The sequence below is a fragment of the Gopherus evgoodei genome, chromosome 15, assembly GCF_007399415.2.
Source record: "Gopherus evgoodei ecotype Sinaloan lineage chromosome 15, rGopEvg1_v1.p, whole genome shotgun sequence".
NCBI classification, from domain to species: Eukaryota; Metazoa; Chordata; order Testudines; family Testudinidae; genus Gopherus; species Gopherus evgoodei.
Window position 1 is genome coordinate 21,957,810 of NC_044336.1, and position 288,358 is coordinate 22,246,167.

General features: G+C 41.0%; 3 protein-coding genes across 7 annotated transcripts; 1 reads left to right on the forward strand and 2 right to left on the reverse strand.

The window, feature by feature from the left end:
• Positions 1–1,317: 1,317 nt before the first annotated feature.
• HELZ (helicase with zinc finger) lies at positions 1,318–137,056 on the forward strand. 4 transcript variants are annotated; one of them, XM_030533979.1, is made up of 31 exons: positions 1,318–1,395; positions 20,682–20,909; positions 21,822–21,858; positions 25,134–25,258; positions 28,424–28,480; positions 29,897–29,948; positions 30,443–30,518; positions 33,738–33,936; positions 34,991–35,098; positions 35,468–35,765; positions 40,599–40,866; positions 48,893–49,226; positions 58,387–58,517; positions 63,133–63,312; positions 63,854–63,958; positions 77,938–78,116; positions 80,275–80,393; positions 82,552–82,697; positions 86,360–86,507; positions 93,924–94,107; positions 95,095–95,323; positions 104,169–104,373; positions 109,366–109,417; positions 110,418–110,614; positions 115,229–115,436; positions 118,824–118,900; positions 120,091–120,658; positions 121,065–121,299; positions 121,783–122,299; positions 130,493–130,745; positions 134,306–137,056. In XM_030533979.1, the coding sequence occupies exons 2-31, from the start codon at positions 20,700–20,702 to the stop codon at positions 134,635–134,637; spliced, it is 5,829 nt and encodes a 1,942-aa protein (XP_030389839.1). In that variant the 5' UTR covers positions 1,318–1,395; positions 20,682–20,699; the 3' UTR covers positions 134,638–137,056. The 4 variants fall into 4 exon arrangements, with proteins under 4 accessions (XP_030389839.1, XP_030389841.1, XP_030389842.1 ...); XM_030533981.1 differs by having other exon boundaries at positions 63,857–63,958; XM_030533980.1 differs by lacking the exon at positions 1,318–1,395 and adding an exon at positions 9,112–9,131.
• A 14,457-nt stretch (positions 137,057–151,513) lies between these two features.
• CACNG1 (calcium voltage-gated channel auxiliary subunit gamma 1) lies at positions 151,514–167,757 on the reverse strand. The gene is made up of 4 exons (XM_030535012.1): positions 167,346–167,757; positions 158,812–158,886; positions 155,834–155,971; positions 151,514–152,323 (listed from the first exon to the last, which is right to left on the reverse strand). Exons 1-4 carry the CDS (start codon positions 167,584–167,586, stop codon positions 152,097–152,099), a joined length of 681 nt encoding a protein of 226 aa, XP_030390872.1. The 5' UTR covers positions 167,587–167,757; the 3' UTR covers positions 151,514–152,096.
• Positions 167,758–178,802: 11,045 nt separating this feature from the next.
• CACNG4 (calcium voltage-gated channel auxiliary subunit gamma 4) lies at positions 178,803–244,051 on the reverse strand. Of its 2 annotated transcripts, none has more exons than XM_030534976.1 (4): positions 243,519–244,051; positions 199,013–199,096; positions 186,329–186,469; positions 178,803–183,235 (listed from the first exon to the last, which is right to left on the reverse strand). In XM_030534976.1, the coding sequence occupies exons 1-4, from the start codon at positions 243,745–243,747 to the stop codon at positions 182,697–182,699; spliced, it is 993 nt and encodes a 330-aa protein (XP_030390836.1). In that variant the 5' UTR covers positions 243,748–244,051; the 3' UTR covers positions 178,803–182,696. The 2 variants fall into 2 exon arrangements, with proteins under 2 accessions (XP_030390836.1, XP_030390837.1); XM_030534977.1 differs by lacking the exon at positions 243,519–244,051 and adding an exon at positions 201,239–201,292.
• Positions 244,052–288,358: the final 44,307 nt, after the last annotated feature.

Consider the following 288,358-nt stretch of genomic DNA (forward strand, 5'->3'; position numbering starts at 1 on the left):
GATCTTCAGTCTAAACTTAATATAAATGCATTGAGGACAATTCAGTGCTAAACCAATTTGAATCTTATATTTTTCTTAATTAAAAAAGTTGAGGGGAAAGTTTTAAAAAAACAGTTGCAATCCTGCTTCATAAGTGACCTACCTTAAAAGGCTGAAGTCAGACCATAATTTTTCCAGTCTTGTACTGTATTTGTATGTTATTTGCCCCAAAGCATAAAAGCAAAGCATTTTATGACATGCATGCACACAGAGTTAGTAACATTTCTAAAGTTATTTTGCAAAACATGATAATTGTGAAGAAAAATATTTGAAACAATATATGATTGCTAAGCATTTTGAAAACAGAGCCACTAATGCATTGCTAACAGGAAGGAGTTCTTTGCAAAAATAAACCTGTTATACAAAATAGTTTGATACAGAGCCAAAAATTGTTTTCCAAAATGGAAAGTTGCTTAGCAAAATTGTAAGGGAAAAATATTTTAAAATGTAACAACCTACTTTCCTGAGAAATGTTATACTGTTTTTGTACATTATTTGGTATATGTATACTGAGCCATTAATATAATCTCCTATGGGGAAAGCAAATTATTGCAAAAATTATAGTAAAATAAGTGCAAGGCAAAAACATATTTCCATGTACTAGTGCACTTTGCCGCAGAGGCTGCTGTACAAGACATTTTGTGGCATGCATAAATATCCAATAATGCATTTCTGAACGGGTACATGCTTTTTGAAAAATAAAAAGTTGCAAGAGGAAACACCTATTTTCAATAAACCCTACCCCAGAAAATGCAGTTACATGTAGTTATGTCTGCAAATCCAATGATACGTTTATATAACCCCCACATTTAGAAATATAGTATATACTTATTTTGCAAGGAAAACAGATAGTGAAATAATTTGCTCGTCCAAACCTGTTGTCCTGACCTAGGCAATTTGATGCATGCCAGTGACCTGTTCCCCAGGAGGAAAGTTCCCGGGGGATGAGGGAGAGAGAAAAAAGCAAGCAGAAACCGCACGCTTCAACGCAGTCACTCTTTGCTCCGGCAGCCGCTTCCGGGGTGCATGGGGAGCCAGCGATCTCACTCCTTTGGCAAAACACTGCAAGGGGAAGCCCACCTTGTCCAGCACCCCCCAGACAGGAGCATGCCAGGCAGCCTGGCTGCTCCATGCCCTCACTCCGATCCTCCCCCGCTTCCCTTTGGGACGGGTCTCCCCACTTTGATTTTACCAGCAACCCCCCCGCCCGCCTGCCTGGCTGGCTCCCCTCTAACTTTCTTTGCTCTGCTCCTGGGCTGGGGGGAAGGAGAGAGGGGTGGGGGGAGGTTTTTTTCCCACAATGCTTTGTGGGGACGTTGACAAGTGGATCCAAGATGGCGTAGAAAGTAATGACAGGTAAGTCAGGACTTCCCTATTCCCTCCCTGTGGGGGCCCAGGGCAGGGGGGCCCGGCCTGGGAGAGCCCCGGGGAGGGGATCGGGCCCCCCCCGAGGCCCAGCAGCCTCCCGGCGGCTCGGGCTGAAGCAGCTGGCCGGGCTGGAGGCTGAGCAGTGCCGGCTGGAGAGGGCCCTGTGTCTGCGGAGGGGCCTGCAGCAGCAGCAGCAGCTCAGGGGCTGTTTACAACCAGCCTCAGCCTGGAGCTGCCCCCCTGGGCGAGACACCCAGGGACAGAGACACCGCCCCAGGCCGGACAGAGCTGGCTGATGCCTCCCACACAATTGGCTGCTCTCCCCCCCACCCCCCGGGTCAGGGGTTTCTTCAGGGGTGGGGTTGGGGGATGTGGGTCTTTTGGGTTTTTACACCGGGTGGGGGGAGGTGGGGGAGTTTATGACCCCAGGGAAGAAAAGGAGATATTAAAAAAAAATTTTTTTTAGGGTTTATTGAGAGGTTAAAAAAAAAAAAGTCAGATTTTAACAACTGCCTTAAAAATGAAGCCCCAGATGAGCGAGGGCTTGGTAAACTTGTATTTTTGACTGCCACACGGGGGCTGTCCCAAGGTAAGGCAATGCGAAGTGAGGAGACTTAACCCAGAAAGACCCTCTGAAATCACTGTTTATGCACTAAAAATCTTGTGGAAGCTAAAAAGTGGAAAGGTCTTATTGAAGTCCCATCTGTCCCCAAACAAAGCCTTAACAATTCTTTTAGGGCGGAAACCTGCAAACAGAGACCCCAGTTCTGGCTAGGATTTCTCCCATGAGTGACGTTATCTGCATTTAAGTGTTGGCAGGACTAGCTTCTTGTAGTAATTTTCATACATATGAGAAGTTGGTTGGTCTGAATATATCAGAGTTGATCAAGCTGTGGTAGTTCTGAAGAAAGGGAGATTTTAAATGTATAATTGACACAAGACAAAATAAATTCCTTCCTTTTACTGGATGAAAACAGTCTTACAAACTGTACTTTAATATGAATTGCAAAATGAGTGAGGATTTGGCACATTAGCATTATTGTTTTTCACAGAGACAGTCCCAGCTTGGTTGATTTTGAAGAGGGAGATTTAAAATAATGAGAAAGATGTAACATAGCTGCAATCTAACTGAAAAAACAGTGGAAAAAAATCAGTCATGAGATTTAGAACTGCTTTCCAATTAATGACCCAAATAGCAGATCTGCATTCATCATGGCTGGTCAAGCTGGCATATTGTGAATAGGAGGTATTTTCATCATTTTTCTACTCCCCCAAAATAGCATTACTGAAATAGTGAAAAAAATAAAATAACAATCCTTTGGTGAAGGAACAGACACTTTGTAAAAAAACAATTAAAAAACGGATCACAACATGAGTCAACTTGTCAAGTTCACATCGTTTTCCCTCAGGAGATGATTGGAAGGAGTGAGATTTATAATAATATTTATAAATTGCAAAATTTTATTGAAACAATTAGTTGTAAGATGGACATCTGCTTTAAAAATTAAACACAACGTGAGTGAGAAGTTAGTAGGTCTGAAAACATCAGAGCTGGTTTTGATGGGAGAATTTGTGTGTGGAGTAGTAATTCCTCCAATCTCTAGACAAGGCAGGAGATTTTAAATGTTAAATTGAAACAAATGAGGAAAAATCCTACATCCAACAAGTGAGTGCTACTTCATTAATCTGAAAGCAGTTTTATAAAGAGTGAAGGATTCTCTCTCTAGATGAATGAGATTATGGCAGGCCTGGTTTTCACTGCATCCAATTGTTAGGAGCAGGGGATGTATTCAGTTTTCGGTGTCTCAGCTTTGCTCTAGTCCACAGAACTGTATGCCTTTATTGTTAAGCAAAGGAGCAGCCAGAAGGTGTGCAATATATTCTATTTTCATTTTATTCTGTTAATACAATTTTAAACTTTTAGTTCAGGAAAAATTGGAGCTGTAACATCTCCAAGTGAGGTGTATAATGTAAATTTTATTTCCAGTCCTCCCCTTAATTCTTATTGTATGAACATAGGTTATTTTTAATGACTTAGATTAATTAGTGGAAAAAATCAGTATTTTAGAGCTGTAGTTCCTAAGTTTGAAAGGCTGTAGAAGTTTATATTTTATTTGTTCGAGTGACTAAAGGTTAAAGTGAGATATGCAAGCAGCACATTAACCCATATTTTGTTTGCAATCAAGTCTATTTGCAAGGACTCCTGCCCCTGTATGGAGTCCCATTGACTGCAGAGTGGCTCTTCGTGGGCATATTGGTCCATGTTAGCAGCTGTGATTGCAGAATCAGGGTCTTCACTTGTAATTACATTTTTTCTGTTTCGGGTTTAGAGACACAGAGAGAAATTTCCATCTCAGTGTAAAATAAAAATATATGTAATGGTAGATATGAGTGTTTGGGGAGGGTGGGAGGCCTGGTGGGTCAAGCACTGAATCTGATTGGTGACTGTGGGCAAGTTGCTTCACCCCTATACCTTCTCATTTCCCCCATCTGTAAAATGAGGATAATGATATTGACCTCCTTTGTAAACAGCCTTGAGTTCTATGGATGAAAAACACTATATCAGAGCTAGGTATAATTATTATTGTTCTTTGCATCTGTTAATATGATAGTTTGATGAAAGATTTCCTGCAACGCAGATAATTATTTTGCTTGCTTAAATTCCCCTTGCCATTTTAGTTCAATATTTTCCTCACTTCCAGTGTGTTGTTTTTTTTAAGCTGTTGTGTCCTATCATTCTGCATTAGTTACTGTGTTTCATCCTACAGGTGATTTTAGTAGTGAGTGAACCCATCCCTGTGTGTAACTTGGTATGTCAGTTTAAGGCCCCTGATCCTTGTGCTCTTGTGGAGCTCCTTCATTGAGGTCAGTGATATCCATATAGATCTGATTGCAGGAGTGAAGTCTAAATTAGCAAAGAGCTTTGGGATGACATATGCTTTGTGTCCCAGATCCTGGCCCCCAGCCTAAGTAGGGAGAGCCTGCTTGGGGAATGAGCGGGAATTGTGGAGCTGCTTTGTGGCTACTACTGCAGCCTCGGGGTTGGAATATCTTGTGCAGCTGGTGTGCTCCCCTTCTTGGAGCAGGGGGATGGCAGGAAATGGCTGGTGGGTCAATGTAGATCAAGAAGCCATGGATTTTAATGAATCTCTGTGCATCCAGCCCTGATTTGCTCCCTAAAATCTACTTGAGCCCCTGGTACAGGGGGCATTTAGCCTGAGGAGCCCCTGTCATGGTTGTCTTCTTGGAACAGCATTACAATGTTCCACTTCAACCGAAGTCCTCCGGCTGCTTAGTATGGAGGAGGAAATGGCAGCAGGATTTTTGTTATAGATTTCTTCTCCTGCTCATCTATCAGGGTTTTGCATTTATTATTATTATTTGGTTGCAGAAATACCTCAAGGCCAGGACCCCATTGTGCTACAAGCACTGAACAATATTTTATTCTATTTTTTCCCTTTAAATTTATAAATTGTATGATGGATTAGGGATTATCAGAACAAATAAACAATTTTTTTTGTTTCCCCATTTGTTTTACCATTTCTTTAGCAACCCTTGGTGATAGGGCTCCTCTTAAAAGCCTTAGCCTTATCTAGGAGAATGTATGTAGGAAAATAGTATATGTATATTCCAGCCTCTTCATTCCAGATTCAAGTAAAGGGAGTTAGGTACTATTCATCCTTTTTTCCAAAGAAAAAGAGGAAGAGAACACTAAAACAGACATTGCCATTTGAAAAGTTCATATAGGACATACTTTTCAATAAAAAAACAGACAGTGCTTAAGAGAGTTTCATGGGAAGTTTTAACCAGGAAAACAGGCCTACCTTTTCTCCTCTCTCCACCTCTTGTTGCCAGGAGACTTTGTTCAGCATCTGAGCCCTTTTCCTAATCTCTTTGGCAAAAAAAACCCCCTCCTATAGGCAGTGATTTTAGTTTACTGCAAAGTCGGACTGCTATCTTGAAACACAGACTGGCATGTGGTGATTTTGTTATGGTGGTGGTGATATGTAATGCAAATGTCTTGTGCAAAAATAAATCTTTTATATAGTGCTTTCCTCCCTTCCCCACATAGGTGCTTTACAAAGTGAGATCCAAACTATACATGGAAGTGTACTCATTTTTGGAGTGAAACACTGAAAACTGTATGCTAATTTAGGACAGGTGGTAAAAAATACAGTATACAGTTGAAACTGCATGGAGAATTTAAACACGCAGAATGTAATTACCTAAATTGAAATTTGTCTTCCTGTTGCCTTTCCACTGCAATGGTAAGTTAGAATGTCTGACTTAGCTACAGTGGATATAATACCTTGGTGTGCTCAAGGATTCGGTGGGCAGTCACAATGCCATCTACAGCAACTCTCAGTTTTTTCATCTCATCTTTTTTCCCTTTGTGCCCAAACGATCACATTGCAGGTTCATGATGTGAAAGCCAGACTGTAGGCAAAGGCAACAGCAAGCCCAAGACTTAGTTTTTCACGAAGGCCATTTTAAAAGTCTTGAGATGCTCCATTCCACAACTGAAAGTCCTCATCTATTGCCATTGCCTCATCCCATTTACAAGGGAGCAGTGAGCTACCAAATTTTCTGACTGGTGTGGCGTGTGTTGAATCTTTGTCAGATCAGAGTAAAAGTAACCACACACATTAGCAGAAAGGAGAATTGGTATTAATAGTAAACCATCTTGCTTGTCCAAGAAGCAATAGCCCCTGTATGCTTCCACTGCTGCTGAGTCACTAGAAAAGTTGTTGCAGTGATATTATGTACTAAGTCACTACTGCAATCCCCTGCCTGGTTTGTTTCTGTTGTGTAGCCTCAGGAAATATCTCTGGGATCAAGAATGGCCAGATAAAGGTGTATGTTTTGTAATCTTTAGGTTATATATTGGCTGGGACTACATCTCATGAACTACCCTCATTTAATCAATGGGAGGACTAATGCTTCTAAGAGCTCTAGTGAGTAAACTGGAGGGATACGAATAACAACAGGACAGGAGATCAGAATTTGTATATTTCGGAGTTATAGGAGTTAAGTGAAAGTTAGGATCCACTGCCTCTGGAGCAGCATTTGGCTTGTTCCAAGCTGGCTTTGTGACCTTTAGAGTAAGTGTTATCCAGAAACGGTGGCAATGCCATTCAGCTTCTCTATCACATTGTACTGAGATTGTTTAGCAAGATTTTTGTATAGCTACACATTATAAAAATATTGTTTATCACTGACATTTAAAGTTACACTGCTTAGAACTTTGGGACATCCATGTTACAAACCGAGACCTATTGACTGTATGTTAAAAAAGGAAATAAGTAACTCTGCCAAAGTTGAAGACTGCTACTCTTGAGAATCTGCATTGTCACAGTAGCAAAAGTGTTTAATATAAGGTTAATTTGCTGGCAAAATATACATTGGTTTAGCAAACCAAAAAAATAACATAACTTTGCGGACAAAAATATAGAGGTCTTCACAGTAAAAAGTAGAGTTGTGACTGAGGAGATGCACAAGAGGTTTTTATTCATATATTATTCTAATTTCTTACATGGTTATTTCATTTTCTCCTAGAGTATCTTTTAAAAAAAAAAGCTATATACTTCTGCAAAAGAATATTCCCTCCCCAGAGCTCATCTGAATTCCTCACCAACTAATGGGATTCTCAACTATTCTTTGAGAGTCACAAGATAACATCCAGCAAATAACTTTTTAGACTCTGAGCTTGTGCCATCTCATGCATCAAGCAAAATCAGGCTTTCTTCTTCTCCTCTTGCTTAGAGGGGAGATCTCCAAGGAAAATCCTAGGGTTGCTTCGGAGATTGGCAATTTTCAGGGTCTGTGCTTCTCAGTCAGTACTGAAGTGGCATCCTAGGATAGCATTGTGTCCATGATATTATTGGAAGTGCTGTTTTGGTTATAGAGTTTGTGTTTATAGGATTGGGGCACTTTGGCCAACTCCTATAGCACTCGCCTGTAGGATGGTGAAGGATAGCCAACATGGCTTCCGAATAAGTGAGTGACTTTTGTTTTGCTAGCCTTAGGCTAGTTAGACACACACACTTTCTCTTTCTTGCCAGAATTGGGGTCTACAGCTCCATTTGAAATATTTCAAAGGTCCACAAATGAAAAAAAGTTCAAAACAACTAGTTTACATGATAACTGAGAGCAAGCCTCCTAGTCTGGGTAGACAAGCTCATTGTTCTGGAGAAGACTCTAGCTACTCACCCAAGCTTAGATCCAGGTGATTGGATGGGCTAAAGAGCCTGAGCTGCTGCCCAAGCTGCAACACCCACGCTGCTGATTTTAGTGTGCTGGTTTGAGCCGAGCTAACATGAGTCTGTCTCCACAAGATGGGAGGCACGTGCCCAACTACTGTGTAGCCATACTCTTAGGCTACATCTACACTATAGCCAAAATCCATGCTCTGAGATCAATCCACTGGCAGTCGATTTAGTGAGTCTAGTGAAGGCCCGCAAGATCAACAGCAGATTGCTCTCCAGTCGACCCCTGTACTCTACTCCCGATGAGAAGAGTAAGGTAAGTCGACAGGAGAGTTTCTCCCATCGACACCCCACCCACATACACCCCACCCCCATCCGTGGTGTAGACCCTGCAGTAACTCGACCTAAGGTAGGTCGACTCCAGCTACGTTATTCACAGAGCTGGAGTTGTGTAGCGTAGGTCGACTTACCGCGGTAGTGTAGACATAGCCTCAGTCATCCGGTTTGTAGAACTGGGATGTGTCAAAAGTGGAAAATGTTCTTGTGCGAAAATGAAAATTGAACATTTCAGGACAAATTGTTCTGGCAGCACGCAGTAGGACTGCACCACTGAGACTTGGAACCACTGAGCTGTCGAGAAAGAGAATTTCTCATGGGTTTCCCAGAAAGGGATATGATGGGACAAATAATTTCTTACTTTTAAAAAGAATTTTACTGCAGAAATCTGAGAGAGTTGTGATCTGAGCACAGGACCATGAGCTGGATACTCCGGAGTCTAAGGCTATGTCTGCACTTAATTAGCTGCAGTGCTTCAGTGTAGACACTCACTACAGCAATGGGAGTAGCTAGTCCACCTCCTTGAGAGGTGGTAGCTAGAATAATTCTTCTGTGGACTTAGTACTGTCTATTCTGGGGGTTAGATCAGCATAACTTCGTCACTTGGGGACGTGATTTTTCACATCCCGAATGATATAGCTGGATTGACCTAACTTTTTAGTTTAGACCTGGCCTAATTGTGTAGATCTGGCCTAGTTAAGACTAAAGATAGAAGACTGAAGACTAAAGACTGAAGATGAAGTGCTAAATATAATATTCAAAGCATTATGAGAGATGTTTGTAGTATATCTGTTGTCTTTGAATCTGTGAAATGTGTTTTAAAACATTCCGCATAGACACCTATACCTATAAAGGAATGCTTGGAGGCCTTGTTCTGTTACTGCAACTGGTATTAATTAGAGTGACATGAGTTAACCCCATGCACCGCTTTGAAAATGTAAGGGACAGATATTGGATCGTATCCGAGATCCACAAGTATTTGTGCCCACAGCTGATGCTTTGGAAAAAATACTTTTAGCAATGTCTGACAACCCAGCACTGGACAGTATTGGGATTTGAAAGCTCACTGTGCAACTATGGGATTGCCAGAATTCTCCAATATTGTAATTAAATTTTATATTTCAGTGGTGCCCAGAGATGCCAATCAGGGTCCTGTTGTGCCGGGTGCTGTTCAGATACCTAGTAAGAGCTATTATTATGTGTAAGGTTAAATTTAGTCATGGGCATTTTTAGTAAAAGTCATGAACAAGTCACGGGTAATAAACAAAAATTCATGGGCCCTGACCGGTCCATGACTTGTACTATAAATACCCCAACTAAATCTTTGGTGTTCTGGAGGAGTCTGTGAGTGCAGCTGCTGCTCTGGAGAGGGGCCTCTGGGCCTCCTGCTGGTGCTGGGGGGTGCCTCTGGGGCTCCTGCTGGTTGGAGGGGGGCTCTGCGGCTCCTGCTGGTGCTGGGGGGACTCCAGGATGCCCATTGGTTCCTGGGGGAGAGAGGCGGCACAGGATCACTGCTGCTGGCAGGGGACAGCCCTGCCGGCCCAGGACCGCCATCACCGCTCCTGGCAGGGGACAGCCCCGTTGGCCCAGGTCCACAGCAGCCGCTGCCCACGGGGGGTGGCGTGGGACTCCCACAGCTCTGGCGGGGGGCGGCCCAGGATCGCCGCTGTTGCAGGGGTGGTGGTGGTAAGGCTGACCCTGGGACCACCTCAGCTGCTTGAGTGGCCCTAGAGTCAGTCACACCTGCTGGCTGCAAAAGTCGTGGAGGTCCTGGAAAGTCACAGAATCAGTGACTTCCGTGACCTCTATGACAGACTCACAGACTTAATTATGTAATCGTTGGTGAATCTTTCTATTAAGATATGGTCCACACCGTGGAAACATTTGAGAACATCTATTTGAGACAGAGCAGTAAGAACACATAACTGTACACGATACAGGCTACTGCAGTTTAACTGGGGGACTGGGCTATTATGAACAATTGTTTTATATCTAGAAAGAGATTTCTTTAAAGAAACTGAAAGAATTGTAGACAAGGCTGGTAATACTGCCCATTATTAAGGTAGCCTGACATTTCCTATAATAAAACTCTGTTTTTGATTATCACTTTACCAAACTTTACCCATTTGGGCTGAAATTTTCTGACAGGCTTTGTAAAAAAAACCAAAATAATTCACCCAAAACAGTTTAGTCGTTTCCAAGAACCAGGTTGGGGTGAAATACATTGTTAAAAATTCTGGCATCCTTTTCATTGAAAAATTCTAGCACCACCTCTACTTTGGATCAGGGACTTTAAATTTGGGGGGGGGGCAGCTTTGTTTCAGGGATGTGTATTTTGTCATCTTCATGAAAATCTGTCCAAATCTGGCGAATATAAAAGCTTTTGAAAAATTCTCAAATATTCTGTCCACACTATGCATGCTGCAGATGGGCTAAGCAGGACTTTCTCTGCAATTGTAGCCCTGGTCTGCTGTGTTCTGTCCTGGGTTCAGGGCACTTTCTCCTGTGCTCTCTGTGCCACCTCCCTCCCCCTTCCCCTCTGGGCTATGGGAGTGTGGAGGAAGAAGCCGCTGAATTCAGAGAGGACAAGAACTGGACCCTCAGACTGGGTGGGGGAATAGACTGAGACAAGAGGTCTGGAGGTTGGAGAGGTGGCCCAGAGGCTAGTGGGGGAGGGGAAAAGAGGGAAATTGAAGCTGGGAGTTTGGATGGGAGAGGAGACTGGGTTAGAGAACCAGTGGGGCAGGGTGCCAGGAGGGAACATCGATATGACAGAGCTGAGGTACAGCAGGAGAACTGGTACTGTTTGGGCACAGAGACTGGAACAAAGATTCAGATGGAATGACGTGGGAGACTGGAACTCGGAGTCAGTGGGGATGAGAAATGTGGACAGGAAGGAGAGTGAATGGACGCCAGAGTAGGGGAGCGAGACCGACTGGATGAAGAACTGGGAAGTGATGGGAGTAACGGAACAGCTGGGCATGGAGGCTGGGAGTGGGGAGAGGGAGACTGGGATGGAGTGTTCAGAAGGGTCAGACTATGACTGGATAAGTGAGGAGAATAACACTGCAATGAGAAGCCTGAGCAGTGGAGACTGAGACTGGCTAGGCGAGGACAATAGGATCAGGACGAGGAGCCAGGAGTAGGGAAAAGAGAGGACTGGGCTAAGGACAAGTTGGAGAGTACAAAGCAGATGGGTCACACTAGAGCACACTCCCCCATCACCTAGAATAAAACCCAACATCCCTGAGTCTCGCCATTCCTCTGGTGGCAGCAGATGTCTGTGAAACACACTGGCATAGTGCCGCATCCTCTCATGCTGCTCTACGTAAAGGATGCTGCTGTTAGTTACCCTGTTAGCTCAAGTGGCAGAGGTCTGTGTGATGGAACTAAAGGTCCCAACTCTGCTTGCTGATGAGTTGATTTCAATATGATGCTGTGTGACAGAATTTCTGTTTACTCTTTAAAAAATCTGGGAAATTATACCCAGAAAAAAACAGTTAAAAGAACATTATTAAGGTTGCAGAGTCATGCATTCAAAGGTTAGGAAATGCCTCAGTTAAGATTATGTGAGCAACTCCCTTGAACACGTATTATGATACAGTCGTTAATTACAAGATTATGTATAGTATATACAAGATTATGTATAGTATAATTATTATTAATAATAAGTATTATTATGTACTATTTTTTCCAAAGGACCCCTGCCTCATTCAGTGCAAAGGATGGACCTGCTCTGAGGATGAATCAGGGTTGTATACAGAAGGAGACTGTTGTCTATAGGACCATTGCCTCATTTGTTGCATAAGTTGGAAAGTGTGTAATGAATGAAATAGGAGATAACAAGAGGAGAAGGGGTGGTCTCATGAATAAAGCAGCTGAATGCTGCCCTGGAGAACTGGATTCTATCCCGGCCTCTGCCACAGAGTTCCCATGTCATGCTGGGCAAGTGACTTAAACTAACTTTTCACAGATGGTCTCTACTAGTATGCTCCTCATTTTGTGGGTGCTTGGTTTGAGACCATGGGGTCTGATTTGAAAAAGGGCTGAGCACTCACAGCTTCCGCTGAAGTCAGTTGGAGCTATGCTTGAATATATGGAGTGCTATAGTATGTTAAGTACTCTGAAAAATCAGGTACAAAGCACACCTCTACCCTGATATAACGCCACCTGATATAACATGAATTCGAATATACGTGGTAAAGCAGCTCTCGGAGGGCGGGGCTGGGCGCTCCTGCCGGTCAAATCAAGTTCGGTATAACACGGTTTAACCTATAAAATGGTAAGATTTTTTGGCTCCTGAGGGCAGCATTATATCGAGGTAGAGGTGTATGTCGAATTGGACACCCAAATGTAGTGGAATTTTGACCTTAATCTCTCTGTGCCCAGTTTCCCATCTCTGAAATGGGAATATAATACCACCTCATCTCAGGGAAGTCTTGAGTATCACAGAATAGCCCCCAGGGAAATCATATTTCCGACTTTAGGGCAGGATTTGAATAGCACACAGTAAAATAAGGCTCGAAGCCACACATTGAACAATGTGGAAAAAACACCATATTGAATTGATGCTCAGTGAATGAGCACTATCCATTCATTATGTGCACTAAATGAGGTAGGGGTCCTGTGGAAGAAGTAAAATGTGATCGTGTATCATAATGCTGCATACAAGGAGGTGAATTAAGATTGTACAGGCAATTCTGGCATGCGCACACACTTGTAACACTTTATGGACAGCCTTGAAAAAATGGATCACTTGAAAGGCTGGAGATCAAGAAATTAGTGATGTAGTTGTAATGGATGAGGCAGTTAGATCTAGACATTGTGTAAATAATTTTCAGATTCTAAGCCAGAGGTCTCGATTTGCTCAACAGATACCTTGTTAAAGGCAGCTGACGTGACACGGCTAAATCAGTTTGACAAATCCCTTGACTAGGAGTTGTCAGTGTAAATTGGGTAGAGGTTTCGAGGAGATAACACATGCAATTTAAATAGAGGATAATAATCCTAGGGGGCCACTAGCTGAAGTTAATTGAAAGGTCTTAAAATGGTCTTTCTTTTTTTCCTTATCCATTTTCTCCACATATAATGTCACTGTCAGTGCAGACTATCCTCTCTCTCCCACTGATTCCAGAATCAGTAAACAAAATAAAAGCTTATGGGTATCTGTATTGAAATCTATCTCAACATGTTATAAATTCTTATAATTTACCATACGTGATGTCTGTAGAGTTCAAAGGCTGCAGGTGTTGGGGTCAGGTCTTTGCTTAATGTAATATACCATCCCATTTTTATTATTGTTGAATTGTGAGGATAAACCCTGCTTAAAGCCTTCAAGGATTGGCTACCACCCATCCATTCTGAAGCTGGGTCCCAGTTCTGCAGCCTTTATTCAGTAGATGTGAATGGGACTACTCACATGAGTAAAGATTGACCACTTGCCCTTTTGATTGGCTGTCCTCTCCTTGGCCTTTCTTCTAGGTAGAAAGACAATACAAGTACTTACTCATTCAGTGGGTGTCTTGAAGTTAAAAGATGTGTTTTTGGAGCACTCTACCTCATTATGTTCCTTCTAAGATCTAGTCATATCACCTTTCTCACAGGCCATGTATCTGAAGTTCTGAAGCGCTGCTGTGCTACAGTCAACCCTGGACATAAGTTTTCTTCTTGCTGTAGACTGATTTCAGATTTCACATCAGTTTTGAACATAGGGCCATTTTGCCTGCAATTGCACAACATTATAAATGGAGTAATTCATCTCTTTCTAGAAAACAGGTTAGATTGTCAGCTGTTTGGGGCAGGGACTTAGCCTTTGTAGTGTTCTGTGAAATGCATAACACACTTCTGAGTGCTGCATACATAGTATTACTGCAGTAGCCTTATGACCAGCGTGTGAATGCAAGAGATATTTGCTACTATGCTTTTGAAGAAAACAGAAGCAACCTTTTAATTTTTCCCTTTTACTTCTATCCCACACATCTGGGAGTTAACATTTTTTTTTGCAATATAGTTCATAATTCTTTTGCATTGATGTCATTATCTACTCTCCTGTTATTAAGTATTGGTTTGTGGATGTACGATTTTCATGGTACTGTACAGCTATCAGACTGAGCTGAGAGTGCAATAGGAAAGTAGAAGTCTTTGCCTGCAAAGAGCTTTGTTTTCTTCTTGATGTGCAACTTTATTTTGTGGTTTTTAGCTGGAACAATACTCTTTTGTGATTTGATTTATTTTCTTAAAAATATAGGCAAAGGTAAGTAAGTTTCTATTATCATTATAGATGAAAAAAATAAGTAACAATAATAATTTTGACTAATCTAAAGGACTCGAGTGGCAACTTGGAGTTACAATCAGCCTCATCCAGAGTTGTGGGTGAGCCTTAAAATTGGGTCAGTAGAAACTTAAGAGTCTATTAAGGTTTTGTAATGTATATATTTTTAGTTACTATGTAAGATGATATAGTTGTTGGTGTGCATATTATTTTTTATTTTACTAAAATAACATGGTCTGATTTATACTGGATCTTTGCTAAGTGTTGACAGTTAAACACTGATGAGTCATCTTTTTTTGTCTGTAAAATGTTGATGCAATCACAGACACAGTGAGATGATAGTTAACAGGTTGTTTGTATGTAACATTTATTTTTACTGTGTAGTGTACTAGTCTGCTTTATTCCAGTTTATAAAATTATAAAATGCACCCACCCAGAGCTGTAGGTGCATGTGTAAATGAAAAAAACAAACACCATATTTGCTGGTAATTTGAAAAAAAAAATATTTAGAACATGTTCAAGTCACAGGGGCCTTGTCCTTATCTGCTATCCAACTTCCATCCTTCTCCTAATGAAAAATTTACCACAAGCCCCTTAGCAGATTTTTAAGATCTTCCGCTATGAGTAGTTCACATTCCATTTTTACGTAAGCTCACTGTCTTTCTTGGAATTCTTGAGCTGCACCATGTGTAGTGCCGGGCACATGGTAAAGTGATTGTATGTTTACTATCTCATATGCTTTCTCTCTAATTTGTCTTAGTATTGAACGTCTTTTAATTAGAATCACTACTCACAGTTTTGAAACCTCTGATTTGTAAAGACTGTGTGGTTGTGTTGCATTTTCTATAATGACATAGTTTGTATGATGAGCATCAGGATCAATAAAGTTATTGATTGTTGCTGATGGAAATTTTATGGCCAAATCCTGCAGTCTTCATCCTGACAAAACGCCAAATAAAGTCAGTAATTGACATGATTGTCTGAGTAAAGATTGTAGAATTTGGTCCTTATTCGTTAATACTCTTTCTCCCAATGTTTAGACATTTAATAAAATTCATTTAGTAACTTCTTTTTTATTAATATTTTAGACTGGGATGTTTGGGTTCCAACCCCTCCCAACTGGTAGTGTTCTGGTCTTTAAACTTGAATTTTCTTTCTGCTGCCATCTTATTTTCCCACTCTTAAATTATTTAAACATAGATTTTTGTGTTTAATTCTTTGTAGATCTGTGATTCGTACCCTATTTAAGAGGTAGACAAGAACAGTTTTCATGCTAAATCAGCCACTCACTTAGCTCTAATAATTAGGTACTCTAAGTGAAATCTTGTAATAATAATAATAAAAGAAACCTCCATTGGGCTTTTGTTGTCTCTTTAAAATAATTGCCAGGAAGCCATCTCACAGTGCTTCTGGTTTGGAGCAGAGCTGTTTGTGGGGGGCAGGAGAAATGGGGGGGCAGTTGGAGGAGGCCGTGCCCCCTGTTTCCTCTGCCTAATGATGGGTCTGGTTCAAAACTCCTCAGTTTAAAAATTTCAGGGTGTGGCTCAGGGAGCTCATTTTCAATTTTGTTTTCTTTTTAAGACATTGCTCTGCAGGGCCAGAGGTTGGACATAACTGCTCTATCATTAATCTTTGACTTGAGAGGTTAATGCTTGTTAAAATATGCAAATATTTACTGAATTGCCTACTTTGTAAATGTACAAATAGGCATACAAGACCTTGATCGTAATCCTTGTGCCATTGCAGTTAGAAGGATCAGCCACATCATCTGTTGGTTGACTAGGTAGAAAGTGGATTCTCTGCGGTAGATTGAGAAAGAACCTAGATCTGTTTGCCTTAGCTGGTTAGCTGTCAGCTTGTCTGCTTTATCATAGGCTTTAACTCCATAAAATACACCATTAAGCTGTGATGTATAGTGGTGCACAATCATGGGCTGAACTTCTCCCAAAATACTAAACTTGTAGTTCAGTTCTACTGTCTCTCCTCCTCCACTTAGTTTTGGTTTGTTGTTGGACCAACTATCCAGCCATGATGTAATTCTTCAAAAGCCTCTTGTATGCCAGGAAGGATGGCGTTTACATTAGAATAGATGAGCTAGATGATTTTGTTGTTTATAGTTCTTCCTTCCAACCTCATCATTCCTCTTTTTCTACTGCTTTAAGAACACTGAGGCTGGTAATTTTTTATTGGGAGTGCGGGGCCAGACTAACCCCCCTTCCAAAACTTGGAGGAATGGATTATTAGGTAAATTTGCCTATGCTAAAGTGCCTTCTCCAGAAGGTGCTGGATGAGGAGCTAAAAGACCTCTTCAGTTTCTTGGATTATCCTAGGGAAGAACTTCATAAACTCTTGCCTGTGTGGTATTTAGTCTTGCATTGTTATCACATGGATTGTAGTGTCAAACCATATCCTAAAACTGTATAAAACATAATTAAAATGTTGATGCTTTATTACAATTCCTAAGTTTAAATAATTATATAAATGTGCACTTCCATGTGCACTTCTCAAACACTGAATAATCCTCATCCCACCTCTTATAGGGAGTTAGTATTTTAATCCCTGTTTTGGAGATGGAGGAAACTGAGGCTTATAGGTAATTTGCGCAAGTTCACAAAGGGAGAATTTTTGGCACAGCTGGGAATAGACTTCACATCCTCTGTGTCCTAGTCCTGTTCTGTTACCGCTACACCATGCTTACTCATGGGATAAATTAGAAATTATACTGTTGTATTTGAATTTTATGAAAAAAATCTTTGAGGAGGTGAAAATCAATTTCAGTTAACAACTGCCTCCTCTCCATGCCCATACAAACATTTATTATTCTTGACTGTTTGTACGTGAGCAGCACTGGAACCACAATAGACAAGTTCTGAAAGATGTATGACCGTAGATGTCTACATGCCCTGTACTGTATGTGGTTAGAATTGAATGAGCAGATTTTGTTAATGAGTATGCGAATTGTGAATGACAAAATGAAATTAATCTTTGTTTCTTGATTAAATTTGTCAGTTTCCGTACCTTGCCCAAGTATCAGCTTGCTTTTTTAGGATTAAATTCAATTAATAAATTGGCCTTCTGAGGCTCCCTACCTGTTTCTGTGTTCTGTAGATCTTCTGTGTCTATATTCAACATTCTGCATTCAACGCAGAGCCTGTGACACAGTTTAGTCCAGTAGGTATACAGTCCAACCAAAACTCTAGATTAAGTAAAGTTCTGGTATAGCTCCTCGGATGCTCTCTAAGGATGAGCATTAACCAAAAGAAATTGTGTGGCCTCTTCAGCATAAAAGGCCACTGCTCAGGGTGTGAAACTTGGCTCCTTTTCAGGCCAGCTGATTCAACAGGAATTCAGCCAGCCCGTAGAAGACAATTCATAAATAAAATATTTTTTTCTTTTACAAGGTGACAACTTGTGAAAAGTGGCAGAGCCAGTTGGTAGGTGGTGAGCTTAATTTCCAAGATATTTTTAACCTTGATGCATGGCTGCTCAGTGACCACAGTGGTCCCTGGGAGTAAATTTATCTCAAAGCTGGAATAACTGCTCTGTGTTGTAATAGGTTGTGGGGAGAACGGTTAGACACCCTACCTTCTGAAGAAGCTATATGCCTATCAGTTATAAGTATATTACCGCCTCCTACCCTTGAACAGTTAAAGTAAGGTCTGGAGCTACAGCTCTCCTAGGCTGCTGAGGTAAACACCTCAAACAGTAAAGAGGTTTAATGAGACAATGGTCCAGGGAGTTTTGTTTATATGGGTGGTGAGGCAGGAATTAGGAAATCAAAAGTGTCATGGAGGAAGTGAAATCCTCTTTTTGTAGTTCTGTAGTGGGATAATGTAATTTAAATTTTTGAGTCTTTCAGAGAACGAGCTGCCAATCCCATTTCTTCATTTGTGGTTCCTCCAACAATTACTTGTTCCTAATACTGGAGCAAGTCCTAAGGATGGGAAATTTACTATGGGCAAAAACATGAGTGAACTGAACATTGCAGGCTATGGTAGAGCTAATTTTCTATTCCATTTGCCAATTGGTTCCACAGCTTGGAGCTAAATACTGGGAACTATATATATAGATATTGCAAGCCAGTGATTACTGGTGGAATCAACCGATCAAGTGAGGAGCCCATTTTCATTCCTTTTACATTATGGACACATGAGAACTGAGTGTGGACTATACAAAAGCACTTGCAAACTTTCATCTGAACAAAATCTGTGAATCTGCTTTGATTTTGTGAACACTTGCAAAATTTGGCTTGTGAGAATATTTGTGGAAATAAAACATTTGGGTTGAAATCCTGGCCCCAGTGAGGTAAATGGCAAAACTCCTATTGATTTCATGGGGCTGGGATTTCATCCTTTCTGAATACTGATGTGGCTATGAATTCCCATGCTGGAAGTATCCATGTAGCCATCTTGGAAGTCATTCAGTCAGGGACTGGAAACACTAGTGTGTGACATAAGTGGCCACTTAAACGGCAGGAATAGTGTGTCAGGATAGTCAAACTTGGATACTTGCATATGTGCCTCAATTACTTTTAATTTTTAAATATGATTCAAATGATTTTTTAAAATCATAGTTACTGTCTTTTATAAAACTGCAAGTCAGCCTTCCAAAATAGTAATAAAAAGGTATATTTGTTGAATATCAAAGAGGTAGCCGTGTTAGTCTGTAGCCGCAGTCTTTATGGTGCCACCAGACTCCTCGTTATACTTGTTGAAGACTCAGTCCTGCAAACATCTGGGTAACTTTGACATTAGTGGAATTACTCAGGTGAATAAGGTTACTCATGTGCTTAAGTGCACAAAATCTGTTGCTTGTCCTTACCATGACAATGATAATGAAAACATGAATGATATTTTACTCCATCAGCAAAAGTTAAAGCTCTAGGTGGGTGAGAGAGAGTAGAATTTGGAAGATCGCTGTTAAGTTAGAAGGTAAAGTTATAGTCTTTCATCAGGATAAAGGCAGAATACACAAAATTACCTACACACACACAGCCATCTCTAACATATCAAAACAAGACGGGTTCAGTCAAAGTTGTTCTTACAAATCTTTAAACATTGGACATTCATTTGCCTTGTGATTCTGAAAATTAAATTAAGAATTATACCAGACAAATAGAGAATTACACCATGCTGCTGTAAAACATATTGAACATTTCTTGTTTACAGTGTTCCGCTTAAGCATTGGCTGTGAAAGAGCATGTGGTGATGGGTAAAAAGGCACAGTGGATTAAATGGGAAAGGCCTGCTCTTATCTATTTGAGCTTTAGACTTGTTGAAATTCAGGCTCCTTAGATGGATAAAAACCTAGAAAGATCAAACATAATGGGGATTTCTAATAGTGAATTTTTAATGTCCTAGAGATGGAAATTATTTTAAAATATCACAAAAGCTGATTTTATATTTACAAGAGCTATACATATCTCATAACAGTATGAGATAATTTATTTTAGGAAAATTTTCCAAAGGTGAGCTGCTTGCTAAAAAGAAAATGAGAAATTGCATCATTCCCTGCTTCAGCTATCAAAACAAATTCTTATCAAGTCCATTTTAAACTAAAATAGCTGTCCTGAACCTGTAAAATATATCTAAATGTAGTCATGGGAGGGATAATATTGTAGAGGGGAGTTACTGAAAGGTTTTGTGCTTTGCTGACCATGTATATTTTTGGAAGATAATCCTTACCACCTTGGATATAAACTTTATCTCAAACAAAAAACATCCTTAAACCATTGAAAGTGAGTTTTGGTAGCATCCAGCTAGCCCCTACACCCACCCTCATTACACTTTCTTTTCTAAAAGACTACACCTTAAAAAACAAAACTCAAAAGTCCCAAAAAAATGAAGATGGCAGCAAGCATAATGCTACCTAACCTACTTGGGCCTTCTGGGCTCTGTCTGACATCAATATGAATAAAACATGAGAGAGACTGGAAATGAACAGCAAAGCCACTTAAAATTCTTACTTACTTTCACTCACCGGCCTGAGACCACATACTTCTAAGAGCAGAAGTGCTCCTGGAGAGAGGGGTGGCTTGGAGGAGAGGATTGAAGGTTGAGAGAAAAGACACTTGATGACTAGGAAGTAGGTTATTCTCGAAGGATAGGGGGTGTCATTAATGAAGGCACAGAGCATTGGGTGGGTAATCATTCAGTAAGGTACTTATGCACGTGCCTAACTTGAAACCAATGGGATTACTAACTGGCTTAAAGTTCAGCATGTGCTTATGTATTCTGATGAATCCTGGCTAAAACTAAGATCAAGAGGGGAGGTGAATGAAAGGAGCAGTATGAAGAAAGGATTAGGAAAAGTTGAGGGGGTGAGGTAGGAAACATGAGTGGAGCTGGGTAGATGGGGTAAGATTATGGTGCCTTGAAAGTGAGAACAGAAGGAGGCTTGCCAAAATCTGATCACCAGTATAAAGCTAACCTACATTTATCATCCCCTTGCCCCCTCTTTAGGATTTCTGTCCCTGAGTCATGGCAGACAGAAGACCAGAGAAGTCATGTGAACAAGCATGTGAATCACTTAAACAGCAGGATTATGAAGTGGCTGTGAAGCACTGCACGGAGGCACTCCTTTCCCTCAGCCAGTACCCCCCAGCTCACTTCCCGGAGGCATGCCAGGCTGAAATCGACCGCATAAAAATTGAGAGTCTTCTCTATAGAATTGCTTCTTTTTTACAACTTGTGAGTGTGACTCTTTAATAGTATCAGGTGACCTGGGAAGAAGAATCAAGTGCCTTTTATCTTTCAATGTTTAATTAGAAATCAGAACCTTATTATCATTGTCATGTTGCTTGGACATAAAACCCCTCCTTGCAAAAGTAGATGTAAGGATTCAGTTTTGCAGGGGTCTGTTTACCTGTGTATAGTAGCTTGCAGGATTGGGACCCAAGTGTAGTTTGGATCTGAATAAATGATTGACTAAAGAAACATATTTTATCTTTGGTGAAGCTTATTCCAGCAACAGAAATATTCACTAATAATGCATTACATTATATATATTAAATTAACATAAAAACTATGCTAAAAGTTTATTAATAAGGTTACAAAGTCAAGCACTCAAAAGTTAGGAAGTGCCAGAATTAAGATTGCCTATCTGAATGGGATCTTCAGGGAATTTAGCTGCAAAGCTCTAGCAAGTCTCTACCGAACATGTACAAACTGTGATTTTTCAAGTACCGTATAGACCCTGCAGGTTCTGACAGCACCATAATAGTGCAAGATTAAGTAAACTGTACAATGCACAGGTAACAGTCTGAATTTTAAGCAAACATGGGAAATGATAGTTTTCTGTTTCCCTCCGCATGTTGTGGCTTCACACAAACACACAGATGCCTCTTCTCTTAAAACACCCATTTGGTTAGAGTCCTGGAAAAAGACAACATTCTAAAGGTGAATGTATTAGACCCATGTCTAAAGTTCAAGTTGAACTAATCTACCTTCAACTATATCACATTTTCTACCTTGAAAAATAGAATGTGTAAGAGCAAATGGGTTATTTGACGTTTCAAAGGGAGTTATTGATTGGAACAGGAAGTCGTTTATCCTGATTGGAATAATATTGTTTTTAAACCTTTTTTTTTTTCCTTCTTCCAGAAAAACTATGGACAAGCAGATGAAGACTGTAGGCATGGTATGCTGGTTTATTTATCTATTGTGATTTCTAACGACATGTAATCAGTTCTCTGGATTACAGAACATTCCAAAACAAATATCAAAATATTTGCTTTTTTAATGTCATAAAATAGTCCTACCCAAATTATTGTTCTGGTTTATAATGTAAGTACAACCCCACTGAAATACAGCCACCTCTGCTGTGGAGGGTGGCAGCTGACCAGTGGATCACGAATCCCTTTGATGGCCAAGAAGAAGCTGGCAGTTTTGCCTGCCTTCCCAGAGGCATTTAGGCCATGATTCAGCAAAGCATGTGCTTGACTTTAAGAACATGCTTAAATTCATCCCTATTCAGCAAAGTCCTTAAGTACGTGTAATAAAGCCCATACTTTAAGTTAAATATGTATTCTAGTGCGTTATTGCATTGGAGTCTTATAGAGGAATTAACCATCCGTGCTAAAGTTCTGTTCTTTTATTATGGACCTGATCCAGCACCCAAGACTATCAGATTCTTTTCATTTATTTCACTGGGCATGGAGTCAGGCTTTATTAACATAGACTTGGGAAATAAATTATACTGTGGGTAGGTCCCATCTTTTGGTGCCCTGACTCTTTAACTAATCTTGAATTGTAATACAAAGATTTCCCCAAACTCTGATTCAGTTTGAAAGCAATTGTTAAATGGGGACTGTGTGATTACTTGTACTATAGATGTATTCACTTGATGAGATGATTGAGAGTTTATCCCTTCTGAATATTTTCTGTGTATTCATCACATGCAATGCTGTCCTTTAAACAGTACTATATTTAAAATCCACCTATTGTATTTGCTGCTAGAGCCAGAGATGCATTGTTCTGAACTGGCCAGCTCAGTTGTCCTTCCTGACAATGAATAAAGAGCCAAGAAGATATGCATGGAAGGATGAATAATGGCGAGAGGAGGGAGAAGAGAGAATGCCGTTAAATTAATTGTATTTTCATTGGCTAATATTCTGAGGGCCAAATCTGGGTCCTATTGAAGTCAAATGGAAGATTTGCCATTGATTGCAGTAAGAGTAGGATTTATCCTTGAGACAGCTTTGTGACTTACACTGGGAGACTATCTTTGTTTCTTCTCAGCATGTATAGCAGATACCTGAATATTTCAAAGGAGCTATACAGTTAAGAATATTTTTCCTTATTGGGCATATACAATATGGTAATTGCTGAAAAAATATGCCAATTGTAGTGCAGATTAACATGTATTTTTAATTTAAACAGATCTCTTTTGAAATGCATGGTAGGGAAAAAAAATTAAACAGTGTTCTGGCCATGATAAGTCTTTAAAATCAGACCCACTTGCAGGGCTGTTCTAGCCAAAAGTCTGATCTAGCATATTATACATACAAATCCTTTTTTCTCTCCGGGTTTAAAATATGTAATTTTAGAACAATTTTAATACCAGGACGATTTTTATAACATATATAAGCAGGTTTGATTGTCTTCCTCTACTCTGTACTTTTAAATGATCTTCTCCTAGCAGCTAGCATTCAAAACCACTGCAGAGGTTGTCTTGGTGGGTCTAAGTTTTTTATTACTATTGAAAGGACATTTTAAAATAAAAATGCCATGTGTGTATCAAGTTTTAGGCTTGTCTGCCATAACGGTATCCATTGAAGCATGCACAAACCTTTTTGACAGAAAAAGCTTTATTCAATCTGCAGTTAGGACTTTTTACAAGACTTGACATATTGCAGACACCAATGACTTCATTTTGATTTAAAAGCAATTAAATGCATGCTCTAACATGTACGCTACAAGTATGTATTCTCTACAAACAGTTGTATTTACTGGTAGAAGCACAAGGGCTTAGTATAAGGGTGAATCTCTTAAATTATTCCATAAATATTCAAAGAATTTTGTTAAAAATGAAAAGTTACAATGTGCTGGCCTACTGCAACAGAATGTTTTAGCTAAATAACTTCATTCAATTAAATATATAAAATATCTTTAACTGAGTATCCAAAGTTTGAGGTATGTTATTCTAATTATTAACTGTCATACATCTTAAAACTGAGTTTCTGGAGCTTTGTTTTTCCTTCTGATTTGGGAATAAGTCTCTTCTGAAATTGTTGTCAGCAGCCGCAGTGTGGTTTGAATTCAGAGAGTCATGTTTTAGGCATCTTAAAATCAGGGTTTGGTTGCCATTATATAGTTGAAAATATGTCCTGTCATTTTTTATATAGATGTTCTTTTGGGACTATTCTTTCGTTGATGTGTTCACATAATTTCCCATAACGACATGCACACTTATTAAGTGGGAGAATTGATGTGTTTTTGAGAATCTAATGCTGCAGTCCTTGTGCCTATAAACTTCCCATTAGCGTTAGTGGGAGCTACACACATATAAGAATTGCATACCTGGTGATTGGCAGTAGAAACAGAAGTGGTGATGTCGTCTGCAATAACAACAATGTCTATTTTTGACTGTAACTTTAACAAACAGGCTTCCTATATTATTACAATTTGCATGCATAATTTTACTTAATATTTCAGTCTCTTAAAAACGATATTTTCTTTCTGGCCAGGTAACACATATAATTAAGTGTTATTACTACTGGACTGGAGCATTTCTGTATCATGAAATAAATCCTTTTGCTATTGCAAATGTCAAGGAAAGTATCTGTTTGGCTAGCTATCTGATCCCAGAGTTAACTGGTACAAAGTTTACTGATACATGAAGTTTTTAAATATCAGGATTAAAACAATCATTCCTATTGCAGCACGAGTGAATACCAAGTCACTTGGACTATTTTGTTTTAAAGTAGTAAGAATATTAATTTCTTTAGAGCGACTGACCAATGAAGAGGTTTGGTAAATTTGCAAACTACAAAGTATACTTTTTGCTAGCATGAATGGATCCTCATGAACATATTTTTATCACCAAAATGTGGTTTGTTGCAGTTTTGACGCTTGCAGGAATGAGGGAGATCCTTTGTATCCTTGTCAAAGAGCTGAAGTAACTGTCCCCTAACTTCAAGGATGCTGTCACCACCCTGTTGGCTAAAGGATGATGGGACTGCATCTCCTTTGAGCTCATCTACATAATTTCTTAGTTGGTGGGAGATGTCACTGCTAAATGACAGTAGGTATGAGGGCAAAGCTGGTCCAAGCCTTGCCAATTCAGGAAGGGAAGGTGTGAACCTAGGTCTCAGATGACATTTTAGTTTTAAAGGTGAAGGGAAAACTGAGTTGGATTTAGTTAAGCTTCTACTGTCTTGTGGTGCGGCTAAAAGTTGGTGCTTTGTGTTGCAGTGCTGGGAGAGGGACTGGCCAAGGGAGATGGCTCTTTCCGTGCAGTGCTTTGCTACATGCATCTTAAAGGGAAGCTGCAGATTGTATCTAATGTTCTTTCCAAATCACTGATGGGCGAATCATTGGTAAGTGGATGTGATTTAATTTACATAACTGGAAAACTAACTTACTTTTGGATTTTTTTAGTCATTTAGTAGCAAACCTCAGACTGTCTCCTTGACCAGTTGATGATGATAAAATAATTCATATGGAAAATCCAAGGATAAATATATATTAAAATATTCAGATGCTTATATGTAAGCAAGAGCCCCAGTTGTAGCTTTACCAATGTTTCTGAGCCAGTGCGCTTTTTTGTGGATTTTTTTCTACTTTTGTTATAAATCTGTAGACTGTTCAGATTAGTGGTCTGCATCTAATCCCCATGGAATGTATTGTAATTTTTATACATGTGCCATTTAATAGAGCAGCACATACATTTCCATCCTTTTTGCCTGTATTTTAACCATCCACCTGAGACCTTTTTGTGTGTGCTTCAGTTGACTAAGTTCAGCTTTTATAGCAGAGAGCACATTGATGTGATTATATTTTTTAAAGATGAGCCAAATTGTTTTTAAGTAAACTTCACAGCTGTTGGAGATAGAAAATAATCTAAATACTTCATTCTAAAATCAGATAGTTTGACTCACCTGCTGGGACCCGAGTTCAAGTTTCCTCTTTTAGGCCCTGATCCAGCAGAGCACTTACAGAGGTGCTTTACGTCATGCGCATGAGTAGTCTCCCTGACTCTAGTCACGTGTAAAGTTAAGGATGTACATCAGCCTTCACAGGATTTACTATCTGTGTTCAGTTTCTCACAGTTTCAGTATCTGTGCTGCAGCTTTCACCTGTATAAGCTGATGGTAACACTAACATCAAAGATAGCGTAAGGAAGGCTCTGCTCTGCTCTCAGATGTGTTAATGACTTCAAAAGCTCCTTGAGGAGTAACCCAGAACCCTGAACTCAGGCCTTGGGAAGAAAAAGCGTTCTGTGAAAGCAAATTTCTAATTTTAACAAGTTTATCATTTTAAGGGTGTTCCTATAATTGTTGAATCATTTAAGAGCTTAAACATGCAGCATTAATACTAATATATATAAAATACCATAAGCCCACTTATTGCTATACAGTGTGTGAGCTGTGCCAAGTATTGTTGGGCCTTTGGTCTGAAGAGTATAAAATCTAAAGCCTACTTGAAGATGAAAATGTTTGGTAGAAGTGGTGGTGGTGGTGGTGGTGGTACAAATCTCCTGTCACTTTCATCTGGGAAGGGGCTCTTGTTTTCCCTATTGCGGTTGATCGCTGTAGCACCGGTCAACCTTTGGGGCTGCTGTCCCTTGATTGGAGGGCTTCCATTGTTGAATCCTGGCATCTTTAACAAGTCTTGGGATTGGTTGACATGCAGTGCGACACTGACTGTAAACATGCCTCTTCCTGTTATACCCCCTTAGAACATCTAAGATTGGGGTGCTGTGCAAGGAACAAATATGCATCCTGTGTATCCTACTGCATGTGGATGATTGGTTAGTTTTGAAGAAATCTAAATTTGGATATAAATATTGTAACTGCAGAAGAATACATTATGATGGCACTTCTGATGGCAAACACATTTGCTGAGATATATTATCTCTTTAAAATAATGCACTCTCTGAGTAATAATTTACTTTTATTTATCTGAAGCTTATCTGATATGGTTATGAAGATAAACAAAAAGAATGAAAAGGATTGACATACATTTTCATGTCTTTTAGTAGGAGTTTGCCTTCAGAAAAAATAATGTAAATAGCCAAATTCTCCATTACCTAGGCAATGCATTTCAGGCTGTTATTCTACAGTGGGTTGACACACAGCTTGGTCTTTCTAAGTGAAGCCCCTACGCCCAAACTGAAACTTAAGATCTCATGACAGATCAAAGATCATAATTCGTGGTTGTTTTCAGTAGGAATATTAAAGCCAGCAAATGGTTTACTGACTTCTCCCAGTGTCTGTGTGGAGTAATTCAATGAATAAAGTTTGGAGTGTTTTTACTTGCAGAAGCTGGAATGCATCCAGCTTCCCCCACAGTAGTATAAGGGAATGATTCTCAGTAACTTAAATTCTTGATGCTCTATAGATGAGCCCTACAAGTTAGATTTGTGAACTCTGTTTTTGGAATGAAATGGAATAGCATTTCAAATAAAAGCTTTGTGTATGAGGATTATCACGTGCAGATTGGCAGTAAAGATATTTGAGTTTCTTTTTGCTGCTCTGTAGTACAGGTGGAATGTAAAGGAGGATTATAACCATCTGCTACCTAACAAACTCAGTGGCACTTAATAAATGCAGCAAGTGGTCAGTTAATGAAATCACAGACCTGAATCAGAACTCCTGGGTTCAGGATTGTGCCCTCAACGTGTATGAGATTACTGTACTTGGCATAAATTCATTTTAAAGCATTTTACTTAGGATTCCCTTGAATGTGAAGTTATTTTTCAGTTAGAAGGCTAACCCTTACATTGTAGTGAAAGCTGGTACAGAAGCGTTAAAGGGAACAGACTCCAGAATGGAAAGAGTTAGACTGTAAAAGTAATCAGTTTGCAAAATAGCTTCTTGAGAAGAAGTGACTAGATCATGGATACAGCAGTGTGCATTTCTGATATTGACTCCTTCTGAGTTGGAGTAAATATTCTAAGAACAATAATACCTAGCTCTTATATAGAACTTGTCATCAATAGATCTCAAAGCCCTTTACAAAGGAGGTCAGTATCATCATCCCCATTTTACAGATGGGGAAGCTGAGGCACAGAGAAGTGAAATGCCTTGCTCAGTGCCACCCACCGGGCCAGTAGCCATGCTCTGAATAGAATCTAGGTCTCTTGAATCCCTTTCTGGTGGGCCACAGTGCCTCTAGGGTATTTGTTCTGAATGATACTGTCTTGTGAATGTTGAGACTATTAATGCTTCATGTGGGTGACAGCCAGATTTCCTAGAGTTTATTTACCAAGTTGTCGTGCACATGTATCCCATTTTGCCTGACACCTGTCGCATAAGATTAGCTTTTATCAACGGCAAGTTTCCTTGTTGCATAATGTTTGCTCAGTGTACACAGTATGTCATTTACCGTTACATAATAAAACTCAACAGCTCATTTGTCTTCCCCTCTTGCCCATCCCCTTTCCCAAAATATTGGGTAGAAAAAAATGTTCTTTGCTGCCTGTGTTTACCATAGCAGAGGATTTACGTACCGAATGCACTAACGTTTTTCTCTTTCCCTAGAACGGGATGGTAACTAAAGATTTGACAAGACTAAAAATGCTTCTTGCTGAAACAGAGGTAAGGGTAAGCATGTTCTTGGGAAGAAGGTGAAAACTGATCAGTTGGCTGCAGAGTGTTTTGTTCTGTGCTCTGTGAACAAGGTGTATTGGGCACCATAGCCTCCACTGCCCTTCCAGTCTTTACTATCTTTAAAGCAGCCTCGCACTAGTCTTGGATTTTTGTTTTTGTTGAAAGAATAAGAAAAATGCTGAAAGGCGGTTGACTGTGGCTTGCAGTATTGAGCAGAGAAAAATGAGAGCATCCACATACACTGTATTTATTTCTTATGACTCAGAAAGTCATTCCTCTTTCCAGGGGAAATTATCCACTAGAGCTCTTAGCCGTGTCCTAAACATTACGTAAGACTTAAAGTGCCTAGCAAATTCTAGATGTTCCATCAACATCTGTAGGAGGGAGGAGTTAGTCTAAACATTATATTTATTGATCGAATTACTGTTTTCCTATATGGACTTTGGACTTTGTTCATATTCTTTAAATCATTACTTGTCATTTCCTCTAAATATAAAACAAATAGTGGTGTCAGTGCATTGTAAGACTGTGCTTTTATTCCAGATGCAAATTAAAATGATTGCACTTCGACTCTTTCTGTTGCATCTACTTTCAGCTTTGGAACAATCTACTCAGTGACCAGCCCACTACTTCATTTGCCAATGTCAAATGTTAAATTCTTATGTCTTTAACAGCAGTATGATTCACTCACAAAAATAATAGTCCCTCTTTTTTAAACAATAGCTTTTTAAAAAAAGACACACACTCCGTTCCACTAAGACCACTTTGTGCCATGTGAGTGATTCAGACTGATCTTAAAATAGCCAGAGAGAGCTCTCCGCTGGCAGAGGTGTGCCTCTGCAACTTTCTGCACCAGCTGCCTCTCCTACCCCAGTAAAAGATAGAAAAAAGGGATATCAAGTGTACAAGGGGTGGTTGGGACCGGGAAGGGACACGGAGTAGTAGAGCTCTACCATACCATGCTCCCCTGGCATAAGAGCCATTATGGGCCTTATACCAGTGACAGATGTTAGAATAGGCTCCCTACTGTTCTTACTTCCACAGGGGCTGGATTGATGAGGATCATTGAGCTGTGACTGGCTCCTATTGGCCACGGTTTGATGTCGTGGTGAACTGGGGCCAAAGTTTTTAGATAGTACAATTCAATTTTTTTCCTTTATCAGAGAAGTACACTGTGGTACAGTAGATTTAATGTTCACGTTAGATTTCCCCCGTTCAGTTACTGTGATTGCTGCCATGTTAACATGAGACTCAGGTTTGTGACCAGAATGTTGTCTGAACTAGCTGAGATTTTTTTTTATACTGACTGATAAAATACAATCTCTTATGAATACAGTAGTAAAATGGAACTTACAGTCAAAATCTTGATATGTGAACCAACATATATTTTTTTGGTAATTGCAGGCAGCAACTCGCAAAATACCCTCAGGATACCATGGGGAGGATTTGGAAGATGGTAAGTAGAACGTACTTAAAAGATGCTTTGAGTTGCATGGTGAAGCATTGATGATGGAACCACCGTAGCTATCTGAAGAAACACCATTGTCTTGTATAGGCACAGCCCAATCATTTGTCCCTGATGTTTAGTTGGAGGGAAGGCACTAGCAATGAAGGGGAATAGTTAGCTTGAGTTAGTGAAATGAGAGAGGCATGCCTCCTCTCCAGTTTTATTTGGAAACACCAGGCCACATTTATTGGTCAATTTGTTATGGGAATACTACAGATTAATTTCTGTAACTTGCTTTATATGACTCCAACTTTCGTCCCACATAAATTTCTCAGGTATTGAAATTAATTGCTCATTATATTGCTATGGAGAAACAGAAGACCCGCTTGTCTGTTTACATGCTGTGAGATGGTGTTCAGAAACATATAACCCTGTGCAGTTACTACCAATAATTCTAATACTGGCAGCTGGAACAATAACCAGAATCCTCCATTACTCTACAGGATCTCAGGATGGTTGGCAATTCCGCCCCCCACCCAGGGGCGTCACAAGTAGTGAGGAGTACACGTTGTGTAAGAGGTAAAGTGATTTTATCGGTGATGAGAAGCACCTCTGTTTAAGGGATAATTTCATTTCTTTTGTTTGCCAATAACTGTTTAATTCATGAGTGGAGAAACTATGAGATCAAGGAATATAACCTACCTGTTAGATCAGGGAACCCATTCACTGTGTGACTCTGGTTAAGTCACTTCACTTCTCAGCACATCAGTTTCTCTGTCTGTAAAATGAAGTCAATAACACCAACCCTTAAGTATGATTAGTCCCATTTTGCAGAGGGAGAAGCGTGCGCGCGCGTGCACACGCACACTAAATGCCTTGCTCAAGATCACACAACCTGTGCTAAGATTGGCATTCTTAGCTCCTAGTCTCTCTGTCTCAGTCCATTAGACCATGCTGCCTGTGTATGGAATATGTAGTTTTTGTCATTAGTAAAAGTGCCAAAAGATATAGTAACCTGGGAAGTCCTGCACTGTGACTTGATTAATGTCTTGCATGTGTCACGTATACAGAAATTAATTTCCAAGGATGTGTAGCAATCTGACCTGCTTTTCAGCTGGTATGATTGAGCCTGTGAAAATCTAGGTGGTTTGGACCTGTTTTTTCAGAGGTGCTGAGCACCTGCGATTCCCAGGTGTCAGCAGGTGGTGTTGGTGCTCAGCATTTTATACTTTCATGCTGGTAATCATGCCAGGAGCTTGACAATTTGATATTTGGTAGCCTTTTGATGACATTCACATAACAGGAGCACTGTGTGAAATTTGTCATCTTGCTCCTGGGCTTGGTTATTTGAATGTTGCTGATTGTTTGTTTTTTTGCCATATGAAAGAAGCAGCAGCATTTTAGAAAAATCAAGCCCTCTGTTTTTAACTCTCAATATTGTACCTTTATAAAGAGTGGCATTTTGAGCCAGATTTTTAATCCCAATTCTGAATTTTGTTCAATTAAAGATATAATCTAATGTCTACTGATTACTTCTGTATTACAGGAGCTATTAACTTAGTGAATCCATGTGATTATTATAATTCTGGCTGTGGGAGTTAGATTTATTTATAAAGAGACAGTAAGAACACTGAATATTCATTTTTGAAACCACAGTTGTCTTGAGGTTGGCACATGGCAATAGAGATGTGGCATCTGCTAGATAATGAAATGAAGGAATTGCAAAACGTACTCAATAAGGAACTGAATGTATAAAATAAATGTAATTGTTGCTAGAAGTACTGAGAAATGAAAGAACGTGCAAAACTAGTTAATGGTGAATGATTTAAAGTGCTTTGTCTTCCTATTAAGTGCTGATGAGGAAGAACCCAAATACTTGTTTCTAGAAATATTTTCTCAAAAATGAGAACACTTCTGATACAAAGGAAAAACATTTTCTAAATAATAGTAAAAATTCCAAATATCCAGCAGTGTATATTATGGTGTATTTTTTTAATTAGGTCAGGAATTAATTTGAAATTTCTTCTTAAAGGATGTTGATAAAACTATAGATTCAAAACAGTCTCTTACATGTATTGCTAGTAATAGTACAGATTGTTCTAAATTTAAACAATTTCTTTTACTCACATTTTTATAAATTTGTTTTGTGTTTGCCCTTCATTTAGTTTAGTCTGTGAAAATAGACTAGTCAGTTTCACTTTTTTATCCTAGTCAGTTTCACTCTAGAATTTCAGCACTGGTACAATGATGTTAGAGACATTGCAGGGGAGTGTTTAAATCCAAACAAAGAATTGTTTTCAGTGAAAATATTTTAAGTAAATAATATGAGAACACTTCTGTTAACATGCTATCTAAAATGTTTACTTTCTTTTATACAAAATTTACATTTTGAACTTTCACAACACAGTGGCATCATTTTAAACGTTCTAAACTTTTCTTAAAGGAAAAGAGTATGCTAATTCAAGTAATAAACTGTAAGTAAATGTGGCTTGTATAGCAGACACTTTGCTTCAAGTTTTTTCTGTGATTTTTTTAATTACATAGCTCAAGATTTACCATCTAATTTGCATTGTTACATAATATATTTACTACGAAACGGTCATAACATTAATCATCATATGCTGTATCTATCAATGATTTGAGTATCTAACTTGTAACTTACTGTGGTTTGACCTAGTTGATCCATCCTCTTTTTCAGTAACACATCAATGTGGGAAGATGTCTAAATTCGTTCTGTAGTGTAAATTTATATATGAACATAATGTTATAGTTACGCATTTTCTACATTTACAAGATCATGGCTTGGATCCTTGGCTGTCGTCAGCTGTTTGGTACATGTGGTGTTATAATTAATCAATTTTAGTTTCCTCATGTAGAAGTGAGGATTGTCTGCTGTTTATGCTGTATACCAGATGATTTCGTAATAGTGTTAAAATTTAAAAATTAAATTCTATCCCTCCATCTAGTCTAATTTTTTAAGTATTTACAGCTTTAAAGAATGGTAGAGCTGCAGCAGCTGACACGTTTAAAGTTCTAGCTACAAAAATATTTTCCAAATATAGCTATTTGAATGCAAAGTGTAGAATTACAGCTGCATAGCATTTTCTGAGAAAACTGCAATTCTTAAATTGTGTGTGGGCGATAAGATGACACTAAAGGGATTTCTTAATTTTAAAGCGAAAGCAAAATGATATCACATGGGAACATTATTTTACACTATTTAAAAAACCCCCACAAATATAATAAAGTATTATACACTACTTGGTCTGACTCTCTTGTTTCAAAGATGTTGGTGTTCAGTATGTACTTTGGGAGATTTTCTGAATCTATCTATAAAACATTTACACAATATGTACTGAAGTTAACTAAAAGAACCACATGGTGTCACTGTTGCTTCAGAAAACTTCTGCTGAAAGAGCACTTATCTGATAAGTAATAACATGACCTCTAGGGAAAAGTTTGTCATTGACATTGTTAGGTGTTCAGCACATATTTATTTGAATGTAAAAGTTTCTTAGTAAAGTGATCTATGGCCTTTTATGGTTAAATTGGAAAAATTCTGCATACACCATTATGGGCATTACTGCAAAGAGAGGCTGCTGCTGAACAATCCTGTACGTACATGTATATGTAGCTAAACCAGTTTCTAGTGACTGACCCTGCAATATTATGTTTTATGTGAGAGAATCAAAAGCCAGAAGAAAACACTTTGAAGTGAAATCTCAATTATTGTTTGCTTGTTTTTAAATTGGAACTTTGAAAAGTTTGAGGCATAATTGTCTTTCATGTTTTATGTAGATTTTTAGAGCAGGGGATCTGCAGGTACGGTGCACAGTGTACTTCAGCACATTCCCAGGAAGAGCTAACAGAATGGCAAAAACGATACGCTTCCCGCTTGATAAGATTAAAACAACAGAAGGAAAACAAACAATGTTTGGGTAGTTATATGGAAACCTTGATTGAGAAATGGATGAATTCTTTATCTCCTGAGAAAGTGGTAAGGAAAACAAACTCCTTCTCGGTGTTCATATTTAAAAGTATCAGATGAGCCTATTTTTAGCCCTTACCACTAGAACTGGTCAAATTATTCATTACCAAGAAACTTTTCCTACTTACAAAGCTTTCATAGACTGTAGTTTCTACAAATGCAGTTGTTCTCCTCAGGAATTCAGTAAGGAGTTTGTGAACTACAACTTGTGGATTGATCGCAAGTTGTCATGTGGTGGTGTTCCTGCTCCCTGATCGGATGGTGGTGCTTTTTAAACTGAAGCATTAATTTTCAGTGGCAAATACTCCTTTTTGTGCGTGACTCCCCTTCTTTGCTTGCAGTTGCAGGAGTTCGCATGAAGAAAAGCCATTCCCCAAACTTCATTTGATCATACAAACATTTGTGAATACTAAAGAGTAAAGGTTATGGATCTGATCAAACCCAGCAGCTCTTTGCAATTCCAAAGAATGTTTGTGGCACTAGTTTTTCAGCATTCAACCAGCTCTTCTGAAATAAAGGAGTTTCTTTTCACTCTATCTATTGTTGATAAAATCTGGGGAAAGTGGGCAATTTGCCAAATGGTTTAATGAGCAGAAAGCCTGATTCTGCTCTCTTGGTACTCTAGACCTCTCACTGAAGTCACTGAGAATATCGGGTCTGTTGGAAATGCAGTCTCGGTGCCTTATTGTATAAGACCCTTATTTCCAGCTGAAATCTTAGACCTAAGTGACCTAAACTGATTTTAGAGATCCATGCTTATGAAAATCAGGTAGTGTTTGTTCTCCCTGGATGCTGGTTGTTTTGAGTTTTTTTGCGTACATAATGTGATGTTCTTGAGTTACGGTCTTAATTGTTTGCCTCTCTGATTAGCATGTATCTGAATTAGCTCTTGTCCTGTGCTGATATTAGAATCCTGCACTATCCTTTTGCTGAAACCAACCCTCAACTTAGGAAACAATCATTTTAGGCTTTCTGTTTTAAGATATTAACTTGGCCTGAATGTCTTCTTTATTGACAATGTCTGTAGAAGTTTAATGCAAGGTTTCTTTCTCTTTAAATCTAGCTTAGTGAATGTGTAGAAGGAGTGAGAGTAGAGCATAATCCTGAACTATCGATTACTGTCACCACCAAAAAGTCTCAACAAACGTGGACATTTGCTCTCACTTGTAAGGTAGGATTCCCCCTCTTTTGAAAATGGGTAAATATTAAAGCTAGCATGCTGCAGCACTTGGATCTTATTTCTTTGCTGCAGGAAAACCACAGACTTTTGAAATTTAGTGTTTCAACTCCAAAATGGTTCTTTTAAAATGAAGTAGTGGGGCATGGCCTAACCTCCACTCTGTTTCCCCCCACTGGGGTGGCGACTGCCGGTGTGGATGCTGGGAGTTATGGGGACACTATGTTCTGGAGAGTGCAGAGACTCAGCTGTGCCTGCTGAATGAAGTTGAGGCTTCTTTTAGCCTCCCCTAATCTGGCCTCAAATGAAACACTTCATAAAATAATTTTCAGCATTTTATTGTCACTTTGCATTTCTCTATAGCCTGCAAGAATGCTGTATCGAGTGGCATTGCTTTATGATGCCCATCGTCCTCATTTCAATATCGTTGCAATATCTGCTGGAGACAGCACTACCCAGGTATCACAAGAAGTCCCAGAAAACTGTCAGGAATGGACAGGAGGAAAGATGGCCCAAAATGGAATAGATCATTACATTTACAAAGTCAGTATAGCCTTTAACACGGAAATCTTTGGAACATTTCGCCAAACCGTCGTGTTCGATTTTGGGTTGGAACCAGTACTCATGCAACGAGTAATGATTGATGCTGCTTCAACAGAAGGTAATGTTCAGCTGTTTTTCTTTTTCTACTGAACAGACTCAATGGAAATGTCCAAAAGAATGTTTCTCTTTGTGGTAATTTTGAGAATCAGAAACACATCCTGCAGTGCTCATCGGTCAGTGTGATCAGCATCCCGTGATATGATCATCAGTTTACTATAAATACACAATAATTTGTCATACTGTCTTTTTTTCTTTTCTCATCTCTGTGCAGAACATTTATGTTAGCAGATAATGAATGTCCTCCATGATATAATATATAATGTCTTACATGTCTATAAATGCATATTTTTGGGCTAATCTTCAGCAGGTGTAAACTGCTATAGTGTCATTGGAGTTAATGTTGCCTTGCCAATTTACAGGGGACCGTCTGGTCCTAAGTGCTGATATGGAAATGCTAGAAATTGTAGGAACGCAATATTGTCTCTACTTGTACTCGGCAGAAAACATGATTATTTTTATGTGTTCAAGTTAAATTTGAACTAAATGTTGCCATGGTCATATTGTTCTGTTTACTGCATTGGTCTGTTCCTGTCAGTTACAGGAAATCAGGATTTTCGGTTCTAGACACCTCGTTATCAGAAAGATGTCTACAAATTGGTAGGCATTCAAAGAAGAATGGGAAAGATGATCAGGGAGCAGGAGTGATTGATTTATGGGGAAGGATTAAAAGAGCTGAATGTGTGTTGCTTGGCAACAAGCAAAGAAGGTAGGGTGAGGCCTGGTAGTCATTTGTGTCTCTACGAAGATTGGAGAGATGGAAAGACTAACGGGCCTAAGAAGCATTTTTACTGTGTTGCAATGAGAATAACCAGGATTAATGAGATGAAACTAAGGGAAGGAAAATTGAAGTTGTGTCTGAGAAAAATAGATTTAATAGATTTTGGCAGAGTTTCCCAAGAGAGGTGGTTACAGTTCTTTTGCTTGGGACATTTTAAAGCAACTGAATGCTAGAGTCAGACAGACGTGAATAATGGCTGATATTCAGTTCTGCTTTGCTAGTATCATTTCTCATTGTTTTTGAATAAATAAAACCAATTTGTTGCTGCTTCTTTTCTGACTAACTTTCCCTTTTGCAAAAGAATTTCCAGATTAGTGCATGAAAGCCATTCTTTCTTCACAGTTTTGAGTCATTTGTCACAGTTTCTAGTTAGTGTTTGTGTTTTGCTTAGGCTGTTCTGAAATGCTTGTGGTCTTGTTAATGCTTTTTTTGCACGGACATTCTCCAGATGCTGATTAGGTTCAGCTTCAAAACATGCTCTATGAAGAATTTCAATTTTTTTATGTGACACCCCCCCCGGCTCAGAAACAGTTTGGTATAGTCTGAAGATCATGAGAAATATTTTGCTTGGCAATGACTGAGAACTTGATTTGTCCAGAAGACTTAAAATATTGAGAAGCCAAGAGCCGAGCACTGATTCTTGGTTTGGAAATGGTGTGCAAATCCATTTATCCGAACGGGAGGTCAGGACTCAAAACCATTTAACATAATCTCCTCCTAAAGGCAGTAGGAAAATACAACCAGTTGTACACCTGTTAATTGTGAATCTTAGGAAATTGATGAGATCCAGATCAAAACTGCTTAGGAGGGGCAGAAATATGTTGGCTGATTCTGACTGAAATAGAGTATGATTGTCTGGGAGATTACCAGAATACTTGTCAATTAAGGATATTTTTTCTCTTCAAGAAGATTGTTTCTCTAGTCTCTCTATTGCAGTCATCAGGGAATCCCAGGAAGAGTTCAGCTCACAAAGATTTGAAGGAACATTGATTTAATTTTTGGCAGAGGTCATAATTCTGCAGGCTATTGTTATTAATTTCTTGTTACCCTTCAGAGATGTATTGCAGAGACTCTTTCTTGTTTCTAGCATCTCCAGATCTATTTCTATGTCTTTCAGTGGTCCAGGAAATTCATATTTCCTTGTTTTTTAGTGATACAAGGCTTTTAAGACCTTTTTATTAGCAGTAATAATGATAGATGGCATTACTAAACACTAATACACACAGTACATGCGTTGGCTAGAGTTCTTGCTTTTTGCTATTCCTATCCTTTGTTTACATACAACAGATGTACATTTACCAGATCAGCAAAGAGAAAATGTAAATAGCAAATGCCATAGTTTATGAACTGTTCTTTCCAGATAACCTGAATACTTTTAGCCCAAAGCAGGAAGTTGTTGTGTCCACAATACATTAGAATTCCACATAGGGTAGGTTTCAGAATGCATGAGATAGTGTGTTTAAGAGCAAGGGTGTGGTCTTTTTGGGAACTATTATGTGATCTCCATGCAAGAGGGTAGCTAACCAGAGCTGACAGGTTTCCAAAGTCAGTAAACTTGCAGAGACCCTGGCGTCCTTGTACTGTAGAGCTGTTTAAGACCAAGAGAGCCAAGCCATAATGTTGCAAAGGCAAAAGTATTAATCTTCAGATGAGTCAGTGTCCTTGTCAGCTTAAACTGCCAGGATTTCTCAGTGCTGACTACTAAAAATAGATCAAGGGCAGGGGCAATATAAATGGCACTATGGTGCAAAATGGAAAGATGAAGCTGCATAGTGTAATGCCTGCCGAGTTCACTACAGCACCCCTTTTTGAGATGCCACATCTCTGTATGCAGAGAGATAGCAAAGGAAATCTCCCATCAGTCAGATTATTATTAATATTTCTCTAATGCCCAAAAGTGCGCTAGTTTCTTTACAACCAAACATAAGTATAGAGTCTTTCCCTTAAGAGCTAACAATCTATGTAGACAACATATGGGAGGGGTAAGGATTGCAACTGAAAGCAAGTGATGGAATAGTGGTTAGACATATATCTTGTTTCACGTGGGTGTTTTGCATTTATATTTCCTTAAGCAGTGGAGTGTTGGGTTATAGTATGTAGAGGTCTGACGGAAGAAGTAACATTGAGCAAACAACCCTAAAAGAGACCTTCACCTTTTGTTGCTGAGTGTCTACACTACCGGTACAAATTCTTATATGACAGATAGATCTAGGCAGTGACTTGGGAAGGTCAATAATAACTTTTAAGGATATTGGACTATGACATCATGAAAGACGAGCATCCTCCTTTTTAAATAGTATTAAGAAGAGACATTTAAATTGAACAGCATCTGTCACTTTTCTTGGGGAGCTCTCTCTTTCATGGAAGAAGTTACAAGTAATCAAGAGAAGATTAATTTTCCATGCAGTGAAAATGTTCTTAGAATTGGAAATGCACAAGATTCTTAAGAAGGCAACCCTGTATGCATATTCCATGTTAACACTCAGAAAACAGTTATGTGAGACCAACAGTTACAGGAAGTGTCTGCAGCATGCAATGTCAAATGGCCAATTTCCTAGCAAACAAGGACAGTGTCCTGACAGTCTGACCGAACTGTTACACTCTTAATATATGATCAGTACAGGAAAATGTCATGGTGGATAATTCCTAATTCTGAAACTACCAAACATGGGCCTTTTTCTCCTGTTGCACATCATTAGCACCTAATATTGTTCAATTTAGAGGAAGAAGAGAATTATTTATATCTTCTTTCTAATCTCTATTATTTCAAAAATATTAGAGTAGTTTACTAAGTGAGACAGACCTGTTTTCTATGTCTGAAGAGTGATGTTAATCTGAGATTCCTGTTGCTAAACTGGCCTCATATTATCACTCTGACGTCATATTTTTAATCTCTTTAGGATACAGAATGATAAAGATCAAATGAAATACTTTATTTGAAGTTAGAGGGTCTCTAAGTCTTTCACAGGCACTGCTGTGATATCTGGGCACACATTTTAAGCCCGATTCAAAGACGATACATTAAAACGTAGCTATTGCTTCACCATGAATGCTAAACCATTTGCAGCTTTTAGCTTAAGTATAGTTCTGTTACATGAAACCCCTACTTAGTCCTCCAGATAGCAGTTGCCATGTGTTGATTTTTTGCCATGTTAATGGCTATTGCAGGGGTCTATGAAAAATGCTTGACTTCGTGTTTATGATTTTTGGGCTACAATGTAGAGACATATCAATGCTAACTAAGGATAGACTGAAACATTAATTTCCTTCCATTTTTCAATGTGAGTCACACTTTCAGGTGATGCTTGGAGAATTAATTGTGTTTGTACGATGTGAATCTTTTCAAATGCTTAACCCTAATGTTATAATAACCTAGGACTTAGTTTTTAATATGCTAAAGGCCTTTCATGTACTGCAAGTTATGAGATTCCCTATCACCTACCCTACTTGTTCCCCCACCGCTTAGCTGCTATGATTTACCTTGTGAGGTTCATGTATATTTTCTCTGTTTTTGGAGGGGAAAGGTGTTTGGTATTATATCTAACCTTTGAAAAGGACATGCAGATACTATGGATGCTTCTGGCTGCTCTTAGTTTTAATAATAGAATCCTTCCATCACTTGTTTAATTTGTATGCTCTCTCTGTTTCTATCTGTAGAGTTGTTATAATTTGATATTCTCTTATTCTTGTGTGTGAGTTGGTTCTTGTGTCTGTTGTCAATCAACATCTGAAGTTGGAGTAGTTCTTCAACTGTAAAATTATGAAAACTGTCCTAGACAAAGGAGAAAGTTATCTGCAGTTTCATTATTTTAAGATAGCTGAGTGGCTTCAGTAATCCTGTGATCTCCTTGAAGAACCAAACCATATTCTGTTAGTTAAAAATTAAGTTTAGCTTATAAATTCACGATTATTCTGTTTTACATGAATAAGCTGTGGCGGGGAAAAACTAATGTTTCCCACTTATATATGTCATTTACATGTGATCAAAGTGTGGAAAATTATCTTGGAGAATTTGAACTGAAGTCTTGTCCCTGTTTGTATCTTTACATGCAGATCTTGAATACCTGATGCATGCACGGCAACAGTTACTAACTACAGCTAAGCGTTGGGATTCTACTTCTAAGACTATTGTAGATTTTGAGCCTAATGAAACTACTGAATTGGAGAAGAGCCTTCTTATCAGATACCAAATTCCTCTATCTGCTGACCAGCTGTTTACACAGTCTGTCCTGGACAAATCATTGACCAAGACCAACTATCAGTCACGGTTGCATGACCTCCTTTATATTGAGGAAATAGCACAGTATAAGGAAGTCAGCAAGTAAGTAATACTTTTACAAAATTCTGTCTTAAATGGCTGTTGCTGTCCTACTAAAAATGATCAGGATGTCACCCTTTCATTGTAATTGCACTTCTCTGACTGGTCTTGAAAGGGCTAACAGTTTAGCCATTAAACCTTATTACATCTTTAAAGTAAATTAAGAGTGGACATGAGTCTTGAAATCTTACCTCTTCATAGAGGGGAATGGTAATATGTACTGTAGCAATAAATGGCTGTGAAGATAAAGAGATGTCTTCATTAACCTTTGGTTATGGTTAGACACGCTAACGTCAAATGTATTGTATTTTCCTAGGGGCCTAAGGTTAGTTTTTTTTCTTCTTATAGCTTCCTAAATACAAAACAATGTTGAGGATAGTAGGGGCAATTTAGAATGTTTCTGTTCCCTTGCCAAAAAAGAGAGTCTGTTACAGTTCAGTTATCTGTGACATCTTCAAATAAAAGGGGTTTCAGAAGAGAAAAATATTACCATTCTTCTCTGTAGATGATTGCAGGTTTAAGAAAACTTTTGAATCCTTCTCATGTCATGGTGGGCCAGATCCTGATTTCTCTTGCACACATGCACATCTAGAGTAACTGCTTTGGAGAACTGATGCTTTACCTACTATTTGCTAAACAGGCAGACTGAGTAATAGCTTTACAAGTGTAAGATTGGCACAGAATGTAGACTATATTTTTTTGTGTCAGAAATATTCTTTGTTGTTATTTATGTGCTGTCCAGCATCATTAGACATATGAGAAGGATGCAAGTGGAAAAATAATGTACACGTTCCAGGCTCATACTCGTCCTATATTAGACCATTTTTCTATTTTGGCATTCGTGATTAATGAGCTCACCTTCACTTGTATGGTATGAAAATATTTTAAGGTGACATATCTCCCGGTCAAGAACTCTTATTGGCATCATTTCTCCCTTAACCTGATGTGGTAGCAAGTAAAATCTTGAATTTACCAATACAAGAATGCCTTCTGAAGAGCACTGTGCTTCCGGACGTAATCAGGAGTTTAATCGAATTATGCAGTGGTCATTTAAGAATGTTAATAATATGTACTATTATTGAAGGAGACTTTTTTGAAACAAGAAAACAGTATCTATTCATTTTGCTTTCATATCTGGTAAAAGCGATAGTAAACTTGAGCCAGTTCGCTGAATATACCTAGTCATAGCTCTCCTCTCTTGGGGAGCTGGAATTTAACATACAAAAAAATTTGCTTCTACATGATGTTGTTTTCAGCAAACTAACAGATTCCCCCTTGCTAACCTCCATCACATGTATTCTTATGGCTGTTTAACTTTCAAGGTTTTTTAAACCAAGATCAGACTTAGAGAAAACAGTGGTACAAACAACAAATAAATAATATTTTTACTATGTTAATATTCATGTTGAAAATTACGTGGCATCATCTCATGGAAGACAAAAGAGCAGCTTACATGTACAAACAATGGAATAATGAGTACATTCCAATACATGATGCTTCACTTTTGGATAATTTGGTACTGCAATAAATTATTGCTGTTGCATGACTTTCTGTTAAGTGGATTAACCTGTTTTTTAAGTGGATTAACCTGTTTTTTAAGTGTCTTCTGTTTGGTAGAATTGATAGAAATCTTCTTCTTTTGATTAAATTATGTTATAGTCAACTCATTTTAATACACTGGGTCGAACTTCTACATACCTGTGATCCCCTGTGCCTTAGGTTTCAAGTGGTGATTGTTGTGGATCTTACTAGCCTCTAGTAGATATTTGTACAGATCATAAAACAGCTGATTGTCAACAGGGTGTCTCAAGAGAGGTCCAGGACTGGAATAATTTGCAGTCCATGGTTGCAGTGCATTGTTGAGTTAACCAGTACTGCTGGTTCCTCACTTTCATCAGCCCCTAATTGATCCTGTTTAGAAGGTGGTGGTGTACATGATTGGAAAATGATGCTGTAGGCTTGAACATGCACAAGAAAATGCAGAGCAAAGGTTAAAACTTGAGGCCACTTTCTGGCTTCATATGCAGCGAGTAACACCACATGTGCTGTATCAAGACCCTGCAATACTTAGATACAACTTGGTGAATTGATACAGTAGAATCACCAGCTTCCTGGTGGTGCTTGCTTTAAATCAAATGTTGCCCTTTGGGCTAATTTTTCAGTAGTGACACCTCCAATTTTGAGCTCAGAATGCACCTGTTTGTGTGCACATGGCATTTTTTCAGCAAAGGTGGATTATGCAGTGTGCTCTGCATGGGCCTATGTGCAGAAGCCTTTTGGAAGCTGCAGCTGATGTAGAATTGAGCCCGCTGATTATTATTAAGCAGAGTTTCCCTCTTGGAGCACATAATCCATACTCCAAAATCTGCACTGGCTGCCAGTTGATTTTCAGGTCAAATTCATAATGTTGGTTTTGATCTGACACTCTTAATGGTTTGTTTCTGTCTGCCTGCGAGACTGCCTCTCTCCTTGTGATCCTATAGCACAGAGATAGGCAACTTATGGCACGTATGCCAAAGGCGGCACACGAGCTGATTTTCAGTGGCACTCACACTGCCCGGGTCTTGGTCACTGGTCTGGGGGGGCTCTGCATTTTAATTTAATTTTAAATGAAGCTTCTTAAACATTTTAAAAACCTTATTTACTTTACATACAACAGTAGTTTAGTTATATAATATAGACTTATCGAAAGAGACCATCTAAAGACATTAAAATTTATTATTGTCACACGAAACCTTAAATTAGAGTGAATAATTGAAGACTCGGCACACCACTTCTGAAAGGTTGCCAAGCCCTGCTATAGCGGGTGTGGTCATTTCCAGCACTTGAGCTAACAGCCTTCAGTATAAGCTGGAGGGTGTTGGTTGCAGTCCTTCTTGGTAAAGGATTCAGCACTTTGGTTCTTGTTCCTAGCCTTGATTTTGAGGGTGTGTGCGCGTGCGCGTGCTTGCGTGTGTGTGTGTGTGTCCGACTGACTGACCTTTAAGGCACACTGCAAATTGCAGTGCTTGTTCCAGACATTTTTCTTGGAGGGCCAAAGGACAAGTGCTGAAAGGTGTCATGTAGAAGAGGTTGCAATGGCATTCATAAAAAATCTTTAATTGACTGTCAAAGCGAATCTGGTGGGGTTGGGAAGGTCTTGGTGAGCTTTGTGTAAGTTGTGTTTATTGAAATATTGATGAAAAATTTTACTTAACATGCTTAGAGTAGGAAATGGGGGCAATAAAGGTTTGAATATATAAGCCAGCACTCTGATTTCCATATGCAAATGTGGGCTTTGTATGAACAAGCCGGTGTGCAGGCCAAGCTCTAATTTAGATGCTAGTTTGGATCTGGTGGAAATTTGGGCCCTTCATGTAATTTTTGAGGATTTAAACTTCATCATCTTTCTCACTCTCACATTAAAAAAGAAAGTAGGCTATAATAATAATAATACCTAAGTGCCGTAAAAAGCATTAACTAATGAATCTAAGAGATAAATAATTGCCCTTCACACTATATTGTACACATGTAGGACATTTTTTGCTATCCAAATTGTAGACCAGATTTTCACTCAAGTTTGCAGAAGCCTCGCATATTGGCTTTCATGGAAGGTCAATGTATTTTTGTTGCATTGGGCCCTGAGTTCATGAGCCATTACTGCATATTACACTGTGCCACGCAGTAGTAAAATGCTGCTGTGCATGCCCTATGTGGAACTAACACACATGAATGTTAAACACCATACCGAACCTTTTAAATAACTGGTTTCAGAGTGGCAGTCGTGGCAGTCTGTATCCGCAAAAAGAACAAGAGTACTTGTGGCACCTTAGAGACTAACAAATTAATTTGAGCAGAAGCTTTCATGGGCTTCCACTTTTTCATGTTCTCTGTATGTATATATATATCTTCTTACTGTATGTTCCATTCTGTGAATCTGATGAAGTGGGCTGTAGCCAACGAAAGCCTATGCTCAGATAAATTTGTTAGTCTCTAAGGTGCCACAAGCTCTCCTGTTCTTTTAAAAAACTGGGACACAGAGCCATATTCTCTATGGGATATTTGGTTTTTTGGGGGGCTATAGTCTGCATTGGCAGTGGATGGGCTAATGATCTGGTAAGTCTTAAACTTTTGTGGTGTAAATATAGACAATAACCTTTTCCCTAGCGAATTAGAAATAGAAGCATAATTATGTTGAAATTTTATAACATTGCAGGAAGGTTGGAATATTGGGCAGAGGGCAGATTTGCTGAGGTTTTGACTGACAGATTTTCCCTGTTTTTTTTTTACTCTGCTTGTCTCCAGCTTCATGCTGCCCAGAAAAATCTGAGAGAAAGAAGTACAAACACTACAAAAGTTTTGAGGTGGCATGATGACAAAGACAGCTGAAGTTTCAAATTAAACTCAAGCTTAGTTTTTCTCACCACCTGAGAGTTCATCTCTCAGTGAAGAATAAGCATTTCTAAAATTACACAAAGCTTGAATTTACAGTATAAGAACTCTCAAAAATTAATTATGGCTTTTGTGGTAAAGTGTTTATGCGAGAGCACACTAAAAAGTGTTAATTGGACTTGCATTTCTGATTAGCTGAACATCAGATCTTTAAGTGTTAGTGTGAAAGCATCCATTATGTAATCCAGAAAAATGCTGTCAAATATGAGAGAAACCTCAAAAATAAAAATTTATTTTTTTAAAATTTTTTTTGGCAAGTTGTTTGGGAAACTAAGGAGTTTATTTCCTCTTAGAAAAGCACCATGATGTACTTTTTGAAAGAACCTACAGTAAAGCAAATGTTCATAGCTACCATTACAGTGGCTTAGTAATTAATACACTAGGTTAGGGAGCATTGGACTGAGAGGCAAGAAACCTGGGTTGTGTTGCTGCCTTCACCCCTGATTTGGAGTGTTATATTGGGCAGATGGCTAAGGCTTGCTCTTTCAAACCTGACCTTTAATTTTCGGTGCTCCATTCTTGTGTGCCTAACTTTAGACACCTATTACCTAATTTTCAGAAGTGCTGACTGTCCAGGTCAACAGTTGAAGTCAGGAACTTCAGTTCATCACCTCTGAAAATCAGGCCCTTGGTGTTTAATTTTGAACACCCAAAATTAGAGGTCACTTAAAAAAAAATGTGGCAGTTAACCTCCTTGTGCCTCAGTTTCACAATCTGTAAAATCCTTCCTGACTTTACAGGTATGTTCAGAGGCTTAATTCATCTGTTTATAGAAACAAACTTAGGAAAGTGCAATGGAAGTCCAAAATGATATTTTTAATTGGTCTGATTCAGATCTTTTGCTTGGGGAGTGAGGTTCATCTAGTTAAATCTTAAGCATGAACATGGAGTGTGCTCATGTTCAGTCTAAGAAGGAAAGGGGGAGTGAATGAAGGAAGTGTAGTGCTAGAGGATTTGGTAGTTGAATAGCTCACCAGAGAGTGTCTCCCTAGTCAATGGAAATAATTTAATGATCTGGAGAAGAAGGTTCTAATCAGTAGACTAGAACCAATGTAGCCACTTAGGATGATGCTGTAAAGAGTGGCATGTCTCAGAATAGGAGTAATATAGTTATTCAGCTAATATATGTGTAATAACATGGACTGTGTTTTAAATTGATTCAAGGTAGTGAAAGCTGTGATTAAATAAAAACATTATACTGCCACCTGATATCTGACTAATAATGAGATTTTAAACATTACTGAGGTTTATATACACTTAACACAATATTGCAGCAGTCATCTGGAATTAACATCTGTAACTAATAGAGAATTCCGAATTATATATTGTCAGTTGACAAGGAAAAAGTCTTGCATGCTTTTCCCTAAATGCTTTTAGAAAGTGGATGGAATTTATTTTAATTTCAGTCATGGTCTGCTGAGTTCATGCTTTGAGGTAAACTAAATGATCACTTTTACTGCAAATTCCCTGGTAGCTATTACAGTGATCTTAAGTATACTGATGATGAAAAAATCATCTTAGTTCATTGCATTGCTTTTTTGGCAGGGATGTTTGTATATCTTAGTATACAATTGTTGTATGGAGAATGAAATACCATCACAAGGAGACAGACTTGCAGCTTTCATTTAAGCAAAAAGATTTATCAGATGTGAAAAATAATCTTTCATGGGTTTAATAGGCATTTAACATGCACAGACGAGAACTGAAACTGGTTTGATTTTGGTACTAGTTTGGGACTATGATAGGTTGTAGTAAAGATTTTCTTTTACAATGGATTAAATAGTATTACATATGCACTTTTAATAGTTTACTAGGAATGGTTGGAAGGAAGCTGAATGAATTGAACAAGTTAGCATAATGTGGAAAGCATCATATGGAGACAACACACAACAATAGAAAGTTGTACATTACACATGATAAAAAGATAACTGCTCATTTTAGTGGAAAGCACTATATTCTGCATCCCTTCTACTTTCATTGATGTATTCCCCAGTAATTCATTACAAAATATTAGGTTAAACTTGCTGACATTGAGACAGATATATGAGTGTGCGTAAAACACTTCCATGGGAATGGCTGCAGCTCTGTTACTTGGCGCATTTAGAAAGCAGAATGAAGAAAGAACTAGAAAATGTATTGGATCGTTGTCCTTTAGAAAAGGAAAGGACAAGACAGGCTAATAGGTCATTTTTATCTTTAATGTATATGACTTTTTTGAGAAGTGTAAATACAAAGAGTGGATTTGCGACTTCTACTGTAAATGCAGTGTGGGTAGTCATGGCTAAATGTTACAGCAGAAAGAACTCACTGCCAGTGGGAGCTTTGTGCACGGATGTCCTGTGTGATTAGGCATGCGATATGTTAGATATTAATCCTTCATTTAAAATAGATGCATTCTCTATTGGTCATTGCTTCTAATTTCATAAAGTTTTAAAAGAATCTGTTAAACTATGAGGATATAGTAAGTCCTTTGCTTCTCTCAAGATGGCAGCCTGCCTTCTCTGATCAGCACCTAGAACAGGGTGTGCAGAATGAATAGAAACTGTATTCTGTTCTGGACCTGTGTATATGTCCTTAAAGAATATGAAGTAGTCAATTCATGAATATCTCATCAGCTTACAAGATCTTAAAATAACTTTTCATTGCTGCGAGAAAAATACTGCAGACGTTACTCATGTAAAACTCTCATTTGACTTCGGGCAGAGTTTTCCCTTGGTAAAAATTGCAGGATTTGGTTCTGGCTATTTAGAGTGTCTTTTTAAAACCTTCAGCAATGTTACTGCTTGTAACCACACTTTGATGTTAGTTACATTCCATTCAGAAGCAAAATAGACACTGTTTCCCTCAGATGGTTTTGTACTATTCAGTTACTTCATTTGTTTAAAATAGCATTCCTTCATTTTATTATATGTTGTTTTCCTTCACCAAGATAATGTATATTTACACCTCTTTATATCTTTACTAATTTATTTAATATATAGATATAATTTGAGTTTTGTAATGCATAAATTTGTTTTGTAATGAATAAATTTGACAATGGCAAAGAATATATCAACAGTGTTATCCTTTATAGAATTTCTCTACCTCATTGTCACTTTGCTTGTAGTGGGGTTTTAGAATCATGGATCAGATTTCCTTGTCAAAAGAAGAAACTCTGAGGATCTCTTTTTCATTCTGAATAAACTGAGTATTTGTTACCCTTAAAGTATATGTTGCCCTTAAATAACATTTAAAAAGCTGCCATACCTGCCATTACAAACAGAGCAGCTGCTTGCAGGGGAATTTTTCTCTTATCGACAGAATTTGTAGCTGCCTTTCTGAATGGAGGCACAACGTTCTTGAATGTTCTACAGTACTGTGATTAAGCTTCCCTTTCACAAGTCCAGATTCTGCCCCCCTTATTCACAATGAAAAGTTACTTACACAGTCCCATTGAACTGCTGTGAAAGAAGGTATTACTCAGTATAAGGGAAATAGGGTTGGTTCCTGAATGTGTGGTGTCTCTGAACTTGGAGGCATTTTTTATTTCATTAACATTGAATCCTGATTTCTAAAATCAAATCCTTTTTCTGAACTAACTTTATACTTTCTGATTTAGGTTCAACATAAAAGTGCAATTGCAGATTGTAGCAAGCTTCATGCTCACTGGTGTTTCCGGAGGTGCAAAGTATGCCCAAAACGGACAACTTTTTGGCCGCTTTAAGCTCACTGAAACGCTTTCTGAAGACACTTTGGCTGGACGGCTGGTGATGACCAAAGTCAATGCTGTTTATTTATTGCCAGTCACTAAAGAGAAGTCAGTACAGACCCAAGGAACCAAAGAGAAGGTTTATGAAGCAGCTATTGAAGAGAAAACAAAGGATTATATCTTCTTGAGAGTATCCAGGGAATGCTGTGAAGAACTTAATCTTCGAGCAGATTGTGAAATGCAGGTATGTTTGAATGGAAGATTCTTGCTATAGGAGCAATTTTTGCTACTTTTTCCCTCCTAACGTAATTACATGCCAAAGGACTAGAAAGATATTAATAAGAATTTTTTATTCCTTGTTATATGCAGAAAATCTAGAAAGGAGAAGAAGTTCAGTTTAAAATTTTATGTTTAAATTTGATTTTTATATGTAATAGAATAAATATTTTAAAACTGATAGAGTAAAAATATATTTTGATGAGACTCGTTTCTGATATAACTTGTTTCGATATGGTTAAGCATCCTGTGCAAATTTTAGCTTGTCTCTCTCCATGTTTTCAAGGATACAGGTTGAGAGCTGATAAGAGGTTTTTGAACTCCAGTTCAAACACTAAGCCATTTTTGTGCCAGAGTATGGACTTTTGTTCTGCAGAGCCTCTAGCTTCATCTTTATTGTTATGGGTTTGTGTCTGTGGTGGGGCATAGGTGTTCTTTCCACTTTTGACATCTCCCTGCGATATTTCTCTATTCTTGTTTTCTTGATAGCTCTGCTGCCTTTTGCCTGTCTGGTCACTTTCCCTTTCTCTGCAGTCTCTCCTCGTGGCCCCTGGGCTTTGTATTGTCTGGTTTTTGAGTATGTGTCAGTGTGGATCTCTTTGTAGATGCACATGTGACTCTTGGATTTTGTTTTTACTAGCAATGTCTGTTGAGGCCATGCATGTGCCCTTTGCCTCTTTGTGTTAGGGCATAAAGGGTGTGACCCTACTTCAGTTCCCCCTTACTACCTGGGGCAGCGAGGTAGAATCCAGCAGGTGCAACCTACTGCTCTCTTCAGAGACCCGTAACTGGTCTTTCAGCCTATTTGGCTATCTTATCTTCACTATTTATCATAAAGCATGTTCCTTAAAAAAAAAAAACAAAAAAATTGTGGAAAATTTGACTCCTAGGTACAGCGGGGCAAGGTGAGGCAAGGCACTTCGTGCCAACTGCTAACCTTATAGTGCAGTCTAAACCCTCTGTGAAGGATTGCAGGCCTTGAACCTGGGCCCATGGGTCCCCAGGTAGTGGTCAGACCATGGCTGCCACTCAGCAGCTCTTCTGAACCAATGGAGAAGGGGGCTAGTGAAGCTCTAGCTCACAAAGAGCCCCACCCATGAAGAGGCACAGGAAGTTGTCTGACCTGGTTCTTGCTTTCCTTATCCCAGACCCCTGTTTATTTCCGGGACCTGTTTTTCTGCCTTGCTCCAGATTCCTGCTCCTATACCCTACCCATGATGATGGCTTTGGCTTATGATAAATAGCAGGGAAACCTTTGCTGAAAGAATATATTCATCTAAATAAGAGGTTCTTGATATGGGCTGCCCAGCATAGTGTGGACTCAGTCGAGGCTTCGATGCATCAGAACCTCAGCTACTTATTACACTTAAAACAGACCAGCCTCTTGTTTAGCTCTGTTAAGGTTTGCAGTCTCAGCCTGTCATCAGTCTGTACAATCATGCTTAGTCTTTTCTCATCCCATGGTGTCAAAATTTCTCAATGGGCTATTAATATACATACTCACTGGGCAGAGAAACTTACTCCTGCCTGGGTCCTCATTTGTTCTCCTGAGACTCATGGAGCCTCTCTGTGAGACTGCTCCCTGCACAACCTCTCTCTGAAGACCATCTTCCTGGTATTGTGCTGTGTCATCCATTGGCTGCTGTTCCTTTACTGCTGAATATCAAGATGCACTCAACCAGACCTCAAGCAACATCCTCCTCCTGCTTCAGAAATGTGAGAGTTTCCAAGATCTCCAAAGTGATGACGTGGAGTAATCCACTGACCTTTGTCAAACATTATGCATTGGGCTTGGATGTCAGATGTGGGAGAGCAGTACTCGAATGACTATTAGACTGACGTAGCTGAAACTCCTCTTCCCAACATCCTGAGGGGATACTACTTGCCCCTTGCCTATAGCAGTTTCCAAACTGACACATTTTCGAAGAAGAATGAGCGGTTACTTATCCTACAGTAACCGTTTTCTTTGAGGTGTTGCAACCAGTGTGAATCCCATGATCTGCCCTCCATCCAAGCTGCCAGGGGCTTTGACTTGTGAGGGAACTGTTGGAGCTACTCTGCCCTTTATCACCTTGTGTGGAAGTATGGGAAGGCACATGCGTGCAGCCCCGACAGACACCGATTTTCTAGAAAACAAATCTGATCTTATCTGCATGTGTTATGTATGCACATGTAGAAGGATCCACACCGACGGCAATAGCTCAAAGAATTGCTTACTGTCTGGTAAGTTACCATTCTTTCTCTTCCTGACTGATAATTCGCCGTAGAGGCTGGTCTTTGGGATGCTCCCATCATTCATTCGGCACACATGCCCAAGCCAGCGAAGGCTTCTCTGTTTGAGTAACGTTTGGATGCTGGGTATGCTGGCCCGTTTGAGCACCTCAGTGCTGATGACTCTTTCCCTTCAGGAAATTCAAAAGATTTGATGAAGGCAACACATATGAAAGCTGTTGAGCCTCTTTTCCTGGTGAGATTATAAGGTCCCTGTCTCACTCCCCTACAGAAGTGTGCTGATAACCTATGCACAATACACACAGATCTTTGTGAGTTCTGTCAGTTTGTTGTTTTGCCATACTCTCTTGCACTCTCGACATTGTTGTGGCGGCTTTTCCAATACGGATGTTGTGTTCCCTTTCTAATGAAAGGTTGACTGTGATAGTGGACCCCATGTATGTGAACTTGTTCACCTCTTCAAATTCATAGTTGTTGATCTTGATGGAGGGTGCTTCCTCCACTCCTTGGCACATTGTGTCAGTCTTTTTTAGGCTTATACTAAGCCCAGTGTCTTGGTAGGCTTTGCAGAAACTGTCCATTAGGTGAAGAAATTATTTAGTTGAATAACAGAAACTAAAATGAAAATGCAGACAGATGTCTGTGTAAGAGGGAGACTATTATTTTCCCTAGCCCAGGTGTCTTTAATGGGGGAATCCCGTCACAAAGTTAAGATTTACAGCACCATTGCCAAGACAAACAGTATTGGAGATAGGGTCAGTACTTTGTTTACTCTGCAATTGGCATGAAATGGACCGAAATAGAAGGCTTGGCCTTAAATTGTGTTGTGGGGTTTATGGACAAGATAGTTCAGGTTATGTAAATACATCCTGCTCTAGAATATGGAAGAATAAACTCTAGTTGACAAAAATCAAATAATTCCCCCCTCCCTGGTCTCCCTGGTGGAGATAAGGGGATTGACCCTGCTACTTAACAGAAATAATTGCAAATTAAGGCCACTGAAATTGATTGAAATAAATCCATTTTTGCGGAGGGCATGTCACCTTCCATTCACTTTGTTTTGTGAAACATATGCAAGAATCTTAATGTCTTCATTTAACCTGGATAATTAGTCTACAAGACTTGTATCATGCTGAGTGCGGTTAATGATTGTTTTCTTAAAACAATAATTAAAGCCACAACTGACTCTATCTGTAAACTTCACTGGAATAGAAAATAAGTTGGGACTTTTAGTAACTTTGACTTATTTTTTTTCTTTTAAAACTTCTTCTGAAACTCTCAGCTAGGGGGAGCTGTTCATGTCTGTCATTTTAGGATTCCAATATCTTAGAATGAGAATTGGGTCCTACAGTTACTCATAAAGAAGTGTAATGCTGTGTAAATCTGTTAGAGAACGAATGGTCAAATCCTAACGCTTTTTATATAGTTTTTAATTAGTCCTAATTTTCAGTGAGAGTTCTTCAGTGCAAGGACTGATTGACAACTGAGTGAAAAATTAATACGGAACTCAGGATCTGATTCCATATACTTTGGACACACACTGGATTCACTAAAGTCAATAGGAGTTTTGCCATTAACTTTAAATGCGCCAGGATTTCATGTTTCATTTTAAATGTTGGCCAAATCTGTCTTACTGCTATGGTCTTTGGATAAAGTATATAGTTTGGTTCCTATCTCTCCCAACAATCCATGGTAAAAAAATCTCCTTGATCATGCATTTTTCCTGGTGCCCTGCTTCTTAGGTAATGGAGGCTTTTAAATATGTTTGCAGTTTTGATTTTATCAAGTGCATCCTTTACAGAGGTGCAATGGAAATAACTATTGTCCAGGGTGAACTGCTTTTTTTTTCTTGATCTCTGCTCCTTTTGGTGCCCGGCTATCTGTAGGCTACGTCAGGACAATTTTCTTTAGTGGCCCACACGGTCCTATGTCATTTTCTGTTAGCTGGGAGTGGAACTATAGTTCTGTTCCCACTGTTCTCTTGTTTTGGACTGAAGAAAGATAATGCAGGTAATATACCACTTCTTCCCAGATGGTATCAGTCAGTACTTCACAAAATAGCATATCTAACAGAATGAGTTAATCCGAATTAGGCAAAAACCTCTACATTTATTGTAAGGTATAATGGCGAAGTACATACAGTTAGTAAGAGATGTTTAACACTAACTCAGATTCCTAGAAAGGGCTGTTATAGGGACATTGCCAACATGAAATCACATTTCTGTCTGAAAATTGTGTAGGTACTACAGCTAAGTGAACACGTAAGATGGCTGTAACTGAAAGTAGTAGTAAAAAAAGACTCTTTCTGTTTGTTTACTTTGTGCATTTGACCGCACTTCATGTATAGTCAGCTTAGCTGTTTTTCCAATAAAAGCACTAGCCTTGCACTGGCAGAGCCTTGTTCCTGTGTAACCCCAATTGCACAGGGAGAAAATAAACTCCTGTGATATTTTTATTAAAAGATAAAAAAGAAAAAATTCAGGACAATTGAAGGGAACTCCACTGAAACATGAATTTTTAAAAACTAGTCAGTTGTTAAAATTTAACTTGACATTGCCTCTTTAATATTACAGAAGCTTTTTAGGGACCAATGAATTGTAACCTCTCCATCATTGCTGACATCTCTCATACTCTTTAGAGATCATGAAGGGAGTTGTATAGCTTAGTGGTTAGAGCAGAGGCCTGGGATCCAGGAATCTTAGAATCTTTTTCTTCCTCTGCCACTGACTCACTGTGTAGTGTTGGTCAGGACACTTAAGATGGGAATTTCAAAGGAGTTTATTGAGCTAGGCACCAATGCCCCATCTTCCCATATGGAATCTGTGCTTAGGGTTTAAGAATGCTACCATAAAGGATAAGGTTATGCCCACTCTATGTGAAGGTGAGGGGAAAGGAGAACAACAGGCAGTACTGAACCTCAGGTGGTGGGGGCTAGGACTTTGGCTGCTGGTGCTGAGTAGAATGTGGGGAGAGATGGCTGTGGGGTCCTGAGTTGGAGAACCACGGATGATGGGAGTGAGGATTTTGGAAGACTGGGTCTGATGGATGCTGGTAATGGTTTGGAGGAAGAGCAATGAAAAGGCTGGGGGGCTCAGGGGTCCTGGTACAGTGAAGATGAGACAGTCTTCCACAGGCCCTGCTCCTCCAACTCTAACTTACTCTAAGGAGGAACTCCAGTAAATTACATGGTTTCCCTGCTGAGGTATGTGGTTGTTTCACTGCAGCGTGCTGCTTGGAGGCACATTGTGCTTAAGCATTCTGCGATCTTACTTAGGCCTTCCCGCTCTTTCCTCTTCTCGCACTGATGAAAAAACTAGCAGAGCAGGCTTTGCACTTCTGTGTGCTGAGCAAGAGCAGCATGCCACCCATCCAGGGGAGGAACGCATTTCCCTCTCCCCACAGTGCTAGCATCAAAGCATGGCATGCTTCCCTGCCTCTCTCTCAGCCATGTGGTGTTCAGAGGGGAAGTCTATACACTAATAACTAGAGAGGGAATGATCTGACAAATTATGATGCAAGATCACTGAGAAGGAAAGAACATGTCAAGGCAGAAGCATAAGTTGTGCACTAAAAGTATATGTGTCCTTTTCATTGTGTGTCTGATGTGTTTCAATACAAATATTAAATAACCCCCTAGTTAAATCATACCAAGTTCCTCCGAGCATGTCTAGAGCATAGTTCCTGTACACCTCGTTATGAGATTTATCCAGTGACTGGTTCAGAAAATAATGTAAACATCCCCCAGAATAGTGCAACATCCAAATATTTGTATTACTATTTGTAAAATGTATGTTAAAATTAAAAATATATTAAATGTATATTTGTAAATGTAAAATGTATATAATATATAGCATTTGGTAGGCTCCCATCTTAAACTAACCAGGGCTATGGAAAAAGAGATTCCTTATTCAAGTAACTTCTGAAAATCTTTTTTTTTTTTTTTAAGTCGTTGCGTTTGCCTTGCTTAGTGAACTCCATAGTGAATGCTACGTAGCTTTAATATCACCTTTATCTCTTTTTAGATGGTTGGCTTTAGATTTTTGCATACAAATAAACAATAGGGATGAATATTACAAGTCTTTATATTGATTTTTAAGAGGTTTCCAACTTTTGGGCCAAATTCAGCCCTAGTATAAGTAGGCACTGCTCTATTGCCCTTAGTAGACTTACACCACTAAAACCAGGATTGGATTTGGCTTTTTTAGTAAATATTGGTATTGTTCATGTTACTATTCACAAATTGCCCTACAAGAATGTAGTGCTCAAAACAGATTCAACAGATTCCAGCCCCAATGAGCTTTCATTGTTAAAAGCCTAAGCTTGCATGCCCTAAATTGGAGTAATTGAAACATTGACAGTTGAGTTTGCAAGATTGAGCCCTAAATTATGAAGTGATTTCACAAGCAATTGCTAACACTGGGATATAACAGCTAATGAAGGATGAGGGTTACAGCAATAAGGTCACACTGTACTGTTAGTTGCTGATGCCTGCATTAGAGAAGTTCTGAGGTTTGGTTTTGATTGGGTTTTTATTCCACATGAGAGAGAATGTTATTAATTCAGAGGAATGATCAACCATTTTTTTTAGTGCTCAAATTGCTGTTTTGATTGTCACAAAGGATTTTTAATGTAACCATTAGGAGGGTTTTTTACTTAGTATATTAAGACTTTTAGATTCCATGTTATCTTAATTGAACACAACATTATCGTCTCAATTTCTGGTACTTCTTTATTTTTAGAATTTTCAGTTTGGGCTTTTGAGAAACTTCCGGCAAAGACAGATTTTTAAGAATGCCATCGGATTGATTGATGCCAGTTGAACTGCCTGGCTGTTAACCAGGGAGATTAAGCAATAGGATGGTCAAATATTATTGAGTTGTTAGAGCAGGAGTTGAGAGTTAATAGATCTGGGACCAAATTTTCTAGGGTAGTTGCATGGGTATAAATTTAGAGTGACTCCATTGACCTCTGTGGAATTTCTCCAGGTTTACATTGGGGTAAGCTCGAAGTTTGTCCCCTAATTTCTGTTTTCAGCTCTGTTGCAGACTCTGCTGTCTTGAGCAAGTCACCTCTCAGTCCCTCCGTTTTCTCATCTATAAAATGGGGAAGGTAGTACTGTCACGGAGTGTGGGGGGAGACTAGGTCCGGCACCTCCGGCTTCCTGCGATTCACCATGACTCTCAGCCAGCCAGTAAAACAGAAGGTTTATTTAGACGACAGGAACACAGTCCAAAACAGGTCTTGCCGGTACAGACAACAGAACCCCCTTTAGTTAGGTCCATCTGGGGTCCCCAGGGAGGCCACAGCCCTGCTGGTTGGGGCACCCCTCTCCATTTCCCAGCCAGTTCCATACTGAAACTCCCTCCAGCCTCTCACTCAGCCTCCTCCTGGCTCCTCCCTCAGCCTTTGTCCTTTTTCCAGTTTCCGGGGCAGAAGTGTTACCTGGCCTCTAACCCCCCTCCTGGGTTCTCAGGTTACATGCTCAGGTATGCTCCCTTCCCCAATGCAGGCTGTCCCAGCAAAACTCCCCTGCAACCTTCCCAGGTCAATACTCCCCACTCAGCATTCACATAACACATCAAGAACATTCCTACTTTGTCACAAGAACTTAACCCCCTTTTGTAAAGTGCTTTCAGCTCCTTGAATGAAGGTTTCCACAGAAGTACAAGTGTTATTAGTGCATGTTCCAATCAGTGTGTTTCTTGAGGAGTGCCCTTCTGTACAGGTTGAAACATGTTGACCACCAGTGTTGTCATGTTGGCCAACACACACGCATCTTGTAGTAAACCCCCATGAATGCTCTTATTGTCTAATCACTAAATGCTAACCAAAGTTGCCCTACAGTGATTACATGGCAATTTGCTTGTTACTATACTATGAAAAGCTATGCTTCCACATTGAGTAACAATCACAGCAACTATGGATTTATTTGTTCTCTTCTATTAGTGTGGTTTTGTGTCAAATTATTTCTATAGATTTCTATTTTAATCAAGATTTAATTCTTGTGTTCAATATTTTCATCAGGACCATTTGTTTCTGGAGAGATTAATAAATGTAAAATTAAAGCTATGTAGATTATAGTCTGGATCATTTTCATGAATTGTTTCCTCTTAAAAGCGACTTTTATCCATTTCTGTAATTTAAAATTTATCTCTTTATCTTTGCTTCTTTAGTAATGCAATTGGATAAATTCATTTTACCATTCATTGCTTAATTCTGGGTTTAATCACGGATGCCAACATGCTATGCTACCATTTCTGGCTTTGTACCTATATTTTGTTGTCATCATTCTTTATTTATTAACATGAAAACACCAGTAATTGGAAAGAAAGAACATGATTATATTAGTATGCAACTAATCTCAGAAATCATCTTTGCAAAGATTGTGAGGTATCTTGGAAGTCTTTGTAGTACAATGTAGTCAACAAGTTCATACTTTGAGAATGATTGATTGGGTACAGAGAGTATTTGGGTTTTGCCTCTCGGGAATATGTCATATAGGGGCATCTACTGGTCCATGAAAATTTCTGACCAGATCAAAGTTCCAGAGTAGCTTTTTGTAACCTGTTTTTCAGCTTCTGTTTTCAAACACAGTTTAAAAATATGCTTCTGAGTTCTGCAAGAGATTACTCAATTATTTCTAAAAGTATGATGAAATCCTTTCATAGTAGTCAAACACACAAATTATACTACAGAGAAATCATCTGTTTCTCTGTGATTGTTCAAAATGGGCTTAAGCAAGTTAACTTTATTTTTAATCTTTTGATCCCATTATGCTTGCTTGAGTTTTTCTGAAGTTCAGTATAATTTGTTGAAAGATAAAATTGAAGTAAAAAGAGTCCTCTTAATTAAATATTTTCTGGTACATCTATTCATTCATTCATTTTGTACTGTAGGTTGAACTTCAGTTTCAGTTAAATCGCTTACCCCTCTGTGAAATGCATTATGCCTTGGACAGGATCAAGGACAACAGTATTTTGTTTCCAGATGTCCGCATGACTCCCACCATACCCTGGAGCCCCAACAGGTACAAAAATACAAACACTTGCATATCAAAGCTGGTATGTTAATTCTGTTTTGAATTCCTTATAACTGATGACTCAGATACACTTCCTGTTTAAGGGTACATCTTTGTTCTTCATGAATGTTGAAGGTGGTTCAGGGAAGGGAGTTGAACTGTTTTAAACAGAAAATGAAAACAGACTCTTTTAGGATTATGACTGGTAGATCACTTTTCCCTGTTCTCCTCAAAGCAGACATGTACTGCAATTAGATCGTAGCTTTAGAAGACCAAAGCATATTATTATTATTTCCTATTTCTTTAGCCCTCTGGTATAAGTGTGGATAGTGCTTTATAGAGAAATAAAAGTACAGGTTCCTGTCCCAAGGGACTTACAATATACAGGCCTAAACTTGCAAGTTTGCACTTGCATGAGTAGTCCTATAAACTTGGTAATGGCACTACTTATGTGAGTTTTCAGGATCAGGCTCAGAGTTAGATGTGGCACTGCAGTGTCTGGCCAACAAAGATGTGATAGTAAGTATGGGAAGCACCAGCACCGCACTGCCAAACTGTTGTGAGATCTTCTGTGTCCTCATTTTGTTGGTTGCTTTTCTGAAATGTAAAACCTGTAGATTGTATTAATAGTTCTGAGGAAGCCAAATCTGGCACAAGTGCAGGAGTGGTAGAGTCAAGGTCAGAATGGGAATGATAACTGAAAGAAGAGACTTTTATGCAGGGACCTGATGGTGGCAAGAGTGAAGCTTTGTGGCTCATAGACTTTAAAGCCGGAAGGGACCATCTTGATCTTCTAGTCTCATGATTACACCTTGCAGACCACAGAACCTTGCCCACCCACTCCTGTAGTAGACCCATAACCTGTCGCTGAGTTACTGAAGTCCTCAAATCATGATTTAAAGACTTGAAGGTACAGAGAATCCACCATTTACACTAGTTTAAACCTGAAAGTGACTTGCGCCACATGCTGCAGAGGAAGGCGAAACCCTCCCAGGGACTCTGCCAATCTGACCCGGGGGAAAATTCCTTCCCAACCCCAGATATGGTGGTCAATTGGACCCTGAGCACAGGACCAACGGATTATGGTAGATATTCTAGGTGTAGAGGGAGAAGTGAAAAAAGTCATGAAGTTACTCTAGTGAGACTAAGACCTGGGAAGTGATGAGGCATGCTAAATTGATAATACTCAGCATGAACAGGGGAGTTGTTCAGAACCTTGAAGGCGAGAATGAAGAATGTGATTGTGATGGAGAGTAGATCAGAAGCTCGCCCAGGGATTCAAGGGAAGGACGTGGCCAGAACGTTGGGCAAAGAAGGTGATGTTAGTTGCAGCCTTTGGATAAATTAGAATGCAGTAATGGGAAGAATGTGGAAACCAGAGAAGACAATGGGTGGCTGTAGTAGCACAGGTGAGAGATGATTGGTGCAGGGACCAAGGCTTTAGTTATAGAGATAGAAAGGGATGGATTTTGGAGAGAGCCTGCTACAAAGCCTACTAAATTCAAGGGAATCTTTCCATTGACTTCAACTGAGCTTTGGTTCACGGCCATAAAGAACAGAAAGGGTTTAGCAACAAGCCTGGGTGTGGGAGAACAGGATAGAGAAAAGGCAGAAATGTAATTAAGATAAAATTTTACATTTTCCATATTTTTTGTTAAGAATCTTTGTTCTGTCTGTAACAGAAACTAAATTACTGTTCTGTTCTTAAGTTAGTCTTTATATTGCTAGTATGCACATGATTTAATTACGTTTAACAAATTTGGTATAAGTAAATATTGGAAACATTATTGATGTCAAGAAGCTGTCTGTCATCAAGCACTATGTAAATTAGTTCTACCAATAAAACAATATCTATGCAGCACAATGTGAATTATATTCAGAACATAGTAATAAAATATTTCATTCAGAATGTATATTTGTTTTATTTTGTTGTAAAAATCATCAGCAGCAGCAGAGTGACCTGACTGCCTGATAAGAATTCCAAACTTATGATTCTAATACAGCACAGCTCCTGACTCAGGGTTTATGAACGGTCTCTCACTTAAAATGATATTACAGTTTTTGTCCTCTATCTCAGAGATTAAATTTTGTAAACTCTAAAACCAGAGTAGCTGAAGGATAAAGTGTGAAATTAATTGAAAGTGATGTGAAGAAGCATGGGTCTCAAAAAGGCTATTAAATGGACTTTTTGACTAAACATTGATTTGCCAGAGAGAAGTCCATGAATTTTTTGGCAAATAAATGAAGAAAATTAATTTTTTCAAATTAAGGGAAAAAATCATCACAGTTGAAGGTTTTAGGTACCTTTTATAGAAATGTTCTTGTGAAAAAAATTATTATTCCTGAGTGGGAAGTGTGTTAGTATGAATTCATACACAATCATGTTGACACTTTGGTTTTTGGCTTCTTTCCCCAGCACTGCACACTTTCATTGTTTCTTACATTGGAGGACATTTTCAAAGACGTATGTAGGCACCCATTTCTCACTCAGTAGGAATTCAGTGCTCAACTGCCACTTGTGCCTTTAAAAATCTCTCCCTATAGCTCTGTAGTACATTGGCTCTAAAGCCCCCGTGAGATGGTCAGAAATGAAACAATGGGATCAGAGTTGAATTTTGAGGGCATGTTGTGCATTGCCACTTACAGATAAGAAGAAAAAAATCTGCTGTTGCACCTGTACAGTAGTAAAATTTCAAGATATGCTATGCTGTGTGCCACTTAACTGAGCTGGATTACAGTCTCCAAGTTTTTGCATTCAGTCTAAAGAGAGACTTGAATACTGAATTGTTAATGCAGTTTGTAAGATGCTGTTCTCAAAATATTCTTAAGGTTTCAGGAATTGCTGTAAAATAGCAAATGTTGCGTCATATCATTTTCCATCTGATTTGTGACTATTTATTGTTGGTGAAGATACACGAAGCAGAAAGAAAATGGCTCTATTTTTGCATACCAGGCCAGCATACTTCGATAGCATAAATCAGAGCATACTTGTGACATCAGTATTTATAACATGAGAAAATAGTTTTGTATGGTGGGTAATCCATTTTTAGGTACTTGTTACGTAGCAAACTTTCGCCTACTGCATTGATTATATGTATGTAAATGTAATGCTGGAACTTTTCATTTATCTGTGAAATGGTCATTAAGACTGGCTTTATTTTGAAACATTTTGATTGTTTTTTCTTATTTTCTTAGCTAATTTTTAAAGCTTTTTCCTGTTTTAAAATTACAGTTCAAAGGCTTTATTTTTTCTTTCATCCTAAATAATCCCATGTAATCTTATCCATTTATATAATTATAAAATACTTTTTCTTGTTAGTGTAATTTTGTTAAGTAGTCCACATTTTTATCAGACTTCTTTGATTTCTGTGAGCTAAGTGTTACGGATCTTTATTCAGGGAGGATTTAATTACTTTGGCCTAAATCTTATATAAGTTAGTAGAGTCATGTCAGAGGTGAATTTGGCCCAATATCTTTATCTTTCTAGTGCAGAATTTTTCCGACATGCTCTGGGGAGGCAGATGCTTTACTTGTGTAAATAATTGCAGCTCAACTGAAGTCAATGGAGTTATGACAATTTACACCATAGGATCTGGCCTGTTATCTTTTCTTGACTGACTCAAACTGTCTTCGCCTGTAGTTTTTCTTCTATTTTTTACATCCTATCATCTTTCCACTAATTCTTAGGTTCTTCAGTCATCTAGTTGTTCATAGCAGTCTTATGAGTTAGAAATTCAGTTAATTCCCTCTTGGTTTTACCCCATACCACTACCCAACACAAGTTGTCCAGGCCCAGAAGAATTATAATGTAAGTAGCAAGACAGATCACATTACAAAAGTATGGCCATATGTGCAAAGTGACAGGTGTTTCTTACTATGTATACCTACTTTTAAATCTGTCAGTGAGAATATTAAAAACTGCATATAGAAATCCTTAGCCTCTTATGTTCATTGGAACTTTCCTAAAGTAACTTCCTGTTTAAATGCGGATACCCTTAACCCAGTTATAGTACCAGTACTTTTTTTTAGACTTCAGATGCTTTTTTCTTATGGTAAAGAACGATAGTGAAGAAAAGCCTTCAATTAACTGGGTAGCTGTAAGTTCTCTGTGTTATTTTTTGCAGTTCTTCTTAGTTCAGCTATACCAAGCTTGAATGTCTGTATTTCATCATATATAATGGTGACTTGTTTAAATTGACATCATCCATAATTCTACTGAAAACATGGTTAATAAGTATTGTTTGGCTGATTAATGACAATAGAAGATGTAATTTGTGTGTCCATTTAATCATATTGTCTTTGTGGTGGTGAAGTGTACACTGTATCCAAAATGTATACTCCAGAAGTTAATTATTATCAGTTTAGCCAATGTAAGTCATGCAATGGTTAGTCTGCTTTTGAGTAATTTACTGATTTATCATGAACTTTACCAGAGCTTTGTGATAACAGCATATGGTTGTTTAGTTGTTGGAATACCATATGATTTTGTTAAACTGCCTCAAAATGATACAGTTGATAACGTAATATTTTTAATTGAAGTCTTTTTTATATGCTATACAGTTTTATTTCTAATTGACTTTAGATTGCTGCTGCTTGTACAAACAGTCTTGCTTTCTTTGTACAGACAATGGGATGAGCAGTTGGACCCTCGACTAAATGCAAAGCAGAAAGAGGCTGTTCTGGCTATCACAACTCCACTTTCGATACAACTGCCTCCTGTTCTTATCATCGGTCCCTATGGGACAGGCAAAACGTTCACTCTGGCTCAGGCAGTCAAGCACATACTCCAACAGCAGGATACTAGGTGAGCTGGGACACGAGAGAGACCGAGCAACATAGTTTATTAGAAATGAAATGCTTCTTTTTTTTACTTAAATGTAAGTGAAAGTTAGCAGTACAGGATTTCCATCCATCTCAAAAAAAACCCATCCATCATTGTTTTGAATAGATATTAAGAAAGTAATGTTATAGTCTTAAAATATATTCTCCCATTTAGAAAAAAAATCAATACAATTGGCATGATGTAGAATAAATGCCTTTCACTTGGTGTGGAAAGCTGTGGGGTGTGTTAGACAATAAAGGCTATGTTTTATTTAAGATCTAGGTTAGATGAATAATCAGAAAATACTTTTTAAAAGTTGTATTTAAAGGTTAAATCTTTTCCTATCTGGAAAAAGTGAGTTAAGGGGCATCATTGAATTATGAAACTTGGGCTAGGCCAGCGACTAGTTTCATTGAGGGAAATGTGCAGGAAAGATGGCCACTGTTTCCTTTTTTTTGTATTCTACTGCTTTGAATTGTTTTCTGTTTCTTCATTGCTTTTTTATTTGCACCATTTATTCCAGCAGGATTCTCATTTGCACCCATTCTAATAGTGCTGCTGATCTCTACATAAAGGATTATTTACATCCATATGTAGAAGCAGGCAATCCCCAGGCGAGACCTCTCAGGTATTCTTTAAGGTTTATTATGTCTCTGTAAAATCCTATTCTTAAGAAAAGATGTCTATAAAAAAAGGTTAAAGAACTGTTAACACTTAAAAGCACATTGGCATGTAACAGCAGTGCTTTAGTCTGTTTAAAAGGAATATGGATAAAATGGAAAGTGAAGCGTATTGTCCGTGTGATTTTGTTTCATGTGTTAAATAAAGATAAAGACATCCTTTTTTAAGCTATTATTATTTCTATTGATAAATGTGTCTTTCCTAGCTGAGCAAACTTTTGATATGCTCCTCTAAAAGCTACTATGATAAAATAAAATGGAGATTAATTGGATTGTACTTTGAAAAAGATTTTGGCACACCTTTACCATGGTAATTTGGAAACAGGGGCTACTCACATGTCTTTTTGAAGCAATCTCTTGATGTCATAGAAGCTGTATATTTAGAGAATCATGTGAAATTAGTTTGGCCTCTTTTAAAAGGGCAGTTTGAAGTAATTTGTATATGTGAATAACTGTGCTTGACATGAGTGTCTTGGGGGAACTAGCTAAGGAAAAAAATATGGGGAAGAGGATTTAAACTTGCAGTAAGACAATGAGGAGGAATTCAGTTATTGGCAGAGGAAAGTCCTCTGGAAGATGTTGCTAAGTGATCATGCTGTATAATATACTGTCAGTGTGGTATATTTTCATCTGAAAGTGTGGGAATTTATGTGCATGATTCTCTGAGCATCAAGATGTGAATACACCATATTAACTTGCATTTTACCTTACATTAAGGTGCTACCATATAACTTCTAAACTGTGCAACCTCATTGAAGTCAGTAGGGTTGCGCAGAGGGGGCCAGATCCACACCTGGTGTGAATTGTCATAGCTCTGTTGACATGGTTTCAGTAATGACAATTTAAACAAGTTGAGAATCTGGCCCAGGGTATCTACATAAAGGCAGATGCACATATTTATTGTGGTTTCTTTTTAAAGCTACCTCAGAGGCGACTACACCTTAGGAATGTCTTATAATGCACTTTGTAAAGCACTTTGGGATGAAAGGCATTGTGTGCATCCTGTACTGTTGTTGTTAGTGGGGATGGAAGGAAATACTCTCCCTCTTTTCAATGACCGTATGTAGTCATTGTGATTTATGTGATTTAACATTGTAAAAGAGTGCTGTGTGAGTTGTAAGAACATTCGCTTTATGCTATAGGAGCCAAATTTTGGCCTCTTTCTGGGCACAGGGCTCCCATTCACTTCCCATTCAACTTTTCAGTCTGACTCTCAAAAGTATATGTCAATTGGTACAAAAAATTATCTTTTTTCATAGTAAAGTTAATACACGACTCTTTCAAGAGGCAATTTTATATTCTTTCAACTGCAATTCAAATATTACTTGTTATAAAAAGTCATTAAACATTTTAATTTGAATATAATTGGCACTGGATTTTGATTACTTCAGAAAGTTTTGCTGTAGTTTGTCAGTGACAGTATACAAATAATTATTTTCCTCTTATGATGATTTCCTCCTTTTAAAAAAATGAAAGCAGCACAGATTTTCCCTTTTTTTTTTGTCTTTTATACATTTCTTGACTTCTTAAAAAATTTGCTTTTAAAAAGTACTATAGGTTATTAAGCAGCTAATTGTGAAAATCAGCATAATTAAATAGAAGGGGTGTTATAGCATCGGTAGTTGCACTGGAATGAAAGAGAGAGCTATTCCAGACTCCCAAAATAAAACCACATTAGTCGTATCACTTCACTGCACAGTTGGATATTTAAGGAGCTAGATTATGACATCTCTAATCATAGCAGAAGCCAACACTGGAACATCATGAGTGGTTGTGGACTTTCCGCTGGAATTATCTTGCTATTAGGCTGCTGATCGGTCTGGTAGCCTTAAAATTCCACTCATTCCTCAGAGGTATCTATTTTAACAGGAGTTCAGTGGAATTCACCCCAGTGGGCAGGAAATTGCCTGCAGTACACATGGAATGTTCTGATGTGAGACTTTATGCAGGCCATTGTGAATGGTTTAATTTTCAGTTGCTTTGGATGCTGATAAGTTTACTTCTTATGTAGAAGAACATGCATCTTGCTTGACCCATACAGACATAAGGACCCCATTCAGCTGTTGTGCTTTGTAAGAAATCAAAAGACTATCTACTCAGATATTTTTTCAAGGCTTCTGTAGCTCAAAAGATAAACACATTGTTTTGGTGTTTAGCCTTAAGGTATGGGGCATGTGGTGTTAATGGGACATGTGGTGTAATAGGCATCAGTACTTGCAGACTAACAGGGCCGTCCTTAGCCATACGCGAAGTACGCAGCTGCATAGGGCACCAGGAAATTTGGGGCACCAAATTTCCTGGTACCCTGTGCAGCTGCATGCTGCTCCAGCCCCTGCTCTGGCTCTTCCCCAGGGCCCCCACCCCTGCTCCGCTCCGCCTCACCCCACCTCTTCCTGCCCCTGTCCAAACCCGCCCCCACTCCCCTGAGCTCTGCAGCAGGGCCAGGGCTGCACTCACCAGTGGCAGGAGTGCAGCGACCTAGCCCCAGCCACGCTGCTGGTGAGTGCTTGGGGGTAGTTCCCATCTGCCCCCCAAGCCAGTCCCGCTCCCCCTGTGGAGGCCTGGGGCCTGCTCTCCCTCCCACCCCATGGAGGCCTAGGGCCACCCCCCCCCACTCCCCACGGTGGGGCTGCATAGGGCCCCAGAATAGCTAGGGACGGCCTTGAGACTAAATGCCTGTCAAAGTCCATGCATAAGAGCTAAAAATAGCAATGCCAATTGGCTCCCTAAAGTTGTCATTTGCACTTGCATACCAATGGCATTCAGGTTCCACCTACTGTGCAAAGTATGTTTTCTTTTAATTTATTTAATCTCTTGGTTTCTGTAGAAAACTGGCCAAATCCCAGTGTTCTAAATATATTACACACACATGTTTTTGTATTTAATTTCTGCTTGGGGAAGTGGGTATTGTGAAAAATAAACTGGCTTAGTGGACAGAGCATTGGACTGGTACTCAGGAAACCTGGTTTCTATTTCTAACTCTACCCCTAGATTGCTCAATGACACTGGGCAAGTCTTTTCACTTCTGTGCTGTTTCCCCATGTATAAAATGGAGATGATGGTACTTACCTCCTTTGTATAGGGCTTTGAGATCTACTGATGAAAAGTGCTATATAAGTGCTTGATATTATTGTTAGTTATTGCTGTAGTCTGAAATTGTTGGTGATGAAAAAGATTCCTCTGTTCAGAGGAACATTATACAAATTACCAAGCTATTGTTTGTAGTACCATTGGCTTTTGTTGCACAGTAAATTAGTGTTTTGTTATCCAATTACGTGAACTAGTCTAGCATGCAGTGTGTTGTTCACAACTGATAGCTAGAGATGACAAATTGATTTTTAATAATTGATATGAATCTCTGAGTTAAATGATTGTATTCTTAGACAGTTATTACAGATTATGAAATCAATCTCTGACAGTTTAATAGCTGAATAGTGTCGAAACAGGATGGGACGTATTCACCATTACCAGTGGGATTTCAGCTAGTTTTCTGGTGTGGCAAAGGAATTCTGGGTTATAGCTTCTGAGATGGATCTGTTGCCTTTCTGTGGAAACCTTGTGCAGAGGTTTTGCATCCATCAGTGAAGGGGTTGATTAATGGTTACTTTCAGGAGGGCAAGGTGCCAGCAGTTAAGCCCACAGTAGTTAGGCCCATACTTAAGAAGCTATCACTTAATATTAATATTCTTGCCAGTTATTGCCCAGTCTTGAATATTTGCTTTTTTGGGGAAGGTTGTTGAGACATTTTTGATGAGACAACTGTAGCTTTGACTCTTCATATTTCTTTGAGTTCCTTTAATCTGTTTTTAGAGCTTGGCATGGTACAAAGAAAGCATTTTATTTCTTTGGTGGATGATCCCATTCTAGCATTGAGAAAGGGCAAGTGTCTCTACTGAGTATATTGGATCCGTCAGGTATCTTTTTTATATTATGGATCAGGAGGTGTTTTGCTGAGCAGTCTGGATAGGAGGGGCTGTTCTTCAGTTGTTAAGATAATTGCCCCACCAGCAGTACATTTTATGTTTTCATAACTACTCTAATTAGAGTAAAGAAGACTAAGTCCTTTGCTTGCTTCTTTTATTCTGTCTGTCATGATGAAATTTTTCAATTAAAATCATTGCCATTAGTTTAAGTAGTGCCAGAAGCCTTTTTCTATATTCTAGGAAAATATCAAGTGAAGCAGAATCAGTTAAGTGTCAAGGCTGGAAATGGTACTTACAGTGATTGATGTGTTTATAGATGGCTGAACAGTTTGCTTTAGGTTTTCTTTTATTTGCTATACAAGTGATGAAACGGCTGAATATTATCTTTACTAAGAATGTTTCTGTAGATTAGTTGGGATGACAGTAACATTTATTTTCAACGAAAAGATGACTTAATATTTGCTAAGCAGTGACACTTGCATAATCATTTTTGTATGCATATATTTTGTGGTTTAGGTTATCTATAAAGTAAATAAATTACTCCATCAATGGTGTAGTGCTTGACGTCGTAGAATTTTTAAAGTTTTGAATACTCTGCTTTAAATTCAACTGCATTATCTAATAAAATTATGTTTTGGTTATTTACTGCACCTTCAAAGCAAAACTATAGTAAATACATGATAGTATGATGTGATAAAAAGGATGATAGCTTTATTATTGATGTATAGCGAAGCTTAAGATATTATGTAGATCACCACAAAGGAGTACAATGAAAACTTTTACTGCACACTATGTTGTTGTTGTTGTTATTTCTTACTTATTTTGTTTTTTTGTATTGTGGTAATGTCCAAAGACCCCCTTCGGTATAGGGTCCCCAGAGTGCAAGGCTTCAGGAGATATAAAATTTATAAAAAATAAATCCTTCAGTACAATTCCATAGAATCTGAATTAAAATAAACATTGACTGTGTTAGAAAACAGGTCATTTACATAATTGGTTATAAGCAGTAAGGAGAACATTAGCAAGCTAAAACAAAAAAATCATGCTAAACAACACGCAACACCCATTAGCATTCTGTTCCCTGGAGACGCCTTAAGCTCTGCATGTTAAATGGATGTTAAACGTTCTCACTGATTAATATACAGACGATAATGTGATTTCAGATTAATTTTACAGTATCATAACTAGAAAGGGAAGGGTAACAACTCTCCTGTAAGACCAGGGGTCAGCAACCTCTAGCATGCGGCTCGCCAGGGTAAGCACCCTTGCGGGCTGGGCCAGTTTGTTTACCTGCCGCTTTGGCAAGTTCGGCCGATTGTGGCTTCCACTGGCTGCAGTTCGCCATCCCAGGCCAACAAGGGTTGTGGGAAGTCGCAGCCAGTACGCCTCTTGGCCTGTGGCGCTTTCCTGTGCCCCCATTCGCCTGGGACGGCAAACCGCGGCCAGTGGGAGCCACGATCTGCCGAACTTGCCAAAGCACCAGGTAAACAAACTGGCCCAGCCTGCCAGGGTGCTTACCCTGGCGAGCCGCATGCCAGAGGTTGCCGACCCCTACTGTAGACAATACTATAAAATTCCTCCTGGCCAGAGGCACCAAAATCCTTTTACCTATAAAGGGTTAAGAAGTTCAGGTAACCTGGCTGACACCTGACCCAAAGGACCAATAAGGGAACAAGATACTTTCAAATCTTGGATGGGGGAGGCTTTTGTTTGTGCGCTCTTTCTTTTTGGGTGTGTTTGCTCTTGGGACTAAGAGGGACCAGACATCAATCCATGTTCGCCAAATCTTTCTCCACAAGTCACTCATATTTCAGACTTGTAAGTAACAGCCAGGCAAGGCGTGTTAGTTTTATCTTTGTTTTCTCAACTTGTAAATATTCCTTTGCTAGAGGGTTTTCGTCTGTTTGCTGTAACTTTGAACCTAAGGCTAGAGGGGGTTCCCCTGGGCTCTTTGAATCTGATTACCCTGTAAAGTTATTTTCTATCCTGATTTTACAGAGATGAAGTTTACCTTTTCTTTTAATAAAATTCCTCTTCTAAGAAAGAACCTGACAGATTTTTCAGTGTTTTAAGATCCAAGGATTTGGATCTGTGTTCACCAGGACTAATTGGTGAGGAGATTACCAAGCCTTTCCAGGGAAAGGGAGTGTAGAGGCTTGGGGGGATATTTCTCATGCCTACCCAGGAAAAGGGGTGGAAGGGCTTGGGGGGATATTTTTGGGGAAGAGGAACTCTAGATAGTCCTTTCCCTGTTTCTTGTTAAATCACTTGGTGGTGGCAGAGTACCAGGTTTTAACCTAAGCTGGTAGAAATAAGCTTAGGGGGCTTTCATGTGGGTCCCCACATCTGTACCCTAGAGTTCAGAGTGGGGAAGGAATCTTGACATACAGTGAATACAATTTTATATTAAATGCATCACCTTACCTTAATGTAATATTAAGTTTACACTGGGAATTGTTCGACTAAACTGCTGCACTTGTGTGGAGTCCCATTGACTTCTGCTTTAATCACTGAAACGTTAGGATGTGCAAAAGTTGAGGGTCTCTTAATAACATTAGCTCACCAATGTTAGATATGTAGGGGGCCAGTTTTATTCATGCAACTTCACTGAAGAGATAACTCAGATTATAGCTTGAGTCCTCCCCACAAAACCTTTTGCTTTGAATCTGATGCTTTTAACTTGAGGTAGTGGCCAATTAGTGGGATAGACTACAGTTCGACTGAGCACAACTCATTACCTGCTAAAACAGTCACTTTTTGCGGCTCGAGTCTTATTTTGGAGTGTGGCTGCTCTCACTCGCGCTAGGCTTACTCAAGAGGAGTTAACTGGAGCGTAGGTAGATAACTAACTTCATAGCAAAGATGTAGTCTCAGTCATTTGTAGCTGAATGTGTGTATCTAAGGTCAGAATGGTGCCCATTGTACATTAGCTCAGTGTATAAAATACATATTTTAAAAATAACTAATGAGCTGGAATATTCCATATGTGTAGGGTAGGTGTGTTAAGATGACTGAGAGCCTAAGCTTTGTTTTTTTCTTCCTAATGTTTGAGTGTTAAAAATTGTAACTTGAGTTTTACACTATACAGATCTGCCTTTAATTTCCCAATTGTTTACATGGAAAAAAAATTAAAGAAATCATCCCTCTACTGGTTTTGCTTTGTACTGTCATAGTTACAAAGACAAAAATGTAAAGAGCTGAGACCAAGCATGGGAAATTGTAGCTCAGGATGGATTTTTTTCCAGGAAATTATGAGGTGATAGCAAGAGTTTATATCAGAGATGTCAGCATAACTTTAAGTATAGTTTTCAGTATGAAACGAATGCTGTAATAATCCCATTCCACACCAATTTTGCACTCTTTGTTACACCTTAAAGTAAGGAATAAATAGGTTTGTTCTATGTGATATGGAGGCAGAGAGATGTTGTAGGTAAGGCAGCATGATTTGGGAAGCTGTGGAGGAAAGAGATGAGAAAATAATATGGTAAGGGAAATACTGTTTAATAATATATTCAGAAAGCCTCTGTAGGAGGAATCTATAGGAATGTGAAGGAATTCAGATATAATTATGTGTGAGAATGAGAGAAAACTGAATAACACGATATTTTAGATAGAAACAGATTGTGCATTATGATTGAACCTGCCCTGACTTAAAGTAGATCCTTCAATCCCCTGCTAGAGGTCAGAGAATTTCTTTTCTTCTCTCTTCTCTCTGATATCGTTTGAGTCCATCCTTTCAGCTGTAGAGGTTGGACCTGCTCTTTCTGGAGATTTTTAGCATTGATGGAGCGTAGGCTTAAAGCGGTCACTAATGAAAATTTACTTATCTGCTAATTTTCTTTCTTACATATAATCTCTTCTCTAACCTTCAGAGACAGAGGGCAGTTAATGTGCGTTCACACGTGTGATGCGAAGACTGTTGGGTATGCCTGCTTGGCAAGCCACCAACAGAATTTTTCCAAAGCTGAAAGGTGTTAATGAACAGCCGCCACCACCAAGGAGTCCGGCGGGGGTGGGTGAACAAATATTCGTAGCCCTTGGAGGGCACAAAGTACTCTCTCGACTCCTTTAGCTGTAGGAGTCAGAGAGGATAGTTTTTGCCAGAGTGTTTTTGTTCTCCTGAATGGTCTTTATCAGGGAATAAAATGTCCCACCATTGGGTTTGACGTGTCGGAGACCTCTTTGATCTGCATCCTGAGGTTTGGAGCGACCCACCTCAGAAGTTCAAGGTGGGCTCTGCTGTCAGGAAGGGGAGGCCCCGCAGATGTTGCTGCCACTGGCTCATCTGGAGACGATGAGGAGCCCAAACATGGGAGGGCCCCTCCTGCCCATCCGGCTCCTCAAAATGCCACAGATCCACCTCCAAATTGGAGTCCTCCTCAGTGCTGGCTGTGGTACTGGCCACAGCACCGGGCACAGTACCTTCCATGATACTGATCATAGTGGTGGCTGATGTTCAAGAGAGATCCCTGGCCCTAGACTCAGTTCTCTCAGAAGCGACCAAAAAGGAGCATTCCTAGGCGTACCCTTAGGACTGGTAGTAAGCCCACAGGGTCCAGATGGGCCCACTGAGTCGGCATCTGAGTCGGTACTTGCCATTGTGGTGTCCATAGTACCAGGAAGAAAGTTTGAGTCATCCCAGCTGTCTGAGAGTGCCGGCGGCTACGGTGCCAGCTTCTCCGGGGACACCTATGAGTCCATGTCCGATTCAGACTCCGATGAGTCCGCACGCAGAGACTATGGTGACGCCGTGCTCGTTGTTGCCAGGATCAGTGCTGAGGTGATGGAAACCATTGCAGAGTTATAGCCGGCTTGCCCCGGACTGCACCGATGGCCTCTGTGACGTATGGGGAAAGTTACTGGCAAAAGATGGAGTCTTAGATCACGTGTCCTTTTCGTGTCCTTATATGCCCTGCTGCATCATGGGGCAGCCATTGCCTCAGTGCTCTATGAAACGTCTCCTGGAGGGACTCACTGGGTGGATTGAATCTCTTCAGTGGCCCAGCACAGGAATGGCTGGTCTGGATGTAAATTTGCCTTGTGGGTGTCACTCAAGAACAAAACAACACATAGCCAATATTCATGACTTCACATACAATGATGATACACGAATTTAAACAAGGTAGTTATACTTAACAGATTATATCTTACGTGACCTGTTTCATACAAGATTTATTGCCATTTTGTAACATTGGTGACTGAATTAGTACAACTAGTTATCTTCCATTTTATACAGCATCACAGCTTATTTTTATCTCTGAGCTGAAGCTGTTCATAATGAGACTGTTCAGAGTTCTCTGGGTGATGAATTCTGCTTTCTGGAATAAAGAGGTGTCAATCAGCGTATCCTCCCACAGGGCTAGATGTGCATGGGCTTTTTGCAAAGAACAGCAGAGGGGTTGATGGGGAGTGACTAGGATTTAAGTTGGAGATCCTCTTATCTGAAAGGGATGTGAAAAAGCAGCAGCACTCAGCTGTTCAGAAAGGAGATCGACGTTGGGCGCTCCAAAGCAGTGCTCATTTACCCTTTCCCAGGTAGAAAAGATGAGAGGATCCTCCTTTCTAGAGCCTGAGTTGAAATGAAGTTCCCTTCTGCTTATCCCAGAGGTTTGTTTCTTGAGACCTAAGCCCTATTCCTGACCCATTCACTTAGGTGCTTTTGAAAATTTACCCTAGGAAGTTAGTTATTTTACAGTTAGCCTGTTGGCCCTGCTCACTCAAACAATTTGATAGAAATTCAGCCACAACAGTATAATGTGGAGGAACAGAAGAAAATAAGCAGGTGAACATTGAACAGACATATTAGGCTAAATTCTCTGCTAGTGTAACTCTGAAGCCAATGGAGAGTTAGATTAGCAGAGAATTTGATCCACTCGCTGTACTTTTTATCAGTAGACCTCGACAAAAGTAAATGCTTTTTCTGGAACATACTGGTGTCAGATTAGAAAAATAACTTAAATGGATTTCATTGTAATTGCAGGTTATCCCCAAAATGCTTTTTAAAGTGGCATTAGAAAATACTGCAACATGTACAGTGCCGTATTCTGAAAAGGGATGGATCCCTGCTGTGAGATTTTGCAGATTTTCTGTTACAAAGTACTAGTAGCTTGACAGAGATTACTGTGTAAATTTTCCATGCTTTTTTCAGTTTCACCGTGTATTTCCTACGGTTTTCACTGCATGAAGTATATTCTAGTTCTGTGCAAAGATAGGTCAGCCTGAGCCACAATGTTCAGATTTGAATTTCCTCTTAATTTAGGTGTTTTGTTTGGGCTCTTGACATAATGTGCTTGAATTCTCAGCTAGCTGGCCAAACCTACCTTTCCATGGCCACAATTTAAACCCACATCATTTTCACTTGTAACTTTGCTCAAGCAAAATCAGTTTCAGGCACAAATTTGAGTACCTGCCTTTGTAATTGCCTGATAGTACCTGCAGTCAGATACTTACAAGTGCAAGTATTCAAATTTGTGGAATCAAAAATGTATACTCTAGCTTAACCAGATGTTGTGGGCTTGATGCAGGAATTACTGGGTGAAATTCTCTGGCCTTTGTTATGCATGTCAGACACTAGATAATCATAATGGGCCCTTCTGCCCTTAAAGTCAAAGAAATTACAGAAGCAGATTTTGCTGACACAAATTCTCATTAAAAAAAAGTCACTATGTTCAAAGTTTGGCAAAGTACTAGTATTGGTTTATATCATGACATTTCCCAGTTTGTCACATCTGTCAAGTGTTTACTGCAAGGTGGGTGCACTGCTGGTTTCAAACTCATAGAGTAGTTATTAATGATTTGCTGTCACACTGAAGGATGTGTCTAGTGGAGTCCTGCAGTGGTCGGTCCTGTGTCTGGCATTATTAAATATTTTTATTAATAATTTTGAGAGTGGCACCGAGAGTATGCTAATAAATTTTGCGGACAACACCAGGCTGAGAGGGATTGCAAGCACTTTGGACGACAGTATTAGAATTCAGAATGATCTGATAAATCGGAGAATTGATCTGAAATCAACAAGATGAAATTCCATAAAGACAAGAGCAAAGTACAACACTTAGGAAGGAATAGTGAAACATTCAAATACAAAGTGGGGAATAATTTGCTAGGCAGTAGTACTGTACAAAAGGATCCGAGGATTCTAGTGGATCACAAATTGAATATGAGTCAACAATGTGAAAAAGTTGTGAAAATATTCTGGGGTTTATTAAGAGGAGTGCTGTGTGTAAAACATGAGAGATAATTGTCCTGCTCTGCTTGGTACTGGTGAGGCCTCTGGTGGAGTACTGTGTCGCATTTTTGGGTGCCATGCTTTGAGAAAGAAGTGGACAAACTGGAGAGAGTCGAGAGGACAGCAGCAAAAATGATAAAAGTTTTAGAAAACCTGACCTATTAGGAAAGGTTAAAAAAAACTTGGCATATTTATTGGTGGGAAAAGACTGGGGGAGGATCTAATAACAGTGTTCAAATATGTAAAGAGCTGTTATAAAAAGTATGAAGATCAATTGTTCTTCTTGTCCACTGCATGCAGGACAAGAAATAATTGACGTAGTCTGTACGAAAATTAGGTTAGATATTGGGAAGAATTTTCCAAGTGTGAAGGATGCTTAAGAACTGGAATTGGTTACCGAAGGAGATTTAAAAACCTTCAATGATGGTGATTTCACAGAATGGGTTAGACAAACACCTGTCAGAGATGGTGTAGGTATACTTGGTCCTTCCTTGGCGGGAAGAGGGGAGCAGGGAGAGAGAATGCATTCTATGATCTTCGAGGTCCCTTAAAGCCATATTTTTCTGAGATTCTATGAGCCTTTTCTTCCAGCGGTGAATAATTGCTCTAGGTTACCCTTTTTAATCTCATAACAACATAAGAAAATTTAATTGTCAAGGAGAGATACTTTTTGAGATGCTGTCAGACAACCTGAGTCACGCAAAGTTAAACTTGTGTGATAAAAGACAGTGCGTGGTATAATAATGTCTAATGACCATGTATTTTGCATTTCAATTGCACCTTTCAGCCACGATTCTCAAAGTGCTTTACAAACATAAACTCATATGAAACTCAGTAATCCTCACAAATACCTCTACAAAGTGATAGGTAAGGATTTTTCCCATTTAACAGACAGGGAAACTGAATCAGAGAGGTTGAGTGAATGGCTTTATTTCACACAGGAGGTCTGTGGCACATCTGGGAATAGAATCTAGGCTCTTACTCTCTGTCCCTTGTTCTGTATTCCCTATGTCTTGTTATATTGAGGTATGAAATAGCGGCTGAAATTTTCAGCTTGACAGCTGGTGATAACTACATATTTATATCCTTAGAATGTGTTTTTTTTCTATATTCTAGAGTAAGTCAGGAGTTTTAATCGCTTCCTTCTGCTCTGATTTCTAGCTTAATTGTGTTTCTGTTTAGTAACTTAATGTCAATATCAAGCCTTACCCTTTGATGAATAACTAAGTCATTCAGAATAATGCAATGCATTTGCATCTCTTTGCATTTCATTCTGTGCTCATTGTCCCATAAGGACATTATCACCTTTTTTTTCATAAACCAAATTTAGAATAGCCCGAGTAATTGTTTTTGTCTCGTTAGATGGAGCGTAATTGAATAGGATCCTTGTAGATATTGTGAGACCAGTTTTCAAACGTGAGAACCTACATAGGATGTCCAAATCCCATATCTTTCAGTCATGTTATACTTAGGTGGATAAATCCCTGTTTTTTGAATGCCTATATGCTGATTTAGACATCTTGGGCCACATCCTTAGCTGATGCAATTTGGCACGGCTCCATTTATATCAGTGGGATTACTTACGCTAAAGCACTTTGCTGGATCATGGCCCAAATCCCTCTCCCTACCTTATTTTTTTTTTTCCCATTCCTTTTCACAAACTGGGTTATATCATGCCATTAGTTTTTAAGCAGAACTCTCTATTGAAATAATATAGTATGTCCCATTAAAATTAATGTATTTATGTGTTTTGAGATGATATTTCTCCGTGCCTTTGATGACAATGTCCAGATTACTAAAGTTTAATTGAGGAAAATCCTGACTTCTGGTACTAGAATTCCTCCCTTCTCTCCCCCCCCACAAATTTTATCTCCTTCTTGTATATAGTATATCTTTATTATGACCCCTCACAATAAAATAATGAACAGAATTTCTGTTTGATTCTTAGAGTTTACAAGACATTCAATAAGTGTAAACGGGAGGATAGGATTTGAGCAATATCCTTTACATACTTTTTCAGGTCCTGAACCTGTAACTGACCAGAAGACTGGACTAGTGCCATATGCTCTGCCAGCTGCAGGATTAGGATCCAAAGTGGTATTTCAGTATATGAAACCAAGTATCAGAGGGATAACTGTGTTAGTCTGTATCCATTAAAAACAACAAGGAATCCGGTGGCACCTTAAAGACTAGCGGATTTATTAGGGCATAAGCTTTCATGGGTAAAAAACCCACTTCTTCAGATCCATGCATCTGAAGAAGTGGGTTTTTTACCCACAAAAGCTTATGCCCAAATAAATCCGTTAGTCTTTAAGGTACCACCGGACTCCTCGTTGTTTTTCAGTATATGAAATACTCCCAAAGTATCAATGAATTGAGTTTTAAATAGAATAAAAATTCAACATGATAGTCAAACCAGGCTTATTAAATCTCAGAGGCTATTTGAATTGGATTTCAGCCACTTAAGAGCAGGTAGTTATCCGTACAGTGTATGCATAGATACTTGGTACTTAGCCTTACAATTTCATTAACATCAATATTCTTATAGTTGTTTCATGAGTCACTGTGGAACTGAGTCCAATAGCTGTGTACATGTATTAATATAAAGGGCTCAGCCTATTAATTCTCAATTGCTACAGTTCTACACTGTGTGGCAAAATTTAACTTCCAGAATAACTGGTTTTATGTAATAGAAAACAGAATCTTAGCTTATGAAATGTTAAGCTGTCTTTGTGTTTAAGTCCTGTAGAAAATGAGCCCCTTTCTTCTTTTCTAGGGTATATTTCAGAAATCGCTGGGTTAAGACTGTCCACCCAGTAGTGCATCAGTACTGTTTGATTTCAAGCACACATTCCACCTTTCAGATGCCACAGAAAGAAGATATTCTTAGACAACGAGTAGTTGTTGTTACTTTGAATACTTCACAGTATCTTTGTCAACTGGATCTTGAACCTGGTGAGAAGATTTCAAACAAGAAATATCTTTAAAATACTTTTGAGAAATAGTCTCCTTCACATTTTCCAGTACCAGTCAAAGTGGCTCTTACATCTTTCCACATCCCTGCCATAAATGAACCCTCTCAATATTCTTTTCGGTTTTCCCTTTTGGATCCAGAGACAAGAAGGAAAATATGAATCTTTGTAATTAGTGAGTGTTACAGAGGTGTTAAATGTTACAATATACATTTGTTGGTATTCAGATTAGCCTCATTCTGAACTTTGTTTATTTAAAAAATGGGGATCATTTAAAAAAAATCAAATTTTAATGAAAAAGACCCCCCAGCATTGTCCGTTATTTAGAACTGATCCAGCATGGGAGAGATAGGGATGCTGAATATTTTATTTCTCTTTTGTCAAATTTTGTTTCAATGGAAACTGTTTGACCATTTCTACCATGCCGACTCCAGGCCCTGATCCAGCAAAACACTTTGCTGCAGAGGGATTGACTTACATGTTAAGTACTTTGTTGAATCAAAGTCTTTGGGATGACGTTAGTAGTGGTATCTTGTTTTTCTACATATAGTACATATTTTCATATCTTTATATGGTAATTTACTTTTCAAAACACCCACAGATCATTCTGTACTTTTTGTGGATTGTTTAGCTATGCATACTCCCTGCTTCCCCCTCCCCCCATGCACATACACCTGCGGGCACACACACCATTACATTAAAAAGAGATTAATTTGTTATTTCTAGATTGTTATTTGATTTGAAATAACCTAGACTAATTCACTGAGGCAAAGGCTGCTTAGGGCCCATCACTTTCCTTGATCCACAAATAAATTTCATCTGACATTTAGACAATGTCTAATCTCTTAAGAGATATTTTTAAGATTAACTCCTTATGGCTGTACACACTTGCTGCTATAGATAAGGTTAAATTCTAAATCATTATACATTTTTTTTCAAGATTTTCGATGTGATCTTTTTGAGACAAAAGTTCTTACCTTACTTATTTGGTAAAGGGCTGCGTATATTCATACTGATACACATATAAAGTTGTTACAAGGGGTTCAGGGCTCACTTTCTTAGTTTTTGTCATAAAGCATTAAATAATTTATCACTTGATAACCAATACCTGTTCATTAGTTTATATTATTTTGAAGAATGATTGTTAGATTTTTTTTACATATAGTAAATCTTACTCAATTGTACTTGAAATTGTTCTCTGGTGCCATTTTAAATCTTTAAGAAATATATAGAGACATTTCTCAAAAATTTAAATACATATTTATATTTCTCTTTTACCTATCTTGAGCATCAAGACACTTAAGAAACACAATTAAAAATTTAAAATTTTCTGTTCAAAGCTTTAGTTCATCAGTTTTTTCCAATTACGAATTCTCCCATGAATAGATGGTGTAGCCTGATCTACAGATTATGTATTAATTATATTAATTACATAAGAATTTCCAGTTATTACTTTGAGGGTTGGCAGGTTCTTGTCCCAAGATCAGGCCCAGTATTATTTAAATTCTTTCACCCTCCAGTTCCTCCCCTCATGAACTCCCACTTTCCCTAGTGTCCTATTCCAGCAAAGCACTTTGGTGTGTGTATAACTTTAAGAACATTTATAGTGCCTCTAAAGTCAATGGGACTACACACATGTTTAAAGTCCATCATGGGCTGAAGTGCTTTGCATGATCAAGGTCTAAATGCCTGCAAGAATAGATGGACTTGGCAGTGTGTCTGGAAGGTTAACAAATCTGGGCTCTGTCAGACCCAGTAGGACATCAAATTCTGGAGTCGAGAAACCTATTTGTAGAACAATCTGCCTGCAGTCCCCTCTGGTTTGTATCAAGGAAGCTCCAGATCCACTATCTCCACTGATGTTAGCTGTGGTGGGGTGGCAGGGGAAAGAGGTATTCTCTCAGGCAAAAGTTAAAATAATTTTCTGAATCAGTTGGCCACCATTGTCCATCTGATATGCTGCGTGGTTGTTTGGATGTTTTTTTATCAGTTAGTAGACAATCATTTGCGTTTGAGTGTGTGGATAGTTTTCATTGGTGAATATCAGAATGTAATGCTCTAGGTAGTTTATCATATTATCGTCACTTTTTTTAAAATCATATCTGCGATTTCTTTTATTTGCTGATGTCTCTGTTTTTTAGGATTTTTTACGCATATTCTGTTAGATGAAGCTGCGCAGGCCATGGAGTGTGAGACGATCATGCCTCTAGCATTAGCGAATAAAAACACAAGAATTGTCTTGGCTGGAGACCATATGCAAGTAAGAGCCTCAGGACTTTTTCATATTGAGCTTCGTTTATATTATATTTCCATCAGAAAATGTATTAAGTTTATCCATCTATTTAAGGTACTTATCTGGCCCCATTACTGTAGTATCAGAGTGCCTCACAATCTTTAAGGTATTTATCCTCACAACATCCCTATGAGATAGAGAAGGGCTATATTTTATAGATGGGGAACAGAAGCACAGAGAGGCTAAGTGAGTTGCTCAGGAACACACAGGTAAGTCTGTGGAGGAGCCGGGGTTTGAACCCAACTCAGCCAAGTTCTAGGCTAATGCTGAAACCACTGGGATAGTTCTTTCTTTTATAAAGTCTATAAGTTTAAAAGTTACATAGTGCTTCAATTTAATGAGGTGGGCAAGTAAGTATGATCACCCCATATTATATATGGGAAGGTGAGGCACAAAGAGGTAAGGTAACTTGCCTAAGGCTACCCACTGAGTCAGTGGCAGAACCAGGATAAGAATTCCTTCTCATTCTGTGCTCTGACCACTAGCCCACACAGTCTCTAAAAGGGGTGAAGGAAAACAGATATCACATGTTCTGATTTAGGCAGTGCTTTTTTTTATTAATGACAACAACATCAGGAAGAGGATCTAAACCAGCAGTTAATATTCTGTTAGATGAATTGAAGTTGAAAATAGCATTATGTTTCTGCCCTCTTGTCACCATGCTGTGCTTAGAAATTGTTGGAGTCTCAAACACTGATGATGGCATGCCATTCTGCTGCCTGAAGGCAAAAGGGAGTGAGCTAAGAATAGGGTCAGCCGTACTTGCTTTGTTGGTTTAAGTTAGACTTTTAACATGACTTTTATGGATTTGCCATTACTTTTCTTGACATTTTACAGCACAGTGAGAGAATAAACTATAGTGTTGACATTGTAATGAAGTTTACTGAGGATGCAGTCCTTCCTGTGCACTGCTATAACAGATGTAATGTCATATGCTTATGGTTCCTCTAATCCTTGCATAAATACCCCTGTTGGGACTGCAGGACCTACAGACCTGATACAGTGGGCATTTATTGTTCTAATAATAATCCCTAGCTCTTATATAGCGCTGTTCATCCATAGGTCTTAAAATGTTTTACAGAGGAGGTCATTATCATTAGCCCCATCTGAAAGATAGGGAAACTGAGATAGAGGGAGGAAAGTGACTTTCCCAACATCACCCAGCAAAGCAGTAACTGAGCCAGGAATTGAATCCAGGTGTCCGGAGTCCCAATCTAGTGCCCCAACCATTAGGGCGCATTGCTGCCTCTATTCTATCCTACTCCTCCTCTGTAAAAAGCTGTTTTTCCAAGTAAAATAGCTTGGCTGTTTTCATATTTTTTAAAAAACAGTGATCTCACCTCAGTGTGAAACATTTTCATTTCTAAAGTTAAAAGTGAGCTGACATTGATATAGTAAATACAGCATCTCAGATTATTAACATAGCAGAATATATATGTAGGCTTAACATTTCCAAGCATGTCTAAACTATGTTGTAAAATCAGTTTCGTATTTCCTTACCTTTCTAAATTGAAATCCTGGGTTATGCATTTTCCTGCTGCAGCAAATGATGCGACTTACCACTAAAGTCATATTAGTGTGGTGTAGGCATTAGGGAAGCATACAGGGCATCTGAGTTCTATTCCTAGTTCTCCCAGTGAATGTAATAACTTAATTTTATAAGCCTTGAAGAGATCCTCAAATTAAAAGTACTAGTAAATTGCAAAATAGTACTCTGCGAGGTGTGTACCTCCTTCCATTGTTTGAGATTGTCAGTGATGCCTGCAAACTATGTAAGTGAAACATAGACATAAGTGTTTTGGGTTAGTGTTGGCACACGCATGTAAACAAGCTTTTTTTCTTCCTTTCATCTTTACATAATAACAAAATATTCTGCTGTTCAGCTAAGATCATATATACTTGTATCACTTTTGCAGCAGAAAAGTGTGTTTCTATGTAGTTATGGTAACTAGCCCCAAATCCAAGTCAGGGACATATGTTTTCTTAATACTACTGAAGCAGCTTTGTAAGATTTAGTTGTTTACAGGCCATCCTTCAGTTAATGTAGAGTTTTTCTTTTAGGAGTATGAAAATCCAAGTCTGCATGTTTCGTTAAATTTTCTCTGTATGTGTGTGTCTATTACAGCTCAGTCCTTTTGTCTACAGCGAATTTGCCAGGGAGAGAAATCTTCATGTTTCATTACTTGATCGGCTCTATGAGCACTACCCTGCAGAGTTTCCATGTAGGATCTTGCTGTGTGAGAACTATCGCTCCCATGAAGCTATCATCAAGTAGGTGTGAACTTTTTCACTGTATCACACTTTTGTTTGACTGGTGTGAGTGAACCTCTAAAGGCAGAACAACTCTGTCATTTCAGTGCCACAAGTAGTTCAAAAGAGAGAGAGAAGCAGCTACAACTTGTATTTACATAATAAAATCATAGTAGTTTTGCATTTTAAAAGTTAATTGGTGAGAAATTTTTCCACTGTTAAATAAGGCGACAAAAAGTTTTTTTGTTTAAAAAAAAAAAGAAAGACGAAGTTCTGAAACTAGCTGCAGAGAGCAAAAAATTAGGGTATATTTTGACATTCCTATTTTGGAGCTGTTATTCAGAGAGAGGTGCATTGATTGTGAGTCTTTCCTGCTCTGGCTGGCATTAGTTAACCCTCACATTTCAGAGTAGCAGCCGTGTTAGTCTGTATCTGCAAAAAGAACAGGAGTACTTGTGGCACCTTAGAGACTAACACATTTATTTGAGCATGTTTGAGCTATCTTGATTATCACTACAAAAGTTTTTTTTTCTCCTGCTGACAACAGTTCATCTTAATTAATTAGCCTCTTAGAGTTGGTTGGGCAACTCCCACCTTTTCATGTTCTCTGTATGTATATATATCTCCTCCCTATATGTTCCATTCTATGCGTCCGATGAAGTGTGCTGTAGCCCACGAAAGCTTATGCTCAAATAACTTTGTTAGTCTCTAAGGTGCCACAAGTACTCTTGTTCTTTTTGTGAATATGTTCAGTATGTTCCCCAATGTCTTTGTGAAAGGTCATGGCTAATTTGTGATTCTGTCCTGAAGAAGCAGGACGTTCAGGTGACCAAACATGGCTGAAATACAATTTTTATTAAAGCAAATGATAAAAAATTTATATAATACATAGGTTGAGGAAAGAGTGTGTGTACATCTGGGTATAGTGCTTCGATTAACCACAAATACAAAGTTTTTTTTTTTAAAGTCATAAGATACATATAGTGCATAATCGGCAATAACCCAAATGTAGATGAATGATTTTAAGAATACAGTTCAGATATCTAGCATCCATGCATTTGGGTACTTTACTCATGAAAAAAGTTATACAGAGAGTTGGTGGCGGAAAGCAAAATATATCAATGAGTGAATATTGTCCCTCAATATTGAGAATTTAGGATAAGTTGTCCATTTAGAGAAAAAAACAGTCCATCAGGAAAGTATTTGAGTTATTTTCCTGACTGCGCTTCTCATCGGCATTCCCGCTCATCCGTCCTGGTCTTGCTGATGTCTGATGATGTGTTTTATGTAGATGTCCCTCGATCACCTGATGGCATCTGACATACCACATAGCCATTTCCTCCTCTCCACACAGGAAGTAGCCTCTGCAGCTGCAGAACCTTGATTTTGAAGCCCTTATAAAAATATTGCAGTAATAGCTCATGACACTGAGCAACACTCTTCAAACCTGTAGTGGTTTGGACCACTAACCTAGTACTTCTTTTAAAAAATGAGGGTAGAATTGAAATTCATCAGCTTTCAACTCAGTTCATATTCTGCAATTCTTTTATTAGTTTCAAAAATTTAGGCAGCATCAGCATAATTCAAGAGCACTGATATTTTTTCTTGCTTTAAAAAAAAAAAGCTGCCTCCAACTTATAGAATGATCTGATCTTATAAGTACAAAAAGAAAAAAATTGGTTAAATTATGGTCTTATCACTTTGCTAGTGTCATTTTTTATTACTTTTTTAAAGACTCACTAATTAGTTGTTTGTCATTTTTATGCTGTGATAAACTAATGGCTGCTAGTATAATGAACTCATCCATGAACTGTGCTAAAAAGAATCAGTGCAGTCATGGGGAAAAATGTTAAAGTTTAAGTCCTTGTTCAATATTTAGTGAAGAATATTATGTTGCTATCCAGTCATGTTAATTAGATTATCACTCACTGTATTCACAGCAAAATGCAGAAAAATGGCTCAACACACTTTTCTAAATAGTATATAATAAGGCCTCTTTCCCTTAGATGTACACTGCATTACAGATTCAAGTGTGGTTTAGTTTCCGATAAATTTATAGACATTATAAATGAGAGGGAGGCTGATGGGACTCAGAGGGAGGCTGATTCTTTCTGCTTTAGATTACAGATGGGATATAGATACATTCACCTCAGGGTTGTCTAGTGTAATGTAGCCCTGGTTGATAGTGACTTAAAGTTGTGATCTGGTGGTGATTTGATGGTATATGTGAAATGAGTTTTTTGCGTTTCCAGTGGACAGTTGTCTACGTCTCCAACCAAAACCACAATTACAATAACTGTCAGCCTTCAAGGATTAGGGGATCACGAAGACTGAGCAAATCTCTCACTTCTAGAGGTGGTGCCTCCAAGTCCAGGTTGAGGCTTATGAGTGGGACAGTGTTGGGAAGCTTGCATGTTTTTTTGTTGTGTGTTTGTACAATGCGTAACACAGTGGGGTCCTGGTCCATGACTAGGGCTCCTAAGCGCTGTAATAATACAAATGATTAATAAATAGTAAAGGCTATCCCTGTTCTGTGGGAAAACTGAGGGATTCGGGGTTGTAAGAATGACAGTTTTCATGTTCCCTAAGGGACTTGTCAGCTTAAGATTGCAGCTGATATAATATGTTATGGATTGTGCAGACAGTTTTCTTCAGGGGTCAGCAACGTGTTCCTACATGGACACAAGTCCATGGTAAAAATGTTGAGGTCCAGTGGGGCCCGCTCATACCATAATTTGTACCCCTTGTGCATTATGACACACTTCTTTAATTACATGATCACATACTATTTTGTGGGGTGGGAGAGGAAGGGGTGGTTCCTTTCTCCAGTCTTCCTCCCCTGACTCTTTACCTCAATCTTCTTGCCCAGCCCATCCCAGTCTCCCCACAACCCTTGTTCCAATCTACTTGCCCTCCACCCCCAGGTCTGGTTCTTGTCTCCTCTCCCTTTAGGTCAAACAGCTTCCTTCTCTTCCACACTGCCAGGGTATCTGCAAGGGGAGCACTGCTCTCACTTCTAATGACCAGCACCACAATGGCTTGTAACAGCAATTGCAAGAAGAGCCCTGCTCAGTCCCTGCAGCCCTGTGCTGGAGCATGCTCAGTACAGACAAAATCTTCAGAGCTTTAGCTGCCAATTGCTAACAACTTGTTACTGGGCGTGTGCAAATAGAGGTTTTTCAAAGGCTCAGAACTCGACCAGATTTGGGCAGTTTTTGATGGGAGCAGCAGAAGTGCTGCTGGTATTACACCAGAGTGATATTGCTACCCAATTTCAAGTCCTTGCTCTAAGGCATTGAGTGAGGGGCTAGAGCTTCTAACTTAAATAGCTGTAAGAATTTTAACATGGGCAAAACAACGTATTTTGGAACAGTTGAACCATTTGTGATGCAGCTTAGTCTGAGGCAGACACTGTCACAGAGAATTTCAGTCTGTAGGGTTAGAGTTTGGCAACTGAAAGTAGGGTTTTATAATGGGAAGCGTTGGGCAGACATTAGGTGGCACTACCAGCACTGCCTGTAATGTGGAAACATCACGTAAGAGAAATCAGTTAGAATTAATGAGTAAGAATTAGGGCTTTTGTTTCAGTATAAAACATTATTTTCTTTGATGGCATATTTGTCAGTGGGCTGCAGGACCAAATGCAGATTCCACATTTTATTCTGTGTTTTGCCTCATTGCAGTTACACCTCTGACCTTTTCTATGAGGGCAAATTGATGGCAAGTGGAAAGCAGCCAGCACACAAAGATTTCTACCCTTTGACTTTCTTCACAGCACGTGGAGAAGATGTGCAGGAGAAAAACAGTACAGCTTTCTACAACAATGCAGAGGTAGCTCTTCGTTGGATTTACCTTTCATTGCTTTCTCAAGAATCTGAATTCTTGGTACACTTAAGCATTTTATCTGTCACAATATCTGTTATCAAATTGCATACTTTTAGAGGTTTTTTTAACAACCTCCTATTGGGTTATGTAGTGTTGTTGTAGCCCAGAATATTCAAGAGACAAGGTGGGTAAGGCAATATATTTTATTGGACTGACTTCTGTTTGGTGAGGGAGTTCAAAAGCTTGTTTCTCTCACCAAACAGAAATTAGTCCAATAAAAGATATTACCTCACCCACCTTGTGTGTCTGTTGGCGTTAGTGCTTGATATAGATTGATGGCATAGATTATCTCAGCCTTCATAGAACCGGTAGCATCTTGCACAACTTGACCATGGAATGTAGAGCTAAGCAAATAGACCACAGTCCTTCAAGCTGCACCACCTCTACAACTGCACAGACCCCCGCTTCAGTCAGTGGCACTCCGCTGGGCTCCACGCACATGAAAAGCTTGCAGAATCATGACCATAATTTCTGATGACTATTTCAATTGAGTTAGCTTCTTTTTCTCTTTGCAAATTGGCTGAAAGCTGCTTACAGTTTACTCAGGCTTGTACATTACTTGCCCGGGAATTTCTGTGACATTGTGATGGCTGAATCTTAGCAACTGAAATATAGGAATTCTTTTTACAATTTAAAATAAAGCTTGGAATTTTCAGACGGTTGCAGAATTGTTTACAGTCTCTGGTTGTGCAATCCACACTTCTTTTCACTCCTGTGATTTCCTCCTGTTCCTAACATTAACAATGTTTTATTCCTTTTAAAGGATCATGTTTTGTGTTTGAATGAAATGTTCAGACTAGTTTATGCAAATTGTTTCAGTAGATAATAATAATACCTAACTTTATATAGCATTTTCAAGCAGTAGATCTCAAAGCACTCCACAACACCCTCTGAAGTAGGGAAATGTTGTTATTTCCATTTTGACCACTGAGGAACTGAGCACAGAGAGGCTAAGTGACTTGTCCAGGCTCATGCAGGAAGTCTGTGACAGAGCAGGGACTTGAACCTGAGTCTCCTAAATTCTAGGTCAGTGGTTCTTAAACTTTTGTACTGGTGACCCCTTTCACGTAGCAAGCCTCTGAGTGCGACCCCCCCCTTATAAATTAAAAACACCTTTTAATATATTTAACACCATTATAAATGCTGGAGGAAAAGCGGGATTTGGGGTGGAGGCCAACAGCTCGTGACCCCCCATGTAATAACCTCGTGACCCCCTGAGGGGTCCTGACCCCCAGTTTGAGAACTCCTGTTCTAGGTTATTGCCCTACTAGTGGGCCATTCTTCTTCTTTGCTAGAGATCAAAGATCTGATGAAAGCCCATTGAAGTCTTTGGAAAGATTCCCATGGACCTAAACAGACTTTGGGATCAGGCCCCTAATGAGCATGCTCAGAAGTGATTTTTCAGTCTATAGTTTTTTTCAAATATGACAGTGGCTGTTCTCCAGAACAACTATTATTCACACACACAAATTCAAAACTCATCGCTCTTTCAGTGATTATTTTAAAATATTACTGCTAGTAGAAACAGTGGGATTTCCCTCTCCAACATGTAGTGTTACCTAGGGGCTTGACCTAAACCTCAAATCCTGACACCCACAAACTTTGAATCCTTATTCAAATTTTGTTGTTTAGGGTCCTTTCTACTAAACATGGTTGAACATATTTTCCTTAAACTTTAACAACAACAAAATGACCCATTTTCTGAAACAAAACAGAGAAAAATTCAGCCCCAAAGGAAATATTGTCTTAAATTTATGAGAAACTGAAGACTGAGGATTATAACTGAAGCTGATTTGTAGTTTAGCAACACTGTTCATTACAAAGCAAGCACTATAATCGTTGCTTATACATCTACTATCTGTTAACCATGGAGCATTTAATCCAATGGGCAATTTTTAACGTAGTTGTGCTGCATTTGTTTTGACGTTGTTTGTTAGTAAGAGATCTGCTGAAATAAGAAGCTACTGGTAATGCAGCTGAACACTAAACACCAGTGACTTCAGGACACATCACTGAACAAAGAAACCGAAGGCTACTGACTTCTCTCATTAATGTACCTGTATCTCCTTTTCATAAATGAAAAAGGTTGTGAAAGTTCTTAAAATATCTTCACTGCCTTCCAGTCAGTCATTGAATGAAAATTGAGTCATTAGTAGTCTGCAGACAAGAATAAAGGACAAAAGCTGCTTAATACTGACAAGAAGGGTTCAAACAATGAGGGAGCATTATTACTGTTAGCTTTTGCTGTTTAAAAAATTTCCCACTTTTGTATTAGCACATTAAATGTTACAATGGTGTCTGCAGGCATTATAGGAGTGTATAAGCTTATATCATATTTACGAAAAGCATAAGGGTTTCAGAATTGAAAAATATACTTTCAGTTTTTATTATTGATCATAATTCTAAGCATATATCCAGAAGCAGTGTTTTCACAGGAATTTATTTGGTAGCTGAATAAACCTGCAAAGGGATTAGAATAGTTTTTACAGATCTAGTATATCTATTCGAGTGTGTTTTGGCAACAGAATAGACTTTTTAAATTATTAGAGAATTTAGGAACTGTGACGCTTGGAAGAATTACAGTTAAAGTATTTTCAAGCCCTGCACGAATACCACCAACATATATTTACTGTACTCCTAAAATCTGGAATATTTAAAATATTCCTGGCTATGGTTGCAACTTTTATCTTTGCTGACTAGGTTGTGTGGATCTGCTTTATGTTTTTGTCTGTCCATTTGTCAAGCAAACCAGAAGCTCAGAAGTAATGGTGTAACAGTACGACTAACTTTGATTCCTGTTAACAAAAAATGTGCAAAGTTTGAATATGTCTACTGGAGGGTCACACACTAGCACATTGCCCACACAAGGAGCTCTTTGCTTTCCTCCATTCCACCCCACAAGCTCCTTGTGTGCTACCCTCCCACCCTCTTGTATTTCAGGGACTCTGTAGCTTCCCTAGCCCAGCCCCATGCCAGGAGTTCTGTGTGTCCCCCCCCTTTTCCCCTCTGTGTCCCATGTCAGTGGCTCTGTTTCTCCCCAGGCCGAGGTCTCCCATTCCTCTCCCCATGCCAGGGGCTCTGTGTGCCGTCCTAGTTTCTCCTGTCTCCACCATTCTTATTTCTGTATTGGAGTGATGGCCAGAGCTGAGACAGTGGGTATTTATTTATTATGGTAGAAGGTGGTGGCTACCATCCATCCGTTCTTTGATCTGTAGACAATTTATGGAGGTGGTAGAAGCTACTGACCAAATGCCAGGGGCTCTGTATGTCCCTCATTTCTCCCTTCTGTTTTCTAGTTTTCATCAAATGCTTCTGCCCTTTGATGTCTAGAAAGATCCCTGAAATTTTGGAATTGATCTGATGTGGTCTTCAGAAGTTGTCCTGCTACATTCTAAATAGACAGACAAACAGAGAAATGCCATCAAATTGGATATAAAACCTTACTTCGCTTGGCCAACAATGTAGTGCTAAATATAATCAGATTGGCTTGATTGGCTCAGCTGAGTGAGTCTGGAGATGTCCATGGCTGGGACACTCTGTTGTCTTGATCCTGTAACTTTGTGCATGTGGGCAACTGCTGTGTGTGGGCAGAGCCCCACTAATATCAGTGAAGCTCCTGATGGATACAACAAGTCTGCCTGTGTGTGTGAAGCGTCAGGACTGGAGGCCAAGACTCCAAGAAGCATTGGAGTTGGGAAGCAGCAGTTGCTGATGAATGGGATGGGATGGGGATAGGCACGAAGGATATGACAAACTAAATAGCAGTCCAGCCATCCTTCAAATCCCGTTCAAGCAAGTCTGAGATTCTGAATCGCTGTCTTTGTTCAGCCAAAGCCAATCTGAATTATGCCCATGGTTTTACTCGATGTTAAAGATGCCGTGCCTGGCACCCACCCCTTAAACCTGCCCACTCCCAGCGCAGCCCCCAGTTTCAGGCGTTAACTTCATGACCATTCCATTTTCATACACAAAATGACACTGCGAAATTCACTAGAGGTGATAGAAACCTAGTCCCAAAGATCCACCTTTTGGATAAAGAATATATCAAATCTGTGCAGCTGATTTTCTGTGAAACTGTTACAAGTTTCATTTACAATATTTTGACAGTATCTGTGCACAAATCCTATTTGTACTGCACTCATGTAATCTGAAATTCACACTCTGTGATCACTACTCAGACTACTAGCATGGATGCTAATTTGTGCTCATCAGCCTGTGGCATAGGAAACATACTAGAAGGTTAATGTGAAAAATTCACATTTTGTGGAGAAATGTTCAGTATTACAAGAAAAGTTTGAAACGTATGAAGTGAAAAAAAGGAAGCGAAAAAGCAATAAAATGAACATTTCTCGATGTATCAATTCATTAGTATGGTTTGAGTCAGGGATGTTTGGGCCAGATGGAACCATTTTTCTTATCTAGGTAGGCTTAAGGCATAACACAGGCCACAGAACCTTACCAGTGATTGCAGTATTTAACCCAGCATCTTGTAGTTGAACTAGAACATCTCATTTAGAAAGACATCCATTCTTGATTTAAATACTCGAACCAATGGGGAATTTACCCCTTTCTAGGTAATCTGTTGCAGCTGTTAATTACCAAGACAGTTACATAAAATACTTGGTTTTATTGAAAAATATCACAGGGCTGCATCCTCAGCTGGTGTAAATTAGTGTGGAATATATTAATGGAGCTTTGCTAACTTAACACCACCCTAGGATTTGGCCCATAGTTCTTAGTTTGTGTGGTACATTTCTCACTAGAATGTGATTCTGCGAGTCCCTTTCTTGTCATTTCTGTTTTGTAATCTCACGTAAGAGTGACTGCATTTTTTATTTTATGGTATGTGTCCAGTGCAACTTATATCAGTATAAACGTTCAGAAAATATTTCTCCGCTGGCAGTTAAAATCCTGGCCTGCTGATTTGAAGGCTAATTAATGTAAATACTGGAAAAAGGCTGAATTATTTTTAACAACCCCTCTAAAGATAACTGGGTAGGCAGTGAAGAGAATCTAGAATATTTGTAATTCTTACAGTGTAGATTCTGTTATGTTGCCATTAAGAGAATGAGCTTGAAGCTCTATAGGAAAATTCCATTGATCAGTTCTCATCCCTTGGGTAGCTAAGTAAGTGTTTATTGAATGAAAATATAGATATTAAGAAAAGTTTTACAATGTGTTTTAGAAGTACTTGTCACTGTGTCAATATCTCCACCCAGTCTCTCTCAGTAGGGGCTGTTGTCTTTCCTGTCTCCTCCTAGCAGGAGATCATTTTGATGATGAGGAGTGGAACTGAGAACAGGTCATCAAGATAGTTTTGTGTCATCAAGATAGTTTGTTGTTTTTTTTAAAGCAGTTTTTAGGCATGATCCTGATGAGTACCGAATCTATCATAGATTCACTTGGAATTGTAGGTGGCCAGTTTCTAGTGATTGACTAGCTCTTATTTTCGGTTCTCAAAGCCCACCTTTTTACCCAGGCCTTTGTCTGAGTAAGGGTGTTCATGAAAGATGCACCAAATCTAAAAGGAGTAGGGATGGAATTCTTCGTTTCCTCCTCTTGCTGGTGATGGTTGATAATTAATCTGGGAATTGTCTATTTGCTGCCAATGGTTAACAGCATGTTATGAATTTTTGATATATTTTTAAAGATGTGAATGTTCCCAGAGCACGTTTTATAAATGCTGATATAAAAAAATTAAAATAGAAAGAAATTTAAAAATTGCTTTAAAATAACTTGGAACGTTTTAAAAAAAATAAGGATTGGAGAAAGGGTTTTGCAATGTTAACTTCAAACCGCATTTCACAGCAAACATTTGTTTAGCTGCTTTACAAGTTTACTGCTTTCAGTGTACACATCTCCCTGGCTTGAGTTATCAGAGAACCTATAAACATCTAGAACTAAAATTGGTTTTGGGGAGAGAATTGCCTCCTAACTGTTGAGAGGAGTCAGCATGGTCTAGTAGATAGGGCTCTGGGCTGGGAGTCAGGAGGTCTGGATTCTATTCCTGGTTCTGCCACTTATCATCTTACTTGACCATGGTTAAGTCACTTCCAATCTCTGTGCCTCTGTTTGCCCTCCCACCCTTCTGTCTTGCTATGTAGACTGAGTTCTGTGGGCAAGGACTGCCTCAGTATGTGTGTCTAGCATAATGGAATTCCAGTCTCGGGGGCCTCTAGCAAGCTGCCATAATGCAAATAATATGTAATCGTTATCATCAGACATTTTATCCTTTTTCATTTCTGTTGAGTAATTCCCTGACCCCTGAAATTTCCCATTTTAATTCTGGAAAATACTCCTCTTTTATTAAGGGTCTGATTCTGCTCAGTTTGAAATCAGTAAGAATTTTGCCACTTATTTTATTGGGAGCAAGATAAACCTCAGATTAGTAATATTTAATAAAGACGTCTCCAATTCTCTTGCTTCCTCCTCATAATAAAGTAGCTTTGATTAAGGCAAGCTTATAAAGATTTCCTTGAAACTTCCCAAAGTGAAGAGCACCAGCCAACCTTTATATATAACCCGGTGATTCCCAGTCAGTGATCCATTGAGCTTTCATCTAGTAGCCTGTAGAGAGCCGGCAGGCCACATAGGGCCAAAAAAACAAATATAGACTGGGTTTCCTAGTGTATTTCTACTCTCAAAAATGCACACCTGCTATGGAAGGAGAAAAGAGTTTATTTACAGTTTATTCATATACCCACTGAAGTTCTTTTCTGGATTCTCCATTCCTATTGGTCTTCCTCAGAGACATACAATATGCTTACCTCGCTTGAATTGATTGATAGCAGAGGCAGGTGCAGTCTTACGTGACAGAGGAGCTTTCAGTTTACTTGCTTGTGTGTATGTCCTTTTTCTTTAGATTCCAGAATGTTACATGAAATATACAAACAGAAAGTAAAAATAAAAAATCCCATAAAAATGCATATATTTTGCTGACATATCTAGATATAGATATGACCCTAGGCCTTGATGCTCCAAAATTTAGCATGAGCCTAACTTTAAGTATTTTAGTAGTTATGGTTAAGCATATGATTAAGTGGTTTGCCGGATCAGGGCTGTCAAGATTATTTTTTCATAGGAAGCATTTGTCTTAATTGGAATTTTTTACAGTGTTCCAGAGTATTGACCCCAAATATTATTGATACTGTTGTAAGCTATAGTGTTTTGAAACATTATTATGAAATACAGTAGCAGATTTTGATGTTTACTAAGAAGGTTTTATATAATATTTTGCCTGTAAAATCCTGTACAGCTTTAAAATTCCACTTCTGTTTTTATATTAAGGAATGATACTGGACTAAAAAGCAAATGAACTCTTAACAATATTTTTGACTGAGGGTTTATGATTCTCTTTTTAAGGTATTTGAAATAGTAGAACGTGTTGAAGAACTGAGAAGAAAGTGGCCGGTAGCTTGGGGAAAATTGGATGATGGCAGTATAGGGGTTGTAACACCATATGCTGATCAAGTGTTCCGAATTCGGGCAGAACTTCGAAAAAAGAGATTATCTGACGTCAGTGTAGAAAGAGTGCTAAATGTTCAGGGTAAGTAGTGGTTATATGTCTTAAGGATCTGTTAACAAAGATAAGATTGTGAAATGCAGTCCTTATTTCTGTATGTAATTTTCCAATCTTTGTAATTTTATAACAAGTGATATAGGAGGCTTTTTTACAGTAAGCTTTTTAACTGTGATCCCCAGATTTCACACTCAAAATATCTTTGTACTTTATGCTTAGAGTACGTTAGTAATAGCAATTTAAACAAAGGAATAACATATAGGTAAAGCAGTGAAAATAATCTTGACTCTTGAGTAAAAAGAGTAGATATAATAATATACAGTCAGTAATGCTGGTGTGACAGGATCTGACTAGTGCACGTTCTCATTGGATGTTATTCCATCATAGAATACCCAAAGCAATAAATGCATGATTTGTGAAATATTTTTCAAAATTAATTTGACGTTTTGTGTAAATGGAGAGGAAAAAAGCTAGGCATTTTGCAAACAATTATGGAGATAGACAGGATCCATAAAGAAACATACTGCCCTAGAGTGTTTGCAATCCAAGGCCCTGGTCCTGCAAAGGAATCCCTACCCTTGAACTCCTATTCCCACATTGTATCCCGCTGACAACCGTAGGATTCTGCGGGGGCATGTTCCTTTGCAGGATCATGTTTTAAATAGATAAAGAGCAGACAAGCGTAGCAGGGTAGCAATTGGCAGACTCAAATAGCTGAGCAGGAAAGAACAGCATATATCTTATTGATTTCACATAAGTAGAAATTTGTATTCTTGTGACTTTTATGGCATTTTTATTTGCTGAGCTGTGAAACAGAAATGGCTGATTTTCATAAGATGTAGCCTTTGGTGTAATTTGGTACCATGTCTATTACCGGCTGAACAGAAACTTTCCAGAATTACTTACATGTAAAATGTCAAGTTGTGAAATCTGTCTAGCAAGTGTTGTCATTTGGTTGCATCATATCTGAAAATGGTTAAATTTATCTCAAACTTTCATCTCTTCTTTTTTTAGGAAAGCAGTTTAGAGTTTTGTTTCTCAGCACAGTGCGAACACGGCATACGTGCAAACACAAGCAAACACCGATCAAAAGGAAGGAGCAGTTATTGGAGGATTCAACAGAGGACTTGGATTATGGTTTTCTGTCCAATTACAAACTTCTCAACACTGCCATTACAAGAGCACAGTCCCTCGTAGCTGTGGTGGGAGACCCAATTGCTTTATGTTCCATTGGAAGATGCAGGTACAGTATGTGTGTTCTTTGGCTAAACAGTAGTAGCAGAAGTGCTAGTGAATATTATGCATTTGAGTACAATCTATGGACTATGTAAAATTGGTCTGCTTTTTAGGCTCCAAAGGCAAACGAGTTGCATTTAACAAATTTAATTGGAAAAGCATATATAATTTTTTACACCATTTTAAATATATTCCACTAAACAAAACAGTTAAACAAATCCACTAATTCCACTAAACAAATCAGTTAAAATTGCTCAGGTGATGCCACAGCATCGGTAAAAAGCCAGGAGGACACTAATTAAGTTCTCATCCCTCCTTTGCGGTCTACAACCATGGTTTCACCTTGTCCATATTATGCCATCCATTTCCATCATTCCACATGCCTTCTCTTCTATACTAAACATGCAATTCTTAACTCCAGTCATGCAGAGTGCTTAGAAATTGATTTTTTCTGATTGTTGGCAAGACTGAGTTGGTGTTATCTTGAAACAGTTTTTTGAATATAGTGTAGATTCTGAACTGATAGTGTTGTTTAATTGTGTTACCTTGGAAGATTGCAAATGGAGGGAATAATTGTGTTACCTTGGAAGATTGCTAATGGAGGGAATTGTATATTTTTTAAGTTGAAATGATTTGTGATAGTGTAGTTTGTAAAGTTTCTAGTAGTGTAAATCAGGTGATGTAAAAGGATGTGTTGTGTTTTGTTTTTTCAGTAGTTGGATTTACGGTGGCACGTTTTTTGTTTCCAAACAATCAATAACCCCAGTAAAGGTGAGAAGTCACCTTTTCATCTATCTTGGTGAACTTCAAAGTCTAAATGGGATCCTAGCATTATTAAGCACATGGCAATTTTTCTTTTTCTTTTTCTTTTCTTTTCTGTACAAAATCTCTGTGAATTGAACATGAAGGTAGCAGAGATATAATCACCAAAAGGCAGAATGCCAGGTTAAGGTACTTCTCTGCCCAACAAAGAAGTGACTTCAGTATGGTTGAAAACAGTATCTTCTTTTAGGACTCTGCTCCTTTGAAATGTTTTTAAGTAGGGAAAACTGAAATGCAGTATTGGCAGAGCCTGATATGAACTTTCAAATTGAAGAATAGACAGTGCAAAGGTATAGTGAGGGTAACCAGCTGATCAGGAGTGGGATAGTAGGGGAGGGAAAACTTTGTGCAAGGGCCTCTACTCATAGGAAAAGTACCACAGTGTTCACTTTAGTGTTAGATCTTTAGTGTTCACTCAGGGTTGACCCATCTTTGGTTCTTAATGTGTTTTCAAAATCACAGTGTAGCTGTTTGTTACTTACTAAAGAGCCTGCGTTTCTATATGTAATGATACTATATGTAATGTACTTGATACTAATAGCTCAAGACCTACATTTCATTTTCAGCTGTTTTTAATGTGCTTATTATAACATTGCATGTCAATATAAATACTGCAAGTAAATTTGGGCATTGAAAATTAGCATGATTTATTACTTTTTTGTGTGTGTGTGTGTGAAACACCATGGAAGTCATATGAAAGTGGAAAGAACAAAGCTGTTGTTCAGCTATTCTCTGTAAACCTAGAATAAGCCAAATGGGAGCCAAATAAATGAACTTTCTGAAGACATGAATGAGGAAAGGTGAAAAATGGCAGGAGATTTAAATAGTCTTTTTAAGGATATAAAGGACTTCGTCTTCAAAGGCTTCTCTTTCTGTATAAGGGGTGAAATGTTAAGATGATCAGAGACAGAGCCTTAAGCTTGTTTCTGAAACAGAAGAAATGCTGCACTGACTATGCTATAACAATGCAGCAGAAGTGTGTGTGTGTGTGTGTGTGTGTGTGTGTTTGTAAGTCATTTGTCCCTTTACATTGACTTCACTTTCCTGCGGAGTGTCTCTCTAGGACAATGCTTCTGATGTTCATGGAGATGTTCAGAGAAGCCCAAATACCTGTTGTTTAGAAAATGGAAATGAAACCTTTAGCTACTACATTTATTAAAATATTATTTGAATTTAAATATTTATTTAAAGGGATAGCATCAAAATCACCTTTTCTTTATTGCTGCTATCAGGTTGTGAAAATCAAAAGGATTTGTGTGTGTTTTATTTTTACCATCCATGTTGCTTGCTTGCATTTTTGAACATGCCTGCTTATGTAACTCACTGGTCAGCATTTGTTACGCATACCCCTCCATTCTTGAGCCACAGAGTATGAGTTTGTTACAACTCCCAACTACAGGGCTTGGTTTTCTAGTTCAAGCTGCAGAGACAATTCATGCTTTCAACTCTGGAGGTTCCTGGTTCTATCCCTTGGTGTATTGGAAAAGATGCTGGTCATCAAACTTAAGGAAATTGGTCTATTTCAGATACTCCTCTGCCCCACCATGGGCTTTTGGGACACACTGGGTTTGTCCAGTAAGGGGACAAGGCTCTCAGATCCATTAGTACCACAGACCGTTATGTGGCCTGCTGATTGGCTCAAGAGTCATCCTTTTTAAGTGATGCAGACAGTTCATCCATACGTTCTCCAGCTTCTGTTGGTTCAGGGTACTGAGAATGACCTTGAGACCCAAATTCTGACCCCTTTGAGCCCTGATAGCAAAGCATTATGGCTCAAATTTTCATAAGTAATTAGTGTTTTTCGGTTTCTGAATTTTTTAGGTGCCCAACTTGAGATACCTTACCAGAGATACACTCTGTCTTAACACAATTTTAGAAATCAGCCCCTTTAAAGGGTCTGAAACGTAAGAAAATTTAGGCCTGGGCCACCATTAAATTGCAGTTTTGATAGCTAATGGTCCAGTCTGCCTTTCCAAGCCCAACAGTTGTTACATATATTCTGTGCAAAACTTACACAACAAAAAGTTATTTAATTAAGAAATAAGCAATGTGTGGGAGCTTTATCAAGAAGATGTATCTTGAGCATTGCTTTTAATATGCCATTGTCTTGTTTCACTGACTATTTACTTTTTGAAACTCCTGCTGTAGGACTTGGGCACTCTGCTATTGAGAGAGAGTTCTTTTTTAGCAGAAGAGAAGTTCTGAAGTCTGAAAGAAGTGACATTTTGTGCAAAAAAACAGATCTCAAAAAAAGTTTAGAGGGTTCTTGAATTTTATAAATATTCTAATGTCAAAGTGAGTCAGGAATTTGTGGCTATAGTTATAGAGAGCTATGCGAAGTATGCCCCGGGTAATCATTGCATTTCTGTATGTTACAGGCAGACTAGACAGGGCTGTTTGGCAGACACTCCCTTTAAACTCAGGAGCAACTGCAAAGCAGAGATAGCAGTGTTTTATTTTCTGTTCTTACACTCCAGTACAAGTGTTCCATGTATAGAGAGACTGCTTGGGGCATTTTAAACAAAAGTGCATGGGCCTCAGTGGAGTTCTAGTGCTTTGCGGTAGGTTTGGTAACTGCATTGATTAATCACAGAGAGCTCTGTCATTGTAGCGTCTCAGTGAAATATTTCCATATTGTTGTTTAATTCTCACTAAAAACTTGCAAAATGTGTTTGTCTTACAGTAAAATGACTTGATGCTTATGCAGAAAATGGGCCATCTATACAGTGAAATTTAAAAGAGCACTTCTCATTTCCATGAAATCATAGCGAAAGATTAGCATCAGAATGGCTATTTTAAATTCTTATGTGTGCGCGGCTCGGTCTACAGTACATAGTTACTTCAATATAAATATGTCGCTCAGAGTGTGAAAAATCCACACTCCTGAGCAATGTAGGTTATACCGACATTAAACCCCCGTGTAGGCAGTGCTAGTGCCTCTTTGTGGAGGAAGAGTTATTAAGCTGATGAGAGAGCTCTCTCCCATTGGCTTAGAGTGTCTTCACTAGACATGCGACAGTGGTGCAGCTGCACCATTGTGAATTTGTAGTGTAGACCCACCCTTAGTAACTATTCCTGCAGTCTTGCAAGAGAGACATTTGCCCTCCCTCAGATTCGCCTATGAATGACACTAGTCAACCAGTGGCATCTCTCCTTAGGATCTGCGCTCCCATAGGCTGGGTGAACTTGCCATCTGGAACTAGGCTGATTACCTGTCCTGTTTCCTTAAAAGACCAAATGCAGTAGGTATCATAGCATTCTTTCTCAGATCTGAACCTTAGAGTTCAGAAAATGAGATGCTAGCACCTGAATCCTCTAAGCTTAATTACCAGCTTAGATTTGATAGCACTGCCACCACCCAAAAACATAGTGTTTTGGGGCACTCTGACCTCCCCAACCTTCCCTGGGGAGCCCAAGAACCCAGATCCCTTGGGTTCTTAAAACAAGGAGAAATAAACCATTCCCTCACCTTTCCCCCTCCCAGAATTTCCCTCCCTGGGCTATCCTGAGAGATACTGTTCCTCCTCTTAAATCACCATACAGAGAAGCATCTCCCTTCCCTTCCACAAAGAGGCAAACAGATTCAAGGAAAACAAAGAGAGATTCTATCTCTCCCCCTCCCGTTCCCCCCCTCCCCCACCCGTCCTGGTGAGTAATCCCAATCCCCTGGACTAATACAAGGGAAACAAGAAAAAAAAATCATTCAGTTTCTCTAAAAAAAGAAATCTTTTAATGAAAGGAAAAAGTAAAGAATTATCTCTGTAACTTCAAAATGTAAATATTACAGGGTCCTATAGCTTACAGACACCAGAAAGAGACTTCCCCCCCAGTACCAATACAAATCAAAATATTCCCAGCAACTACACATATAAAACTTAACCAGCCAGATCCACAATTGCAAATAGAGTAAAACAATTAAAAAAACCTAAACCACCTGTTTTTACTTACTATGAGAAAAGAAACTTAGAGAGCCTGTAGTAATGTCTGGTCTCTCTCAGACCCTCTGAGAGAAGAACACACAACGAACAAAGAACACACACAAAATTTGTCCAAATTTAAAAGTATCTTGTCTTCTGATTGGTCTTCTGGTCAGGTGTCCCGTTCCCTGCTTGTAACCCTTTACAGGTACAAGAGACATTAACCCTTAACAATCTGTTTATGACAGTAGGAGACAAGGGGTAGCAAATGGAGTACGTTTCCTATGTTGTTACAGTTGCCAGCACTTCTGGTCCAATGCTTCAAAACAGTCCCTAACCTTGGTGAGGTATGACATGAGAAATAATGTTCATTGTGTATGACTTGCCTAGTTTATTTTCGTGCTTTGCCATTCTGAACAAGCTAAATGAAATGAAAAGGCTTTAAATAAATGTGTATTTTGTGTCATAAGAGACATAGCAAATAATTCTCCATCTCTAGCTCTAGACAGTGAGCAGAATTATTTTTAAAAGCAGCATTAATCTTTTCGTTCATTCTGTCATCAATACTAGGGTAATTATAAAATTTAAAGCAAAAGGTGTTTGACACTGTGTGGTGAAAAACTGTCCATCTGCAAATACCCAGTGTGTCACCCCATTAATCAACAAGCTTGATTACTTGTTTTCGAATAAAATTGCTCAAGAAATATTCTGAAATATCTCGGATGCCTGAGTATTGTAAAGCCTTGACCCCTAGCTCTGATAAAATAGCTCCATGTCATACATGGGCATGGAGAAATATATCAGTGGCAAAGACTCAGCCAGCATCTGGAATGGTGATTCCACTGGAGCTAAATGGCGCATTGCTATTTTTTCCCCTGCATCTTCACCTATGTGGGGTGAAATCCTGACCTCTTTGAAGTCAAGCCGAGTTTTGCCATGAACTTCAGTATGGCTAGTTTTTCACTCTTGGACTGCTTCTTTCTTCTTGAAAATTCCAGAGATAACGGGATTTATCTATGCTGCTTCCATTCTTGCGCCAGAGTCTCTGTCTTCCATAGTGCATGTAGAGCAATGATTCATCACTTCCACATTGTCCTATAGCATTTGTCACTTTTAGAACTATTTTTTTTATTATAATTATTTATTTAAAATACCATAGCACGTGGGAGCCCTAATCATTGACCAGGACCCCATTATGCTGGGTGCTGTACAAATATAGAACAAAAAAAGCAGTAGTCCCCTATAGAAACTGTGACGGGTTGAATCACAGAAACATTTTGGGAGCTGCCACCTGATGTGCCAAGATTGCTTCTACCCCTGCTTTCCCTGCCAGCTCAGGACTCCAGCACCCTGTCTTGCTGAGTGAGACACACTCGTCTGCCCCAGCACACACCCAGGGTCTGAATTACTTGCCTCAAAGCTGCAGGTTTACCTGAAAGCAGCTAACAGATGTGTTCCTGTCTTTAACACTCAGATGCCCAACTCCCAATGAGGTCTAAACCCAAATAAATCCGTTTTACCTTGTATAAAGCTTATGTAGGGTAAACTCATAAATTGTTCACCCTCTGTAACACTGAGAGAGAGAGATGCACAGTTGTTTGCTCCCCAGGTATTAATACATACTCTGAGTTAATTAATAAGTAAAAAGTGATTTCATTAAATACAGAAAGTAGGATTTAAGTGGTTCCAAGTAGTAACAGACAGAACAAAGTAACTAACCAAGCAAAATAAAATAAAATGCGCAAATCTAAGTCTAATCAAACTCAGTACAGATAATCTTACCCTTAGAGATACTTCAGTAAGTTTTTTCCTCAGACTGGACACCTTCCAGGCCTGGGCACAATTCTTTCCCCTGGTACAGCTCTTGTTCCAGCTCAGGTGGTTTGTTTACCTGCCCCATCCGCAGGTCCAGCTGATCTCGGCTCCTACTGGCCGTGGATCGGTGCTCCGGGCCAATGGGAGCTGCTGGATGTGGTGCAGGCTGAGGGACGTACTGGCCACCACTTCCCGCAGCTCCCATTGGCCCAGAGCAGCGATCGACCAGACCTGCGGACAGGACAGGTAAACAAACCGGCCCGCCAGGGGCTTTTCCTGCACAAGTGGCGACCCGAGTTTGAGAAACCCTGCCATAGGTGGATCAAGGAACTTTGATCCCTAAATCCTTTTTGCAGGTCAGTGTGCAGAAGACCTGCAGAATATCCGTTTACAGTTTTTGTGCACTGTACACAAAACTCTACACAAAACGCTTGTGTTTTGGCCTCTCTCTCCTATGGAAGAATCAGCCAGATTTTTGCCCAAGAAGACAGTCTTTTATTTTTAAAAATAATTTTTTGCTCATTTGCTTGGCCTCATGAGATGCCCATATGTAAAATGGGCACTAATTATATTTCCCATCTTCTGTAAAGCATTTACAGAGCTACATATGACTATAGTTCTTATTACCTTAGGTTCAGGAAAAAACGGAAGAAGCAGGCACCCCAATCTGCTTATGAATAATAGTAATACATTATACAGGCCTTCAATTTTTTTCAACACCTTCCAGTACAGAATCAATCTGAGATTGTCAGAAGACATTTACTAGTATAAAATATTGTCAGCCTGTTGTCTTTAATCTCTTACCAAAAAAATGAAAATTAAAGAGATGGATTGTTATTAAATGTGCCTCATAGAGTTTTCATCATTTCAACGTCTAAGGTAGTTTTTCCCCTAGATCTTTTATTTTTCATCACCCCTCATTGCTTGAAGGAGATAATTTAATACTTTTTCCTTGATTAAAGGAGATAAGATCCTGATTGTTGTTGTTTTTTAAACAATGATATTTAAATTTTTTCAGAGGAAAATGACTGTCCCATGTTCTGCTTGCTTTTCAGAAAAAGTATTTGTTGTTAGAGTTCCTAAAATCAAATGTTTTACCAATAGATATTGCCACATATGTTTAAAAAAAAGAGTAGACTTCTACATGAGTCACACTGAGAAATTGGAATGACGGATTGAAATGATCATTTACTGAGTGATTTAATAAAAAAAAAAGCTAATTACAGCACTATAGGAGAAATAATACAATCGTTTTTCTTACATGAACCTGGAAACCCGTATGAGATACATCCAAAGTATTATAATAAGAACAGTTTGCATTCATACCTGCCATTGAAGGATCTCAAGTGCTTTACATGTACTAATGTGTTAAGCCTCACAACATACCTGGGATGTAGGCAAGTTTTAACCCATTTTACAGATGGAAAAAATGAGGATCAAAGAGGTTACTTGCCTAAAGTCATGTGGTGAATCAGTGGCAGAGCCAGGAAATGAATTTAGCTCTTCTAACTCACCATCTTGTGCTTTAACTCAGGGTCATATTATTCCCCTTGCCTCAGTTAATGGAGTAGGGCCTGCCACCTCCACACACACACACCCCTCTGGGGTTGGACTCTTTTTGGAATGGGAGGGCTTGGGGCTGTGAGTATAGCTGCACTTTGCAGTTTGAAATTGCTGCCTCAACTAAGCAGGATATTAGTGGATAAACTAATTCTGATCCTGACAGTGACAACTTCCTTCTTCCAGGGGAGGCAGTATAATCTATTTGATGGGACATTGGACTGGGACTCAGAAGACCTAAGATCAGTTTCTGGCTCTGTCACTGCTTTGCTGGGTGACCCTGGGCAAGTCACTTTTTTCTCCATGCCTCAGTTTCCCTATTTGAAAAATGGAGATAATGATACTAATCTTCTTTGTAAAGCATTTGAGCTTTAATAGCGTTTAATGGGTGTAAAGTGTAGAGCTTTAATGATGATCTGTGATTTTACTGTGTATTTGGTCTTCTAGAAAATGTCTAGGTTAGTGCAGTCTCTGCTTTTATGTTGACATAGATGTAGGATCAGAAATGATATGACATAAGTTTAGGGCTGGAGTTTGATCTGCCTGAACAGAGCCTTATGCCTACTCTGTGGTTGGGGCTATGCATGGGCCCAGCCCCTGGATCTCATTGCAGAATTGGAGGCATGATGTATAAGATGGGCATGTAGGAAAAATACAAACTGTACTTAGCTGTGTAAAACCTCTGTTAACTATAACCTGAGTTGGTAAATCTTATTCTTTATAATCTCTTTTCCTTAGGAAATTTTGGGAGAGGTTTATTGCCTTGTGTCATGAGAATGAGAGCCTCCACGGTATCACGTTTGAACAGATCAAGGCTCAGCTGGAGGCTCTGGAGTTAAAGAAAACCTATGTGTTGAATCCACTGGCACCTGAGTTTATCCCTCGGGCTCTGCGACAGCAGCATTCAGCAAATACCAACAAACAGCAACAATCACCACCCAAGGTAAAGCATAACTGGTAATGAAGTTTGTCAGGAGGTGGGAGTGAAGGTAGAAATATCTGTCAAGAAATGACATAAAAGGTTTATTGGGCTAGCTGTTGTTTTAAAATAGCTTCCACGCATATGCAGACTTGCAGTCGGAGATGTCAATGCAATTGCTGAAGGCGCCATCAACAATTTCAAAAGAAGGCACTAGACCTAATTACAAGGTGGTATTTATTTAGCAATAGCTAGGACTGGACAAGATTGGATCTCTTATTGAAAGATATGCTCTAGCTCAACCACCATTCATTCATTTATTTATTGTTTGTATTACCGTAGCACCTAGGAGCCCCAGTCCTGGACTCCATTGTGCTAGGTGCTGTACAAACACAATCTAAGATGAGACAACAGGTGGATAAAGACTGGCCAGTGAGAGGGGAAAAAAGAACCAGTGTTAACCATAACCACAAATTTTTAGGCTTGGTGCAAAAATTACCGGGTGAAATTCAGTGGCCTGTGTTTTGCAGGCAGTCACATTAGATGATCATAATGGTCCCTTCTTGCCTTGAATCTATTGAAATACAGTATTTATTTAGCATTAACTGATTATTGCTGTTCATCAAAAGGCCACATTTAATTACTGTCAAGTATGTAACTAGAAGATGTTCTTGTTGATATAAAGGTGAAGTTTACCATCACACAAAACTAACCTTCTCTCCCCTTCCCAAGCGAGAAGATAGTACATGAATGGTTAAAGCATATGTTCCCCACTGAATTGCGCTCATGAAGAATAATATGAAGTTCTACATTTAGTTATCACAAAATGTTAATAAATAAGATACTGTTTTAATTGATCCATGTTTGCAGTTGTAATTAAAAAGTCCTTTGTTAGGCCTGTTAAAAATTTCATTTTATGTGAAGAAAAAACAGAATTTTTTGCAATTTTATATTTTTTATTACAAGTTAACAGTTAAAGTGAATTTTCAAATTAATGCTGGTTTTCATTGCTGATTTTTAATTTTATTTGTCAGTGCAGTAAAAAAAAAAGCTTTCACTTCGATAATCCTTTCAAAATGTATCTTTATAATTGGGACTGTTCATTTACTTTATCAAAATCCATTGATCTCTGACACACAATGCAGTTTTTTAAAGCTCCTAATAATGCTTTAAAGCATTAGGCTTATAAGAAACTTCAGGTCTGTTCATTTTAAATTGCTCTTTTTGCTGTTTCAATAATTTCATTTTTTACTGGTGATTCAGTCTTGAGTGCAATTTACAGTTGAAACATTTGCTATGTGTGATTTTAATTGGTAAAATTTGAAAATGTTTTTGACATGCATTGTATTAGTAAGTAAGAATCGCTGTTTCTGTAAGGCAGATAAATTGTTATAGTAAAAAAAAAGTTTTTGTTGGCAGTTTCATTTTTTTCTCTCTCAATGACTTGTAAACTAAGCACATTTGCTATATAAGTCAAAAGATACATTTTCAAACTGCCTGCACTTTACTTTCAACCTAAGATCTGAATATCTTTCTTCCACCTACATCATCACAGTAATAAGAGCTTTTCCATCTGAACAGAGTTGACAAGTTGTCTTCTCAGATGACAGGAGTAAAGTAAGCAGATAATACTTGAACACACGTAGGAAGTAACTACAATAAGTAATAAACCTCCCCTTTTTTTCCCTTTAAGTTTTAAAAGCCCGTGATTAGTTTTGTTCTTGTTAGGCCTCTTTAAATATAACATTTATTATTGTTAGTGGGGAGGAGGCTTGAGACTTGAATGATGCTAATGTATTTCTACTACTGAAGAAATAGGAAGACTAGTCCCCAAGAATTGTTCTGTACTGAGTTTATGGATATCTGTGCAGTTCAAGAGTTATTGCTTAACTGTGATCTATGCCGGAAAGTGATTCTGTAAATCTGGTACCTTCTTACATCTGACCCTTTGCTTACTCAGCATAAAATGTATTCCTTGATATAAGAACATAAGAACGGCCATACTGGGTCAGATCAATGATCCATCTAGGCCAGTATCCTGTATTCCTACAGTGGCCAATGCCAGATGCTTCAGAGGAAGTGAACAGAACAGGTAATTTATCAAGTGATCCATCCTCTGTCGCCTATTCCCAGCTTCTGGCAAACCGAGGCTCGGGACACTTCAGAGCATGGTTTTCATCCCTGCCCATCCTGGCTAATAGTTTTTTAATAAGTTTTTATGTGTGTCACCCATTCAAGGCCAAAACAGCTAATATGGAGTTAGCTGAATTCTGTACTGGCATGTGCATTATCAACATAATTGTGCTAGGCCAAATGTGAAACCTAACTGAAGGCAGTGGGTTTGTGTTTATTAATGGTGATGATGCACAAACCAGAAAGAATCTGGCTTGATTCTCAACTCTCAGGTTGGGTTGGTTTGCTATTGTGGGAAGTAAATTTAATCCAGAAGTCATTGAGAGCTCCACGGTGCCATTTATAGAGTCATTACGTGTGTAGAACTGCACTGTACATTTTTTTTAAAAATCACCATGTGATGCAGTTACATGCAGAATCTTAGTCAAACCAGGCAACCTTTCCACATTTTGAAAATACAGTCCCTAAAAGCAATTGCTGCAAAGCATAGCAAGTATGTTAGGTATAGCAGAACTTTTGTGGGCATATAACAGACTATGTGATACCAATTGACAGCATAAACAAATGCAGCAATAGAATTGTGTAAACAACGAATGGTTGATAATAAGGCACAAAACTTGCCTAAATTGTGATTTGGTATTAGGTCTCTTAGTATATGAATAGCCCTTTTTAAAAGCTTCTGGGGTTTTATTTGCTTAAACACAACTATTAAAAATAAATAATAATTTTTCTTTTCAAAAATAATATTAATCCAAAAAACAACAAGAAATTCAGAGACCAGTCTGACACTGTCCTTTGATCCATTTTATACATAGGTCAACATTTGTCAAATCCACCTGTTTCTGTACTTAGACAACTGATTAATTAGCTCAGACTTCTGGAAAACTACCTAGACTTATCTACTGGGCAAGTAAAGTTTTGCAGCCCTCAATAGGTTTTAAAAAATATTTTAATTTTGAGAGTCTGTTTCCTGATTCAGAAAAGCATCCTATTCAGAACATATGAACATGCTTAACTTTGAGCATGTGCATGTCCTGTTGACTTCAGGTGCTTAGGTGCTTTCTTCAGTTGATGCCTAAGAGTTCATTAAAGTGTAGGAGTGATAGCTCTGACGGTAGCCTCCCTTTCTAATATAAAATACACATGGCAGAGGCGAACTCATCCCAAAGATCTGCTGTTCCGGAGCTTCTGTAGATCTGCTCTATCATCCCTTCTGGGCAGCAGATACCGGGGGCGGGGTGAAGGGGTAGGGTAAAGATCAAGCAACCGATAATGAATTGCAGAAGGTGGGGTGACTGATTAACAGAAAATTACTAAAAGGAGCTCAGATTATCATTAAGGATGCATGGTGCCATGTTTTATCTCCTCCACCGCTGGCAGCATCAATTAGCAGCAATTGGCTGGCCTATCACTTCTACTGCATCTCCCCTCACTGCAGCATATAAAATCTCAGGAGCCATAACATATAACATTTCTGACTTGACGCATTCAGCTAATATAACGGGGAAGTATTTTTAGAATACTTACAAAATGTGAGGCTGAATACAAACCTGCAAGGGAGTAGGTACTCAGTGCTGCTAAGCCATGCCTCCAGTGCCACTATACTGCTATTTATACTCCCACCCCTACCTTGTAGTCTGGAGGTAACCTTTGATGAACAATGCTTAAATTGCTTGCGTTGGATTTTCCAGTCAGTTTCTAAAATGGTTGCCTGAGTACATTATTTCCATTTAGCAGCCTTTTATATACTTACAGCTTTTACAGGTCTTTTGCTTATTTTTTACTTTATTTTCAGTCTTCCTATGTAAGCAACTGCCTTCTTGTTTTTAAAAGTTCTCTTGTCGTACAAATTATACAAATAAGGATTAGCTCCTTAGCGCTTATTATACGTCTTTTGAATACATAATCAAAAGTTCCCTTCAGCAAAATGTAAATGTAATGTATACAAACAGAGTCAAACTAGCTGAAAATCAAGTATCAAACCTTAAAATCTATGTAAATAATTTTTGTCTGCAGGTTGCTGTTACTGTTTAGAGCTTAGGTCCCAGGGCCTTTGGTGTGCTTTAAAGCTCTAGACATTTTTGGAAACCCGTTTGTGAGTGTCAGATGTGCATACGTTGATGAAGGGGAGCGGCTAATAATAAATTAAGTTGGTAACAGCTGTTTGCTTTCTCCCTGCACATCTGTGATGATGGAAAAGTTTGTTCTTTTATCCATTCTTTATAGATTATCAAGGTATTCAGTCAAAGCTGGCAAACCAAAATAATAATAATAATTATCCTGACAAGTGTTTCTGTTCTAAAATTTTAATTTGAAGCCAAAGAAGATATCAGATCCTCAGAGAACCTGTCCCCCAACTCCCGTGTATATCATAAGATGTTAAAGACTATGCAAAGGCAGAGGCACTTACACAAACTAGAGTGAAACTGGTCATTTCAAATCCATATATCAAATAGCTTGTAGTTTCTGTTTCAAGCAGTAATAATAAAGCAAATCTGTATCTTTTCCTTTAGAGAAAGGGAGAAATGGAAGCATTTCAGATATTGCAATATTAGGGACAGTGCAATTTTGAGTACCCCCTTTTATTAGTCAAGTATGGCAGGGGAAATTGGAAGGATGGGCAGAGTGCACTGTGAAACAGAGATGCTTACTAATGGTACTTTGTACTGGCCTTGGTGGAACAGTACTGAACCAGTGGAATTGGGCAAGTAAAAATACTCAAGAAAAGAGTCGCAGACTTGCTGGTTTTTTCCAACCTCTTCTCTGTAATTATAATTAATTTACTTGACTATTACTGTGTTGAAATAAAGAACTGTCTTTGTGTTTGGTCTGCATTAAACATGTAAGGAAAAATAAGTCATTATGATTTTTTTTTCATTAAAGGGCAAGGGTCATCATCATAATCAGAATGACCATTTTCAAACTGATGGAATTGGTAAGTGTCTACTGTTTCTCTGGAGAAACTGGGACTGATTCTCCCATGCTTCTACTAGTTTGACTTCAGTGAAGTTAATGTTGATTTATTCATATAAGGGAGGATCAGGCCCATTATTTCTATGAAAGTCATTTATTCCTTATGTGAATTTAGCAGATATCTCAGCATACTTTAAGTAGACATTAGTTAACTCCTGGGTTCTCGTTATATGCTCTTTGCTTGCTGACTTTAGAACCTAGATACAACCTTGTTGCAACATAGTTGTTGCTACCATCATTCTGCCACAGTTTCCCTGACCTATGGAAGAGGATTTGTGTCTGAAACCCATGCTATATACCATCTTGGTATGGATATAATAACCTGGTGTGTGAACCCATCTTCACTAGCTAAATGGCTGTGTAAGGGAATCATGGTATAAAATGATAGTCCTCTAACTGTTTTATAACATAGTTTGGACTTACTTGGACATATGGATCCACACAGAGTTATAATTTACTGAATCATGATATTCTAGCTAGGTAGTCTACAGTGACTTCAGACCTATATGTATTTGTTTTTAATTTAAAAAGCATTTCTAGTTCCTATTAAAAGAGTGAAGAAGCAAACCAGGGTTGTCTTCTTGTTGTGTGTGCAATTTGTACAGTTCATTTGGCCACCTTAACGGTCATGTCAAATTTAAGTAAAAATGTATATATAGCTGGTGCTCACTGGGGAGCTTCTCCTTTAAACAACTCCCCTTGCTTCTTCCTCTCCTCACTCTCTTCCTCTGCTTTCTCCTAGTCCCAGAAGTTCACTAAAACTTAGCTTGTGTATTGGATCTGGGGAAACTTATGGAAAGAATATTGATTTTAGATTAATGCTCTCTCTGTCTGCATCAGATTTTTCTGTATAAAGATGAATTTGTAAAGAAGGGTCCTTTTTTGGAAGAGAAAAAAATAAGTCACCGAAGTACTTCATGTTCTTTTCCTCTCTTTGTGTTTCTTTTTTGTTTGTTTTTCAGTTCAGCCCAATCCTTCTGTCCTAATTGGAAATCCTATCAGAGCATATACTCCTCCTCCACCTCCTCCTCTTGGACCTCATCCCAACCTGGGGAAATCTCCAAGCCCTGTTCAAAGGATAGATCCTCACACTGGGACAAGTATTCTTTATGTACCTGCTGTCTATGGAGGAAATATGGTCATGTCTGTGCCTTTGCCTGTAAGCATTTATTTCCCTATTTTCTTCTTTATTGTTTAGATAAAAATGAATACAAGACTAGGTAGTGAAAAGTGTGCCAGCCTCTTTCATGCTTACTTGGGTTTTCCTGGCTAGGAATATGGTGATGACCACCAAGCTGCAAGGCCTTAATGATGTTGCTCCTACAAAGAATATCACACAGCCTAAAAGAGTTTTCGTGTTTAAGCCATATGAGGTTTACCCATATTGAAACAGAATGAAGATGGTCATGATTAATTACTGGCCTTCTTATGAGAATGCAGGAACAGTTGAGATATAATGGTCAATTATCGAAAGCTTTCTGAATAATATTGTTTCACAGGCATTAGTTGAATTTGCTGAGGAATAGAAGTGACAATGTGGTTTCTGTGTAGAAGTGTGAAGAGAGAACTGTTGTAAAGTTTCAAACGTCCTCATCTTTTATAAAGCATGGTAGGAGTAGTCCATAATAGCCCTGGGGTTTTCAGAACAGTCATATTATCATGGTAGCCTTTGATCTCAGATTTGCTAGGTATGAGGTTAGTTAATTGAACCATTGACCTACCCAGTCTTCTCCTTAGATAAAAACAAAAGTACTGTATATACAACCTCCACACAAACTCCCCACATTCATTAATTAAGATAATAATTTACAGGTTTGTTTTACTACTGTTTCAGTGACGTGGATTTTAAAACAAGTTACAATATTATCCATCTTTTATATTAATTTAACCCGTCAGAATCCAGACCTGGCAGGCCATGGATCATACTTTTATTACCATAAATATACAAGGAAAAATATAACATGTAAACAACACAATTTGTATAATACTATACCCAAATTAGAATGGGTTTGCTTGCTTGTCTTTTAGCATGCTAAGAAAATGTGGCTTGCTGAGTAGTTGGGGCTTCAAAGTTGCTTCTCTTCATTTTGTGTAAGGGCCTGTCTGCACTTGAAACACTACAAACATTGCTTAGTGCTTCAGTGTAAACACTGTTGGCGTAGGCAGGAGCGGCGCCAGGGTTTTTGGCGCCCTAGGCTGGGGTCTTTCCATGCTCCCAGTCGTCGGCAGTTCTGTGGTGGGGGGGGTCCTTCCGCGCTCCTGGGCTTCTGGGCACTTCAGTGGCGGGTCCCGGAGCGAGTGAAAGACCCGCCGCAGAAGACCTGGAGCGCGGAAGGACCCCCCGCTGCCGAATTGCCGCCGAGAGCAGCAAAATGCCACCCTCCCAAATCCTGGTGCTCTAGGCGACCGCCTAGGTCGCCTAAATGGAAGTGCCGGCCCTGGGCATAGGTAATCCACCTCCCTGAGCGGCAGTAGCTATATCCATGGAAGAATTCTTCCATCAACCTAGCATTGTCTAAACGGGGACTTAGGTAGGTTTAAATAAATTGTTCACACCCCTGAGCGACGTAGTTAAAGACAACCTAATTTTCTAGTGTAGACCAGGCCTAAGGGGCATTTTCTGATTTGCCTTTCCCTGTTGGAATTCAGGAGACACTGCAGTCAGTGGAATTACACCACAGTAAAAGTGGTATAAGATTAGGTTCAGACCCTAAATACTCACCACAGACATTCTCATTGCTCTATTCAATGTCATTTTTGTGATATATGATAGCAATATTTGCTTTAAAGCTTGTGATTTGAATAGATAGGACTATAATCCCATGTCTCTGAATATTGAACAGATGAGTACTTGAACAGGACCTCTTACTGTGGCTAATTTGACTGAAAATCCAAGAGTTTATGCTTCTAGTCTTTCATATACTCTGCATGTAAGTCTGATTTTCAAATCCACTTCTGTGACACTTCACAGGTGCACATCAGAGTCCCCTGAAGGAATAAGCATAATGGGAGATGTATCTTTCTCTCTGGAACATCACAAGAAGTGCATCTAATTCCCTCAGAGCTGTTACTTTATGACTAGCACACCGTTTGAAGTTGTCATACTGCTGAACCAAAACACACTAGACAATAGAAGATGATTATAGCTCTCCTCAGCTTTAGGCACTAAAATATTACCAGCATATGAAAATTGAATTACAAGCAGTTAACTGTCCAGCTGATCAATTAGAACTATTAATTTTCCTTTGTGGATCATTGTATTGCTGAAATTACATGCCTGGTTCTGTTGTCGATCACATTGGCATTGCTTTATCAATAGAATTCCCCTACTTATTTTTAATGGGAGTCAGTATTCCCTCCTCTCCTCTCTCCATTAGATGTAGCAACTATAATTCTGAGTGACTTCACCCACAATGTTACCAAATAATGATCATCCTTGAGATATCAAAGAAGAAGCTATAATTTGAGCATACGATGAGAATCCCTGATGTTTGCAGTTTCAGTTAGGTTGCAGGAATTACTTGCAGAACTATACATTGATGTAGCACCAAAGAGTGTTCTAGACATTTCACTGTACAAATAAAAAGCATGTTCCCTCACCTGGAGACCTTCCAATCTAAGATTAAGAGCAGAAAAATGTAGGTAGGGAATTGTGGAAGAGAGAACAGTGGTTACAGAAATAATGATGTGTGGTAACATAGTTGTGCACATCTCCTGAAAGTTTCTTTGGGGATAGGATGTATGCATGCACTTATGTACATATAATTTCTTATACATTTGTAAATATTCACACACTGTTAACTTTTTTAGTAGTTGTGTGGGTTCTTTATAAAAATCCAATTCATGGCTACTATTTTGAGGCTTGCTATAAACCCGTGCTTTCAGCTGTGGGTGCCCAAACCATCTGGCAACTATAGATTACACAATCTTCTCCTTTTTTAAGTAGTAAGACCACTGATTTCCATTCATTAGGTCAAATAAGTTTTCTTTTTACTAGGTTACCAGAAGTCTGCATATGATGGTTAGATTTAAATGGAATGAGACGGCCAGCAGCTGTATCTTTGTAATTGCTTACTCACTTTTTATTAATATCAAAACAAGATAATTTAAATATTTTTTTCTGTTTTATAGTTTAAGACCTAATATATTCCTATGTACCTCCAATCAAAAGAAAAAATATGAAAATATCAGTATGTTTATATTCCACCCCCGCCCTGGGGATGGATTTTTAAATAATTAGGTCTGAAGGTCCACATACTAATAAGACATCTGCTTTCAAAAAGAAGTATATTGGAGATAATTTGAAATTGCCCAGACACAATTGGAGGAAGCACATAGCCCAAAGCTGAAGTTCAGGAGTGCAGGTTTCAAAGGCAAATATTTGCAAAAATCTAATGAATTACTTGGAAGATGCTATAGGGATTGATTTATTAAAAATATAATAAAATGACTGCGGCCATGTAAGACAAAAAGCCTTTCTTGTATCGTTTAGGGCATCTTTCATATCCAGAGTAAAAAATGAGTGAGGTTGTCTGCTGCCATCAGTTAAGGATGGTTTGTCACACTGAACATTGACGATATTCATTTCATTCTCTTTTTATTCATGGGCTCTCCTTTTTTAATAAACTTCCCCACAAGGCAAGATTTGATCCAGGGATGTCTTCCTTTTCAGATTTTAGGGAACGAAATGCACAGTATTTTAAAGACCCTGGATTTCACGCTTTCAGGAAGTGAATTTTATTTCAAACAGATGGGCAACTCATGGGAGGAACACAAAGGGGGGCATGTGACCTCCCCACAAGCCCCCCCACGTGATTCGTCCTCGTCCTGCTCCCCAACCCGGGCCCCACTGCTCTTCCTGGGGGAAGGGGGGGCTCTGTTCTCCTGCTGCGCCAGATACCGATTTCAGGTGAAAAAAGGGCATGCCACTCTGGCACGACTGTAGTGGTGCCACCCCCAGCCCTGTCCTCCAGCTGTACAAACCCTAGGAGAAGCAGCTGTGTGGAAGGGCTAGGAGTGGACTGGGGGCCGTACAACTGTGTCGGAGGAGCTGACAACATGGAACCACCTGGCGGCCCCATGTTCTGCTCTTTTCACTGCTTTGATTCCCTTCTGAATGTGCCCCCCCAGGCATCTGAGGAGTGTCATGTGACCCTTCTTGACCCCCCCCCCAGGTGTCACCTTTTAAAATGTGGCCCATAACATAGATTTTTAGGTCCTTCAGCGTGTAACGTGTGGGTGGACTGCTTGATGCGCCCACCAGAGCCCCACTGACTTTACTGGGGCATTTCGTGGACAGAGTGACCTTCCTGGTCATGGTATCTAGTTCATAGGCTACCCTGTCCATCTTTCACTAATATGTTATCTAACCTGTTCTTGAATATCTGCAGTAATGGTACGTTGACCCAGCTCCTTTATTTAATCAGTTTTGTCTGCTTTTATTGCAATTAGGAGAAGGGAAGGTCCCTGCCTTCTTGTTTCAGTGGCTTTCAGGTCTTATCTCCTGTCAGATGCACTTCCATAATTACCCTCTTCCCCAGTGTAGCCCTTGTTGATTTATCTCACTCTTCTTCAAAAATCTTCTCCTCTGTGACCCTTGCTACTATGCCTGAACTTGTTGCTCTTTTTTCCTATCAGTCACACATGCTTTATCACCTCATCATCACTGCTACTATGGAGAAGTGCTTCCTGAGTCAGTAATTGTAACTGACTCTATGCCTTTCCTTAAATGTACATTCATTTATTGCATCTATTTTTTTTCTTAATTACATAGGTGCCATGGACAGGGTATCAGGGTAGGTTTGCAGTTGACCCTCGAATTATTACGCACCAAGCAGCTATGGCATATAATATGAACCTGTTACAGGCGCATGGGCGTGGGTCTCCTATACCTTATGGCCTGGGACATCATTCACCAGTTAGTATAGGGCAGCAGCAACTTCAACATCAAGAAAAGGAACAACATGAACAAAATCGAAATGGTGAGTTGTATGTTTCTTCAAATCCCTCAGCAGGTGACTTCTTGTTTGGTGACGATATCTGCAGTTCCGACAGAATATTGTGAGAGGAAAACCTGTCATTTTTAAAGTGAATTTGAATGTTCCTGACAGATGTTGAATTTGACAGCAATGGAAACTTGTTCCTCTGTTTACACACAGGACTGGCGATCACAGGGCAGGGCTCTCCATGCTATCCCCAACTTGTGAACACCAATCCTGTTCTTTAGGGGGCTGATGATAGTTCATTTCCCATGGCCCACACAGAACCTGTTCTCTTTCCTGAGACTCCCCACGGAGTTGGTGTGTTTTGGGATGTGGATGTGAGGAAATAGACACAAAGTTAGAATATTTTTTAAAACATTAGCAACTATATTAAGCAGAAGTGGTTATCTGTGATGTTGCCTAGCCAGGAAAATAGCTGGTGTTTGGAAATTCTATCTTTACCGTAGACTTTATTATGCTATGAATTGTGTGTCTTTAAAGGGAGGCTGTGCAAGGCTGTAGACCAGACTGTAGACTGGTAGTAGTGGAGGATTCATTTCCTTGACTATGATCTTAGCATTGGACATAACCCTACTGAAGTATCCTGAAAACCCAGGGACCCGGGTTATTGAAATGTCATTTATGATTTTTTTTCTAATATAGATGAAAAACTATTTATATTCCAATATATAGGAAAATCATTGCCAATCATTGCATGATTTAGGGATTAGAATAAAATAGTCCCCATTCTGGGAATTGAAGAGTGAATCTAAAATAAAGTCAGATGTCATTGTGGTCCCATTTGAGATTTGGCTACCACTTAAATTTCTCTTTAAACTGTGGTTATGACCAGAAAAGTGACCATGTAAAAATACCACCTTCATATGGAAGAGATCTTCTCCTGATGGATATTCTGAATCATATTTGCTTGCTATAGTGACAAGCAGTAGTTTACTCCATTTATCCCTCTACAGCAACGAGAGGGTGAGCTGGAGTGTTTTGTCACAAATATCACCGACAGAATTTCAAAGTAAATTTGTATTGTGGAATCTTTACGAAGGCAGAGAGAAGGCAGCTTGATTTCAGATCTCAGGAACAGTTGCAAGATAGGCAGTTAGGGGGGAAAAAATTTAATCTACAGTGGGATGAATCTTCCTCTCCTTACTCACGTGAGTAGGTCCATTGCCTTCTCTGAGACTGCACGAACAAATAAGAGAAGGCAGATTTGGCCCACACTGCGAAAATCTGACGAGGCATCACTGAGAGACAATAAAGAGGGAACCCTGTGATGCTATTTGCTTAAAATCCAGTTTCAGAGCAGAATTGCACCTTAATGCTGAAGGCTTGTATCATAACTGAAAGGTGCTCTGAATCCATTTGTGCTGTGAAGATGGATTTTTTCATTCAAACAATGTATTGCAAAATCCTTCCTCATTAAATATTTGAAAACTTGGAGGCTGAGGTAGAAATCTGAGACACTTTCTATATAGTAGCAGTATACTAAACATGTAAGCTGTCACAATAGCACACCAGAAAACATTATTGTTCATTTTCAAATAATTGCACTGATAATTGGACTCTAAAGAGTTCTCTGAAATAATCACATGAAGGGGGTCTCACTGAAGCTCATTAAAATAGGGATAATACAGAGAGAAATCCAACATGCCATCCTTGGTGTTATTCTCCCACAGTATTCTAGGTTTCAGAGAAGAGGAAAATCCAGAGAAACTGATTTTGGCCATGGCAGTTAAATAACTTGAACTTCAGTAAGCTAACTAGTAGAAAGGGTTCTCAGAGGACAAATTCATCTTGTGAAATGCACTTGAATAAACCGAAGAACAGAGTACCACAGAAAAAAGAATTATGTCATTAGTACTCTACTGGAGATTGAAGAGAAACTATAATAGCAAAACTCAAACATCAGCTATTCAGTGAAGTGAACATTGTTGGGAGAGTTGAAATAACTGTTTCAGGAACACAAATGTTATTACATGTAAATGCCTATGGCATATTTTCTGTCCCATCTTTTAGGTGTTCTTTTCTCATGAGATCCTAAAAGCTTTTCTTGATTTGCCCTTATAAATACTGTTTTAAAGCAATATCTTTTAAAACTGAATATACACTTTACATATCTCCTCACTTCTGTGTAAAGTGTAAGTGCCATACATCAAAAATATGCTTTAGATTGATTTAGTTTGCCTTCATGCACGGGTACTTTATAAAACTTAGAAGGGGAAGCAGTTTTATTTAAAAAAAAAAATACTTCCAGAGATGCATTAATTCTTTTATCAGAGGGGTAGCTGTGTTAGTCTGGATCTGTAAAAAGCAACAAAGAGTCCTGTGGCACCTTACAGACTAACAAATGTATTGAAGCATAAGCTTTTGTGGGTGAATACCCACTTCGTCAGATTCATGACAGCCTCGAAAGCTTATGCTCCAATACATTTGTTAGTCTGTAAGGTGCCACAGGACTCTCTGTTGACTAATTCTTTTGGTTGCTGAGATTTGTGGTTTCCTTACCATGTACTTTGATATGAACATTTCTGATCTGTCCACTTAAAGGAGTTACGTTTCAAAGCTAGCCGTCATCTGAAAAAGGATATTGCGTTCTTGTGTGTAAAGTACAAGTTTAAGAAACTTTTTTGATCAGCTTGTCTAGTACAATAAATGTCTGTTTTATTTCTATTTGTCCAAATACATAAGCCATATTTGGGAAATATGCTTACCTAATCAGATGCAAGATTTCTAATATTATTGCACCTCCTCATGTGTTGCAAAGTTCAGGATCAGTAGGCCAATTTAAGGGTATTATGGCAGCCTTCACTGAAAAATTGATGTTTATCTTAACTGAATCTAAAAAAGCTAAGTTTAAATTGGGGTTCATATTTTTTAGCTATAGGGTCTGATATCTTTAGTATCACTTCCCTGCCATCTCACAGAACTCCAGTGATGGATGATTTTTAGGGATGGCCTTTGCTTTGGTTGAAAAGAATCAGTTTCCACAGAATCATTCAGTGTTCTCATTTTTCTTAAAGTTAGCAGCTTAAAAATTAAAACTAGAGAGGAGCTAAGTAAGGTTTTTTTGCCTTTAGAAACAATATATAGTCAGTGTTTGTTTTGCATCAAAGGTCACTGAGCTACCAAAGTTCAGGGAGGGGAGTGATTAGGATAAAAGTTCGTGTGTTCGGCCCATTTCTATTTCTCTTGCACAAACCAGTGATTACTTTCTCCTGCAATAACTCCAGTAGCCCAGCTGTTGAACTAGAAGAGGTACTTTGTAATGATTCAAATACAAAAGTTAAAGTTAAGAAAATAAACATGTTGAAAATATTTCTTCATTCTTTACATACCTAGAAACTAATGCATAAATATCATAAATATTTTTAGGTAAAACCGAAAACAGTGCTGGACCTGAAATTAATAAAATTCGGACACCTGAGAAAAAACCTGTGGAATCCAAACAGGTCTGTTTTGAGTTATTTTGTCCCCAGAATTTTCCTTCTCTTTTGGTTGCTATGTATCTCACTCTTATTCTATCATTTCTTTCCCTCCTGCTCAACAGGCCCTCTCCCCTGTCAGTCCCCACATTTCTATCCCGGGGCAATGAATGGGATTTCCTTCAGAACCCATCAGTGTTGATCGGCGCTGGTTGTTGTTGAGTGACGATAGGTCTCTCTTCTTGTCACCCAAGGACAAGAGAAAATTTAAAAGATTTGAATCTGATTTTTTAAAAATGCTTTCTCATGCTGCTTGTCCTTGCTCATGATTTTAATCCCATTGTTTACTATTTGGATTTCACTGACTACTAGCGTAAATAATTTTTTTAAATTTATTGATTTGTAAATTTTAAGTCTACACATAGGAATAGCACTGAGTGTAATGATTTTTAAATGTTTAGAAATGTACTTTTTGATATAAAACTCCTATAAATGTAAATAATTCTGTTAGTGAAGACTCAGAAATCTTCAGTAATTTTCTGGGAGAGAAAGTGGATAGTGTAATGTAGACGACAATTTTAGTTTTAGAAATAAAGATGTGAGTCATATAATGGAGTGTTCTGAAGTGAAATGTCGAAAACTGGCAAATAATGACGTTTTCCTTGAAATATTTGGTGTCTGTGTCCTAGAAATAAAAGCAAAAGGCTCAAAATTTGACAGTTGTCTATAATTAGCTAAATTAGATATGATCATAAGGAAGCAGCTGGTAATTCATTTCTGCAATAACAGCAGCTACAAAAAGAAATTTGATGATGGAAATGTCTGAGTGCAGCATTTAAATATAGAAGAATAAGAAGAAAATATGGAGTGCACTTCTTAGTTTGCACCTAGTGAAATAGCTATGAAGGAATTAGTTTTCTCTCTCTAATGGGGAGAAATTTCAGATTAATAAAATATCACAAACAGTGTAAAGGAGTTTAAATAAGATGAAGCCAGTCAGAACTGTTGGCAGAATATACCTTCAGTTTGATAAATAAAGAGAAGAATATGTCTAAGCTGTTCAGTACCTTCTTTCTCTTCCTTATTCTTCCCACATTCCTGAGGTTTTGTATGCCTGAGTCAGTGTTAGATTAATTTGTTTAGTGTAGTACAGTCATAGCTTACAGGGATTTTGTTTTCTTAAGTAGCTTGGAAATGTTTTCTATCCTTTGTTCTAGGTTGACGTAGAAGGAAATTTCCAAAATAGAAGCCCAGAGTCACGTTCCGGCGTTGGTTATCCTAATTCTAAATTTCATCGCAAAGATAATCTCAACCCTAGGCAACTGAATCTACATCTCACCCCTCCCCATACACAGTATGCAGTCCCCAGTCGCCACTACCAGCACCTGTCCCAGATCCCCAGGCAGCCATATCTTGTGCAACAGCAGCAAAATCTTTTAAGTCAGCAACAAAATCATTTGCCTGAACAGCAAAACCAAATACCACCCCAGCAGAGCCAGGTAGTCCAGCAGCATAATCATGTAAATCAGCAGCCTCCACAACCTTCACAGCTTTCCCCTGCTTACCAGATGGGCCCCAACCAATCTTTTTTTAATAACCCAATTCCCCACCGACCACATTCTCCTGCAATAGATGCTGTGATGTCAGAACATCATCCCCCACCCATGTTGCAAGAAGTCAGTAACACTCTGAGACCTATTGCACAGCACAATCCAATGCTGCCATCTCACTTGAACAACTTCATTGAAGAGAATCCTGCAGGAATGCCCATAGGGGAGACATTAGGTAGGTACCACTGCTCTTCTCCACTGATGGGAGTAAATGTAGCTACCCTACAGTGAAAATAAAGAAAGTATTTACTTGTCAGGGATATGGCTGTATGACTTCAAAATTATGAATTGGTCATTGTTGGGCTAGTTTCAGTAAGTAAGTAATGTGATCAGGAATAATTTGCTCCTTAGGGTATATTTTAATATGTAGTATTTCATTGTGAGTTTCATATATACATTATGGAGTGGTTGGTATACACATTTTTGGTGCTGGTAAATTTGGAGATTCCATTGTATACCTTCTTATCACTACTATTTTTTACATTTAATATACCAAATGGTAGAATCCTCCTTTCTGGCACCAAATGCTTTGAAAAAGGGAGGTTGGGTAAATTTTTATATTTTTTGTATATGTTTTACAGATCGTATGCATGGAAATGTAGCTTTGGAAACATTAAGGCAGCAGCAGCAAGCAAGGTTACAGCAATGGAATGAGCATAATGCGTATCTCAGTCAAGGCAATATTCCATATCCACACCATCACCATCCTCACCTACATCTTCCCCAGCAACCAATTGGACTGCACCAACAGCCAGTTAGGGCAAACTGGAAACTTGCGAGTAATACAGAAGATGAAACAGAGGCAACATATTCAAGGTATTTGTTGTCTGAATTCTCAAAGTACTACATTTAAAAACAGAACATAGCCCACCTTCACTATAATACCATGCGCAGGTGCCAGGCACTATTAGTCCTATAAAGAGCTGTTGTTGTGATGTTCAGTGTCAGCAATAGGCCTAGATACATTACATTATTATTAATAGGCCCTTCTCGTTGGAATAGAAAGGCCAGAAATTTTCAAGCCTTCAGAAGGATATTGATCACTGAGTTTTGTGTGATTGTTTTGGTTGGTATGTCAGTCCAGTAAGATCTCCTGTCCTTAATTTCCAGTTGCCCACAATTATAGTCTTTGAAGCTAGACTTGCTGTTGTGCACATTTAAGTATAATGTTTTGTACGGTTTGTATTTGCTGCCAATCTGGTTGTGATGTTCAGAACCTGATACCTCAAAATGGGTGGAGCTTTAGCAATGCACTTTTTGCATTTCTCCATCTTAATAACATTTATTTTGCTAATACAGGTTCCAGGACTTGCTCAGAGAGCTGTCACACCGCGATCAAAGTGAAAGCAGAGACCTAGCTGAAATGCCACCTCCCCAGTCCAGACTGTTGCAATACAGACAAGTTCCCCAGCCCAGAAGCCCACCAGCGCTCCCTTCTCCTTCATGCAACTCAAACCATAGTGGCCACTTTCCTAACTTCACTGAAAACAACAGAGACATTGAAATGTCCAACAACCCAGCATTTCAGCAGCATTTGCCCCAAATATACAATCCCCCGTTCCCACTGCCATCTGAACACATAACCCCACCTCCTTTGAAGTACCTGCAACCTGATGGATCATGGACCTATGCTAACCTACAGCAGAATCACCTAATGGGGCAGGGCTTTCATTATGGTATACCTCCATTGCCCCATAGATCACAACAGAACCCTTTTATACAAATACAGAGTCATCAGCATGCAGTGGGTCAGGAGCCATTTCATCCACTCACATCTCGAGCAGTATCTGCTTCTTCGCTCCACAGCTTAGAAGAGGTATGGGGATTTTAATACATATATGTATGTGGAAATATATGTCTAATAATAGTGAATTGCAAATATGTTGTAGATTAAAAATTCATGTCTTGAATGCCTGTGAAAAAGGAAAGTTTTGCAACCACTTTCCCTCCCCTCAGACATACACCAGTACTTCAGGGCTCTGCACTCAGCCCTTTCTTTGCTGGCAGGGAGTTACAGGCTTTTGGAAATTAAGATTTGAGCCCTCATACTGCTTAGCTCATGGCAGTGGGGGTTTTTCCTTGCTCTTCAATGAGAGCAGAACAGATTCCTTTTTCCATGTAACTGAATAAAGCACTGAAAGTGAATTCTACTGTATTGTACCCCTTTTTGCAGATTCAAAGAAGTTAAATGTCTTGCCCAGAGCCACAAATAGAATCATAGTAAGGGCAGGTCTACACTTAAAATGCTGCACTGGCACAGCTGCAGCACTCTAATGAAGATGCTCTAAGCTGACGGGAGACAGCTTCTCCCCTCGACTTAGTTAATCTGCTTCTATGAGAGGTGGTAGCTCTGTTGGCAGGAGAAGCTCTCCAACCAATGCACTGCTCACTACACCAGTGCTTAGGTCAGTATAACTATGTCTTTTCTGGGTGTGGATTATTCATATTTTGTAGTGTAGGCCAGGGCAGAAAGTCATGATTAGAAGTCAGAAATTTCTGACTGGCTTCCCACTCCATTAGACCACCCCTGACTGTATGAAATCTGCTCCTTTGTTGCCAAGATTCAACACAATTATTAATTATTTTTGTGGGGCACAAGAGCAATGTTTTCTTTCCTTTTGATGGCTTTGCAGTAGCAATAAACTAATAAATAGTCCTTACAGATCTGTGCTGACAACACTGGTTACTTATGTACAAGCAAAGCAAATCACTATTTAACTAGTACAAATTAATTTTAGTCCTTTGAAAACATGATGTTGAGGGAGGGGAAGGGATTGCTCTTTGCCAAATGCTGGAAAAAAATGTTTAAAGAACAAATCTTTCCTCTCAAGCTTGTAATTGGGCTCCTTTCAGATAAAGGCCAGGGCAGAGTTCCATAAAGAAAACACAAAGTGCTGGATGTATTTTTAACTCAGATTCCTGCTACAAGGTCAAGTTTCACAGGGAGAGCTGAATACTAGCAGTCATTCGAAAGCTAGTTTAGTTCACTCATTCAGCTTGATAGCTGTTTTTCTGTGCATAAAACTTAAAATAGAGTTGATGCTCTAAATCATAAAAGAAAATATCTAGTTAGTGTTTGAGCTTTCATCAACTGAGAAACTATAAGAAACATTTGAGCTGCTCTGCTAATCACTAGGCTATGACAGTTTATCGATTTTACTTCAAGTCCACAATGTTACAGCTGGAAAAGCTGATCGTTCTCAAATCAGAGAAGATGAGTCTCTACCGGCATAGTATGTAATGCTTGGTTTTGTGTTTCTTTATATAAATATACAAACTTAAGCCGTATGTTAATTATTGGTGATGATGAGGCATTAAAGAGAGTGGATAGTACATTTCACAAAATTGTCTATCTTTCCTCTTTACCAAGTGAAGATGACTGATGTACTTCATTGATGATATTCCCATCACATGTGTGCTTTTGACAGTCAGCCTAGTGCGGTATGAAACAAATAATGATACTATGTTTTAAAATTTTAAGCTTTACCGTGTACTGAAATACTATGTTTTAGGCAGAATATATTATGTTCTTTGTATATAACTAAGTGCAGGAACCAGATGTGCGCGTAGCATTGACTAGTTCATGCATTTTAAGATTTAAATGATGTGGTGTGATGGACAGGTAATTTTCAGTTTCCCTGCAAACTTCATTGAGTATAGTCAGCTTGTAGAAGGTATTAATGGAAAGTTATCTGAGTTATCCCATTACTCCACAGGTAGCAAATAAATATTTATAGTTGCAACAGCTTTGTACATCTGCAACATGCCCATGTTTTTATATCTGATGACCTGTGAGAGATACTTTGTCCTTTTTTCTCATTAATTTTATATTATATTCTCATCTTTGATATTGCAGAGCAGTAGTAGTAAAGTAGTAAAGAGGAATATTTCACGATTCAAAGGATGTTTTACACTGAAATCTGTATTACCTTTAGATGTAGCCATATCCATAAATTAGTGTTACAGTACACACATTTGTTGTTGTCCACACCTGATTCCTTTTTGTATGTCCAGATCTGATACAATACTCTTTGCATCAGTTCCATTTGGTAGGTGCAAAGAGGATCTATTAAATTACATTCTGTCTTAAGTGGAAGTGACACATTCGTCTCTTCTGGGACTGACCGCATTGGCCAATTGCAGCGGCCCGCGGGGCCCCCCAAAGTGCAGGGCCTAGAGCGGTCACCCTGATTTGCCCTACCCAAAGGACGACTCTGGCACCAGGCATTTGCTTTCTTTATCAATAAAGAAGTCTGAAATGCGTTCCTATATTGTATAATATTCTAAGCCCAACCAAGGCAAGAAAGCATTGGCTTCTGTGCGGCTGTCCAATCATTTGTTGCTATTTTTCACCTGTTTCTAAGTTTACAAAATATGACACAAGGGGAAAGTGGATATAGTAGTTTTGCCAGTGGACCTAATTTATTCAGCAATAATAATTTTTTATTTTTAAACTGAGAGACAATCTGTAAGCCCTATGGAATTGCTTCTCTTTCCATTATCCTGTGCATTAAAAATATGCATCAGCAGGAAAATCTACATCTATACATATACTGTGCGTAGTGAGATGTGCCCTGAATACTGAGAGCAGTGAAATTAGTAAAGCCAGTTCTGTGCCTGTTAAATTAAACCAAAGAAATCTGCATTGCATGTTGAACTAAAGTTGTTACAAAATAAAATTGGTCTTCAATGTTTCACAAAAATAATAAAAGTAAAATTGTAAATGGATATTTAAAACTGAAGTTAGTGGGAAGGAGTATCTAATGCACTCATTTAAGTTGAATTTAAATGTTCTGTCTGTCAACTTCTTTTTTTTATGCCTCAGAAAAGGATTGGCTGCAATATACTCATCAAATTCCTGTTTTAAGGATTAAAAAAAAATGCATCAACCTTCCTTCCTCCTTCTTTGTCTGCCAGATCTAGCTGTATAACCTCCTTTTATGGTAGATAATGTATTCTGAATTCTCTGAGATGTCAGTGGGGACAAACTCTTTTTGAATTTGCATGTTACCTTTGCAACAAATAATTCAGGTTTTGAATTCAGTGGATGAATCCTGGCTCCCCTGAAGTCAATGGCAAAACTCCTATTGACTTCAGTGGGACCAGGCTTTCATCTGTTGTTTCTGAATGATGATCAGTACTGTGGACTTGCACCTGTGCACATACTATGGGAATTTGTCCTTATTGACTTTCACCCTATTTATTTCAGACCCTTTCTCCAGTTTGTCAAGATCCTTTTGAGTTCTAATCCTGTCCTCCTAAGCGCTTGCAACCCCTCCCAGCTTGGTATTGTCCACAAACTTTATAACTGTACTCTGTATGCCATTAGCCAACTATTTATGAAGCTATTGAGTAGATATTGATAAACACTATGAATTTTATTATATATATAATATAAAATGGAGTTTAATTGCTTAGAATCCTATGGGTAAGTGCCTATGTTTCCTCAGGAATGTGAGACAGAGGCATTTTCTTTTTTTGAGAAACAGGCATCTTCTTACATGCACTGTTGTTCTGATATGGTTGATCACTTCCCTCCACCCACTGAATCTGGTGATTAGAAAGCAGATGCATGTGGTTCTCAACCAGGTATGCGTACCCTTGCGGGTATGCAGAGGACTTCCAGAGGGTACATCATCTCATCTAGATATTTGCCTAATTTTACAACAAGCTACATAAAAAAATAGTAGTGAAGTCAGTACAAACTAAAATTTCTTACAGTGTCCTAAAACAAAATTGTCAAAAGAGCCTTCCTTTTGGGGGAATTCAAGATATATCACAGTCAAACTCTAATTACATGGTTAGGGATTGAAGGAAAACAACGATTCAGCTGTTTTTATCTACCCAAACTGACATTTTCCTTCTTGTATCAGAGGGATAGCCGTGTTAGTCTGGTTCTGTAAAATCAGCAAAGAGTCCTGTGGCACCTTATAGACTAACAGATGTATTGGAGCATGAGCTTTCGTGGGTGAATACCCACTTCGTCAGATGCATCTGACGAAGAGGGTGTTCACCCACAAAAGCTCATGCTCCAATATGTTTGTTAGCCATTAAGGTGCCACAGGACTCTGCTGATTTTCCCTCTTGTTTATACTGCTTGTGTATACTGTACAGCAAAATGTATTCCAATTAATTAATTTTATAATTACATGGTAATGAGAAAGTAAGCAATTTGTCAGTACTAGTGTTCTGTGGCACTTTTGTATTTTCATGTCTGATTTTGTAAGCAAGTAGTTTTAAAGTGAGGTGAAACTTGGGGAACACAAGACATATCAGACTCCTGAAAGGGGTACAGTAGTCTGAAAAGGTAGATCATCCCTGTGAGCCATTTGCCATGGGAGCCTTTTCTTCTCTAAAACATTATCATGGCTATTAATCAATCCTACCTTCTGTATAACCAACAGAGATTAAAGAGGTGAAAATATAACTTGAGAACCAGGTCCTGTGTGGCTGAAAATCAGTGTAGTTCCATAATGGAGTTATGGCTATACCAAATAAAGATCTGTCCCTGCATGTTTTTACAAGCACCAGGTATTTAATGTTAGGTCAATGAGGCTACTTACATAAGGGTTTCAGGACCCAGACCTTCATGGAGCTTTTTAATCTTTGATTTAAGATACAAATCTGGAGATCTTTAAACTCTAAAAGCAGCAGCAACATATTGGCTACATTACATATCCAGGGTATTCTGCCACCAATGTCCTAAAACAGAATTATCAAAAGCAGCCTTCCTGTTGGAGAAATTCAGGATATATTGCAGTCAAACTCTAATTACATGGTTAGGGATTGAAGGAAAACAACAATTAAGCTATTTTTATCTACCCAAACTGACATTTTCCCTCTTTTTCTAAAGGTACTTTTTTAGAGGTGGCTCATAATTGGAGGCTTAAGTGCTCTATATTGAAAAGGAGAAAGCTAGAGCAGAAAGATTCACAATAGCTCAAAATGTCACTGCTCAGTGTCTGACGTTTTCCCCTTGGATATAATACGTGCCCTGAACTCTGGAGTGCATGTGAAAAACGTTCATTCTGTTGCAATTTCTCCTGCGTGGTTTGTGACAAACAGTATTTCTAAGTTGATTGTTGTTTACTGTGGCTGCTACAAAGAGAGAGTCTGATCCTGTAAGATGCCAAGCATCCTCACCTCTCGATCTGGTGAAGTGCTGGGTGCTCTGGACAACCACTGACCCCCATGCTGCTTCAGAACTGTGCAGGATCACATAAGTCCTCAGACAGGAGGCAGACTGACCCAGGAAATCAAATACAGAGAAAATATTGATAGTGCCAATGTGGAAAGTATGTTTTCTAGGTGCATCCCCCTTCACTTTACCATTTATCAGATTATTCCTCATTCTATTAATGTGATCAAACTACCATACTAACATACAGAATTACATTTAGGGTTAGAACTTCAGGCATTAGCCAATTTGATTTTGGAAGGATTTTAATTGAAAGTCAATGGGAGTTAGGCACCTAACCTGCTTAGGTGCTTTTGTAAGTCTCATGATGACCTATTTACATCTTTGGCACCTAAATACCTCTGTAAATCTGGCCCCTAGTTCAAAACATAAAAAAAAGTTATTTTGAATTATTCTAGGACCATAATCTTAATCTTAATTTATGTAATATCTGATTGTAATATATTACATTTTATTTACACTTTGGAAATATGATATGGACTCAGTCTTGCTGCCATTACAATCAATGGCAAACCTCCTACAGACTAGTAGTAGCAAGAATCTATGAATATTTTCAGTATTTTGCTAGCATTATATTCTTTGATCTGCCAGTCACACTGTATGTGCCCACAAGCAGATATATTGGGGGCAATATATGTTTCTTTCAGTGTGCTACAATACCACGTTTTATGCAATAAAAATGTGAAAGAAAGGAAAAACCTTCTTTTAAAAAACCAGGGTTTTTTGTTTAATTTGCTTCAAAAAAACAACAAAACAAAACAAATCAGAGAAAATCCTGTGTCCCAAAAGCTATAGCCACAAGAGGCTTTGGAAGAAAACTTTCCTTCAAGACCACTCCTTTTAACAATCAGAGAATTTTGCAATAAGTTGTCTCTAATGATCGGGGCCGCTCTAGACATTTTGCTGCCCCAAGCACGGCAGCATGCCGCGGGGAGCGCTCTGCCGGTCACCGGTCCCGCGGCTTCGGTGGAGTCCACCGGAGCCGCCTGCTGCCCTCCCAGCCACCAGCAGAGTGCCCCCCCATGGCATGCCGCCCCAAGCACGCGCTTGGCATGCTGGGGCTTGGAGCCGCCCCGCTAATGATCAGTTATTCTGCAGTATCTGCCTCAGGTCATCATCTCTCCATTTACAAAAAGCTTGTGAAAATTAAATGTTTTAAACATATTTCAGACATAGAGCCTGGTTTTTAAAAAACAGCTAAATCAGATACAGTAGTTAGATCAAAATGACCTCAGTCAAGACCGTGTATTTGCACATATAGTTATTTACCTGGTCTCCCTTTATATGCCAGCAAATGTCCCTTTAAATATTAGGTCCTTAATCTCTGTCAATCTATGCATATTCTCCCCCTCCTTTTTTTTTTCAGTGCAGTCTTCTTATTTGACTTTTTATATTACTGCCGGTATTTTTTTTAACATTTGAACTGTGGTAGCGCCTGGAGGCCAGTTAGATAGGGCACCGTACACTCACATAGGAAATGACAGTCCTTGCCTCAAATTGCTTGCAGTCAGGTGTTCTGTTTGTATTTTAAGATTTATTTCATTTGTTATAATTTCAGCTCTATAAATAAAATTGTTAGTATTTCCATGCTTTTCTATTATATACTTAGCATTATTCTACTTACTATTGTGATAGCAGTTTTTCATTGAATCTTATTGGTCTTTTAGTACTGATCGTTTGGGGTGGAATATGGTAATATCAGAATAATTTTTAAAGCTGTTTTTTCATCTCCATGTGCATCGTCTCTGCTCAGATGCTCCCTGCATCTCTACTCAAAATGGGGCTTTCTTACCAGGAAGTGTGAAACTAAGTGCCTGCATTTCAAAACAATTTTTGGCCTCGTGCCTTTCTCAGTCTGTATTTGTCCCCTGCAGAATCTCCATTTTCACACTATGTTTGCTCTGCCCTCATCTAGAAGTAACTTTACCTTTGCCTTATTTAGACAAGTTCGCACCAGCAGAGAAGGGTAACAAACTGTGGAACACCTGTCTTTCCCCAAATGACCATTAGAGTCCACCTTAAAGCAAAATAAGGTTCTCCCTTTTCTTTCAGTCAGTTGTGACCATAATTTCTACATTGCTTCAACTTTATCTTTTGCATTAAACTTTAACAGAGGGTGTCTGCCTTGAATTGCCCAAGCATTTAGAGCGTCCTTAAATCTCAACTATTGGTACCAAGGAGTTAATGCATCTCCTGTCTTTTTTATCTACTCTGTCTGCAAGATCAATGGAAGCAAGTCTTTTCTGTGTTTTCAAATACAATTCTTTGCTTATTTCCCATGATAACAAACAGTTCTCCACAGCATTTGTTCTCTGTGTGCATATCTTCATGCAAAGGCCAGTATATAAATATGACCTCATACGTGCCCCAAATCCTGGTATGCAAGTCATTCATGTGTTATAGTAGAAATCAAAGGTCAAACCTGCCAGTTATTTTCTATGCATTGTAACTGAGCATTTTCACCTGTTCATGTAAATGTCCTGCTTCCTTATTTAACCCTTTGGAGACTAAATTTGCGTGTTATAGAGAGATACTGTGCAAAGGAAAACTAACGTTAAGATTGAGATAACAAGTACTTACAAATCAAGAAATCTCAACCGTTAACTCTATACCCTCTTTATATATGCTTTAAGTTATTGTTGCTCTTTATCATTAACAATCTTTGTCAATTAATGCAATCATTACTAGCGGGAATTTCTTAAGATTTTTTCAGTGTTTGAAGGCACTTTCACGTTTATTAGAGAGATGTAGGGGGTAAACTGCCATAACATGTATGCCAGCGAATTAAAGAACTTTTTTTTTTTTATGCAGTATGAACCAAGAGGACCAGGCAGGCCGTTGTACCAAAGAAGAATTTCCTCTAGTTCAGTCCAGGCTTGTGCTGAAGATTTTAACACTCCTCAAGACAATCTTGGTCAGTGTAAAGAGCTTCAGGACCATAGTAACCAGTCTTCTTTCAACTATTCATCGCCTGAGCTGTGGGTAAACTCCACCTCATCTGTCCCATATCAGAACATTCCATGCAACGGATCCAACAGAGCAGTACCATCCAGAGAACTGTTAGGTAAGTAATGTTTGGTTTTTTTCTAAATCTCTCCACTTGCCTTACTGGGGTGAGCTGCTTGGGCCAGAGTGACAAACTCTAAATGAGGCTTAGCTGCTCTTCACAACGTATATGTATTGGCTGCCGAGACTTGAAGTGAATTTAGGCAAAATATTTCTGAAGGGTTCGTTATTTTGGTTTTTAATTGTTGTGCACAACAATATTCATATTTTCATATACTGTTGTCTCAGGTAGTTAGCAGGTTGGTCTGCTGCATGTGACTGAGAAGTGAATGCTGTGAAGCATTTCCTCCAAATAGCTCCACTGTCCTCCAGAAATCTTACTAAGTTCAAACATTCTCCTCCTTTGATTCAAGTTCAGCCAGTTTGTGCTTAAGAGAACCTGGTGACAAAAGGGGTTTGATGTGAGGTATGTTGTTTCACCTTAAAGCTGTGGTTCCTGTTACTGTCACCATCTCAGATTTTGACGGTGATCTGCAGGAACTGAGTTTGAGATCTCAGTGCAGTTCCTAGTGAACTCACATGCTTAAACACATCAGTGATATAGGCCATAGTAGCACACTGACAGATAGACGTGGGTACATCACAGAAGAATCACACTTGAAACTTCCTTGCTGGCAGTCTTAGTGGAGACTGATTTAGCATGGACACCAACTAGTTTTTCACTGCTAGAGGTGGTCATTCCAGAGTGGAGCTGGGGCAGCATAGGGAATCTTACTGTGCTACTTTGCAAATAACAAGTCTACCAGTATGGCACCTTTTCTCCGCACTTACTTCACATAAAAAACAAGCTCTCTTTAAAAAATAAATAAATAAATAAATTATCAGTATTAATGTACCTGAACTTTCCATTTGAGTATTAACAACTCTTATTGATAGCTACTGTATATTATCTTCAAAAGACTTATTTGTATTTGATCGGCTTCTTAAAACCAACAGTGTCATGCAGTTTCTGCTTCCCTTCAGTTTCGTGGTGCACTAGTTACTAAGGTGTTTTAAATTAATGGCATATGTACAAAAAAAAAAAAAAGCAGAGAGTGAACGAAAAAATCTCATACTGCGGTGCTTTAGAATTACTTTCCTCTCATGCATTTTACGTTTTCAGAGTGTTAAAATGTTGATATTCCAAAACAGTATTGGAAATATTATACCGTCTGTTACTGCAGCATTGTTGTGCCTTTGCATGTTTAGGGCACATCCTTTAAAATGTTCGTTTTCCTTTTTGCACTGGAAAAATAAGGTACCAAGTTCACTGTATTCTATCTTACCACAGTGGCATCCAGATCTGATGTTGCTCTAGGCTTTTTGGTTTGCTGATGCAATGGAAGCTCTGAAATTCCCGCTAGACTCTATTGGGATCAATATGTATCACATTTCATTGATTTCATGTAACCGTTGAGAGTAAGGCTCTAAACAAAATCCTGAAAGGAAATAGAGATATATAAAATGTACCTTACATATCTATTGCTACCAGCTGATAAATCCTAAGGCCAGTTGGGCAAGTTAGACTAGCATCAGTATTTGATACAAACATGTTTCCATCCTTAGGCATGGCAGCCATTTTTGTGAATAAATAAACACACATAAATTTGTCATGTGTAACACCTAATGCAACGGAATGCAATCCACTTTTGATGTCTTCTAAGTTTTTCCACGTTTATAGTTTTGCAGGCCTGGTAATTCTAGTCCAATCTTAACTCGCCATTGTGGTACTAGTGGTCAATGATTAGGCTGTTTGAGAGGCTTGACCTACATTCTGCTGAATGTGACCTTTTTTTATAGACTTATAAACACATAGGTTATGTTATCATCAGTGGTATTTATTACGTATTTCTTTCTGCATTGGGTGCCTCATTTACAGTTCCTTCTCACCTGGGGCTCTCATGCAAGTCATCTGGCCTCTCTTTAATCTTACATTGCTTTCTCTTTGTAAGTTTAGTAACCCTGTCTGTTCTTTCTGTCAAACTTTCTGTAGAAACACACACACAAGAGGTGTCTGTGTGCACTGGTGTTTTTGTATACTCAACTCATGAAATTAACATTTAATTTTTAAAGAAGGAAACAATTAGAAAATATGCCCACCGCCCATCACTGGCATTATTTTAGATTTCATTTATATCATTATCCTCCAAATAAAAGGCTGAGTTTTCTTAGCTCCTGGAAAACAGCAGCTGAATTCCCCAGCTGAAAGTAGGATACTTCATTAGGATTCACAAAATTCACTTGAAAGCAGTTTCATACTCATTGCTTTAAAGCAGTTTTCTTATAGTTGCAGGAGGAGTTAAATATGGAGTTAGAACATATCAATTAACAGGAGTGCATTCAGTCTAAAACAGCAATAATTAGTTGGGTTGCATCAGAAGTCTGAGTTTGTTTGTGAATGTGTTATGTACAGTGCTGTCAATTTTAATTTTAGCCTGTTTAAGCTATGAAATGAGATGGAAAGTGAAATATACTCCCCACCCTGGGAGATCTGTCTCATTGGATAAAGAGCGTTTGAATTAGCATAGGCCTGAACATGAAGCATTTTTTCTGTAATGGGTCAGCTAGTTCACCCTGTGCATCATGGCAGGATCAGTGTGAATAGGATGAATAGAATGTCTCTCCTGATAGAAGATAGGTGACTTGTTCAGTCCTGAATGTCTCTCCTATTGATTTCATAGCTTCTCCTTCCTTAGCAGATTGTTGCCTTGCCTACTTGTTCTTATAATCGTTTTTCCTAATAGTTAACCCAGGCTTTCTCTCCCACATATAAAACTGATTGGGAAACTTCTTTGACCTTATAAGGTTACATTATTGGACTAATGTGAAATGTGTCTTGTGGCACACAAAAAAATACATCCTCCCTTGGTATGTAAGAGCCAAGGCATTCTGACCTTATAGCACAGAATTAAGTTTACTGACAATGTAATCAGCTTTTCCTGATGATATAGAAGCTATGGCCTTAACATGGATTGTATCATATACCTCTGGGTGATAGCTCATGAGAACATAAGAATAGCCAACCTGGATCAGACCAAAGGTTCATCCAGCCCAGTATCCTGTCTACCAACAGTGGCCAATGCCAGGTGCTTCAAAGGAAGTGAACCTAACAAGTAATGATGAAGTGATCTCTCTCCTGCCATCCATCACACTGGACCTGTGTACAGCAAGATTAGGAAATTGGTTTCATTTTGACTGCAGATAAAAGGACTACCTGTTCGGGTACATAATCTGTAGGGTCTAAATCCTTACATTCCCACTCAGTTTTTACTCAGTCCTTGCTCCCAATAGGATTAGTCCCTCTGTTTCCTATAGATGTGGATGTAATGAGGCTTATATGGGTTTATTTGCTTGTACAAAAGAGAGGACTAAGGAAAAAATAGTCTGAAGCTAGAATCATTTGAAAAGAGGCCCTGATGAAATCTAATATTGATCTCAAACCTTCTGTCATTTTAACTTAATATTAAGGTTCTGCAGTATCTGGATGTCAGTTTATCATTTTGTATGAGGGCATCAGCAAATGGATTTCACTTAACGAAAGCTATTTAGTTAAACTGGCTTTATTTGTTCTGTTTTCAGCTCCACCGAAGACAGTCAAACCCCCAGAGGATCACCTGAAAGCCGAAAACATACAGCTGTCCAATTCCTTCAACTATAACGTGCTTCAGCATCTCGGCCAGTTCCCACCCCTTATGCCCAACAAGCAGATCGTCGAATCAAACAGCAACAGCCAGCAGAATGCTGGCGGGAACAAGCCTGCTATGTCCTACGCAAGTGCTCTGCGGGCTCCGCCAAAGCCCAAACCTCCTCCTGAGCAGGCAAAAAAGAATAGTGACCCTTTGTCTTTGTTTCAGGAACTTAGCCTAGGTAGTTCATCAGGTAGCAATGGCTTTTACTCCTATTTTAAATAATCAGATTATTTTTTTTAGAGAGAATTTAATTTCTATTTGTGTCAGTAGATCTAAGATAGTTGGGGCTTCACCTGTAGTTGCAACTATTCCCTTTGTTTATATTAGTAAATATATCCTCACTTAATTGCTTTGCTGCTAGACTTGCAACTAATTTTTTAATTATATTCCATTATTTTGCATTTTTTGATGTGGGCCAGAATTTTGAAAGCTTTTATGTAGAACACACACACACATACACACACACAAACACATTATTTTTTAATTTGTGTCATGTTACCAATGTGTTGCATTAAGCTAGCAGCTAAGAGGTTAATTGTGCAACTTTAAAAAAAAAATAAAATAAAAAAAAAGTTTGTCTAAATTGTATTTAAAAATAAATTGTAAGTAGCAATTACATTTATTCAATAACATTAGCATACTGTGCTGGGTTTCTGTACCAGAAATGGCCAGTTAATGTAAAAATGTATGTTATTTCTGCTTAAATTCATTTAATTTTTTTTTTAAATAAAGGTGCAGCATCTTATAAATACTTTCAGTTTTATCAGCTTTTTTGTGAAGGGATGCTGCATTCTGAGACTTTTATAGTTTTAGATTCTGTATGATGTGGTATTGTATTCTCCATCCACTGTAGGGTAAAGTAAAGGCATTCTTTGCAGACACTTGCCATTGTTTGGAAACATTCAGATAAAAAGCATTGGTATACTTACAAAAATGCTCTACATTTTATTTTTGGACAAGCTACTAATTTAAGCTTGTTTGAAAGGTTAATTTGATAGGTTTTTTAAATGAATCATGAAGCTGAAAATGAATTTTTAGGTATGTTGGTGCTTAGTAGATTTAATAACTATTTTAAAAAAAAAGCGTGAATTTAGTAAAATACTTGGTTTTTTGTTTTTTTTCCACTATGCATGTGTAAATGTTTGTAATCTGGCTTTTTTCTCCCCTTCGCCAGTGGTATAAAGATAAATAATTGTGCCGCTTTGAGGTTTTTTTGTTTTGTTTATTTTTTTTTCTGGTTTTTCTTTTTCTTCTTCCAGTAAAACTTTTGGTACATTATTTGATGTTTACATTAAAATGTGACATTATACAAAGAATTTCAAATATTTTGCTAACTGTTTGTTTGAGGAACATCATTAAAGAAGAGATTTAATGTTTGTCAAAGCTGTATCCAAATTTATCTAAATCTTCTTTGGGACTAAAATGATCTCCAACTTGTTTATCTATATGAGTTCTACTCAAGATCTCCACAAACATTGTCCTTTAGGACAACATATAGAAAGAGAATTCTACAGTGTGTGTAAAGATGAAAGAGAAATTTTTGGACAAAAAGTTCTAAGGATAAAATTTATCTGTTAGGAATTCTGGTGTTGCACATTTGTTCGTAATTTTGAAATGGAAGGGGTGTATCTTTTTAGCTTCTCCGGAGGTGGTAGTCCGCCTTCTACACTTCAAGAGATCTCTTTAAATCTGGGACATAATTGATTTTTCAGAAGACGGGGATTGATTTATTTACAGTATTCCTCCATTAGATGTCAGAATTACAATTTCAGAGTTGTGGGGGGGCTTTAACTTCGTGTTTCTCTTTGGAATTGCGCATTTTTTCTTCCACCCCCTACTTGGAAAGCATAAGGGTTAATTCCAGACTTTCACAGCTGTCAGTAAGAGACTGATGAGCAGTGCTTGCTGCTGTATTCAGTCAGATTTTTGTTCTGGCTATAATAAAATTATTTGTGTTTGTCTTTGGGTTGTAAGCAGTGGGTCTTTACATAAAAGACTCATTTAAATTCAATACACTACAGAGGTGTGAATGGTTACTATAAATCTTTGCTGAGTTCGGGGTTCAGAAATTTAGCTGAAAATCTCCTTTTCCTGCTTTAAAGAAGAACATGCATAACTAGTTAATCTGTTTCTTACTATTTAAAACCAAACAAAAGATGTCAGGGGACGGATGGAAAGAGACTTCCAAATACTGCTTAACAATTTGATGTATAGCACCAGATCAAGAGGATCCAAAATGAGATGGGGCCAAATTCTGTGACCCTTAATCAAGCAAAATTGCCATTGACTTCATTGGGCATTTGCACAGTTGAGGACTGCAGAAATAGATAGATTCATGGGAATTTACAAGGGCCAGATCCTCAGCTTGGTGGAAATCATCAATAGATCCATGTATTTCAGTGACACTAGCTGAAGAGCTGGCTGACAAGGTCCGGGAGAAAATCTGAATGTCCTGTGGAGAGTTCCTGGTAATATGCAAGAGACTATGACAAAAAGTTAGGTGGGGCTCAAATGCACTTCACTTTGCCAAGTTGGCGCTGTCGTTTCAGGGGTCTCAAAGTCACTCGTTTATATAGAGCAATCGTTTGTTTCTGTTTACCGTATTTGAATATTTAACTAATAAACAGCACTTTTTAATTGACTTCTATCTGTGAAATAGTTAAGCAGAAGGTGTTTTCATCTCACCACATTTATTAAACCTGTCATAACTGATATTATAACTACAGTAGCAGCATTCTACATTCATGCTTTAAACTATGTTTTATACTGTTTTGGTTAATTTGTTTCATTGTTTAAGTCCACGAGCAAGATCTTTTGGATGATAATTTATAAAAATCCACTGTGTCATATGCAAGTTTTTAGGGTGAGCCAAATGTTCTCCACCACTTGAGAAATTTTTCAGGTGCTTTTTCCCAGAAAAAGATTTGTTTTAAAATGGTTTAAAATAGCACCTGTGGCTTGTACTGTCCTCAGTGAGGCCTTTTTATTCCTAATTTCTTCAAATCCCAGAGAGTTATAGCTACTTGAAAACACCAGATTGAGTAGAGCTGGTTTTGGGGCGGGAGGGAGTTTAACAGAAAAAATCATGATTTTTTGTTCGTTTTCTCCTGAATTTCTAAATAATTTCAAACAACTCTAACACTGAGCATGCCCAGTGTCAAGCTGTCTGGAGTGGCTCACAGCGTGAGTGCCAAGTGCTACAGTAGGACCAGTTTCATTGCAGTGTCCTTGGACGCTGAGTTAAAGTTTATGAACAAAGCTCTCAGGTCCTGATCTGAGGCTTTCATTTCATGGGATATTCCCCCATCTTTACATAACTTTTCAAGGTCTTTTGTGTCAAGACCCTCATGTGACTGCGATTCACTCACTATGACTAATCTTTAACCTTTAAAAACTCTCAATATCAAATTTAAACTTTTAACTGTGTTGGGTCATGATCGGCAAATGCAGTTGACATGTGATATGTGAATCCTGCTAACTGCTACACTGTCTGGCGTGGCTCACAAGGGTGAGTGCCAACCTCAGGGCAGACTCAAAAAGTAGAGTAAACACCCCAAATTGGTTGTATGTTCAATCATTAGATTTCATCAGTTCAGTAACAAGTGTGAGCTCCTAAAGCACTGAATCAGTCTTACCATGGAGTCACATCTAGCGCATTCCAGTCTGTCTTGCCACCCAGGCAAACTGAATTATACAATAGACGATCACTTACAACATCTATTTGCTCCAAAGAGCATCGGACCAGCCGTAGACTTTTTCACAGCTAAAATACCAACCTTAACATGGTAGTTACAGTCAAACCTTGTGCTCCTTACTTGAGAGAAACTCCCAGTATGGCCCATGGGCATTTTGCCTCGATAAGGACTACAGGATCTGGCTCTAAACTAAAAGACTGCATTTAATTTCAAGAACAGTTTCTGAGTTTGATTTTTTTAAATTGATTCCACATTTTCATGAGCAAAATATCCTACTCTCATGGAAATTTGTGGTTTTTTTGCTACATTAGGAGCTAGTTGCACACCGTGGAATTGAGAGAGAACTTCAGAGTAAATTATTGGAACTATAAGGTAAATCACTTAATTTAAGGTTACTGTTTAACAGTAACACATGCTGCTCTTTAAAAAAGACATTATTTAACAATGTAGTTGGCAGATTTTTCTTCTGTATTTTAAGGATTCATTTTGCAGAGATCTTACAAGCCTTTATCTTGGTCATCTTAGATCAGAAAAAAGAAACAGTGAGAGATCCTGCTCTCTAACATGTGAGGCTAGAAATAACTCTGAAACAGAACGGTTCCTGAAATCAGTTCTCTGGTATTAATGTTACAGTATTTTAACTCATTGTCTTTGGTAAATTTCATTGCAATGCTGGGTATGAGTTCACCCATCCATGACTTGTCCTGATTTTTCCTGCTACTCATAGACTTTAAAGCCAGAATGGACCATCATGATCATTTAGTCTCTCTTCCTGCACATCCTGGGTTACAGAACTTCACCCACCCACTCCTCATAGCTCCTAACCTCTGACTGAGTTACCAAAGTTCTCAAATCTTGAGTTAAGGACTTCAAATTACAGAGAATCTATTTACTTCAAATCAGCAAGAGACATGTGCCCCTGTTGCAGAGGAAGGCAAAAACCCTCCAGTCTGCCATTCTGACCTGGGGGGAAATTCCTTCCCGACCCCAACGGTGATCGGTAAGACCCTGCTGTAGCTAACAGCTTCTCTCTGAAAACATCCCCAATTTGAATTCTTCCTATCTAGCCAGTTCTAGCATCACCTTCCCCTGCCCTCTGGGCATCTGCTTCACCTGACAGAGCCTCTGCTGTGGAAGCCCTTCCAGTCCATCCTCCCAAGCTACCAATCTGTCTCTTACCCCAACCTGTGCCATTGCCAGATTTCCCCCACTGTGGAGGAGATTCCTGAAATAGGATTCGTCCTTCAGTAGTGGAACCCCTCCCATGTTAGAGTATGATTCCACTGACTCCTAGCAACCAGAAGCCCTCCTGTAAATGCTGGACATACACCCATGTTCCCCTCATCTCCTGTCTTTAGGACACCAAACTCCAGCTCCCAGGGGTTCACCTAGAATGTACATTGTCCTCCAAGGGCTAACACCATCCCCCCCCCCTTCGGTAAAAATGAAAAACATTTGTAGTAAATCTTATTTTGAGAGATTTCTGTGGGAACCATGGACAGGTGAATGCCTGTTACTGGCAGTAGCCCTTTGTCAAGCATCACATCCATCCTCATGCTACTGAACATTCATTCGCCAAAGTGGGCTTGATCCTGCCTGAGGCTAGAGGAGGATTTTAGAAGAGTCATAGTGGGTGGTTAGTGGGCCTCTCATATTGACGTGTCTCAACATCCCGGCTTACCGTCATTGGTGGAGTAGCCCAACACAGCACCCATTTCTAACGTGTCTGCCTTTAATTGTGAATGCACAGTGAACCTGCAGAGGGATTGGTGTGGTAGTGTGACCACACTAGACAATGGAAGATGAGTGGCTTGCTCTAGCCCCCGTCAGTAGCTATTAAACACCTCCTCTGCATAGCATGGGTGAAGGCAAACCACTGTTGCATCAGGCGCAGCCCTTCTGAGGAGGGAGTTGTGGAAATGGATGCCTGCTCTCCAGACTGAGCTTGATCTGCGTTTCACTGCACCATGATTGCTGCCTGTTGAGAATGTGTGAGTAGGTGAAGTTTATGCCCATTTTTCATCGCCCTCACCCGTCGCTCCTTGGGCCAGATTCTGCCACCTGCCCATTCTGTCCTGTTGAACTGTACCTTACTCCATGAGCAGCCCTTGCTTGCAAAGTAAGGTACTTCTCAGTGTGAGTAAAGATGTCAGAATGGCCACACGTTTCAAATTAGCCCATTTGAGCATGTTCTCCTGGTCTGAGAAGTGTTGGCCTGTCCCTAAATCATTGTGAAGCAGAATGCCACCTGCAATGGCTTGTTCTGGTTGTCAGCGTGGAGCATCCAACACATTGCTTTGTGAAGTAAGCAGAAAATCCAAAGCAATAGAGCTGGCTGTGGCCCATTTGGAAATGGACAGGTATTGCCAGATCAGTGGAGACCAGCCTCGCTCGGCGGAGCCAGGAAGCTCAGACTACTGACACTACTTGCCGAACTTGCCAAACTCTTAGAGGAATGGCCCACTCATTTCAACATGAATTTGTAGAAGACATTAAATGCAATCCCCAAACATTGATGATGGGGACATTTTCCCCTGCTAAGTGGTAGCAATGTTGGAAGTTCCTAGTGTGCAAACTTGACCTCAGTGCACAGGTGCTTTCCTGCATGTTCTTCTGGGGTAACCTTTTCAACAGCCCCAAGTGAATTAGGGGTCTTAAAGCCAATTTTAAAAAGTGCCCAAATCATGCTGATTTTGAAAATGACACCTAGATTCCTTAGCCACTTAGGCACTGCTGAAAATTTTACCCCAGTCTTTAGGTGAGGTCTGTTTATTTACAGATATAGGGGGTGAAATCCTGACCCTATCAAAGTCAATAGGTGTTTTGCCATTAACTTTAATGGGGGTAAGAGTTTACCCATAATGTTTACATTCTACCACTAGCACATTTAAAAATGGCTAATTATGACTAGGATACAAAGACATATTTCATAAAGCACAGCAGCAAGCAAGCAAGCTTCCCGAATAGCTCTGAAACCACTATGACTGCTGTTAAGAGGAATCTACTCCACAAGGGCAGGGGACCCGTGCACAGCTGATCAGAGAGAAGTTACTTTCCTAACTTTCTATGGACTGACTTTTAGACTATTAATATAACCCTAAGCAGATACTCACTGCTTGTTTTCTAGTTAAAGGGAGCCCAGTGATAGGTATTAATGACAAAAGAACTTTTTCAAACGAGGCTGGCCGAAATGGATCTTGCCTCACAGAAAGTAGATTAAATCTTCCAAAGGCACTTGTGGTTTTAGCTGCCTCCATGTTTCAGTGACCGATCTAACACGCCCGATTTTCAGATGGTGGGTGCTCAGCATTTCTGAAAACCAGGCTCCTTGAAGGTATCACAATTTGGACACCCAAAATCAAATACTGGTCACTTTTGAATACATAGGGTAATACCATTCCAGATTTCTCAGTATTTTTCTCCTCTTTGGCTGCTCCTTGTTCTATATTTGGCTGCTCCTTGTTCTATATTTCTCTTTTCCACCTCTGCCCCAGTTTTCATAGTCTGTGCTAAATGGAAGGCACAACCCACAATACTTGAGTTGAATATTCAAAGTCATGAGGTCTGAGTCAGGCATTTGTCTGTCCCTAATACAAAACAATGCCTCTGTAGTGTGGATCAAAATAGACCTTCCAGTAATTGTGATGTACTGTGAATATTCATAGGGTGACACATGGTTGTGGTACAGTACTGGGACTGTGCCAAGCAATGGAGGAGGAGCACGCTAAAGATTTTTTTTCTTAATCCATCTGTGATTTGCATTTATTTTTGCATTTATAAAACAGATGCATCTTTCCAGAGTAAGTTTGGGGAGGAGGGTATTGTTCTACCTTGCAGTCTCATGACACAGCCAGTTACGCTGTTGACAAATCACAGGTGCATGTTACAGGAGCAGGTGAAAATGCGATTATCAAGGTGTGATGATGGTTCTGAACTTGTAACAGATTTAGCAAAAAGCGCATTTGTATATTTGTTACATGATGAGGAATTATTTTATATGGTCCTGCACTGAGAAGTTAATATATTCATTCAGTATAGAGTTTGCAGTCAGCTCCAACTCTGGGTCTGATGGAGACTCGGTGTGCTCAAGCAATTGGCTAGGTGAGCTCCTGCAGATAGGACTATGAACGTGGCAAGTTAGTAAAAGGACATAAAGTCGTATAAGAAAATGGTGAATTATGTAGACAGTATGGTAACTGAGCCTAATCTATCTCTCATTCAAGTTTATGAAAAAGAAGGGCTTGGACAATGAATGGACCATTTAAACAAGTTTTTTATATCATCCACAGAAATTAATAGTCCCATTAACGTTACTGGTGTGTCTTGCAGGTGTTAACTGGTGTACAACTCTTGACTTCCACATTGTGTATACTACATAGGTACTCAATTATTCACAAATATTTTGGTGCTGCCTTACCCATGCTGGTTGGGTATTTCGATACCCCCTCTGCCTATCCCTAATGAGCTTGGGGGAAGATTTAAAGAAGTGCCCAAGGGATTTGGGAGCACAAGCCCCAGTAAAGTCAGGCAGGCACTTTAGAAAATCTCCTGGGTAGTCTATGAACGCTGTGCCAAGGTAATAACCTTTCTGATCTCAAACCCAGCCTAGAACCATAGGAGCATGCTCCCAGAGATGGCATTTGGAGAAACACATCTGCTCTGGAGATACCAAATCAAAGGAAGACCCATTTTAAGTGGTGTATAAACTGGAGCAGGAAGCCTTGGTTAGGCTCTTTGGAAGTATAATTCACCCCAAAAGGCATAATTTGAAGGCTTCACAGAGACTTGGGCCCTGCTCCTGCACCATTAAAATCCACGCAAATTTTGTCATGGACTTCAACGCACTTAGGCTCAAACCCCTAGCATATAGACCTTAGGCCAGCTCCCTTTACAGGGCTGAACTTCACTTTAAATACAAATTTGTTCATAAACCTAGCAAATGGATAATCTTGAATCACGCGTGAAGGTATAAAACTCTGAACTAGTCAATTCCCTTTCATTAGGAGACAGACAAACACAGTTTCCTTGATGACATAAGCAGAGTTTACAGTGCAACAGATCTTGCAATTTTTAGAGACAAATGGCATATAAATAAATAAGTTTTGGCAAACCTCCTAAGAAGTGGAGAAAGATTGTACAGTGCCCTGAATGATTTACATCTTCTAAAAATTCAGATCACTCTTACCAGTCACCACGACGAAGCTATAATCCATTTCCGGTGCTTTTTTCAAATTGATTTGTCTTAACCACTTTGTGATTCCTTGTAAAATGCATTGAGGATTAGGCTTTCCAGTATCTATTTACAATGTAATAACTGTCTTGGTGCACTCCTTTAACTTGTAAAGACTCATGGTAACACAGAAGGTATTTTACTGCTACATTTAAAATGTATTTATAATAAAAATGTCTTTTCAATAAATAATGTTGACATTTACCAGTGGGTTGTGTTTACAACCACATGCTGCTGCTTCTTCATAAACCTCTTTGACCCACTGCAGACTGATGCAGGAAGACTGGATTTCCTCCTCCTTGGTTTTCTATGCAGCCATTGCAGAGGGGAAAAGTAACTTTATTTATGAACAATGAGCCAGAGCCTCAACTGGGGTAGCTCAGCATAGCTCTGTCAGCTTTAATGTAGCGATGCTGCTTTTACACTAGGTGAGTATCTGGGAGCATAGCTTGTATTAAAGCCTGGCAATAGATGTAGGGACAAAATGACTTTCTGCCTCTTCGCTGTGTAGCCCAAGAAAGGGACCTAGCTGACAGCTGAGTTTTAAATATTAGGGATCCATTAGAAATTTTGCTGGTACCTTAGATAGACTATGAAGACCAGATGTCCCCACAGTCTAAGCTGGCAGGATGTGCACCCTGCCTATATTGATGCCATTAGAATTTCTCTCTCCCTTTCTCTGTGTCATATTATATTTGTTTTTTGCTCCCTCTGCTCCATTTTTCAGTCTTACCAAAGCAAAAACACATACCTGGTTTGCGTTTAACTTTCCAATTCTCAGTGTCCTAGTGGAGTTAAAATCTGATCTGTCCGTAAACTGGGGAAATTCCAGCTGTCTCCATTTTCCAGTAGCTGCTAAACACAACCTGTTTCCCTTGCCTATATGCCTTGGATTTGGCTTACCAAGTAGGCAACACATGCATCTGTCTGTCAAGTAATAACAGTTGCTAGGGTGTAATGCGCTATAACATTGTTGGTTAATGGCAAGATTTATAATAGCACCAATTAACTCTCTGCTCAAGCAAGAAGAGGCCATAATAAAATTGTAGCAAACAGCGATGGATGGCGCTACATCAATGAGGCGCTGTCTAGCTGACAAGGGTGGGGTGGGGGAAAGAGTTGAAAAAAGCTCAACTGCTGCTGGGGTGGCAGATAGAGAAGGTGACACTCCAATATTGAAATGGAGAGATATAGCCCAGTAGTGTGTTCTGAACTGAGGAAGGATAAAGTAGCTACTCTTTATGGGCGTGTATATGTGGAGTATTTATGCAAAGGACTCAGTACAGATACACACTGCTGTAGCAGATGGTGGGTGACTTCAGTACCTTTTGAATAGCAAGCTTGACCAACAGGCCTCTGACCTGCAGTGTTGGGAAAGCTCTGCTGCTGTGGGGCAGCGAAAATGTCCCAGAACAAAAGATCTCCCTGCACTCTTCTCTCTCCATTAGAACAGCTCTATCTGCAGATTTTTTCTTAGTTGCTGGCATTACCTTTAGGCTCTGAGCCCCATATCCTCAAAGTCTCCTCCCTTCTAGTGTCAGGACAGGATGGAGAACAATGGGCCTCCCCCTCACAACCCTGTTTCCTGACCTAGTCATGGGAACAGGTGAGAAGGAGGAGGAGGCAGTGGACCTTGCCTCCCCTGTGTTGAGGAAGATGGCCTGAAGCCTGGGGTATTCCTCAAAGGAGCCAGCAGAGACAGCAGTAGCAGAGTGCCGGTGAGTGGTATGCACTCACAGAACAGTGTCTGCATCTGCAGTCCCCTGGGCCTGAAGACTCATGTGTCCCAAAAGCTGGGGTGGAATTAAAATATCTGCGCTAATGACTGTAACATGGCCCCTCTTCAGGCTCACTCTCATCATCTGACTATTTTCCAGTCTCTGTTGTAGGCTGCTAGCTGGAAAGTATCTGTACTGACACCTGATACTTCAGCTTTAACCTGCTGAGCAGTTCTGAGCATACCTCTGGAGTCTGGTAACGGATCCAGTGCCAGATTACAGCCATGCTGGTGCTGAGACAGATGCCCTTTGCAGCGTTAGAATCTTTTTAATGGGTCAAAAACCAAACTGGCACCTGTAAATACACATACCTTTATTAGCGGCCATGATAAGTTTGCACCTCTCTAGTGCCTTCCTACCCAGGTGCTGAAAGTTCTTTGCAAACATCCATTAAGCCTTACAGCATTTTGAGGATATAGGGAAGAATTTGTCCAGTAGTAGATGGGGAAATTGAGGCACAGAGTTGTCCCAGCTCACACTGCAAGTCTGTGGGCTTAGGCTTAAATAAATTTGTTAGTCTCTAAGGTGCTTCAAGTACTCCTGTTCTTTTTGCGGATACAGACTAACACGGCTGCTACTCTGAAACCTGTGGGCAAGACAGAAACACCACCCAGATCTCCTGACCCTGGTAAAGAACTCGGTGAGCGTTGTTATTAAAGGCTGCGTGGACACACTCATCCCTTTTTTAGTTTATTGCTAGAAAGCTTTTACCTTTATCTTCCCCATTACCAGATGCTGCTCAAGAAGATACCCTGGCAAACATTCAGCTTCAGATGTTCAATACAAATAAAAGCTGGACCAGCTTATTAATTATCAGAGGGTAGCCGTGTTAGTCTGGATCTGTAAAAGCAGCAAAGAATCCTGTGGCACCTTATAGACTAACAGACGTTTTGGAGCATGAGCTTTCGTGGGTGAATACCCACTTCCTCAGATGCATGTAATCCAAAAATCTGCAGATAGAGCTGTTCTAATGGAGAGAGAAGAGTGCAGGGAGATCTTTTGTTCTGGGACATTTTACATGCATTTACATGCATCTGAGGAAGTGGGTATTCACCCACGAAAGCTCATGCTCCAAAACGTCTGTTAGTCTATAAGGTGCCACAGGATTCTTTGCTGCTTTTACAGCTTATTAATGTATCTGAAGCAGAGTTAATCATAAGGTCATTCCATCAGGGAAATAATGTGCACATATGTTGTCCTGGACTCAGGGCAGTTACTTTCTACTGAGTCTTTAAAGGTAGACTGTAGGAAGTAGAAAGAGCTGCTTGATTGCACATTATAGAAGTATGAATGGTCCAAGAGAATAATAGGCTGGTGGATGGTGCCCACGCTGGAGCCAGAAACTCCTCAGATCTACTTACAGCTTTGCCAATGAGATTATTTTTGCGATGGAAAAAGCTAGAAAGGTGGGGAGCCTGGGAATGTTCTTTAAATGAAAGTTTTGAATCTGCAAAAACCAGCAAAAATAGTGGAGGAAATCGGTTTTGTACCAAAAAACCCTCCAACTAATCTTATTGTCCATGGACCTAGTGACAATCTGCTAAAATGTAATGAAACCCCATTGCTAAGCCATCAGCACAGGGGCTCTCAAACTTTTTCATGGTGCGGGCCACATTTTAATTGAGAGATTGTCTTATGAACACCAGACCTTCTCCGTTCTAGTCTACAGAGACCATCACGACAGGGCCCTGATATTACATAGGGCCCCTAAGTGCTTCTGTATGTAGCAATAGTAATTAACAATTATCAATAGCTTGCCGTCTAAAAAAACTTCATCTGTGTTTTTTAGATTGGTTCTTTTGCTCTCTCTCATTGGTCCCTTTACTCCTTTGGGAGTTCCAATGGACGTATTGCATGTTCAGCTGGGATTCTTTTCCCTTTTCTCGTTTCCTTCAGCATGGGGCTGCTTTGTCATGTGTCCCTTTGATAATGGAAAGGGATGTGATTGGGTGAGGTGCATGAAAAACCATCCTTTTCCAGTGCAAGTGCTGTACAACTGAGAACAGTTTGTTATTCCAACACCCTCTGTTTTAAAAATAACCCTACATCTCAAATTGCATTGACTGGCACTATTCATGCACACACACCCCTTTTTAAAGCTCTCACTTGGTAAGACTGGAGTTTATAAACCTGAGTTTGTTTCATAATTCAGGGTTCTGCGTGTCTAGTTTCTGCATTTGTATCACAGAACCCCCCCACTACCACCACACTTGGCATCCTGGATGGTTCCCTGGAGAATACTGGGGCAAATTCAAGGTCTCAGTGTTACTCTTCTAGATTCTCCCAGAAACTGTCTCTATGTACCTTCAAGAGTGCCTCCCTCTTCCCAATGATCTCTTCTCTCTTGCTATTCTCCCCAGGAACTATGAAGCTCATGAAACCAGCAAATGGGACTTTCTCAGCAATAGTGTAACTCATTTGTAACTCATTGCTGGGGAGATGAGAATGACCCACCCATTCCACAGCCTTCAGATCTCAGTGTGAAATGCCCTTCTGTGACTTCGCCTTCCCACCACTGCAACTAAAATCAGCAAAAGAGGTGAAGGCCAGCGTAAAGAGCAAAGACAAAGGTCACTGACCTAGTGTGAGTTTGATTTGTTTTGGGAGGTGCTCAGATACCATGGTGATAAACACTGTTCCAAGAACCTAGCTAACTAGTCGCTAAACAAACAACTTTATTCTCCAGGGCTATTAGTCTGGCACCTTTTTTGCACGCTGAATTCACACAACAGGAGTTTTAAAAATAAAAGACTCAGCTCTCCAAGCCTATGCCTAAAACCTCATCTTTGCATAAAAATGTATAAATATTCTATTGCATCAATCTGCTCCACTTTCACTTTGTGCTGACATGGTGGTGTATAATTTCAAAGTGCTGGGCAAACGTTAGTGCCTGGAACCCGCATTAATAAGAGGGTTAGAAGCACCAAGGGAGAATGCTCACAGCACTCTGGGGACGCATTTTATAGAGGGACAAGTGGAGATTTTTAGGTGTGCTAGGCCTAAAATGGAGGCCAGCTAGTGGAGCTGTGGCAGGGCCAGGACTAAAACACAATATCTTCTTGTTTTAAGATCAACTCACTTGCTCCGAAGTCACTTTGCCATTTTGAATGTCCTCCCCATAGGTCCATTGATCACCCCGTTATTTTGCTATTGCTTTATTTGCACCCTACTTGTCCATGTTGTTAGCATGTGAATTCTTTAGCTCAGGGATTCCCTCTTCTCCTCTTCTGATGATGATTCCTTCCAATACTAATTCCCTGCACGTTTTCATGCTACAGAAATAGTAATATCAGTGGGTGAGTTCCTGCCAGGTGCTCAGTTGAGAGAATGAAAACTTAAATTGGCTCAAATTCCCCTTTCTTCTCCCTCCACCCTTCCTCCCCACGTTTATATTTTGTTTTCTCTGCATTGAGGCCAATTACTTTTATTAACTTTTCTTGCAGCACATTATCAGGTTCCTGGCTAGGAGATTTGGAGATAGCGGAAGAGACTTTCACTTAGAGCGGCTGTTGCAAGGGTGAATACCAACAACGGAGTTAGTGGAGAAGTCCCTCGCCAATGTTTATTAATGTCTGAAAAAAGCAAAATGAAGTCGGACGCATGCTTCACTCGCAGCATGGCGGGTAACACATGTAAATAGTAAATTAGCAAAATGCCCCTTAAAATGCAGCAGATAGAAAAAAAAAGCTTAGTGAGTTCAAGAGCTTTAGAAAAGGGCTGTAGCTCTGCTTTTTGACTTAAATGGATGATGGGTCTAATTCCTCATTGTCTTGCACTGCACATTGGCATTTACATCTGTGACAAGTGGGCATAAAGAGGCTGTAAAACATTTCAAACTTGCTTTGGATCCAATCCAACACCCACTGGTGTCTTTCTGTTGACCTCACAGAGCTTTGGATCAGGCTCTTGTGTGTTCTGCTGTTTCTTAAGCATACATGAATTTTTCTTGCTAATTAATATAAAAAACATTTAATATGTTGGGCTGGTGGAAATGTACAGTAACTTGACCTTCAAAAAAGTTCTAAAAATTATTTTGTTTTAAAAATAACTAGACAAATTCCTGGAGGATAGGTCCATCAATGGGCTATTAACCAGAATAAGCAGGGATTGTGTCCCTAGTCTCTGTTTGCCAGAAGCTGGGAATGGGCAATGGGATGGATCACTTGATGATTACCTGTTCTGTTCATTCCTTCTGGGGTACCTGGCATTCGCCACTGTTGGAAGACAGGATACTGGGCTAAATACTGACCTTTGGTCTGATCCAGTATGACCATTCTTATTTTCTTATGACCATTGGGCAGCTTGTGTCCAATATAATAATTTAAAGAAATGTTTTCACCAAAGAATAATTATAAAATAAACTTGAATAATCTCATAAACTTCAAAGAGTGCAGCAAACATGCCTTTCCATGAGGTGTGTGTCTTTGCTTCAGGAATGCAATGTTTTTCAGTGGAACTCACAGAGCAGGGTGGGATTATAAGGTTCAATAACTGTACAGCCAAACCTCAGATGTCCAAAACTCTCATTTGTCCCTTGTTGCTTGGTGAATACAATGGAAATTCCCCACTCATCCCAAATCTTTTACCCAGATTAATCTATTGCCCTGGCGTGTAATCCATTATATCTGAGTTTAGACTGTACCAATTTTTCTTATGACTCTGTAGTGATTCCTTGTTCTCTTGTTTGGCACATGGTTTCTCCCTAGAAAATGTTTCTGCACAAGATATTTTTGTCAAAATAATCAGCTGTTTTGGAAAATGAAATATTGCATAAAAATGTTTTCGACATGTTTTCTTTCAAAAAATGTTAACAAATAGTTAAAAAAAAATTTATCCTCTCTTGAAAATAGTAATAAATTCCTCGTTTTGGTTTTTTATGCTCCCAGCCCTCTTCCAGGACCATTATTAATGGTCTTACGTTAGTAAATGAGAGAAAGTAACATTGTCTCCCCCGCCTTTTTTTCTCTCTCTCTTTTTTTACTTTTTTCAGACTTGTCCAATGGAAAAAAGGGAGAGAGAGGGTCCTCCCCCCCTTCCACTTTCTCTCACTTTTGGACTCTCACGCCCCATATTTTCTGATTGGAAAAGGGAGGAAAGGGAACCTCCTCTCAAAAATTTTAAATAAATTTTAAAATTTGGAAAAAAAAAAAGACATAATTTCAAATGAAACAAAACCTGCTCATTTTCTTTCAAAACATTTTATGCAAAAACACAAATTGTTGAGCAGCTTGGATAATGGTCCCTATTCATCGCTCCTTGAAATCTGCCTTTCATGGAAATCAGTGGGCGTTTTCCTTGGGAAAGGGTACCACTAAATAAGGCACGTTATTTATGCCTTACATTTGACTCCCACATGGTTCCTAATGTGCTTCAGATTAAGGCTTTGCCCCGTATTTTTGACGTGGCAAATTGAGGAACATGGATGTCCTCATTTTGCAGAAGAATAGAATTAGCTGTCACATTAAAGATGAGGCTCCAGGTTCTGAAGTCAGCAGCCCATTTCCATGCTTTGTGTCAGAAGCAGATCTTAATGTACCAATGCAATGCTGTGGTGATCTGTTAAGCCATTATTCTGCATTGGTCACAGAACAGAGCATCCCTGCCCTTTGGGAAGCACTGGCAGTCATGATGCAGTACAATGAATAACTTTGACATCATACAGTTGGCTTCTGTGTGGTTGTTCCACACACTGCTCTGAGCAAAACAGAACACGTTTTCTTTCAAACACGCATAAATAACAGCTGTGCAGTTTTTTAACGTGTGAGATTCGCTCAGCTTTGATTATAATGTCCATGCCTCCTTGGCAGTTCCCTTAGAGGGTTCTTGCTTAAAAATACTTTTACAAAACAGAAGAATCAAGTGGCCTGTTCCAACAAAACACAACAGGAATGGACACAAATGTGAAGCAATGTACAGGAAGTATCACTCAGTTACAGTGAAGCAGATACCTGTATCGTTCATCCCCCAAAACCACTGTCCTGAAAACAGAAATCGTACCTCAGTGGGGGATTACATCTCTTTATTAAAAGAAAACATTGTCCCTTCAGGTCAGTACTTGCTTGGCTTTGCCATTAGCATTCCAATACTACAGGAGTCATAGGACTTTTAATTATCAGAGGGGTTGCCGTGTTAGTCTGTAGCCACAAAAACAACATGGAGTCCGGTGGTACCTTAAAGACTAGCAGATTTATTTGGGCATAAGCTTTTGTGGGTAATAAACCACGTCTTCAGATGCATCTGAAGACGTGGTTTTTTACCCATGAAAGCTCACGCACAAATAAATCTGTTAGTCTTTAAGGTGTCACCAGACTCCTCACAGGACTTTTAATTATGACAGGTGCTTAGATCGGCAGAACAAAATAATTTGTAGAGCTTTAGGTTGTACATTTGTAATGTTGATTTTATCCTTAAACCTCTTTTATTATAATACTACTAAAGATACAGCACTTCCAATGGGAGGATCTCCAAATTATGTACAAACATCAGCCCCACACCACCCCGGTGAGATAGGGAAGCAATATTCTCATTGTACAGATGGGGAAACTGACTCACAGAGAAGCTGTAAGTCCCAGAGTGAGTCTGTGGCCAAGCCAGTAATGCGACCTAAATTTCCCAACTCCAGTCCTGTGCTTTAACCGCTAGAATATGCACCTTCTCATTAAACCATCTCGTGCTCTCTCACTTTCCCTCAGCTGTATTTGCAGACTGCATTCCTAAATTGCCGATAACTTCTCCCAGCATTCGACGGATTGAGGGTACAAATTGAGTAACCCACGTTGCTGGTCTTCATGCTTTTTAAAAAAAAACAACCCAACAAACAATAATTAGTATTGAACTTCCCTTTGGTTCAATAACCTGGTTTTAACTAAGGACACTTTTGTCTTCATATTCCACCATCCTGACACTTAAAAAAAAATGTATCAATTCTTTTATAGCACTTTCCAGTATTGTGTTAGCAGTGAGCCTAGATGAAGGCATTTAGTGCTCTGGTTCTGCATCCATACAAGACTCCCACGGATTCTGTGGGAAGCGAGGCAAGGAGATTAGCAGAAGAGCGATCCCACAGATGAAGAGCAGGACAAACGAGGCGCAGGCACAGGCAAAAGACCATGAATAATAGTATTCTATCCAGATGGTCTCCTTGCTGTCAATCATCCTTTTCACAGACTGTCTCATGACTTCAACAGAGATGATCATGCACAGGCCTGGAGAAATAAGAGAGGGGTGAGCTGGAGAGCAGGGGTTTCAATCTTTATTGCTTTCATTCTTACCTGATCTCTCTGCCTGCCTTTCTGGTTACCAGGGGAGGCCCCAGGCACCAGCATGCCAAGCGTGTGCTTGGGGTGGCAAGCCATGGGGGGCGCTCTGCTGGTTGCCTCGAGGATGGCAGGTAGGTTGCCTTCGGCGGCATGCCTGTGGAGGGTCCACTGGTCCCGCGGCTTCAATGGATCTCCTGCAGGCATGCCGTTGAATCCGCAGGACCGGGGACCTCCCCCAGGCAAGCTGCCGAAGGCAACATGCCTGCCATGCTTGGGGCGGCAAAATACCTAGAGCCGCCCCTGCTGGTTACAAGACTATGCAGTGAGGTTCATAGATGATTCACAGGTTTTAAGGGTCAATAGATCACCTAATTGAACCTCTTGCATAACAGGCCATAGAACTTCACCCAATGATTCCTGAGTCATTCCCACTGACTTTTTGTTAAACTACAGTGTGTCTTTTAGAAAGATCTCCACTCTGGACTGAAGAACTACAAGGGACAGAGAACTTACCACATCCATCGGGACACAGATCTATGGGTTAATTAATCCTCACTGTAAAAATTTGCACTTCCACTTTGAATTTTTCTAACTTCGAAGGCCAGTCACTGTGGCTCTTGTTATGCCATTGTCTCCTAGACTAAGAGCTTTGGAGTATGACATATCTGCTCCCCGTTTAGATATGGACTGTACTCAAGTCACCTTTTGAGCTGTAAGGCACAAGAAGTGCCATGCAACAGGGACCAATAGTCTTGCCAGTTTGGCACCCAAATTCAGACAATGATTTATATCTGAGCTTGAAATAACATTTTATATTTAGGCAGCTTTGAAAATCTCAGCCTCATTTTTAAGGAGAAACAAAAAGTCCTTTGTGCGGGTGTTGGTTAAGTCTAGACGTGGCTGAGAATGATTGAAGACACAAAGTACTTCATGAAGCTGTGAATGTAAAATAGGGCTTCTTGAAAAGTGAAGAAAACACTGTATAATTCACTCTTTCTGCTATGCAATTCAACAGCAGGCAAACCAGTGGAATTAAAACCAGGCATTTGGTCCCCAAAGCATTCTTTGGGAATTGTCTGTTATAAAGCCTGTATCACTGTACTACCTAAGTACCATCATGGTATTTAACAGGCAAGAGGGGGGTGGGTTGAAAAGACAGTGCTGGCCACAGTGAAAATTCAGCCATCATGTTTTTTTGACATGTCTTCATAATCCGAGGCTTGACTCAGATGACCTTTGATTCGTGCCTTGTGTGACACTGGTGCCAGCTCAAGCCAATGCCTCCAAGCCTCAGCTGAACACTGACAAATGCAGAGCTGGAAACTAGTCTGGCTCACCTGTGTGTTTGTTTTTCTAAAATAGATGTGAAGTTTGTAAGAATGTGTTTAATGTTTAGACTTTATGAAATGCTATTAGGATACTGCATGTAGTAATCTCACCTAGAACATCTGTCCCCCATGTTAGAAGTGAGGTCTGTAACTGAGTAACGCACCAGAAACAAGCATTAACTAATGTAAAATGCTGGCTTTCTACAAAAGGTGTTGGGTCCTGTCTATGAGGAGACCCATTGAAACCAAATGAGTCATTGTGAAACATCAGAGGACAAAAGACTTTGTTGATTGCTTCTTCCACATTCATGAAGCAGAGACATGCATGGGGATTCATTCCATCAGCTTGAACTCTGGGGGATGGGAATTAAAATCCCTGACAGGGAGAAACTTTAGCTTTATGCTGATTAGACTCTGAGGGTCAAGAATTACTAAGCATAAGCAAAAGATCCTCAGTGCTTGGCCTGAATTAGCCCTAAGGATACTGAGCTTGCTTATTATAGAAGCGCCTGTTACCTTTTGGAACCTAAGCCTAAACTTTATTTGTGTGTGTGTGTTTTAATTGCTTTAACCTTGTCAATAACTCTCATTTCTTTTTCTTAATTAATCAGTCTTTAATTCACTTATTATAGGATTGGCTACAAGCATTATCTTTGGTATAAGATTTAGAGTTTAATTGATCTGGGATAAGTGACTGGTCCTTTGGGACTGGGAGTAACCTGAATATTGTTGTGATTGTTGGGGTCAGGGCCCATCTGTCACAGAGTCAGGTTGGAGTATCCAAGGTGTGCCCTGCTTCCTAAGGCTCTGCCCTGAGATTGGTACTCTCACTCCTGAGCCACTCCAGACAGCTTGACACTGGGGTAGTCTTGGCAGGATTCACATGCCACAGGTCAACTGGATTTATAGATCATAATCAGGATCTGTTAAAAGTTTAAACTTGATATCGAGAGTTTGAAAGGTTGAAGATTAGACACAACGAGCGAACCACAGTCAGATGATGGGCTTGACAGAAAAGACCTTGAAAAGTTATGTAAGGAAAGGGGAAGATCCCATAAAACGAAAACTCCATTTCAGGAGCTGAGACTTTTACTCATAAATGCTGGCCAGGTGGAACCTGAGCACCTTTCTGCCTGGGTTGCCAAAGGGGAAAACATGCCATTGGAACTGGTCCAGTTGCTGTACCAGGCAGCCCAGGAAGGACATGAGCTCCAAAGACTGATGGTGGAATTGTGGATCAAAAAAAACCCTGAGGAGTTTGAGTTGAGAGCCCACCAAAGACTCATGGGACAATTAGCTGCAGTCAAAGCCAATGAGGCAGCTGAAGAGAGGCATCAAGGACATAAAGGAGGTTTTGTCTAAAGACCTGGTTTTAGTCAACCTGATTTCAGCGAACCCTTTGTGCTGAATACTGATGCTTCTAACACTGGGCTAGGGCAGTGCTAATGCAGGATGGGGTGGGAGACGAGTCCCCTCCCCCATTGCCTCCTGGAGTAAAACAGTGACTCCCTCTGTCATCAAGCAGGAATGCTGTGACAGTTTGGGCGGTTAAGCAGCTTAACCCTTATTTATATAATAAACAAATTTAAGGTTTTAACAGACTGCCTGTTAATATGGTTGCACTGAGATAAATGGACCAATCACACACTGCAGGAGTATGGCATGGAAATAATCCACTTCAAGGGAAAAGAAAATGTAGTGCAGATGCCTTATCAAAGCACAGGGAAATCAAGCAGCATATTCAGGATCATCAGTGACACCCCTTCCTATATCAGCTTTGCGCTGAAGATGTGACACTGGTGGTCAATGTCTCCTGGACAGATATATGTCCCTAGAATCTCGCACATATCCCTTCTATACAGCAGGGTCTAACACTGAATATTTTAGAAATGTCCATTTTTTACAGGTGATTCTACAGATACACTCACACAGAATAGCCTTCCAGAGCTGACTCTTGTTTGTCAGGCAAATTTTCAGAGCTCAGTAACGTAAGTTCAGTTTATGGAATGATCTGTCTTTCCACTGCAAGGAGATGAATGCAGCCTTTATGGCATCCCCCTCTCTAGCATGCTCATTGCCCCAAGATCTAAGTGCATTCATCTCTTTTAAGGCTCACCAAATGGCCTACCTGCAAAGGTGTAGAACATCGAAGCTGGCTTCAGGAGATAATCCATCTTTTTCCTAAAGGATAAGAGGATGCAGATTGTTCCAATGATCGCAAAGCCCACACTGAAGATGGCAATGGCTGCAGCTGAAATGCTGTACTCTGTCAAGGCAAAACAGAGGGAGAGACTGATGAATGTGTGTGACTTCCTGCATTCTCCTACCCGCCACAGTGCCTCTGCAATGGGATCAGTTCAGCAAAGGAAAGAAACAAGTTAAAATAGAAACAGCTGCTCGTTCCTTGCTGCAGATAAGTGGCCCAAGAGAACTAGGTATTTCTAGCACGGAAAAAGTGTGGTGAGCTATGGGTCTTGGTCATGCCCCTGGTGAAGTCAGTGGGAGCAAAAGCAAGACCCAACAGGATAAGGACAAAGACGCTTTCTAAATGCCTCATGTTGAAAAAAGCAAATGACACACACAGTGACATGATAGAAACTCTGGGCCTGGTCCTCACTTGACTAGGCCGCACCCTCACAAGCAGTTACATTGTCTTCCCTGGGCCCAATGGGACTATAAGCGGGTCAGAAGTTTGCAGGATCAGGGCACCTTTCTGTTTGTACTCACAATTCCCACCCAGTACTATGATGAAATAAGTGAGCATAAGAATATGTTGCCGTAATTATTATTTCTTTGTATTGCAGTAGCGCTGACCAACCCCAGGCCTGGGCCCAGACCCCACTGTGCTAGTAGCTGTGCAAACACATTTTGCCTTGCAAATGAGCACACGAGACCTCATGTTTTGTTTCAAGATTTGCCATCACTTCCTAAAACCGTCCCCTGCAAATGTTTAAATAGAGTTGGCTTGGAGGTAGACTCTGGAGGACAAGAGCCCAGAAGTAGCTTAATATAGGGCAATAAATTGTCATGACCAACTTTTTAGTTTATTAGATTTCTTCCCATACAGGTTTTATCAGACAGGGTAGAGATTTGGTCTTAAATCTTGAGAAGTGTTTCACTCTATTATTCTATTTAAACTTTCCTTAAAAAAAAAGAAAAGAAAAGGGCAAATAGAAAGCAATGCTATTTTTATTATACATGTTTATTATAGTAGCGCCTATAGGCTCCACCTGTCATCAGGGCCACGTAGTGTTAGGCAATGTACAAACATATATTAAGAGACAGTTTTCTGCCCCAGAGGTTCAACAGCTAAATAGGCAAGACAGGCAAATGGGAAACAGACATGTGTGTGTGTGTGTGTGTGTGTGTGTGTGTGTGTGTGTGTGTGTGTGTGTGTGTGTGTGTGTGTGTGTGTGTAATGACTTACCCAGGATCACACAGCAACATCCTCTCCTCATCCTGCAAAACAAAGTTTTCCAGCTCTGTGAAAATCTAGCTTCTCAAGAGCGTGGGAATAAACTCACTCCAAAGGTGTTCCAGCTAGCCAAGTTCAGCTATGTGTAAGATGATTCACCCAGCCAAAACACAATTCAATATCTGAAGCGGGGTGGGGGGAGTTGCCAGTTGAATAATTCAGATCTTCACTTACATATTGCATTAGTTTTCAGATGCGTTTAATATTTAACATGTGTAGCCAGGCATGAAACATAGCACTGCTTGGTGCTATTTGCCTTCCATGATATTTTTTAAAATTGTCTTCTAAGCAAAATCATGAAGAATCTTTCTGCCTCTTGCTAACCGGCTTCCATAGAAATGTAGCTATTTTTGTAGTAGGCCAAAGCATCTTGCTCTTTGTTCTCGTTGCTTTTTCATACTTCTTTTTCTATTGGCGTTTTCTTAAAAAAAAAATTATCTGTGTTATCTGCTCTTTGTTTGAACTGCCTGAAAGAGTTAGCTGCAATTTAGGAACCTTTTGTGGTGGTTTAGGCTTTTTCCTTCTTGTCAAAGAAAAGATGTTTTTCACAGCTTTCTTCTGAAGTGACTAATAATGTAATGGAGACATTTTTCAGATCAGATGGATGGATATAATAGCATGTAAATGGCCAACAAAAGCAGGAAGTTCAGATATTTGTTCTTTATTCCACTCTGAGTATCATTTAAAATTCGCAATCTTCCCGGTGTCTGGGGGAAATTGCATCTTTAGAAAAAATGTGCTGCAGGGTTTTCCATCATGTTTATTTACAGCGGAAGCAAAGCAGACGGTTTAATATGTGAAATGCAACCATCATCTGGTTTACTCCACACTGAAATATGTTGTATAGCAAAATGTAAGGAGATCTGTCCTTAGTAAGAGAGCCAAGCACTTCAAACTAAAGCTAAAAATATGGTTTTAGTAAGGACTGATTAGAAAGGGTCTAAATTGTCTGTGAGATGCAGATAGTTTTCTGCATGCAAGCAGAGAGAACACTATCTGGTCAGATTTCAGAGGTGGATATCTTTGCTGGAAGTCTGTGTCCTATATCTTTCTTTCTTTCTTTCTTTCTTTGAGTGCCTGTCACATTGTAGCAATAGCAAAGACCCCACTGGACTACATGGAGCCTCGGGTACCTCTCCCTCATTGGAGTCAAAACTCTTCTTGGGGTTGGAATTTTGTTTATTTCTTTATTTAGATTTTATGAACATCCTTTGGTGTTGCTGTTGTTTAGAGATAGGAGGGAGTGTCAGTGTTCTGAGTACCATACATGCGGTGGAAAGGCTTTGGGGGTTTCCAAATTGGCCCTTAGATGTGTAATGCCAGTTTCATGTGCCTAAGGAACAATTTGAGCAGAAACCAAGGATGGGAGATAGAAACCATGAGAAAGGACTGCTGTTTGAAAATCTGGACCAGGAATCTGGTGCCTGGTTCAGAGCATCGATTAATGGGATAAGAAGCCATCTCAGTGCCCACTGCCTGTTCTAACTCCCTGTACAATCAATAGGTGTTTCCCCATTGACTTCAATGGCACCAGGATTGGGCCCTAAATCTGGTGAAACCCTTCACATTTGTTCCTATATACGCCTAGTTCATGTCATGCCAGTAAAGAGTTCGTCCAAGCAAATTCTTACCTTTTTGGGTGGTTCTTTCAAATATCTCTGTGCTCTGTCCTGGAGAGAAGTGTTTGAAGTAGGAACAGTTACGGTCTGAACAAGAACAAAGGAGAATATCAGTCACTAAGTATAACTGAGTTCAAGAAACCAACATGAAGTTTTCTTTTACATTAGTGGAACTGAAAAATTCAAATGGTTTTGGGTAGAGATTAATAGGACCTTAATCCCGAACTAGCTGCAGATGTGTCCAGTATGCAGTTCATCTAAGAACAAACCAGGCAATGAGAGGCTTTAAACAGGGATTTATGTCCTGATCCAGCAAAGTACTTAAACGTGCTTCATGTGGCTTCAATGGGCCTTGAGCCTATGCTCCGTTTTTAGAGAATACTTCTCATCCATGCCAGTCAAAAAAACCCTTAACAACACAAACTCATTGCCTGGAAACGTCCTGCTGGTGGTTTCAAATTCACTTGACCTCTCCGCAAGCAGCTAATATAAAATAATAGAATATTAATCGACATGCAAGTCCCCATCGGTTTCTCAGATCAGTCCTAATGCCACTTAGTGTAGCCTCGGAACATTCTGCGGCTACACTTGTATTCCACACAAGGAATTGTGGCAAGAATCAAGAAAAGGGAATGGAACTTGGATTTCCTGAAACCTGGTAGCCAAGTACATGAAGAGGTGCTAAGCTTTAGCCATTCTGCGGTCTGATCTGTGTAAGTTATATTTACTATGCATGGCAAGCCCTGCTGGCAAAGTGTCCTCCAAGGTACTTGGGAAAGGACTTTGGTTGGCTGAATTCCTGGAGGTTCCATCACATGACATTATCTTTAATTAAAGATTAATTTTTAATCCCTGGAGACTCCAGGACCATCCTGGAAGGTTGGCAACCCTAGAGAGGACATGCTTTTTAGTTCACCAGGGATGAATTCTCTTCTCACACCAAGATGAATCTAGTGACTTCGCTGACTTCCCTGGGGTTGCACGTGTGTAGAGGACAGGAGAAATTGGCATAGAGTGTTTTATGTCTGAGCAGGTGAATGGATGCTGCCCGAAAGGCAGCCAGCTACGTACGCAGAGATAGAGCAATCACAAAGCTGTCGTTGGGCATGGTTCCCAAAGAAAGCGTGGCCCGTGGAGTCAACCTTTCTGTTTTAAGAAGGAGTTACAGAAAACCCTTTCCTTCTATCAGCAGCCAGTGCAGATCCCTGCCTCCTCACTGTCCCATGCTGGGGCATTTCCTGAGACTGGCACCCCCTGGCTGGTTTTGTATGTTCCTCTCCTCTCCTCTTTGCCATTGCCAACCCACATTGCCAGCTCACCCCCTCCAGAATGTCATCCCTCCTTCTTTCCCTGCTTAATGTTCTCTCCACCAAGCCAGGGAGCTGCCTGGGATGTTACACCTCTCTGAGGAGCTGCTAAAATCAGAGGGGGTTCCCTCCCTCTGCCTGGCTTGGGTCAGAAGAGTCCCCCCACCCCAGCTTCCCCTCTGAGTTGGCTGGGATTGTAAGAGCTCCCTCTCCTGCTTCAGACTCTTTGCCACTGGTGTTGATGGGTTTAGCTGCCTTCTTGCCATTCCTGGCAGTTAAGACAAGTAGCGGGACTAGAGAGAAGCATTCTCTGCCTCAGTAGTATCTGGAATCGATGAGGTTTTGCAGCCTGGAATCTTTTACAGTTCAGTGAAGCTTCACTGTCTATTGAAACGCAATGAAGCCAGTGAAGTTTTCATAGAACAGAGCAGGGTCCCACTGTCCTGGGCTTACCTGGGCTATTCTACTGGTGTCACAGACAGCTATTCTGTGGTGTGACACTTGTGAACAAAGATTGGGGGCTCAGGATGGAAAGCATCTTTTTGTGTGTACAAAAACCAATGTTTTCAGCCTCTGGAATGAGTGCGAGGAGAAGGGTCTGTTGGGATGATGCCCATGACATTAAGCTTTGCCAGCTGTACCATTTGGAGGGTATTTAGCATTTATTTATAACTCATTTAAGTGAGGTCTTGACAAGTACATATAGCTGAAAGAACAGACCCTTGACAAGAATTTGGATGGCAGTTGTGTAATCAAGATCCTGCAGACATAGCCAACGGGACTGCAAAGTGTCTAATTGTGCTTTGCTAATGACCAGCCAGATACTTCGAAGAGACTATGGTCAACCCTGTCTTTACAGACTGTATTAAAAATCTCACATTTACTGCACCATGACGTTATATTTGCCATAGTAAAACTGGGGAATACTGCCAAGACGGATCACAAGTGGTCATAATTTGTAGAACAAATAATGGAGGATGGAGGAAGTTGGAAAGAAAAGACTGTAAAGTCAGTGGGTTGTGAGACCACTCATCTCACTGCAGCACCCTCAAAATTTCAGCCAATGGTAGCCAGACACGACTGAGGCAGTGCAAACCCCTGGTGTAGATGCACAAAGCCATTAGTGCAGTGTGAATCCCGGGTAAGCATCTCTGATGCAGTTTATGGCTTTAGCTGTCTACACGAGGGTTTTGTTCTGGAGCCACTACATCAGAGTCCGGGCATGACTGCCTTCAGCCAGAGCAACCCCCCAGTATAGACAAACCTTTGTAAAGTGCTGTGTATATTTAAAGAGCTAATTTTAATGGTAATAAGATGCCATAATATTGCACTTTATCAACCCAGTTCTTTTCATGTCTCCTACAGCATAAATGGCATATTCTGGAGTTGCTGTTACAAGGACGGTATTTATTTGCTTTCCAATAGCAGATCAGACAGTTACAGAGCAGCATGCATAACCCACTAATGAGCATGGGCTCATTAGCTGAAGTTTCCTCTGTGAGGTAGTTATTTTATTATATTTTTTTATAAACTGATATTTATTCTGTCCCTCCGCTTCTGCTCATTTACTTGCCTTTTATCACTGGAAAAGATTTGAGCAAACATGTCTCAACTCAAACACTAGTGACTGTGTTTTGTGTTTAAGCTGCTGCATACTGAAAGGCTAAAACTGCAAGTGATGCACACAAGAGAACAAAGTGTCTCCAAGCCATCAGGACTGGGGTGGCTAGCGTGAGCGTATGGTGGTTGAGAATATGTATCAGTGCTGCTCCATGCTGGGGAGATGGAGACTAGTGTTAGGATCCTTTGATCCCTGTGACAGAGGGCAGAGGAAGCCAAGACGAAATGGAGATGCTTAGTCTTTAAGACATTGGTTTTGCTTTTAACTAGTCTCCAGAAAAGGTGTTGGCAGTAGAGAAACCTGGTTTGTGCTGATTAGTGCAAAACCAGGATCCAAAAATGAACCATCCATGAACTGATCAGGGGCAAGGGCCGCAGCTTTGCATATATCACAGGAAATTGGCTGGATGTCACTGCCGCGCTGGTTTTGGAGCAGTTTGTTCAGCTAGCATGAAGCTAAGATGGATCAGCAGGGAGATGCTGTTTGCACATGAAATGCAGCAGGAGATCTCCCACTGCAACACTGGATCTGGTACATGGGCTTATTCTCTCAGGGTATGTCTACACTGGAGCTGGAGGTGTAATTTCCAGCTCAGGCAGAAATACCCACAATAGCTCTCACAAAGTTAGTGCACTAAAAATAGTGGCATAAGCCCGGCTGCCTAGGGGTAGAGAGGACTCGCTGTCTTAAGTACATTCCTGGGTTTCAGAGGGGATTGTACTCGGGGTGGCTCTCATGCTGCTGTGGCTGGCCTGCTATTTTTAGTGAATTAGTTCAATTGGAACTACTTCAGGTATGTCTAGCCTACCTTCAGCTCCAGCGTAGATTTCCCCTGTTTACACTGCTGCAGCCCCATTGAATACAAGTAGCAAACCTTAAACACAAGTAAACATTCTACCCTGGGAGTATTGAGTTAAATTTGGTGGAATCAATATGCATCAAGGAGTCATGTCTCCCTGGGCATGAGAGGAGGGGTCCTTTTACTAATTTTGCTCAAATTAAAACAACAGGATTGCACAGCAATTAACTCTCCTGTCATAATAAAAATGCTTCAGCACATCATTTAAACTGCACTGCTCTAGTCCCAGGAATATCTTTATCAACACAGTCCCCTGTTATTCAATAGAACTGAGCCATTTCCACCCTTTACAGTCCCCGTCATGAATTAAAAAACCTCATTTGTGCCACACTCTATTTACATAATGGGGATTTAAAATGGATTTCACAATAGATGAAAGCTTGGCAGAATCCTTGTTTTTTCTCTTCCTCGAATTGCAGTATCTCTGCTATGAACTTACCCTGGTGAGCTAGTAAAAAAGCTATCAATGAACTGTGAATAGCTTTACTTTAGGAGAGGTTCTCAAATGTATTCATAGCATGGTCCACAACATAACAGAGTCTCTTGTGGACACCTCCCTTCCCATTCATGGTCACCCAGGCCAGCTCCCCTTGCATTCATGATCACTGGACTTAACTCCTCTTCTATTCATGATTTTTCAGGACCTTCTCTGCTGCCATTTGTGATTGCCTGGACATCTCCACTATCATTCAGGATCACTGGATTTAACTTCCTTCCCACTCATGATTGCCTAGAACACTTCACTTCCCATTCATAATTGCCCAGCCTACCTCCACTACTGTCCATGACTGCATGCACCACTTCCCCTCTTTTTCACAAACATCCTGTGGCCACTACAGCAATTGCCTACATGGAAAAGTAAAGTTAGGATAATATTGAATGTATTCCTTGCTTCCTCTATGTAATTTACCATCTGGAAACTAGAAACAGGAGACAGTGTTGTGTTTCCAGCTAGCTTTTCATAGACCACCGTTTGGCCACCAGTGCTTTAAGGGACATGCTCTGTCTCTATTTCTTCAGGTCCCCTAAAACTTTTTGTCACCATGCTCCTGACCATGAGAGAGAGGGAGAATCACTAGTTTATTTCTGAAGAAGGCAAGAAAATGGCTACATAGAAGTATGAAAATCTCCTTGGGACCCTGGTCCCTTTCCTGTGCTCATGAACAAACCACCCATTTACGGTACAGCCCCACAGAGTTGCTCTTCATGCTCATTGCAAAATCAACATGGGCTTCTGCGTTGTTTGATAGGAATCCAGTGGAAGATGCTAACTGCATTTTACATTGCGGCTGTATTCTGACTTACATGCGGTAGTTTGTGTTTTAGTATCGTGGTAGCGGTGCTTGAGTTGATGCTGAGATCACTTTCCAGCAGACCCCTTACTTTGGGTATCCTGCACCCATCATGATCCAGACTACTCCTGTAAACTAAACTGTGTAGGGCCTAGTGAGCCCTGGAATATTCCTGTTTATGTGTCTGTCTAATCTCAGCAAAACCAGCTGAACAAGCCGGGGCAAATGATAGAGAAGCCAACAGTGATTTAGAGCTGCTGGAAGGAATAAGCTGGGTCACTCGTGAATTAGGAGGCCCCCTCTCTCCCCTGCAGCCACGTGATGTATTCGTCCCAAGTACTGGCCATCCTTGGCTAGTGACCAACAAAACTATGCACCTGTGTACCCGGATATCTCCAACTGCTCTGAATGTGATCCATCAGCACGCTATGTCAATGTCTGGAATGCCTAATCTCCCTGGAAATGCAGGTTTGAATACTGTCAGAGTGACCCTTTGTCCTTCTGAAGTAGATAAATTAAACTCCATGAGATACAGCCTTTCACAGGGGTCCTTCACAACATAGACAGACCAAAACCCTGGCTCACACACTTCCCAACCCTTGGCTCTGAACTCAGTGGCTTGAGCCCATCTCTACAGCTATCTGAAAGGCAGAAAAATAATCTTTCTTTGCACTTGTGTAGCATCTTCTAGGTGAGGTGAGGCCTGTTATCCTGCTTTTACAGATAAGGAGCTGAGGCACGAGAGGTAGTTCAAGTGACTTGCTCACTTTCAAACAGGAATTTCCTACCAAACCTAGGACTCCTGACTCAATTTCGTAGATTCATCCATTACGATCATCTACTCCTCCTCCTGCATAACCAGGCAGTGGAATTTCACCTAGTGACTCCTCATCAAGCCACTCATTTCAGGCTGAGGTACAGTAGACCTGTTAGAAAGCTATCCAGTCTGGATTTATAGTCTCCAAGCAGTGGAGGCCCCACCACATCCTTATGTAAGATGTTCCAATGGTTAATTATCCACACTTAAAAATGATTACTTTGGAGTAGTCTGATTTTGTCTAGCCTCAGCTTTGAGCCGCTGGATCTTGTTATTCTCTGTAGCAGTTTCCTGAGCCCTTTCCAATTTGTCAATAACCTGTAAGTGTGGCTAAAATGTAAATCTCTCTGCCTTAAACCATAAGACTACAAGTTCGAAGTTGCCCACTGTATTCTATGCAGCGCTAAGCTCAACAAGTAATAAACAACAGAAACAATGCTATCCCACTTCCCCCTGAGTAGGGCTGGGTAGGTAACTATTAACCAAGTGGTAAATAACAGTCATGTTTCAAATGATGATGGTAGCATATGATTTTCAGAAAAACAGATTTACAGACATACAGGTCAGCTACTCAACATTTGTTTTTTGTTTCACTCCCCTTTCTTGACTAATCCAAGTCTGACAAGCTTTGCTGGCATTTCTCCTCAGATGTGTGAAATCATTACAACAAGGAGTGCCATTCTGGAGCAGCGTAGTCTAGCAGAGAGAGTGGAGTACTGAAAGCCAGGACCTCTGAGTTCTTTTCCAAGCTCTGTCATGGACTCTTAGCATGGCTGGTCTTGGGCCAGCCTTTGACCCCTCTGGTGCCTCAGTTTCCCTAATGTAAAAATGGGGATAAGAGTATCTACCTAACAGCAGAGATGCGAGCATTTAATTAGTGGTTGTAAAGGGCTCTTTTAGAACTTCCAATGACACACATGAAAGAATTCCGTTATTGAATATAATGGTTTTGAAACTGAATTTCTTCAAATCCCAGGAGTATCTGTCAAGCCCTTTAAAAGTATGCCCACCTATCCAATATCTAAAGGTCATCTCTGTTGCTGTCAAGCTGCTCCGCAGAGGCCTTCAGCTCACTGTCTCCATAATTACCCATTTGTTTACTCTGCACTTTAAGAAGCCAGCGCAGAGGGCGTGGATAGCACAGCTATGAGATGTCCAGGCAAGCACATGCTGATGTCTGTCAAAGATATCTAACACTTTTGTGCTGTTTAGATGATGAATCTGTTTTACTGAGACAGCTGGATATTTACGAGTTTTAAATTTATCCAACAATGTGCCGTATTTAATTATTTCTCTCAATCTGTCTGTCTCCCCCTTAAACATAAAGCTTCTGACATGCAGAGAAAATGCTATAGCTGAGGTTACTAACTATAGTAGAATGTATTTATTATATTAATTAGAAATGGGGCTAAGTGAAACCTCCAAATTTAAATGCCCCCAAATGTGGTAGAAAGCCAGATCTGAATTCAAATCTGAATGCTGTGGATCAGCCTCTTTGTCTAATAGTAAATAGTTTAGCCAGATAGATTGAAAATCATCACTATACAATTCCACAGCAAATTTACAAATATATTAATATCTAACTTTAACTTCAACCAGGGGTGGTCATCAAAATGGAATCCTGTTATTCAGGGGAATTTCTGACTAGGAAATAATCCAATTTGCCATTAGCCTCTTGAAATTAGAAAAGTCAGGAAAGGGGTATTAGCACATATTGCGTGAATGCAGCAGACTTTGCAATCAGCAGAAATGTAATACAACTTCTCAGGAATCATGCTAATGTAATGCTCTTCCAGAAACCAGGGAGGGGTGCAGTCTTCCATCCTTCCTGTTCATTTCAATGTGACTACTCTCAGAACATGTAACTACACAGTATGAAGAAAGGTGTCCGATTAGACTTCTTTCCTCACAAACACAGCACGTTTGCTTTCTGTCACTGTATGAAATTTAAGGAGACCTCATAAGTCACTGATAGATTATTTCTCACTTAATTTACAGCATTTTTGGCACTTGGAGAAATATACCATCGCATGCAGTTCCACATTGCCCTAAGTAAAACTAGTTATGAAGAGTAGCTGTTGAATTACTTAAGATCTTTCAAGAACAAGCGGCTCTGGCATAGCTCTCTGAACTACAAACTCCATCTAGAAACCAGATATTGGCCCCACTCAGTAATCCTCACTCAGGCAAAACGCCCTGTGGATTCAATGGAAGTTTTGCCTGAGTAAGGCCTTGCATAGTCATTGCAGGGTTGTAGATGTCAGCAAAACATCGGTGGGAAAATATCCTTCCTGATTTCTCTCTGTGACTTTTGCCTTCTCCTGTCTGGTCCCCTTGATGCCACCCTCTATCTTTGCTGTACTGAAAGAGCTGAAGAGTAGTGTATTAAATCTGCTTACAGATATATACGGTGGCAGGGCATCATGCATTTAGGATAAGGCCTCGATGAAATGTGACAATGAGGAGTTTTTTCAGACTAATATGAAAACCAGATCGACATGTTGAATCTTGTAAGATAAAATGCCATGGAAACAAGAACCATATTGATTTCTGCATGTTTCTTTACTTCCTAAAAAGTGTCACTAAGAATAGCCTGACATTTTCTTCCATGCATTTTCAGGGTGTAAATGGAATGAATGCAAACACGTACCTCCTGTCAGAGTTATCACCCCACAGCTCCTCTCTTTGGTGGCTTTGTCTTGGATGTAAAACTGTTTTGTGCAGAGCCGCCATAGCCCGAAGTGAGCAGCCTCACAGGTGGAATTGTAATGCTCCAGTCTATGGCTCAGCACTGCCCAGTGATCAGTCACCACAGCTGCAAACATTAAGGAGATGCCAACCAAGATAACAGAGAAAGTCAGCCGGATTTTCAGTGCTTTGCCTTCATCCATGGCTGGACTGCACTGGAGTGCGTAGGGCAGACTCTTTCGGGTGATTACTGCCCTGTCGCGTTTGGTTTGCCTACTTGAAGGAATGCTGCAAGTTATTCAAATGGTCTTCAAAGTCTTGGCGTGTCTAAGCATTTTCAAATGTCAACCGTGTGATGCAAACGTAGAGCAGGTTGTGGGCTGGGCTGGACAGATGGCCACATGTACAGCTGTTGAGATCTATCAGGAGACTGGGTGACTAGACTTGTGAGTGAGGATTCTATTAATGCACATAATGAATAAACTAACTGATGCAGCTTGGGTTACAAGCTCATCCCTGCTGGGTTTGTTCAGCAAGTTCCATAAGCCAACTAAGAGCAAAGCTAGTTCAGTGTCATTAATACTCATGGCCGCAAGACCACTCAAGACCTGTCCAGGAGCCGTGATTGGTGTAAATGTTAACTTTCCTGTTAGAGTGTAAAAGCATTTGTCTTCGTAATAAAGATGGGTGTGAACCCACTTTCCAAAGAACCCATTATTGGTTCTAGCACTATCTTCCTATACACCCTGAAGCTGGGTTTTTTCAAAGGTCCAAATGCCCCAGACATTGGTGGAGTTGGATTTGTCTCTGATCCAGAACAGAATTTTGTGATTCAGGTTCTTCTCCAGTATGGAAGCACAGTGCCCACTACCTAGTCATCACCCAAAATTAACAATCAGCCATGAGTGGCAAGGACAGGAATCTGACCTAGTGTTTTCTTCAGCAGCACTGACACAGGCTGAAAGAGAACCTCTTGACCATTCAGCAAGTGCTGGAGTGGGCAAGGATACAAATCAAATACAATGTCGAGGGGAAAATGCTTTTCCACAGTACAACAGTTTTTCTGTTTTTCTAGGCTCACCTCCCGCATGACCATAACTAAAAGAGCTGGCGTGTGGCCTGCACAGTAGCAGCTGGCATGCTGCTATACATATCTGGCAAATAGGTGGCTGGATCTGGGATTGTCAGCAGGCCAGAAATGCTTGTTTTGTGGTGGTGCCTGAGCCTTGTGCTCTGCTCTGCAGCATCACGCTTTGTCTCCTACCGAGGCAGTTGTGTGGTAGATTTTATTAAGCTTGGTATGGCACTGAAAATGGAGCAGAGAGCAAAAGTCTGCTTCTTGCAGAGAAGGGAAATATAATGAGCCTAGTGAGGCAGAATCCCCACCTCCCACACTGATTTGTTCTTCTGCGGTTGAAACACATCCCTGTCCTAAAACTATAACTGGCGATTATGGTACTTCGCCCTCTGTGATGGGGTATACAAACCCTATACTGGGCAACGCACGTTAATGAGCTAACGTGGGCTCAGGTGGCCCTGCTCCCTCACATCTGTGAGAGATGTCAGAACTGGAGGAAGGAACTTCAGAGGGAGAAACGCAGCTCAGTTGAAGGCAGACCAGGGAGGAGGGCAGACCTTCAGTCCTCAGCTCCTGGAAAGAGAGCCAGCAGAAGACAGAAACTCCTCCAATCACCACTGTCCAGAAGAGATGAAGGAAGGGTGGGTGAGCCAGCTGGCCAGCCAGCTAGCTGGATGCTGACTCCCCTTGAGAGGGGACTATACCTCTCTATTTACCTGTGAACACTATTTAGGGCCATAGACCAACTAGAAATCCTGAAGAAAGCTTTGGGATGATTCATTTGTGTTGTTTCCTCTTTTATTCTGTTTTTTTTCACAACCCTGGATGGGGTGAAGTTTCCAGGGCCCAGTCAGAGGGCTGAGCCTCGGAGGACTTGAACTGGAGTGGGAAAACCACTTTGACATCATAAAGCAGAGGCCTTGCTGGGTGCTGGGGTCCCACCCAGAGTGTGCAGGGGAGAGGAGGGGTCCCAGGGAAAGAGCTCTGGAGTCACCTCAGATAGCAAAATTCCAAAGCGCTGCACAAACACTGTACGTGAATTAAGCTTTGCAGCACTGTGTCTGAGGTAGGTAAGTAGAGTTTGCCAGCATTTCTGGATCAAAAAGTTTTCTTTGTCAAAAAATGACCTTTAAAAACAACAATAACAACATATTTTTCACAAAAAATTGGTGCAAGTTTTCATTTTTTCACAAATGTTTTTGTAGCATAAAAAATATTTTCAATTTTCAACTAAGAATGCTGAGGGAGAATCTGTACCTAATTTAATCCAGATGGAGCCTCTACTATCAACTGTGGTTCACACTTATTGTACGTCATAGGACCCCCATGCTATGGAAAGGTGCTGGGGTGGGGGAAGATGCCAGTGGGAAGATATGGGGCTGTTACAGAGCCAAGGGAGGCTAGAGGACCCTGGAGACAAGTTGAAGGTCCAGGGTCTCTTTGCAGACAACCCTGACCCCTCAGGGAACCCTTAACCTCTCCATGGATTTTGTGGACAGTCTGAGTTGGGGGGCTTGGATCCCTCCCCTGTCAGAATAGTCTAGAATAAATCCTTGAGGGCAATCTTTTGGGGTTCCCCATCCATGCATTCCACAATCCAAGGTTCTGCATTGTTTAAGGAAGCTAAGCGGATAAACTTTAACAAAGTTTGGCAAAAAAGTGGTTTGGATTAAAACACTCACAGCGTGGTATATTCTTAGAGGGCTAGTGAGGATTAGCATCTACAGAGCTGTTCCTTGGGTAGGACGAATCAGGGCGACTGTTCTGGGCCCGGCACTTTGGGGGCTCCCACAGGCCGGTGTGATTGGTTGGCACAATCGATCCTGGAAGAGATGAATCCGTCACTTCCACTCTGGGCCCCACACTCCCCTAGCAACGACCCTGAGCATCTAGAGTAGCATCCATAAACTTTATCCATCCATGTCCATTCCAAATTGATCTGTTGTTCAGTTTTATTACAGTGGTTCCAGCAATACTTCAATTGTTACGGCTGAGTTAGCAAATCTCTTATCAGCCCTAATTTTGTGGGTTTTAATATTTCAGGTGTTTCAAGTCACACATGGCTAAGATGAGATCTTCAGTTTGCCTGCCTGTAAAATTTAAACCTGTTAAATTAATTGGACCTGGTTCCTTTTTTCTTTCTTTCTTTCTCTCTCTCTCTTTAAAATGTCAAATGTATTTAAAGAGACATTGTCAAGAAGTTTGGAGCTGTATCCAAATCAATAGCTGTCCTTCTATTTAACTTCAGTGGTCTTTGGATCAGGCCCTTAGTTCCCAATTTTCAGACTGTGTTTAAAAAAAAAAGACATTTTGCAAGTCCTCACAGGTTAGAAATGTTGACCAGGCATTTTACATGCAAATAGACTTAAGGGGTTTTAAAATTCCTTTGCAGTGCTGGCAACCTAGATGACAAAAAAGCATGAGCTTTGGGCTAGTGCATGAAAATTATCAGTTTAAATTGACTCCAGATGGAAAATGAAACGTGGAGTCTAGTTTCACTAGCCAAGTTGACTCCAGTGCAAAAGTAAAAAACAAGTAAAAAGCAAAATACACACACACACACCTGTCTATCTATGTACAGAGAGAGAGAGAGAGATCTTAAGGCATTAGCAGAAACACAAATCAGGAAATTTGCTTAAAACTATTATTTATTTGTATATGTATTGGTCCCCAGTCAGGACTGGGGACCAATTTTCTCCGTAAAGAGAAAGGATTGTCCACCATCCTAGGACATGAGAGACCTGAGTTCAAGTCTCAGTTCTGCCATAGATTTCCTGGGTGACCTTGAGCAAGTCACTTAGCTGCTCTGTGCCTCAGTACCTCATCGGTAAGGGGATAATAGCACTGCCCTACCTCAGCAGGGTATTGTGAGGATAAATGCATTAAAGATTGTGAGGGGCTCAGATACTAAAGTAATGGGACCTGTAAAGTACCTAAGACAGACAGCTTGTGCTCACCAATATACAAATGCACATAAGAGACAGTCCCTGCCTCAAAGAGCCTTCACTCTTAATAGACATAACAGAGAAAAGAGATGAAGCGACTTGCCCTTTGACTGCAGATCGGTGGCAGAGTTGGGACTAGCACTCAGGTCTCTTGACAACCAGTCCAATAACCTACCTACTGGACCACACTGTCTCTCTGATTATTTTTAACTGGCAATGTGTACTGTTAAGATTGAAAACTCACCATTGAGCAGGTGCAGCCCTATGATTGTATTTTGAGGAATAGACTCCTGGCCCCACTGAAGCCGGCAGCAAATCTCCCAGCATAGCCAGGAGGAACAATCCCATCCCATTCTCTTGGAGACTTTGCAGGATCACAAAAATATTTTCATGAGGCTGTCAATGCAAAGCTACAGAGGCCACTGTGGATATGACATTACAATTACAATGTCAAACTGATGATGGTGACAATGCCTGCATGTCAAAACGTTGGTAAAAAATGTCAGTGGGAATCTGTAAATACCATGTTACCATGTCAAGATAATGTCAAAACTATTTCAATACTGGTTTGTGAACACCATGTTACAATGTCAAAATAAAGGTAAAACAGTGTCAGTTCAAGTCAGTGGTGATGGGTTTGGAGAAATGAGTCCAGGGCAAAACAAGTGTGGGGGAGAGAAAATATATTTTAAATGTTATGAAACAAAACAGTTGTAACCTGGAGATCTGTATGTGGGAACTGGATAATAATGATTGTTAATAATAGCATGAATCCACATCTTTTAAAATCCTTCATAAGCATTAATTATTGCAATAAAATTGTATGGTGGACTAGTAAATTATTGTAAGCTCATTGGGGCAGGGACAGTTCTTTCTCTGTGTTTGTACAGCATCTAGCACAGTGGGGCTCTGGCCCATGTCTGAGGCTCCTGGGTGCTATGGTAACACAACTAAATAATAGTATATTGTTCCTTTTTTGGAGCAACTGAAACGCCCAATGAGAAATGCCAAACCTGAAACTAGACCCTCAGAAGAGCCAGTTCCATTCTGTGACCATTAGAATGTGCCTCCATGTTAAATTGGATCAGTTCAATAGCTCTTCATAGTAGTGGCCCTTTACTGTTCAGAAGGGAATTCTCTTAGGGCAAGTCTAGACTACAGCGCTACAGAACTGAGTTTTCATCTAAAAGAGGTCTACTTAGCAGCGTGTCAGATCGAGCACCCTGACTCAATGTAAAGTGCTAAGGCCAGCTCAGAAATGTCAGTGCTAAACTTCTACAACAAAGCAGGAGTGTTAAACAAACCAGTTCCTGTATTTCTGGTTCAGGATAGAAAACTCCTGGTGCTTACCAATGGAGATGATTGAACTAAATGCTTGTTGTTTATATGCTATGAAGCACGAGAGTGAAATACTGACCTTCTGTCCGTAGCTTTTACAGGATAGTGGACACAACCATCTGGTAAGTCTTTTCCATCACTAGCTCTTACGCTTCTGTTTTCTCGTGTGTGCCAACTTTTTTTTGTTTTCTGATGGCTGCCTGTGATCCCTTTTTGGGGTTAGACATCTTTGGAGTGTTCATGGTTTTCCTTTGTACTTGCATGCAGTTGTTGAGACCTGCCATTAGCTTTGCTAATACGGTGCACTGAGGTGTGAATGGCTAATGTCAGTAAAGTGCTTTGGTTCAGTGAGTGAATGTGCAGCATGGTGAAAATTTTGAGGAGACAAATCACTTCCCGCATGCTGGTTTGCAGTGTGGTATTGCAGGGCTTTAGGCTATGGCTCATATCCAGCAGGTCACAGTGAAGAGAAAATATGCTGTAGATCACATTCACATCAGGTTTGCACTACCTTTTGTCAACACAACCCCCTGTCCAGTGTAGTATATAGGAATAGGCAAGTATCTCTTTAAATAGGTTAAAAGAACGAAGAGTACTTGTGACATCTTAGAGACTAACACATTTATTTGGGCAGAAGCTTTCATGGGCTACAGCCCACTTCATCGGATGCAGGCAGTGGAAAATACTGTAGGGAGATATATATATATATATGCAGGGAGAACATAAAAAAATAGGTGTTGCTATGCCAGCTATAACGAGACTAAGCAATTAAGGTGAGCTATTATCAGCAAGAGAAAAAAAATTTTTTTGTAGTGATAATCAGGATGGCTCATTTCCAAAAGTTAACAAGAAGGTGTGAGTAACAGTGTGTGTGTGAGGGAAATTAGCATGGGGAAATAGTTTTACTTTGTGTAATGATCCATCCACTCCCAGTCTTTATTCAAGCCTAATTTAATGGTGTCCAGTCTGCAAATTAATTCCAATTCAGCAGTTTCTCGTTGGAGTCTGTTGGTGTCTGAAATCTCGAGTGGTGCTCACAGTGTTGTGTTCTAGAAGTAGCCAGAAGCCAACCAGAGTAGCAGTGTGTTTATGTAACAAGGCTTGCCTGTTGTGATTGTTCAGAAAATGCAATTATTTGGACTCCATTGTGCCCATGTGGTTCCTACTTACTGTGTTGTGTAAAGAGTAAAACACACAACAGGGAGGAAATTGTATAGCCATATATAGTCTCAGCTTCACTTCTTCTGGGTGATGGGTAATTAGAGGCCAGTGCAGCCCCTAAAGTGGGGCCAGCACTGGTCTAGAACGGGGCACAGCCAGAATGTAGAAGTATTGCCCTGATTTAGCACTTCAGCCTCAGTGGCTCCTACTATAAATTCCCCAGTAGTAAGTCCCTGGAGGGAAGCCCAAACGAAGGTAGCAAAGGGCACTACCATGTGTATTTTCCTGGAGCAGAAGCCCCTGAGTGCAATGGACCTTTCTGGTGCAGCAACTGTTATATATGTTGCCTCCCTGCACCAGCTTTAGTGATTCTGGCCCTGTATACGTGGGTGTAAAACAGCCTGCAGTGAGCCCTTGATGACCAGTTTGCTCTAGCATTATCTCCAAGAGCATTTGCTTTTCCTGTAAAGGACCTTGGGAATCTCCCCAGAGACCCTACTTGCAAGTGGCTAAAAATCCTTGAATTTCAACTTCGAAGGAGAATAACATTCAAGGGGACAAGAAAGTCCTGAGAACAACTCAACAGCTCAGCTACAACACCCATCAAAGGGGACTCCTACACTAAGCAGCTTCAAATGCCTAAGGAATCTGTCAGGAGACCAAAACAGCTGCTATGGGAATATCAGGCATAGTCTGGCAATCGGGATCCTTTCCAGTACAGTATGAGTCAGCCCAAGGGAGGCGGATTACCAGCCCCTAATGCAATCTCATGATGATTTTTTTTGGAGAAGGTCGTGATATGAGTCTGATGCCTCACCCCAAGGAAAATTTCATGTTGACTAAGAGTACTGACTTGACAGCCCTGGAGACTGAAGGCCCTTATCTAGCCGTAGAAGTGGTACGGCATGGTGCGGCACGCAGCCGAAACAAGGTGCTCACACCTCCAGCCAAGTGGGCGAAGGTGAGAGTTCATTCTGCGTGACCCATTACATCCTTGGCCCGTGTGCTGGGACTGCAAAGGAGGGGGTCAGTTAGGGTTTGATCTTCAACAGCTCCTAATTAAATCAGGGGGAGTTGCAGGTTTTCAACACCTGAAAATGAAGGCATAGCTATCTCCTAGCAGGCGTGGGAGGTGGGAGATCTGGTTTCTTCTGTTGTGGTTTGGTCTCAGACTCACAGTGTGTCTTTGGGCCAGTCACTTAGGTTTTCTGCTTCCCCATCTGTGGAATGGGGATAATAGACCTCCTTATCTCACAGGCTAGTGACATAATTAATGCTTGCAAAGCACTTTGGGGTCTTCAGACAAAAGGCGCTACAGATGAGCAAACTGCTAGCAGGTACTGGCACTGTACAGCAGGACCCCTTTAGCTCTCAAAGTGTCTGTATCAAAGGTAATGAAGCTGTCAGGTTCACAAGAGCCAGGGAAGCCTTTATTATTCCCTTGTGGACCTTGCCAGGGATGGCCATGCATACACAATAAATTGCCCCCTAGCTGAAGAAATTTATGTTTCAAATGGCTGAACAACACTATATCTTTTGAGGCATAAAAGTCGAATAATGTGTCACACACGGAGAGAAACATTACAGCCGCTTGCATTTCTGTTGTCTCAACGACAGCTGTGAGTTTTCATGAAAGCAGAAAAGCCTAAAGGGAGCAGATTCTCAAACAGAAAAAGAATGCATTAAAAATTTAATGCCTTTTCTTTTGAAGTAGTCTCTTGTAAAATTTCACCAGACATCAGTTGATTTTATGAGCTGCATTTTTACTTTACTTTCTAGATGCTGGAAACTCCACAGGTCCTTCGTAAGTCGAGCGTACAGAAGTTAATGTGTGTTTGCATGTGCAGGCACAGCCACTGCACCCAAAACAGGCTTTCTGTTGCTGGGGAAGCAATCACTAGTGATCCCGCTTTAGTCTAATTGCAACCTGTCAGGACAGAAATGTTGTTAACTCATCAGTTATTTCTTCCAGCTGTAGTTGGCATTTGCTTCTCCTGCCAAGGATCAAGCTGTCTCCTCTCATTCAGCTGTTGCTGCCTTGATCAGTTTGAGAGGGCTTGTCTAAAAAACACAGAACACTTCATAAAGAAAGAAAGGGGAAATCCACTCGTGAGGCAGGGGGCTTATGCAAGGCTGAAAGCACTAGCATTCCAGGGTCAAATTCACCTCACCAATCAAGAAGGTTTTAAAGAACTCCTGTAGTCACAGACATCTCCAGCCCTTTACACCTGTGCAGATTGTCAGGCCTGTGGGGGTGGCCTCTTTGAGAGGAGCCACTCTGGCTCTTGGGGGTGGTGCCCAGGATAAGAGCTGGAATCCAGAGTGGGTTACTTGTGAGAAACAACTTGGGAGTACTGTCAGCCTGAGCCCTCTAAGGAAAAAAGATGGGTGGGTTTGTTTATGTTGTTGAAATACCCAGCACTAATTCTTGACTTGACCCCTAATTAAGCAGAGGGTAGGAGCTGAGACTTTCTGCACAGCCTGAAAGACTGTGTCCTCTCTTTTGTATAAGGGGAAGGGATTCTGGCCTTGGAACTACTTCCTTCCACACACACCCTGTGTCTTCCCCCTTAGATTTTAAAGTTACCTAGGGGTGACAGGGTTGCTGGCCTGAAATGCCTGGGTTTTTAGGTTCCTTTTTAAATTGAGTGTTTTCTATCACGCCTGTTTGAAATGGAACCTCAGGGTGATTCTATTCCAATTCATCCCCAGTTGTGCACTGTATGAGCATCTTATGAATGCAGAGACAAAACTGATTTCTGGAAAGCAGTTAACAAAAGGAAAATGATGGCACATCCTCCAAAAGGCTTTAGTATATAAACTATCATTAAGTGGTTCTGGCGATCTCCTGTTGGCAAGTACCCACATTTAAAAATCAATAACACATGAAATATAAACATACTATTAATGAGGACCTGTTGGGAAGCACAGGGGGGTTTAATTAGTTGCACTTTAGCAGCTGTGTCTATGAGACACACAATTATGTCTTTTTCCTTGAGAAAATGCTAAATGAGATATCTCCGGACCAAAAGCTGCATTCTTTTCTGCCTGGAAAATTCATTGTCTAGCCTTGTTCCCCTCTGGCATTTACACTTGTGGTTTTCTCACTTTTTGAACGGGCCACAAAGCTTCTCCCTCCATTCCTCCCAATCATCTTCCCTTCCAATACTTGTATCAGTTATTTCTGTGCGCTGTGAGGCAGCCAGGCTCACAAATTCAGGCTCATGACTCTGTACCCCAGCTTGCCCTGCAATGTGGGAACATCCCCGATGACCTACTTCATTCTTAGCCAGAGTCAAGGGCAGAGTCAGCCTTGCACGGAGAATGAGCTTTGACTGGTTTACCCCCTGGGAATGGAGGCATTTGAAAAGCTGAATCCTTTGTTTGCTTACCTCCAGATGTGTCTACTGATCATATATATACACATACACTTTATTTTTAGAGAATGTGGAGACTTGGGAAATGTAAAGGTGAAGTTAAAAGCACCATTTGAAGAAGAAATATTGCCCGGAATCATTGAATGTTTCAGAATGTTTTAGGGTGAATAGCGGGGCTGCTGAACTCATGATCTTTGTTCAGTGCATTTTGCACAGCTGGGGATTTTATATTCATGGCCATAGAAAATTTCTAGAGTTTTGAAATGCGGGTAGACATGAGGCTCTTTCTTCAGAGGAGATCTTGCAAGAATGTAGAAAGGTGAGTGCACAGAAAAGAGTTCGTGTCAGACCCTAGCGGGGATGGGAATGGATTGTAAGGGTATCATTTGACTTCTTTGTGAATCTATGGGTCCCCACCACCTCTTGAAAATCAGGTTCCGGAAGTCCCAGATTGGGACTGTCCCAAACACAGAGGCACACAAAATTAGCAAATATTTCCATAAACTTGGCTGTATGTCACCATGTCCACAGGGAGTCTGATGTGGACTCCTCAGTGAAAGGGTTACTGATCGGCATTTGCTTTTACTAGTGGATGTGTATGCTGCAGTATTCACAATAACTCATGGGCAAACCTCAAGAGCGTTAGATTTGGGTTGTGAAAGCTTCTGGAAATTACACAGCTTTTCCCAATGTTACCCAACCACTTAGTTGGAAATCTTGTGTGTGAGCATAGCGTTTATGCCGCGATGATTAGGACTTCTGGTTTGAGAGATACTATGAGAATATTATCTTGCAGTATGTTGTCATGTGGTAGCCTTCCCAGCTGCAACTAGGGTGTTAAGAGAAATGCGAAAACAACCTCAAAAATAATTGGAGGGGTCGCTGTGTTAATCTGGATCTGTAAAAGTGGCAAAGAGTTCTGTGGCACCTTATAGACTAACAGACGTATTGGAACATGAGCTTTCGTGGGTGAAAAAGCTCATGCTCCAATGCGTTTGTTAGTCTATAAGGTGCCACAGAACTCTTTGCTGCTTTTTCAAAAATAATTGTAACCAAATTTCATCATCCCACCTCCTTCCCTCAACCTCCTCTCCCCCAGCTACCCCCCCCCCCGCCATGCCTAGTTCAAGTTCATTTAGAATTCTGGACAAAAGTTAAAAAAAAATTTTTGTCCAGAGCAGGGTCATCGATCCTAATTGCAGGTTGCTAAAAAATTCACTTGAAGTTGTGTCTCAAACAGTATAACCAAACTTTTCTGTGGGGGACTGTGAGAAGCCTTGTCTCAATTACCATGTTTTGACAAGTTGAACATCTGATTAGATCTGGTTGCCCAGTGGGACTGGAACTGATGAGATAAGAGTCCATGTCATTACCCAGTGAAATAGTCTCCTGGGTTAGAATCTTTCTACTTAAAGGACACTGACAAGATTAAAAATATATACCCATTTTACCAGAAAACACACACTTTATAAGTATTCAGCCCAAAGACTTTGGAAATTAAAATCTATATACCTTCTCCACACATTTAAAACATTTTATTTAAAAATAATAGTAAGTACAGTATACGTATTTGTGATTATATGGGCAGAACTGATGCACATTGGAAATAATACTTTTAGAACTGCAGACAGAAATATAACCTCAAGGGACATGGTAGATTAGCCCTTGTGGATATGTGACCTATACAGAAAGAACAGAAAAAGAAATGCTAAAATGTTCTATTACTGAAAATAAACAGCATGTGAAGAGACTGCTATTTTCATCCCTATTCTGTTTGGAATGAGAAATAGGAAGAGATGGTCAAATAACTCCATGTAGCCATTTTTCTCTGTTAATACTGAATGTTGTGTTTTCTGGCTAGGATTATTTCAAAGAACCTGATTATTATTATTATTATTAATAATACTGGAGTTGCATCTAAAAATCCTAGAGATCAGAGCTCCATTGTGCCCAGTACTGTCCACACATAAAACAAAAGGAGATTCTGCTGCCCTCAGTGTTGCTGTGTTTTACCTTACTCCTAGAGTAGCCAAAATGATTTCAGAGGGACTACTCATGGAGTAAGGGACTACTCAACAGTCTGCTGGTGGAAAAATTTTGAACGAAACACTGTCTGGTTGGGAAATTGGGTTTTGAAAGGGAATGATTTTTTTAAACTACAGCAAACACAAATGAGGACTAATGTCTAGCTCTTACTTTATTAACACAATAGGAAACAATTCTGGGGAATTGCACTTGGAAATACATTGACTATAATAGGTGTAAATTAATAAGCACTTAGTATGACACATTGAGACAGAATGCTTTTCTTTAATGTGCTTTTCTACCTCTATCATAGCTAATAAAATGATTTTAATTAAGAAATCTCAAAAAGGTAGGCAATTTATTGTTTGAAAGCATAAAGATTTATGTAAAAAATTCTCTGCAAGATGTTTAATAACTTCACCTACTCCCACCCATCCCTCTTCCTCAAAAAGTTCTGTATTGGAAAGTAGATAAGAATTTTCCCTCCTGTTCAAATCAGCATTTGAAAAATTAAAAAAATCTGTTAATATCTTTCCCCTTAATGCCTTAGAATTCCCTACATTCCATTCTATTCAGCTCTCAGGGTGAAATTCACCCCAGTACAGAGGACTTAAACAAGGATCCTAGTGGAGTTTTAGAGCCACATAAACTCTTAAAGAGGAATTAATGCACCAATCTGCTTTAATTGGATTACTTGCAAAATTAAGCATGTGTTTAAATGCTCGATTGAGGCCTAAATTGGATTTAAAGAGGACAAGGACAAGATTCTTTAAAAATTGAGATTGTACCTGATTTTCCTTCTTCATGATGGTGTGAGAAGGCCTGAGCTATTTGTGGGTTTTGTTGTTGGTTTTTTATTTTTTATTCTTGTAGTTTGGAATGCCAAGGCCGTTCCTTCTGGAGTTTTGTAGGACTCAGCTCAACTTTGCTGGGAAATGTTGTGCCCTAATTGAAAGGTGGAGGGATGTTCAACCTTTAAAAAAGACATCCTTTACGTAAAATGTCACTTAGTCATGGACGTTAAATAGGGGTTCACAAACAAAGCATTTTTAAAAAATCTGGCTGCGGACTCCAACCCTCAGTTGTTTAACTTTTTCAGTCTTCGCTCTTGTGATGTTATTTCACTAGTCCACCGTTCACTGTAGAGCTTTTAGGGCAGACAAGACCTAGGGTCAATTCTATGCTTAAAACGCTTGCACTGATGCAGCTGCACCGATGCAGTGCTTTAATGAAGATGCTGTATGGCGACGGGAGAGAACTCTTCTGTCGGCGTAGTTAATCCCCCTCCCCGAGAAGCGGTAGCTATGTCGGTGGGAGATGCTCTCCTGCCAATATATCACTGTCTACATGGGGAATTAGGTCGATATAACTGTTGCTAAGGGGTGTGGATTTTTCACACCCTGCGTGACATAGTTATAGGTCTGTAATGTAGACCAGACCTAGGGCTGGACTCTTCAAAGGAGCTGGATCCTTAGCTTCCATGAAGTCTGGTCCAAAGCCCATTGAAGTCAGTGGAAGGCCTTCCACTGAGTTCAACTATCTCTCGATCGAGCCCTTAGCCTCTTTTGGAAAATCCCAGCCTAAAAGTCTTTGATGCTCTCCTCAGGGTCCCCAGAGCCATAAGCCACCATGTTACCTCTCTGCCTTAGTGAGAGGGAGCTTTGCTGGAGCTTAAACTATATGAGAGCTCCCTGCCACTCCAGTCTGTGTGCCTGACCCGGAAACTCCTTGAGATTGTGCTAGTTTAAATCTTGCCTTGCAAGTAACGTTCAGTGAACTCAAGTTCCACGGGAATGTGGCTTTGCAGTGTCCAGTCCCTCTCTCTGGATACTCATAGAAATGATCAAATCCGCTGGCTGTAAAGAGGCAGAATACATTCCAGCTTGTTGGCTTAGAGAGCATACTCACCTTCCCTGAGGAGAGCATCACAATGTCTAATGTAAAAATGAAATAGGAATTTAAAAGAAAATATTTCAGCCCTTTTTAGAAAAATCATAAAGAAGCAAATAACAACCCCTCAAACCCCACAAATCCACGTTTTTCCCCACCGTAAGTTACATACAGGGTCCTGTGGGCCTCTCTGAACTTAGTGAATTCCATCATTCCAGAATAAATTACATTACTTTGAACCACAGTTTCAGTGTAAAAACAACTGCAACTTGCACCCCGGGGTGCTTTTTCATAATAAAAAGTTTAATAAATATCTAGTAAACTGCAATTATTTTTGATCTATCTTTTAAAATTGTCATTACATGACCTATAAGTCTGCATTTTGCAGAAATGTTCACCACTCTGAATAGTAGGTTGGATTGGTAGATTAGCTTTCCCTTTTCTTACACACGTAGCCTGGATACATTAACTTGCGTTAGCATTAGTGTTGCGCTTGTGAAGTGTCAAGGAAAAAAGGGTAATGTGCAACCCTTGTGGAATCTTCAATTTCACAGGTATTGGTTCCGACAGGCCCAGCTCTGTTTCCTGTTCCTGCAGCACGTAGTGTATAGGAAACGGATCCTGAGAGGTCTGGTGCACCCTGTACACGCAGGAAGCACTCAGCACCTGGCAGGATCAGGGACTAGGTCTATTAGCAATGAGACGATTCAAGTGTTCTAAACTTTAGGCAAGAAATGACATTTGCAAATACGTTTGAGCAGCTTCTGCTTTAACTCCACACCATTTCATTATTTTAGAATGCATCCACTCTATGCTCACTGCTTCATCTGCATTGGCTCCATCAGCTCCTGGGTTCTATTGCACAGGATCTACCAGTGGAGGCAGTACTGACCACTGTAGCTCGCCCACTGTAGAATGCTGCAACACACAGTACATTGGAATGCTACAGTTCAGTAGCGCAAGCTGGCTGCAAATAGTTTTGCCTTCTAGATTTTATTTTCTCAAGGAGGCAGTTGCTTCTGAGACAGATCTCTGCTCCCTCTTCCCTGTGTGAAAGGAAACTGGATCGTAGTTTTGAAGAGCTGCATTAGGCTCCATTTGTGATAAGCTTTGGACTTGGCCATGAATTATGATTATTTTAAGGGGCTTTATTTAAAAAAAAAATCACATTGCAATTCTTCTGTAATTCTTTAAAACGCCCTAGTAGCTAACTCTTTTCCAGTTTCTCTGACACGTTGTGTACATTACAAAACTGCAGGGATGTGAGCTGCTTTCACTTTCTTGTGACATCGGGAACTTTAATGAAACAAACTCCAAACAGCTTTTAAAACAGCTATGAATGTACAATATCTTTAGGCCATTCCAGTATTCCAAGGTCTCCATTTGCTAGCCCAGCACATGTCCTGTTTTGAGAAGGATTTTAAATTGCTCCTTCTCTTTTTTGGAGGCTCTATTCTGTTTTGACGCTTTGAAAAAGAAAGAGAGAGAAAGCAAACCCTTCAGACAGGTGTTGTTCTCCTGTTAACCATATTGATGTGGAGTCCTTCTTTAAATTCCTTCTGAAGAAAGTTGTGGACTTGCAGAAAGCTGGCTTCTTGGTCCGCATTGTAACTGGCTGCAGTTGTAATCTTCAAGGGCTCTCTGGACAGAGTGTACATGGAAATTTCATTCATAGGGATGGAACTGGCAATCTTCATGCCAACTGGAGAAATGTCCCTAGACGGAGAAGGCTCTGTAGATCGAGAACTTGATCTGGATCTCCTCCTCCTGTACCTATAGCTTGGCATCCTGGCATAAGGGGAAGAGGAAGAAGTCTTAAGGAATTCCCTCTTGGTTTTAAATCTCAACTCTTTGTTTTTCTCAATGTAAATGTTCACTGCCAGTACTCCTATGGTTTCAGCCACAATAAAAGACAAAGCTCCAAAGTAAAAAGACCAGCCGTAGTTGTAATGGTTCTTTTTGTCCTCATCTCTCTTGTCACTTGGGTCACCTGCATTGCTGGATATATAGACAATGATCCCTATGATATTACTTAGTCCTGGAAAAAGAAACAAAAAATTAGTCTTCATGAGTGGAAAGGCAGAAACTCAAACAAAATTGCCTTCTAGATCAGAAAACTTAAAATTGCTACAAGGCAAGATTTCATTTATTTATAGTAAAACAATATATTAGCAGTCATAAACTTAAAAACAAACCAAAAAGTTTCTCTGTGGAAATGCATAAAAATATCTACTGGAAACTAGAGACATAATCTCACTGAATAGTTTATAATAACTCTTAGAAAGCCTGAGCAAACCCTCATTGAAATCACTGAAAATATTTTGATTGACTTCAGTGAAATTTGGTTCAAGGATACATAGAACTTTTCATACATGGATCTCTAAGTGCTTCAGAAAGGAAGAAAAGTGTAATTTTGCAGATGGGAAAAAAGAGACACTGAGACTTACCCAAAATAACATAGCAAGGCAGAACCAGAACCCAGATCTCTAGACTCTCATGTCAATGGCCCGTCCATTGGGTCACACAGTCTCACAAGTTGCTTGTATAGTCCCACTAACTTTGGTGGAACAGGACTGGTCCATAGTTCTTTGTTAATGGTGACAAAGCAGTGACAAGTCAGAACTGGCTAATGTGGTTTAGTGGCCTTATAATATTCAGAAGTGGTAATAAAGATACATTGTGAGCCCAGGGCTATAGCTGTTCACCTTGATCAAAATAAATTATCCTTCACCGTGATGGATTTTCATCTAAATGCTGCATACTTAATCTGAAGCTTTAAGGAAAGATATTAACAATGTGACTCTATGATGTCTCTAGTGTGGAAAATGTGCTAGGATGTCACAGGAGCTTAAAACGTGTGAAGGAAATCCATAAAACACAGACCAAATGGGCTGCCATGCAGCATGCCATCTGCTCCGTTTGTACCAAATCACAGGGGCAATGGCAAACCAGAACACAGGCACCTTGCTGGAGACGATGAGGTGCAATGTGCTTCTTTATGTGGATCAGAAACTGCTGGAAGTTATGTAAGTATCCAGGGAGCTCTCGTAAGCCCCTGGCAGTATGAGAGGAAGCTCACACATGCCCACGCTGTGTTCATTCAGCCACTGTGCTCTTAGAAATCCACTAGCTTGTTCATAAATGCACCACCAAGGTATTTATCCCTGCATGCTATTTCTGCAACTTGTGTGCTTCAAGATATGTTTCACTTCTCAAATCTCTCCCACCGTCATTTGTTGAGATGGGCTGAGACTCCATAATTTGGGTCCAGCTGCAGATTTCAGGCAGCCTGACGGTGATGGGTGTAAGCATTCAATGCAGTTTTGGTTTGGCTCATTTGCCAAGCCTTGAGCTTAGCCCCTCCAACATATTAGTGTGGCCATAGTTTGGCCTCTAATATAGGGAGCATTTACAAAACTTAGTTTTGGATTTCAAACATGGCTAGCAGGGGATGGTTTCATTAGAACCTTCTGTGGTCATTTGGATTTAACTCTGATTTCTCCCACACACAACAGCCCCATTTCTGGATCTGTTGCATGGCAAGATACTAACCTATCTGTCAGAGCTAGAATGGACCCTGAAAGGTCATTGAGTCCAGCCCCCTGCCTTCACTAGCAGGACCAAGTACTGATTTTGCCCCAGATCCCTGGGTGGCCTCTGCAAGGATTAACCTCACAACCCTGGGGTTAGCAGGCCAATGCTCAAACCACTGAGCTATCCCTCCCTCTAACAATCTGCTGCCATTTGATACGGCATCCCATGCAAAAAGATGGGTTACCCAGCTTCCTGCTGAGACTGGATATGTGTTTTATCACTGATACATGTATTTTAAAGTGCCCGTTACTAGAGTAAGCTGCTATGCTCTTCTTTATGCTGCTGTGCACAGATGCTGGAAGAGGACATGTCATTTGGTAGCAAGATAGAATATGGAAAGCCCATCTGCTGAGCTGGAAACTCTCATTTTAAAAACCATTTCATATTCAAGAGCCAAAGAGAAGCTTCATTAAAATCCATGGGAAAATCCTCATCAAGCCACACACCATTGAGGCTCTCATGGGAAATATCTCTGTCCCTTAGCTGACCAGTTCTCCATCCCCGCCTTCCCTGCTTGGCCTCAATCTCTAAACGCAACAAATTATAAATACTTCTAGCTAGCTTTTAATTCTGACTTGTCACCCAGAATCCTTATGTGTGAAAAGCAATGAGCCTTGAGAAGCCAGTTCCAGTCTCCGATTATAGGCTTGGTGCAGTTTGAAGCGGTTTTAAGAAACAGTATTTGACCTCCTGCTGTCCTGCTGTGACCATCTTCCTCTGCAACAAACTGTGTTTATGTATCCGAAACACTGTAGGGCCATTTGGACAAATATCCTTAAAATGAGTTATGTGGAGGGTTATACATCTGACTGGGACTTCAAAAGAGCCCAAGGGAATTAGATGCTGTCTAAGGTACTTACATGGTTTCCTTTACTGTCGTATCGGAGCACCTTCAATGTATTTAGCCTCACAACACCCCAATGACATAGGGAAATAATATTATCTCAATTTTACAGATAGGAAACTGAGGCACAACTCTGGTATTTAGGGTCCTAATTTTCACTGGAATCAATGGCAGTCAGGAGCCTACATACCTTTTTGGGTCTGGGCCAAAGTGAGTGCCCAAGGTTTTCATAGATTCCAAGGCCAGAATGGACCACTATGGTTGTCTAGTCTGATCTTCTATATAACCCAAGCCAGAGAACTTCCCCAAAATAATTTCTCGAGAAGATCTTTTAAGAAAAAGATCCAGTCTTGATTTACAAATTGTCAGTGATGGGAGAATCCACCATGACTCTCGGTAAACTGCTGCACTGGTCACACAGGAAGCCCACAGTAAAGCAAGTCTTTGAACTTCAGGTCTCCAAAGTCCTAGGCTAGCATCATGAAGGCTGGACCATCTTTCCTCCACTTTCCAATTCAATGGGTTTTGGGCACTTGGTGCCATCCCAGCCTTTGCTTCTCAGCACATCACAGCTCATACTGCAGGCAGCCGTACAGCTGGAGCTGTTTATCTGCTGAGCCTCATCTATGTGTTTGCATTTCCAATTTAGAAAGGAGACGCTACTAAATAAATAAATTTCAGGCAAGAACATACCTGCTGCAACAAACAGAATCCCAGCACTGAGGATAATGTTGTTTTTGCTGTTGTAAATCCTTCCTGCTCCGACACAGAGTCCTCCCAGTAATAGCAATATTGTGCTCAGGATGGGGAATACACTGGAGGCACGGACAATACCTGAGGGATATATAAGAGGAAAAACATGACAGAGACAGTAATTAGCCCAGATCCCTTTTCAGGTGCTACCATAGAGATCACAAGGCACGTTTCCTCAGGGTGACCCTCAGCCTCTGCTGGCCTGGCACCATCACGGCGTTTGCATGTGGAGGCCGGTTTTTAAACCCAAGGTCATGAGCTGATGGCTGATGCGATGGAGACAAAGTGATTTTGACTGCATACACTTTTCATTGGCTGCTCCTAAATGTTTTGAGATTTCTCCTGGCAGGTTTGGAGCTATTGCCATAATCTGTCTTTTGATGCTGCTGCATGTGGAACATTTTTGACAACGCACCAACAATGCCAACGAGGTTAGAGAGACTAACCCCCATCATCTTGCAGGCAAAAGCACTGAAAAATGCCTGAGCTGACTATTAACTATATAATGCCACGAGGGTAGCTTTATGAGATGTAGCTGTGGTTTGGTACACGTGGACACCCGCAAATTCAGGTAATTAAGCTCTTTGTCTTCATGGCACAGTCTTGCTAGTATCTCTCTGTCAGCTGTCGAATATTAATGGACTCAAAGTCCCTGACTTTTAGAAAGGAAGATATTGAGACTAGTGTATCGTGAATATTTGCATTTAATTGGGATCATTTGTCACGCTTTTTATTTATTTATACGTTAGGCGCTGTCAGGCCATCCACCAACAATGGTATCTAAGCCACCATGGGAGAATTTAAATACCGCCAGTGCAGGACAGGCATCAAAACCAAGGCACCCCTAGGTTAGAGAGCAACAGAAGGGAATGAGGAGGGGAAAACAAATGCAGCAAATGAAATGAGCTTAAACCAAGAAACAGAAGGAAGAAGTGGGCTGAATACGCAAATGAAAGAAGGAGGAGGAAGAAATATGGTCGAATGCACTAGAAATAGTGATATAGAACAGAAAAGAAAGGAGGAGCCGATGGGCACAGGGGATGGGGTGTTGGAATACACTGACTAAACTGTTCCGGAAAGCAAGAATTGTAACAAAAACATAGAGGGATAAAGTATCAGAGGGGTAGCCGTGTTAGTCTGGATCTGTAAAAGCACAAAGAGTCCTGTGGCACCTTATAGACTAACAGACGTATTGGAGCATGAGCTTTCGTGGGTGGATGCATCTGACAAAGTGAGTATTCACCCACAAAAGCTCATGCTCCAATACGTCTGTTAGTCTAAAGGTGTGCGTGGGGGAGGGGGAGGGGAGGTTTTGTAACAAGGGTCTTGGAGAGGTCAATGTGCTAAACAGAAAAGGAGAAATCATCACGGGGAGGGGTGCACAAAGGCATAAGGACAGTAAGGAGTGAGGTTGGTGGTGGCTAGTACAGAGTGGGGACCAATAGCAGCTCCAGGCACCAGCACTTCAAGCGTGTGCCTGGGGCTGCAAGCCACGGGGGGGCACCCTGACAGTCCCTGTGAGGACGGCAGTCAGGCAGCCTGCGGGAGGTCCCGGGTCCCGTGGATTTGGTGGCAATTCAGCGGCGGGTACGCCGAATCCACAGGACTGGGGACCTCCTGCAGGCAAGCTGCCGAAGGCTGTCTGCCTGCCATGCTTGGGACGGCAAAAAAGCTAGAGCTGCCCCTGATGGGGACCCAGACAATGATAAAGGACTTGGTTAGTGGTGAGTAATGGAAATCTAATACACTAATTGCAATGTGTCGCACTAATGATGCATTGTCTCTCGGGTGAAACTTCAAGGCCCATCTCCTTATTTGGCAGGCATGGTGATCCAGGTCCCCCATTTCCTGAGGAGAAATGGCCAGATGTCGTAGCTGAGGGTTCTCATTTTAGTTTTGGTGACCGTGATTTGCCCACGTTAGCCAAGTACCTTCTAACCTGGCTGTTTACCAGAGCTCTCTTAGGCTTCAATCCTGCTCCCATGGTAATGAATGACAAAAACTCTCATGCACCACAACAGAAGCAGGCATGGGCACCACCATCATGATGTATTATTGCATTGCAGTAGCACCTACGAGGCCTACTCGTGGACCAGGACTCTACTGTGCTAGGTGCGGTACAAGCATGGAACAAAAAGACCCTCCCTTCCCAAAGAACTTGCAATTGTTTTGAACTGTAGTTGTGAGAAGTTTGTGTCCTGCCATACTTGGTATCTTTGCTACATAGGGCTTATTTATGCTGGAGACATTTTCTAAGCATTTATAAAAATGGTTCAGATAAAATAATGTAAAACTATCTGGAGCTGCTGTTTGGATCCAGTTTTAGGCAGCCTGAACTAGTTTTAGGATGAATATGCAAAGAAAATATATTTCTATTATTTGCTCATTTCTTGCTGGGATACATGGTCTGCTATACCTAAGTCTGCTGCTGCCTTCTATTTTGCTTCTCACACAATCACTTCACTGGGTTTACCATGTTCTTATGAGTCTCAAAGCAGCACATGAAGCTCACACAAGCTCTGGTGCTAGAAATGGTGTGAATAACTGATATTTTTTTTATTTGCCAGCAATTCCAAAACATGGAAGGTATTTGTTTCAGGTTGCTGGAAACATATTGTTTTGATGTGGAGCTTCTTTAAAAGGTTTTTAATTAATTAAACATAAAATTTAAAGCAAATTTTGAATGAAAAGTTGTTTCAAATAAAAAAAACTGGAAGTTAAAATTTTTTCACGGTGTTTTTTTTTTGGTACCAAAACAATTTGGTGAATTTGCAAAATGTTTCACTTGACCCGACTCTGCATTTTTCACAAAAAGTTTCACCTGAAAAATTTCACTCACCTCTCCTGTTGCTAACATAGATAGTGTCTCTCCTGTCTCGTGGAGCCTCTCAAGTAACACAGTGGATTCTGCAGCTTCCCTGACAGAGGCAGCGCTATTTAGCCCTTGTCTAAATGTAAAGTTTGTACTGACATATCTATATTGGTCAGGGATGTGATGAAAACCTCACACCCTGGTAACAAGTGTGCTAACAACCCCCTCACTGTAGATGCAGCTATACCACCACAAGAGTGCTATGCTGCTCCAAGCCAATGTCGTTCAGGGTGGTGGTGTTCTGACATTGTCAGGACTCCTCTTTGTCAGCACTCCATGCTGTGTCTACACTGGGGGATAGGCCGTGCAGTGTAGACAGTGCGTTCTGTTAATCTGCATGTCCTGTTAACGGGGCCATTCCCCAGCGCATCCTGAACATTGGGATTCCACGCTATTGTCCCCATCTATTTGTGGTGTATAACGTAACATACAATATAAGGACCAATGGCCAAGATTTTCAAAAGCAAATAGTGATCTTTTTTTTAAGTGCCTCAATTGTAGAGTGCCCATCCTGGGATGCCTTAAAGTGGGCTAATTTTTCAGAAAGTGCTGAGTGCCCACCCTTGGAATATCCGCACCCTTTAAGGTGCTTGGAGCTGGGCACTCAAACACTTAGTCATTCATGAATATCTTTGTCAAAGGCAGAAAATTCATAATAATTAAGAGTCACACACATTCCCCTCCCCCATTCATGCTGTTCATTCTGATTTCACTTAAACTAAAAGGACTTCCTTAAAATGTTCCACTATTACTAGAGAATACTTGCTACAGAAGCCAAATTCACAGCATGGGCTATTCTACTCCTAATAATTAGCACCACAGATAATATTTGCTTTGTTAGTTAATTAACACACAGGGAGTCAAAACATGGCATTTTCTTCCCACACAAAAGTGCAGAGTTTTCCTTCTACAACAGGTATTTCTGGTCCTGAAATTTAAAAGCAGCTTATATGTACTATGCAGAATTTACATATGTCTCCCTATACTGGTAATAAAATGACAACATATCAAAAAATATTGAGGAAATCCAGTTTTTGCTTTCTCCTCTATTTTTTTTTGTTTACTGTCCTGTCTCTTTGCACTACTATCCAGTATGACACCTCTGTTGGTAAAGAAACGGCAGCACAGTTCTGCACTTCTTCACACAGGACTCAGAAAGCTCTACCTTTCTGTTCTGGCTTTTACTGTTTTACATGAACAGTGTGGGATACATTTTCAAAAATGGAAGCTGCAGACCACTGTGCAACAGCGCATCCCTGGCTGCACAGGCAATTCCTGACTGCTACACGCATGCATTGCAGAAGTGCATGCAGTTAGCCACAGGCCCTGATCCTGCAAGCTGCTCTGTGCCAATGTAGAGCCCCATTGCTTTCAGTGGGGCTCACTGGGGCCCCAACTTCACACAGCAATTAAGCAAATGCTTACATTCCACTGATGGGATTAGGAGTTAAGCCTATGCTTAAGTGCGGTGCTCAACAGGGATGGTTTGTTGAATCAGGGCCTTTGAGCAGAGGGGTTCTGTCTGTGGAGAGGTTTTCAGGTTCAAAGTCTAAGAGCCGTATTTACAAAGGTATTTAAGTGCCTAAATATGCAGCTCGGTGCCTATTGTGAGTTACAAAAGCACCTATGCAGACTGGGTGCCTAACTCACTTTTAGCTGTCTAGTCACTGTGTTGGTCCCAGGAGATTAGAAAGATAAGGTGAGTGAGGTAATATCTTTTATTGGAGCAGCATCTGTTGGTGAGAGAGATGACTGTTCGAGCGCCATAGAGCTCTCCTTCCCATCTGGGAAATGTACTCCAAGTGTCACAGCTAAATACAAGGTGAAACAGCTTGCTTAGCATCACTAATTAACACATGTTTCAAGGGACCGTTCAGTGTAAAGTGGCCCCTTAACACCTTTCCAGTCATGGTGAGAAAGAAGCCAGCAGGGGTGTGTGATTTAAATGGGTTATAGCTTTTTGTAATAAATCCAGTGTTTCTGGGTATGTCTACACTATGGGATTATTCTGATTTTACATAAACCGGTTTTGTAAAACAGATTGTATAAAGGCGAGTGCACGCGGCCACACTAAGCACATTAATTCGGTGGTGTGCGTCCATGGTCCGAGGCTAGCGTCGATTTCCAGAGCGTTGCACGGTGGGTAGCTATCCCATAGCTATTCCATAGTTCCCGCAGTCTCCCCCACCCCTTGGAATTCTGGGTTGAGATCCCAGTGCCTTATAGGGCAAAAAACATTGTTGCGGGTGGTTCTGGGTACAGCCTCACCCCTCCTTCTGTGAAAGCAGCAGACAACCGTTTCGCATCTTCTTTCCTGGGTGAACTGTGCAAACGCCATAGCACAGCAAGCATGGACCCTGCTCAGATCAAGACCGCAATCGTGGACGTTGTAAACACCTCGTGCATTCTCGTGCAGTCTATGCTGAACCAGGACCTACAAAGTCAGGTGAGGAGGAGGCGGCTACAGCAGAGCGGCGACAAGCGTGATGAGGACATGGACACAGAATTCTCTCAAACCACGGGCCCCTGCACTTTGGAGATCCTGCTGGAAATGGGGCAGGTTCTAGCCATTGAACGCCGATTTTGGGCCCGGAAACAAGCACAGACTGGCATAGTTTTGCAGGTTTGGGATGATTCGCAGTGGCTGCGAAACTTTCGCCTGCGTAAGGGCACTTTCATGGAACTTTGTGATTTGCTTTCCCCTGCCCTGAAACGCCATAATACCAAGATGAGAGCAGCCCTTGAGAAGTGAATGGCAATAGCCCTCTGGAAGCTTGCAACGCCAGACAGCTACTGGTCAGTCGGGAATCAATTTGGAGTGGGCAAATCTACTATGGGGGCTGTGTGATGCAAGTAGCCAAAGCAATCATTAAGCTGCTGCTACGAAAGGTTGTGACTCTGGGAAACGTGCAGGTCATAGTGGATGGTTTTGCTGCAATGGGATTCCCTAACTGTGGGGGGACGATAGATGGAACCCATATCCCGATCTTGGCACCGGAGCACCAGGGCACCCAGGACGTAAACCGCAAGGGGTACTTTTCAATGGTGCTGCAAGCACCGGTGGATCACAAGGGACGTTTCACCAACATCCACGTGGGATGGCCAGGAAGGGTTCATGACGCTCGCGTCTTCAGGACCATTACTCTGTTTAAACGGCTGCAGCAAGGGAATTACTCCCCAGACCAGAAAATAACAGTTGGGGATGTTGAAATGCTTGTAGTTATCCTGGGTGACCCAGCCTACCCCTTGATGCCATGGCTCATGAAGCCATACACAGGCAGCCTGGACAGTAGTCAGGAGCTGTTCAACTACAGGCTGAGAAAGTGCAGAATGGTGGTAGAATGTGCATTTGGCCGTTTAAAGGTGCACTGGAGCACATTACTGACTCTCTCAGACCTCAGCCAAACCAATGTCCCCATTGTTATTGCTGCTTGTTGTGTGTTCCACAATCTCTGTGAGAGTAAGGGGGAGATCTTTATGGTGGGGTGGGAGGCTCAGGCAAATCACCTGGCCACTGATTACGCGCAGCCAGACACCAGGGCGATTAGAAGAACACACCATGAAGCGGTGCGCATCAGAGAAGCTTTGAAAATGAGTTTCATCATGGGCTAGGGTACGATGTGACTGTTGTGTTTGTTTCCCCTTGATGAATGCCCCCCTTGATTGACTCATTCTCTGTAAGCAACCCACCCTCCCCCTTCGATTACAGCTTGCTTAAGGAAATAAAGTCACTATCGTTTAAAAATCATGTATTCTTTATTAAAAAGTAATTATAAAAAGAGGGAGAGAACTGACAAGGTATCCCAGGTGTGGTTTGGGAGGAGGATAGGAGGGAAGGAAAAGGCCACTAAAAATATTGCGAAGTGATGACAGCCTTTTGGTTGGGCTGTCCATGGGGGTGGAGTGGGCGGGTGCACGAAGCCTTCCCCCACGCGTTCTTACACGTCTGGGTGAGGAAGATATGGAACATGGTGAGTGGTGAGGGTGGTTACACAGGGGCTACAACGGCACTCTGTGACCCTGCTGCTGTTCCTGAAGCTCCACCAGACGTCGGAGGATGTCAGTTTGATCACGCAGCAGCCCCAGCATTGCATCCCGCCACCGCATATCTTCTTGCCTACACCTCTGATTTTCCTGGTGCCACCTCTCATCTCGAGTGTCCCTCCATTCACTGGCATCTTTCCTGTAATTTGATACCACGTCCTTCCACTCATTCAGATGAACTCTTTCACTGAGAGTTACTTCCATGATTTCCGAGAACATTTCATCTCGCATCTTTTTTTTCCTCCGCCTTATCTGAGATAGCCTTCGGGATGGTGTAGGGAGGCTTGAAAAATTTGCAGCTGCATAAGGGAGGTAAAAAAGGGAGAGAAGTATTTAAAAAGATACATTTTACAGAACAATGGTTATACTCTTTCACAGTGAACAACACTATTCACCTTACATAGCACATGTGATTTCACTACAAGGTCGCATTTTGCATCTTAATATTGAGTACCTGCGGCTCTAGTGTTAGAGATCTCACAGAAGCAGGTCCGGGCAGCAGAATTCAGCTTGCATGCGTCTATGGTAAGCCATTGTCTTTCGGCTTCTGCAGCCTTCATATGCACAGTGCTCTCCTTTCCCAAATACCACGCAAATCCTGTTCAGTGCTGCTTCTTTCCTGTTAACATGCAGCAGCAGCAACCACCCCCCCCATCCAATTCTCTGGGATGATCGCTTTACCCCTCGCCCCACCGCGTGGCTGGTATCATGGAAGATCACTGCTAATCACCCCGCTTCCCTCCCCCCACCGCGTGGCTGGGAGCAGGGAAGATCCCTGCTAGCCAAATGCGAAAAAGCTCAGCGCCATCCCCTCCTCCCCTCCCCCTGCTTGGCTACCTGGAAGGAAGGATGTCTTTTAAGCAATAGGCAAACAGCCCAGTAGGAATGGCCATCTCTGTCCCCTTAATTAAATTCCTGAATTTCAACCAGGTTACCATGAACGATATCACTCTGCTGAGGATAACACAGTGAGAAAAGAACGAATGTTGCTTGAATGCCAGCAATCACCGGGACCATATGCAGCTAGGCTTTGTCATGCAATGATACCAGATTACTTGCTACATACATGGCGTGGTCAAGTGTCCTACCATGGAGGACAGAATAAGGCTGCCTTGCCCAGAAACCTTCTGCAAAGGCTTTTGGAGTACCTCCAGGAGAGCTTCATGGAGATGTCCCTGGAGGATTTCCGCTCCATCCCCAGACATATTAACAAACTTTTCCAATAACTGTACTGGCCGAGAATGCATCCCAAGTCCTCAGGGCAAACCAATCATTAAAAAAAGCTTGCTTTTAAACCCATGTTTTATATTTACAAAGGTACACTCACCAGAGGTCGCTTCCATGGCTTCATTGTCTGGGCTACTGGCTTGGGAGGGCTGGGAGGGTAATTCCGTCAGGGTGAGAAAAAGCTCCTGGCTGTTGGGGAGAACAGAGTGCTGTGTGCTCTCTGCAAGCTCATCCTCCTCTTCCTCCTCTTCATCTTCCCGGTCCGCAGAATCCTCAGCCATGGCTGAGATTACCACCCCCACCTCGGAAGCCACGGACAGGGGTGGGGTAGTGGTGGCGGACCCCCCCTAGAATTGCATGCAGCTCAGCGTAGAAGCAGCATGTTTTCGGCCCTGCCCCGGACCTTCCGTTTGCTTCTTTGGTTTTCTGGAAGGCTTGTCTGATCTCCTTAACTTTCACACGACACTGTACTGAGTCCCTAAGGTGACCTCTCTGCATCATGGCCTTGGAAATTTTTTCAAATGTTTTTTCATTTCGTCTTTTGGAATGGAGTTCTGTTAGCACAGAATCCTCTCCCCATACAGCGATCAGATCCAGTACCTCCCATGTGGTCCATGCTGGAGCTCTTTTTCGATTCTCAGGAGACTGCATTGTTACCTGTGCTGATGAGCCCTGCGTGGTCACCTGTGCTGGTGAGCTCTCCATGCTGGCCAAACAGGAAATGAAATTTAAAAGTTCACGGGGCTTTTCCTGTCTGCTTGGCCAGTGCATCCGAGTTCAGATTGCTGTCCAGAGCGGTCACAGTTGTACACTGTGGGACACCTCCCGGAGGCCAATACTGTTGATTTGCGGCCACACTAACCCTAATCCGATATGGTAATACTGATTTCAGCGCTATTCCTCTCTTCGGGGAGGAGTACAGAAACCTGTTTAAAGAGCCCTTTATATCGATATAAAGGGCCTCGTTGTGTGGACGGGTGCAGTGTTAAATCGGTTTAACTCTACTAAAATCGGTATAAATGCGTAGTGTAGACCAGGCCTCTGTTACATATGAAGAAGAGCTCTTTGTGACCTCAAAAGCTCATCTCTCTCGCCAACAGAAGTTGGTTCAATAAAATATATTACCTCATTCACCTAGTCTCTCTAATATCCTGGATCCACCATGGCTACAGCAACTTTGCATATAACTTACCATTCAGATGTATATTTTCCTGATTTCCACAAGCATCTGCAGTAGCTGCAGGTGGAAGAGCAGATGCATTTTTGCAGAACCCAGATCTTCTTTTTTTTTTAAATAATGCCCCTTTTCTTTCACCTACTTGACTTTTATTATCTTAACACAGTTTGGCTGGGATAAGTTGTGAGTGGAAGAGCCACAATTCATATGAATGAGTGATGCTGTCATTCCATACAAGAGCCAACAAAATCTCTCTACTCTGCTCTGTGAGTACATGCTTTGTTTATGTCACATGTTTTAAGGAAAAGCTCATATTGACAATGTTTAAAGTGTTACAGTTGATTTCACTGGTAGTATTGTCAATAGAGTGACCAGACAGCAAGTGTGCAAAATCGGGACGGGAGATGGGGGGTAATAGGAGCCTATATAAGAAAAAGACCCCAAAATCGGGACTGTCCCTATAAAATCGTGAAATCTGGTCACCCTAGTTGTCAAATCCTTTCACCTGTAAGGCCAGGTTGCCTTCGTTATCAGGAGACAAAGTAGCTACAGCAATCCAATTTAACAGGTATCAGTGTGTGACAGTAAAGTCGGTATTTATATTTTTATAAAAACACTGAAAACTTCTTAAATTATTTTTTTACATTATTGTGATATTTCAGATCGAATACCTTACAGACTGCCATGGCTTGAAAGCTTTATATAATTGAAAAGCAAGGAATCCCTATTTTCCATTATTTCCAGTGGTATTTGGTATTTGTTTCTAGAACTGATGCTTTGCAAGATAGTGGATTCTAAAACCATCACTGATCCATGATTGCATACATTGCAGCAAATCTCAGATCTCTGACAAGTATAATTCCTTTTCTCTACTTTCGCCTTATCCTAGCTACCACTTGTGGGTGGAGGAATTAAAACATTTTTATGGCAGGATTCCTTTTATTAAAAATCCCCATAATGTCAATAGGAGAACTGCTTGTCAGGATTTAATCTTAGCAGTTACATTTACCGGTTAGACTAGTGGATGGAGTGCAGGTGTGAAGATCAAAGGAGCAAAATAAATTCAGCTTACCTAGGGTTTACTTAGGGTTTGTCTTCACTGCCAATGTTCACTGCGCCAGCACTTTAACGTGGTGGTGTAGTCGTGGCAGAAACCCCACTCCCATGAGGGGAGTAGCTCCCAGCGTTGGGAGCCCGGCTCCCAGCGCTGGTGCACTGTCTACACTGCCACTTTACAATGCTGAAACTTGCGTCACTCAGGGGTGTTATTTCACACTCCTGAGCGAGAAAGTTTCTGCGCCATAGAGTGGCAGTGTAGACAAGGCCTTTGTCATGCAGTCCATGGACAGAGTTGGGAAAACTCTCCTTTCAGTTACACCAATGCAACTCCGCTGGGTTGGTGTGTCCTCTATGGAATCAGCTGTTACATCGTGGTAGCTCCAGAAATTATACTCCTGTCAACTGAACACAGCACAGTGTGGTAAGAAGTTATCTGTTGTTTAAGTCTCTGTGCAGGCCTGTGGAGGAAATTTTTTAAAACCTATACCTAGTGGGGTGACTTTTCCCACAAAAGATTGAGTATAAGTCTTCTGTGCACATGTGAGCAGTGATGGCATCTGTCATTTGTTTATTTAATGGGACGTCTCAATGGTAAATAGGAAAATTGAAGTGTATATAAATCTCTTGATGTCACAGTGTTTTAAACTCTCTCTCTCTCTCTCTCCCTGATTGATTTCTGTGGGCTTTAAATCAGTCAGTCTGTTGACTTCAGTGAGCTTTGGATTAATGTCCCATAGCACTAACAATGTGAAACCTTTTCATTTGTCTTTTGTCTGTTTACAGTATGCTGGTATCCGTGAAGCAGGCTGTACAAAGCCACCCTCTGAATCCTGAAAAATCTTGTGAACCTTCTGAGCTTAATGTGATCATTCCGCTGTGGCTTTTTGATGCCCTTCACCTGAACAATTCAGCATCAGCAAAACACATAAACTGGGCTTCCCTTCCTGCCATGCTGTCTTAACTGCAAATTGATGAGGACTTAAAACATGAGCCCAACTTTTTTTTAATGGGAAGAAATTGAGAAAAATATGTGGTGAATTATACTGAAATTCCGGATAAGGATTGGGTATATAGCAAAGATGCCACAGATGCTCTGATTCTTATTCTAAATAATGGAAAAATATCCACTTCTGTTTGTCTACCTACACACCCATATAGCCCTTACTACTGTAATGTCTTTGCAAGTGCCAGATCTCACAACCAAATGGCTAAAACGTTCCAAAGGTCTGAGTTGCAAATAACTTTACGCAAATATAAGACAAGGGGACATTTTTCAAAAGTGCATAAATGACTTAAGCCCCTAACTCCCATTTTCAAAAGGGACTTGGATCAAGAGCATCAAAGGTATTGAAATATCAATGGGAATTAGTTATCTAAATACCTTTTAAAAGTCTGGGCTTTAGGCAGGGGAGTGGATTCTACCAATCAACTCCCCATGGATTACTGTGGGCTCAGTGATGTCCAGATACTGAACTCCACATGCTTTGAGATAACCGAGCAGGGAACTGCCCCCTTGGAACCCTGAGACCTATAATGAGCTGCAATGACTTTGCGTCTGACCAGACAATTGTACTCTCTCAAAAGTATTTCGGGAGGGGGAAGGGAAGAGAAGGAGGAGGAGTGAGAGAGCAATGACCTGACCATAAATACTTTTCAAATGAGTTTTTTCCCACATGGATTAGCATGACTGAACCTGGAACTATTTACCCACCTTTCTCTCCCTACACACAGAAAAAGGCACATCCCTCCAGAGTTTAAGAGATTTGAATGAAATGGGCCCCTGGTCACAAATACCCCTGGTTTAGATACTGAAAAAACAGAGCTGGACTCATGCGCCTTAGAGAACTCACCATCATTTCCATTTTTGACTTATCAGTTATAGAGATTGGCCCAAGTTACACCACTGCAATTTGGGGTGTGTTTGGAGCCAAAGTCCCACTCCCGAATATAAGTCATGTTTATTGACATCAATGTGATGTGAGTATTGAGATTTTCCCAGGGTTATGGTTTGGGCCATTATATGGTCTGGGGCCACTTGCAGTGTTTGGATTGGATCAAGGCTCAGATTTCAAACATCTCCAAAGTCTTGGGGTCTTTGCATCCAGACTGCCAGTGTGGCACAATCTCTAGGGATGAAGGAACCTTGTGTTCTGAGTTAAAGAAGGTTTGTATCTAGCTACCCCAACAAGTTCACCTGTCCCTACTGCTTATCCTTGTTAAGGAGGCGTGTTATTTTGACACTTACGGAGAAGATATTCTGAGCTGTCATGGTCATAGTCATTGTCCTCAGGGAAGTGGTTGATTCGGAAGCAATGTCCTTTGTAGATTCCTAAACAAGAATAAAACAAACAAGACATTGAAATGCACACACAGAAAAAGGACCTTTATAAATGGTCATCTGCTTGTTCTGCTCCATTTTTTCCCCCTCATGAGGCAGTTATTCTCGTGTAGGGTTTTGTCTTCAATTTCCTCACATCAACAAGATAATCTAGACACCAATCTCACAGTGAGCGTCATGTGGACCAGGGATCCATCAACAATGTGCAGGAGCAGGGCCCTACGGTGCAGATCAGTCTCTGTGTTTCTATTATTCATTAACCGGTGCTCTCACACTCAGGAATAAAATTAATCTAGGGTGAGTTATCTACTGCACAGAAGGGCTTGAGGTTCACCAAACAAAGATTTGAAAATCTTCAGTTAATACCATTTTAGCAGGAGTACAGCTGCACCTTCTAGGATACGGCTGTGCATTTACTTTACTCATAATAAGGATTTTCTAGAAAAGAATGACCAAGCCAGGGGATTTCTGCTGTGCTCTGTGGCTCTCAACTGCAGGTCTTGTTACTACACAGTTCATTGAATTCATTCCCAGGATAAAGTGGCACGGCTACTTTATTTGTGATAACTGCTCAGGAATATTCTCTGTAATTCATTTCAATGGCTCTAAACAACAGCTAAGTAGCTCATCCTGTGTGCATAAATGACCCACCTGAATTGTCTGTAAGATGAGTCACAGCAGTTCAGTTGCGAATTAGTATCCGCTAAGCATATTTTGTGGTACCACTCTTTGTTCACTCAAGACTGGTTGTTGCTCTTTTATGGCTCTTAAATAAGGCAATCTGTCCAAAATATAGTTTTTAACCATCTTACAGCTTATTTTTACTGCAGTTTATGAAATGAAAGCGACTCTCTCCCAACACAACATATTGTCTGAGCATCTGAAATTGGAGTGGTTATTTCTTTGAGATGCTTGGTAGTGTCTGGATGCCAGTTTCTGTATTCAGACTTCTTTTTCCCTCCCATTCATTTTTTTAAAAGCTATGTATAGGAGAGGCATGTTTTGTTCTAAGTCAACATTTTCCAAAAGCTGTGACTCCTGACATAGTTAATGAAGCATTGCCCCTTGTTACAAAGAGGAGATAGCTCTGGTATCACAGAGAGTATGACGTGGTAAGTATTCATAAATGCTGGCTTTTTAATGGCAACATCTGTATGGCGGACTATGTAATTCAGGAGATTCACAATGAGTTATGGAGCTCAGTCAGGGATGCAAATGCAGCCCAAGTTGTTATAATCTGTCAGCTGTTTTTTAGCTTAGGTGAAGCCACCCAGTGATCTCTGTTTTGTTCCTGCAAGACCAGTGTCTCCATAACAAATCCTGATTTTTCAGATGAAGCTATTTTTGGCAGTGTGAGCAGAGAAGCCAAGAACTGAGTGGATATAGAGACTTGGACTTCGATCTCATCTTTAGAGGGGCTTTCTTTTACATAGGGGTTGAAATACATTGAGAGGGCAATATGGGAAAATATTGCACTGCTGCTGCCCATGCCGTTCCTGGTCCATGGATAGCACCTTTCATTTTCCAGGGCAGGACATCTGGAACATTTCAACACCAATAAATTCACATGAAAGAATACAAACATGTAGGGTACACACGATGAAGCTACACATTGAAAATGGTTCCAAGCCAGACATTTCTAGAATACATCTAGATTTCAAATCCCCTTCCAACTGTCACTGGTGTTGGGATCTGGGGTTTCCGTTTGGTTGTAGAAGGAACAGGAAGCTGTGACATTTGAATCTGAATCAAAGTCTGGATTCCAAAACTTCTCTCCTAATAATATTGATGTGGTTCAGATCAGGGGTTTGGGTTCCGGCTCTTGTCTAACATCTGGTATTTGATGGGTAGTAACAGCAACAGGTTAGGTACATTTGTTACATAAACAATTGTAATGCAATGTAATGCAGCTCAGTGGGAGCTTATGAAAATCTCTGTGTGGCTTAACCTCACTGTCAAGAACTCCAGTGATATATTGGTTATCACCGAAATTGTTGTTATTTTTTGGCCACATAAACCGCAGTAGGCTGAAGTAACAAAGTTCGTGGCAGAACTGACCCCAAAATGCAACAAATATTTTTTCATAGGACTAAACTTTGAAATCAGACTGGTGCAAAATTCAGAGCCGCTCACGTGGCGACTGTAGAATAACCGTCAGCCAGGAAATTGTGGTGAGCATAAGCACATCTCTTTGCTTATTAGCACAGCTGCCGAGTCTTCTCTTTGCTTGATCTAATTAAAACAAAAATAATGTAACTAAGGACTGTACCAAAACTGATTTTGAACAAAATATGCAGTACTTCCCGCAGCAAGTGGTAATGGCCTACAGAAAGTTCAAAAGCTGTGAAATGTAAAAGAAGACAGAGTATTCCAGTACAATATTATAATTCAATGGCCCATTGTCTCAAGTATCTACATAAAATACTAGTATCTTTTTTAAAGTTTCCCATAGTACTTGACAAGGAATGATACAGTGGCAGTTAGGTACTGATCAGTGTGTAAGCAAATGTGGCCACCTCATATCAATAATAGCTCATGGGGATAGTCTTCTACTTTAGAACCTTATTTTATTCAGAGATGTTGTGTCTGCCAGAACACTGGGGCTGTCTCTTACTCCCTTCAGAAAGGGATATGGAATATTTCACTTCTACTCTGGCTTCCACCAGAGATGAATATAAACCAATGTCACTGCCTAACAGTCCACCTCCTTACTGAGCAGTGCTTTTGGACACCTTCTGAGGCCAAGGTGCAATACACCATTAAACCAGCAGGATTATTCCTCCCCCGAAAGGATCACTGATATATGTTTTAATGGGTACCTTTGAAATGGGTCACTTCTCGATAATGAACTTCGCTCAACCAAATAATTTCAATCAGAATTTGAGTGAGGATTTGATCCAATAATAACGAATAGCCCACATTTATGATGTAGTAGTGATATAATTGGAGGCAGAATGATTCAGGAACTAGGGGTCTAACCAGCAACCTGGGTTCAGATTTCACCACAGACTTCCTGTGTGACCTTGGACAAGCCACTCACTCTCTGGGCTTCAGTTCCCATCTGTAAAATGGGGAGAAAAGCACTTGCCTACATCACAGGAGTTTTGTGAGCATAAACACTTTACAAGACTGCTAGCTGTGCAGATACCATGATTACGGGGGCCAGTCAAGTACCTAAGTTAATTGTATTTGATAAAGTTACTTTAACTACTTAACAATGTAGGATTTCCAACACCAGATCAGATTTGTCGTTCCATGTAGCCTGACTCTAGACATGGGCAATACAGAATGGTTCAGAGGAAAGCAACTATCCTTCTTCTCTGGGGCAGTACCTTCTTATCTCCCCTGTCCTTCAAATAATCCTCCCATATGATACATCTATCCAACTGTGTAACAATGTTCAGAAGGGTTAACATTTCTTCCCGACCACTGAAAGCAATGACCTACTGCCTTGAAACATAAGATCTAACTAACCTTATATGTTAACATTCATAGCAAAACCATATCATGATTGGTCATACAGTTATCCATCATTTTCAAATGGAGTATTTGACTAGCTTAGCAATCATGCCGCTGGTAATATTCTGGGCTTTCTAGTTAGAGATGTGCCTGACCAGTGACATTCAGTTCCAGATCTGAACTTTCCTAAGGAAGGAAGGGCGTACAGATTCAAGCTTCCAATTCAGGCCTGTAAGAGAGACTAGACTGACCAGTGAGCTTCTGACTAGATCTGAACTTTCTCAAAATCCTGGGCACCAGGGATAAAGACAGTGCTGCTTTGCTGCCATTGTAATTCGGGTTTCAATTCTTTTCCTCCCTGTTTTTTCTTGGCCATGAGTTGCAGTACCCACAGTCTTATCTGGATGAAACAGCAAACGCTATCTGATTATCTTTAAGCATCCTAGTCATTCACCATGCTCAGTTCTTGTCAGTAATAACATTCCCTGATGATTCGATGGGGACAGGTGAGCAAACCCCACAGGTAAGTGGGGAACAAGACCTGGGAGATGGGTTGGAAACAGGAGGGAGCACGAGCTATAATGGCAGTGAGGAAGGAGGGTCAGGGCAAAGCTGGGAGGCAAGATCAAACCAGTATCTTAGATGCCTATATACAAATGCAAGAAGTATGGGTAATAAGCAGGAAGAACTGGAAGTGCTAATAAATAAATATAACTATGACATTGTTGGCATTACTGAAACTTGGTGGGATAATACACACGACTGGAATGTTGGTGTGGATGGGTATAGTTTGCTCAGGAAGGCTAGACAGGGGAAAAAGGGAGCAGGTGTTGCCTTATATATTAAAAATGTACACACTTGGATTGAGGTGGAGATGGACATAGGAGATGGGAGTGTTGAGAGTCTCTGGGTCAGGCTAAAAGGGGTAAAAAACACGGGTGATGTCGTGCTGGGAGTCTACTACAGGCCACTTAATCAGGTGGAAGAGGTGGATGAGGCTTTTTTCAAACAACTAACAAAATCATCCAAAGCCCAAGATTTGGTGGTGATGGGGGACTTCAACTATCCAGATATATGTTGGGAAAATAACACCGCGGGGCACAGACTATCCAATAAGTTCCTGGACTGCATTGCAGACAACTTTTTATTTCAGAAAGTTGAAAAAGCTACTGGGTGGAAGCTGTTCTAGACTTGATTTTAACAAATAGGGAGGAACTAGTTGAGAATTTGAAAGTAGAAGGAAGCTTGGGTGAAAGTGATCATGAAATCATAGAGTTTGCAATTCTAAGGAAGGGTAGAAGGGAGTACAGCAGAATAGAGATAATGGATTTCAGGAAGGTGGATTTTGGTAAGCTCAGAGATCTGATAGGTAAGGTCCCATGGGAATCAAGACTGAGGGGAAAAACAACTGAGGAGAGTTGGCAGTTTTTCAAAGGGACACTATTAAGGGCCCAAAAGCAAGCTATTCCGATGGTTAGGAAAGATAGAAAATGTGGCAAAAGACCACCTTGGCTTAACCATGAGATCTTGCGTGACCTACAAAATAAAAAGGCGTCATATAAAAAATGGAAACTAGGTCAGATTACAAAGGATGAATATAGGCAAATAACACAGGAATGCAGAGGCAAGATTAGAAAGGCAAAGGCACAAAATGAGCTCAAATTAGCTATGGGAATAAAGAGAAACAAGAAGACTTTTTATCAATACATTAGAAGCAAGAGGAAGACCAAGGACAGGGTAGGCCCACTGCTCAGTAAGGAGGGGGAAACAGTAAGGGGAGACTTGGAAATGGCAGAGATGCTTAATGACTTCTTTGTTTTGGTCTTCACTGAGAAGTCTGAAGGAATGTCTAATATAGTGAATGCTTACGGGAAGAGGGTAGGTTTAGAAGAGAAAATAAAAAAAGAGCAAGTAAAAAATCACTTAGAAAAGTTAGATGCCTGCAAGTCACCAGGGCCTGATGAAATGCATCCTAGAATACTCAAGGAGTTAATAGAGGAGGTATCTGAGCCTCTAGCTATTATCTTTGGGAAATCATGGGAGACGGGGGAGATTCCAGAAGACTGGAAGGGGGCAAATATAGTGCCCATCTATAAAAAGGGAAATAAAAACAACCCAGGAAACTACAGACCAGTTAGTTTAACTTCTGTGCCAGGGAAGATAATGGAGCAGGTAATTAAAGAAATCATCTGCAAACACTTGGAAGGTGATAAGGTGATAGGGAATAGCCAGCACGGATTTGTAAAGAACAAATCATGTCAAACTAATCTGATAGCGTTCTTTGATAGGATAATGAGCCTTGTGGATAAGGGAGAAGCGGTGGATGTGATATACCTAGAATTTAGTAAGGCATTTGATACGGTCTCGCATGATATTCTTATAGATAAACTAGGAAAGTACAGTTTAGATGGGGCTACTATAAGGTGAGTGCACAATTGGCTGGATAACTGTACTCAGAGAGTAGTTGTTAATGGCTCCCAATCCTGCTGGAAAGGTATAACAAGTGGGGTTCCGCAGGGGTCTGTTTTGGGACCGGTTCTGTTCAATATCTTCATCAACGATTTAGATGTTGGCATAGAAAGTACGCTTATTAAGTTTGCGGACGATACCAAACTGGGAGGGATTGCAACTGCTTTGGAGGACAGGCTCAAAATTCAAAATGATCTGGACAAATTGGAGAAATGGTCTGAGGTAAACAGGATGAAGTTCAATAAAGATAAATGCAAAGTGCTCCACTTAGGAAGGAACAATCAGTTTCACACATACAGAATGGGAAGAGACTGTCTAGGAAGGAGTATGACAGAAAGAGATCTAGGGGTCATAGTAGACCACAAGCTTAATATGAGTCAACAGTGTGATACTGTTGCAAAAAAAGCAAACGTGATTCTGGGATGGATTAACAGGTGTGTTGTAAACAAGACACGAGAAGTCATTCTTCCGCTTTACTCTGCACTGGTCAGGCCTCAGCTGGAGTATTGTGTCCAGTTCTGGGCACCGCATTTCAAGAAAGATGTGAAGAAATTGGAGAGGGTCCAGAGAAGAGCAACAAGAATGATTAAAGGTCTTGAGAACATGACCTATGAAGGAAGGCTGAAGGAATTGGGTTTGTTTAGTTTGGAAAAGAGAAGACTGAGAGGGGACATGATAGCAGTTTTCAGGTATCTAAAAGGGTGTCATCAGGAGGAGGGAGAAAACTTGTTCACCTTAGCCTCCAATGATAGAACAAGAAGCAATGGGCTTAAACTGCAGCAAGGGAGATTTAGGTTGGACATTAGGAAAAAGTTCCTAACTGTCAGGGTAGTTAAACACTGGAATAGATTGCCTAGGGAAGTTGTGGAATCTCCAACTCTGGAGATATTTAAGAGTAGGTTAGATAAATGTCTATTAGGGATGGTCTAGACAATATTTGGTCCTGCCATGAGGGCAGGGGACTGGACTCGATGACCTCTCGAGGTCCCTTCCAGTCCTGGAGTCTATGAGTCTATGATTTAGAAAAGCATTTCCAGCGCAGTACTGGAAGATGGAGTGCTTAACTATTTGAGAGTACTTGTCAAGGCCATCCATGCTTTTGCTGCCTCCCTTCCCACTCCCAGAAATTATACGCCAGAGGATGATTCCATGCTGTTAGTGTTTTGTTGTCATTTAATGTACACTTCCACCATACAAGAAGCTGGCACCGTTATAGCAGAGGGCCTTTAGTGCAGGGTGTTTGTGTCAATAGAAATTCTGTGTCTTTCTGATCCGAGCACGCATTTAGAGAAGAGATGTTGATAGCAGCAGGAAGAGAGATGGTTCTGGCGGGTGCCCCCTCCCTCTTCATTAACATTCTGTGCTTGCACTGCAGGGGTGCTGCTCCATTCAAAGCGTCCTCCTTCAGCTTCCCTATTTTCCCTTATTGATGAGATTTTAAAGTGAAGGATCAATTTTAGACGCCTCAGACAAAAATCAATATTGTCCTCTCCAGGGAGGCCAGTTTTCTATCACGCACTTTGAGCAAGCGCCCCCTGCAGTGCCAAGCCAACACTATCCTACTCAACCATGCACAACATAATACAGCCTCAAATATCTACAAGGAATAGCGTGAAGCGAGGGGAGTTTGGAGAGGGGACGGTTGAGTGGGGAAGAGCTAAGATTGCGGTGCATGATGTGTAAGCAGATGATAGCTGTGACACTAGTAAGGTGTGTGCCTGTGGATGGAGGAGAACAGGGTATGCACTCTCAGCTGGTTTAGCTTTGCCTTTACTGGAGTTTGAGTTAGGTGTGATATGTGTGTAGCAATGCTAACTGCTTCACAACAATGTGTTTTGTATAGTCACAGAATGAATGCAATGCGCTCCGGCTATGTTGCTTGCTCATTTGCTTTAATTAGCCCATATTCTATTCTACACCTTTACAAAGGGTAACAAAAACCAGAAAATGTGATGACATCAATGAGCCAATGCACAATTTGGTGCTACCAAAGCAGCCTTCATTTTCAATTTAAATATCATTTATTTTTAGGTAAAAGTATTAGTATATTAAAAAACAGTGGCACATCCTAGCTATCAACCAATTGGCTGATTTCTTATAGGTATCACACCAAACATGGATCTTGAGAAGGGATCTGAAGGTGAGTAGAGAGTTGGTTTTTAAGGATTAGTTCAGGGATAGGCTGCACTCCAGGCATAAGGACCATAATTTGCACAGGATGGCATGGGCAATGAACTGAGGCCTGCCTTGTTGTTCCCCTTGCTGTATCGGTTCTGAGATTAAGCCATGAACTGCAATTTCCAGGGCTGATTGACAGCCAATTTTACAGCTAAAACTTGAATGTTTACTAGACACATCTTCTGAAACCATCAGCCGAGAGAGGGTTGATTTGAGGGTAACATTACAAACAACATGACAAGAAGGGGAGCAATTATAACTGAAAATCTACAGGAGCACAATGTTCATCTAATCAATAGCCACACATTTTTATTTTTATTTTTTAAATAAAATACTTTTGCATTTCTAATTTGAGGAAAGTAAAAAAAATCCATCCAGTAACAGAGAGAGACCCACAATAGCTAGAACATATCTGGAGAGAATGGCAATTGTTACATTTTTTTTTCTTACATCGTTCTTATGCCGGGCAAGTTCTGAAATATTTTGCAGCATGGCTTGAGAACTAAGGAGATTGTATAAATCAGAAATTGCTGACACTCTCCGCACAGTTTAGAATTAGTGAGCCAGGCTGTGCACTGCATTCATTACTCTGGTTTTACACTGGCAAAACTGTACTAACTGCAATAGAGTTTCACCAGCAGACACCACAGTGCAGAATAAGATCCACAAAGTTTACTTTTTTTCTCTTTTCCCTTTCTCTTCTGTTACCTCTTTTTGACTCGAATGATTTGCCATTATTCAGGGTCCTATGGTTTCTTCTGGTTAGGAAGAGAAACTGATGGTGGAGCCAAGTATTTCTTTGATTTAATCCTGTATATTTACAAAGGATATACAAAGTGCTATGTCCCTGAATGCAGCAGGAATTAAACAGCTGGAAACAATTTCTATGCCCCCTTTCCAGACAGCACCTAGCCCAAAGTCACTCTCTTAGTATTTTCTCAGGGTCATGCTGCCATTACTTCCATGACTGTGTCTGATGCTTCCTTGCTGCTTCTCTGAGTCTGCTTCTTTGGTCTTTTCTCCTGCTTCTCTCACAGACATATACAGCTCCATCAAATAAAACCCCATGAAACCCCTCTTCCCATGTAGCTTGGATTCCTGAGTGGCCTCACACACATGCCTATATTTTAGGTAGAGGTTCCTATTATTTCAGCTACCTGGTTCCATAAAGGAATTTAATGGTTTCTTAAATTAAGGGTACCAGTTACATCTCTTGGTTTCAGCTAGGTTTTACTCAAGCCATAAGCAAACTATAAAATGGCCAGTTAAGAAAGGAAAGGCTGACGCTCCTCAGAGTCTGTTCCATGTTCCTTATGTTCATGTCTGGGGTTTTGCTATCTCCAGCTGCCCACTCTGCTTATAAAGAAATAGACTTTGCTTGACTTGTCGCTTTCTACATTAATTTGTCCATCGGTCGATTGTTTATCTCCTGCTTTTCTCAAAGAATTTCATGAGCTTTTTTTTAAGTGCCTCAAACAAGAACAGATTTTGTGAGCCTTTGCCAAAAGATGTTTAATGCTGTCATTATAAAGGAAATCACGCCCTAACAGATGCAGGTGGTGTGCAGAACATGCCAGGTGTAAATCTGCCATCTCACACTGGCTTCATTGTAAGGGATGGGGAAGCTAGCAGAGAAAGAAACCTTGGGAGGTAAAATATGTGTTTAGTGGGTCTTTTGGCTTTGAGAGCTGTTTAGTAGTTGAGCAATCTTTGTGATGCTCAAAGACCCAAAGTCTAGCTTCCTTCTGAAAGTCACTGCCAGTGGCTGAGGCAGATGCTACCTGACACCCTTGTGAGTCCTGACAGTTTGGCTACATGATGGTTTGTTTACATTTGCTTCATCTTAAAGGTCAGTTTTATGACGTGCACTGTTGATGCACAGAGCCGTAAGTCACATCTTTTGTAATACAGGCCACAATTGCGGAACCCACTTAAGCGCTGAATCGGGGCAATGTTCTGCAATGGAAGTGGGTGAGGGGGAACTTCAGGGCCCTTTAAGAACTCCCTCAGTTCAAAGGTCGTTCAAACAATCCCCTCTTAGGGTCCAATTTATTGAGTCCCAGGTGCATACTGACCCTCTAGGACCCAGCCCCAGTTCAGCGACTCTCTCCTGATAATCCAGAAACAGACATCAACTCTCAGTCTTCAGCCCAGTTTCAGCTGGGTGCAGCCCCACCCAAAAAGCTGGGCATAGTCCTGAGGGACTGTCTTTCTGCTTCCCAGCCGCTCCTGCCTGGAGGTTTGTCCTTTCCCACAATCTTTCTAGCTGGGCCTTTGCAGTCTTTTACCGGCTTGCACAGGGTATTTTCCAGGCCTCGCTCCTGGAGAGTTTTCCCTCATTCTTTCCTGCTTCTCGAGCTTCCCCCACACTGACTAGGGCACTGCAGGAGACACCTGGCTCCCAGCAATGGCTATAGACCTTGCTACAGTTTTGTGGACTTCTCCACTTTACTGCAACTTCTTGCTTCTTTTGGACTGGAATCACCTGATTCCTCTCAGGTCGGGCTTGTGCTGTAATCAGGGTTGGCTTAGCCCTAAGCCCTCCAACCCATGAGGCAGCTCACCATGTCCTAGTACCAAAGTCCTTAGTTATCATGAATTGTCTATGCGGGAAGGACATGCTTTTTGCTGACCATTCTTAAGATCTTCTGCTTTCACTAACCTCATCCACTGTATGACATTGTCTAGTCTTATTTCCCTTTGTAGTTTCTCCTTTGGTATCCTTCCATAAGCTCTAGCCTCTTTCTTTGCTAGGAACCTAAATAGTTAACACGTTCTCCGCCATCCCCACCCACCACTAATGGCACTAACTTGACATTGCTATGTTACTTATATTACTGCTGTTCCATAATAGTCTTAATATGCAGCATGGCTGGAGTGCCACATTTCTGAAGTGACCTATTTTGTGTCTTGAGTGTGCTACTTTTGCAGCCATAAATAGCAAGAGGCTTAGTAGTAGTTTGGGAAGCTTTAACTTCTTGTTCCCTGCCACACCCTTTTCTCTTTAATTTCACCAGGTTGGAATCTATCATTGTTGCTGATCTCCAGCAAATGTCATTGAATATTCACATCATCCTGTGCAAAGTTCTCTAGCCATGTCAGAGAACTACTGCTTTACTCCAGGCACTGATATCTCCTGGAATATGATGCAGATGTTGCTCTCTGCATTGAATATTAATATTTTTTCTCATTAGGCAAATTTCAAACTTCATACTAACTGGGGCCACATGGTAGCTCTAGAAGTAATAGCTTGCCGGCACCAATGAGGACAGTATCTTCAATCAAATATCCCACATCATCCTACCAGATTCTGATTTCATTCATACTGGAATAAACCCAGACTACCTCTAATGACGTCATTGTTACTCTCTATTTATATTAGGATTGAATGGATTGTATCCCACCTGGACATCAGATTCATCTTCATCCAAAACAAAAGCCATTTCTTTCTCATTTCTCTTTCCTGGCCTCTGCATATGGCACCATACACCAGGAAGTCTCTTTCAGGGCAGAGGATAGGCTACTGCCAGTCTATCAATCATTAGAGAGGCCTGAAATGTCAGTTTTGTCTGCTACAACCTTGAGATCAGATAGTCATCCTGTTTGATGTAGCATTCATAATTGCCGAGTGACAACCCATATTTATTTTCACATTGTCAAACAGTGCTTTTCCCCACTGCTAGCACTACTAGGATTGAGTTTCCTTAAGGGGGAGTTAGTTTGGTTTCATCTATCTAGTTTCCTAGATACCAGATTGTTATCAGTTCTTCCTCATTAATATGGTGATCAACCAAGATTTGATTGGGCCCTCTTCTGTGAGCATAGCACAATTCTAAAGCCTACATCATGGTCCGTCAATTCCTCAGGGAGAAAAGATAAAGGAATGGACATTTACATCCTTCCAAATTCCCTTGTTAATTTATACTTTGACGTAGATGTGGGCATATACCAGGCACGAATGCTGCTTTCTGAAGTAAAGTAAATCTACTCAGCATATTGTTAAGGCCAGATTTCCTAGATCATCTGTTGTCTCACTTTTTCCATACGTGTTCTTAAGCTACTGCCAACTGCCCACTAACTCTTTCTTCTTTTAGAGCCTTTTGGAACTACAAAATCTCCATACTGAGAGCTGCTGAATTTCCTTCATCCACCTTGGTAGGAGAGTTGTGATTTGTAACGTGAACCACCAGCTTTGTAAACAGTAAGTACCAACATGCCGTGGCAATTTTTGAGGATGATTAGATCTGCTTCTGAAGAGTGTGTCTGGCATATAGCTTATAAGGGACCAAACAAAAGAGTCCAGATCTAAATGTTGTGGCTTAAACCCATCTCCAGTTCTTCCTAGGCACCTAGACTTCCTTTACTCTTCCTGTGGCTCTTTACATTACATCACCAACCTAACTTGTTCTTGAAGGGAGGCTGTGGTGCAAGGAAATGTTCACTTCCAGCAAGCCAGCAGGATTTGGTCTGGGAGCAAACACCCTTTAATCCCGTCACAATCCAGCATCCTAGGTTGCTCTCTGACTTTCATACTTGCCTAACACTTTTTCTCTAAAAGCCTACAAAGGCTGGTGGGCTACATTTCCACAGTACGTGGTGGCAACACGCATTAATGGTACAATTACTGGAAAGTAGAAAGAGTAGCTCACATTAATGCTGCCACTTGTGAGATCTCATGATGAGTCAGAAACGTACATGTCATCATAATACTTATTTTCTAGCACAGACCTGATTATTCAATCTGCTACAATAGCAAAGAACATCTTTACCTTGACAGATAGTACAGAAATTATGGCAAAGGAAAGCATTGCCCTGACACTTTAAAGGGAAATTGTTCTAAATTACCCTCTATCATTTGACTCATCTCCATTTGTTAAACACATGGTTCTTGGATCCAATCTGCTCAACTCCCAGGGCACAGGCCACTGTATATCAAGGCTTTTCTTCATGACAGCCAAAAGGATAGTGGCAGACACCCTGTGGCACTGGGCTAAAAGCATGGGGCACGACACTCCTATCACTTGCCTTGGTGTAAAGCAGAAATAACTCGACTGAAGTCTGTGGAATTACAACAGTGTAAATCTTGAGAAGGCAATAGAGGAATCAGTCCTATTTGTAAAGTGAGGTGGTTTGCAGGAGTAAGAACTACTCGTATGAGTAAGCACTGCAGGATCAAGCTCCAATGCTTATGTTGCACACAGGTAAGAATCAGACCACAATACAAGTGTACACAATAGAAAATAGTTAATTTCAGTAACTCCTGTAATTACATGGGAGCAATCGTAATGACTGGTTGGTGACATCACAGGTCAGAGCCATGAAGACAATCCCTGATAAAAGGTTACAAGCCTTTTTATTGATACCATAAAAACTTTCAAAGGAAAAGTGTTACATTTCATAGAATCATAGATTATTAGGGTTGGAAGGGACTTCAAGAGATCATCTAGTCCAACCCCCTGCTCAAAGCAGGGCCAGTCCCAAAATGGCCCCCTCAAGGATTGAACTTACAACCCTGGGTTTAGCAGGCTAATGTGCAAACCACTGAGCTATCCCTCCTCTACAAAGCTATAGACCAAAGCACTTGGGAAGGTGTGCTGTGCAAGTGCATTAATCAACTGATTAGGAATGCATGGGGTATTTTGACTCTGCTGGCATTGTGTAAAATTTCCATAGATCTCTTCAATCTGTGGTTATCCATCACCAAACTTAGTCTCTTTGATTACACTTTTTTTAAAAATTGGATATTGAAGAAGTAATAGGAAAATATCACTCCATAAATCATTTTAATTGAAGGGAATGTTTGCTATATATCTGGCGCTACAATATAGCAACCTTGATTTGGGTCCTTATTCATTTCAGAGCAAACATGTTTTCCTCATTTCTATGCCAGATTGTTGAGAGTTATACATAGAAACCGTCTCCAGAGATCGATCATGCACAATCAGTGATACAGGACCAAAAGCAAGACAAATGACTACAAGGAATCCAAAGGTTAGAAGAAGGAGATGCGACCGGCTGGTTCAGGTCCATACCTTGATGATGGCTGCATTTCAGAGAACCTGAGCCAAAGGTTTCAAGCCCACCACAGAGCTGCATTAGCACAAAGGGCAGGCCACCGAGGTAGACCATGCAATCTCCCTGAGGAGACCGTATTATACAGTTGGACACCCAAAGATGATGCCTAACCTTGGAAACACAATTAGGATGCAGTTAGATAGATCAGGATCTAGAGTGAAAAATAAAAGAACCAAAACTGCTCCAGCAAATTAAATGCAATCTAGAAAGAAAATATACAGAAATCAGGTTTGAAGGCCATGCAAAGACAGGACCCTATTGCAGGGGTTCTCATACTTCATTGCATTGCGACCCCCTGCTGACAACAAAAATTACTATATGACCCCAGGAGGGGGTCTGAAGGACCAGGAGGGGGACCAAAGCTGGAGCCCACCCGAGCCCCACAGCCCCAGGTGGGGGGGCCAAAACCAAAGCCTGAGCCTCACTGACCCAGGCAGGGGGACCAAAGCCGAAGCCTAAGGCCAACCCTGAGCCCCACTGTGACGGGTTGCTCCTCACGCCCGGGTGCCACCTGATACATTGGAGTCCCGGTGACCCCCACCTATTCCACCAACCTGGGCTCCCTAACCCTGTCCTGTGCCAGGCCCTCAAGTCTTTTCCTGCGCGCGCACGCACACACACACACACACACACACACACACACACACACACACACACACACACACACACACACACACACACACACACACACACACACACACACAGCTGCAGAAAGATACCCAGACACTGAGATCAGCTCTGTGTGGGAAGACTCAGCTTGGGGATTGCTCAGCACTCAAGTGCTCACCTCCTTTAAGATGGAAACCCAAAATTATATTGTCTTGTGCTACATAGAGATCTATACAGTGCAAGCTCATGAAATCCGCCCCCTCCCTCAGTGTGGAGGAAGATATGAGCAGCTTTTTACTCACCCCCCTGCCCTCCAGCTATAAGTTACACAAACTGGTTTTAGGATGAACAAAAAACAAGTTTATTAACTACAAAAGGTAGATTTTAAGTGATTATAAGAGATAGCAAACAGATCAAAGCAGATTACTGAGCAAATAAAACAAAACACACAAACTAAGTGTATTGCACTAAATTAACTGGTTAATAGTAGCAAATTCTCACCCTAAATGTTGTTTTATGCAGGTTGCAGAGTTTCCTGAAGGTGACCTGGACTGCTTGTCACTTAAATCTCCGGGTATTCCTTTTACGGGCTGACCTTTCTTGCCTAGGTTCAGCTCTCGCCACCCTCACCACACACACCCAGCTTAGTTCCTTTGTTTCTTCAGATGTTCTCAGCAGTTTTCTTTCTTGGGTGGGGAGGCAGTGGAGAAGAACCTAGATTAACTGATTCCCCAGCCTTGAATAGGATTTTCATAGGGTGGAAATCCTTTGTTTCCCAGTTTGACCCCCACCTCCTCCTAGTGGAAAAATACCAACAGTCCAAGATGGTGTTCAGTAACAGGTGACATGCTCATATGACCCTGCTCTGTCAAAGCAGCGTCCCAGGAAACTTCTCAGAAAGGAGGGAGATTAGTATCTTCAAAGGCCTATTGTTCTCCCTAGTGGCCCATTCCAGTTTGATTGCAGGTGAAATCACGGCTGTAATTGTTACATAGTCAACATTCCTAACTTCAGATACAGAAATGATACATGCATACAAATTGGATAATTACAATCAGTAAATCATAACCTTTCCAGTGATATCTCTCATGCCCCATCTTGCATAAAACATATATTAGTTATGCCATATTCATATCGGAAGCATATCTCTGGGTATGGCTATACTTGGAGATGTGCAGCGCTGGGAGTTACAGCTGTGTTCGTACAGCTGTGTAGGGAAAGCGCTGCAATGTGGCCACACTGACAGCTACCAGCACTGCAGTGTGGCCACATCTGCAGCATTTGCAGCGCTGTTGGGAGTGGTGCATTGTGGGCAGCTATCCCAGCGTTCAAGTGGCTGCAACGTGCTTTTCAAAAGAGGGGGGTGGGGTGGAGTGTGACAGGGAGCGTGGGGGAGACAGAGAGAGTGGATTTTTGGAGCTGACACTGTTCTCAGCTCCCTGCCTTGCAAGTTCTAAGGACTGGAAGATACACAGTGCCTACCTTCAATCATTTTAAAAGTTTTGACCTTTCCTCCACCTGTCTCTTATTCACTAAATGCAAATTATGCACTCCTAAATAGTCTTTAGACCATATAAGCAGCTGCTCAACGCTACCCCTCCCCTCTCTCCTCAAGCAAACAGCTGTGAACATTCCAAAGCAATTCCCCTGCCTCTGCTCGCTCGCTCGCTGGAGCAAAGAGCTGCTGTGTTTGTTTTTTAGCTAAATAGCTATGGGGAGATCGGAGTTCAGCCATTCTTCCAATTTGTTGTGGACAGGAATTCTGGGATACCTCCTAATACCCTGGAGGCCAATAACAGTGCTTTTGGTGGCTACACTTGATGACCAGCGCTGCATCACCAGCGCTGGAATCGCTACACCCCAAGCAAACCAGGTGTACAGCCAGCGCTGGAACCAGGGAGTTGCAGCGCTGGCTGTGCTTTGCAAGTGTGGACACAGAGTGAGTTGCAGCGCTGTAACCCCATCATCAGCGCTGCAACTCTCCAGTGTAGCCATGCCCTCTATGAAGAATATGGGGCATAGCGTCACACCCGCCACCCAGGGCTGAAGCTCTTGGGCTTCGGCGTCAGCCCTGGGCGGTGGGGCTTGGACTTTGGAGCTCAGGCTCTGGCATCATCCCCAGACCCTAAGAAGTCTAACGCCAGCCCTGGCGACCCCCATTAAAATGGGGTCCTGACCCACTTTGGGGTCCCAACCTACAGTTTGAGAACCGCTGCCCTATTGCATCACGGGGTTATTGTTGATTTAATGATAGTTAATTAGTAGTAGTAGTATATACAGGGCTTGAAATAACTGGTACAAGCCAGCTCCATAACAAAGTCGGAGATCTCCTCTGCATATAACTTATCTATGTGGATGTGGGAGATAGAGATGGGGAATCACCTGTTGGCACTCAGAGCTGGATTGGAAACAAAGGCCCAGCTACCTACCATAGTGATGATCACCATAGACATCTGTGAGCAGCGATAAAGGAAGGCAGCAGGGATTGGCTGTGGGCAAAATGGCCAGAGGGGCCTGGGGAAGGCTGTGGAGAAATGCAGGCGATGAGGACTGTAAGGATGCAGCTTAAGAGGAGGAATGGGCAAGTAAAGGAGCAGAAGGAAAGGGAGGAAGCAAATAAAGAGAGGTGTGATTAAGGAGGAAGAGACATGACATCAGGAGGAGAAAGGAAGGAGCAGGTGGCTGAAGGGAGCTGTGGAAGAAAGTAGGAAGGAGGAAGCTAAGGAGAGAACTTAGAAAAATGAGATGTTTAGGAGAATGGACTGCAGGAGAGGAGAGAGTGTGACAGATGGATTTGACCAGATGGCTACTTTAGGTCTTTTTATGGGCAGTGGTCTTTTGTTTTCCTTGGGTTTGAATCCCTTTTCAGCTATGTGTGTGTGCATACACCTCTCCACTGTTCCTTAACAATCACTGTTTTCCATAGATATGCTGATAGAGTGACACAAATGACAAGGGTATACATGTATGTATACAGTGGCTGGCTAATGATAATTAAAAGCTTGCAACTGAAACATTGAATCCCCAAAGTCTGAAAATGGATTAAAATTTTTACAATTAGCAAGTGAAACAACAATAATCAAAATGTAGACAAATTACAAACAAGATCAGTTTTAATGAACAGGAACTGAGGAGAACTCATCTGAGTCCTGCATCTGAAATTTTCTATTGTCTAAGGAAAGCTAGACATAAAAATGAGAGAGCAAAAGGCAGTGTTTGCTCTTTTAGCTTTAATTATTCATTAGACATGTTTTCCTTTCTGCTGAGATTCAGAACAAGACACTTTGGCAGGCTGCTCTTAAGTTTACAGAAGCTGTAACTTCTCCCTTACACCAGCTAATAAACACAACTGAATATAACTGTCTGGTTATATTTGCAGAAGTAGCCCTCCGAAAATTGGTTAATGAATCAGAAATGACTTAATCAATGTTATTCACTCACAAGAACGCAACGCATGGAATGCAAATCTGCAGTGCACTAAAGCACAGGTGCATAAATATTTTATTGATAAGAGTTCTGAGTTCACTTGGTTACATCTGTTTTTTAGTTCAGAATCACTTCCGCTCTGAAAGGCCTCAATCTCACGGAGGAAAGAATGATGGTGATGGTGGTGGCTGTGCACAAACCAGTTTATGAACACTAGACTTGAATCTAAATAACAACTCTGCAAGCCCCGTTCTCCCCCAGAATCATTCTTTGCTTCCTCATCAACCAAAAGATGGGCATGTCTGTCTCCTGGCAAAAGACAGGGTGGCGTGAGGGGCCTACAGGTGGGACGAAAATCCATGAGGCTTCCCTTCTGCTGAAAGGAGCTGAGGGGGACTGAGCCACTTCCACCCTATGGATCTTGGGAGGGATTCATGTGGAGCCAGGAGCCATCTTGCCCCCTCTGTCCTTGGCCTGGGGGCTTCTGCTGCAGTTGTTCTGCTCTCCACTGCTCCCCCCGCTCACCGGTGTGGCTGTGCAGCAGAGTTTGGAGTATGACAGTGCCCTTACTGATTTCCACAGGGCAATCTGGGTACAGAGCAGAATACATTCCACCCCTGACCCCCTTCCACCTCCAGATCTCCAGGAGAGGCAAAACCAAATACCTCAGAAAATGAAATATGCACGTCAATGCTTGGCCCCAGAGTCTGCATCCGCAGGCACTGCCATTACAGGGATCTTGAGGCCTACCCTGGCACATCTTGCAGGGTCTAGTTTTTAATTGCTTTCACCACACTGCTGCTGTGATGCTCAGATACTGGGCTCTAGCAACACCTCAGCGTCTCGGATAAGCTTGTTTTTACCTGGGTTTTAATAGCTGGCGACAGGCAGCTGCTTCACTGCTTGGTGAGAGCCCCCGAAAGGCCAGCTCGTGAGGTAACACTAGGAGTAATGAGCTGGGAATACTGCTCAGTAGAGACACATGGATTTGATAGCATTTCCCTCCCTCCCTCCCTCTTTATTCACCGTGCAGCGTAGCTTACTGTGGCTTTGGTTTCAGCATATTACAAATGCACCTTGTTGCACATGAGACTGCACAGGGCTTTCAGTTACCCACATGCCAAGCAGAGCACCTTCACTCTCACTCTGTAATTGTCTTGACAAGACAGTCGGACTGGGAACAGTCAGTGGCAGGGCACGCTTCCAAAGTCCTGGCTCTCTTAAAGGGGCCGGGGGAAAATCTGGTACTGACTGAATCATTACAACTCAGTGACGTGCTGCCAATATTTAACAGGGCACTGAGACTAAAACAAAATGCCTCTTCGCTCCACTCCCTGAGCTTGTGACAAATCCCAGCTGCATGCTTGCAGTGTGTATGTGTGTGTGTGCAGGGCCGGCTCCAGGGGTTTTGCTGCCCCAAGCAGCCAAAAAAAAGAGCCGCAATCACGATCTGCGGCAATTCAGTGGGACGTCCTCCACTCTGAGCCGGAGTGAGGGATTTGCCACCGAATAGCTGGACGTGCTGCCCCTCTCTGGAGTGGCTGCCCCAAGCACGAGCTTGGAGTTGGCTGTGTGTGTGTGTGTGTGTGTGTGTGTGTGTGTGTGTGTGTGTGTGTGTGTGAGAGAGAGAGAGAGAGAGAGAGAGAGAGAGAGAGAGAGAGAGAGAGAGAGAGCGAGCTAGTCTACACTGGGGCTGGGGATCAATCTAAGATACATAACTTCAGCTACAAGAATAGAGTAGCTGAAGTCAACATATCTTAGATCGACTTAGACGTGATGTGATACATTGATCCCCGATAGATAGATCACTACCCACTGATCCGATCCCGATCCGGCGAGTAGTGTAGATATACCCTGTGTGTGTGTGTGTGTGGTGCCATTTAGCATCAACCTTTTATGTGCTTGTAGGGGGTGGTCATACCAATTCAAACAGTGGCTGGGGCCCAGGAAGAGGACTTAACCATGACATATGGTGTGGGCATTGATTTGCCATTTCTCTATAGTGACTCCGTAGAGCTCTCATGGAGTGCCCAGAGGGACTTGATACCCTTCCCCAGGTCCAAATACTGCCTGAAACATCACCTGCCTTCTGGCAGGGTGTGAGCTATTTCTAAAGTGACTTAGGAGCACAAACTGCATTGATAGTCAATGAGACTAGTGTCTTAAGGGCTTGTCTACAAGCAGAGATATTTACCCATAGAACTAAAGCACTATAATTATACTATAGCTATGTTGGTATAACTTCCTAGGTGGACACGCTATTCCAAAATAAAAGTGACCTTTTAATGGCATGGTTTTAGGGTGACCAGACAGCAAGTATGAAAAATTGGGATGGGGGTAGGGGTTAATAGGCACCTATATAAGACAAAGCCCCAAATATTGGGACTGTTCCTATAAAATAAGGACATCGGGTCACCTTACATAGTTTATACCAATATAGCTACAGAAGTGTAATCATATTACTATAGCTTTGCTGGTCAATTGCCCTGTGTAGACAAGGCCTAAGTCACTTAGGGGCTTTTCAAAATCCTACCTGGGGTGAATTCCCCTCCAGGGCACAGAGGCATTGCTGGCACAGCTGTAACTCACAGCTCCCTCAGCCAAGTTTTCTGCATTTGCCCCCATATCTTTCTAATAAATCCAATTATCCTATGATCATTTGTAGTTTCTTCTCTAAGGTCATGACCGTTTTAGTATTGCCAACTCCAGGCATTCAGATACCAAGAGCCAGATCCCCCCAAACTGTGAGATTGTCTTAAAAATGAGATATTAAAAATAATATAATGGGCGGTCTTTCTACTTGTCTTCTGGTTTTTGAGCCCTGGGGATCACATTTCAAGCTTTAACCAGTCAGTATGAAGGCTAGAAACTTATTTTTTAAACAAATTGAGATTACGTGATTTAAGGAGCTGTAAACTGGCCCCTGCAGACCTGGGGCTAGGTTCGGAAATATTGCAGGCAATTCTTCTTTTGCTCTGAGAAACGTAATGTACATGTTCCCACAGAGTGACTGAGGAGCCTGCGTATAATGTAAGGAGCTAGACTGTTACTTGAGGCACAGTCCTGAAGAAGACGTGGTGTCTAAAGTGCTCCATTCCAGGAGAAGGCTCTAGATGCATTGCGACTCAGACACACCTTTCAATCACAATTCTTCTCTTGCTCCCAGGGGACAGTAAATTACTGCTGGCCTATACCAGCAGCAAATTATGGCATTCCTTGGTCTGGCTCAGCTATACTTGGCCAGTGAGTGGGATGTGTGGATCTGTAGCACAGACCATTCCCTGCCCAGGGGAGGGGAGTAAGTGTGCATACATGCCTGCTGGAGCATTAGTGTAAGACGAGTCCTTATTCACTTGCATGGACATGCAGGCCAAGTCACAGTCAAGTCTTATGTAAATATGAGTCTGACTCATACTGCTATTTCTGAGTCAGTCCATAAAAACTAGAAATATTGCATGTGTATTAAAATTCTGCTTGAAGTTAGTTTTGAAAGCCTCAAAATATATAAGGTTTGCTTGGATTTGAATAAGTTCATTTACATCTGCTAATGCAAAACCAAGCGCTGATCCTGTGAACCCTTTATTCACACAAATAGCCCCACTTCTATAGTTAATGGAAATACTTGCATAAGTAAGTGTGCGCAGGATCTGGCCCTTAAATTGGCCCAGAGTAAATTTTGCACCAGATATTGAAATGCATAGACTTTCTTAAACGAAGGCTCAAACAGAAAATGTCCTTCCTTGAGAGATTTTGAAAGCAATTCCTAGACGTAGAATTAATTTATTTGCCAACATGAGCTGTGGCTTTGGAAATCTAAAAGTCCATCTGACTAGCATGCTTAAGTAGGATACATTGTGAGCAAATGTGTTAAAGGAAATGCTTTTTCAACTGTATTGTCTTGTTTGTGTAAATTGTGTTCTATTCCTAGAGGAGTCAAAATAATTTTTTTTAAAAATCTCATATGTTATATTTCGTGGAACATGGGACAGGAGTGATGAGAACTTCTGAAATGATAAATGTATGAATTTATTCCACAGCCACCACTTGGGTTTTAAATTAGTTTTATTTTATGTTCCTGACAAGTCAGGGTTAGTTGGTATCTGTTTACATAAGAAAATCTTGAGAGGCAAACTCTGCTCTTAGTTATGCTGGGTGTAATTCAAAGTAACTCCACAGACTTCAAAGCAGTTACTTTGGATTTACACCAGGGTAACAGATCAGAATATAGCCCTGAATCTTTCAAGTTACTATGGGCTTGTGAATTATGCCTATTTGAGAACACAACTGGCCCCTTTAACTCTTAAATTGTTGCGTTTGAAAAGTTCATTTAAAGAGCAACATTTATATAGGATGAAACTGAGAGGTCAGAGGAACTGCTTTCCAGAAACCATTTGTATTGTGCTTATACCAAAGTACATGACCAGTACATCTATTCAAAAATTAATGTGCAGTAGGATTAAGGGTTTGACATAGTAATCTGCTCTGGCTCCCATTGACCCTGTTTCCAATGATAATTTTGCCACTGACTTCCAAGAAAGTGCGATGACTAGTGGGTCAGGAGCTGAAGTGTGAATTACAGTACATATGTAGTCTTCGATCCTGCAAATGCACAAGTCAGTAACTTTATGCAAATAAGTGATCCACTGAGCAGGAGCCACAGCAAACCTGGGAGTTGGCATATTATAGAGTCACTTGGACAAGTGTGGACCCAAAATAACTCTACTGAAATCTGGATTAAATGGAGGTAATTGAGATGAGAATGTGGCCCAGAGGCAATAATATAGGAATAGGATATGGATATTCCAAAGCACAGTGAAGCAAAGGTTGAAAAGGGATTCTTAATCATGCATTTCCATGCTTTTGTGGGCTCAGTTCAATGCTCTAATATCAAATGGATATCTGGTTTCCTGGACATTTGTGTAATATTTAAAGCAAGGAAAAGAAAATGAATAAAAGGCAAAGTGTACAAGAGCTGATCATGACAAACCCATCGTGTTCTCTGTATTACACAGGACAGACCTAGATCTTCATAAATCCAGTCACTGGGAGTCAATCAGAACCATTTCTGAAGCGATGGATCACAAACATGAAAGATGCAGATCAACAGTTTCTCAGGGATGGCAGCATCTCAGAGCATCAACAGTTGTGGCTTTTTTCATGTTGATGGGAGGGACTGATGCCTTAGATTTTGTGCTAAAATTCATTATACAATCTTAGTTAAAAACAGGCCCTATTTGAATGGGAGCAAAACAGTATTAACTATAAACATGTTTGTTGCTAACATAGTTCTAGTATGGTTTCCTTTTTCATTAGGGGCATTTTTCAAGCCTGTAGCATTTACGAACCATGAAAATCAGAGATTCACTCCCAGGTTTGCAACCTCCCTGCACTTTGGTGAAGTTAGGACCTGGATCCAAGTATCAAAGATGGGCCATTGCTCCATAATGGGTTGAACCAATTCTGAGGTGCTCAAACTAAGGATTTCAGGCAATAGGAATTTGAATCTAATCTTCTAAATTGAGGCCACTCTCTTCTGGAAACAGGAATTTATAATGGAAAGGCCATTGGTCCTTGAGTCTGTATATACTGCCCTATTATAATAGGGAAACAGAAGTCCTAGCACGTCACTATGGTGCAGTAAATTTACCTTGGGTGCAGTTCCAGTCACTTCAGCATAGTTACACCAGAACTGAATTTGCCAGAGGGCATTTAAATGACTGGCTTTAGAGGTGTGGGAGAAAACCTGAGCTTTGCTCACTGCATCCAGCTCTTCAAATACAAATTAGCTAGTCAATGTCTGCGTGCAGCCACACAGGAGAGTTGTAACAAGGAGCTGCTCTAAACATCCCTGTGAGTAGGGTGACCAGACAGCAAATGTGAAAAATCAGGACAGGGGTGGGAGTAATAGGATCCTATATAAGAAAAAGAGCCCAAAATTGGGACTGTCCCTGTAAAATAGGGACTTCTGGTCACCCTACCTATTAGAGACTGAAAATATTTGTTTCCAAAAGTTATTTTTGAAAATAGTTTCTAGTAAACAAGGCTCCATTTAAACTGCTAAATGGAGCATCTGCCGAACTAAAGGAACTGATGACAGCACGTGAAAAGAAACATGCGTCAAGTATACACTTCAGACACGTATTGAGGGCCTGTCTCTAAAAGAGAGCAAATTAACAGTATTTCCTGCCCACAAGCATTGACTAAAAATCACTTTCACAATAAGAGAAAAGCCCCAATAAAAGCAAAACAAGTAAAGCTAAGCTGTACCTTTCCCTCCTTCTATCCTCTCTCATGGGGGAGAATGCTTCTCTTTATTTCAGTTGACCATTTTTCACTCTATGCTTCCTTTTGCTGTGAGAAATGTTACCGATGCCAAGCCCAGATGGCTTTTGTTTGGCACAAACAATGTCTTCTGAGTAGTATGTTTAAAAAAAATCAGCTAACTAAACCAGTGGTAGAACAGAGTAACCAATAGAAAGGGCAGCTGAAAGTAATTTTTTTTAAACAGATCATTTGGTGCATTCCCAGGGCGAAATGTGTGCCTTTCCAAAGCACCTTATGAACCAAGGAGAGAAAAAGGATGGTATAGGAGTATTTAGGGAGGAAGATAAACTCCATCCTAGGGAGGGAACCACCCTGAATTTCTCCTTCTCCTGAACACACTAAACTCAACTCAATTCAGTAGCATATTTCAGTAAGTGCTTCACTTATTGCCCTACTTCTCCCATAGGCAAAACCCTCATCGACTTCAGTGGGGATTTTGCTTGCAGAAGGAGTTATGAATCAGGCCCCAGAGACGTTAGCAGGGAGGTGGGAGGCAAAAGGGGAAAGGGTTAGATTCAACATATTAGGACAACCTCCTAACAGGCCTTCACTTTACAGTACCGTACAGAGTGGGGGAAGCACACCTGGGCCTTTACAAATGATCTGGCCATGCCGGACCTTCCTGAAGACCCTTCTTGGCCATGGGGATAACCCCCTTACCAAACTTGAGAGTTCTTTGCAGCACTGGACTATGGGGACTGTTTCTTCTTTACTATCTTTCATGTTTCGTAAGAGAAATTAGACACAGCTCCAGTCTCTGCACTAGTCAGTCTCCAATAGTCATCTCGTAAGCTCTTTGTTGTACAGTGGAAGTCAGAATCAAAGCACGCCCTGGGCAGCCATCTCAGAAACCAGGGCATGAGAAAGTTAGCTACATCCCAATGTGATTACAAATGGGCCAAAATGTTGTCCTTACTCAAGCAATGCTCCCATTGAACAAGCTTGAGCCAGCAGCTTTACTCATTCCAGACTTAGGCAAACTCCTGAATCAATGTGGGAATAAAGACTGAGCAAAAGGTAAGGCCCTTAGGCTTTGGCCCTGTGTGATTAGTGTAAACCAGGGGTAGGCAACCTATGGCACGTGTGCTGAAGGCGGCACGCAAGCTGATTTTCAGCGACACTCACACTGCCCAGGTCCTGGCCACCGGTCCGGGGGGCTCTGCATTTTAACTTAATTTTAAATGAAGCTGCTTAAACATTTTTAAAACCTTGTTTACTTTATATACAACAATAGCTTAGTTATATATTATAGACTTATAGAAAGAGCCCTTCTAAAAATGTTAAAATATATTACCGGCACGCGAAAACTTAACTTAGAATGAATAAATAAAGACTTGGCACACCACTTCCAAAAGGTTGCCGACCCCTGGTGTAAACTGTAGTCTGCATCTAAAATAATAAGTGAGGAATGGGCAGAGAAGATGAAATGCAAGATCCCATATGATACACACAGTTCCCGATGTAACTGTGATTTCAAAGAGAAAACTTTGGAAGTCAGACCTCTTGCTATCAATTACACATTACTTTTGTGATGTCACCTCTTTGCTCAGCTTGTATTTCAGCATTTCTCCCCCTGATAATGTGAACCATAATTATCTAAATGAACAGCTTCAGTTCTAACATCCCTGGTGAACTGACATGGCTTATCAACAGAACGGGGCCTTTAATCCCTTTGGCCTGTAAAGAAGCACAGAACACACTATTGAGAACATTTCCTCCATGGCAACAAGACTGGTGTTCCAAGAATTAGATTTCCACAATGCCCCTGGGCCTCACTTTGACATCGTCATTGTTCCACAGCACAACCCTCCCAACACACACCAGGGTAGCATAAATAGAGTACATAATACCAACCAATATACAAAAAGGCTACTTGGTAGTTAATTTGTTAAAAAACATATCCTTAAAATCATACGAGCGTGGCTACACACTGATGCTGTATAAATATTTAAAGGCATTCCTCTGTAACACTTTACCAGAGCAGCATTCCAAACTGTAGCTAAAATGATGCATGTGAATGGAAAGCAAAAGAATATTCCACCATTCAAACTTGTTTAATCTGCCTTTGAAATGGGTTTTTTAGCCCAGCTGCTGAGCATTAGTATGGGAAAGCCATTGGTCCAAATCTGTTCTTGGTGTAATTCTACTAGAGCCAATGGAGTTAAACCACAGATTGTTTGGTCCTTTTAAGCAAAGTGTAATTTTCTCCCTAGATCGCTACTGAATACAATCGAGAGAGATCCCTGCCGCTGTCAGGAAGGCATGCTGAAGAGGTCATCATATCTCATGTGAATAACAAGAATGAAAACCAGCGGCTCTGCAGTTTTACCACTTAAAAGAAGTCCCCCCAAGGCTCTCAGCCACACCATTCATCAGTAACTGGCCCAAACCTGGCAGCACAACTATTTTGAGTTCAAATCTTCCAGTTTGACAAGCAATCTACCTCTGCTCTACATTACCTGAGAGCTGCCTGTTGGAATTACTTAAAGATACTTATACTTGCTGTGCCTCCCTCCCAAGGCTATTGGGAGGCTTAAGTACAGACACATCTGCAAAGTATGGTAAGATCCTTTGATAGTAAACACTTATAAAAGTACACTAGAAGGAAGGATGGCCTTGTGGTCACAGCACTGAATGGGGACTAAGGAGATGTTGATTTGGTTCCTCGATTCTGCCACAGCTTGCGTGATCTTGGGCAAGTCAAGTAGGGGCATTTTTTAAAATGGATTCAGGGGCCTAAAATTGGGGATAAGTACTTAGTGGTAGTTTCAAAAGTGCCTAAGTACCTAACTCCCATTGATGTGCACGAAGGGGATGTTTAACTGCCATGGAGACATTGGCTGCAGCCCCAGTTTGTGACCCTCCTACCTTGCCTAGGCTCCAGCCTGAGCCTGAACATCTACATTGCAGTTAAACAGCCCCTTAGCCCAGCCCCATGAGCCCGAGTCAGCAGGCACATGCCAGCCTAGGGTGACCAGATGTCCCAATTTTATAGGGACAGTCCCGATTTTTGGGTCTTTTTCTTATATTGGCTTCTATTACCCCCCCGAGCCCCATCCCAATTTTTCACATTTGCTGTCTGGTCGCCCTTGGCCAGCCACAGGTTTCCCTTTGCAGTGCAGACATACCCTCAGAAGCTACAGAGCCTGGGAAACATACATATAGCTATCAGCTAACTCAGAGGTTCTCAAACTGGGTGTCAGGACCCCTCGGGGTCGCGAAGTTATTACATGTGGGGTCATGAGCTGTCAACCTCCATCCTACACCCTGCTTTGCCTCCAACATTTATAATGGTGTTAAATATATTAAAAGTGCTTTTAATTTATAAGGGGAGGTCGCACTCAGAGGCTTGCTATGCGAAAGGAGTCACCAGTAGTCAAAAGTTTGAGAATCACTGAGCTAACTGCTCTAAACTGGGATTCTTTCAGTTAAAGACAGAATGGAACAGCACTTGGTGAGGTGAATTATTGCCTGACTTAGCTGGGCTTACGGGGAGAAGGTTGAGCCCTACAGAGTGGCAGCCTTATAGAGATCCAGGGTTTGGATATTGTATATGCTGATCCCAATCCTTGTACCACTTTAGATACAAGCTATGGACATATGTTTCACCAGCAACCGAGAGGACCAGTCAGCTATTAACCCAAGGGCTGGACTGCTGGTTGCTGGGAACATCCCCAGTGTTTGTTTGTCGGCAGAGATGCTGCAATTTCTCAAGCTCTGAAGGGTCCAGGTGACACACACTACAGACAATGATCACACTATATGGCAATATCACCTCTGAGAGAAGATCAGAGGGGAATGTGTTTTGGTGTTGGAGATTAAAGTACAGAAAATGTTATATTGAAACCTTGCATCTGAATGTCTCAAACCAAAACAAAAGGGGGAAGATCTGTATAAATTTACACCAGTGGATTTACTGTTTAATAGCTTTTATTTAAAAGTTATTCCTAGTATTCCAAATACTACTTACGATATTTTATACTACTTACAACGTGTTTTGTGTGCATTTTGTTTTACTAGGAAAGTGTACGGTGCTCACGCTCTGAAACTGACGGGGGATGATTCCCATCCATTTACCAGGGTTTTATATACAACAACCCTGGGGTTTAACTCTATGTAATGCTGTTGGAAATGGCCTGAAAAGACAACTCTGGCCTGTGCTTCAGCAAAGAGTTAAACTGCGGCGCAGGAAGAAGGGGAGTGTAGAGTCATATCCAATATTGCTGGCACACCTCTCTCCCCATGGCTTTCACACAGATTGTTGGGAAACAAATCTGAACATTATCTTGTGTATTGCTCTGGATTAAAAGGCTACGTAAACACATTGCAAACAAGCAACCCGTTATTTCTGGTTTTATCAAGAACTGGCAAGAAATAGGAACCACTTACAAATGGAGCTAGTCTGATTACATCAACTTGATGGCTAGACTTTGGACTGTACCAGATGACTGACAAAATAGTTCTAATGTACAGACCTTTCGACATTAAATTTTGGGTCGCTAAATAATACCTTGTCATTTATCTTTCTAAATAAGTTTATCTTTGATACAAAGCAAGAATAGAGAACTAGATACCAGCCCTTTACAATATCCAGCTGAAGTTAAACAATGAAAAAACCTATAGGTAGAGGTGGGCCTGATCCAAAGTCCTGGATCAAAGCACAAAATCAGTGTCACAGTTCAGGTCCACCGAACCTGTATTTCCCCTTGGTGGCCCAGCAAAGGGCACACAACCATCAGGCTTCCAGCTCCCCAGCCATTGCCTGTCTTGGGTGGAGACATGTGCCCCTTTCCCTTCTGACCGGGGTGTTTCCAGACTGCACAGTTCCCTACCTTCTTCACTGTGCATTTCCCAGCACAGACAGGTTGCCAAGGACACCGACTGGCTGTCTCTTCAGAGATGGTTAACAGGTGTAAATGCTACAGTCATAAGTACTACGCAACGCCTTACTCATCGGGTGAAAAAGCATTGCAGAGAAAACATATTAAAAACAACGAAAGAACCTACACGCCTTACTAGAGTCCACCCCAAGCCTAACATGGGCTCTGGCAGGACCAGGCCTTCAAACCCCCACTCAAGGGACATTCCTTCTGGTTACCAAGGCCATGGCTAGATGTACAGCACTGCAGTGGCGGAGCTGTGCTGCTGCAGCAAATTTGGTGAAGATGCTCTATGCCAACCGCTGGCATAATTAAATCACCTCCATGAACAGCAGAAGCTACGTTGGCAAAAGGAGCTTTCCTGCAGACATAGCGCTGTCCACACACCCCTGAGCAACATGAGTTGGACCAACATAGGCTGTAGTGTAGACACAGTCCAAGTCATCACAGCTTCCGCTTGGAACAAGCACCCAGTCTTATGGGGACTCAGTAGGCCCAGTCCTCCCAACCCTCCCTTAAGGATTGTAGCCTGCCATGGGCTGGGGGTCCTGTCCATGTACTGGGTCAGCCTATAATCAGGCTATTTATCCCAAACTCCTTTCTTTGTTGGTCCTGGGAGAATCCAGTCTGAACTAGTATATGTGAACCTCTCCGGGGGGGCAGGGGGAGGTAGCTTAAAAGGGCTGCTAATAGAGGAAGTACATTAGATCCCCCTCCCTACTAGAGACGGTACATATACTGCCACAATAATGCATATACAATTGTATTTTTATTATGATGTACCCCAAAAGGTATTAACACTACTTCAATAAGTATCAGAGGGGTAGCCGTGTTAGTCTGGATCTGTAAAAGCAGCAAAGAATCCTGTGGCACCTTATAGACTAACAGACGTTTTGCCACTATATGCATCTGATGAAGTGGGTATTCACCCACGAAAGCTCATGCTCCAAAACATCTGTTAGTCTATATGGTGCCACAGGATTCTTTGCTGCTACTTCAGTAAGGTTTAACTCAATTGAATCAGGTTTGTTCAGGATCTTGTCAGTCTGTTGCACTCAGGACTCATATTTGAATTTTGCAAAAAGAGCCAATCTTAACTATGGCCAAACGCAACTCTGAGCCTAATCACTCCTGGACTCTGGAGTGTTTGAAACCTAGATTCTACTTCTGTACGTTGAGCCCAGCTCTAATCGTAAGCATCATAGAACTCTAACAATCTGAGATACTACAGTAATAGTGGCCATAAAGGTATGCGAGCGCCTCCCAATCTTTAATGTATTTATCCTCACACCACCCCTGTGAGGTAGAGAAAAGCTATTATCCCCATTTTACAGATGAGAAATTAAGGCACAGGGGCTCAGGTCCTCAAAGGGCATTTAGGTATCTAGCGCCCATTGATTTTAATGGGGGGGAGCTAAGAGCCTAAATGCCTTTGAGGCTCTGGGCTTAAATGACTTGCCCAAGGTCACACAAGACGTCTATGGTGAAGCAGGGAATTGAAACAGAGCTCCTGGGGCCCGGTCTAAGACTAGACCATGCTTCCTGTCTTATGGCTCTGACATGGCTACTCCGAAAATATTGAATTCATTCCTGGGCATGAAGATCTCAACAAATTACAGGGAATTCAGAGAAGAAGAATAAAATACCTAATTTTCATCCCTAGAGCTCAAAGCACTTTACGTTACCGCCACCTTGCGGAGGGGAAAGAGTAGTGAAATAGCTTGCCCAGGTCAGCCAGCGGGCCAGCGGCAGAACCAGGAGTAGAACCCAGAGAAGAGCAACTAAAACAATGAAAGGGGAGGAGGGCCGACCAATTTATAAGAACTAAAAATATTCACATCCTGGCTAAGTGCAAAGTATAAGCAACAAAGAGCTATTTAGTAGTAATCCAAAGGGACCTAACTAGGAATAATGGGGTGAAATTAAGATAAGGAAAATTTTGGCCATATTTAAAAAAAAAGAAATCTTTGTAATGGTGAGATTAAACTGTGGAATAGTCTCTTCAAAAAAGATGGTGGAAGCTCCATCTCGTGGGCAATCTAACTAGCAGCCTTCACAATCGACGCACTGGCTGGATTATTCCTGCACAGCCAGGATTATGAGCTAGATTACATGTGTTTTCTAGCTTTAATGTCTATGACGCTGATGCTTTCAGAAAAACCCAGTTATCAGTGGACTACAGGGAGGGGCAACAAACATAACCCACTGTACTATGATAAAAATGTTTAACTACCCATTCAGCTTTCCATTAACCCGTGCACCTGGACTTGAACTAACACCAAAGAATATGCCCAGCGAGTGCAACAGAAAACATTTTTATGTAAGAGGAGGTGAACGTCACTAAAAATCAGAGCGCCTTTGTGCAGCATGCCAAACTACTGAAGCGAAAAAATGTCTTCACTGAAAGGGCTCAGATGTGACCATGTTTCAGTGCACAGCTCCAGGAAAAACTCCGATGATAAATGTGAGCTTGTTATCATTGCTTTTCAGTGGGAAGCGAAGCCGGAAGGGGAAGTGGGAAGGAACAGGCTGGCTAATTGAAGCTTACATTTTCATTCAAGCACTGCATTTTAATGATAAACTGGTGGTAGCACAAGTGTCGCTTAGTTTGCATCCAGGTTGAAGCATGCATATGTGTAAAAAAAGTCAATTATTAATTTAGTATTGTGATCATGTTCACTAGCCTACATGATGTCTTCCAGTCACCTGCCTAATGACATGTTGATTCTAATGCCTCTATTAATATAGGGCTTAAACACACATTTAGGGCCAAATTCTGTGCCAGCTGGCCACCAAAACAGGTGCAAATTAGTACTATAAAAGCAATACAAGCATGTGGCCATATTTTAGCCATCTGCAGCCACTTCCACAGCCCTCCCAGTGCAGGTTATTCCTGTTGGTGCTGCCCCAGAATGCCCCTCTGTATCTTCATCTGTAGTATAGTTGCTCTACAGATTTGGGCCCTCATCCTGAAAAGACTTACACATCTGCTCAATTTTATGCATGTGAGCAGTCCTATTGATCCTGCAGAGCTAAGCATGTGCTGACTTTTTGCAGAATCGGGGCCTTAGAGAGGATCTGGAATCCAGGTGGAGGATTTCTGGCCTCTATTTCCTTCTCTAGAGAGTTCTGCTGGGCCCAAAGACTGTTTCCAGCCAGGATTTCACCCTTTAGATACCAAGATGTACGGGAAAGGGTCACTGGAAATTGGCCACAGCTAGCTACAAAGTCAGTTTTGAAAAATCAGGACAAGATCTCAAATCAAAATAAGGGAAAGAGTTGTAGAAAGCAGATTTTCAGAGTAAATCTCTTTCAATCACATTGGATAGATCAACAAGGGCAGCTGCTTTTTAATTTGTTTGATATCAGAATTGATATCAAAATATAAATTAGACTTCCTATTAATAAAAAAATATGAAGTAGTAGGTACCAACCGAATCTTCTGAGTGATTATCTTTAGAAAATGTACTCTGATTGCAGTCTTTGTTATTACTAGTGTACGGTCCATATTTTACATAGCGCCTTTCATCTTACAGGATGCTAAAGCACTTTGCAAACAGTATGCATCTGCTACCACTGAAAAAGTAGTACAGCACACCAGCAAGGGATACAGTGCATAACACAACAGAGGGGAAATGCTGTCTAGTGACAGGGCAAACACACTAATGAAAAGTGCCACAGGATCTTTAATTCACATATGGAACAGATAGAGCCTTAGATTTTAAGGGCTCAGGTAACATTTCCAAAGGCTCCTAAGTCACTTGTGTGCTTAAGTCCCATTGGTGTTCAATTAAAAGTCACTTTTGAAAATAGGTTCCTAAGTCACTTAAATACTTTGAAAATTTTACTCCCTTCTCTCATACTCCCTGTTACTATAAATACCTGAGCACTCAATCTATGCTCAGATTAGATCCAGTAGAATCTCTATTTTACAAACTCACTGCGGGCTGAGGAGTTCATAAAACTGAGAACCTCATAAATTGGAACATCTCAAAATTATGGTTGGTATAGTGCATAAATTGAAGTATGGTGCACTGCATCACTTTCTTCTTCCTTCAAAGCGTGCAAAATGATTTCTAATGCACATAAGCCATCATCAGAATGTGAAGGGATGTCTCCTTGTTCTTCATTGACATCACTTTAGTTATGTCATTTTTTTCTTTTGGGGAAAATGATTCATATACATTTGTAAGATTAATGCGCTTACAATTATGGGTCCACTGGACTACAGAAGGGTGAACAGCTGAGTCTCACAGGCCAAGATTTGAAGCTGAGGTAGCAAGAAGCCACTCCCAATCTGTTACTTAGACTACTGAATTAATATTCTTTATATTATGAATTTTATATGCTGTGTGTGATAATATTCCTTATTATTATGGTTGCCTAATACTTCCCATTGCAAAACCCTCTTTTTAGTTGCTTATAACCTTGCCAAATTTTAATCATTTGGGCTGAAATTTTTCATATTGGGTGTCTTCTTTGGGCTGAATTTTATTTGGAAAATGTCAGCCAAAATGCTTCAGGCATTTTTGAGAATGAGGCTAGGGAAAAATACATTGTTTTGTAATGTTAAATACCTGATTATGACCTTTTCTTTTACAAGCTCCATTGGCCCCATGCTTTGAAAAAGGGACTTGAAATTTGGCAAGGGAGTGACTTTAGGATCAGGGATGTGTCTTTTTGCTGTTCCTGTGAAAATCCTCCAAAATGTGTCCAGCTTATTAAAAATAAAAAACCCCTCAGCTTTCACATGTTCAGTAGAGACTTAGATTTTAGCTAAAATCTCCAAAGATTCTGTGCACAATAGGCATGCTCAGGCCTCTACTACATCTCCAGAGAGCAACTGAGCATGCTCTATCTCCTGATAGCTCCTAGGAGTGGCTGGACTGTGCATGTGCCATCCCCAAAGGGTGGCTGGGCAAACAGGGGACAAGAAGCCAGCACTATCACTGGGCAGAAGGGGGGTCACACTTGGGGAGAAAGGGCACAAGACTCAGTGCTCACTACTGCACACTCCCCTCCACAGCCTGGAATAGGTCCCTGAGTCTCACCATTCGTCTGTTGTCAGCAAATACCCAGGAAACCCACCAGCAAAGTGTCCTATGTGCTGAGTCACATAGAGGATAACAACCTACTACTGTTATCAGTTGTTCAAGTGACAGAGGTCTCTGCAGTAGTGCTAATGGTTCCAACCATGCTGATGACCCATGTGGGTGTCAATATGAAGGCAACCTTACTTCTGGCATATTCTAACTTTTGCTTGTTTGACTTCACAAACTTAATAATGTTTTAAAATCATTTTATGCATGTTATATACAGTATAATTCCAGTTTTGTAAATTCTCTTTATCCAAAAATCCTAGTTATCCAAATCCGCAGTATGTCCCCCATGTAGCGCTATGTTGGATCACAAATAGCAAAATAGCACTTCGGTTTATCCAAATGCCAAGTTATTCAAAAGTTTTCAGTGTTCCCCAGGCCATACAGACAACCAGAAATGTACTATATACACATTCCTACAGACATGCGTATACACACACACACACACCCTTTATACACATGTTATTGATATTAGTTACATAGCACTAAAAGTGTACAAAGGAACTTTACAAATAGGAGCTGGCCCAACTCCAGAGAGCTTGCAATCTCACTAGAGGATGTACAGCTGAATGTTTGAGGAGGAGAGATGACAAAAAGCAAGGTAATTATCACACAAAATTATCCAGAATTTTTTGATTATAGCAATCAACATTATTTGCTGAGCTATAAAATAGGTATATTTGAAATGTTTTAGATTTGATTTCAGTTAGGCATTGCTCCTCCAGGCAATATTCTGTTTCAAGTCATAACTGTGACATGTCCTGGTTTCTATTTAATGCCTCACAGTAACCATACATAAACTGTGCCTTTGGGAAACAAATAAGGCAGAATAAACAGTCTAAAGCTCATTAAACATCAAAATTTGGGACAAGAGAAAATGTTCAGTCATCCATATTCAATACTAAAATGAGTTATTTAAGGAATAAGAACAGATGAAAACTGATCTGAAATCTCCTGTATTAAACCAGGCAATGGTTTAAAAAGAGTTACTATCTAACACTGGAAAAAAATGAATATGAACTGAGAATGGAGCTTCGCTCAATAGAGAATATTTTCTTCTCCTGAATATCTTTGAAATATTCAGCATTATTGAGTTAATGGGATCAGCTAAAGGAGAAACATTCAAACGGCATAAGCCAGTGGCACAAACCAAGACAGCAATTAAATGGGAGAATACCCAAAAAACAATAATAAACGGGATTAATTTAAACCAAGACTGACAACCTGCGAGAAAATGTAATTTTTTCATAATAGTTCCTCTCTTCCTTTGTCTTATGCTTCCTGTCCTCCAACCGTCATGACAACATGTTTATGTTACCACTGGATCCTTTAGATATATAATTAGATACATGGTAACTTTGATTTATTTTGAAGAATGTGAAGTATTATTTAAAAGTAAACATAAACACACTGGAGACAAAGTGAAAGAGGTGGAGAAAATAGATGCGTGTAAGTGAGGCATAAGACCAACCTTCAATAACTTTGTGATCAGAACTTTTTTGGTTGCCAGAGAAGAGAACAAGGAGGCTTGAGAATAGAGAGAAACTACAGATCCTTGGATTTCTACCTGGGGCAGAATGTTCAGTCTTTGTTGGTTTGTGTCATGAAAGAATATTGCAGTCACCGAAAGTTAATTTTGAAGATACCATTTTTACAGAGGAAAAGTTATCACGCATGAACAAGAAGAAGTAAAAGGCAGGGCTGAACAATGATGCTTGTATTACCACACACTGTCAGATGGCCAGATTCACTGGAAGGGTAAGTGGATAAAACTTCTTTGAATTTGATCCAAAGTCTATTAAAACTGGCAAAATAAACAAATAAATAAAACAAAACAACCAGAAATCCATTCTGATGGGAAATCACTTTGAAGGTCCACCTAGGACCAGCAAAAGTTACTTACCAATGTGTGGAAAGCTATTATGAAAGAATATATGGACAGAAGCCATTCTCTCCTTTGAAACTCTAAGTGTCTTCTATCAAGGTAAAATAAAGAGATGTATTTTGGGAAAGGAGAACAAATGACTAGGACAAATAAAGAAAATGCGAGTCAGGGAGACCTAGAAAATGAAGAGACTGGACTAAATCAATCATGTTTTGACAAACCAAAATGTGCATAAAAAGACAGACACGTTGGCATAAGGTAGAAAACGTGAGCCAGTGAAAAGACAGAGAAGACACAGTACTGTATTTGGAAATGAAATTCTTTTTGATTGCGCTTCAGTTGTTCATTGACGTCAGTGGAAGATGAGGGAGCTCAATACTTAACAGCTAGGGGTCCTGTGAGCAGATAGACTTACTTATTATTACAGAGCCTGTGCTGTTCTTCAACTATTGCTTACATGTAAAAGTTCCTGGGCAAGATTCACTGAAACACTCCAGCTGCTTTGTGCTACAATGATTGAAATGGCTGTTTAAACTTGGGTTACAGCTGCCTTGTGTTGCTGGAGTGGAGCAAAGTAACCAGATCAGATGAGTGATAAAATAATGGTTTTTTCTGTACAGCACTTATAAATATGTTTCAGTTTCTCGGCTATACTGACAGGTGTGTATTTAGCGGTCCATATTTCACTCTTCAGTACAGATAGTTATAGTGCGATGTATACAACCGAACACCCTCCCACCCCCACAAATTCTGAGCTCAGTTAGACTGGACAGAAGCTGGGCAACCGAACCCATGCTGCATGGTGATTGGAGGTGAGGGTTCTGTACAGCAGCGTCTCTGTGTAGCTGTGTTCTCATTGGTACATCTTGAAGGAAATTAACTACCACATTTTATATAACACATTCCCAAAGAATTTTAAAGGTTTGTATGAGCAGTCCATTATGAAAATGCAATAAATAAAATTCACTACGACACAATTTCTACTGTGCGCCCCTGAGAGATGTCTCACATACCCTCTCTCGCCCTCCTCCCCCCACAGGGATATGCATACCACAGATTGGGAACTCCTGAAGACTGACCTGAAACTTTTACTACCAAGGCACATTAATATAATATTTACCATTTTATAGGACACTAAGCAAAGAAAATACTTAATTCACCTATACTGTGTGCACACCTTTGCTGAGTAACTGTATAATCTTATTGCCTATCTTTCCCCACCACCTCTTTCCTGTTGTTATTGTGTTACGGCAGCATCTAGAAGTCTAAATTCAGATTGGGGACCCACTGTACTAGATGGTGTACAAACACAGAAGGCATGTCTCCACTTACTGGTGGATCAACCCTGCAGCAATCGATCAACTGGGGGTTGATTTATTGGGTCTAGATAGCTAAATCGCCCGCCAATCACTCTCCCGTCAACTCCAGAACGAGAAGGATAAAGTAAGTCGACAAAAGAGTTTCTCCAGTTGACAGCAATAAGTCAGCCTCAGATACATTGACTCCAGCTATGTTATTCACATAGCTGGAGTTGCGTAACGTAGGTTGACTTAACCCCATAGTGTAGACCTGTTCAGAGTAATAGAATTATAGAATCATAGACTTTAAGGTCAGAAGGGACTATTATGATTGTCTAGTCTGACCTCCTGGACAATGCAGGCCACAGAATCTCACCCATCCACTCCTGTATCAACCCCCTAAACTATGTCTGAGCTATTGAAGTCCTCAAATCATGGTTTAAAGACTTCAGGGTGCAGAGAATCCACCAGCAATAAACTGTCCCTGCCCTAAAGACCTTATGAACTAAACAGACAAGACAGACAAAAGTTAGGGATAAAAAAATTATTATCCCTGATGTACAGATGGGGAACTGAGGCACAGAAAGATTAAATGACTTTCCCAAGGTTATATAGGAAATTAACAAATTTCTGGATTGTAGAACCTAGATCACCTGAATCCCAGTCCAGTGCCTTAATCATGAGACCATCCTTTCTCCCGCTGCTCTGTTTGCCTTTTTATTGTCTCATGTATGAAAGTAGCTGGTCAGCTCTTTGGCAAGCAGACCATGTATGAGTCGTCTTTCCTGTCAAGCACCTAGCAGACTTTTGGGTGATGAAAGATAGCAATAATTGGCCTCAATTGCAGTTGAAGGCATAGGTTCAGCCATTGGGTTGAGGGGATGAAGGGAAGGAGATGAGAAGGAGAAGTCACTGGCCATTTCTTGCTGCCTTTATTGATGTAAAGCTTGCTGTGGTTCTAGAATGGATACACACTCACGTCTACTCCCCCACCCTCCAAGTTTTTTATGTGCTTTATGGTGCTCAGCATCTTGCAAGATACAGCCCAAAGTCAGTGTTTAACCTATGCAGCTCACTCTGTATAACAGCAGAAAGAGTCCATCTAGTTAAGCTTTCTTATGCCAGTCATGTGTCCTTTCTGACTGACCCATCCAGAGTGGCTTTCCTAGCCACTGCCTTACCATATATAACATAGATTAGTACAGCAAGTGTGATCAGCATCACATAAGAAACAAACAGTCTTTTGCAATTGTGTAACCCATGTCACTGAGCCGTATGTAGGACCAGAAAAATATAGTTCCATATTTGCCTGCATTCTCAGTTCCTGTTAGAGATTGCTCCCATCACAAAATACCCTGCATATAGCTATATCACACACACACCTCTATGACTGCCTACCGTATACATTATATATACCACACTAGCACAATCTGTAGTCAACCTACTATGTGTAATTTGTTGTGCCCTTGACTCTTCCCACATATGATATTCTGAAACTATTAAGTAAAATGAATATTATCCACATTACCTCTTCCACAGATGAAAAAAATGTTAACATCTGGATTACAGATATGCTTTCATTGGTTTATGGTCTTCGGGGACTGTCACTAATGCACAGAACATCCTTGGGTTCTTGGTTTTGCACTGGGATCTCTGACTTCCTGAAAGCTATGTAAAGAAATCCTGTGTAACCTGATACTCCTTATTGGCTATGTACCTGAATGAAGAGGGTAAATTAATCCATCAACGAATAAGTCACATATGCAATAAATTGACTCCCAAGCTACATGTTTCATACAGCAATATAGGAAAAATGGATGTTGTGCTAAATCCATACTGTATTTTGAGATCTGCCATTGAAAATGATGAAGGAAGTGCATGTAGAGACCCTCGTTTTTTAAAAGAACAGATCAAGCCTTTAGTATAGGCTCTGCTAGCAGCTTGTCTAACACAGTTTTTCCCAGTTTTTAAAGACCCACAGTGTGATGATCTGAGGTCAGAAATTAGAAGAGATTTAAACTCTGTTTCCAAACAAGTCGCTTTAAGCTCAGAAACTCTATTTAGCAAGCAAAATGCCATAAATGAAAAATTAGCTTAAAAAGTCTGTCAAAAATAATTCATCCAGCATCTGGCAAATTCCTACTGCACAAGTGCTACAAGGATAATACTGGATCCATAAGAACCATGTTTAAAACTGATCCATGCAGCACAAATTCTTTAACATCATGAAGGGAAAGTGATGTGTTTTAATCATAAGCAAAAAAAAAGGGGGAATCAGAAGAATGTATGGACTGGAAGAGAATGAAGATCTGGGCTGATTCTTAGAGCCCTGCTCAAGTGTGTTTTGTTTTAAAACATTCAGTGCTAAATGGTCAAGCCTCAGCGCTACCTACAAAATATGTACTGTGCCCAAGAAATAGTTCATTGCACACCCATAAGTACTGCATGATACATTTACTCATCTTTGTGTTTTCCACATAGAGCTATCTATTTGCACAGCATGAGTATAGGCTCATATGAACAGAGCATTTTGAGATGGAAACATGTTAATGATTTACTTGTTTCAGTAAGAACCATGAATTTGCTCTTGTAGTATTCACCTTGGATAGTAACTTCCTTTTAAGTGCTTGCCTCAAACGTTGGACAAGCAAATTTTCTCTTGTTTTCAAGGATGTTCACAGAAGCAGAACATGTCATAAATACTCAAGTGAATGTGCATTCATCCATGCCAGACGTGTTGCATATAATTGTGCAAATAGGCATTTGTGCAAATGCTTGAGCCATAAGTGATTCGCTCGTGCTTTTCTCCTGTTTATAAATGTGTCAGCCATCCAGTCAAGGAGCACAAACAATACCCATGTGAATTAAGTGACCAATCAGACAATACAAACGGCAAATTACAAAACAGTGACTATTCAAAGCAACAGTCACTGCAAATAGTTCAGGGGTAATCCATACACTCAAATGTTTAATAAACTACTCTTTGAATAATTTCAAACAACAAATAAATTTTCCATTTTCCTATCTTAATGTCATAGGGCCCAGCCTTGTAAACACTGGGAATAGTGCCGTCTACTGTGAATAGTTCTATTGACTAGAGTATGACTATTTCAGGGAAGGATATGGTGGTGGTTTTAAAACATACCACAATTTTTCTAGGTTAGGTTTCAATACACACATCCAACCAGGTGGTACTGGACATATACCATATTAGTAGAAGCTACAGAAAAATTATGTGGAGCTGTATGGTTCTCTAACTTAGCTTATCTTGGTTTCAGTGGGGCTATTCGTAGTAGGAAGCTTTACACCTGGTAGTGTTTGCAGAATTGACCTCTCAGGGCAGATGCTCAATTGCCATAAACCATCACAGTTCGATTATGGAGTTATGATAAGTTACATCACTTAAAGATCTGTCCCCCTAGACTGTAACCATATAGTTAAAAAAGAGATCACAGTTATGGGCTACTGTTATGGGTCTGCCTTCTACAGATTATGCAGGTTCTAGACCATTACCCTAAGATCAGTAAAAGAGGCATGAAGCTACAATTTCTACTATAAGTATATGAACATTACCACTGGGGAATTTTTTAACAGTTTGTTATTTAAGAATGGATAAATTAGATATACGTATTAAATTGTCAGCGCTGCAGAGACCACCAGAAAGATTGTTGTGAGAACCCCTAAAGCCTTCTAAGACCTAGTGAACCTCCAACTTCCACCCCTGAAAGAAAGAAGATAAAAAGACCAAAAGTGTGTATTAATTGACCAGAAACTAAACTAATTTTGCACAAGTGTTATTTTAGTGTGACTGCAATCCATAGAACTGATCTGGACAACAAGATTTCAGCCCAAACAGAATCCCAACCAAAAAAGAGAATTTGCAAGAGCCCTAAATTGTATTTATCTCCTGGTTGTGGATTTATTAAACAATGTGGAAAAGAGGAAAACACTAAAGACTGCCTACAGCTCAGAGAAGGCACTATCTTTGTCTATGTGTTTCAACATTTTCTCTTTGAAAATTTGGAATGTTCTGAGTCTTGATATGTAACAGTTTGAAATCAAGAGTGTACATTTTAACAGAAAAAAGGTTAAAAATATTTTAATGGACAATTTCCACTGACCTGAAATACACTCACATCTAACACTTTATTCATGCCAGTATCCATTTAAGAGGTTGTTTAACAAATTTTCAGCTTATGAATGTTTATGTCTTAGATCTGTCACTGAGATAAGACTCAGGTGGTGTTAAACCCAGAAAAATAAACAAAGTGGCTTTTTATAGTGATTATTAAACAAATAAGCAAAAAAAAAACAACCCATAAAACCAGCATTCTAAAAATGGGTCTTCAAACCAGACTACTTAAAATAAACATAAACATTCATAACCTGAAAATGTTTTCCCACTGTCGGCCTCATCAGAATTTTAAGTATTATATTATGACTTTGATAAAAGAACCATGCATGCAAACTGATTAGCTCAGATTGTCACTCATGTTTACTTGGATATCTTTTTTAACATTCCTTCATTATTTTTTAAAACATCAAAAACCTACACTACTGAAACCAAGGTGTCATGATGTGATTTTAAACTTTGATATTTTCATGGACCTGTACAATATATTTTCAAAGACAGTGTTCGAGAAGAGTGAATAATTTGCAATGAATTATTTATTTGATGAATGTAGCCTCTCTTTCTGTCCATGAACAGATATCAATTTTCTCAGATTTATTCATTCTTTGAATTTGACAAATAACTTTCAGATTTTTTTACTTTGTGGTATGTTCATGAATATTTGAATGTCAATCAACGTTGCTTCATTGAGATTGGTTAGATAAGTCACATGGCATCTGTTCGGGTCCCTGAATAGATGATTGTTCAAACTCCAACAACCCAATTTCGTCTATATGTGACTTTGCAGGTGCAAATACTTGTGCAAGTAAAATTTGATTGCTCACCTCTTCAAAGCAAAAAGGGACCACAGTGTGAACAATGTAGCCAAATATTAGTGGACGTTTATCTGCAATATTTGCCCAGCTCTCAACATATTACTAGACGCTTTAGTTTTTCACAAAGAAGCTGATCTAGGTCCAATTGAAGTCAATGGTTTCAAGGGAAGCACGATTAGGCATCTAATTATGAGATTCTTTAAGACCAAGGTGAAATCTTGGCTCCACTTAAATCAATGGCAAAAATCCCATTGAGTCCAGCAAAGGCAGGATTTTACCCCAGATGACGGCCCCAATCCTGCAAACTGTGCTGAGCAACTCTTGATGGATGCTGAGGAACCTACTCTTCCAATGAACATAGAGCCTGGAGGTCAGAAGACCAAACTTGGCCAGGACCTCAAAATGCGGCCCAATGATTTTCAAGGGGCGTTAAGGATGCTCAGCCCCTTCTAAAATAATCTCAGCATCGCTTAGGCTCAGACCCACATTTTCTAGATGTAATTAAAAAAAATCAGCTCACGTGTTGGGATCCTTTAAGGAATTGCAAAACAAAGCATCTGTATTTCCAATAAAAGCAGGGCAGGTTTCAAATGGCTGTGATTCTTCCATGGTTTGATTGAAAAGCATTTTTCTTCTGAGGCTATGATGGATATGCAACATATTGCCTAGATAATATTCATCAGGTAGCAAAGCAGGCCCCTGCCAGAGAAAAACTATCTTCCCACGGAACCTTTTACATCAGGAGCGGAGCGGAGAAGATCACAACAGGTTAACAGCGCTTCTAGGATGCCACAACTAAGAAAACAAAATCTACACTGTAATAACTGCCCCTCTCTGAATTATCGCTGGTCCTATCTGGTTGTTGGTAAAGTTTCCCTTCCCCACAATCTGCCTAGGCACCAGGCAGAGTGGAGATTTCAGCGCCACAGCAGCCCGGCTCCCCTTGCCAGCACCTGAGCTCCTGGTGCGCCTGGATCCCCCTCGGCCGGCTTCCTTCCCCACGGCCAGGTGCTCAGGGCGCTTGGCTGCCAGCAGCTGCTTCCCTTCGGAGGGGCTTTCCCAGTCTGTGGCGCTAACCCCCCAGCCCCGAACAGCTCCGCTTCACGTTACTAAAACAACGAGCCGAATTGGCGGAGAAGCTACTGTGGCAAGAGCAGGGACGAGACGTCCTGACCCCTTTGTCGGATTTAGCTTGTAACTGGGGTGCGGGGGGGGGTCTTGTAAGTCTGATTCAGATCCCATTGTTTAGACGGTGCAGCCCCGCAGGGCAGGGACCCTGTCTCTGGGCGTTTGCTGAGCACACACTGCAGGGGCTGCAGTAGTGGTCCGCAGGATCTGTCCGGAGAGAAACTAGGACCCCCCGCCCCATACTCACACACCCCCCCGCAAGCTGAACGGGCAGGTCCCACCACACCAGCCTGGCGCCCGGCCGCGCCGCGCCTTTCTCCCAGCGGCACCAGCCAGTGTGTTTGCCCAGGAGCGCGGGCAGAGAGCCGGGCTCGGAGAGGGCTGCTACCCTGGGCAAGGCATCCCCAGCTGAGGTCCGGTTCCCATAGCAATCGCCGAGAGACCGGTTGCCAAGGCAACCACCTCCTCCTCCTCCTGGACCCAGGGACCGAGGCGGAGAGTCCGGCTACGTCTAGGGTCTGGCTGGCCGGGGCAGAGCCCAGCGAGGGACCCAGCCTGGGCCGGGAAGTAACTTTTCTGCATCTTTGCTTCCTTCCCCGCGCTCTCCCCCAGCCAACCCCCCAGGCCGGGCCCTACCTTCCAGGCAGCAGATCCGCCAGAGCCCGGAGTGCGTGAGGTCCCCCTTCGCCCGGCGGGGCTGGCTCTGGCTCTGCGGCTCCTCCATGCTGAGGTTGGTCCCGTTGCAGATGTGGGCGCTGGAGTAGAGCCAGTAGTCGGTGCCGATGGCGATGGCCATGAGGCTGAAGGCGGCGAAGGCTCCCACCGTGGTCAGCAGCATCTGGACCCCCCGGTCACACCACACCATGGTGCTTCATAGCCCCCCGCGCCGGCTCAGGGGGCAGCAATGGACCGAGGCAAGGTGCTGCCTTCCCCCTACCAGCACTGGCCGTCTGCCGCTGCTTCCCCCGCCTGCCATCCACCCGGCGCGGGGAGAGGCAGCCCGGGCATGCCAGGGAGCGGGGGGGGGGGGGGGAAATGCCCCAAGTCTCCCTGGGGAGGGGCTGGACTCCTCCCCGGAGCCCGGTGGGAGAAGCTAGATCCCGCGCCTTCCCAACCCCTCTTGAGCCGCTGCGTGCCCGGGGTCCCCTCTCCAGCATTCACCAGCCATGCCTCCCCCTGCCCAAACTCCGAGCAGCAGCGAGCTGAGCAAGCGGAGGGCGCTTCGGCGGCGGCGGAGGCTCCACCTCTCCTCGCTGGACCACTAGGTAATTCTCAGGCTGGGGCGGGGGCGCAGACCGAGCTTGGCCAGGCACCAGGGAGGAAGCCCCAGTCCAGCTCCTGGGGTCTGATCAGGCCCCCTCGGTGCTGCGGGAGAGGCTTTGTGGAAGCTGGGTGCCCCCTGCCTGGAGCATTCGCCCTCCCTTGCAGGCACCTGTCCCTGCCTAACTTGGTGGAGGTCCTCAGTCCTCCCCGCAAGCCTGCTATTCATGGGCTGTGTATGTGGAAAGAGAACGAGAGTGACACCCTCCCTCGTCCCCCAATATCATCTCCTGGTGGGCAGAGGTGGAGGAAGGGAAGTGCATGCCTAGGGATCCACTCCCTGAGCCAGGGAGAGGGAAGGAGCCTATTCTCTGGGCGAAGGAAGTGGGGAGAGATGTGCAGGGAATACCTGGGAAGATAGTGGCTAGGGGATACAGTCCCCTGGGATCCTGTTTCTCGGGGAGAGAAGATGGGTGGGGAAAGCACCATAGGTCAGGAATCTCTGTCTCTCTGCTGCCTTGCCCCCAAGGAGGGAGAAGATGGAGAGGAGAAAATCCATTCTCCTGCCAGGGGGAGAAGAGCGGAAGAGGCACCTCCACCCAGGGACAAGAGTCCATCCAGGGAGAGAAAAGACAACACTTTCTTGGAGCAGAAGAGTGTTAAAAAGGGGGCACCCACAGCTGGTATCCACATCCCGGGAGAGGGAAGATGGGAGCTGTAGGAGTGGAAATGCCCAGATCTCAGTGTACCAACCCTGCCAATATCTGGATCTGACACCTCAATCCTGCTGGATCCAGCTAGGTTTTGGTCCCAACCCCTCAAATTCCAGTGTCTAACCAGAGAATAGGTTTGGCTGCTCCCACTGTACCAAAAATATCTGGACCCGCAAGCCATCCCAGCACAGAAGTGACACATTTTCACTGCCTCAGTAGAGAACAAGTTTTGCCGCTCCTACCGAGCCTTAAAAATTCCCACCTTGGTGCAGTCCAATGCAACAGCTCCACAAAAACTCAGATCGAGCATCACTTCACAACAGTCAAAAATGTAGGCTCGGATAACAGCGAGAGGCCACTTGTTCATGTGGGGATTGTAAATTCTTTGCAACAAGGACCATGTGTTCTTTTATTTTTGTTCTGTAGCTAACATATAGTGGGTCTTACCTGTAATATTAATAAATTAAAACTATAATATTAAACTAGATGGAAATCTTATCTAAAAAAACCAAACACCTAATGACATGCTTCCTGCCAAGAAGGAACGATAGAGACAAAATGGGTGAGGTAATATCTTTTATCAGCCCAACTTCTGTTGGTGAAAAAGACAGCCTTTCCACAGCGCTCTTCTTCAGGGAAAGATGTGCTTTAGGGAAATTGATTTGGGGCGGAGTTTATTTCAGTTGCAGAGGATTTCAAAGATGAAAGGAACACATTCTGAAAACAGAAAGCCTATTGATTTAACAAAGAATCTTTCATATTAACTGCTTCAGTTTAGAACCGTGGGCAGGAGAGATTTCAGAATCTCTGAACCTGACCTTTTGGAAAGGGATTCTTGCAGCTTGCCTACATGGGGGAATTTACCAGCATAATGATGCCAGTATAATTATACCACTATAACTCCCCATCTGGACACCCTTATGTTGGAGTAAGAGTGTCCAGGGTAGGGTGACCAGACAGCAAATGTGAAAAATCAGGACAGGGGTGGGGAGTAATAGGAGCCTATATAAGAAGAAGACCCCATAAATCAGGACTGTCCCTATAAAATCGGGACATCTGGTCACTCTAGTCCACGGGGAAGTTGTAGAGATTGATTATAGCAGTATAATTATGCTGGTAAATTTCTTCATGGGGACAAGCCCTTATTCTATGATCAAGTACAAAACAACATTATAGGTGCATATTCTGGCTCCTATTTTCCTTTAGGGAATGGGAGTGGATTAGGATGTGAAAAGGTTTTCTCCGGGAGAATGCTGATGGGAGAAATGTCTAAACACATTTTCACCATACTACCACTGTTTCCCTTTCCAGTGTCTGATCATAGTAAGCACATCAGTACTGCCCCTCCTTTCTCTGAATGAGGAGTCAGATGACTGGAAAGCACTGCTGATCGGTTGATATGTATTTGTGTTGAGTGAATGTGGCAGCACTAGTTTTGTGCGTTTGAATTAGGGTGTGGGAGGACGAGAGCTACAAACCTCCTGAAATATAGGTCTGATCCAGTGCAGTTCATTTAGATGCTTGGAGGTATTTCTGGGTGAGATTCACAACTGTATTGATTTACTGGGTGTTAGGCACCTAAGTAGCTTCGTGAATCCCCATCCTTTGTGATTGCATTGTTCAGGGTTCCAATGATGAACTGTATTTCAAAGGACAATGGGCTTTTTAAAGAAAAATTAAAAAAAATCTTTGATTAAGTAGATTCTAGAGAGTTCTTTCAGAGCCATTTTTCATTTATGATGTTTGTCAGGGAAGTGCTTAGGATCTCTTAATCCTGGGGGTTATTCAGGCTGCTATATTCTACCTTTTGTTACATCCACATTGAAGTCAGTGTGAATTTGAATCAAAATGTGGGAGCAAGAGTTTGCACTGAAATGAATACAGAATGTCTGCCTTCCACTGCCCACAGCTGAGTTCTTAGAGATTTAAAGAGGCAGTAGACAGAAGAAAAAGACAAAACAATATTTATATTACACGCAAAAATGACATGAAGAGAACATGATTTAGCTTGCAAAATCAAGCAATCAGAAGTTAGGAAATGCCAGAATTAAGGTTGCCTGTTCAACCTTAATTTGGCCCCCTTGTTCATATGCATTATGGTACAGTCTTTAATTATATGATCACATACTTCACTTTTACATACTTAATAGTGTTATTTTAGTGTCAGTTTTGATTGTTTTATGAATACCAGGTAGCTGGCGTTTATACAGTACTCTGAAGCTGTGAGTAGAACTTTCTATTGAAATCGGTTGGGTTTTGCCTGAATAAGTAATGAGTAAGAGCTTCAGGACTAGCTAGCTCTCAATCACTTTTTTAAGTACAGATCACCTGGTTCTTCTTCAGTGCTTAGCCGAACAGTCGGCTGTAGCAATCGTTCGCCATTTGGTCCGTTCCTGTGCAGCCACAAGGGCTTGAGTCCAACATCGGAGCAGACTTGACACACTCATGTGATAGGGGGTCTGCCTCTGAGCCGCCTCCACCCCTCGATTGGTGAAATTTTATCCCAGATGTTACAAGCCACCCACAGAATGACGTTTGCCAGAATGTCTTGTGGCATTCTTGCAACAAGTCCCAAAAGTGTAAGATGTCGTTTACAGACAATAGCCCCAGCAGGCTGTAGACTAGAGTCACGGTAAACATCTGCATTATAAATGAAGTCATTCCACTTTATGCCCAATAGACGACGTTGGCATTTTGGGTGGAAAGCCTCCAGCTTTGCCCTGTCTGAGCGGCGCAATGTCCATGTTACTCAAGCGTACAACAATACAGAAAGGTTACAGATCAACTGAATGCATTGAAATGTAGTTGAGAGAAGCTGACTAAGTACAACAGGGTTTTCTCTGCCACTAAACAGTTATTATTTGTATTACCATAACACCTAGGAGCCCTACTAATGGATCAAGACCCATTGAGCTGGTACTGTACAAGCACTGAACCAACAGACAGTCCACTATCTAAGATAAGAAACATATGGATACAGATGAATAGATAGGGGAATGCAAGGAAAGAATACGATGAAATAAAGGAGGGCTCTGAGTTACTACAGAGAATTCTCTCTCAGGTATCTGCCTGGTGGGTCTTGCCCACATGCTCAGGGTCTAACTGATCGCAATATTTGGGGTCCGGAAGGAATTTTCCCCTGGGTCAGTTTGGCAGAGACCATGGTGGGAGGGGAGAGGTTAGCCTTCCTTTGCAGTATGGGGCCTGGGTCACTTGCAGGTTTAAACTAGTGTAAATGGTGAATTCTCTGTAATTGGAAGTCTTTAAATCACGATTTGAGGAAGACAGCAGTGACTCAGCCAGAGGTTATGGGTCTATTAGAGGAGTGGGTGGGTGAGATTCCGTGGCCTGCGTTGTGCAGTAGGTCAGACTAGATGATCAAGATGGTCCCTTCTGGCCTTAGAGTCTATGAGTCAGCACACCAGTCGCTTATCCATTGTCAGTTTATTTTCAGGCATTAGATAAAAGCAGAGTTTTAAAAGAGGGATTTGAAGGAGGATGAGGTAGTTTTGCGGATGTTTTGGGGAGTTCCTCTCAAGGTGCACCATGGATGAAAGTTTGGAAGAGAGTTTTTAACTGCATGGATGGATACAAAGAAGTGTGAGTCAAAGATGACCCCCAGGTTATGGGCTTGAGTGCCAGGCATATGATTTGGATGCATTGGAAAGGGAATAATTGGAGTGGCAGAGGGGAACACTTTAAAACTCATCTACATGAACAGCATGGCATTTAAACTCAACAAGGAAATGAAAGGATCAGCCTGCATGACAGTTAGACAAGAAGATACTGCTTACCAAAAGCCTTACCTGCAGGAGAAAATCTAAAACCCTGTCAGGACTGAAAGATGACCTGCAGCATTTCAGGTTTATAGATTGTAGGGTCATCCTCTAAAGAACAAACAAAAACCCTTCACACCCTGAAACAAAGAGCAGCAAATGAAATGCAAAGAATGAGGAATGTGAACACAAATGCGATTTTGATTTTCTAATGCTACTGCTTAGCACTTAAACGGGGCTTTCCATCTTCAAAGCACTGTACAACCATCTGCTAATAAACCCTCCCAACGAGCCTGTGAAGTAGAAGCTGCTGTTATTGCCATTGAAAGTAATGGTCCGAATGGCAGCCTTACTCTATCTTTGCACAGCCCTTACTTAGGCAAAATCCTGTTGATTTTTGCCTGAGTAAAAACCAAGCAAGGACTACAGGCCTTGGCTCTGTATTTGCATTTGTGGTAATCAAGTTTTCTGAGTTTTATTCCCACCTCTGCCACAAGCTTCCTGTGTGAGCTGTAGGGGGTGGGAAATCGATCTAAGTTACACAACGGTGTCTTCACTGATGCTCCCCCATTGACTCCGCCTCTCGCCCTCGTCGGGTACCGGAGTAACGGGAGAGTGCTTGGTGGTCGATTTATCGTCTAGACTAGTCTATCGATCCAGCGGGTAATGTAGACAAGGCCATGTCTACAATAGAGAGTTTACAGCTAGACAGCTGTCCCAGTGCAGCTGCACTGCTGTACAATCTCTCATGTAGCTGCTCTAGGCCGATGGGCGAGAGCTCTCCCGTCTACATAATCAAACCACTCACAACGAGCAAAGCTTCTGTCGGCGTAACTTATGGTGCTCAGTGGAGTGGTTTTTTTCACACCCCTGAGTGGCATAAGTTATACTGACAAAAGTGATAGTGTAGACATAGCCTAAGTCACTTACTCACTCTGTGCCTCTGGTTCTCCACCTGTAATAGAGGGTAATGCAGGGGTAGGCAACCTAAGGCACGCGTACCAAAGGTAGCACGCGAGCTGGTTTTCAGCGGCACTCACACTGCCCGGGTCCTGGCCACTGGTCTGGGGGGGGCTCTGTATTTTAATTTAATTTTAAATGAAACTTCTTGAACATTTTAAAAACCTTATTTACTTTACACACAACAATAATGTAGTTACATATTATAGACTTATAGAAAGAGACCCTCTAAAAATGTTAAAACGTATTACTGACACAAGAAACCTTAAATTAGAATGAATAAATGAAGACTCAGCACACCACTTCTGAAAGGTTGCCGACCCCTGAGGTAATGCTTTCCTATCTCCGAAAGTCATTACATTTGGGAAGTAGTCAGATGCTAAGACAGCAGGGAGGGCCACAGAAATGCCTATGAGCAAATGAAGGGGGAGATTTTCAAAATCAAAAATGGGAGTTGGGTGCACAAGGCTTGCTTTGACTTTCCGTGGAAGTTAGGTGCCTAACCGTGCCTCTAATAAACTCCCCTTAAGTGAAAATCTTTCTATTAGGGATAGCAGAACTAGTTTAGGTGAAATCCAAAGATGAATGAATCGTCAGCCTCTCCCAGACATTTAAGTTTAATAAACTTCAATACATTTTTCATTTAAAAAGAGATCTGTGCACCCCTGCGCCTTGTGGCAGAGCAGGAGTGAGATACCGAAGCAGCAGAAGACAGGTATTTTAAACCTGGCGGAGCATTTATTCCTATGCTTAATTATTAGTATGACCATAGCACCAAGGCACCCTAGTCACAGATCAGCACCCCAGGGTTCAGGGAGCTCCAGTCCAGTAGGTGTGCAACTCCTGGATGCTACAGAACTGTGTTCCTCAGGTGCCCCCAGCACAGAAGAGGAATTAGAAAGCAGGATAAGGTGGAATGAGACCACAGTTTTCCAGCCACATGGATCCACCAGCCAATCTCCCCTAGTAAGGGTCACATGTAGTAGCTGCAGAGTATCACAAAGGAGTTCAGCTGTCATTCCAATGTCTGAGAATGAGGATTCCTGTGGGACTCCTCATTTTGTGGCCCAGTAATTCAGGCTGGGCCAAAGATAGGATTTGGCCCATAGAAAGTAGAAATGAATTAGAAGAGCCAGTTAATAAAATACAATATCCATATAATACAAACCCAAATGCTGCTGTGCATGGGATTGGTTTTCCCACTACACTTTTTGCATGGAAAGCCATTGTTTATGGTACAAAGGGCCTTAATTCTGAGTGTGTGAGAAATAGGTGAGACCGTTACACAGAGCCGCATCAGAAGCAGACAGTTTCTGCCCATCCTCCTCTTTTTTCCCCCAGTTTTAAAATGGAAAACTCTGTACTCTTTTAAATGCATGAAGTGGATTCTGACAGAGCTAATACAATATTCCACTGCAGAAAGCTAGTGGAGTATTTTACACTGAAGTTTGACTCTAGTGATTTTCTAAGGATTTTGGATCCAACAGACCCAATCATAGAATAATCTCTGTTCATGGTGGGAGGAAGGCAAAAGTGTTTAAAGTTTTCAATAGAGAAAAGCATGTAGACTTTGCTTAAATGAAAATCCCTATGACCCCCGTATGTAGAAAAGTATGTCTGTTATGTAATCTCTGGTCTGCAGCCTTAGAAAATGATCCTTTGCTTATAAGATTACTTACAGCCTTATGCTTTCACTGACCTCAATGGCAAAACTCTGGCTGTGTGTAGGATCATTATTATTATTTATAACATCCTAAATTTCCATGGCATTTCAAGGCCCCATTGTGCTAAACACTGTACAGACACAGGAAGCAACAACCTCTGGCCTGAGGAATCGAGAAAAGAGTTTATAATATATACATCGATGTCCAGAACAATAAATATTTGTCACTTTATAAAGATAGAAACTTGAATGCCTTCAAATTCCATGATGTTCAGATTCAAATCCTGCCTTAACCCTTCTGTTTCTGAACTGAAAATAAATTGTTTTTGGAATCCAATTTGGATACATCCAAAATCTTGTGAGAGCAGCCATCTTCACAAGGTTTTATCCAAAGTCTGCAGCCATATCACAAGGATAGCAAAATGCAAAGATTTTCACCATTGAACATACCTACCTCCACCCGCAAATGAATGCCACATCCCTACAAGCAGAATTTGACCCTGAGGGAGCATGACATGAAGCTTTTCTTACCTAAGATCTAAAAATCCAGAATGTTCCTTAAAGATATTTTTGCAAATGGTATGAGCCGGGACTTGCTTCAATTTTTCTCTGAATGAAAATCATTGCTTCATCGAATAAAGCTTTTGATGTAGATACAGTCTGACCATCATCAAAGCCTAAGACAGACGTTTCTCTTTATTCTCCCTTGCCCTTTCCGAGCTTTTAGCTGTATGCCTGCTGTGTGTGTGTGAGAGAATGAGTTTTAATATCTAAGAATACCCTGAAGCTACAAGCACACTAGTGTAATTGACTATTGTCATCCCCCGTGGGCCTCGATATCTTTCCTATCTAATTTGATGCCAGTTATCAGGGGGGAAAATCTTTAAACATTTAATTGTAATTATACCACATATAAAGAGATGAAAAATGTTTTATATATCATGAGCTGCATCTTGTGTAGTGTCAGATGGCCTCCTTTTATATCTGGAATAATAATGGGATTCAACTCTGAAACTGAACCTTTAACAGTGGGTTTTCACTGCTGCACACATTTCTGAAGTGAGGAAATCTGCAGAATGACCCTTGGAGGCAAATCAACATAGAAAATATAAAATGAAAGATAAACGGTGTCGTTTACATAACACATTTAAATGGTAAAGTCACTAAAGCTATTCACAGAATTACAGGCTTGGCCATACTCATGCAGAAAGGCTATGGCATAGTCACGGATGGAATCCATCTCTCCAGTGTCTTATGCACAAGACCATTCGCTCCTTCTCATTTTATTATATTCATAATGTCTTGGAAGGTGCCTTTCATCTGAGGGGATTCCACACTCTACAGAGCACCACCAATGAACTGCAGGCAGGCAGGTCACCACCATCTCTCACATCTATCTAGGCTAGGAAGTGAAGATTTTATGGGAAGATTTAGAAGTCAGAAGCCCTTTTCCTTGTCCAATCCAAAATGTCACTTAATAGTTTTCTGACTCTCATCTTGGGCTGAGGAGACAAAAAACAATCACTGCAGAGGAAAAATATAGTTGATCATTTGCCATGTGACAGAAAATATCATATCCTCTATTCTATAGTTTCTTTTACTATATTAAATATGCTGAGGATTTTATTATGGAAGGCAAGACAACATACCTGCTTTCTAATAAATGCAACATACTCAGAAGCAACTCTGATTCTTCCATACTAACATCATAATTAGTTTCCCAAGAAGCCAGATGCTACTATTGGAAAAAGCAGCTGCCAAGGCTTGTCAGCCAAGCCTAGAAATTGATATCCAAGAGTGATAGGATGAGACAGGCTTGATGGCAATGCTGCTCTGTCTATAAGAATTCTATTTTTTTCCATTCTTTAAAATTGAAAAATATTTTTGCTAGAGACTTGCATGAAAAATCAAAAAGTTAAAACCAATGTGTAAGTGGCATCTGTGTATTGTATTTCTGTAAAAACACACAGAGGATTTTGATTATTTTACAGTACATAGGTCGGTGTATCTTTTTTATAGTATTGACAGGTAAGGGAGAATACTGTTAATTTGTTTGCTTCATCATCTTTTGAGACATGATGGGTCACATTAGTTGGCTTGCTAATTAATACATAAAATATCAATGGACCTCACATTAAAAATGTAGAATGCACTAACAATGCACACATTTCACAAGTCTGCATGTCTCCAGTTCTTTGTGCTCTTTATCCATTATGCAAAACTGCTTCTCTTACCTGTTAGGGTACTATTTTAAGAGATTTACCCCTTAGTTAAGCCACAGTTTGATTGTGGCTGGAAAATTCATTGCATCCTGAAATAGTACATTTAAAGATAAAATGTCAGGAGCACAAGTTCAGAGTGTGATTGAAGAGGTTGGGAAGATGGTACAAGAGTACAGGGATAACAAGACAGTGGTCTCGATCCTGCAATGAGCATCAATGGGCACAGGGATGTGCATAAGTTTAAAAAGTGGTAACTAACTTAAAAAGCAACATTGACGGTCGCTGTCCAAGTCTGTCATCTACTCTGTGGCTTCTGGTGACACAGAAGGAATCAAGGCTGTCCCTTCAGAGGGATGCGGTAGCCAGATGAGACTCGCTGTGTTTCCATCGCATCAGACACAGCTCCTGCATTGGGGTGAATATTTCAATATCTTTATGACAATGGAAGCCAGGTAAGGATGAGTTGACTGAGACTTAATCCAAACAAGACTGAAGTGATGTTGGCAGGACGGGATGGGAGCTAACACTGGAACAAGCAGCATTCACTTCCATAGGAAGTTTAACAGGATTTGCCATGGGGAATGATGGCCCTTGACTCCACTTCTCTATCCAGATGGCCACTCCCCACTAACACACACACAATGCTTGCGCAGAGGGGGTTTGTGTGCTGAGTGAAAAGAAGATGGTGACTCTTGGGCTCTCTCCCCTTCCACTTGTATCCATGGGCGCTGGAACTAAAGGTGCTAGGGGTGTTGCCTCATCCTCTGGCTTGAAGTGGTTTCCATCGTATACAGGGTTTGCCGTTTGGTTCAATGGCTCTCAGCACCCCCACTATACAAATTGTTCCAGCACTCCTTCTTGTACCAAGCAGATTTGGCCAATATTTGTGCCCCTTCAGCAGCTGTCAATGAAAGTTGAGGATTTGGCCCCTTGTTTTAAAGTTCACAATGAACAAGCCTTGTGCTGCTGCATGTTTTTTTAATACACTTGCATCATAGTGTGGCCTAAAATGCTGGCAACTGAAAATGGGAACTATATAGGGGTTACTTCCCGAATCCTTGGATTCAAAAGAACCACTTTTTGTCATTCCACAAAAATAAAGACACATTTAGTGCCTTTAATATACTTAAAATAAATCTTATTTCAAACAAATGTTCTTCCTCTCTAGACCTAAGGGAAAGCCTTCTGCAGCATGGTACAGTGATGCTGACTGAAATCACATGAAGTGTAAAATGAGCCAATCTGTTGCAAAGCTTATCATCTGTATCACTGGCCTGCCTAGAGAGTGGAGGAGAATTACCATAGTCCAATGAAAGGAAATAGCTTGCTGCACACACAACTGCATTTTAACCATTTTAAAAAGGCCTTCAAAGTGAACATATTGGAAGGTAGATTGAGAAATGCACATTTTTAGACTAAGTCTTAAATATTTATATCAATCAGGGTACAATTCTACATCACATTTTATCTTTTAATCTGTCTAAAGTAACTTCCCAGGAGAGACGGTTGAATAATTTCAAGCCAGATAACACTGTATTTGAAGGGAAATTCTGCAGCACTGCCAGAGAGCAGAAAGGATTTTTGATTAGAGCCTTAGCCAGATATTCATCAGAGATGTGTTCTCTAGGGAGCATGCGCCTGTATCACACTTTGAAAAGCACTATAAACTCTTAGTCCATTAAAGAGGAAATTGCAAAGTAAAAGTGAAAGCAGGCATTATTTCAAAGATGGTTAGTGAGCATGCAATGCTGCAATCATCAGAATCCAGGTTCAGACAAACACTCTAAAGATGGGATGCAGATCCAAGATCACCCCAACTTTCTGATTCTCTTAGCTCTGCAAAACTGGGTTTAGAATTCTCCTTGGAACAATCTTGTGAGATATCTGGAATTTTTGCCCCTGATCATGAGTACAAATTCCCAAGAATAGCCAGTGGAGAATGAAGGAATTTGGTGTATCATTTTTTATCAAGATCACATGCCCCTTAGGTTATCTGTTTCCTATTAACCTACCAACCTGCCTGCCTGTCAGGAGTTAAACAAAAGGAGGCTGTTCAGGGAGAAGCCAACAGGAAAGTAAACAGTGACACAGACAGGCATTCTGGAGGAAACTATGGAAAAGCTGTTGGGGAATACCCCCATTTGACTCCGTCCAGGCTAGAATGGTTTACTCTTCCCAAGGATCAAAGGGAATCCTAAACCCAGAAGTATTAGCCTCAGGAAGGAGGGTGAGTGGCTTGTCAGAAGATGGATGCTGACAGCTTGATAGAAACAGAGGAAGCAAGCTGCTAGCAGAAGAGGTTGGCTCTGCCAACTCAGATGGGAATACGCTGGACCTCCCTGAGCTGTCGGTAGAGAGGTTGAATTTAGGTAAGGAAGTCTGCACCTACGCCTTTCCCTCTGCTAATCCATTTTCTGAAATGCTTGTACTTTCGAAGGATGAATAAATAATACTTTGTTTTGAAGATCTTGTTTCTATGTCACTGCAAATATAGGCTGCTGTCACTGGTTTCTGAAGCAGCCAAAATGGAGTTGGCTCTCTGTTGTTAAAGTGGTGGGGAACAAAGGGGACTGCAGCCCAGAGATCCAGTCTAGAGCAGTTGGACTGCATGGTTCTCCCCAAAGTGAAGAAGCCAGGCCTGTCACTTACAGGGTGTGCTCCAGAGGGCTCTAAGGTGCAGTTTGCTCTGTAGCCATGACACAGCCTCTCGTGCATTGTCAGTATTTTCTAATATGGTCACAGTGCAAAATCAACAAGGGGTGGTTCTTGATGTGGTGATAGGGATGGGAAGAAAATTTCAGAATCTTAAAAAAAGTTAATTTGAGTCATCTTCTAAGACTAGGAAAAGTTCAGGAGACAGAGGTGGGTCTCAGCTACCAAGTGAGGTCATGTTCTGGCTCAAACTTCTCCCAAGTTCAGAGGTGTTGGGAGCTGCAGTTTTGGTCCAACCCATTATACACATAGGAAACAGCATCAAAGTTTGTATGCAGATCTGAACTCAGTTCCCCATAGTTTCAGGTGAGTCACATCTGGAATTTTGGCTCCTGGCCTCTTTCTCTCTGGAGGTTTCTTGGTTAATTGCTCCTCTGTCTATTTGATTCAGTAGGTTTTTGTGATAGTGAGACCAGCCAGGGAGGGAGAGATACTTGGTGAGGACAAGTTCTGGCTCTAGTCCTGCTTCCATTGAAATCAATGGGAGTTCTGCCATTGCCTTCTGTGGGAGCAGGACCAGTATCTACATTTTGTTTAAATAAGTTCATTAAAACTTCTCCAAATCAAAGAGTTTGGGTCATCTGGCAGTTTTTGCTTTCCTGGCTCTGCTTTTCATTTATTCATAACGTAAGAAGATAAACTGGCAATGGTTTGATCCAGCCACCTTCACTCATCTGAGCATCCCCACTGCAGAGACAAGGTGGCGGAGGTGATAGCTTTTATTGGACCAACTTCCGTTGGTGAGAGACAAGCTTTCAGGCTACACAGAGCTCTTCTTCAGGTCTAGGAAAGTCCTATTGCAGTCAGGTTTGAAGGATTGGGCCCAAAGACTGCCCTGAAACTTACTTGAGCCATGTGAACACATATGAAAACTGGATTGAAGAGAACAAAGCCTTAGATATGCTGATGGGGAGAGACCCAGTCAGCCAGAAAGGCAAGAGTTGATACACACAGACACACAAATGACCAGAAGCACCCAGAGCTACATTATGAACTGAAGACCTTCTGCTTCCAAAGTAAGCCTACAAGATAGGATAAGGATGCAGCTGGCCAAGATACCATCATATAATTAATCCAAATTATCCTGACAATTCTTTCCAGACAGAAAATAAGATCTATACTGCCCAGTTCCTGCAAACTGTAATTCCAATTCCATCAAATATATTCTCCCTGCTTAAAATCTCCCTGCAGTTTCAGATAGCTATGGTATTCTTCTTTACAAATTGTATTGCTGTGCCCTGTTGACAATTGCTATCACATCCCCATCTCCCAGAGACAGATACATTTTAGGGATCGATAAAGTGATCTCTGGATATATCAGTTTGTAAAGCACTTTGAGACAATTTAGGGTGCAAACAACTATCTAAGTGTAGGTTATTATGTTTAACAAAGGATAGATAATTATGTGCAAGAAACCTAAACTGCTGCGAGACAGTTTGGCTTAAAATTGAAAAAAAATAGAGACTTGTATGAAACAAATCATTAATATTCTATTTCTGTCTATATTTCACTTCATAAATATCTAGATGTAGCATGAGTCTCAAAATTATGATGGTTTTATTTTGCTGTTATGTTGCTTTAAAAACAGGTAACAGCAGCACTAGCTCTGATTTTTTTAATTAGGCTATTTGGCAGAGACATTAGACTTTGATGTGCAATATACTGATAATTTAAAAATCGTTAACATTATAAATATGGTACATACTTTGATACACAGTAAATATAATGCTTGATCCACCGGCTGTCATGCTGGGCAATAAAAATGACCAAATACAAGACTGAGGAATATGGTAAACGTATCTAGAGGGAGAGATGTGAAATGCTGCCATTAAAAATAAATACAAAGCTTCACATTGACTGTGTGTAATAATCAATCATGATTTCTCCTCAATGCAGAGTGTGAAACTGTGGCCCCTTGAAGTCAAGGGCAAGACTCCCAGAGATTTCCGTGAGATCAGAATTTCATCCTGAGCTTTTCAGACAACGTTGGCACCCCTAGAACTGATTCATTCCCTCTTTACAGCCCTTCATATATCACTTGTTGTCTTAAGGCCGGATCTTATCACACTTACTCATGTTGAGTAGAATCCTACTCCGTGGGGAACCCCATTGAAGTCATTTGTTTGGGGCAAGGCGCGTCTCTTTGTTTATGTTTGTGCAGCACCTTTGTAAGCTAAGCACTATCTGGCTTCAATGCCATTACTGTATTCACTAAATGCACCCTCAGATTCACCCTCCAGTGTTTTGGGGGGTACCCGCACGCATAGCAGAGGCAGTTACATCATGCAGGGATGTGGTTTTGAATTTTCCCAAACACTTTCCTACAACAGTCCAGTGACTTGGGTTGCTCCTGGGCTGAGAAACCACTGCTCAGGCCTCGGTTGGGTGTAAAGAAACACCTTTTTTATTTGCCTGTTGCTCTCTTCAGGCAGAGAAATATCTGAAGCCACTTGCCTCCTCAACCACAGGCAAGTCAGCACTAGCAAAGCACAAGAACTATTGTCCCATGTCAGGCCTACCTTCCCTCAGAGGGGCTCTGACAGGCAGCCATCTCTTAAGCCATTCCTCACCCCAGCCAGGCATCTCCGATAGAGCAAGAGCTGGAAATCTCTTCTCCTTCCCAATCCGCCACATCTGAGGTGGACTTTCCTCTTTTAACTCTACCCTTTAAGCCTGACATCTGTGGGACAGGGCAGAATAAGTCCACAGCAGCTCATTAACTCTTTTTGGGACAGTGTGGAGTTTGAAATCCCCATCACAAGTCACTAAACCATATACTATGAATGCTGGAAATTATATAAGGTAATTAAATGGAGCAGCCAATCTCCTGCAAAAGTGAACCAAACCAAAAGCCACACAAAAAATAAATCTAGTGATTTAAATTGCCAAAAATTCTTCAAAGGACACAGTGCAAAACTGCAGAAACCTTGACAGAATAAGCATCTCTCAGGCAAAATGCTATTTTCTTGCTGTACCCAATAATCTTGTCGCAGAGTAATGATGAACATGGTAAAGGGACTTTGGAGGATTACACAAATCCACAAACAATCTTGCAGTCACACTAGAAATTCTCAAACAAAGCCATGAATCACTTCAAGTGATTCAGTCAATAGTGATAGATTCATCAAAGAAACAGGTGGTTTCACCATGTCTCTATTGTCAATGTTAGCAGCAGTCTGCATGCAGATTGTACAGAAGCAGAAAGCACACTACATAGATTCATGGGCAGCAGCCTTTTCCTATACCTAAGTTAAATGGATAGAAGAACTGAAGATGTTGTTAACAAGGTATCAAAGAAAGTATTTTTTGAAATGTAGGGCCAGTTTCTCTGCCCAAACCTGTCCCCTTTGTACCACTCTGGTACAAAGGAGCCAGGGGAAACGGTGCTGTCCAGCCGATATAGGTAACTCCTATGCCTCTAGCCATCCTGCCGCAACATAGGTGGTCTGTTGGGGCAGGAGGGGCATGGCCAGAACTGGCTTTTCTCAGCTGGCAAATACTCTGCTGAGGGAGGAGGGGGCATTACCAGTAGTCTTCGGTTGGAGAAGCCCATGTATTAATGCTCATCTGAGACTGGAGATTGGATACAGCAGAGAATCTGGGCTGTGATTTTCAATCTGATAGTTACCCTCTAAATCTGATTTGATTTCCCCATCTGTGAAAGGAGGGCTTTGATCCTTCCCTCCCTGCTTCACAAGTGCGTTGGAAGGGTTAACGAGATAACATTCGGAAAGGCCCACTTCACCTTATATGCATTGTACCGACATTGCTGCGTTTGTAAGTCCCCTTAAAGTGCACTCAGAAAACTGGAGCTTATGCCCCAGAGAGTTTAAGTCACATCAGCTTGGAGCTGATGTGACTTAAACTCTCCAGCTGTTTTTGGAGAGAGGAGACAAATTACATTGATCCAATAGCTACAGCAGCAGGAGTTGTGAAAAGCCTGGACAAAATACTTAGTGTGGAAAAAAGAAGCTTTGTATTGCCACTGTGGCTATTGGCACTCTCTTTCCTTTTCCAAGAGATCCCTGAGGAAAGGAGATGGAATACTGGGAGACATGTTTAAAACCCTGCTAATACAGTATCAGCATCTTATCCACAAAAACACTCATCCCATTCCTGTGAAAACAGGCAATAAACACAAATGTGTGGCTATGGCACTCCTAAGACTACATGAGATGGATCAGAAATTCAAAGCCCCTCCCACAGGGCTCATTCCAAGACTAATGAGAACACATACCAGCTTTTCAATCCCCCAAATCATTCCCACCTGAACCATAGTTTACACAGACCCATCCAAATGGGGCAGTCTGGGTGGAAAAGATTATTTAATGAGTATTGGCTGATGCTAGACGCCCATATTTACACAGGCTGAGGGAGTGCAGTGCCAGAAGTCATTGCAATCGTAAAGAAACTAATTACGTGTGAGCTTTTTGTTTAGACAGATGACACTGTTTTATTTACAATACTCTGCATATCTGAGGTGTTCTGGAGGTGGAATTGGGCATAAGTGCTTCTTGCACAATGGCAGCACTCCAGAGACCACTCAGGATTGCCTGAGTGTCTGGCAGCTGTGCAGAATCCCTCTCGTTGAAGGACTAAAAATATCACAAATATCCATTTAGATGTCAAGTTTACGGTAATGGGCTGAGGACACACAGCCCACCCTTTATAGGAGCTGCTGGATCTCTAAAACTAGCTGTCAAAAGATAATGCCAAGTTTCTAGGTGACAGTTTAAGGTAATTTAAAATATTGTATTAGAGGCTTTGGGGAATGCAAAAACTGTCAGAGCAGGTCCTTGTGTGGGGCAATTGGTGTCACTACAGGAGGGAAGCTACATTCTCCATCTTGAAAGGTTTCAGAGTAGCAGCCTTGTTAATCTGTATCTGCAAACAGAACAGGAGTACTTGTGGCACCTTAGAGACTAACAAATTTATTTGAGCATAAACTTTCATGGGCTACAGCCAGGGCCGGCGCTTCCATTTAGGCAGCCTAGGCAATCGCCTAGGGCACCAGAATAATTGGTGGGCGCCGTTTTGCCGGAGGGGGCGGCAGGCAGCTCTGGTGGAGCTGCCACAGTCGTGCCTGAGGACGGTCTGCTGCTCCCGTGGCTCCAGTGGACCTCCCGCAGGCACCACTGCGGCAGCTCCACCAGGGCCTCGGGACCAGGGCGCGGAACGGTGAAATTGCCGTGCGCCTAGGGCGCTAAAACCCCTAGCGCCAGTCCTGGCTACAGCCCACTTCTTGAGAGATGGTGCTCAGGGCTAGAGGCAGACCAGAGAACTGCAGACAGCAGGCTTTAGTTACTGTGTTCTACCATGGTTAAATGACAAGGGTTTAATTGTTAAATAAGCACCTTCAATGCCTTACGAAGAACACCACAACCATATCCAGCGTCCCTGAGTATATCACAATCAGTGGAACTGGAGTCACAGGGCTAGTGTTCCCTGGAGAGACTTTTATAAAGGGGATGGCAGTGGGAACAGAAAATATAGAGAGTTAGGCTGGAAGCAAATGAGCCTCCTGGATAGAACCATCCACGGGATTTAATAAAGTTCCAATTGTTCAAATTAATCTGCATTCAGCTTCATCTTTTTGAAGGGAACGCTAAGGTCAAAGAACGTCTTGTTCTAGCCTGTGCTTGCTTGTGCATACATAAACACTCTTATTTTCTAGGACATTGATGTTTTCAGGGTCAGGGAACTCTAACGCTTTGCTCTTCCTTTAGGAGTGTCGGAGCATTTCTCACCTGAGGTGCACATTTAGCATTCATTCCCACAGTATTAACTGGCAATGCCAAATCACAGATGTAGATTAAAACAACATCCTGTTTACCGGAGAAAGAGGAAATAGAAATCAAGAGATTATTTACTCTGCTTACCTAGTTTAGAGAAATATGCACTGGTTTAACTATGTCACTAGAGCTGGTTGAAACAAAATATTTAAAATCTCACAAATTTTCTCCACAATTTTTTACTACTTTTTCCAAAAACCAAAAAAATTCCAATCAGCTCTGCAGCTGTTTGAAAACCCAAACAAAGCTTAGCGAAAATTGAGTCAAAGCTTCTTTTTAGTTGAAAATCGACATTTCAATATCAATTTTCATTGAAAACTTGACATTCAGATTCCCTTTTGTGCCTGTGCTGCATCAGCTCAAAAAGCCAGGGCAGCTCACTCTAGTCAGGTGTCTATTCTAGAAGCTTGATCCAGTGCAGCTATAAAGATGGTGACATGGGGGTCTTACTCATGCATAGAAACAGCTACCGGGAGCGATGCATTCTGAAAGCATACATCACCAAGTATGAAGTCTGGTAGCTTTATTCTTTAGGCTCCCAGCATTGTCCTAGCATACAGCAGTTTCTTGGAGTTGCTAACCTCACTCTAGTTTCCCCAAATGTCTGTGAGTTCTGCTTCCAGGTTGGGCTGCTTTAATTTAGTCCAACTGTTAAGTGTTTGCCCTATGTAGAAAGGTATCACTTCAAGCCACATCTCCTTCAGGCATAGCTAATAATTGTCCTAGCCCTCCCTACTTTGGGCCAGAATGACCTTGGCCTTAGTGCAGGTTCACAGGGGTGAGGGTAGGACAACAAGTGTACAAGATACCTAACCCCAGATTTTATACCCTGGGCAAGGGCTAATCATAGCGTCTGTGCTTGGGGAGCCCAAAACCGCAGCTGCAAAATTTGAGGCATAGTTGAGGCCATTTTGAAAAATCGAATGGAACAATTCTTGAATCCTTTCAAAAGGCAGAACTGAGAACATGTTTTCATAGGGATTCCTTTACAGGGTGAGGGCATGCATAAGTCATGTACACATACCACACACACAGACTGTCAAGGTTCCTTCCCCACTCTGAACTTTAGGGTACAGATGTGGGGACCGGCATAGACACTTCTAAGCTTAATTACTAGCTTAGATATGGTAACACTGCCACCATCCAGAAATTTCAATGTCTGGAACACTTCCTGTCCCCCCAAAACCTTCCCCTCCCTGGGCAGTCTTGAGAGGCTTTTTCACCAAGTTCCTGGTGAACACCGATCCAACCCCTTGGATCTTAACACAAGGAGAATTTAACCATCCCCCCCTCCTTTCCCCCACCAATTCCTGGTGAGTCCAGATCCAATCCCCTTGGTCTTAAAACAAGGAAAAATCAATCAGGCTCTTAAAAAGAAAGCTTTTAATTAAAGAAAGAAAGGTAAAAATCATCTTTGTAAAATCAGGATGGAAAATACTTTACAGGGTAATCAGATTCATATAGCCTAGAGGAACCCCCTCTAGCCTTAGGTTCAAAGTTACAGCAAACAGAGGTAAAATCCTCTCAGCAAAAAGGAACATTTACAAGTTGAGAAAACAAAAATAAGACTAACATGCTTTGCCTGGCTGTTACTTACAAGTTTGAAACATGAGAGACTGATTCAGAAAGATTTGGAGAGCCTGGACTGACATCTGGTCCCTCTTAGTCCCAAGAGCGAACAACTCCAAAAACAAAGAGCAAAAACAAAAGACTTTCCCCCACCAAGATTTGAAAGTATCTTGTCCCCTTACTGGTCCTCTGGTCAGGTGTCAGCCAGGTTTACTGAGCTTCTTAACCCTTTACAGGTAAAAGAGGCATTAACCCTTAACTATCCGTTTATGACACAGACAGTGTGGATCCTAAGTGGGGTTGGAACTCCAGGCCCTCAATATCAACAAACATAGGACACTGCTACTTCTGACAACAAAAAATTACTACAGGACCCCAGGAGGGGGACCGAAGCCTGAGCCTGCCCAAGCCTTGCCGTCCCAGGGGGAGGGGGAGGGTAGCAAAGCCAAAGCCCCACCTCCCCAGGCAGGGGGCCTGTAATCTGAGCCCTGCCGCCCAGGGCTGAAGAACTCAGGCTTGGACCCTGAGCTCCAGCAAGCTTGCCCTGGCGACCCCATTAAAATGGGGTCATGACCCACTTTGGGGTCCTGACCCACAGTTTGAGAAACGTTGCACCAGAACCCTGGGCTCTGTGTGGGTGTTGGTGTCCTCCTGCATGCATTCTTCGCGGGATTGAGGTACAGGCCATTATATCAGGCACAGTTGGATCAGAGAGGACCACATCTTTTCCATGTTCAAATCCATTCAGAATTATCCCGGGTGAAAGTCAACAGAACTCCTGCGCCTAAATCGCAGAAGTGCTTTAGAAAATCCCACCTAATATTTTCAGTTAAGGGAAGAGCTTTCAAGAAGGTTACTCAAGAGTTATGTAAATAGGCAGAAATTGTTGGATATAAGATTGAACATTTCCAGCCTCAGAATTGTATTGAGGCATATTTTCATTTATACCACCTTGATTTATCACTGGGCAAATTTGTGACCTTGCTGTTCACCTCAGATTTACAGAACTGACTAAAGATGTCCTGAACACCTTTGTAATTGAGCTTATCCAGCTACCTCTAAGCACAGCATTTTATTCCCTGCTTGCTGTGTGCAGTACCTATTCAGTTAGTGATCCCACATCCCTTGCTCAGCTGAAAATATATCTCCAAACACATACATTTAATCACTGTAGATTGTGCTGCCAGTGAGATTAAATTAAAGAGAGTGAGTTTTCCTGGTAGTACATATTTTGTTACCTTTCTCTCTCCAGGAACCAGACTGCCAGCTGGTCCATCTTTATTTAAATATCTTCTTAATCTGGCAGCCTCTAAAACTGACACAAACAGAAAACTTTAAAATTCCCCTTAACTGACCATTGTCAGAGGTTTTATATGATGAATAAACGTGCTTTTTTCAACAGACTCCATTGGAACATTTAAGCAGCCCAAAGAAAGTCCCACAGAAACACTGCTTGCATTAGAATGAATAATCTGATCACAACACACATGACTTGCTCTGCTTTTGCTGAACCTGACACAGCTGTTGCAGTGAGTCACCATATTTCAGGCACAATATGGGGCAGATCCTCAGGCTCAGATAGTGTAAATGGCCATTGCTCCATTGACTTTGGTGGAGTCAGTGGTGACCATTTACACCAGCTGAGGATCTGCCCCTAATTTCCTGCACATGGCTGGACAGAAACTGAGACCCAGAAATTTCACAGAACGTTAACTACAGGTGATGAAACTGTAGTGACAACCTCTGAATCATCCTTTTCACCAGGGGGCAGATAGGCCATTAAAAGTAGCTCTACCAAAACTAGAATGCAACAAACAGTTGAATTTTGTCCATTATGGATCTCAGAAAGCCATGCCAATAGTTCTTTCAAATAGTTATGTTGTTTAACTCCATGGTTGAGAGGATTATGATGGTTTAAGTGAGCCAAAGCACAGAGCTAGGAGACAGGAATGCCTGATGTGTAAGCGGAAGGGAAGACAAGGTTAAACATACCAATTCTGATTGTCTCTTGAGGATGACGTTTGAGCTGTGCACTGAATTAATGTTATGAGAAGAATTACTAGGGAACCTATTGGGTGGAAAAAGCAAATCAACAGGGGCTACAGATGTTCCTTTGCATTTAATGGTAACACGTTCAGCCTGTTTCCCAGTAAAACTGACTCTTGAGTGTTTTTTTCCTAATCAGACCTCTCAGCAAACTTCTGAAGTGCCTGTAACAGCAAAACTCGTATGTGGAAGATACAAGAAAGAAGCAAGCACCATGCTCTTGCATTAAGTTTTGAGTCATTGAGCCTTGCCTCACCCATGCGTGATCATTTTGCTTTTGCCGGGATCATCATCACCAAGGCAAACCCCAAAGGGCCATGGCTTCCTTGCAGAGCAAGCTCCACCCAGATCAATCTCTAACTAGGTCCTTAAGATGGTTTGCTGGACATTCAGTTTATGTCTGTCACTGCTGATCTTAAAGCTTTTGGTACTCGTGTGATTACCAGCCATGTAGTGGTAACGCCTGGTAACATGCTTTGTAATTCATCGATCTTCTCGCTTAAGAAGAAAACTGCCAGCACTGAACCAGCACTGATGAAAACAGTGGGTACGTTCAGCTACAAATATCCTCACTGGTGATCTTGCCCTGCTGCTTCATGTAGAGCAGCTGATGAAGATGATGAGAATCGAAAATGTCAACCTGGTGCTCTTCAGCCTTGCTCAGTGCCCACATTTCACTGACATACAACGGAGTTGGTATAATCATGGTTCTTTAGCAACACAGCCTCGTAGCAAGCTTAATGTCCCAACATCTCCACAGAAGGCTCCAGAACATGGCAGTGGCCTGCTGCTATAGGAACATCCAATTGCTTTTACCAATATGGTTAGGTGGCTATTACGATACTCATATTTAACTGGGGCATAGAACTGAAATTAGTTGTCTGAGGCCCCAGAAGTCAGTGGCAGACCTAGGATTAGAGTTCTGGACTTTCTGACTCTGCTTATTCCTTCAGACCACCCAGCCTCCTTGTATTCTCCCACGCACATATACCTATCTTCTTCAGAGCCTTAATTATCTCTGACACACCTAACCTTTTCCTTCGAGTGCCAGTGTGAGATGTAAAGAAAATAAATCTCCCTACAGCTCCTGGTATTAGCAAGTGATTCTCTGATTTGCTTTTCCAATGCCTGATAATTTTGCAGCCAGAAAACGCAAAGGAGTGAGCCTCATTTTCTTCTCATTTGAAAACTGAATAGTTGTCCCTTAAGGTAGAGCTCAAGATTTATCTTTATTTTGTCAAATAGATACTAACACTAATTAATGATGTCTGAATAAGGGAGGGCTAAATGGAATTTAAGGCTAGGCAATACATATTGTCTCAAGAAGACATGTCGAGTGATCAAACTGACAGCAAGTTCTCTGCGTTTTCAGAATATTCACTTTAAAATCTGTTTGTTGGTGTTGGGCATTATTAATGTTGAAAATTAATAAAATACCTTTAAAAATGGGTTTGCCTATTAATAAACTGCTCTCTCAAACTTATATGAGTAGCCTTTACTCTGGTAAGTAGCCCCCTTGAATTCATGTGAGTAAGGACAACTTAGATTGTTTATGCATTCAGAGTTTATGCATTATTTCCATTCAAAATATGGTGAATTTCAGCTAATTTTTCAACATTTTTTATTTCTCAACTGAAAATATATATGCACATTTTTGGCAAGGCGCACAAGAAGGTAAGTGGGAGCATATTTTCCCCTTTAGAATTTCATTAAGAATGATAACATTCTACATACTTTTTAAACTAACCTAAAGACTTATGTAGCAGAGAAGTAGTAACTTTGTATTCATTTCTCTTGCTTGTTTTAAATTATTTAGAAAGTATTTAATCCTGTTGGTTTTTAGACTAATTTCTACAGAATGCTACTTCATAGATTAATAGAATTTAAGGCCAGAAGAGACCATTATGAGAATTTAAGGCCAGAAGAGATTATGATAACTTTATCTGACCTCCTGAGTAACAGAGATCAAAACAGATAGGAATTTCACTCAGTAATTCTTCTATTAAGCTCAGACCTTGTCAATGGGCTGTAGCATATGATTTTTTAGAAAGACATCTGATCATCATTTCAAGACAGAAAGCACCACATCCAATGGCATATTCTTCTAATGATTAATCATCCTCAACATTAAAAGTTTTCATCTTATTTCTAGCCTGAATGTATCTAGTTTTATCTTAGCCATTATATCTTGTTCTTGTTGTGTCTGTAGATTAAAGGGCTCTTACTATCTGAAATATTCTCACATGTAAGTACTTATAGGCTGTATTTGTTTCTTCCCTCTTAAATTCTACAGGATTTTATGGAAATGTTGTAAGCTATTTTACTACCAAAGAAAATAGTCTCAGCCTGGCTTTTTCTTTGGTACACCTGAATAAGTCAGTTGCTGAAAGAGGGTTAGCATTTATTCATGTAATATAGTAAAAACTATCTCCTATTGCAGAACTAACATGTTTGCATACAAGTCTGCATTTCTGAAAAGGTTAGTAGAAAAACTATCCCAATTTGCATGTTTTAATCCAACATTATTTTTTCAAATGGTTCAGTGTTTTCAATTTAATGTGACAAGGTTGTGAAATCCCAATAAATGATGCCAGCTGGCATACTGTTACTAAGCAAGCTGTGAAGATTGTTGATATCAATTATTGAATTCCCTTTTCATTCAGACATACATAAGCACAGGCTTGGTGTATACATTTTCTGAAACAAAAGAACAGGATTAAAAACAATAACTTTAGGATCTAAACTGACCATTGCTTCTGCTTAATGCTGCCTGCCTAAACAGGAAAGTTATTGAGTCAGCTAGTTATTATTGCAATTATCTGCTTAATTGCCTTCTTCAAAAGAGGCAGATGAGAACTGTTAGAAGCACCTTCAAATTCAAACTAAACAAAAATATGTTCATTTTACAGAATAAGAAATGAAACTTTGTTGAGATAAAACCATTTTTAAGATTATTACTGGTATTCCAGTCCAGTTCTCCAGCTGAGTTTGGGGATCCAGAGCAGCAGGAGCAGGAGCTGGTTGAAAAATGGCAAGTGTTTTCCCCATGAACACTTTTGACAGGAAATTTTAAAATTCATTTTGTCCAACACTGTTCTTTAATTTTTTTCACAAAATGAAAATGGGTTTTTTTTTGGTATTTCAAACTTTAAAATTTCATTTCAGTTTTTGAAAACTGAAATTCTGGGATTTTATTTTATTTTTTTCTGAATCCCTCCACCCCATTCTTCTCTTTCTTTTCTTTTTCCCTCCTTTCCCAGGTGAGCTGCTGTTTCCCTGGGCTTCTTCCTACATCACTAGATCCCACCCTCTCTGGGTTTGCCAGCCTCTAACTCCCTCCATTCACAGATTGCCTGCAGCCTACTTGCCTGCAGCCTTTTCCAGCAGCAGCTGCCCCTAAACATTCCTCTCTCTGCCAAGGGAGCAAGTACCCTACTTTTTTTTCTTCTCCTTCTGCAGCAACCTATCCCAGAACAGTCACCCCTCTCTGCAGCCAGCTACCTGGCTTTATACAGGCCCCACCTGTTCCTACACAGATGAGCCTGTTCTTCTAATTAGGGTTTTCTTCTCAGCACCCAATCTACTAGGTTAATTGGCCTCCATTAATTCTTTCCTCTCCTGTGTGGGGGTAGATACCCCTGTCACAGGTGCACTCTCTGTCAGGCAAGAAGGTGAAAATAACTTGTTTAGCTTTTCCATCAGGCTGGTCACTGCATTAGTTATGAAGGAATCCTAAAGGTGGAGTCAGCCCTAGCAGAGAAAACTCTACCAAGTAGGGATACTGAGAATGGAGTAGACATGGAAAGGCAAGAGGGGTTGATAATAGTAATCCATGGCATTGAGAACGGGCCAAATCCATCTTGGTCACAGGTGGCACAAAATAAGAATGGGGTTTGTGTGGATGTTCAGAGCAATTACAAGCAAACGCCCTAATAGGGCAGTTTAATAAGCCTGAATCAGGTCTTTAAAATTAAAGTGCCTCTCAGAACAACAGTCTGCTGGAAAACTTGACCCAAAATAAACTTCACCCCCTCTCAAAATGCCCTCTGCATTCTCGATAACCCCCCAAAACCACAGTGACTAATGAACAAGATGACAGACAGGTTGTTCTTTTGTTTCACCTTTCCAGCGCTCACTGTGCATTAGGCTCCATCATTTCACATGTCGTTTGATGTAACATGATGCGGCCTAACAGACCCTGAGCTGAAAGTGAACTGTGATGCAATGCAGAGTAGATGCATTGGATTACGAGTTTGGATTTGCTTCTCCTTCGTGTTTATTGTCCTTGTTCCCCCTTTCTGGCAAATGGCAAAGTGGTGAAATAAAGGGATGTGGTGTGTGTGCATTGTTTCTCTGCAAACTGCACTCAACCCTCCAGGCAATCTTTGGTTGCAAATATGGTCCACTATAAATAAAAATAATTAATGTTTTTGGCAATGCTACCGAAACGCTATTCTAAAATAACAGCCCTACCCAGCAACATGTGTATCACTGAAAGGATAGTTGCATTATATCTAGCATTTTTATTGCGATATTGTATATACCGTATTTTACATATACAAATACTATTAATTTAGGTTGAAGTTTTCAAAACCATCTAAGTGATTTGGACACTAAGTTCCTATTAAAATTAATGGGACCTGAGAGTTAAAATACCCTATATGGCTTTAAAAACACCCCAGCCTTACATGTTGATCCCTGGGCAGACAGTGTTTCCCCCTAGATATGACTATCTATCCATATGCCTATCTTGGTCACAGTGCCCTTTACCATTGTATCTAAAACACATCAGCATCTTTAATGTATTTATCTCCATGACACTGCTGAGAGGTAGGGAAGTATTATCCCCGTTTTATAGATGGGGAACTGAAACACAGAGAGACTGAGGGTATGTCTCCATTAGAGCTGGAAGGTGTTAATTCCACTTCTAGGAGACATACCTGGGCTAGGTCTAACCAAGCTCGTATGCTAAAACAAAAAAAAAGGACCTGCATCGGGAAGGGGCATCCACCACAAATACAACCCTGACTGAGACCCTAGATATGTACTCCTCACATCGCCTTTCCTTCCTCTCACATCATGGTTGCGACACTTCTACTTTTAGCACACTAGCCCAGTCAGAGCTAGAATGGGTTTATCTCCCCGAGCCAGAATTTACACCTTCCAGAAGTGTAGTAGTAAAAAAAGAAATGGGTAAACTCTATTTATCCACCACTACGCTACCGCTTCCAGCTGTAGCAGAGACATCCCCTAAGTGACTTGCCCAAGGTTGTCTGTAGAGGAACAGGGACCTAACTTAGGGTCTCGTGCAACCCAGGCTAGCCCTAGTGATACATGAGGAAATCTACTCTATTAACAGTCAGTTTTTAGAAGGATGCTTGCTTGTCCGTGAGCCCAGACATTTTTCATGTTGTGCGAGTGATCCTTAAGAAACTGGGTTTGCTCGAATACTTCAGTATGGTGACATGAAATAGTTTAGTAATAAACTGTGTAATGAATGCACATCTGGATTTATATTCTGTCCTGTTCAAAGGGGGGTTATGATGTCCAACAAGAGAACCCAAATAGCTTTCATTTATTTTGAAGTTAGCATATGGTCTTTCCCGCCTAAGATCTCTAGTCTTAATTTTAGCCATTCTTTGCTGTGCCATCTTTGCATTAGCTGAGGATTATGCATCTGAGTATTGCTACAAATACTCATTTACACAGAGGATCTGCAAATGCCTATGATCACTGTGACAATCTGATTTATATAGCTTGTATCTGTAATTTGTTTTCTTTGCACTGTACCTTTAATCAGATAAATCTTGCTCCCTGCTGCATCTGCCATTTTGGTTGCAGATGTAGCTTGCTACAGGGGACAAACAGACAAACATACAGACACACTGTGTTCTCTCATGGGGATCTTATTTTTGTGTTCTCTTGTTTTGTTGTTTTCTTTTGGAAGGATATTTTTTTAAGCCTCTAAGTAATTTAGGAGCAACAATTTGCTTAACCACTTTTCAAAATCCCACCCTTAATACAAATTAGAGATTGTAGATATCACAGAAAATAGACGGCTGCTTTTTTTTTTAAACATGGAAAACCTGAGTGAGTTCTAACCTGTCTCATGAATTATCACAAACCTGCCTATTAGAATTGCTGTAAGCGTATAAATATATGTTTGTATAGGAGAACCATATGGCCAAGATTCAAAAGTGACTGTTGATTTTGTGCACCTCAATTTGAGACACTAGCAAGTGGCTTCATTTTCACATGCTCAACACCTCTTAAAAATAAGGCCGCTTTAAGGCATAAGTTGGGTAACCAAAATCTCTAATCACTTAAAAAAAAATCTTGGTAAATAAATGCCGGTTATTTCTCTTAGGGTCCTCCTGTGGAAAGAGACATTGATTAAAACAGTAAGCATAGGCAGAGTTGGCACAGCATGACCGCATTAACAAGCCTGAAGAAAAGAATGAATAAAGGGTGAGCGCAGATGTATCCTCTCTTTCTGCTGACAGAGAGGTAAAGACTTTGTGAACAGCCATGACCATTCTGCACGTTAGCAGAGGAGACATGAGACACAGTTGGCAAAACACATTAGCATCTTCCACTCCAATAATTAGTTTAGTCAAAAATTATTTCCATTGTCTGTTTAGTTTCAGCTGTTTTTAATAAGAGTAATAAACTTAATAGGTTCTCTCAACCAGGCTTAAAATTAGATAGCACGTGAGTAATTAGCAGCCTTAGGACAGGGGTCAAAATGTATTAATAATGAAATTAAATTTGCTCACAAAGAAAAGAATCTGTTAAAATCCGCAATATGCAGAAATGTCAATGCAATATATATATAAAGCCCATGGTAGCAGAACTCTTTAATACTGAAATAGAATGTGGTCCAGTGTTTGGCAAATCTTATGATTTGTGGTGGATTTGTGGTGGAATTCTGGTTATTTAGGGGCAAATACTTATAGCAGACCTATATTGCTTGGCAGTGTGCTATCTATATGAAATGGGCTGAAATCAGTTCTCAGAGTTTATTGGTGTGCTGTCAGTTTAGAAGTCTGAGATCCTCCAAAACACCCCTCAATGTGTCCACCTTTGCATTCTGACACCTCTGAAAAAAATTGATATTTTCCCCAATAGGGAAAGGATTATGCAGATATCAAAGTTTGCCTACTGTAAAAGTGACACACCTGCTTCCAAACAGGTAGCATTTAACTAGGGTGACCAGATAGCAAGTGTGAAAAATCAGGATGGGGAGAAGGGGTAATAGGTTGGCTGTATAAGAGAAAGACCCTAATATCGGGACATCTGGTCACTCTATATTTCTTTTCTCCATTTCTTTATCTATGATTGTGGTTTAGGATTAGCTATTCGTACCGGAAGTTTAGAAAAACAAATATTTCTTCTGAAGAGAACAGTCACGTTTATTAAGACTTTATGTATTGAAATTACTAGAAAAAAGAACAGGAGTGCTTGTGGCACTTTAGAGACTAACAAATATATCTTCTTACTATGTTCCATTCCATGCATCTGATGAAGTGGGCTGTTGTCCACGAAAGCTTATGCTCAAATAAATTCATTAGTGTCTAAGGTGCCACAAGTACTCCTGTTCTTTTTGCGGATAGCGACTAATACGGCTGCTACTCTGAAACCTGAAATTACTAGGAAGCTCATTCGGGATTTAAAAGCTAGAACAAAGCATGCTGTAGGAAGGGAAATGTATACAAAACAGGATCTTAGCAAGGAGCTTCAAATCATCTACACCAACTTCAGTGAGGTTACTTTTAATTTACAATGATGTAACCAAGACCAGAATCTGACCTTCCAATGATAAAAGTCAGGTTTTGTATAGAACAAAATAGGAGACCTGCCCAATCAGATCTATTAATGGGATGTTCTCAAAAAGCAAAAGGTGAAATGCTCAAGCTGCCATGAGAAAGACATCTGAAATAAAGTCCTGTTTATGCAAACAGATCCTCAAAGGGGACAAATTTGGCAACAGTGATTCGAAGCCTCCAGCTATGCTGTGAGATGGTTTGCTTTTGAAAGATGACAGCCACTGGATAAAGCCAATTATCTGCACACAAACCCAAGTCATGATCCCCAGGTCACCAAAGGAATTTTATGAATTGCCACAGAAAGAATGTGCACACACTAACCATTTCCTTATGTTTGAATAGGCCAATTATGGACACATACAAATAACAAAGACAAAATGACAAATAAAACAGATCAGAGATATTGGGGATTAGAGTTCCAGTAAAGAATAAATGTAGAACGATCCTTTTCTCCCTTGAAAACATTCCCCATTCAGATCCCACATGACAATCAACTCTGTATAGTATATGCAGACAGTATATACACCTCTACCTCGAGATAATGCTGTCCTTAGGAGCCAAAAAAATCTTACCGCATTATGGTGAAACCGTGTTATACTGAACTTATTTGATCCACCGGAGTGTGCAGCCCGCCCCCCGCCCTCCCCAGAGCACTGCTTTACTGCATTATATCCAAATTCATGTTACATTGGGTGGCATTATATCGAGGTAGCAGTGTAGCATATTCCCAAAGTGATTTTCAGGCATTAATAAATCAAGTCTCCCAATAGGCACATATGATACCCATTTTATATATGGGCAGACCGAGGCATAGAGAGATGCAGTAACTTGCTCAGGTTCAGTTAGCAAGTCAGTGGCAGAATTGGGAATAAAACCTAGGTGTCTTGGCTTTCATATTCAGGCTTTCACCACTACATCATACACAGCCTCATTAGCTGAGCACAGTGATATATTTCCAGCAGCTTACTGACTCTCAGGGGTAGCTGTTTACTGTTGATGTTGATTTCTCTGATGCAGCAGGGAGGTAGATATAATATGCCATCTTACTCTTACATCTTTTTGCTTTTCATATCCAGACAGATGACAGCAAAGCAAGGGATTGTTCATTATACGCTGAATGAGATCAGTTCCTCCCTGCTCCCCTCTGCACACCCACCTTGATCCCTATGTGGCTGCAGTTTTCACAAAACAAGTGTACAAAATAGAAGATGACTGTCCTGATATATAATTCAAACAATCCTAAAGAGTTCAGGCTGTTCGCAGCCATAAATCAATCGTATTTACTTATCTTCTAACTGTATCAACAGACCAACCAGTCCAGTGCATTAGCTACAGCCGTTTTCATTGTACTCATTTTCAGGTTGGAAAGGAAGGCTAGTAGACATTGTGCTACAGCAAAGAACTAAAGGTATGGGGAAAATTCTGGTCCCAAGACAGCCCCTTTGTACCATTGTGGTCATAAAGCTGCCTTAATGGAACAGATGAGGATTTCTCTAGCATGTAACTGGAGAACCAGCTATACCAGCTCGGCATACTCCTCCCCCCCAAACTTTGCTCCAGCACAGGGAGCATAATGAGGGGTGCCCCACAGGGATGGAGTGTGCCTACAGCTCTACTGTGTTCTGTCAATCCCTGTCTAGTATAACTGTCCCTTGGGGCCATTACCAGCTGGCATAACTTAGAAAAGCCCTGAGGCTGCTCTAATTTATGATGTGAGCCAAAGTGGGGATTATGGGGAGTGCAAATTACAGTCACTTTTGCCCATTCCCATCCCCACTTCCCTATCCTGGTGCACAGCACAGTTTAACCAAACCAGAGATGCTTGCTTACTTAGGGCTTGAAGTCAATGGGAGCTGAGTTTTTCTCTTACAACAGCTTCACGCCAGTGTAATGCCCTTGATTCTCACTGAGTTACTTCTCATTTCCACCAGTGGGAGTGAGAGGCCGAGCAGGCCTAGTGGGAGTTTTGCCTGAATAAGAACTGAGTGGAATATAAGTAGCAGCTTTAGGGTATGGCTCATCGTAAATACATTTGCTATGATGGTTCTAGAATGGTGATCTTTTATCTTGTCTTCTAAGTAAATTCCCAGTAGAATGCTGCCTGAGTTAGTGATTTTTTTAAAAAAAAAGGCATGTTTATGTAGAGTACAAAGCTCTCAGACAGAGTCACATCAAAACATGTGAACCTCTAAATATTTTCAAACTCTGTTATCTCTTCTTATGGTCACGAACAGGACTGGGGTCCAGGAACACTTTTCCTTAGGGACGGAGAATCTAGCACCCACAAAATTAACTAAAATCTTGTCCCAACTGCTTGTAAATTCAGCAGTATTAGTCAGCTCTCTGCACTGAGATAATCCTCCCTGCAATCAACAGACCTCTGCCCTCATTTCCTAGTCAAACACTTCAGTGAGCAACCTCCCCTGCTGGGAATGCAGACTCCTACAAACAACTCGTTTGTGCTATGATTTTTAATCTGCCCCTTGGATACAAACTCTATCCTCAGAATGCAACATAGTCTAAATGATGCTATATTCATATGTCAAACCACTGCACTGACAGGCAGTGCTTAGAGTGAAATGACTTGTTGCAAGCTTGGGTAATCATTTGTGAATGACAACATGGAAAATCAGGGTTGGACAGAAAGTGAAAACCAGCAGAGTGCAATAGTACCCATTAGAAACTGGAATGGAGTTTATAATTCATAACAGGAGGGGTTAGAATGCACATCAGGACTAATTTTGTCCCACTATTGGTCAAATACTAAGATCCTTACTCTGTTTATCCCATCCGAAGTGAATGGCAGTTTTGCAAGAGTCACGATGGAGTGAAAACTGAGAAGGGATTTCAGATTTTGGGCCTAAACTAACTAGAGCTGTAAAAGCACTTCACCTTCATAAGGTCATATGGTTGGTTACCTCTTCCTGCTAAGATGAACAGCCTCCATTGCAGGGTGCCTGGGCATTTGACTGAATGCAATCACTTCATTTGAAAAGCATATTTTGTGTAAGCAAATACGAACTGGTGAGAAGCCTTTTTCCCCTGAAAACAGTTGCAATGAGGTCAGCTGGCTGCTACTCAGTTGCCATGAACTCCAGCCTGTGCACTTCAATGTGTGACACAAGCAATGTGTATATTTAATTGGGATGGAAGCCAGACAAGTTTCCATCGTCGCCTTCAACAACACACGACATATTCCCCCGGACTCTGCAATGGGTTAATCTCATTTTGGTGCAAACCTTACTTTGAATAGGACATTATTGCCTCATTATTTCAAATGTATTGCATGCAACATGGCAAAATATATTATTCAGAAAGAAATTTAGGTAGAAGAAAAGCCGGTTTTGTTAAATAATGAACACATGCTACACTGAATCTTCCCAAGGTTCAACCTGATAGTGTCAAAAAAAAAATATATAAAGGGAAAAGTAGCTATTCGTTTAAGAAAAAGTAATCATGCTCACTTAGACGCCCCAGACAAGCATATGAAAAGAAAAATGTCTTTGATGCTGCTATTGATAATGAGTCTAGACAGCTCTAGAAGGAAACTCTGCAAGCCAGGTCCTTAAAATATATTATGCAGTAGAAAGGTCTATTAAAAAGGTGGTTTGAATTGCCAAATCTAATCCTTTTGTTGCATAACATCTTTGAATCTTTAGAAGAACTGTAATGAAATGCAGCTCATTCCCCCTCCTCCCAATATCCTTGGAAGTAATTTGAATGCCAGCAAAAATATGCCTGTGAACTGTGCCTAAGAGGACTGATTTGGGAAGTAAGTAGAAAAGTATACCTGTTTCTGCTGTCTAGAGTCTGGTGGTGGTGCAGAACCTGTGTGATTGAAAAAGGCACAGAGCAGGAGAAATGAGTTGTATGCTACTTTTGAAAGGTTGCTCTAATCTCAGTCCGTCATAAAATTTGTCTAGATTAGGTAGAGTGTTAGCTAACCTAACCCCAACTTCTCCCTAGTGTAAATGCAGGCAGGACCGGTGCTAGGGGTTTGAGTGCCCTAGGCGCATGGCAATTTCACCGCCCTGCGTGCTGGTCCCGCAGCTTCGGTGGAGCTGCCGCAGTGGTGCCTGCGGAGGGTCTGGTGCTCCGCGGCTCCGGTGCAGCCACCTCAGTTGTGCAGGCAGGCGGTCCACCGGAGCCGCGCGAGCAGCCGACTGTCCGCAGGCACGACTGCGGCAGCTCCACTGGAGCCGCGGGACCAGCGGACCCTCCGCAGGCATCACTGCGGCAGCTCCACCGGAGCTTCCTGTCCCCCACTCCGGCAAAACGGCGCCCACCAATTATTCTGGCCCCCTAGGCGATTGGCTAGGCTGCCTAAATGGTAGCGCCGGCCCTGGATGCAGGTTAACACTTTTTACCTTGACTAGTTGGTAAAACTTGACCCTAGGCTTCCCCTTACCATTGACCTCAACATGTTATCTAGTTCTGAACTAACCTTAACCTCTATTCCTAATCTAGACAAACCCATGCCAGGTGAAAGGTACCCCTGTGCAGAGGGCTAGCATAACACCCATGCACCACTTAAGTCCAAACTGAATCCTCATCCAGGCCTGACCATTTAGCCATTGACTTCAGAGGGCTCATGACAGGGGCGGGCAAACTTTTTGGCCTGAGGACCACATCAGTTTTCGGAAATTGTATGGAGGGCCTCTTAGGGGAGGCTGTGCCTCCCCAAACAATCAGGCATGGCCTGGCCCCCACCCCTCCCTGCTTCTTGCCCCCTGATGCTCCCCCCAGACTCCTGCCCCATCCACCCCCCCAGTCCCCTGAGTGCCCCTGGAATCTCTGATTGCCTCCCCATCACACCCCTCCTCTCATTCCTGACTGCCCCCTGGGAACCCCTGCCCCATCTAACCACCACTTCTCCCTGTCCCCTGACCACTCCTGGAACCCTTGCCTCATCCAACCCCCCCCCTCCTTCCTGACCGCCTCCCTAGGACCCCTGCCCCTATTCAAACTCCCTGTTCCCCGCCCTCTGACTGCCTCAACTCTTATCCACACCCCTGCCTCCTGATCACCACCCCAAACTCTCCTGCCCTCTATCCAACGCCCCGTGCTCCCTGGAGCACTGGTGGCTGGCGGCGCTACAGCCATGCTACCTAGAATCATAGAATATTAGGGTTGGAAGGGACCTCAGGAAAGCATCTAGTCCAACCCCCTGCGCAAAGCAGGACCAATCCCTAGACAGATTTTTATCTCAGTTCCCTAAATGGTCCCCTCAAGGATTGAACTCACAACCCTGGGTTTTGCAGGCCAATGATTAAACCATTGAGCACCAGGACAGGCAGCCGCACCGACCGGCTGGAGCCATCTACACCACCAGCATGGCGTCAGGCCAGGAGCTAGCAGCCCCACCATCCAGAGCATTGCGCCGGCGGCGGAGCGAGCTGAGGCAGAGGGGAGAGGGAACAACAGGGTAGGGGCTGGGGGTGAGCCTCCCAGGGCAGGGGCTCAGGGGCTAGGCAGGAGGGTCCCGTGGGCCGTAGTTTGTCCACCTCTGGCTCATGACCTAGCCCCCAAGGAGGGGATTGATCCTGCTCTCATTGACAAGATCTGGTTGCAGATGGCTTCTTTCATTCACTATCAGCTTTATAATGACCCACACTGACCCAGGCACTGCTCAGAAAAGATTAGCACTATTCTGAACAAAAGCCATTGCAATACCACACTCCTGACTGTATTTATCCTTCCAGCACCTAAATTCTCCCTTCTCCGTCTAATTCACCTTGCATTGTTTCTTAGTCCACTTAGAGACACCCCACTCACAAATGTTTCAGAAGTTGTGCCCAGTACTATATTCTGGGGTAATGTTTCTCAAACTTTTCCATATTGGGGATCCCTTATCCTCAGAACTTCACATCCATGTAGCCAGGATCTAGCCAGGAGTCCCCTCCCATTTAGCAATGTGGGAAGGGCTATGGGGGGCTATACAACCCCCAGGCTGAGAACCTGTGCTCTGGGAGGTGGTATCAGGAGAGGAGTGTCTACTTAGAATTGGATTTGCTCTCAGGTATGCTCTTGGAATGCAGGACCCAACAGGTGTTTGTTAGTGTTTTACCAGGACAGAGGTAAAGAAGCAATTTCTTCTAAATACAAAATTGAAGGGCCTGATCTGAAGCTACGAGATTAGCTTTTTGGGGTGCCCGGATTCTCCCTGACTCCTTCTGTCAAAGTTGCCTGCAGTAAGGAACTTTTAGGAACCTATCTGATAGGTGGCCAGGATCCGGAGTGGCTAGAAACTGTGGATTAGAATGAAAACTCAAACCTTTCTCTGCAAATTACAAAATATCTCCATGAATCTCTGAGGTGAGGGAGCTCCTGCTGCCCTGTATGACTTATAGGGGAATTAGAAAAGTGGTTTCAGAATCCAGCACATAATTACAGTATTCTCCTGTTGAGAACTGAAAGAACTCATTAACTTCTGAAATCAAGGTAGCCCTCACTGGGGCCATCATTATTGTCTATGGTCCATCTCTTCTCTTCCCCCTACTGCTAAAGAGATGAAACGATATCACCCACTCTCATGCAAATGTGTTATCTCTATAACCAGGAGACATTTATGGATTAATTTCTGCACATTCCTTTTCCACCAAATAACGAGTGAATCATCTGAACAAACCTTCCTCAGCATGTTGATCTTTCATTAGTCCCTTAATAGTCCCTTGAAGCATGCATGCTTTGTGCAAGAGAACAACTTCCAGAACTCCCTCTCTCTCTGGGCCAACTCCTGGTCTCATGGAAGTCAAAGGGTGTTTTTGCTGTTGATGACAATGGTACAAGGTTTTGGCCTTTACGATCAGACAGGGACTAGCTTCTGCTTAGTAAGGGGGCTAAAGCTCTTCACACTGTCAGATCCCGCATTATTTAACTCCCCTCCTTCCCTTCACACCCATCAACACACATCAAGGCAAAGAGAAAAGGAGGGGCTCAATGCTGTAGAGCAGGTATGAGCTTCGCACTATCGTTCAAGTGCTCAGCATCACAAAGTAGCTATCGCAATAACTGAACCCAACAGTAGAGCCCTCTATGGCTCCTCCCTAGAGGTTACTAAAAACAGCAGCCAGAACAAGTCACAGAAACTTGTGTTAAGTAAGTTACTCTCAAAGGAATAGGAATCATGGCATGGTCGGTTTTGTTTGTCCACATATCTCCCCATAGAAAGTAGCGCATGGAGCACAGGAAATGCTGGGACTATATTTGGATCAGAATGGAAGGTCTTCTCAGGTTCTCTTATCTGCCTATGTCTCTATTTATTATTGATTGCCTATCTAAGCACTGCACATAATTTAAAAGTGCAAAACCCCAGGCAGCTGATAATCAAATCCAGCTGCCCTGTCCCTGCGTAATAGCTTTGGGGGATTGTGCAGAATCCGGCAGTCTCTGAAGTAGCTAGTGCTCTGTGGATTATGAACTCCATTCGGAAGTGAACGGAGAGGCAGTGGAGTGTGCAAAGCAAAGCACACGTGTGGTGCATTTGTATTGGGCCTTTGTTGCTAATGAGGTGCCCCACTGTTTGCCATACTATGTTCAATCTTTTGGTAGCAGCTGCATCCAATCCTAAAGAGAGGGCTGCTTAACAATCTGAGTGCCCAGGCATGGCATATCAAAGCAATGAATTCTCAGCTATCTTTAAAAGCAGGGTTAGGATTATCAGCCTTGAAGACTGAGGAGAAGCAAGTTTCTTCTCCTTTCCTATTTGGAAACTGTGCTGTCCAGTACACAGTAAGAGGAAAAACAATCATTAAGGAAAAACCTGACTTTTGCATATGATCAGATATACACATGTCAGGATTAGCTCTACCACTGTCTCTCTTTGGATGTCTATTTGATAAAGAACATGCATGCCAACTACCCACCTGCATAGTACCAAAAAAAATTCACCAACAAAGTAAAATTACAGGTATAAACAAAGAAAGGACTTTACTGTGCCATGTGTAGCCCAATTCCACTCGCTAAATGCTTCCTTTGTGTGGCATGAGCATTATAAATTTAACACAAGATGATCAGCTTCTTCATAATCAAAAGGTACAGGCAACAATGAGAAAATATCAGAGTCTGTTACTGAGAAGGCTGGCACATCAATAGTATAGATGCAATCTCTTCAGAGTTACCAGAATAAACTTTATATTGCAACTCCATAAACCCTAGAGATTAATGCTTGCTGAAGAGATCACTGAACTGTCAGGACAAAGTGATGATGTTCAATGGGAAAAGAACTCAGAAACAATATTACAGATATTTATGCCCTCCAGAAGGAGCTCCAAGCAAACTCTTCTGCCATCTCCTGTTCCTGAAGAGTTATAACTTGTATAAAAGAATCTTTCTCATCTGTGTTTGTGTGGAAAGAGAGGTCTTTCCACTTAAGACTAATGTCTGTTCCCTGAACCCTCGCCATCCCAGGAGACAAACCTACAGCAAAATAAAGATCTATTCATCAAGAAGCAGAAACCTTCACATTTCACTTGTAATTTACAAACTTGGCTGGACAGGTAAATGATCTGCATCCCAGCATGTGGTTTCAAATACAGACAGGCAGTGCATGTGCTAAAGGCATTATATTCTGGGTACTTTTGATCATGAAAGGAGTTTCCTTCTAGGGAAAACCTTTTCCTCCTGCTGATAATAGCCCACTTTAATTGAATTGTCTCTTTAGAATTGGTAAGGCAACTCCCATTTTTTCACATACTGTGTATATATATCTTCCTACTGTATTTTCCACTCCATGCATCTGATGAAGTGGGTCTTAGCCCACGAAAGCTTATGCCCAAATAAATGTGTTAGTTTCTAAGGTGCCAGACAGGAATGTGCATTATTCCCATTTTAGCAATAGTAAAATAACAGCTGCTCATAGCTTTATGGCTAGGGAACTCAATTGCTCTTAGCCGTATAGATGAATCACAATGTTTGTTTCAGGTTGGAGTTGTTCACCCATACACAGACATAGTGTCAGACAGGGACAGGGCTACCATTAAGGCGAACTAGGTGGTTGCCTAGGGCGCCAAGATTTGGGGACACCAAAAAACGGTGCCCCCAATTTTTTTTACAGAGTTCCTCCCGGAGCGTGCTGTTGCTGCTCCACTTCTCCCACCTCCCAGGCTTGCAGCACCAATCAGCTGTTTGGTGCTGCAAGCCTGGGAGGAGAATTAGAGTGGGGGCGAAGTGTTCAGGGAGGAGGCGGAGCAGAAGTGATCTGGGAGGCGGAGCAGAGGTGAGGTGCTGCATGGCTCCCCGGCGGGGGGGGGAGTTACCACGGGGGGGGCCTCAGGGCAGGGGGGGAGCTGTCATGTGAGGATCATGCCTCAGGGTGGAGGGGGGCGGGGAGCTGCCACAGGGCTGGAGGGGGGCGCAAGGTGGAAGTTTGGCCTAGGGCATGAAACTTCTTTGCACCAGCCCTGGTGTCAGATGATGCAAAAAAAACAGGGCATAAAGGAATACTGTTACCTTTGTCAATGTGATTTTTAAACTCAGCAGGCACAATAATAAGTCTTAGGAAGTACAGCTGGACTATAGACGCAGTCAGTACCTCTGTGCTGGTAACTTTTACAGGATTGCAGCAGTAACCCAGATGTGGGACAGAGGATTTAAATAAAAAGTCCAAGGGCAGGAAACCTAAACTAACGTGGCATTTATTTAGTAAACACAGACAACATTTTGTGTGTTTTCAGGTTTGTGACTGAGTAATGCCACATGGATGTAGAGTGGCAGTAAGTCTGGCTGCTACTGTAAATATCCCTCTCGTTACTCTTTGTGGCATCTTATTGGTATCTGTAACAGGGTGGCTTGCCCCTTTAAGGGCTCGAGACCTGGGAGCAGTCAAACCTAGTTACTAAGTAGGCACACCTGAGTAGGGATCAAGTAATTCCCCTATACAAGCAGCAGAAAGCTGCAAAAGAGAGAGACAACGAAAGAAAGCTGTGACAGAGACTTTAAAAGAATTGCTGTGAGCAGGAGTTCTGGTTGAACTCTTTATACATTAATGGCATAGACAGTACACTACAAAGTTTGCAGACTTGATACAAGCTGTGAGGGGTTGCAAGCACTTCGCAGGACAGGGTTAGCATTCAAAATGATCTTGACAAACTGGATAAATGGAGTGAAATAAAAAGGATGGAAGGAATAATCAGTTGCACAAATACAAAATGGGAAATGATTGCCTAGGAAGGAGCACTGCAGACAAGGATCTGAGTGTTATAGTGGATCACAGACTAAATATGAGTCAACAATGCAATGCTGTTGCAAAAACATTCTGGGGTATATTAGCAGGAGTGCTGTAAGCAAGACACAAAAAGTAATTCTTCCACTCTACTCAGCACTGATAAGGCCTCAACTGGAGTACTGGGTCTGGAGAAAGTCGAGAGAAGAGCAACAAAAATGACCGAAAGGTCTAGAAAACATGATCAATGAGGAAAGATTGAAAAAAAATGTGTTTTTTTTTAAAGTCTGGAGAAGAGAAGACTGAGGGGGGACATGATAATAGTCTTCAAGTACCTAAAAAGTTGGTATAAAGAGGAGGGCAACAAATTGTTCTTTTCCATTGAGGAGAGGCTGAGAAGTAAAGGGCTTACATTGCAGCAAGGGAGATTGATGTTAGACAGTAGGAAAAACTTCCTAATTGTAAAAGAAAAGCCCTGGAACAAAGTGTTCCCAAAGGTGGATCATTTGCCGGATTGGGGCCTTTGCTAGTTTCCTAGTGCATATCTGTGAGCGTTGTATGAAAAATAGCTTTAGGGAACAAGTCAGGTATCTAGTTCTATGGCAAGGCCCTGGGTAGGCAAGAACCTGAACAGCCTCGACAATTTGTGGGGTAGGGGTGGGGGAGGGTTGCTAGTGCTCTGGTTCAGGCCCATCTCAAAGCACTCTGCAAACACTAATCAATTAAGCCAAACCAAACCTGGTTCTTAATTCGTATTTTATAGACGGCGGCACTCAGGTACAGAAAGAATACATAACTTGCCAAGAGCCACATAGCCACTCAGTACCATGGCCAGGAAACGACCCCCGAATTCTGTACTCCTAATCCCTTGTACTAACCACTAGATAATACAACTTTTATGAGGAGTATCAAATAAAAACTCAGCTACTGGCATATTTTTTATATCAAGCCTTCCTCTGAGCATAACTTATTCAGACTCACCAGTAGTTCCCAAATACCTAGTAATAAAACTATTTTCCAGTTTCCACAATAAACTTAAACCTACAGCAGGTTTTTCCCACTCCCCTCTCCAGGAACACCTTCAGCAAGTCACCCACCCGAGAGTCAATAGCAGCACTTTGGTCTCAGTTCCTTTCGCCCCTGATCTAGGGCCCCACTCTACAGACCTCTCTGCCTGGAGGTCCTACCTCTGCTCAGGGGACCCACCCTCCTGCAACAGCCCTCTTGCTGCCAGGCTCAACTTCCCCAGACCAACCTGGATTGTCCCCTTTTCCTAGGGGCCACGGCCCAAGTCTTCTGCTCATCAGGGCTCCCCAACTTTGGTCAGGTCTCACCAAGCGCTCTCCTCCCACGCAACTCTTGCTAGCTCTGCCTTGCTGCTTCACACTCATCTTCTCACTCAGCTGCGAATTTCAGGCAGCTTTCCCCTGACCATTCCTGACGCTCTCACATCCTGAGTTTCTCTGACTCACCCAGCCTTTTCTCGAGGGGCCAAGTGTCGTCTTTTAAGTCCAGATAGGGGTTAACTGAGGAGTCATGGGTGCACTGGCCTCTTTCCTCTTAAAGGGTCAGTGTCACCCTGTGACAGGCATCTGCTAGTGTCATGGCCACCCCCTTCGCCCACACAGGGGGAGTGAACAAGGGACCGCCAGGCCTAAAAGCCAGGTCTGTCTCAGCTTGAGCTAAAGAGTGAAGGCTCCATAGATGGGAGTTGTACCAACTCACATCCTCTGGGGATTGGAGTTGAGATGTGGGTTTTTTCAAGGAGAGCTGGGTCTGAACTGCAAAGGTTGGACACTGGTCCAAACTTCCCTCGCTCTCAGGGATGTTCAGAATGGAGGTTTAGGTCTGGGCCTTTGGCCACCTCGTGGACCCTGTGTGACTAACAGGAAGAAGAAGACAGGGAGGCCGACTGGAGGAGGTCCTGTCTCCTGGCTCTGGCTCCTACGTGCCACTGTGGCATAATATAGGGGTTGTAAATAGCCCACAAGCAGCTGGGGGATGATTCCCCTGGAGCAGCCTGTGCCTATCGTACACTGCCCCTCCCGGCAGGCTACAGCTGATGAGGCACGCTGCCGCAGTGCTTACCTGTAATGGTGCTGGGGGTCAAGCAATTGTTGTATATTCATAACTGATGCAGAGGTGCTGGGGGTATGAACTGCCCCGCCCAAAGGTGCCGGGTCTCAGCCCTGGCAAGCTGGCACAAATTATACACTGATGCTGCGGGTGGCTCCAGTCTGGGAGGAGGCGGACATTGTAGCACTCAATCGAGGCTGAAGGTAGGGTAGCCTGTAGGCAGCCCTTGGTAAGCTACTGTATTAGAACAGTCCCTGCTGGCTCTGGTTTGCACCAATGGTCAGAGCAGCCTAGAGTAACACAGGCAAGCAGATAAAGGGGCTTAAAGCCACTCTTGCTGCACTTCCGGTGAGGTGTTTGCTGGAGGCGCAGCACAAACTCTCAGCCACAGTATTTAAGGGGTCTCTGACTAAGATACTGAATCAGTTTCCAGCCATTTGGTTGTTTTATGCAATTGTTAAATAAAAGCATTTCACTGAACCCTGATGCTACCTGCTTCCCCGAGACCAAGAGCATTACAGGGTCTAACAGAGATGGCACCTTCCCCAATTCTTGGATCCAATGCACTCCTGAAGTTTGTCAGGGCTTTGAAATGCTCCAAATTTTTCAGCTTAGGCCCATCTCTACTTAGCAGACCTACTCCTGCAAATCCTTATTCAGTTGCCTTAATGGGAGTCAACTCACATGACTGCAGGATCAGATCTCGTATTGTTTTCCTTTCTGGTTCTCATGCATCAGCATAGTCCTGCAATGTTTCAGCTGCAATCACATCCAAGGCAACGTTTACATTCAAAAATATATATTTGCCTGTTTAAAAGTAACCAAAACAGTTCTATGAAAGTTAGGATTCTAAAAATCCTTTCACTGAAAATCTGGCTCTAAACTGGGTCAATATTGCTTTTAAAAAACATGCAGTTGGAGATCCCTAAAACATTTTTGGATTACAAATGTTTTGAAGTGATTGAGTCTCTCTTCTGTGGGGAAAAGATAGTGACTGAGATACTACATTCCCTCCGGCTGTTATGAATTAAAAGAATATATCAACCATAAAACCATGTATCAAAAACTCCCAGACAGCCACTGCCATTCTTCCTAACAATCAGGGATGGGAATGTCCTTAACACAGTCAGAAACTCCCTAGTGCTAGGCATGGAAGTCATTTGGGAAAGCGTCTACCAGAAATTCTAAACCTGGCACATGCTGTTTCTCCTCAGGTACAGAAGGGGGCGCCACAAAACAAGCATCAGAAAAGGGACATCTGAGAGCTGTTTAGAAAAACAAAAAAGCTCCCCAACCCTTCTTGCAAAAATCATTTTCTTTTCAAGATGAAGCTAGTCTCTGCTCTCCCTCCTCAGTCGCCACCAGTTTGGTGCATATCGTGTGTGGTGCAAGCTGTACAAATCAAAAAGGAAGAGAAAAGGGCTAGCGAAAGTCACCACATTTTAAATCTCTTAGCTTGCACCTTCTGTGAGGAATTCCTTTCATGAACTTTGCTGTTTCTTTTCCAAGGGAAGAGGAGGACAGGTGTTGTCAAGTAATTATTGGTTAATTAGCACTGCTCAGAATGGCCCCAAATAAAAATCTAGAAACTGGTGAACGCAGGGGCTTATGGTTTGAACAAACAAAGCAAGTCGCTCTACCACAGGGGTTCTCAAACTGGGGGTCGGGACCCCTTAGGGGGTCGTGAGGTTATTACATGGGGGGGTTGTGAGCTGTCAGCCTCCACCCCAAACCCCTCTTGCCTCCAGCATTTATAACGGTGTTAAATACATGAAAAGTGTTTTTAATTTATGGGGGGAGGGTCACACTCAGAGGCTTGCTATGAGAAAGGGGTCACCAGTACAAAAGTTTGAGAGCCACTGCTCTACCACCAGCAGTGTCATGCCTGCTAATCTCTACGCTGAATGACAAAAGCATTGCTTCAATATGTACTTTGCAAAGGAAAAAAAGAACAAAGAAAAACCTTGCGGGTTCTTGACTCAGCAAAGCAGTGACAGCGTGAACTGAGCATAGGGCTAGGAGGTAGGTGTGCTGGGGCCTTGATTCTGCTCTTTGTTGAGGCCTCATTTTGTCACCAAACCCAAGCTAATGCTGACAAATGACCCCCTAAGGCAACATCCCCCACCCCAAGTAGGATTCCCATGTGGCACAAAACGGCCAGCATACCCCTCCCCCCACCCCCACCTTTGCAGTGTCTGCTGCGCAGGTGACCCCTTCAAGGTGATATTGCAGGCGAGTATAAATTAGAATACTCTTCTAGCTGCTCTAGCTTATGCTGGGGACCAGCTTGGGGGACTCCCTGGAGGGCCCAGGAATCCATAGACCACAGCAGTTGAGTATTGCTACATTTGCTCCCTTTCTTGGTAACGTGCGCCAAGTTTAGCTTGGTCACCTCTTTGAGCTAGGGCCCCATGCTCTAATCCTGACTCCATGTAGCCTTGGGCATGTCATTTAGGGCAGTGGTACACCCATGGGAAAGGAGTCTGGGGGACCAGGAATGAGGAATGAACTGAGGGGGCGTAAAGGAGACAATGAAAAGCTGGTTTTCTAGCTCTAATGTAGCTTCATCACAGAGAGCACAGAGCAAGTGCTAGAACAGATCAATGCCATGGTATGACTCCTTGGTGAGATCAACTCTGAATACTCATCTCACACTACCAACTGGGAAAGTGAGGCTGGGTGACTTGCCTGTTGCTACT

Excerpts from the sequence above, each read along its gene's own strand:
- HELZ (XM_030533979.1), top strand. The coding sequence starts at position 20,700 with ATGGCAGACAGAAGACCAGAGAAGTCATGTGAACAAGCATGTGAATCA. Across the intron at positions 28,481-29,896 it reads TGCTTCTTGCTGAAACAGAG|GCAGCAACTCGCAAAATACC; the intron begins GTAAGGGTAAGC and ends TGGTAATTGCAG. Across the intron at positions 63,313-63,853 it reads CTCCAACAGCAGGATACTAG|CAGGATTCTCATTTGCACCC; the intron begins GTGAGCTGGGAC and ends CATTTATTCCAG.
- CACNG1 (XM_030535012.1), bottom strand. The coding sequence starts at position 167,586 with ATGGATGAAGGCAAAGCACTGAAAATCCGGCTGACTTTCTCTGTTATC. Across the intron at positions 158,887-167,345 it reads GGTGATAACTCTGACAGGAG|ACCGTAACTGTTCCTACTTC; the intron begins GTACGTGTTTGC and ends GTTCTTGTTCAG. Across the intron at positions 152,324-155,833 it reads GATGTTCTACACCTTTGCAG|GCCTGTGCATGATCATCTCT; the intron begins GTAGGCCATTTG and ends TTATTTCTCCAG.
- CACNG4 (XM_030534976.1), bottom strand. The coding sequence starts at position 243,747 with ATGGTGTGGTGTGACCGGGGGGTCCAGATGCTGCTGACCACGGTGGGA. Across the intron at positions 199,097-243,518 it reads GCGGATCTGCTGCCTGGAAG|GAATCTACAAAGGACATTGC; the intron begins GTAGGGCCCGGC and ends ATTCTTGTTTAG. Across the intron at positions 183,236-186,328 it reads GATTCTGTTTGTTGCAGCAG|GACTAAGTAATATCATAGGG; the intron begins GTATGTTCTTGC and ends TTCTTTTTCCAG.